Below are 288,358 nucleotides of genomic sequence, written 5' to 3'. Positions count from 1 at the left end.
GTCGCCTGCAGCATCTTTTCTTTCAGGCTCCATAGACTTCAACGCAGAAACCCAACACGACTTCGCACCTATGCATCCGCAGCCCGTGGGTGAGGTAACAAGAGCATTTCGGTGCTCAAGGGTAGCTTGACTCTCCTAGTGTCCAGATTCACAGTCGTTTTAGTCCTAACTATTCAGGATTGTCCGTACTCACCTTTTTCTTGAACTGTACTGTCCATAGACGTTGTTACGCATCTCGCGTGTGAGTTCACACTCTGCACACGCATCCCGTGGGTCTCCTATTATTTACCTAAAGTTAGGGTAGCGTGGTCCCAACGATCCTACAGCCTCTGGACAGCTCCATTCCTTCTATTGATTTCCTTATACCATTTACTTAGAATATGGTTTGCCATGTCCCTAGGGCACCATTGTAATTTTGTGCAACTTATCGTATTTTTCCTAAGAGATTGTCATGTGCTTAGACCTCTGATCTCATAAAGAGTTCAGAGGTGTTTGTTATTAATAAATATATTGTATATTTTCATAACAACCTGTGTGGTGTCCTTTCATCTGGTATTCAAGGGGTTATATTGTGGTAAAACAGCTGGCTTCACATGCCAAAAGAGTTTAGCCTAAGACTGCTTTGTCCATGCTAGCATTAGGATAGCTGGTCTATAAGGTTGACTTACAACCAATCACCATAAGGGTTGTTTGGACTGATACAAGGTGATCACTAGAACTAGTGAGCATCATATATCAGGCCAACTTCTCACATTGGTGGCAGCGGTGGGATTTGAGCTTGCTGTTGTTTTTACCAAATATAATCTTGAAATATCATTTGAAAGATCACATAAGGTACCATAGGTACATATAACAAGCTTAGAAATACTCTGAGTTCTACTGAACTAGCTGTTGTAGTAGAAAGGGCCTAGCACACCCTGACTACAACTCTTAGCAAGGGATCAGTAGGAAAACCCATAGTGTAGGTAAGTGCACAACTTACACCTCACTAGAAAGCATGTCTACCACAGGAGAGGCCTCAGTGACTCCCCTTGTGGTTAGTGACCCTCCACAGGTCCTTTCCAGATATGCAGCCCTCAGCTTCCAGGAGATGAGACAATTGTGTACCTCCAGGAAACTGAAACAGGGTTCTAACCCTACCACTCCTTTTCTGTAGATCTCTTAGAGACATATGATGCTAGAAGGGCTTCTAACCCAGGCCCCTCTGATCCAGCAGATGGGAGCATACCCCTCTTAGAAGATAACCCAGACTCTAACCTCCCTGAAACAGAAGATGTAAATTGTAGGGAAGAAGGGGACTTATCTGAAGATGAGGTAGAAAATGGCCAACCTTTAGTCAGTACACTTACCAGGGCCAACTTAGACCTACATGGGGAGGGAACTGGGAGAGCCCCAGTGCCATCCACTAGCAGGCCTAACTTTGGGTTCAGGAGAGATAGATCTCCTTCTAGGGACTCCAACAGATCTGTTCACTCCCATGCCTCTCATGCATCTGCTCAGAGGAGGATGACTTCCCCTCAGAGGAGAGAGCATGAGGCAAAGATGAAGGGAGTTAATCTGAGGATTCAAAGGGAAGAACTTGCCCTTGCCAAGGAGAAACTTGCCTTTGCTAGAGAGCAACAGTTGAGTGGGTTAGCACCCACTGGTGGCAGCAATATCCCTAAGGATAAAGACAGGAGTTTTGATAATAGACTCCTGAGTAAAATAGTGCCCTCCTATAAGACAGGAGATGATATCCACAAGTGGATTACTGCTCTGGAGAGAGCCTGCAAAGTACAGCAGGTACCCCAGAGTCAGTGGGCAGCAATATTGTGGCTCTCCTTTGAAGGTAAAGGTAGAGATAAGCTCCTCACTGTTAGAGATGAGGATGCTAATGATTACCAAATCTTGAAAATTGCACTGATTGATGGGTTTGGCTTAACAACTGAACAGTACAGGTTGATGTTCAGAGACACCCAGAAAACTCAGGCACAAGATTGGACTGACTTTGTTGATTGTGCCACTAAGGCTTTGGATGGCTGGTTACTGGGTAGTAAAGTTACTGATTACACAGGATTGTATAATCTAATTATGAGAGAGCAAATCTTAAATAATTGTCAGAACCAGTTGTTGCATCAGCACCTGATTGACTCAGATCTGACCTCTCCCCAAGAATTGGGAAAGAAGGCAGACAGATGGGTCAGAACCAGGGTCAAGCAGCAGAACCAGAACCAGGGTGGTGGCCAAAAGAAAGCAGACCAGAAGGGTAATAATGAGAATAAGCAAAATGACCAGAAGTCTTCAACAGGGCCCCAACAATCTAAGGAGGGTGGGTCCCAGAATTCCCAAAAGAAGAAGAATGATGGTCCTAAGAAACCATGGTGCCAATACTGTAAAAATAAAACTCACTGGTTTAGTGAGTGCACCAAGAAAGGCCAAACTCCTACCACTACTGTCCTAAGACACCTGCACCCCCTAGTACAGTTAGTAGTGGTAGTGCACCCCCGAAGGCTATAGTAGGTTTAACCCTGGGAACTGAGGTAGGTTCTGACTTAGTCAGAACACCTACTCAGGCTGTTCTTGTTTGTACTGGGGACATGGATATGGCCCCTACTGTAAGTCCTAGTACTCTGGGCAAATACAGGCAAACGCCTTTAATCAATGGAAAAATGGCTCAGGCCTACAGGGACACATGTGCCAGTGTCACTATGGTGACACCAACATTTGTGGACCCTGACCAGATCATGCTAGGTTCAGACTACCTAGTGACCAATGCTAGCAACATCACTACCAATCACAGTATGGCAGTTGTTAACTTCCCCTGGGGAGGGGTAACTGGCCTCAAAAGGGTTGTAGTTAGTTCAGACCTCCCAGTAGATTGTCTTTTGGGCAATGATTTGGAATCCTCACTGTGGTCAGATGTGGAGTACAGGACTCATGTAGAAATGCTAGGTCTCTCCTCACATGTCCTTGCTGTGACCAGGTCACAGTTCAAGAAATGCCCAGCTGAACAAGTGCTGGATCCTGGAAGAATGGACCAGACACTCCCCAAGAAGAACAGTAGGGTTAAGGCAGAGCCTTCCCCCCTGCCTCAGGTTGAGGATCAGCCCTCACAGGAGGCTGACCCAAAGACCCCAGAAGGAACGTTCCTAGAAGAGCTTGAACCGGAACAGGTTGAGTTTCTTGGGACAGGGGGGCCTTCCAGGGCAGACTTGAGACAGGCACAGTTAGACTGTTCCTCCTTTGAACCCCTCAGACAGCAGGCTGCTGCTGAGGCTGCAGGGAATGCTACAGGTGCCCACAAGGTATATTGGGATGAGGGACTCCTATACTCTGAGGCGCAAGAGACCCCAAGCCTGGTGCTACCAGGAGGCTGGTCATCCCCTTGTCTCTTAGAGGTTTCCTTCTCACCTTAGCCCATGAGATTCCCCTTGCAGGTCACTTAGGCCAGAACAAGACTTGGGACAGGCTTGCCCCACACTTTCGCTGGCCTCATATGTCTGAGGACACCAAAGAGTTTTGTCGCTCATGTGTCACCTGTCAAGCCAGTGGCAAATCAGGTGGCACAACAAAGGCCCCCCTTATACCACTACCTGTGGTGGGGGTACCCTTTGAGAGAGTGGGGATAGACATTGTTGGACCAATGGACCCCCCAACAGCATCTGGGCACAGATTTATACTGGTGGTAGTGGATCATGCCACCAGGTATCCAGAAGCTATTCCCCTTAGGACCACTACAGCTCCTGTTGTGGCCAGGGCCCTACTTGAAGTTTTCTCCAGAGTGGGGTTTCCTAAGGAGGTTGTCTCTGACAGCGGTGCAAACTTCATGTCAGGATACTTGACTGCAATGTGGAAGGAGTGTGGTGTAAATTACAAATTTACCACACCCTATCACCCACAGTGCAATGGGCTTGTTGAGAGATTCAACAAGACCCTAAAAGGGATGATAAAAGGGTTACCTGAAAAGCTTAGGCGAAGATGGGACATCCTTTTACCCTGCCTCCTGTTTGCTTACAGAGAGGTCCCACAGAAGGGGGTTGGCTACAGCCCTTTTGAGCTTCTGTTTGGGCATCCTGTAAGAGGACCCCTATGTCTGGTAAAGGAAGGATGGGAGTTACCTCTCAAAAAGCCTAAACTTGATATAGTGGACTATGTACTTGGTCTCCGCTCCAGGATGGCAGAGTACATGGAGAAGGCATCCAAAAACCTTGAGGCCAGCCAAGAACTTCAAAAAGCTTGGCATGTCCAAAAGGCTGTCCTAACTGGTTATCATGCAGGACAGAAGGTGTGGGTGTTGGAGCCAGTGGCCCCAGCAGCTCTCCAAGACAGATGGTCTGGACCCCATACCATTATTGAGCAAAAGGGAGAGGTCACCTACCTGGTGGACCTTGGAACTCCCAGGAGCCCCCACAGGGTGCTTCATGTTAACAGGCTCAAGGCATTTGTCGACAGGGAAAACATGGGCTTGCTCATGGCAACAGATGAGGGACAGGAGGAAGAGAGTGACCCTCTCCCAGACCTGCTCACTCAGAACCCTGATGATGGGTCAGTTGATGGTGTAGTCTTTTATGACAGCCTCTCTGAGCATCAACAAGAGGATTGCAAACAAGTGCTTCAATCCTTTAGACAAATGTTCTCACTGACACCCAGTCAGACAAACTGGTGCACCCATGAGGTGGACACTGGTGACAGTCTGCCTGTCAAGAGTAAAATCTACAGGCAACCTGACCACGTCAGGGACTGCATAAAGAAAAAAGTCCAAAAGATGTTGGAATTGAGAGTCATTGAACCCTCAGAGAGCCCTTGGGCTAGTCCTGTAGTTCTAGTGCCAAAACCTTACACCCAGGATGGTAAGAGAGAGATGAGGTTTTGTGTAGACTACAGGGGTCTCAATGCTGTCACTAAGACAGATGCCCATCCAATACCTAGGGCAGATGAACTCATAGACAAGTTGGCTTCTGCAACTTTCTTGAGTACATTTGACCTAACAGCTGGTTATTGGCAGATCAGGTTAGCTGAGGATGCCAAAGCCAAAACAGCATTTTCTACCCCAGGAGGTCATTACCAATTTGTGGTGATGCCCTTTGGTTTGAAAAAGGCACCTGCCACTTTTCAAAGGTTGGTGAACCAAGTCCTCACTGGGTTGGATGACTTTTGTGCAGCATATCTAGATGATATTGCGGTCTTCAGCTCCACCTGGGAGGATCACCTGATCCACCTGAGGAAAGTTTTGGAGGCCCTGCAAAAGGCAGGCCTCACTATCAAGGCCACTAAGTGCCAGATAGGGCAGAGTCAGGTTGTGTACATGGGCCACCTTGTAGGTGGAGGCCAGGTTCAACCCTTGGAGAGCAAGATACAGGCCATAAAGGACTGGGCTCCTCCAACCACCCAGACACAGGTCAAAGCTTTCTTGGGCCTGTCTGGTTACTATAGGAAGATTGTCAAAAATTATGGGTCCATTGTGACACCACTTAATGACTTGACAAGCAAGAAAATGCCAAAGAAAGTTCAGTGGACAGTTAGCTGTCAGAAGGCATTCGATGACCTGAAGCAGGCCATGTGTACTGCACCTATTCTCAAGAGTCCTGACTACTCCAAAACCTTCATTGTCCAAACAGATGCATCTGAGTTGGGTGTGGGAACTGTTCTATCTCAACTGAATATTGATGGTCATGACCAGCCCATTGCTTTTATAAGTAGAAGGCTGACCCCTAGAGAGAAACGTTGGTCAGCTATTGAGAGCGAGGCCTTTGCTGTGGTTTGGGCCCTGAAGAAGTTGAGGCCATACTTGTTTGGAACTCACTTCAAGATTCAGACCGACCATAAGCCCCTCTTATGGCTAAATCAGATGAAGGGTGAAAACCCCAAACTTCTTAGTTGGTCCATTTCCCTACAGGGGATGGACTTTACAGTGGAGCACAGACCAGGGACTGACCATGGCAATGCAGATGGTCTCTCCAGGTATTTCCACTTAGAACAGGAAGACTCACCTGGTCAAGGTTAGTTTAATGTCCCTAAGTTTGGGGGGGGTTATGTAGGAGAGTGGGGTCTGCAATCCTATGGTCACCCCAGATTTTTCCTTTTTGCTTCACTGGTTTACGACTTTCCCTGGCTGTGGGCCTGCTAATAAGACCCACAGCCTAGCTGCTCTCTCTCTAAATTGACATCCATGTACTTTGGGTGCATTCACCAATTGGTGCTAGGCCAACTTATCACTCCCTGTACAGTGTACCTTAGGTACCCAGGGCATAGGTGTACCCAGGGCCTACCAGGGGCTGAAGCATGTATTATGCCACCCCTGGCTGGCCATCTAAACAGACACAACTGGCTGGTAAGACAGCTGGGGCAAGGTGGTGTAATCACCCTTTGCTGTAGATATAGTTACCTATATCTAACCCCAAAATGGACACATATATTCCTATCAGTCACTCCTATGGCAGGCCTTATCAATCCTGAAGGCAGAGTGCTTGGAATTATGTGAGATGGTGCTCTGGCATGAGCTGAGCCCGTCTGCAGCTTGCGGAACCTTGTGGGCAAGGAGTGTCCACCCTGCAACTGCAGGCACCATCAAGCGTCCAGCGGCTTCACTTTGTCGTCTTCCCTTGAGGATCCAGACTTCAGAGCCGACGAGACCCGGATTCCCAGACCTCTCCGACCTCAACTCACATCTGCAGCACAGCTGAGATCCGTGGGTGCGACGAGACACATGGGACCGTCCATCTTGGAGAAACTGCACTTCGCTTCCCGCACTACTCCCGAGGTAAACTCGACCAAGTGCTTTGGGGATTGAGAAGCCCCAGCCCCGAGAAGCTCCTGCTCCGAAGATCAGCCCTCCAGCTTCCACGAGATCTGCGTGGGGCCCTTCTGCTTGTTTGCTGCTCAACGCGTTGTCTGGTCACTTGCCGGCTGGCTAGTGACATCCTAGACGATGAACTTTGAAAACCGCACTGCTGGTCTGGTTGCTCCAGACTGGCCCTTGCTCCCTTCCAAAAGAGGAGCACCCCGGACCCACCTGGTCCACTCCAGACGCCGTTTCCACTCACCACGTGGGTTGCCTTTGCCAAGGCCTGTTGACTCCAAATACGGATCCGACACCGCCGAAAGCGAGAGCCTGCGTGGGACTGCTCGTGCCTCCATCCTGGTCGTCGAAGACACCTCCTGGTCCAGGTGGCTGCAGAGACAAGCGTCCACTCTTCACCTGATCGCGACGACGACATCTGGTTCCTTCCTGGTTCCACTCCAGTCACTGGCTAGTGACTGTGAACATTGTCCCCTCTGCTTTCAGGTCTTCAGCATCTCTGATCCACCCTTGGATCACACCGGACATCTTCCTCCTGGTCACCTGCAGCCTCTTTTCTTTCAGGCTCCATAGACTTCAACGCAGAAACCCGACACGACTTCGCACCTATGCACCCGCAGCCCGTGGGTGAGGTAACAAGAGCATTTCAGTGCTCAAGGTTAGCTTGACTCTCCTAGTGTCCAGATTCACAGTCGTTTTAGTCCTAACTAGTCAGGATTGTCCGTACTCACCTTTTTCTTGAACTGTACTGTCCATAGACGTTGTTACGCATCTCGCGTGTGAGTTCACACTCTGCACACGCATCCCGTGGGTCTCCTATTACTTACCTAAAGTTAGGGTAGCGTGGTCCCAACGATCCTACAGCCTCTGGACAGCTCCATTCCTTCTATCGATTTCCTTATACCATTTACTTAGTATATGGTTTGCCGTGCCCCTAGGGCACCATTGTAATTTTGTGCAACTTATCATATTTTTCCTAAGAGATTGTCATGTGCTTAGCCCTCTGATCTCATAAAGAGTTCAGAGGTATTTGTTATTAATAAATATATTGTTTATTTTCATAACAACCTGTGTGGTGTCCTTTCATCTGGTTTTCAAGGGATTATACTGTAGTAAAACAGCTGGCTTCACAAGCCAAAAGAGTTTAGCCTAAGACTGCTTTGTCCATGCTACCATTAGGATAGCTGGTCTATAAGGTTGACTTACAACCAATCACCATAAGGGTTGTTTGGACTGATACAAGGTGATCATTAGAACTAGTGAGCATCATATATCAGGCCAACTTCTCACATGGAACATTACACGCCTTGTTCCTGCCGGGTAGTAGGATCCCAGTGAAGCTTCCCCTGTTACTGCAGACGGCGCTACGGTGCTGGAGAGCGGCGCTGCAATACACGCACATGGCGCACAGATATGCAGGGAATATACCATTGCTGGGGATTCTGTTGGCGAGTGGTAGGCTAACAAAACGTAAGCTGGCGCCCTGGTTGGATGTAGGTATCAGTACGGTAGCAGATTTGTTTGGGGAAGATACACTGATGGACCACGACACATTCATACATCAAACAGGCGCTCCGACGTATATGTTTTTAACACACTCGGCATTTCTTAGGTTTATTAGGATGCATTGGGCTCCTCAGAGGACAGCCCCCCCCAGAATGAACTGATCAAGATGGTATATTATACGGGGGTGGACGTCATTTGATAAAATGGTTATACACTGGGATCAGTGCACATACGAGGGTTTCCCTACAAACGTTGAAGACACAATGGGAAGTGGATGTAGGGAAGGAACTGACGGACAGGGAATGGGCGATAGTGCTAGAACACCCCAGGAAAATCCCTCGCAATGCCAATATCACATTTATCCAAACGATGGTGTTACACCATGCATATTTGACCCCGAACAGACTAGATAGGATGTTCCCCCAAACACAGCACTGTTGCCCGAGGGGTCTTTTGGAGGGGGCAGGTTTTATACACATGATATGGGAATGCCACGACTGCGCAGTTACTGGGATAGGGTACGATAAATGACAGAATCGGCCACGAAAATTACCATTACTGTTACACTGGGGGAGTGCATCCTGGGGCTTCATACTCGGACCACCACCCACAAAGTGCAATATCGATTTGTAAACCTTTCATTTTTATTGGCTGTTAGAAATATAACTATGAGGTGGAAATCTCGCAAATCCCCTGAAGTTCATGTATGGCATGCAGAATTATTACGCTGGGGCGCAGCAGAAGGTGCAGCGCTGCGCAGGGAAGAAACTAGAGGCATGTGGAAGACCCCAATATCCCTCGAGTGGGAGGTTATGTTGGAAGGGATGCGTATGCATGACTTGGATTTGATGACTTAGGACAGAGATATTGCGTATAATAAAGACTCGATCGCTGTGTTTGGTATCGACTAGATGGGGCATAAAACGAGGCTAGCTGTGTGGCCTGCATACTTCTAGGGTAATACCTGCCCACTATATATACCGGTAGTATGGGTATTGGAAGGACAAAGACCGTAACCTCGGGGAGGGGGGTAGTTGGGAATTTGTTTTATGTTTTTCTTATAAATATTACATTATAATATGCTGCTGGAATTACCTGATATGACGAATATGTAATGTACAATGTAAGGCTGACCATTCATGTGTACGCATATACAAACTGAAGATCTTGGGATGTACCACGTTACTATAACTGGGTAAATGCGAAACGATTGTTACAATTGTACTATAGAATGTGTAACTGGAAAATTCAATAAAATATGTTTAAAAAAAAAAAAACAATTGATGTGTGAACTGATGGCTGGTGGTGTGTGTGCCTCTAGAAATTGTGCACTTATGGCTGGTGGTGTGTGTGTGCCTGGTGGAAGTGTGCACTGCCGGCTGGTGATGTATGTGCCTGGTCTAAGCGTGCACTGACGGCTGGTGGTGTGTGTGCCTGGTGAAAGCGTGCTCTGACGGCTGGTGGTGTGTGTGTGTGCCTGGTGAAAGTGTGCACTGACGGCTGGTGGTGTGTGCCTGGTGAAAGCGTGCACTGACGACTGGTGGTGTGTGTGTGCCTGGTGAAAGTGTGCACTGACGGCTGGTGGTGTTTGTGCCCGGTGAAAGCGTGCACTGACGGCTAATGTTGTCTGTCTCTGGGGAAAGTGTGCACTGACGGTGTGGTTGTGTGTGTGGTTGTGTGTGTGGTTGTGTGTGTGGTTGGGTGTGTATGTGTGGTTGGGTGTGGTTGTGTGTGTGTGTGTGGTTATGTGTGTGTGTGTGTGTGGTTATGTGTGTGTGTGTGGCTATGTGTGTATGTGGTTGTGTGTGTGTTTGGGTGTGTTTGTGTGTGTGGGTGTGTGGTTGTGGGTGTGTGGTTGTGTGTGTGTATGTTGTGTGTGGTTGTGTGTGTGGTTGTGCGTGTGGTTGTGGTTATGGTTATGTGTGTGGTAGTGTGTGTGGTTGTGTGTTGTTGTGTGTGTGTGTTATGTTATGTTATGTTATGTTATGTTATGTTATGTTAAAATGATTTCTTAAGCGCGCTTACACCAAGCGGTTTCATGGCGCTGATGGGAGAAGAACTGTGGCAGTGAGAGTCATGGAGATTTAATCATAGGCTTGTGAGAATAAGCATGTCTTCAGTTGGGTTCTAAATTTGGTGTAGCATGTTGCCAATCTCAACTCGTTCGGAAGGGAGTTCCAGAAGCGGGGGCCTAGGAAAGAGAATCTCAGACCTCCATGTTTTTTCCGTCTGAAGGTAGGGATAGTGAGAAGATGGAGATGGGCAGAACGGAGCTCATGGGATGGGACGTAGCGTTGGATCCGGGAGGAGATAAAGGCAGGGGCTTGATCGGCTAAAGCTTTGAAGATGGTGCAGCCAAGTTTAAAAATGCACCGTTTGGCTACCGGGAGCCAATGCAAGCTCTTCAACAGAGGACTGATGTGTTGATGTTTCGGTTGGCGGAAAATAAGCCTAGCTGCCTGATTCTGCACAAGTTACAGACGATGGAGTTGGTAGGCCGGAATGCCCACATATAGCGCATTCGCGTAGTCGATGCGGGAGGTGACAAGGGCCATGATGACAAGGGTGAGTGCTTCCTTGGTAAGGAATCTACAGATTTTATGGATTCTGCGAAGGTGAAAGAAGCAAGAGGAGACTACTGCATTGATTTGGGGCTTAAGGGACAGATCGCTGCAGATAATAACTCCAAGGCTTTTTACAGACTTTACTGGGTGAGGAGCAGTGCCTAAAGATGACGGCCAGAAGCTAGAGTTCCAGGGATTGGTGGAGCCTCCGGTTAAGACCAACTCGGTTTTATCGGGGTTGAGTTTGAATTGACTGAAATACATCCATTCGCTGATAAAAGTCATGGTAGATTGAAAGTTGCTGATGGATGCATTGGAGGAATCTATGTTGAAGACCAATTGAAGGTCGTCAGCATAGTTAAAGATAATGGCAGGGCTATTTCGTAAGGATACAATCAGAGGTTGCATATAGAGGTTAAACAAAAGGGGCGAGAGGGCCGAGCCCTGGGGGACCCCACAGGTCAGATTGGTTTTACTCGCCAAAAAATTGTTTAGGCAGACTGCCTGAGAGCATTAATCGAGGAAGGAGGTGATCCACTTTAGTGCCATACCCTGGACACCCGCGTTGCTGACACGGTCGATCAGAAGTTCATGATCGACCGTGTCAAAAGCCGCCGAGAGATCCAGGAGCACCAGGGCCTGGGGGATGTTATTGTCGGCTCCATTTCTGAGATTGTCCATAACTGCCAGAATAACAGATTCTGTGGACTGAGCGGGCCTGAACCCTGCTTGTTGGGGGTCAAGGAAATGGGAGAGCTCGATGAAAGAGCTGAGGCAGTTCGTGACATGAGCCTCTAAAATTTTACTGAGGTAGGGGAGCAAGGAGATGGGGTGAAAATTACTTAAAACCGAGGGGTCTGCATTGGGCTTTTTCAGTATGGGGACCACGATGGCGCATTTAAAGATGTCTGGGACGACGCCTGTTTTGAGAGATTTATTCAGGAGCGAACACGGCGGGTCAGGACAGATGGTGAAAGCTTCTTTCAGGCTATTGGGGGCAACAGTCATTGGGGGAGCCCGATCCCACTCTGTTTAGTAGGGTCAGAAATTCTTCTCGAGTTATCAGAGGAATTTGGTCAAGTGTGAAAGAATTTTTTATGTATGACGGGAAGGGTAGAGGGAGAGGTGGGGGTGGGGATATTATTTTTTATAAGGGTGATGTTGTCGATGAAAAAGGAATTTAAAGAACCACATAAAATTTGTGAGGGCACAGATTGTTGGGTGACCCTGTCGGGATGGGCGAGCTCATTGACTATCGAGAAAATATCTTTGACCTTCGTGGAGGAGTTTGTAATTTGTTGGGAGAAGTAGGCAGATTTGGCCTGGAGGATGAAGTCTTTATAATTTTTTTGTAGAGCGGCGTATGTCGCTCTCTCCTCAGGTGCATAGGCTCTGCGCCAACGGCGTTCTGCTTGTCTAAGGGCAAGTTTTTCTTTTTTTAGGGCGTCGGAGAACCAGCGTTGGGCGTCATGAGGTCGTTTGAGTGAGATTTTCCTCAGGGGAGCTACCTTGTTACTAGCTGCTTCCAACCAGCTGTCAAGGTTGGAAGCTTGAAGGACGATGGGGGACTGGTCTTGAGGGGGGGAGGCAGTTAATATTGCATGGAACTCATCCAGATTGGCCCGTTTCCAGTTCCTGGCCAGAAGGTTGTTGGTGGGGGGCAACGTAGTGGGGGGCCCATCGGTAATGGTAAAGGAGATACAGTGATGGTCGGACCATGAGCAGGGAGAGACTAGAGGAGATGTAATTTATAGATTGGAGGTCCAGATTTGGTCTAAGATGTGCCCCTTGACATGGGTGAGCATATGCACATGTTGGAAGAGATTCATCCCATGTAGACAGTCTGTGAACTCAACTGAAGTAGGGCTTTCATGGGTGTCAGAGGGCCAGTAATTAAAGTCACTGAGGATGATGATCTTAACATGATTGATGACTAGCTGAGAGATGAGATCACCGAAAAGGTGAGGAAATAGGGGCATGTGATACGGGGGTCGGTAGAAAAGAGCACAGATAAAGGAGGATTTAGGGGAATCAAGTTTTAAAATGAGGCTGTCGACATGAGGTAGGGCATTTGTCTGGATGGTGGTGAATTTATATTTATGAAGAATGATGGCTGCCACTCCACCCCCCGGCTTACCCGATGCCCTGTTAGCATGAAGTATGTAGTAGCCCGTGGGGATTGCTGCCAGGATATCGGGGTCGGAATCAGCTGTGAGCCATGTCTCTGACAGGAGTAAGATGTCAGGTTTCTCCGCGTCCAGCAGGGCTAGCTGTGTAGTGTAGTTCCTATTATCCCAATAGGCTCTGCGCATTGGAATAATATCTTCAATAGTATAGACCTAGGGCAGAGGTTAACTAGGTCTTCTACCGACGATATTAGACTTAAAGTTTTGTGTTTGCCAGCTAGCTCAGAGTTCACTAGAAACTTTCTCGAATAGGCAAGGAGGATTTTAACCTCCCTGGATAGACAAGAAGGGATTTAGTTTCTGACAACCATAGAACATGACAACTTTGCTCTCCCCTAATCAAGAGTGTATCTCTAGAGTCGTGTGAAAACAATAGATAACTTATTTTACTCAGTCAGTACGTGCATTCTTAGTTTCACCAGTTTGTAGAGAAATAAGAGATGGGCGTGGTTCAATAAAAGATGTTATTTATTGATCAGTCTCTTTTCTCATACAAGAGAAATTAATCGCTATTATTGCAATACTTGTAGTTAAGTAAAGTGCATACAGTAGAGATAGAATTATAAAATAATACTGTAAAAGCATTGATATGGTTTCTGAGCCATATGATACTTTAAAATGGATAAAATAGATACATACATATATACATTTGACTAATCGTACTCAACTGGTGCTTCTAACCACGCCTATCCCAGTGTACCTGACCTAAGCCTAATACGTGGGCGGGAGTAGATAAGTAGCAGTTTAAGTTAAGTTTGTTTTGCCAAGGGACTGACTCGAGAATTCTCTGCAAGGGGTTATTCAGTTCTGTACCTGAGATCTAGAATGATGGAGGGCTGGTATCTCTTATCCCAGGTCTTGATATTCCAGCTGCCTGCGAGGGCTGCTTGGAAGCGCCGGAGCTGGATTTCTCGGCAGGAGAAAGGCAGCGTCTCGTTCTCAGCGCGTCAGGAAGGCGGGGCAGCGTCTGTGGGCTTCGCTCTCTGCTGGGCTCCTCAGCACGTCTCGCTGCTCCGATCTCGTCACCACCGCATGTGTTTGCTTAAGGCAATGTCGGTAATATTTATACCTGAAAGGTGCCGAGATTGACGTAAGGATGGACATATATACGTCAATAAGGATGTCATATGAACGGGCTCGTTCGCACATTCTTTTGCTGAAGTTCTCGGTGAAATCAAAACAATGGTTATGGGAATTTCCCAGGTCGCTGTAGGTTTGATTTGTTTTGAGAACTCCGTATGCCTTGTGGTAAATAAATAATTAATTACCGGTACTATTTTTGACTATAATTAATAAACGGTTAGCTCAATAAATAAGAGTCAAGATACGAGGTAGCTGGAGTATACAGGCTTTAATTAAGCATAAAAGACTGGAACAGGACAGCCTGTACGGGGATGGGATGGCAGCTGCCTGGGGCAGGGACAAAGGAGCGCTAGCTTTTAATAACAGTGCACAAGTATATATAGTTAAAACATTTACATGGCATTCAATACAATAGGCGTAGCAGTAGGCGGAGTTTGTAGCAGTCGCGAAAGATAAGGCATAAAGTGGGTGTAACAAGAGGTGTGTACAAGGCGGATACATAGACATGTGATGCAAACGTAACAGAATATGTCATAAAAGGGGCGGAAACATGGAGGGGGCTACCTGAGCAGCTGGGACCTCTAACCTAGTGGTGCGCGCAAACTGACAATGACGTGTTACCAGGAGGACTGGGGGCTATGACTTCTGTGCTAGAAGAGGAGACGAAAGTCTGGAGTGTCAGAGCGACATGTACCTAAAGCCTATCTAGTATCTCGTGTTTAGAGAACATGTTGATAGAATCCAGAAGTTATCAGGGCAAAGGCTAACAGACACTAAGACTGGTGCATGCATTATTCTACATGTAGTGTGTATGTGAGGAATATTCTATGAATATGAATACAGTATTTCTCTTACATGGAGACATAAAGGCTAGACCATGACGGAAACTATTGATGCGATTCAGTAGCTTAGGAATGCAGAGAAGGAGGGCTGGACTGATAACTAGAATCATAACATACTCTTGGCAGACTGGCAGGCAGAGCCAGGCCGAGCCGGGCACTGTGAGGCAGGAAGTAAGTGAAGGGTCAGGGATACAGGTGGGGGCTGTATCGCTCCTCAGCGAGGGTTCAGGCAACAGGAGCTGAATCTGAGTCCGGGCCCTTTTGAGGCCTAGAAACGGGTATAATTCAATGAATTAACATGCACACTGTAAAACGTGGCAACATAGCTTTACATAGGCCTAATACTCGTTGTATTCACGAGAACTGGAAACTGACGTACTAGAGATGGACACAACTGTAATTGAGTCTTTAATTGATCAGAGGGGAATACATGCATATCGATCATGCACATATGACATAACATGGGGAACACGTAGGCACATATAACATGGCAAAATTTACTTTTCCACATTCCCTCCTTGTGCCCTACGTTTCCATCAGGAAACATCTATATTCATGATACCATCTATCATTTCATACAGCATCATTTGCTCGTCTCGAATTGTCTTGGAACGGGTTTTAGGACTAGGAATACAAGAGGTAGCGCACATGCCGCAAATCGCAGGGCCACATTGTATACAGAGGCAGCAACTGAATATGATCGTTACTGCAATACCTAGGAATGATAATACTTTCCATCCCCAGGCAGATAGGATATCCCAGAGCCAACCGGACCATGTCCAGGTGCCTGGATTCTGGTGTAACTGATGGGCAATTTTATGAAGTCTGGTTATAGCTGAATAAACAGACGGCGCGTTATTAGGAATGAAAATGCAGCAACTAGATCCGATGACTCTACATGCTCCTCCTCTATCGGCCAGTATGACGTCAAGAACGAGACAATTTTGGAGCACGACAAATCTCATAGCAGATTGCTCTTCGGTTAAGTTACCTAGAGCAGAAGTAGTCTCATTCACTACTGCTTCAAGGGTTCTGGTTAATCTACGTATTAGCTTACTATTCTGGATAGGTCCTATAAAGAAGAAGAAACCTTTATTGAAATCTTGATATTGTTCTAGAGTAGTTTCAGTTTGATCGACAATTGGGGACTCGATCTCTCGTCTATGTCTAACGTGTACTAGATGTGTGTTTCTATGATAATCAGATGGGGCTAGGAAAACTGGTGGCAGTAGGAAGGCAATATAACATGTTCCATCCCAATCGAGGGGCAGACGAACATATGCGGTCTGACCACAAACAAAATAAGAATGACGTGAAGCTTTGAAAATAGATTTCCCACTGTCACTATACTCGACAGTAGTAGTACAATCACTATGTCCTACATGTGCGGAACCATTATTTCTGACACATAATTCGCCTTTGACTGGTAGTACTGAAATGGCAGGTAAGTCTGGAGTAGTATCAGACTGAACATTCAGGACCATAAAATTCGAAGAATAATTACCTAAATTATAAACTTCATTTTCTAGATCTAACCCTATTCTATGGGAGAGACCTTGCTTGTCTGGAAAACATGTTCTATTCAGAAGGGACATATCAGTTGAGGATGACGTTAACATGGACCATGCTCCACACGAACCATTATGTGAAAACGGATAAGAAAAAAGTGGCAGAACTCCCTTCGGTGTCTGGAAAGGGGGGAGTCGACCACACACCCAACAATTAGTAGCATTGCTGGTCTGGTGTGAATAATGTAACATTCTAATGAACGTGTTATTTCTCATAGCAATACGATAGGATAACTCGTGAGGAGGCAGATCACTAAACGTGTGCTCTACTGTAGCATTAGAAAACTTATTTACATGAGAAATTGGAAAACATAAATGCAATGCATAACTTGTGCAGGTAACCATCAAACTTAGAAACAATAGAAAACTTAGAAAAACGATACATCGGATAGAGTTTTGACTAACTCTCTCACTATGGGGGTCTATCTCATACATGTCAGATACCTGTCTAACCGTTTCACCCGAGGGGGACTTAGACAATTAAACTGGCTGACTTATTTTACTAGACCGGAGTTTGGATTTATACTCCTGCTGCGGAGTTTTCTCTAACAGGGAGGGCTTGATTTCAAAGTCAGTAGCGGGACAGTCCTTGAGAATAGGGCAGTCTTTCGAAATGGAACAATCCTTTGAAAAAGTTTTAGTTCGTAGTCCATGGAACTTCTTGATGTGGGACAGGTGGACCCACCCCTTACGGCCTTCCAACTTCACGGCCGTACGGGTGGTCAAGAGGACTAGTTGAGGTTGCTTCCAGCGGGGCTCCAGCGGACTTGAACGATCAAAGTTCCTTATCAAAACGAAATCCCCGGGGATGACCTCATGCGGTTTCACCTCGGTGTTGTCTGGAAATGCGGCGGCAACCTGTGAACGACAAGAGTGTAGGGCAGACATCAAGGAAGCTAGGTAATCTGTCATCATATTACTGGAAACATCTGTAATACTGCGGGGTCTAGGTGTACCCCACATGTTTGGGGGGCGGCCGAATACGACCTCATAAGGGGACAGACCTGATCTGGAGTGTGCGACCATGCGCATAAAGAACAAAGCAACTGGCAGGGCAACTAGCCAGTCTACACCTTTCTCTTGACATATCTTAGCAATTCGAATTTTCAGGGTCTGATTATGTCTCTCTACGAGACCGGCTGCTTCAGGATGGCGCACACAATGGAACTTCCACTGGTACCCTAACAAAAGGGAAACATGCTTCATTAGCTCAGATGAAAATGGCTGGCCGTTATCAGAATACACGACCCTAGGGAGTCCATAACGGGGGAAAAATTCACGAACCAACTGCTTGGCAGTGGTCGCTGCTGTGTAATCTGGAACTGGATATGCTTCTGTCCACCTGGACAAAGCGCATACAACTACGAGAACATATTTGAAACCTCGACATCGCTCCATCTGAATATAATCCATCTGGAGGACTTCAAAAGGGTGGTCAGGAGGCTGGAATCCACCTTGTTCCACCGGAACACTTTTACCTGGATTGAATTGACAACATATCATACAAGTACGGACTTTCTGCTTGGCTGCAGCTCGTAAATGCTTGTTGAACCAAAGGTTCTGGATACTGTCTAACATAGCTTTTTCTCCTAGATGTGCTGGACTATGTGCGGTATTGATAATGACTTGAACCATAGAGTCGGGGAGCAAACCATGTGGCTTTTCCCTTCGTCAACCATCCCTGATCTGTCTGGACCCCTCCTTGTTCGGACCATTTCTTGATTTCTTCGGAAGTAGCATGTAACTGTATGTCTATGACATCTTGTGTAGGGTCCTTAACTGTCATACATGTAGTCAGATCTGGAGTGGATATCTGTGTTTTGTTAACTGGAATGTCGGGAGTCTGAGCTGTAAGCTTGGCTGTTCGATCTGCTAGATCATTACCTTGGGAAATAATGTCTGTAACTTTCGTATGTGCTTTGCACTTCATGATAGCGATAGCTGTCGGTAAATGTATTGCATCTAACAGAGCTTGAATGAGGAGACCATGCTGAATTTTGGTTCCATGAGAAGTCATGAAACCTCTCTCCTGCCAGAGCACTCCGAAATCGTGTACGACTCCGAATGCGTAACGTGAATCTGTATATATGTTTACTTTCAGGTTCTTGGCACGTATGCAGGCTTGGGTCAGAGCAACTAGCTCTGCTGCTTGAGCAGACAGGGTATCAATACGGTGTGTTTCAATAACTTCAGTGTCAGTAGTCACTGCATACGCGGCTACTAGTTCTCCTGTACTCGTTCTCATACATGAACCGTCCACATAAAGTGTCAGGTCGGGATTAGGTAATGCAATGTCTGTCAGGTCTTGTCTTGGCTTAGTCATGGTGTTAACAACTTCCACACAGTCATGTGTGGCGGGATTTGAAGTAACTGACGGTAACAGAGTAGCAGGATTTAAAACGTTGCAGAGTCTGATTTCTATGTGTGGCTGGAACAGTGTCAGTTCATAACCTGTTAAACGTGCAATGGTCAAGTGTTGAGTCTGTGTTCGGTTTAAAAGAACTTCCACGGAGTGTGGAACTTGTACTGTCAGGGAATGTCCTAATACTATGGAATCACTTTGTCTGATAGCTAGAGCTGTGGCTGCAACTGACTTGAGGCACGCAGGCAAAGCCTGGGCTACTGGATCTAATGTGCTCGAAAAATAAGCACAGGGCTTGTACTGTCCTGCTTGATCTTGTGTGAGAACAGATAATGCAGTACCATCACGTTCTGTGACAAAAAGTGTAAAAGGCTTACTGTAGTTCGGTGTAGCTAGAACAGGTGCTTGGCATAAGGCTTTCTTTAATTCAATAAAACTAAGTGTATGTTCAGATGTCCAAGGGAGGACAGTCGATACGGCTGCCTCCTGTGTCGTTAACTGTATCAGTGGCTTGGCTAGAAATGCATACTGAGGAATCCATTGTCTGCAGTAAGAAGTGAGGCCAATAAAAGCTCGTACCTCCTTCTGTGTCTTAGGCTGTGGAAGACTCGCTATTAACTGGATACGGTCTGGTGTCAACTGCCTACCCCACTTGGACAGTAAGTGGCCTAAGTAGATCACTTGCTGGACACAGAACTGAAGCTTCGAAGGGGACACCTTGTGCCCCATCTCGGCTAGGAAATACAGAACGGTAAGTGATGCTCGCTCGCAGTCACGCTCAGAACGGGCTGTGATCAGTAGATCATCGACATACTGGAGCAGGGCAGTGTCTGTTGGCATGTGAATATTGTCTAGTTGTCTTTTAAGTGCTTGACTGTAAATGCTAGGACTTTCTGTGAAACCTTGAGGAGCTCGTGTGAATTTATAGCTCCTTCCATTTAAACAAAAACCGAAAAGGTACTGGCTATCTAGATGAATCGGAACACTGAAAAATGCATTCTTGAGGTCTATTACCGTAAAAAATGTAGCTTCAGAATCAATAGCTGTCAATAGGGATGAAATATCTGGGACTACTGGATACTGGGGAATGATACATTTATTAAGTTCTCGAAGGTCAATCACTAATCGATATACTGGAGGTGCATTTGGATCTGTACGTTTCATGACTGGAATGATAGGAGAATTACATACATTGGAGTCAGTTTCTACAACCACTCCTTGAGCAATAAGCTCATCAATAATTTTGGATAAGGCTGTTACAGCCTCAGGTGGCAATCTGTACTGTCTGATTCGTGGCAAGACTACACCTTGCTTGAGGGTCACACGATGGGGTGTGATTTGCATAAAACCTACATCTGTTGGACCTTGCGCCCATAAATGTTGCGGTACATTGGACAATCTTGGATCAAAATCTCGTAATACATAGTGACCTTTGAAGTCACGCAAAAACAAACGAACTCCCTCTGGGGAGCAACATATTACTGCACCTAATTCCTTCAATGTTTTAATGCCCAACAAATTTTCTGGACATGATTTCGTAAGTAACAAATCAGTAGTTCGGGACAATGGACCAACTTCTAGAGTAACTGGCTTTGATATCTCGTTAACAATAGGCTTTCCTGAAAATCCAAGGGAAACATTTCTAGAGCCTGAGAGCGGAGCCCCTGGAACCTCGTCATGACTGATAGTAGTCCTACTTGCCCCTGTATCAATCAAAAACTTTCTGTCTTTCCCTAATACTTGACTGTGTACATAGGGACCCTCTTGATCTACAGGTATCTCGATGAGAGGCAAGCCTACCTCCCTCTCTAGGCTGTTTCATGAATACTGTTGATACTCTGGATACTCTGTCTGGGCATACTGGCACATCTGCTGTGTAACATGCTGTGTTGCAGCAATAGGCTGTGATGCTGGAACTGGCTGTGGTGCATTCTGTGGTGACTGAGAAGTCTGTGAAACTTGTTCTTGTCTGGGTGGACGTGGTCTTTCTTTAGTCTTACCAGTGGCTATGTTGTGTTTCAGAACTGCACATTCGTTTATGAAATGACCTGGCTGTTTACAATAATTGCATGTCCCTTTAACGGGAGCTGCAGGATGACTGGCTTGATTCGGACCCCTTTTCTGACTGTCTTGTGGAACAGATTGTGCAACTAGTACTTTCATTTTCGTGTCTTTCATACGTCTCCTTTCGTGTTCTTGCTCTTCCCTGATTCTATTCTGGTGATACTGGAGCATTTGGAGCATTTGGGACGGGGTATTAGCTTGCCAAGTACTTTCGACTTTCAAAACTCGATTTTTAACTGGTGGGCTTGAATTCTCGACTAGTTTAGTAACAAAAAGATGAGGGTATGACTCGCTACCTGTCCTCAAACCACTGTTAATGATAAAACATTTCTCGAATCTAGAATAAAAATCACTAGTATCTTCGTCTGGTTTCTGTTTACAAGCTGAGATGGCATCCCAGTCTTCCTTTTTCGTGGCTAATAACCTAGGCAAAACCTGAATCAATAACTCTGGTAATTCTTTACATTTATCTCCAAGACCGGTACCTGGTACACGTGCATTATCTTCAGCTTCTAGAGCTGTCCAATCTATCTTTTTCTCTCCCACCTCCCATTCCTTTTCCTTGAGTTTCTCATATACCCCTGCGGGCAACAGGACTTTTAGCATTTTAATAATATCTGGATAAGTGTATTCTCCCATTCGGAGCATGTCTTTTAATTCTCGATGGAACCCTGCTGGATCTTTGTCGTGACAGGGAATTAATTTCTTCATCTCTAAGAGTTCCATCTTGGTAACGGGAGTGTAAACAAACACTCGTTGCATTTCACCATCCGGTGTCCTAACTGGGTGTACTTCTCGTAAAGGATGCTGTCTATCTATGTAAAATGGTTTACTTTCTGGGGGTGAGACGTGAACAAAATGCGGGTTCAGAAACGTTCTATATTTGTGGCGCTGTTCTAGAATGACACTAATTAAATCGGTACCAAGACCTCTCCATCTATACTGGAGTAACTCGTTCAGAACATCATGTAACGGACCTGGATCAGAATGTTGTCCCTCATACAGTGTAATGAGGTGCTGGATCATATACATACCCACCAGTCGCTGCTCGGCTGGGGGCAGTTTCAGAAACATTTGTGCCACTATTTCGTCTGGAAAAGTGGTAGAGTCAGTAATCCATCGGACTGCTGATCGGGCTAGTTCTTGTTCATGCTTGGTACTAAGTTCACTATAACCGATTCGTGATTTCAAAATGTGATCGGTAGCTTGAAATACTTGTTCTAGAGAACCTTGTTCTGGTGCTGGAAGATGAAAGACTTTCTTGTGTTCTAGGCGTAAATGTCGGTCTGGAAATCTAGATTTACCTACATACGCTATTCTGGCGGTATTCTCGTCGTCTACCTCTTCAGTAGAAGAGTCGTTTTCCTTCTCGCTTACTTGTGCTGCTTTGCGTTTCTCGTGTAACCTTATTATTTCCTTACGAATTTTCTTGTACATACTTTCTATACTACTAAGGGTCCTGTGTCTACCCTCGGCTATATTATCACTCCACCTTGTCAGGACTTTCATTTCGGTCGGATCTTTAGTCGGACAATCTTGTTCCCTTATTAAACAATTGATTAAAAACTTTAATAGCATGAGCTGAGTCTCAGCTTTCCTTAGAGACATGATTTCGCCAAAACTTTCTGGATCATCCCCTGTACGGATGAAACGATATATTCTGTCTAGATCTTCTTTCATATTCGGTAGGGTGTCCAAATACTCGGTCACCCGTCTTACACGCAATGAATATAAAACCATATTATCATCGCCTGGGACTGGATCATAACGGCATTCGGTAAGAGCTCGTCTGATATCTGCTACGGACTGATATTTGGGCGTACGCTGTAACGCACGTTCATGTAACTCGACTAATGTTACACGTTTGTGTGGCGGCGGGGTACCAGGAGGACCTCCCCCCGCGGCCCCTAAACTGGAATCGTCGACTGATACTCTTCGTGCTGGCAGAGTGACTGATGTAGCGGGAACTTGTACTATGGGCTGGACCGGGGGTACCGTAACAGGTGCTGTAACAGGTGCCCCGGTGGCTGGAGGAACAGAAATTACATTATTTACAGGAGCTGGCGGAGCAGGATTTGCATATTCTGGGACTGTGTCGTCCAAATAGGACGAGAGAAAAATATCAGCTGCGGTCGGTTTGTGACGTAGCTTAATCGGAACTAATGGTGGCGGAAAATTACATGGTGCTTCCGGGGTTGCTTTTGGCAAGCCCTCGGCAAGAAGAGGATACATACCCTTAATAAGGGCATTTCTCTGTCTGTCTGACTGTTCGGCTTTAACTCGTTCACCTACTTCGATCAATTCCCTTTCTTGGGCTCTTTCTGAGGATTCTCTACTTAATTCTGACTTTCTGATTTCTTTTTCGGTTCTTTTATGAGATTCTTTGCGCCATAACTCGATGGCATCTTTCTGGGACTGTCTGGCTTTCTTTTTCCATAATACTTCTTCTACTCGCATGATGCACTCGGCATCCCATGTACCTGATACGGGCCATCTATACCTTTCCTCTAATTCCTTGGTGTACTCCACCCATAAGTCTAGATATAATATGGCACTTATGCCATGCTTTTGATACATAAAATGACCTGGACTGTCCCTAGGCGGGACAGGAACTGCTTCTTCGAGCAGACCTCTTCTAGTTCTTAGCTGACGTAATTTTGAGAACAGAGGCATGACTAGACTGGAGTCTGGACACAATACAATACACAATGAACACAATAATAACTGCAATACGAATCATTCATACCACGACGTTGAAAACACATGAAATAACATTTAGAATAACAGTTCGGACAAGATACTACCTGAAATGCTGAGAACAGAACACATGAATTTCTCGAGAACAGAACTTACTAGAACAGACTAGATGCACTGCTGAAACAGTACGAAACTTACCGGTCCCATAAAGAGACACGTCAGGACCCGCATCCACCTAAGTGGACACTTCATGTTGGATCTGCGTACCCAAACCCACGGACCAGAGACAAATTAATTGACCCTGTCTAGATACTACCCCAGCAACGGTACTCACCGGGCAGCAAGAACGGAAGGCCTCGGACTGGACTGGACTGCTACGACGACGGACGGACGAACTTCGGACTTCAGTTACAGGTGGGCCTCCGGATACCTCGGACCTTGGACTCTCGGCTTGGGCTCTGGTCGGGACTCGCCGCGTTCCTCCACCGCCTCGTCTGGATGCTGGACCGCAACCTCCGTCTCCTCCGTGGACCTGAGGGATACTTGAAGCAGAAATATCTGCCGCTGCGCAGGATGGTTCCGTCACGGCTGCAGAGGATCAGGGGGCTTGCGTGGCTTCTCCGGCGCGTGGGGAAAGGGCAAGTCCCTATTCGGGCGCCATTATGTGGTAAATAAATAATTAATTACCGGTACTATTTTTGACTATAATTAATAAACGGTTAGCTCAATAAATAAGAGTCAAGATACGAGGTAGCTGGAGTATACAGGCTTTAATTAAGCATAAAAGACTGGAACAGGACAGCCTGTACGGGGATGGGATGGCAGCTGCCTGGGGCAGGGACAAAGGAGCGCTAGCTTTTAATAACAGTGCACAAGTATATATAGTTAAAACATTTACATGGCATTCAATACAATAGGCGTAGCAGTAGGCGGAGTTTGTAGCAGTCGCGAAAGATAAGGCATAAAGTGGGTGTAACAAGAGGTGTGTACAAGGCGGATACATAGACATGTGATGCAAACGTAACAGAATATGTCATAAAAGGGGCGGAAACATGGAGGGGGCTACCTGAGCAGCTGGGACCTCTAACCTAGTGGTGCGCGCAAACTGACAATGACGTGTTACCAGGAGGACTGGGGGCTATGACTTCTGTGCTAGAAGAGGAGACGAAAGTCTGGAGTGTCAGAGCGACATGTACCTAAAGCCTATCTAGTATCTCGTGTTTAGAGAACATGTTGATAGAATCCAGAAGTTATCAGGGCAAAGGCTAACAGACACTAAGACTGGTGCATGCATTATTCTACATGTAGTGTGTGTGTGAGGAATATTCTATGAATATGAATACAGTATTTCTCTTACATGGAGACATAAAGGCTAGACCATGACTGTAACTATTGATGCGATTCAGTAGCTTAGGAATGCAGAGAAGGAGGGCTGGACTGATAACTAGAATCATAACATACTCTTGGCAGACTGGCAGGCAGAGCCAGGCCGAGCCGGGCACTGTGAGGCAGGAAGTAAGTGAAGGGTCAGGGATACAGGTGGGGGCTGTATCGCTCCTCAGCGAGGGTTCAGGCAACAGGAGCTGAATCTGAGTCCGGGCCCTTTTGAGGCCTAGAAACGGGTATAATTCAATGAATTAACGTGCACACTGTAAAACGTGGCAACATAGCTTTACATAGGCCTAATACTCGTTGTATTCACGAGAACTGGAAACTGACGTACTAGAGATGGACACAACTGTAATTGAGTCTTTAATTGATCAGAGGGGAATACATGCATATCGATCATGCACATATGACATAACATGGGGAACACGTAGGCACATATAACATGGCAAAATTTACTTTTCCACAGCCTTATCAGGGGCTGGAGGAATATCGCTTGTCTAATTAGATGGCATGCGTTATGACCTAATCAGATAACGCGCTTCTGTGCCGTGGTGTGGCTTAATCAGATAACGGTTTTTGCACCGTTGGATGGCTGCTAGTTAATTATTAACCAAACCAGGGTCAGGAATAGGGGAATCGATACAGTACCTATAGGAATACATCACACCCACTCCACGTAGACTATGTCCATATTTACGAATCTAGGCATAGTGAATATCAGTAGCGTTTGTGTATACCGTACCACCCCAAAAATACATTTATATGCATTCCGGAAATTGGATTTTATAAAATATACGAAACACAATCACATGTACTGTCACATATACTATATGCACAAGCAGTCTAATAATGCTAAACATATAACGCATATTTCTAAATTCAGCATGAATAAATGCGAAAATCACACATGAAATGGCTCTTAATACAGAAAAAAAAGTGCGAGACCATTTCATCACAATCATAAAGTTATGTATAATAGTGCTAGAGGATAGCGAATGTCTCGTGACTACCTAAAATAGAAATTTAGTTCTCTAAGAATAATGTCTACTTTAAGCAGAAGATAAGTGTCCCAAAAATCGTAAATATTTTGGAATTGGGGAAAAGTTCTTGCAGTCTGAAAAAATGATGACATTTTTTTTTTTCATATCGCTTTTGTTTAAAAAGTTTAAGGCCAAATTCAGGATGTGGGGAACTCCGAGTGCCAATTTGCTCAAAGTTATTCCTGCTGCTCTGGTGAAAACATCATATCATTTAGACTGTTGAAAAAACTGTCAACAGCTTCTTGCGTAAGTTCCACTAATTCGGAAAAAGTTGTTACCATGCATTCATGAGCTTGAGCATGATTGCCTCCATTGATGTTTTGATCAGCATAGCTGACTGAAGGTCGTACCTGATTGATGCTGCTTTCATCTTGTACTTCACTACCCCTCAATCGTAGTGGTGAAGACTCCACGAATGCCGTCATCAGGATTGGTAGCCGTTGGGGACAGCACAATGCATGAGCCGTTACCGGACCCAACAAGGTATCTGCGTCCATTGGCACATCCGATTGTAGTGCCAGACAGGTGTCCAACACGCATTCTTCGCCGCATAGCAAGCATCTTAATACAGGCATAACACAACTTTGCCACATTGGTCTAAATGAAAGAAACCAAGTCATGTTCAGGTCTCTAAGCCGGGATAGTCCAAGGATTTTAGTTACCCGGTCCCGGTAGCCAATGGCTAGGATCATTTCTTCCCTTGTCGCAGGTGTTTTGTCTGTGACACGGTTTGCCATAGCGAAATAACAGGATCAAAAATAGAATACCCGTTACTATTCCTAAAAGGAGAGGAAGTCCGCCAAAAATGGAATGGACAAAGTCTGGAAAAATACCCAGGATGGCTTTGAATGGAGTTAAAGCACCCGAAAACACTGCTTTAAATACACTGGAGATACCAGTGGTATCAGAAATATTTAAGATTTTGTTCAGTATTTCTGCGAAATGTATGGGGGAATTAGTTGATAATAATGAATGAATCTCTTCTGTTGTCCTTGCAACTTGGAGATCATACGTTTCTTTTGATGACGTGAGCCTTGTCGGCGTCTGTAGGAGCACAGTCTTTATTCTGCTTAAAGTATCTATTCGAATAGAAGCAATTTTCAAATCGGGCCATAACCTTGCCTCCCTGTCTGCAGAGTCGCTGGGGATCAATACATGTTCACAGCACATGACCTTCCTAGTCACAGTTATGAGATAAGGTTTTCCGGGCAGCAAACTACAACATCTGCGATCTACTATTAGAATGTAACTCCCGTTCGAGAGTCTGCTAAAGAATGGTTCTATTCGTGTTGCAGGTGTGCCTAGCTGGTAACATGAAAGGTTATTTGAGGTCCCTTCACAGGCTCCGTGCAAACTAATACCCTGACACAGAAGTGTACCGCTCAGTGATCTTGCTCAATTATCGCCACTGAGAAACACTTTCTGGCCTTTATTGTTGACACATTCGTGTGTATAGGGCAAGTTCCATATTGACTTAATGTACCCTTTACCCAACCTTTCATACTGGCCTGCCTGTATATATTTTTGGCAGAATTGAAACTGGAAAGTAGTTATCGGAATATTTATTATTCCATGTATTATCCATTCAATGACAGGTCGTTCTGACATTGTCAATGGTAATCTCTCGAGTTTTTCAATGCTCAGAATTGTATAGCCAGCACCTTTCTGTGCCAAACTGATTTGTTTATCAGTGAGGTTAAAGATATTAAATAATGACGTTGTGTTGATTAAACGCCAAGGCACATAGCCAGAACGCAGATTTTGTAACGTCCAGCCAAGCTGTACAATAGAACGCAATTGGGACTGACCGTGTTGTAACATCAGTAAGTCTTGCGATATTATATCGATTGCTGAAGACACAATGCTGTCCAGAGAATATATTCTGGAGGACAGAGTCATTAACCCATTGTCCACCACAGAAAGTGATTTTTCCAAATTAATACGGTCAATTTCCCGTATTTTTTCTGCTGTCTCAATTTGAGTTACTTTCCAAACTTCGTTATAAGCTGCATATATAGAGGCCGCTATGAAACGTTTTTGACGCTGTTTGCGTGGTCCCAATATGAAATCACGCAAGTCAGCACCTTCTGTAAGTAAAGTTAGGTGTTGCTTAATTTCAGCCAGTGTGGACGTTTGTAGCCATTGAAGGCAGAGCTTGCCCACGCTGTAGGTGGTTACTATCCCTGGATGTTGTCTTTGGGAATATCTAGGGTCTGGCCTAGTCAATGTGAACCCCTGTATTTTGTTCAGGAATCTGTCTTGACAGTTATTTGTATCTGTGGGCCAGATCAACCATTTTTTCCATTCAGGATGTGTTCTGTTTTGGTTTAATATATGGTTTACGTCTATCTCAACATCTATAGAGCTATTACTGTTCACTGTTGGCTTTGGAATAGACGGTTTGTTCAAATCTTTGATTTTGGCTAAGCCAAGACAGGTAGTTTGTTGAATAGTGTCGTTCAAAAATATAATTTGTTCTGGGATCATGCAGGCTCTAAACAATGATTCTATACCTTGTACTTGCCAATCTCTTGTACCCCAAACAGTTTTTGTTTCAATATTATTGTTCCAGAAATCAAACCCAAATGTATTAATTTGTTCAAAGAATGAATCGGAATATATCAATTTTGTGTTTGTAAGCATGGTCTTCATACCTGTCTTATTTGACAATTTGAAATAAAATGTTTCTGCATTACTTGTGTTAAACCCTGAAAAGTATGAATATTTATCATAAAATGTTTTCGAGCTATCTTTTGGAGGAGTAGCACAATGTTCCCATTGGTTATAATTTAAAACATTTCTAGGTTGAGCAGATTTATGTAGATAATGGTTACCATAATGGTTGTAGCAGAACATCTGATCATAATTAGACGAACCCTGCAAATAATCATGTTCTGTGAATTTAGCAGACATAACAAGATCAGACATCATATCATTGATACTTTCAAAGTCCCAATCATCCGCAAATGAGCTTGGTTTTACAAAGTCACTCAATGAGATCTTGAATTGGTGTAGATACTTCAGGATTTCAACCGGACCATAGATTTCATAATCAGTTTTGTCCCATGCTACATCGCCTGGTATAGGATTGGCTGTGAAGTTTACTGAAGAAAGTTCTCTTTTCTCGATGTGTGAAGATGTGTGTGGTTTAAGGACCAAGTTGATTTTCTGGCTTGCTGTGTCCATTTTAGCATATTTCCCTTCAATGAAATGTCCCAAACATAGTACTAGGATGAGCCAAAGAATGAGGATAAATGCACCGAAGGCCACCCAAAATTCAATCCATGGAGAGATCAGATAGGTTTCTTTCAGCTGTTGAAAAAGTTCCTTAGCTTTGTCTTTAAAAGTTTTTGTTGATGGCTGTTTCTTTGCTTCACTCGGGTCTTCAGATGAATCATCGAAGTTGATGAAGTAGCCGGATGCTGTTCTGTCAATTGTTCCAATTGTTTTTGGATTTTGCTTTGTTTCATTAGCAAAGTCTGCAGTTACATCATCATAGGTTGTTGTTTCTTGATGAAAAGTTTTAATTTGGGTTTTAAGAGGTTCAAGTTCCATTGCTTTGTTGCATAGTCCTTGTTGATTCACTGTAGTTTTTCCAAATGTGATCAGTCTTCCAGTTTGAGCCTCTGTATTCGTAGCAAACATTGGTGTTCTGCTACTTCTTGGGAGTCCACTTGGCCTACTGTTTGTTATCGGCCACATGATTGTGGTTTAACCAGGTTGATGGATACAACTCGGTTCTCCTTTTTACCAGCAAGGGGCGGTAGTACTACTGATCTTGTCCCGTTCATAGACAAGACAGTAACTGCTTTTCTGTAAGAAGGCCCAAATTCCTTCTTTACCGCGATCTTTTCTCTGACTAGATCCCCGACTTTTGGAATCCAGACAGGCCTTGCTGGGACAGGTGGTTTCTCTTCAGTGGTTGTTGGCTGTTGTTTCAACTTTATGTTGCTCAGGTCTTTTCTTGTTTCATTTAAGTCCTGCAAAATAGCCAAACGATCTTTGATATCAAAGCTTTTGTCTTTAACCACTGAAGTCTGACTATCAAGATCTTGGATTATCATTCTAGTCCCAAACAATAGTTCGTACGGACTGAACCCTTTCAGAGAATTCCTTGGCAGGTTATTTAGACTACGTTGGACACTTATTAGATGTTTGACCCACCCAGCTCCCGAACCTAATAGCTTTTCCGTTATAGATTGCTTTATGTCTTGGTTTTTTCTTTACACCATCCCGTATCCCTCAGGAAGGAAGTGAGAAGAGTCCCGCTATGCAATGCTCATTTGGCCATGCTTCCCCATAAGCTTGAGGGCTAAAGGGAATACATTAGTCAAAACGTAGCATGCTCCTAGCGTATATGCCATTATAGACTCGCAAACCTTTTTATAACAGTCCAGACGTCAGCCGAGCGCTGGGGTCTACATCATAAGTGAAAATTAGTCTTTTTATGTTAATATAACGCTTTTTCGTGATGGGTACTTTCTTATTGTTGTTGTTTTTCTGGAGCGAAGTGCCATGGTAATAGTCCTCCTCGCTCGCCACTGCGATCTCTATTGCAGTCTGGGCAGTTTTTTACAAAAATGTGATGATGCAGGCTCATGCCTGGCCACCAGTACACTGATTGTAATTCTTCCAGAGAATCTTTTTGCTTAAGGTGTCTGAGACCCTCACCCATATGTGCGTCTGCTAATAACAAGCCTCTTCTGTCCGTGTTTGGAATTACTCTATCCCCCACTCCAGGGATTCGAGCAAAAGGAACGGAGTTTGCATCGATTATGTATGTATAATTGAGTGGATAATTGATCGGTAGCGCTGAGCAGTCGCCTTTTGATGACGTTTTTACTGCCAGCACTGTTTCACCGTCAATGTGTTTTACTGCACACTTTTTTGTAGCTACGGAAGCCGATTTAGTTGCTACCGCCGTGGCTGTCTCAGCCAATGAATTCCCTGCAACGTGAACGCCATCCCGCTGATGACTCAGTGAGTGTATCACGTGAGTTTTTGGTAGTTCTTTCTGTAAAAGAGCTACTTGTTCCCAATGCAATTTTTGCTTTATTGTTGCACCTGTTTCATCTTTGTAACCGTTTTGAATCCATGTCTGCAAATCGTTATTGTATGATTTGACGCAGTAATACGAATCGCACACTATGAGTGTCGGGAATTCGCGATCGGCATTATCTAGCGCCATTTTTAACGCTATTATTTCAGTTTGTTGTTCTGAATTATTTTCCACTGAGTGTGTTTTTGTAAGTAGAGGTCTTAATTTACCTCCGCGCCACACTTCTTTTACAATTTCGCATGTGGCGTTGTAAGCCAGCTCTCCCCAAACTGAGGGTTGAGCATGACTGTCTGTATATATTACACAGGCGTACTGTCGTAAAGGCAGAATGTCGATTGGCAGAGGGTATTCTCTCTCATATTCTAGATATTTTAATTCTTTCATTTCTGGGTCAAAATAGTATTTTACTTTGTCTGTAGCAACAGAATTTACCCAATGTATCCATTTTGGATTTAGTGCAGTTGTCGGTAAGTTACATGGTGTTGTTAATGCCTCAAAAGCTGATTCTGCTGTTCTGACTGTAACCTGTCTACCGTCTGCTTGGTATTTTTCTTTTGCTACAGCTTTTTGAACCGCTTGAACAATGTTTTCCTTAATGCTGAACCTTTTTTCAGCTTCTGTGTGCAAGTGTGATTTGTATGCTATTGGTACCTTCTCTCCCTCATTAGAGGTCAGGTATGTGAATCCGCATCTTCCTGGGATGACTCGAATCACAAGGTTGCGTGTATTGTCACGTGTTTGTAATTTTGTTTTAATTAACATGTCTGTTTGTAAAGATCTCAAAATTTCTGTGTGTTTTTGAGTCCAATTGATTCTATTAAAATCTGGTTTTATTAGATCATAGAGAGGTTTAATTCTCTCTGCATAATTTATAATGTAAGTTCTTCCGAAATTTAGGAAGCCTAGAATTGATTGTAAGTTTTTTAGTGTTCTGGGTGCTTGGATTACAGCACATTTCTCTAGGAAATTGTCAGCCAGGCTTTTGCCTTCACTTGATAGTTCATATCCTAAAAACAGGACTGTTAGATGGGCAATTCTTGACTTTTTAAAGTTGAATTTGTAACCCTCTGCTGCGAACCCAAGTATTATGGTGTTCACTCTCTTCAAGTGAGTATCCAAGTCATCGTCTGTTAGATAGATGTCGCCGACATAAGATAATGCCTCGTCATCATAGGTTTGTAGTAACTCTGTTACCCTCGCTGAGAATAATCCTGGGCTGTTCTTGAACCCCTGGGGCAAACGACAGAAATTCTTTTGCGTGCCATTTATTGAGAACGCCGTCAAATATCTGCTCTCTGGTGCTATATTTTGACAAAAGAATCCATTAGAAATGTCTAAGGTTGTTTTGTATTTTTTGCGCACTATGTTATTCATTAGTGCAGCACTGTGCGAGTTTTGTACTGCAAATGTTTTGCAACATGAGTTAAGGTGTCAGTAGTCCAAAACAAGACGATATGAATTGTCTGGTTTGGAGACAGGAAACAAAGGGTTGTTCATTTGTGAGGTGCAAGTTTCAATCACCCCCTGGTATTCAAGTTGATCTAGGATCTCTTTTACCTGTTTTTTAGCTTCTTGCTTAATCGGGTACTGCCTCTGTGCAGTAGGTTGTGATTTTAACTGGATTTTGTGAGGAGGAGAGTCCTCATCCCATCCCACATGATTTTTATATAAGGCAGGGGCTTGAGCTACTGCCCACTTTCTTGCAAGTGTATATTTTTTATGAATTGGAATATGGTTTGAGAAGGCAGGCATAATTATTTCTTCGCCATGTGGGCACTCCCTGACAAACTCTGGAGGCCAGTCTTGTTCAGCTAGAAGGATGTCATAGCCCTTGGACAGATTATCCCAAAATAGTCCCCTTATTTTTCTAGTCTTATCCCCCTCTATACGCAATGTTATTTCATATATTTTATGAGGTTTGCTAACTCTGGTATCTGCAGTTTCCACATGAATGTATTCATTTGTGTCCACTGTCTCCAGATGATTCATAAGGACTTTGCGAGCTATGCTCACTTCTGCTGCGCTGTCTAGCATTGTCTGAGCCCATTCTCCGTTTTTCAGCTGTGTCCTCAGTATTCTCGGCATTGTTGATTACTTTAATACTGGCTACCTTCTTTTTTGGAAATTGTAATTTTTTATTCCGATGAGCAGGTTCTTTGTCTTTGGACTTGACGTGCTCTTCCCTTTGTTCTGATCGTCCTCTTCTTTCCGATTTCTGCAAGGAAGTCTGAAAAGATTTAGAGGGACGTGTATCAATATCTTGATATCTATCAGGTTTTTTTATATTATCCCTATTTCTAAGGTTGTATTTTTTCACAGAGGGCTCACGTTGGGGAGACTTGCGTCCTTGGTCGGGAGATCTTTCTCTCTGCCAAGGAGACCTTCCTCTGGACTGGAATCTTTTTTCTTTAGGATTGGATTGTTTATTTCCATCCCAGCTCTTTTTTTGATTGTTTAAATTATTTTTTATAAATACCTTTTCAGGACTTTCAACTAGTTGGGGTTTCACTGGTATTCCACCCAAACTATCTCTTCCTAGTTCTTCATAGGATTTTTCTATGATTCTGGCAATTTCAGATGGTTGGTCTGCTATATTTGTCTCTTTTAACCTCTGGCGAATCGCCACATTTGCTGCTTCTCCCTTTATGTTGGCTAATAATATTGCCGAGACCTGCTTGAAATCTTTCAGTAATTTCATACCGAGAGTTAAGGCGGGTTCTGGACCGTATTCATCTTGAATTTGTTTTAGCACATCTGGTATTACTAACATGGATGGTACACCATGTGTTTTTGTGTAAATGGAAGCAAAGACTGTTCCCCAAGTGTCACAGTCCTCCACATGTGGTGCGATTCCCATTGGAAGACAGATAGTCAGAATCCTATGTTTTTCAACAGGGGTGGTATCTGGAAACACCGCCTCTATTTGAGTGATTTGTTGTGCTAGCCAGAAAGGAATTTGTTCCCGTTTTGCGGGTACTTTACCTAGACAGGACTGTATGTTCTGTGGTGTAATTTTATTTGTGTTCCCCTGATGAGTGGTCAGCTGTGGAATTTTGATTGCTGGTTGGATTGTTGAAGTCCGCATTACATATTGGACTAATTGTCTATGTATTTTTATTAATTGTTTTAGTTGTACTAAAAGATCTGGTGCAGGCATTTCTTCAATGTCTGGATGTGGTGTGTATCCGGCTAGGACCGGCCACGTTGCTCCTGGTCTACCTAGTGGACCGAGCCTGGTGATGTGATTATTATGTTTTAGGGCGCCATGAAACAAGAGCAGGTGCTCTTGGAATTTGAGTGGTATTTCCACTTCCTCGAAAGGAGTGTACTCATTAGGAGGTTCCTCTATTTTGTAATAGTGGAAGTCCTTTGTTACAGCGTTCGCTGCTGGAAAGTTTATCCATGAATAGAATACCTCTGTCTGCCGATATTCGTGTGCCTCAATTACGAATATGACTGTACCACCTCTTGGTGTCAGTCCATTTTCTATAAGTTTTAAGGTTATAGATTTCCTTATGTTGACCGGGATGAGTATTGCATTTGGGTCATTTTCCAGCAGAGTATTGTCTGCTTCTAGGAGTTCAGCTGCTAGTCTAGCTGTCTCCCTTTCTTCATCAGTTTCTGACATACTATTGTCAAGAAGATTATTTTATTTATTTGCAGATCAGGTTTCTATGGAAACAAAGATTAGATGCACAATATTTTGGAACAGTGTATCCTTCAACGTTGAATAAACCAAGAACCATACATAGGAGTTTCCTCCTGCGAGGTTTGGCGGATATGACCTTTCACCCACTCCAGACGTCTTTGGAGTATTATGGGAAAAAAGGGGTCTGTGTGAAAAAGCACGACTGAGTTACTCTAATGTCTTGCGTTAGTTTTATCGCCTATCCAAACGTTGGGCACCATGTAGTGTAGTTCCTATTATCCCAATAGGCTCTGCGCATTGGAATAATATCTTCAATAGTATAGACCTACGGCAGAGGTTAACTAGGTCTTCTACCGACGATATTAGACTTAAAGTTTTGTGTTTGCCAGCTAGCTCAGAGTTCACTAGAAACTTTCTCGAATAGGCAAGGAGGATTTTAACCTCCCTGGATAGACAAGAAGGGATTTAGTTTCTGACAACTATAGAACATGACAACTTTGCTCTCCCCTAATCAAGAGTGTATCTCTAGAGTCGTGTGAAAACAATAGACAACTTATTTTACTCAGTCAGTACGTGCATTCTTAGTTTCACCAGTTTGTAGAGAAATAAGAGATGGGCGTGGTTCAATAAAAGATGTTATTTATTGATCAGTCTCTTTTCTCATACAAGAGAAATGAATCGCTATTATTGCAATACTTGTAGTTAAGTAAAGTGCATACAGTAGAGACAGAATTATAAAATAATACTGTAAAAGCATTGATATGGTTTCTGAGCCATATGATACTTTAAAATGGATAAAATAGATACATACATATATACATTTGACTAATCGTACTCAACTGGTGCTTCTAACCACGCCTACCCCAGTGTACCTGACCTAAGCCTAATACGTGGGCGGGAGTAGATAAGTAGCAGTTTAAGTTAAGTTTGTTTTGCCAAGGGACTGACTCGAGAATTCTCTGCAAGGGGTTATTCAGTTCTGTACCTGAGATCTAGAATGATGGAGGGCTGGTATCTCTTATCCCAGGTCTTGATATTCCAGCTGCCTGCGAGGGCTGCTTGGAAGCGCCGGAGCTGGATTTCTCGGCAGGAGAAAGGCAGCGTCTCGTTCTCAGCGCGTCAGGAAGGCGGGGCAGCGTCTGTGGGCTTCGCTCTCTGCTGGGCTCCTCAGCACGTCTCGCTGCTCCGATCTCGTCACCACCGCATGTGTTTGCTTAAGGCAATGTCGGTAATATTTATACCTGAAAGGTGCCGAGATTGACGTAAGGATGGACATATATACGTCAATAAGGATGTCATATGAACGGGCTCGTTCGCACATTCTTTTGCTGAAGTTCTCGGTGAAATCAAAACAATGGTTATGGGAATTTCCCAGGTCGCTGTAGGTTTGATTTGTTTTGAGAACTCCGTATGCCTTATCAGGGGCTGGAGGAATATCGCTTGTCTAATTAGATGGCATGCGTTATGACCTAATCAGATAACGCGCTTCTGTGCCGTGGTGTGGCTTAATCAGATAACGGTTTTTGCACCGTTGGATGGCTGCTAGTTAATTATTAACCAAACCAGGGTCAGGAATAGGGGAATCGATACAGTACCTATAGGAATACATCACAGCTTCCAGGGAGATGGGAGTGGTAGATACCGGTGGTCTCGAGAGAACAGTACACCGGGGGCGACGGCTGAGGAGAATGAGTCTGGGACACAGAACCCCTTCGTTTTTTAAGGCTGCCCTGGTATTAGGACCGATGGGCCAGTTATCCTGTAATTTGTGGGGCTCGCAGGAGAAGTAGGAGGTAAGTTGGACGTAGTGGCTGGCCCCTGGCGCAGACGGGCTAGCCTTTGGCTTGCCTTCGATGCACCACCGGCGCGCTCGCTGCGCGCATCCGCTGCGCGTCCTGAGCATAGGTTGAACTTATACCCCAGGGAGGAGGTGTCAGGGGGGTGTTTCTCGCTCTACCTGGTCTGCCCTCCACTCAAACAGCAACAGCTGCGGTGGACCGGGGTCAGAGCGGTAGGCGTGCGGCGCGAGAAGCAGGAGCTTCTAACAAGAAGGCAGGAGTGATTCAGGGTTTTTAAAATCAAACACAAACCAAATTATTTAAAAATAAAGCAGATCCCTACACCCACAAGGGTACAGCCAGCGCTCGCTGCCTACAATGTTCCATCCGCGCATAGCGAGGCTATGGGCCTTATGAGCGTTTCCAAGATCGGCGTCAGGGGGGTATGTCTCGCTCTACCCAGTCCGCCCTCCACTCAAACAGCAACAGCTGTGATGGACCAGGGTCGGAGCGGGAGGCGGCGGCGCGAGAAGCAGGAGCTTCTAACAAGAAGATAGGAGTGATTCAGGGTTTTTAAAATCAAACACAAACCAAATTTTAAAAAATAAAGCAGATCCCTACACCCACAAGGGTACAGCCAGCGCTCGCTGCCTACAATGTTCCAGCCGTGCGTTGCGAGGCTATGGGCCTTATGAGCATTTTCAAGATCGGCGTATGGGGGGGGGGGTCTAGCTCTACCCGGTCCGCCCTCCACTCAAACAGCAACAGCTGCGGTGGACCGGGGTCGGAGCGGGAGGTGGTGGTGCGAGAAGCAGGAGCTTCTAACAAGAAGGTAGGAGTGATTCAGGGTTTTTAAAATCAAACACAAACCAAATTATTAAAAATAAAGCAGATCCCTACACCCACAAGGGTACAGCCAGCGCTCGCTGCCTACAAATGTTTCAGCCGCGCGTAACGAGTCTATGGGCCTTATGAGCATTTCCAAGATCGTCATTAGGGGGGTGTGTCTCGATCTACCCGGTCCGCCCTCCACTCAAACAGCAACAGCTGCGGTGGACCGGGGTCGGAGTGGGAGGCGGCGGCGCGAGAAGCAAGAGCTTCTAACAAGAAGGTAGGAGTGATTCAGGGTTTTTAAAATGAAACACAAACCAAATTTTTAAAAATAAAGCAGATCCCTACACCCACAAGGGTACAGCTAGCGCTCGCTGCCTACAATGTTCCAGCCGCGCGTTGCGAGGCTATGGGCCTTATGAGCGTTTCCAAGATCGCTGCCTACAATGTTCCACATTACATTACAGTGCATTCATTATGTAAAGCAAATCACCACGCTGCAGTGCTATACACTGCAATTACAGCACTTTGTCTGGCAGCTACAGAGATTCGGCACAGGCTTATCACTTTTGCTCCTCCTGGTCCCTACTTCTGCCAACATCCTGGCACTTTAAAGTTCACAGAAATTGACTTTTACACTCTGTTGTCCCCTAAAGAAACTGAACGCGAGGACATGCAGCAGGCCGAGATGTGGAATAATTAAGGGCAAGCTTTCTAAACACACGGAGTGAAGAGGGAATTAATGAAAGCTCTTTCCAAACACAAGCAGTGGAGGAATGTGGAGACCGTGGGGCATATTATCAAGGGGGTTTATCTCCGCTTTTTTGGCTTTAAAAGCCAAGAAAGCGGAGATAAAATTATCTCCCTATTACCTAGCTGTCGCTAACACCAGTTAGCGACAGCTAGTAGGAGATAGCGACCATCTTGGGCCCCACTTTGCATGTCAGTGATATTTATCACTAATGACATGCAAAGTGGGCGTGCCAAGATGTTAGCGACTGGAAACAGTCGCTAACATCGCTATCTCCTATTACCAACTTATGGAGATATTCGCGCTAAGCGCGAATATCTCCAAAAGCTAACACCTGCCCTGAGCAGTTCTTGGCCATGTTATCCAATGGGAGGTGGATACCATGGCTAAGAGCATTAGCTTGATAATGCATGAACATCGCTGACTTTTCAGCGATATTCATGCATTGCGATGATTTTTATCGCATTTGCGATTTTATTTGCGATAAAAATCGCCGCAGCTTTGCGGTAAATTTTTGTCTCTAACCAAGCAATAGCGATAATTATCGCTATTGCTTGGTAATATGCCCCATGTCCTTTTCAACAGACCAGGTATTCATCTGAGCGTCACCACAATGAGGCCTGTTGATCTTTTATTAAAAGTGAATTAAAGGTGCCTTCCTTCTTAAGCCCCCCTCTCAAAACCCCAAACAAATACATCCTGCTCCCAATTGCCCAAGACGCCAATTGAAGGCAGAGTTGAGGGGGTGGGCCTCAAGGCGAGAGTAGGTTGAATTGAAGTTGGTTCTTGTGTAAGCAGACACCGGCGTAACCCCTGTGAGACACCCAGCAATATATATTACCCAAACACTTCAGTATTATTCTCAGGACACGGCGCCTTCAGGAGCGCTGGAAGACAAGACTAGGCAGGGCAGAGTCTCCATTTGCTCATGTCAGCCTTTGCTTGTGCCCAAGAAGTATGTGTTCCTACGCCTGTACCGGGAAAATTAATCGATACGTGGCTTATTGGATATCAAAGACAACGTACCTTCATATGCCTCACAAAAAGAAAGAGGGGACTTGCTGAGCTGAAAAGGATATCTTTATGAAAGCGGAACACACTATACAAATATTCAACATTTCAGTAAAGACGCGTGGTTTACTGAGAACATCAAAGCGGCCGAAAGCGGAGAAAGAAGGGGTGAGTGCACGCCGAGGTGACAAGAAGGACTGGGCGAGAAGGGAGGGGGGAATGCCAGCAGCAGAGGAGCCTGATTAAAGCTGATGAAAAAGGAGGGGGAGGAGGGAGTGCGATGCGAGTAGCAGCAGGGAAGGGGGCGGAGAGGAGGCTCTGAGGGAGAGCGACGTAAAGCCATATGGCTGCTTTGCGCGCGTGCACGCCTCGTGCACTGTAGCTCTATGCCAGCTATGCCAGCAGTAGCACTTTGAAAACTATAAAATTTTCTAGCTATCCCGACAAGAATTTTAGATTCTATTAAGGACACGAAGGCGAGGATTATGCTTTCTCATTTATTTACTGCAAAACACAGCAGCCAATGAAAGTAAAACTACAGTAGTAAAAAACAACAATACCCATGAGGCTTTGAACCACGCCTCCTGTATTACAGCCAATCACGGCATTAACAAGCATACAAAATAGAGAGACACTAATCTGTCCTCCTCTTTCTTTGCACGAATCAGTCCAATAAGAACAATCAAAGTCTTAAACTCTCAACGGAGAGATGAACAGTTCCTGTAGGAATTCTCAACGGTGAATAATCCATAACCAACGAAGGTATCCGCTTCTGTCAGGAAGGCACAGTAGCTCCATCCGGAGTAGGTACTCAACTCTTGTTAGAATCATTTCCTAAAACAGAAAAACAAGTTTGAGAAAGGGAGCCCACAACTTCATTTCTCATTGGGTGGGCAAAAAAGTTGTTAAAACAATATAACATCAAACAACTTCACAGTTGCATAAACTGTCCCAACGGGTGGGATAATCCTCGCCTCTGTGTCATTAATAGAATCTAAAATTCTTGTCGCAATAGCTAGAAAATGTTGTATTCTATGGCAGGACCGGAGGCTTCTGATTATGCTGGTTCAAAGCTCCTCAATCACAGCATCAGAAACATGAGGAATAGGTTTATAATAAAACACTTTAAACATTGAATCAGAAGACCAATCAGCTGCTTTGAGGGTGTCCTCCAAACAGGATCCTAATAAATAGGCTTTAGAAGCCATAGCTCCTCTAGCTGAATGAGCACCATAAACAGAAATGTCAATGCCAGCTTCTGACATAACCCATCGAACTCACCTAGCTAAAGTAGCAGCAGCGACTGGTTTGAATGGTTTCTGATTTTGGAAAAGGTGGGTGGTGATGGACAGAGTTTCTGAATGATGCAGAATACTCTTACCAAGTCAATAGATCATGGTTTTAATCCATCACCGTTTTTTAGCTCACTGCATCATCCCAGCTCAGAACCTGGCTATATGCAAATTAGTCTGTTCCTGTCCCAGTGCATGATGGGAACAGGGCAAACCAAACTACCAAGCCAATTCTTATACCGGGAAGGAAACAAGCTTCCGGGGACCGGTTTCTGGCATCACAGCCTTCTTCGGCCCGGCTTGCTTGAATCCTGATGGTGCAATGAGCAAGGTACTCATGTCTGAGTATACCCTCCCACACATAGTGTGGATAAAACCGATTTTGGAAAAGGGGGGTGGTGATGGACAGAGTTTCTGAATGATGCAGAATACTCTTACCAAGTCAATAGATCATGGTTTTAATCCATCACCGTTTTTTAGCTCACTGCACCATCCCAGCTCAGAACCTGGCTATATGCAAATTAGTCTGTTCCTGTCCCAGTGCATGATGGGAACAGGGCAAACCAAACTACCAAGCCAATTCTTATACCGGGAAGGAAACAAGCTTCCGGGGACCGGTTTCTGGCATCACAGCCTTCTTCGGCCCGGCTTGCTTGAATCCTGATGGTGCAATGAGCAAGGTACTCACGTCTGAGTATACCCTCCCACACATAGTGTGGATAAAACCGATTTTGGAAAAGGGGGGTGGTGATGGACAGAGTTTCTGAATGATGCAGAATACTCTTACCAAGTGAATGGTTTCTGAACAGAAATTAATAACTGACCCAATGGATCAGCTCTGTGTGCAATAGTACGCTCTTCATAGCATTTCAAACACTGCAACATGCATAACTTGCTATTATGTGGAAAAGCAGGATACTCCACTGAACGAGATATGGTCTTAGTCCTTCTTGTAATTATAAAAGAGACACCCTGTGGAGAAAACATCCTACCAGCCAAGTCTAAGGCTTTAACATCCGATACTCTTCGACATGATATGAGACAAAGTAACATTGTAAGCTTGGCAGAAAGCTGCTTCAACGAAAGATCACCATTATCGGGCCAGGATTACAAAAGAGAGAGAACTTTAGAAACATCCCATAAAGTGGATTACCTGGGCCGAGGGGGGTAGGCCACACGGACCCCCTTAAGTAACTTACAAACCAGGGGATGCATCCCCACGGGCTTACCATCAACTTGGTCATGCCCAGCAGAAATAGCAGACCTGAAATTATTAACTGACCTGTAAGCAAGGCCCGATTCCGCACATTCTTACAAGATATTCAAAATCTCAGTTACATTTGATTCCACGGGACCCACCTGTTTTTGAAGGCACCAACCGACCCATCTCTTCCATGAAGCAGAATATCGTTTCCGGGTGGAAGGAGCCCACGCTTGCTGCATAAAGCTGGCAGCCACCTGTGAAAGTCCTGCCATGCTCTCATGTCGCCTGAGAGCGTCCACACCATCAGGGTTAATTGATTCTGCGGGACCAGCGGGTGGCTCGACCCCACTGGGTCCTGGAGAAGCGTCGGGAATGTTGGAAGCCAGAAGGCAAGATCCATAGATAACTCCAACAGTGTGGGAAACCATGACTGAGTCGACCAAAACGGGGTCACCAACACTAGTGAAGCCCTCTGACGACGGACAAAGGCCGCCACCCTTGGGATCAGTGCAAACGGAGGAAAAGCATAATTCCTCTGTTGCCCCCAATGATGCAGAAAGGCGTCCGGTCCCATCGCCATCGGGTCCGGTCTCCAACTGAAGAACAGGGGAAGTTGGGCATTGAGGCGAGAGACAAACAGGTCTATCTGGCATGGGCCTCGCATAACCATGTCTGAGCAAACAGCGAGGGGTGAAGCCTCCAATCGCTGTAGTCCCGAAGGAACCGGGAATTCCAATCCGCTATCTGATTGAACTTCCCCGGAAGATACTCTGCTACTACAGAGATCTTGCTATACAGGCAAAAATGCCAAAACTCCTTCACAATGTGGACTAGCATGCGGGACCTCATCCCCTCTAGTCGATTGATGTATCTCACCGCTGAGACATTGTCCATTCGAAGCAGGATGCAACAATTGCTCTTCAGTGGTGAGATAGACCTGATGGCAAAGGACCCTGCCAACAACTCTAGACAGTTTATGTGCAATTTTAGTTCTTCTGCTGACCATCGTCCTCCTGTGGTAAATTCCCCACAGCAAGCGCCCCAACCCCATTGACTGGCGTCTTGCTCGACAACCATGTCCGGGGCGGCGCCGAAGATTGCTCGCCCATTCCAAGCTGTCATGTGTTCCAGCCACAACTGAAGCTCCTCTCGGGCTTCAGGAGAAAGGGGAATGAGATGGTCGTAATGAAACTTCCTTTGGATGTAAAAGATTTTGAGTCTCTGAAGAGCCCTGTAGTGTAAGGGTCCCGGGAAAATGGCTTGGATCGAGGATCCCAGGAGACCCACAATTCTCGCTAGAACCTGCAAGGAAATCATTTCCTTGGACAAGGTGGTTCTGATCTCCCTCTTTATGGACCTGATCTTTCTCGTTGGAAGGAGTAGCTGTGCAGAGACTGAATCTATCAGGAAACCCAGAAATTCCTTCTGTTGGCTCGGTATCATCACAGATTTCTTGGCATTGATGACGAACCCCAGATTCTGTAACAGGGACGTCGTCCACTCCAGATGAGTGAAGAGGAGATCCCGATCCTGTGCCAGAATTAGCATGTCGTCTAAATACACAATGAGGTGCACCCCCATCTCCCGGAGACGAGAGACCACAGGCCTGAGGAGTTTGGTGAACACCCAAGGAGCTGAGGAGAGGCCAAAGGGGAGCGAGCAATACCGGTACCACTTCCCTTTCCATGGAAACTGCAAGAACTTCTGATGTGAGGGGCAAATAGGGACATTAAGGTAAGCATCCTTCAAGTCCAACCGGACCATCCAGTCTTTCTCCAACAGGAGATCTCGCAAGAGTTGGATACCCTCCATCTTGAAGTGGCGATACACGACATAGGGATTGAAATCTCTTAAATGTAGTACTAGGGGTTGGCCGCCACCTTTCTTCTGCACCAAAAAGACGTTGCTGCAAAACCCTTCTGGAATGAAGGGTCCTACATCAATAGCCTGTTTGGCCAACAGCTCTTCCAGTTCTGAGTCTATAAAACTCTGTTCTAGATGGGAAAAATGGAGTGGTTGAGGGGGAAACACCTGACGGGGACACTCTGACATCTCTATCTGGTAGCCTTGCACGGTCTGAAGGACCCAAACATCTGAAGTGAGGCTCGCCCAATTCACCACAAAGTGTCGCAACCTGCCCCCTAGAGGAGTGACAGGACACACAGGACTAACCAGAGGATTGATTGTCGAAATTCTTGTAACCTCGGTTGACATTACGGTTGAAACGGCCTCTGTAGCCACGCGTTCAGGACGGGTAGAAGCCCGCCTGTTCTGGTTCTTGGGTGTAACCTCTGCCACGCCCCGGGGTATATCCTCGCTGAGGACTTGTATTCGAGTATCGGCCGGTCGAGCGTCCTCTGCCACATCCGGCCCTACCAGAGACCTGGTGCAGAACCCTTTTCAAAGATGCCTGAGATTTGTCTAGTGAAGCGAACGTGCTTACAAATTTGGCGATATCCTTAACAAACTTGTCTCCGAACAGTTGGCCTTCCGCCAAAGGCCCCGGTTCTGATGAGGCCAGCTCCACAAGTTGTGGTAAATAAATAACTAATTACCGGTACTATTTTTTAATTACAGTGAATGAAACAGGTAGCTCAATAAATAAGAGTCAGGATTCGAGGTATCTTGAGTCTACAGGCTTTAATCAGGCATAAAGGACAGGAACAGGACAGCCTGTACGGGAATAGGATGAAGGCAGCTGCCGGGGAAATGGGAATCGGGGATTGGCAAGTTTCAGTAACAGTACACAGTATATATATTAAAACAATTGCATTACATTCAATACAGTAGGCGTAGCAGTAGGCGTGACTCGTAGCAGTCGCGAAAGATAAGGGCAAAATGATGTAACAAGAAGGCGTGTACAGGGCGTATACATAGACATGTGATGTAAACGTAACAGAAGTGTCATAAATGGGGCGGAAACATGGAGGGGGCTACCTGAGCAGCTGGGACCTCTAACCTAGTGGTGCGCGCAAACGGGCAATGACGTGTTATCAGGGAACTGGGGCTATGACTTCTGCGCTAGAAGAGGAGACTAAAGTCTGCAGTGTCAGAACGACTTGTACCTATATCATATCTGGTATCTGGTGTTTGGAGTACATGTTGATAGAATCCAAAAGTTATCAGGGCAAAGGCTACTTGACACTAAGACTGGTGCATGCATTATTCTACATGTATTGCGTGTGCTAGGAATATTCTATGAATATTAATACAGTATTTCTCTTACATGGAGACAGAAAGGCTAGACCATGGCTGAAACTATTGATGCGATTCAGTAGCTTAGGAATGCAGAGAAGGAGGGCTGGACTGATAACTAGAAGCATAACATACTCTTGGCAGACTGGGAGGCAGAGCCAGGCCGGGCTGGGCACTGCGAGGCAGGAAGTAAGTGAAGGGTCAGGGATGCAGGTGGGGGCTGTATCGCTCCTCGGAGAGGGTTCAGGAGACAGGAACTTGAATCTGATGTCCGGGCCCTTTTTGAGGCCTAGAAACGGGGACAATTCAATGAATTAACGTGCACACTGTAAAATGTGGCAACATAGGCCTAATACTCGTTGCTTTCACGAGAACTGGAAACTGGCATACTAGAGTTGGACACAACTATAATTGCGTCTTTAATCGATCATAGGGGGATACATGCATATCGATCATGCACATATAGCATAATATGGGGAACACGTAGGCACATACAACATGGCAAAATTTACTTTTCCACATTCCCTCCTTGTGCCCTACGTTTCCATCAGGAAACATCAATATTCATGATACCATCTATCATTTCATATAGCATCATTTGCTCGTCTCGAATTGTCTTGGAACGGGACTTAGGACTAGGAATACAAGAGGTAGCACACATGCCGCAAATCGCAGGGCCACATTGTATACAGAGGCAGCAACTGAATATGATCATTACTGCAATACCTAGGAATGACAATACTTTCCATCCCCAGGCAGATATAATACTCCAGAGCCAACCGGACCATGTCCAGGTGCCTGGATTCTGGTGTAACTGATGGGCAATTTTATGAAGTCTGGTTATAGCTGAATAAACAGACGGCGCGTTATTAGGAATGAAAATGCAGCAACTAGATCCGATGACTCTACATGCTCCTCCTCTATCGGCCAGTATGACGTCAAGAACGAGACGATTTTGGAGCACGACAAATCTCATAGCAGATTGCTCTTCAGTTAAGTTACCTAGAGCAGAAGTAGTCTCATTCACTACTGCTTCAAGGGTTCTGGTTAATCTACGTATTAACTTACTATTCTGGATAGGTCCTATAAAGAAAAAGAAACCTTTGTTGAAGTCTTGATACTGTTCTAGAGTAGTTTCAGTTTGATCGACAATTGGGGACTCGATCTCCCTTCTATGTCTGACGTGTACTAGATGTGTGTTTCTGTGATAATCAGATGGGGCTAGAAAAACTGGTGGCAGTAGGAAAGCAATATAACATGTTCCATCCCAATCAAGGGGCAGACGAACATATGCGGTCTGACCACAAACAAAATAAGAATGACGTGAGGCTTTGAAAATAGATTTCCCACTGTCACTATACTCGACAGTAGTAGTACAATCACTATGTCCTACATGTGCGGAACCATTCTTTCTGACACATAATTCGCCTTTGACTGGTAGTACTGAAATAGCAGGCAAATCTAGAGTAGTATCAGACTGAACATTCAGGACCATGAAATTCGAAGAATAATTACCTAAATCATATACTTCATTTTCTAGATCTAACCCTGTTCTATGGGAGAGACCTTGCTTGTCTGGAAAACATGTTCTATTCAGAAGGGACATATCAGTTGAGGATGACGTTAAAGTGGACCATGCTCCACATGAACCATTATGTGAAAACGGATAAGGAAAGAGTGGCAGAACTCCCTTCGGTGTCTGAAAAGGGGGGAGTCGACCACACACCCAACAATTGGTGGCATTGCTGGTCTGGTGTGAATAATGCAACATTCGAATGAATGTGTTATTTCGCATAGCAAGACGATAGGATAGCTCGTGAGGAGGCAGATCACTAAATGTGTGCTCTACTGTAGCATTAGAAAACATATGTACATGTGAAACTGGAAAACATAAATGTAATGCATAACTTGTGCAGGTAACCATAAGACTCAAAAATAATAGAAAACATAGAACAATAATACATCTTTTAGAGTTTTGACTAACTCTCTCACTGTGGGGGTCTATCTCATACATGTCAGGAACCTGTCTAACCGTTTCACCCGAGAGGGACTTAGACAATTAAACTGGCTGACTTATTTTACTAGACCGGAGTTTCTCTTTATACTCCTGTTGCGGAGTTTTCTCTAACAGGGGAATTTTGAGTTCAGAGTCTGTTTTTAGGCAGTCTTTAGGAATAAGGCAGTCCTTAGCAAAAGTCTTTTCTCGTAATCCATGGACTTTTTTGATGTGGCTCAGGTGGACCCACCCCTTCCTGCCTTCAAGTTTGACGGCGGTCCTTGTTGTTAGCAATACCATGCGAGGCTCCTTCCAACGGGGCTCCAGCGGACTTGAACGATCAAAATTTCGGACAAATACGTGATCACCGGGAACGACTTCATGCAGTTTCACCTCGGTGTTGTCTGGAAATGCGGCGGCAACCTGTGAACGAAAAGAGTGTAGGGCAGACATCAAGGAAGCTAGGTAATCTGTCAGCATATTACTGGAAACATCTGTAATACTGCGGGGTCTAGGTGTACCCCACATGTTTGGGGGGCGGCCGAATACGACCTCATACGGGGACAGACCTGATCTGGAATGTGCAACCATTCTCATATAGAATAGAGCGACTGGCAGGGCAACTAACCAATCTACACCTTTTTCTCTACATACTTTTGCAATGCGGATTTTCAAAGTCTGATTATGTCTCTCTACGAGACCGGCTGCTTCAGGATGGCGTACACAATGGAACTTCCACTGGTACCCTAACAGAAGGGAAACATGTTTCATGAGCTCAGATGAGAATGGCTGGCCGTTATCTGAATACACGACCCTAGGCAATCCAAAGCGGGGAAAGAACTCACGAACCAACTGCCTGGCAGTGGTCGCGGCTGTGTAATCTGGAACTGGATATGCTTCTGTCCACCTGGACAAAGCGCATACAACTACGAGGACATACTTGAAACCTCGACATCGCTCCATCTGAATATAATCCATCTGGAGGACTTCAAAAGGGTGGTCAGGAGGTTGGAATCCGCCTTGTTCCACCGGGACACTTTTACCTGGATTGAACTGACAACATATCATACAGGTACGGACTTTCTGCTTAGCTGCAGCTCGTAAGTGCTTGTTGAACCAAAGGTTCTGAATACTGTCTAACATAGCTTTTTCTCCTAGATGTGCTGGACTATGTGCGGTATTAATAATGACTTGAACCATAGAGTCGGGGAGAAACCATGTGGCTTTTCCCTTCGTCAACCATCCTTGATCTGTCTGGACCCCTCCTTGTTCGGACCATTTCTTGATTTCTTCGGGAGTAGCATGTAACTGTATGTCTATGACATCTTGTGTAGGGTCCTTAACTGTCATACAAGTAGTCTGATCTGAAGTGAGTGTCTGTGTTGTGTTAACTGGAATGTCTGGAGTCTGAGCTGTAAGCTTGGCTGTTCGATCTGCTAGATCGTTACCTTGGGAAATGATGTCAGTGACTTTCGTATGTGCCTTGCACTTCATGATAGCAATAGCTGTCGGTAAATGTATTGCATCTAACAGAGCTTGAATGAGGAGACCATGCTGAATCTTGGTTCCATGAGAAGTCATGAAACCTCTCTCCTGCCAGAGCACTCCAAAGTCGTGTACAACTCCGAATGCGTAACGTGAATCTGTATATATGTTTACTTTCAGGTTCTTGGCACGTATGCAGGCCTGGGTCAGAGCTACCAGCTCTGCTGCTTGAGCAGACAGGGTGTCAATACGATGTGTTTCTATAACTTCGGTTTCAGTAGTCACTGCATACGCGGCTACTAGTTCTCCTGTACTTGTTCTCATACATGAACCATCCACATAAAGTGTCAGGTCGGGATTAGGTAATGCAATGTCTGTCAGGTCTTGTCTTGGCTTTGTCATAGTGTTAACAACTTCCACACAGTCATGTGTGGCAGGATTTGAAGTAACTGACGGTAACAGTGTAGCTGGATTTAGAATGTTGCAGCGTCTGATTTCTATGTGTGGCTGGAACAGTGTCAGTTCATAACCTGTTAAACGTGCAATTGTCAAGTGCTGAGTCTGTGTTCGGTTTAAAAGAACTTCCACGGAGTGTGGAACTTTTACTGTCAGGGAGTGTCCTAACACTATGGAATCACTTTGTCTGATAGCTAGAGCTGTGGCTGCAACTGACTTGAGGCACGCAGGCAGAGCCTGGGCCACTGGATCTAATGTGCTTGAGAAATAAGCACAGGGCTTGTATTGTCCTGCTTGATCTTGTGTGAGAACAGATAATGCAGTACCATCACGTTCTGTGACAAAAAGTGTAAAAGGCTTACTGTAGTTTGGTGTCGCTAGAACAGGTGCTTGACATAAGGCTTTCTTTAATTCATTGAATACAAGTGTATGTTCCTGGGTCCAAGGGAGGACAGTCGATACGGCTGCCTCCTGTGTCGTTAACAGTATCAGTGGCTTGGCTAGAAATGCATACTGAGGAATCCATTGTCTGCAGTAAGAAGTGAGGCCAATAAAAGCTCGTACCTCCTTCTGTGTCTTGGGCTGTGGAAGACTCGCTATTAACTGGATACGGTCTGGTGTCAACTGCCTACCCCACTTGGACAGTAAGTGTCCCAAGTAGACCACTTGCTGGACACAGAATTGTAATTTGGAAGGGGACACCTTGTGCCCCTGCTCGGCCAGGAAATACAGAACTGTGAGTGACGCTCGCTCGCAGTCACGTTCAGAACGGGCTATGATCAGTAGATCATCGACATACTGGAGCAGGGCAGTATCAGTTGGCATGTGAATATTGTCTAGTTGTCTCTTAAGTGCTTGACTGTAAATACTAGGACTTTCTGTGAAACCTTGAGGAGCTCGTGTGAATTTATAGCTTCTTCCATTTAAACAGAAACCGAAAAGGTACTGACTGTCTGGGTGAATGGGGACACTGAAAAATGCGTTCTTGAGATCGATAACTGTGAAGAACGTGGCTTCAGAATCAATGGCTGTCAAGAGGGATGAAATATCTGGGACTACTGGGTACTGGGGTATGATACATTTATTAAGCTCTCGAAGGTCAATCACTAATCGATATACTGGAGGTGCATTTGGATCAGTACGTTTCAGGACTGGAATGATAGGAGAATTACATACATTGGAGTCAGTTTCTACAACCACTCCTTGAGCAATAAGTTCGTCAATAATTTTGGATAAGGCTGCTACAGCCTCAGGTGGCAATCTGTACTGTCTGATTCGTGGCAAAACTACACCTTGTTTGAGAGTCACACGATGGGGTGTGATATGCATACAACCTACATCAGTTGGACCTTGCGCCCATAAATGCTGTGGTACATTCAATAATCTCGGATCAAAATCACGTAATACATAATGACCTTTAAAGTCTCTCAGGAACAATCGGACCCCTTCTGGGGAGCAGCAAATTACTGCACCTAATTCTTTCAATGTTTTAATGCCTAACAAATTTTCTGGACAAGATTTCGTGAGTAACAAATCAGTAGTTCGGGACAATGGACCAACTTCTAGAGTAACTGGTTTCGAAATTTCATTAACAATCGGCTTTCCTGAAAATCCAAGGGAAACATTTTTAGAGCCTGAGAGCGGAGCCCCTGGAACCTCGTCATGACTGATGGTAGTCCTACTTGCCCTGTATCAATCAAAAACTTTCTGTCTTTCCCTAATACTTGACTGTGTACATAGGGACCCTCTTGATCTACAGGTATCTCGATGAGAGGCAAGCCTACCTCCCTCTCTAGGCTGTTTCATGAATACTGTTGATACTCTGGATACTCTGTCTGGGCATACTGGTACATCTGCTGTGTAACATGCTGTGTTGCAGCGATAGGCTGCGGCGCTGGAACTGTCTGTTGTGCATTCTGTGGTGGTTGAGAAGTCTGTGAAACTTGTTCTTGTCTAGGCGGACGTGGTCTTTCTTTAGTCTTACCAGTAGCAATGTTGTGTTTCAGAACTGCACACTCGTTTATAAAATGACCTGGCTGTTTACAATAATTGCAAGTCCCTTTAACGGGAGCTGCAGGATGACTGGCTTGATTCGGACCCCTCTTCTGACTGTCTTGTGGAACAGATTGTGCAACTAATACTTTCAATTTTGTGTCTTTCATACGTCTTCTTTCGTGTTCCTGCTCTTCCCTGATTCTGTTCTGGTGATACTGGAGCATTTGTAACATTTGTGACGGAGTATTAGCTTGCCAGGTACTTTCGACTTTCAATACTCTATTTTTAACTTGTGGACTTGAATTCTCGACCAGTTTGGTAACAAAAAGATGAGGGTACGATTCACTACTTGTTTTCAGACCACTGTTAATAATAAAACATTTTTCAAATCTAGAATAAAAATCACTAGTGTCTTCGTCTTGTTTCTGTTTACAAGCTGAAATTGCATCCCAGTCTTCCTTTTTCGTGGCTAGTAATCTTGGCAAAACCTGTATCAATAACTCGGGCAATTCTTTAGCTTTTTCCCCGAGACCGGTACCTGGTACTCGTGTATTATCTTCAGCTTCTAAAGCTGTCCAATCGATCTTTTTCTCTCCCACCTCCCATTCTTTTTCTTTGAGTTTTTCATATATGCCCGCAGGCAACAGGACCTTTAACATTTTAATGATATCAGGATAAGTGTATTCTCCCATACGGAGCATGTCTTTTAATTCTCGATGGAACCCTGCTGGATCTTTGTCGTGACAGGGGATTAACTTTTTCATCTCTAAGAGTTCCATTTTTGTGATGGGGGTGTAAACAAATACTCGTTCTAGATCACCACCCGCTGTCCTAACTGGGTGTACTTCTCGTAACGGATGCTGTCTATCTATGTAGAATGATTTACTTTCTGGGGGTGAGACATGAACAAACTGCGGATTCAGAAACGTTCGATATTTGTGGCGCTGTTCTAGAATGATACTAATTAAATCAGTACCTAGACCTCTCCATCTATACTGGAGTAACTCGTTCAAAACATCATGTAACGGACCTGGATCAGAATGCTGTCCCTCATACAGTGTAATGAGGTGCTGGATCATATACATACCCACCAGTCGCTGCTCGGCTGGGGGCAGTTTCAGAAACATTTGTGCCACTATTTCGTCTGGAAAAGTGGTAGAATCAGTAGTCCACCGGACTGCTGATCGGGCTAGTTCTTGTTCATGCATGGTACTAAGTTCACTATAACCTATTCGTGATTTCAGAATATGATCGGTAGCCTGGAATACTTGCTCAAGAGAACCTTGTTCTGGTGCTGGAGGAGGGAAAACTTTCTTGTGTTCTAGGCGTGAATGTCGGTCGGGAAGTCTAGTTCTACCTACATACGCTATTCTGGAGGGATTCTCGTCGTCTACCTCTTCATTATCAGAGTTGTCTTCTTTCTCGGTTACTTGTTCTGCTTCTCGTTTCTCGTGTAACTTTATTATTTCCCTACGGATTTTCTTGTACATACTCTCTATACAGTTCTGTGTCTTGTGTCTTCCCTCGGCTATATGGTCACTCCACCTGGTCAGGACTTTAATTTCTTCTGATCTTTTTCCGGATAATCTTGTTCTCTTATTAAACAATTAATTAAAAACTTTAAAAACATGAGCTGAGTCTCGACTTTTCTTTGAGCCATGGCGTCGCGAATACTTTCTGGATCCACTCCTGTACGGATAAAACGATATATTCTGTCTAGATATTCTCTCATATCGGGCAGGGTGTCCAAATAGTCGGTCACCCGTCTTAAACGTAATGAATATATGACCATAGTACCATCGCCTGGAACTGGATCATAACGACATTTGGTAAGTGCTCGCTTGATATCTGTAAATGTTTGAATTTTTGGCGAACGCTGTAACGCTCGTTCATGTAGCTCGAGTAACGTTATACGTCTGGGTTGAGGCGGGGTTCCAGGAGGACTTCCCCCCGCAGGTCCTAAACTAGAATCGTCGATGGGTATTGTACGTGCTGGGAGAGTGACTGATGTAGCGGGTACATGTACTGTGGGCTGGACCGGGGGTGCTGTAACAGGTGCTGCAACGGGTGCGGTAACGTGGACTGTACCCACGACCCCGGTGGCTGGAGGAACAGGAATTACATTGTTTACGGGAGCTGGCGGAACAGGATTTGCATATTCTGGGACTGTATCGTCCAAATAGGACGAGAGAAAAATATCAGCTGCGGTCGGTTTGTGACGTAGCTTAATCGGAACTAATGGCGGCGGAAAATTACATGGTGCTTCCGGGGTTGCTTTCGGCAAGCCCTAGAGGAGTGACAGGAAACACAGGACTAACCAGAGGATTGATTGTCCAAATTCTTGTAACCTCGGTTGACATTACGATTGAAACGGCCTCTGTAGCCACGCGTTCAGGACGGGTAGAAGCCCGCCTGTTCTGGTTCTTGGGTGTAACCTCTGCCACGCCCCGGGGTATATCCTCGCTGAGGACTTGTATTCGAGTATCGGCCGGTCGAGCGTCCTCTGCCACATCCGGCCCTACCAGAGACCTGGTGCAGAACCCTTTTCAAAGATGCCTGAGATTTGTCTAGTGAAGCGAACGTGCTTACAAATTTGGCGATATCCTTAACAAACTTGTCTCCGAACAGTTGGCCTGTGAGGGGCAAATAGCTGAGCTGAGGAGAGGCCAAAGGGGAGCGAGCAATACCGGTACCACTTCCCTTTCCATGGAAACTGCAAGAACTTCTGATGTGAGGGGCAAATAGGGACATTAAGGTAAGCATCCTTCAAGTCCAACCGGACCATCCAGTCTTTCTCCAACAGGAGATCTCGCAAGAGTTGGATACCCTCCATCTTGAAGTGGCGATACACGACATAGGGATTGAAATCTCTTAAATGTAGTACTAGGGGTTGGCCGCCACCTTTCTTCTGCACCAAAAAGACGTTGCTGCAAAACCCTTCTGGAATGAAGGGTCCTACATCAATAGCCTGTTTGGCCAACAGCTCTTCCAGTTCTGAGTCTATAAAACTCTGTTCTAGATGGGAAAAATGGAGTGGTTGAGGGGGAAACACCTGACGGGGACACTCTGACATCTCTATCTGGTAGCCTTGCACGGTCTGAAGGACCCAAACATCTGAAGTGAGGCTCGCCCAATTCACCACAAAGTGTCGCAACCTGCCCCCTAGAGGAGTGACAGGACACACAGGACTAACCAGAGGATTGATTGTCGAAATTCTTGTAACCTCGGTTGACATTACGGTTGAAACGGCCTCTGTAGCCACGCGTTCAGGACGGGTAGAAGCCCGCCTGTTCTGGTTCTTGGGTGTAACCTCTGCCACGCCCCGGGGTATATCCTCGCTGAGGACTTGTATTCGAGTATCGGCCGGTCGAGCGTCCTCTGCCACATCCGGCCCTACCAGAGACCTGGTGCAGAACCCTTTTCAAAGATGCCTGAGATTTGTCTAGTGAAGTGAACGTGCTTACAAATTTGGCGATATCCTTAACAAACTTGTCACCGAACAGTTGGCCTTCCGCCAAAGGCCCCGGTTCTGATGAGGCCAGCTCCACAAGTTGTGGGTCAATCCGGAGCAGGACCGATTTCCTTCGTTCCGAAGCAAGGTCGCAGTTAGCATTCCCTAACATGCAAATAGCTCTTTGAGCCCAACCAGCCAGAACTACAGGATGGATGGCAGCCCCTGTCTCCTGAGCTTGGAGGGCAATTCTAAGATTTTAGCCAAAGGGCCCGAAAGGTCGAGGACCTTGACCTGGCACGTTCTGAGCGCGCGATCAATCCCCTTCTTGGGGTCCTTTTTGTATTTCTTAAGAAAAGTGGTCATAGATGTATCAATGTCTGGGGTAAGGGCCACCTTGTGGGCTAGGTCTGGACGGGGGCATTCGGACTTCAGACGTGCCCTGACTTCTTTATCAAACCCCTTGCGCAGGTGGGTTTGTAGGTATTCCGCCACCGCGGGGGGAGGGACCCAGTCGGAGAATCTAGGGTGGACAATGTCCGAAGGGTCGAACATGAAAGGGGAAGGAGTAACCAGTGAGGAAGCATGTTTACGCTTCTTTGCGCACTTGCGTGGCTTGGACGTATGGGAGGAACTTGTGTCCGTATCAGTGTCAGTAGTGGTGTCTGCCACCGGTATAGGGGAGGACTGAGGAGGAGGGAGGGAAGGGACGGCGTCCTTGGCGCCTTCTTTGGACTTATAAATTTTAGGATAGGAGTGGACATGTGGCCAGGAAGACTCTGGGGATTCACGGGGCATGGGAGCAGGGGTCTGACCCGGGTCTGTAGGCGGGGGGACCTTGGTACCACCAGGGAAGAGCATCTCCAATTTCTTAGCTAAGCGCAACAGGGCGGACGACAAGGCCTTATCTTGTTTGGCGTCAAGCTTCTTGTCAATGAGGTCCTCCATGGACTCCTCTTCATAATACTCTTCATCGCCCTGGCCATCGCACGCATCAACCTCCTCTTGATAGCAATCATATTCTGCCATCCTCAACAACAGATTTGAAAAAAATCCAGTCCAAAATCCCCAGTGGGAAGCTCAAGTACCAGCCCTAGATAAGGGCGTCGGTTGGGAGTAGTGCCAGGCGCAGGAGCCAATTAAACAATACCAAAATCACACCAAGAATAAACAGTCCCACTCTAGGACTAATGGAGGTATAAACCCCTATCTGGGATCAGATTAGGGGTCCCAAAAATTGTGGCTAAAGAACCCTGGTCAATCAGGGGTTAATATGTGCCACGAGCGTAGGAAAATAGAAGATACCAAGAGCGACTCGGACGCTGCCGTTAAGATGTTGAAAATCGGCCCAAATCGGCTCCTGGCCTCCTGCGTGGTAACCCCTCTTCAAACCGTGGCAGAGCGTCTGTGCAGGCACTGAAACGGGCTGCGCGCGTACTAAGACGCACGCAAGCCCCAGAGACGCACGCTGGGAGCCTGCAAAAGCCTAAGCGCGCGTCTCACTCCCGGCGGGGGGGCAAGTCCCTCTCGATCGCGCACGCGATCCAAAGCAGCCGGAGCTGCAGGCAGCAATAGCGGGTCACGGGGAGCTGCTAAAGCTCAGCACGCGCTTCAAACGGGGGCTAACTAAGGAGTGGAGCGTGGAGGAGAAGCCGCGCTCCGACCGGGAAAAAGAAAGGAAAACAGCGCGTAACAAGCAGCACGCACAAATCACGACAAAAGCCCCCAAATAGGTAAAATACAGATCGCAATACTGACTATGTCAATGTATATCAATATAAGCATGAAATATAACAAAGTATGTACAACACAGTACAGTGCAAGAATACAGAGTAGAGAGGCACTTATCTGGGCTGCGGAGCAGCAAAGAAAGAGGAGGCCAGATTAGTGTCTCTCTACTTTGTATGCATGTCAATGCCGTGATTGGCTGTAATACAGGAGGCGTGGTTCAAAGCCTCATGGGTATTGTTGTTTTTTACTTCTGTAGTTTTACTTTCATTGGCTGCTGTGTTTTGCAGTAAAGAAATGAGAAAGCACAATCAGAAGCCTCCGGTCCTGCCATAGAACCCCTTACTAAATGTCTCGCTGGCAGCGCATGTGTGCTGGTTCAGCGAAACCTAAAAACTACACACACATATGGAGAAAAAAAACAAATTGCTCTTAAGGAATGCAAGATGAAGAAAAACTTGTGAAATGTGCACAGGGATTACATCACTGAGATGGATTTTCTTAAGGATTTTAACAGTAGTAAAAAAATCGACCAGTGTCTTTGTGTGTAAAGTTAAGGTTATGAATGTAGATCAGGGTAAATACCACTTAAAGCCCAGGGTCCATCTTAGTTACATTTAACAAGCGGTGGCAATAGCTCTTGCTATTTTGTAATCCTGACTAAAACATTTGAAACGGCCATCCAAAAAAAGCTTTTCCTCATTCCCAATCTTTCATCATTAACTAGATGGCCCCTTAAAACAAGTGAAAAAAATCCGGCGCCAAATGAAAACAGGCACAACCAAGGAACAGAGGGTAAATAGTACCATCGTTCCATGGGCAATACGTGAAACTTCCTTGAAAGGGACGCATATTGCTGATTTAGCCTCGGGTGGGTGAGTGTGTGTGTAGAGTGGTCCTGGAGGGTGTGCATGGAGCACACACTTACTCACCATTACACAATGATAAATCCTCTTAAGCATTACGCAAACGTTACATTTTTCGCGTAACCATGACCAGTGACGCCAGCCAGGGCTCGAGTTGGGGTACCACGCGGGTGGACGGCGTCCCCCCACTTATTTTACCAGAGGGACGCCGTCCCCCTCCCAAACAGCTGGACTTCAGTCTTTGGCCTCTCTGGGACAAAGGAGCTTGGCACCTTTCGTGAGGTCACTTCTTGTCGTGATGTCACTTCCGGTGACAGCGTCCCCCCACTTCTTTATTTACGACTTGTGCCCTGACGCCAGCAAGTAACACGGGGTAAATTCAGAGCTGCGCAGATTTTGTAGTTCGTGCCAGCGCAGCGCTACAGGTTTCCGTGCCGTGTTGCTCGCATCTCAGTAAATGTAGGCATGTGAACGGTTTCCAATGAAGATCGAATCAAGATACTCGGGCCTACTTCGCCCCCGCCCTTCGATTCATCAGCAGCTTCCAGCAGAACGTCCGGCAAGACTGGAACACTAGCAGCAATCAGTGCGCATTGTTAGCTGTACATTCCTGAGAAAGGCTGAAAACTCCTGGGGCCTCATTTATGAGGCCGTGCGTCACTTTTACGCCGCCGGTGCATCACTTTTGTGACACACCAGCAGCGTAAAAAATGTGCCTTGTTGCACCATATTTACAAAGTGACGCATCTAGGTAGATGCGTCACTTTGTAAACCCCTGCGCTACATTATACCTACGCCAGGTATAATGTATGCAGGGGGGGAGTTCTGGTGCAAGACAGGGTCATAGAAGTGACGCAGTGAAATCTATAAGATTTCACTGCGCCACTTCTAGGACACAAATGCATCAATTTCCTACGCCTGCCTCACAGCAGGCGTAAGACTGAGGAAGGCCCTTTCAAAGGACACATTGCTGGAGTTGCGTCACTTTTGTGACACACTCCAGCAATGCGTCACTTTTGCGCCATACAGATATGTCAGAAATACTGACGTATCTGTAACTCCTTGCTCCATGATGCGTCATACTGTAAATATGACGCATCATTGGTCTCGCAAGGAGGGCGCAGTGAAAAGTGACGCATCGCTGTTTTCACGCAGCGATGCGTCACTTTTCATAAATGAGGCCCCAGGGGCCTCATTTATGAAAAGTGACGCATCTCTGGGTGAAAACAGCGATGCGTCACTTTTCACTGCTCTCTCCCTGCGACATGATTGATGCGTCATATTTATAATATGACGCATCATGTCGCAAGGAGTTACAGATACGTCAGTATTTCTGACGTATCTGTAGGCGCAAAAGTGACGCATTGCTGGAGTGTGTCACAAAAGTGACGCAACTCCAGCAATGCTTCCTTTCACATGGGGAAAGCCCCATGTGAAAGGGCTTGCGTCAGTCTTACGCCTGCTGTGAGGCAGGCGCAAGATTTTGACGCAAAAGCGTCCTAAAAGTGACGCAGTGAAATCTCATAGATTTCACTGCGTCACTATTACGAGGCTTTTTGCGGGTGAATGCCCCCTCTGCGTACATTATACCTGACGCAGGTATAATGTAGTGCAGGGGTTTACAAAGTGACGCATCTGCTTAGATGCGTCACTTTATAAATAGTGCGCATCAGGAGGCATGTTTTACACCGCCGATGCGTCACAAAAAGTGACACATCGGAAGCGCAAAACTCACGCAAGGCCTCATAAATGAAGCCCCAGCGATCTACCTGTCGCTGCGTCTACGCTCTGGCGCAGCCTTTCATCTTCCAGTGGTTGATGAAAGTATGGCTAGTGGGCTTGGAAATGGTAATGTTGCTTACTGGCAGTGCTACGACGCTACACCCCGTTTCAACTACTTCGGAGGGCTTTACGCAAGTTGACCCAGCCGAGTTTATTATTCAAAGTAGATATCTGGAGGACTAAGCTCTCCAAATTCTACAAGGTTAAGTACAACGAAAGCCATATTAGTTTGCACAGGATCACACGGTTTGTTCAAGTGGACGAATTAGGATCTGAGGCAATGCAGTCTTGCACAGAAGTCGACCACTTTTCAGCTGAAATACTTCTGTCTCTGAAATCACAGACTGGCATCATTCTCAGACGATGCCTGACGACACCAGACAGGACTTATGTAAAAAGAACGATTTTGAAGAAAATACTGTTAATATAGCGCCTAGACAGACGCATCGGTGCGGTACAGACCATTCACAGATGCAAGAGGGCACTCACAAGCTTCCTGGGTTACATTTTGGGGTGAGGGGAAGCAGTGCACTGTGACTCAGAGATCCTCATGTAAGTATGTATGGAAAGATCAGCAGGTGGCAGGAAAGGAGGAAGAGCACACAGGAGGACAGCGTGATGCGCCGGGAAAGGATGCCTGGCGGAGAGAAATAAGTGTAGTTTTAAATAGATGGTCTCCTTAAAAGTCTCCGGACTGTCAGTCAGTGCGCAAATACGCACCTAGGAGGGACGCCGGAGCTCGCACACTTACATCTTAGATCACTGACAAGCCTGCACAACAAATATTGATTTTGTCCCAGTAAAAAAGGATGACAAAATGAAGTTTTCCAGCTCGTTTCACAACACGACCAATAAAATGTTCATCAGACGCAGATTTGCCCAAAAGGACAAGAAAGAAGTAGAGAGACAAGTAAATAAGTATACCCAGAACGATTTGTAGAAAAAGTGAGGAAAAAAACAAATAAAAACAACTGACTGAGAGAAGGAGATAGAAATGGAAGGAAAGTGAACAAGTCAGTGGAAAATGCAACCACGGCAAACTGTGCTTGGCTGCAGGCTGGCCAGCCGAACTGATAGCCTTTGTTGTTGGAGCCCATAAGGAAGTGATCACACCTCCTCCAGCAGGATGGCTAGTGAATTAGCATACCAAGGCCAGAGGCTTCAAAGCCGCTATCATCTTTTATATGCGACCCTGGCTTCCCCAGACCTAGGAAATGCCAACACCTGCCCTGGGACCCATTTAGTACCAGAGTAGGTGGAAAAATTAGCTAGTCAGTAGGCTGGTTGCATTATTAGGCTATGCACACCCCTAAGGTGGGCCACCTGAAGTGGAACCTCGAAGAAGTCTTTCGCCATCTTGTTTTTGGTGAAACTAGAAACTCTGGGTCAGGTTTATGCCCACTCTCTCCAGAAAGTGGTCATATTTGGGGTGTAGACACCCCAGGGGTAGGTAGCCCATTCACTACTACTTTACACTCCCCTTAATGCCCCTAAATTCAGTATTTAGGTGGCCCTCTGACACCAGGAACTCCGATTCGTCTACTGGGAAAAGAGGAAGTACCAAGAAGAGTCGAAAACACCAGAACTGTGGACAAGCCCTGGATTTGGAACAAATCCCTCCCTGCCTGCTGCCCGCCAATTGCAGCTGTGCATCCTCCTAAAGCCTTGGAGGGCTTCCAGCACTTTGCTAACAAGTCAGCATCTCACTTGAAGTGTAAGAGCCACTTCCCTGCAATCTTCAGGCACCCTCCCCATCTGCCCAGTACACCGTTCTGCTGACCACAGGGTCTGCAAAGGAAGCAGTACCCCAGGAGAAGGACTCTGTGGCTCCCAGAGGTCTGCCCCGTCTCCCCAGCGAGTTTTGAACTGCTAGACCCTCCAGCACCAATATACTTGGTGCCGGATCCATTGCGGCAGCCAAGGCTCGTTAACTGTCCAGTCCAGATGCCGACCTACCGATGATGGACATCAGCATCACTAAGGCCAGCCAGACAGTGGCTTTATTATCCTGGTTTGCTCCCATCATCAGGTGGACCTCAAGAAGCTAGAGCCTCCAAAGGAAGCGGCCCACTGGACAAAGCACCTCTGCACCAAAGCCCCAGCCTGGGTATAAGTCAACTGATGGCGCCCCCTTGCTCCAGAGACCCTCAAGAGCTGAGCCCCCCCTTTGGGTTCTGCCGGACTTCTCCCCAAGTCCCCACTTGGAGCCTTTTTCTTGTTACAGGTTTCTCCATTGACTTTAACGGATAGTGTTCGAGACTACCATCGCAACCAGCACCTCTGCAACTGCTGGTGGTTCTTTGGACATTGGCTCATAAGCACCTTTAATCCAGAAGAGTATCCCTGAGAATCGTTTGTAAGTGTGCTGCAGTGAATGTGTATCCCATAGGATAACATTACCACATTCGAAGCTCATGTCGCAAATCTGACAGCTGTGAAATTATACTATTTTACCTGTAAAAATCCATAACATCTAAAGTACTTACCTGGGGGCGTGGCCAAGATGGCGACCTGAACAGACGTGGGTCTTTGTGGCTCCCTGCCCCGGCCCGCGCTTACCACACCTATCGCAGTCAATCCAGCCCCTAACGCCACGGTGCTGACTCTCATCTGACCACAGCAGCGGACTGCACCGCCGAGGCAGCTGCGGGACCTGTCTAGCTGAGTGGGAGACCCGACAGAGACAGAGGCCGAGATCGCGGCGGAGGGAATGGCGGCCGCCGGGGCGTCTGGCCGGCACTGAGCCGCCTGGCGGTCACAGCCTGATTGGAGCGGGGGTCCAGTGGAGACAGCGGCGGGATACGGCAGCCCGCAACTCCCGACCGGGAGATCACAAAAAGAGCCCGAATCCCCCTACTAAGGCTCGACCGGCGGGGTGCAAGCGGGCTGGCCAGAGCTTCCGAAATCAAGGCCCCAGCTTCCGGCCTGCTCATACGTGGCCCCAGCGGACACCAGAGGAGCGCGCCCGCCCTGGGCGCGTACTGGCGCCACGCACCCCGGCGCTTCGCTGACAGAGAAGCACTGGCACCGAGGCCTGGTGAGAGGAGGCGGGGGGCCGGACCGCGGCCGGAACGGTGTGGTGCGGAGACAGCGGCACCATACCGAGTGCCTGGATGGAGCCAGCGGCACCCATATCGAGGCCTGGAGCAGAGGTGGCCGGCGGTGAGGAGCGCACTGGAGGGTGGCGAGCAGGGGACTCGGGGGGCACACTCGAGCTCCCGGCGTACGGCCTGGCTGATCCTCACGCAGCCTGAGGGGCCGGTATCGAGGGGGTAAAGGAAGATCCCTGCATCAGTACCCAAGCCCTAGTTAGTAAATCCCCGCGGGCAGTGACCAGGCCCCAATCCAGCGACAATTGCTGCTACTGCGGCTGCTACAAGGCTACCATAGCCGCTACACCGCGCTCTCACACGCGGATTCCGCCGTGCGGCCGGTCCACCTGGGGGCATTGGAGCGGGCATCACCGTGTTTAGCCGGCAACACACAAGGCGAGCTAACGTAGAGGCCCTGGGCCCACCACCACTGCGCCTGGGCAGAGAGCATCAGTACCCGGAACCCCAGTCCATAACACAGATAACGGCCCCGGGCACAGCTAGGACAAGGGGCACCACAGTAGCCGGAGACCCGCCTGAACGCACACCGCACTGCCAATTCTCACCTGTCTACGGCGGGGCCTGGTCCACGTGGCCGCCAGCCAACACCGTCGACTACCACCAGGCCGGCTGACGGCCTTGGAGAGTGGGACACTTCCGGAAGAGGGCGAGCCACCGACCCGGAATCGCGACTCGGCCATGTCTTCCACTAACCGTAGAACTGGGCGCACTATAACCGACATGTTGGTGAAGGGGGCAGCCAAAAGCAAGAAAAGCCCTGACAAGCAGCTGCATGCGACACAGCCTAAAGACGGAGACCGAACGGACGGCGAGGCACCGGCCACAAAGTCCTTTATGGAAGCTCTATTCACCTCCCTCAAAGAAGATATACAGACTCTCAAACAGGAGATGGCTGGGGGATACAAGGAACTAAGGCGAGACATGGACGAGATTGGGGAAAGGGTGGCAGAAGTGGAGACGGCGGACATGGCTAGAAGCGAGGAAGTACACGCACTTCAACAAGAGATACAACGGCTTCAGGAGCAACAGATGGATCTGCAGGCGCACTCGGAAGACTTAGAGACGCAATAACATCCGCGTCCGGAATGTACCCTCTAAGACTGAAGGGGGGGACGTGACAACCTACTTGCAAGGCCTGTTCCGAGATATCCTGGGGGAGCCTGACGACTTCGAGATTCGGATCGACAGAGCACACAGGGTGGGTCTCCCGCGCCGCGCAGCGATCCCACCGCCGGACATCCTCGCCTTCCTCCCGGATTTTCCCCTCAAAGAACGCATCTTGAAGATGGCCCGGCAGAAACAGCCCCTCACCTATCGGGGCCATGCGGTGGAACTCTTTCAAGATCTGTCCGCAATCACGCTTCAGAAACAGCGAGCGTTCAAGAAAGTCACTGCTTTTCTGCGGGAGAAGGGAGTCCCCTATTCCTGGGGGCATCCATTCCGCATCATCTTCAAGTGGAACGGGAACCTGCAGCAACTCAGATCCCTGCGTGACACCTGCGACCTACTAGGCTTCCCGCAAGACGAGGAAGGCTCGGGAGACGAATCTGGTGCTCCCTCCTCTCAAAAGGCGCCACTACCAGGTACTAGAGACAGCTGGCAAAAGGTGAGGCACAAGCGCCCTAAGAAGAAGGTCAGTAAGCCGGACCCAGAGACGGTGGCACAAGAACACGCTGCCGCTATCGAAAAAGTGACAAACGACACAGCCAGCGCGCCATGAGACTTGGCGGCTTGAGCCGCTGATATGCACAGCCGCCTAGCGGCGGGACGGTCGGGGCGGGGAGCCGACGGGTTGCCGTTGCCATTGCTTCCCCATTGATGTTACACTTTACCACGGATCCAGCTGGACTGATGGCTGGAGCTGGGACAATGTTCGCTGAAAAGACACTCAAGGTTGGAGTGGGGGTGGAGGGGGGGGGGAAACAGGGAGGGCGATGTGGGAGTTTGGAAAACGTTGGTGTTGGGGGGGGTGAAGGGGGGGAGGGGGGGTTCTCCTTGTCCGCGAACGTGGGAGTCCAAGGTTGGGCATTACAGGCCATCCCGCGCAGATCGCGGAATGATTCCACCACAGACATTTGCAGGCCTGGCGCCGCACATAGCTCACCCAGCAATCCACTTAGAGTGACACGTCCCTTGACAGTTCTCTCGCTCAATGTGCGAGGGCTTAATAACCGTATTAAACGCAAGGCAGTTCTATCCTTACTAGAACACTTGAAGGCAGACATTTGCCTCCCGCAGGAAACACATCTAGTGCCTAAAGACCAACACAGACTCAAGTCCCGATCCTTCCCCTGGCAGTTCTTTTCCTCTGCACATAAAAAAGTAGCTGGGGTGGCGATATTAGTGGCCAAATCCTTTGGAGGGAGGGTCCTGCCGAAGGAGGCTGAAATCAGGGGTAGGTTGCTGGTCCACCGCTTCCAAATCGCAGGCCAGACATTGCTAGTGGGCTCTGTTTACGCTCCCAACGAGGGGTAAGAGAAGTTCCAGCACTCTGCCGTAGAGGTAGCCACGGCCACAACACATTCACACTTACTACTCGGGGTTGACCAGGCCAGAGGACCGGTCAAGTCGGGGCACTGTCAGCGACAGGGCACACTCATGTATCGGACCTCGACCTCATTGATCTGTGGAGGCATGCTCACCCACACGCAACGGCGTACACGTACTACTCGGCGGCCCACAAGACGTACGCGCGGCTAGATTACTTCTTGTGTTCTTCCCAACTAGTTCCACTGGCGAAAGACGTGGAGATCCTCCCGGCCTCCCTGTCCGATCACTCGCCAGTGGTGGCTTCCTTCCTTGTCCCTGCCACTCCCAGCCCCCAGAGGCACTGGAGGCTGCGTGACGGCCTCCTGCAGACTCCGACTACGCTGGAGCGCATTAAAACAGCGATCGCTCAGTTTCTTACACACAACGCCAACGATGATACCTCTAGGGCCACGCAATGGGCGGCCCTTAAGGCAGTCCTCCGCTGAGAATTTATCTCCATAGCTACGGCTAACAATAAGGAGCGCGCGCAGAAAAGGGCCGAACTCACCCAAAGAGTGGCGGAATTAGAACAAATGCACCAGCACACGGGGGCAGCACGGGTGTGGTGCCAACTCTGCACCGAAAGGAAGATGCTGGCGGCCCTGGACCAGGATGTGGCAGAGTACGCCGCCATGCGCCTCAAAGAGACAACATGTACGAACCCTCCAGCCTGACCCCGGAGCAACCCTCACAGAAGACTCAGCTATCGCTGCAGCCTTCGGCAACTATTATGCTGCCCTCTACACGGCAGATCGCCTCGACCTGCAAGACAGCCGTGACTACCTGCAGGGTGCAGCCCTACCCTCGTTGAATGAGGCGCAGGTGGCATTTCTCGATCGTCCCATAGGACTAGAGGAGGTCATATCGGCGATTTCTCGCCTTAAATTGGGGAAATTCCCAGGCCCTGATGGTTACACGGCGGCCTTCTATAAGACCTTATGCCCACAAGTGGCGCCGCTGTTGCGAGACCTTTTCAACACCTTTGATCGGCCTGGTGCTATCCCCCCGGATCTCCTGGAAGCAGCCATCTCCGTTATTCCCAAACCAGGGCGAGACCCCACCCGGTGCGGTTCGTACCGGCCGATCTCCCTGTTAAACATCGATCTGAAGCTCTACACTGGCATTCTTGCAGATCGACTGGCACCCTACATGCAACAGCTAGTGGAGCCCGATCAAGCGGGCTTCATCCCACAACGGCAGACGAGCGACAACACCAGACGGGTCCTCCACCTCATCGAGGCCGGATCTCGGACGAGGCCGGACTGTATGCTCCTCACAATTGATGCGGAGAAAGCATTCGATAGGGTGCATTGGCCCTATCTAGACATGGTGTTACAGCGGTTCGGGATAGGGGAGACCCTTCGTAACCGAATATTTAATTGCTACCGTCAGCCTAACGCGGCGGTCCCGGTCAACGGCCACACCTCCCCACGGTTTGCTATTGGTAGAGGGACCAGGCAGGGGTGCCCCCTCTCCCCTCTTCTATTTGCGCTCTACATGGAGCCGTTGGCACAGCGAGTGAGGCAGCACGACCTCATTTCGGGCATCCCGTTTGGCGGGGACACGCACAAGATCAGTCTATATGCTGATGATGTCCTACTATCCCTGACCAATCCGATGCAATCCCTCCGAGCTCTCTTTATAGAGCATCACACCTTTGCACAGGCGTCGGGTTTTAAGATTAATGTGGCGAAATCGGAGGCTCTGAATGTATCGCTGTCACCGGAGACACTCGAGAACGCCAAAGCAGAATTCGACTTGCAGTGGTCGGAATCAACCATCCCTTATCTTGGGGTTCTGTTGGCGCCGACGGTACAGGCGACCGCAGATGCTAACTATGCTAGACTCAACGCTAAACTTCGAGATCACCTCAGAAGGTGGAAACACCTCACCCTGTCCTGGCTGGGCCAGATCGCAGCCGCCAAGATGACCCTGCTGCCCCAGATTCTGTATATATTCCAAACCCTTCCTTTACGCCCACCGACAGGATGGCTTCAGAAGGCACAATCAGACCTGTCACGCTTTGTTTGGAACGGTCGCCGCCTGCGCTTTAAACATACGATTGCCACACTCCCCCTGAACATGGTGGTGTAGGCGTGCCGGATCTCACGCTATATTTTCAGGCGACACAGCTGCGCACATTAGTGGAATGGCACCAACTAGAATCGGGCAAACACTGGCTCTTTCAGGACCAGGCGGTGGCGGGCCGCCCACTCCAGGGCATCCCGTTCTTGCCGCGCTGCCATAGGCCTCCCAACCTCTGGGCCTCAAGGATCACTAGCACGGTGCTTGATGTGTGGGACAAGGTGGCAGCTGCGCGTGAACTCACCTCCTTCCCCTCGCCAATGACACCGATCTTCAACAATCCAGACTTCTCGCCCGGCCTCGACGCTCGGGCCCATGCGACTTGGAGGGCGACTCCCTGCAGGAATGTGGGACATATGTTTGATCTCAAGGGCATTCTCCCATTCCAGAAAGTGAAGGCCGACTATGGTATACCTGAAACGGATCGCTTGCCCTACCTACAGATCCGTCACTGGGTTCTGCAGCCATCAATCCGACCCGGGGCACAGCGCCGACTCACCCCATACGAGAAGTGGCTGTTAACACGTACATCCGACAAAAAACTGATCTCAGACCTCTACCAGCACCTACTCCTCACCAACATACACACTTATAACGCAGGGAGGATAAGATGGGAAAGAGACCTGGGGCGACAACTCACAAGGAAGGAATGGGAGGGGGTTTATTACAGAGCCAGGCACTCCGCACACCACACAGGCCTTACCGAGACTATGACAAAAGTTGCCACCTACTGGTACCATACGCCCGAGCGGCTACATCGATGGGATCCCCGGGTTAGCGACCGCTGCTGGAGGGGGTGCAGGGAACTCGGGAGATTAGAGCACCTGCTGTGGAGCTGTGTCCATCTCCAGCCTTACTGGACCTCAATTCTAGACCTGATAGACTCACACCTAGACACCCAATTACCTAGATTCCCGGCTTATGTCCTGCTGGGCCTCCCAAACGCCCTGATGTACCCCTTAAAGTCCTGGAGAGGGAGGCTTATTGCGGTGGCATTAGGGGCGACCGTACAGAATGTGGTAGCACATTGGAGGGCCGTACAACCCCCATTGCAGCTGGGTTGGTTACATAGGCTGTGGGCGATCTTGGGAATGGAGAAACTGTCACTGGCCAGGGCAGGGAAAGGGGAAGAATTTGCGGCACTATGGCGGCCGTTCTTGACCTTGCTGACGGGAGAGTTCCGTGAGCTGAGCTGCCCCCGCTACCTGCGACTGTTGCGCCTTGCGGATACTCCGTTTCCAGAGCCTAAGGCACAGTTGCGCAAACGCAAGGTTCCGGCACGCTCCACACTTGATGGCGACCACTAGCGCGGTGATCATCTACGGACTCTGTTTTTACTCTGCGGACAAGGAGGAGGGAGGGTGTGGGAGGAGGGTGCGAAGGGGGGATTGTTGTTTCCTTATTTTGTCTTTTCTATTTACTCGTGCTTCATTATCAGCGCCATCTACACATGCATTGCAATCTTTATGACGCGGCTGGCCCGGATGGGTTGTAGGCAGCTTTCTGTGTTAATACTTGCAGTAGGGGCACCCAGTCGTTATGCGTCTATTACTGAGATATTCTTGGCCGCCTTGTGCGCGAGCTGGTGCAGATGGCTGTATGTGGCAAGCAGTTTTTCTTTGTTGCTCAATAAAAAAGATTTAATACTAAAGTACTTACCTGATTCTGATGATTTTGGTGTCACAAAATATATAATAATCAGTGTTATTTTTCTAAATTGGTCTGGAGTTTCTTCTTGATTGTGTATCTCATTTATTGACTCTGTGTATGCAACAAATGCTTAACACTACCCTCTGATAAGCTTAAACTGCTCCCCACACTACCACAAAGAGAACATTTGGGATTATTAATTTAAGCTATGTAAACCAATTAGGGTTGTCTGTACTTTCTACATAGTGTACCTTATTTTGGTGCACTACATAAAAAGTCAGCTTCCTACAACAAGGACGGAATATTTGGGAAGCATTGTGTTTCAGACCACAGCCCTCTCCTACTGGGCCTTGACTTCGGAGACGAGTGCCCGGATATCCCCGCATGATGGCTACATCCGCAGGTTCTGGAGGATGCAGTGTAGAGAGACTCCCTATGTGTGACATACTTTGAGGACAATCAAGGCACAGCATCTGATCCCACGGTTGAATGGGAGGTGTAGCAGCTTGACCGTAGGGTGACCACCGACGTTAGGGCACTAGGACCCTGTGGGTCACAGGGCAGTGACCAGGTCACTGGACACCACATCCTGTAGGGACAGGAAGTGGACAGTGAAGCCAAGGACGAGGAAGAGGACAGACGTGCTGTGACACGCTCCCATGAGAAGAATAAAGAAAGTAAATTCACAAACCTGCTATCCTGTGTTTTCATGCGCTGACCGCGACCAGCACAACACGACATCTGGCGACGAAGGTGAACGAAATCCCATGTGTGAGGAATTTGCTGAGTGTTCAAAGGAAGAATAACTGCAGCAGCGGAAGATAAGACGCAAGGAGCTACACGGGAGCCCACCCCGACAGCGTCCAACGAAGCGCAACTAACAGCGGTAAGGAAGCGCTCAAGCGCTCAGCTAGCAGCGCGGGTGCAGAAAACAGAAGCGCGAGGTCCTCGCGCTCGAAACTAAAGCGCGAGGTCTCGCGAGAAGACAACATCTCGGCGGCCATAAGTAAATCAGGCGAAGCAAGCCAATCAGAGCGCAGAGATAACGCGGCGGCCATTTTGAAGACAGGCAACGCAATATTTCGATCGTGAAATCTCGCGTGAACACGGCAGCCATCTTGTTTTGTGACAACAAGGAACTCTAACATTGGAAAGTGCCTGGCAGCCATTTTAGGGGCAGGCAAAACAAAGAATAAGTAGGAGATAAGAGAAAGAAAGAAGAGAAAGAAAAAGGGACACAAAAGGATCCCTACAACAAGGAGTAACAAACATCAAAGAGAGAAATAAAAGGAGAAAGTGACAAGAGCACTACAAACACCTCAGATAAATAAAAGAAGTAAAGGGGCAACAAAGTAAAAGAAACCAAAGATGCCTGAAACAAAACAAAGTGCACAGTATCGCAGACCAATGCCATTCAGCGTATCAGAGCCACAAGTGGGAATAAGATGGGAGAAGTGGATTGTGAAGTTTGAGCGATACATGGAAGCAACAGATGTAGTCAAAGATAAAAAAACTAGGACTATTCCTGAATCTGGCGGGAGATGACATAGATGACCTTCTGATAACACTCCCAAAGAGCGAGAGAAGCACATACAAAGGACTAATAAAGTGTCTAACAAATAAATTCGATCCTCAAAGAAACATTGATTTTAAAAGATATAGCTTCAACATAGCTTTTCAGCAGCCGGAGGAGTCAATGGATGATTTTGCAACGAGGCTAAGGAAACGAGTAGCCCATTGCGAATTTGAGAAATACGACAATGAACAGGCCATCCGCCTAAGGTTGATAGAAGGCTGTCGTGAATATCTTTTTTGCTCTTGTTGCTGCCAGACGCCACGAATTTCCTGCTGACCCTCGCTGCTTGCTACGGACCCGCCCGCCTGTCTCCCGCTGCCCTGCCGCTCTCCTTCCACCTGGAGCGGGGCCGGCGAGGGGCGGGCTATGTTTCCCAGACGCCCTAGCGGTGAGCCGCATCAGCTGTGAGCACCAGGAGGCGCTTAAAAGAGTCATCAGCCCCATTTTGAGGGGGAATATCTTTTTTGCTCTTGTTGCTGCCAGACGCCACGAATTTCCTGCTGACCCTCGCTGCTTGCTACGGACCCGCCCGCCTGTCTCCCGCTGCCCTGCCGCTCTCCTTCCACCTGGAGCGGGGCCGGCGAGTGGAGACCGGCGAGGGGCGGACTACGTTTCCCAGACGCCCTAGCGGTGAGCCGCATCACCTGTGAGCGCCAGGAGGCGCTTAAAAGAGTCATCAGCCCCGTCTCGTGGGACGCGAGCGGGACGCCGGGCAAAGCCCGGGCCAAGGGTGGGCCCGTTTTAGCCCGTTATAGACTGGTAAGACTGGACTGGGCCACGTTATTTGCATTTTCTATTCCAGATCACTCTCTGCTGTCTGAAAGTTTGATATTTCTCCTATCCTGTTACTCTGTGACAGTATACTTCTATTTATCATCATTTGTGTTTAGCCATGACCAGAGGGTCTAGAAGCAAAACAGCGCAGAGCGCTGCCCAGATAACAGGCCCAATAGATCTTTTTATCACCAGGACAAATGAGGCGATAGACCAGAGTATAATTATGTTGGAGCGCAGGGTATCTCATGAGCTGGCACTAGCAAGAAGGTCTTCTATGGGCCCTCTTGCTTCTGCCCTAACCCCGGCTCAGCCAGGATCGATCACCCCCCTGTTGTTGCCATCTGAAACCATAGCAATGATCCACACTGTCCCTAGTACGGTGGATCTCTCTGCTACCCAGTTGTCCCTCGATTCGGATCTAACTGATGATTTAGAAAAAACACCTGATTTACATCAATGTCAAACTTATGCTGAACCTCCGGAAAAAAATGCTAAGGGGAGGAGGGAGGGCGCCATAGCAAAACGGGCGAAGAAACAAAAGATTAACTCCAATTTAAACAAACCTATATCTTCCCCAAATATCCACACACTGGGCTTAAATCAGTCCATCCAGTGTCCCCTAAATGCTAGCAATACCCCTCTGATTAATATTTCAGGAATGCCCGAGAACCCAAACATCATGGGGGCGGCAGGGGGCATATGTAAAATTTGTGCATCCAACACCCAATTACTAAACAGTGTGGGGGAGCTACTTAAACGCTATTTACAACCAGTAGAACGAAGCCTAATGAACATTGAAAAACAACTAGCGAAGCTGAATACACCACCTTTCACCCAGAAAACATTAGGCCCATCTAATGCAGGGGGGGGGAAATCCAAAGTCATTAGTACACCAGCCCAACTAGCTCAACCTGACTCCCGTGCTAATCCAATACAAGCTGCAAAAGTTGCAAACGCGCAACCAGAGCGGAAAACAACACAAGATACCACCCAGGTCACTTCAGGATCTGGGCAGGCAAAGCCCAATACAACTCAAGAAACCTCTTAGGCTACCCCTGGTCCGTCAAAGGGTCTAACTCAGACAGTCAAGTCGAAAGCTACACCACTCATACCTCCTAAAGGGCTGGTTCCGCAGCCTTTGGGCGATGGAAAGAAGGGAGTGAGGTTCAGGCGTCCGACACACCTTCCACCTGAGGCGACCCCATATACGGTTATCCTTACTGGGGTCCCAGAGTTGTCGGAAAACACAGACGAACCTTCCTGGTCCCTTAGAAACAAGGTGCTGCAGTGGCTGAGTATAAATAGACTGTTTCAACCACCAAATTCCGGCCGAATTTCTTCGGTACGAAGAGTATCGTGGATTGGTGAATCAAGAAAAAGCATACAGGGTGATTGCGTTATAATCAACTGCGACGACCCCGCCACGGTTGATTATATCTGCTCCTGGCCTACTCTGGCAAAAAAGGGAGGGATCGATGCCCACCGTCTCTCCTTTCTTTACCCACCATCAAACACCTTTGACTATGGAGAACCCCCAAGTTGGGAGGAGGGTCCTGACTGGTCTTGGAACCAAGTGGGCCACTGGAACAGAAATAGGAATAGGACTAGAGACTGGGAAGCTCGGTCTTGGCCTCCTAGAAGAGAACAGCTTAATTGGGAAGGCTGGAGGGGTATCTCAACAAGAAATAGATATGACTGCCTAGACATGGTCGATTGACCACTAGGGTATCCAATCGGGGTAAAACAGCATCATAGAATCTACTCTACTTCTCCAACCTTAGGAAAAGCACCCAACCCGTGCAACAAAATACATTCTCCCTGTCACACCAGCCCAACCCTGCTAAGTACCTATCTCGCCCCCCTTTGGTCATCAGCATCATTGGCATCACCCTCCTCATATCAATCAGCTATAGGCTCCACATCTGAGGGGCCCGACGTTATTGATGCCAATGAGGAATACGACATGTCCCTCCATGAGGAAACTAATATAGGAACCTGAGATACGATAGGGCACAGTGCAGTTAATAGTGCGAGCCCACATTTACGGGAAAAAGATATAACACAAATAGCGAGGAGAGCCAGCGTGGCCGTAACATCATGGAACATTGCGGGTCTCTCCAAGAAATCGAAGGACCAAACATTCTTATCCTTCGCTGATAAATTTGACATCATATGCCTCCAGGAGTGTTGGGATCAGGAGGAGTCCCATATAGAGGGCTTCAGTACCCTCTTCACCCCGTCTATCCGAGGAAATCGAGGCAGGGGATCTGGAGGCCTTTGTACGTATGTTTCTAATCTGGAAAATTTGACAGTGAAGAGATTTGAAAATGAGGAGGTTAATAACAGGGAGTGTAAATCCCTGCAGGGTTTCTCTGTTAAAGGGAAAGGGCTGAGCCTTCTTCTGATCAACTTATATAATAACATCTTGAAAGAAGAAGCCAAAGCACTCATAGAGGATTTAACTCATATTTTAAAGAGAGGAATGGGCGAGGTTGACTGTATCCTTATAGTAGGAGACTTCAACTGTCATTTATGTCCTCATAGTGGCTCTGACATTTGTGGCATAACAAATCTAAAAGGGGAACCTAGCACGCACTTTGAACATACCATTTTTGGTAACATGCTAAACCAATTAATGCATGACTGGGACCTAGGCTATGCCAATGAACTGTGTGAGCCCGCGGTCGATTTCCAACCAACCTTCCATGGTCGAGGGGCAGGCACCATTATCGATTTTATGCTGTTGTCTAACAACAAACAGGGTTCTGTACAGGGTTTCAAAACAGAAGACCTAGTAATGAGTGACCACTTCCCAACTAGCATCAGTCTTGATGCGGGCATCTATGATTGCCACGCATCAAGTCTGTCTGAAAAATTATATCGTCATTCAATTTTCCTGTCCAGAACAAATGGGTATGCCATTAAGTGGGCCAAGGTTGACCCGAATAACTTTTTAAAGGAGGTAATCATGAAAGACCGTGAGCATTTCATGACGTGTCTGGAACAACATCCCAATCCCCATAAGATCAGAGTGGCCTACGACAAGATAGTTGCTACTATAAATGACAAATTGACTGGGAAACGAAAAGACGTTGAAATGGTTAGATCAAACGGCTGGTTCAATTCTGCCTGCACCAGAGCCCATAAAGCTCTCTTACAGGCTGTAAAGACCCTCCCGAAAGATATTAAGTTAGTTAGGACAGCTAGGCAGGACTATAAACAGGCACTTCAAAATAGGAAAAACGAACTTAAAAATCTTGCCTGGGAGGCATTAATCAAGGCTAGTGCTCTTCGGGATAATATATCATTCTGGAGAGAAGTTAATGCCCCGTTCTTCGTGGAGAGAAAGACTGATTCGCTGGAGGTAGCTATAGTTGAGGACGTGTGGGTCAGTTATTTTACGGCATTGTAGAAAAATGATGAATTACCGATGTCAAACTTCTGCGCGACATTATCACACATTGCCACTGCCCCGCAGCCTGAAGTATCACACATTACAGACACTTTTCCATTGAATATAGTTTTTTCCCCACTAGAGGTTGAGCAGGCCATCCGAGAGAGCGCCAATTCTAAAGCCCCAGGGCCAGATGGTATCCCTATCGATTTATTTAAAGAAAACATGGATCTATGGGCCCCGCTCCTCACAAATGTTTTGAATGCCTATAGTCAAACAGGCTTTCCAGCCACATGGCAGGAAGCCATTGTAATTCCTATCTATAAAAAAGGAGATAGACAGGACCCTAAATGCTACAAGCCAATCTCCCTGCTCGACTCTCTGATGAAAGTAGCAGGGAGAGTCCTACTTACCAAACTACAATTCTGGGCCAAAACTGAGGGGGTCCTGTCTAAATTCCAATATGGATTTAAGAGGGGGCTGGGCACAGTTGAGCAGGGACTTAATCTGGCACTAATAACTAGCAAATATACAGTGATCAAAAAGGGGAATTTATAAATGACGTTTGTCGATTTAAGCTCGGCTTTTGACTGCTTGAATCACAAAGTCTTATGGATTACCCTGACCAATATGGGGATAGACCCATCCGTGTTGAATTTTATAAAAGAACTCTATAGAGGTGCAGGAGCAACGGTCCGTTATGGAAAAAATGGAGAACGCACCAAGAAGTTCCCTATAGAAAAGGGCGTTCGACAGGGCTGTATCCTTGCACCTTTTCTTTTTAATTTGTATATTAACGAAGTGGCAGACTTTTTGATTAATCTGGAAGTTGACTATCCCAAAATAAACGGCTCGTCGGTACCTATTTTACTCTATGCCGACGATGCCGTAATAATGTCACAAACTCAGGTGGGCCTTCAAAAGGCATTAACGGGTTTTTCAACTTTCATGGGCTCTAGAGGTCTGAAGATAAACGTGGGAAAAACTTTTACCATGTGTTGTACGTCAAAAAATAATTCCAAAATAGACTGCAAAACTTTTGTTAATCAGACAAAGATAGGCTTGACCAAAACGTTTTCATATTTAGGCATCACTTTTAATAACAGAGGAACCTGGACTACAGCTATCGCTACACGCAATCTGGCCTTCTTCCGCACCATTGGCGCAGTAAAACAATTTGCCAAGAGACTGGGTGGTAAACCCATAGACACTCTGCTTAAGATTTACGCAGCTAAATGTGTTCTTACCGCGACCTATGGGGCTGGTATTTGGGGGATGGCCGATTGCACACAAATTCAAATAGCGGAAAATGCCTTTTTCAGGTATCTGTTAGCTGTTCCAAGATCTATCTCTACAACAATATGCCATAAAGAACTAGATTGGGTTCATATTACAGATTCAATTAAGATAAGACCAGTCATGTTGTGGCACAAGATATGGTCCTCTAAGGACACAGCTTTTAGCAGGGAAGTGATCCAAGACTGTATGAACCAATCAGCGGCTAGAAAATTTACCTGGCTATACTATGTTAAAAAAAATTCTGAATTCTGTTGGCCACCCAGAACTGTATGTAACCCCCAGCTCATGTGCACTAATGTCGAAAAAAGTTTTAAAAGAAACTTGCCTTGAGCTGTTAGAAGCCAGGCGGTGGTATCTGGATGGAAATAAGTCCACGATCATTTCTCATCGTTGCATTCTACATGGTCCAGGTTTACATCCATACCTGGCCCCGGTACTTTCCAGCTACCCCAGAATGCTACTAACAAGGATGAGGACTGATTGTTTTTATAGGCTGATATCATTTCCTGCCCCGAATGACTGGTCTGCCATGCTAACAAATTGTCCATGTGATGATTTATCTACGCAGTCAAATATCCACTGCATCTTTTTTTGTAAATACTATGAGTGGGGCAGAAAGAGGTACCTGTTGCCCCTCCTAAAGATGTGGGGATTGAGACAATGCAAACCAGCTCTGATCAGACTATATATGTTACAAGATGAATCTACAATGGTCGCAGCTGTTAAATTTCTGAAGTACGTAGTAAGATGTAGAGGCTCGATGGCATAATGATTGTATGACTGTACTGTATACTACTCGATTCAACAGTATTTATTAATTATCTTGGACTTCTCCAGTGTTTTTTTTTAATGGTTTTTTAACGTCCCCTTCTTTTAATGTTTTTTATGTAAAATAATGTATCAAATCGTACCTTGTATTTTCGGATGAAATGTTTTCTTTTTAAAAAAAATGTATGTGCTTTTATGGTCTTTTAACAAATACCGAATAAAGCTATCTTTGAATTGAATTGAATTGACACAGACTTTCGTACAAGAATACTGAAGGAACCGACCATACTAGAAAGAATTCTGGATCTAGCGAGAGCAGAGGCAAGGGCGATGGCGCATGCAAGACAGATGGACCGAAGAGAGGAGCAAGTTCACAGAATGACAGACAAGAGTAGAACTGGAAACTGGAAGAAAGGGTCAAAGGACCAGGCGACAAGAAAACAAGAGTCCCAGTGTTACAGATGCGGTTTGGAATTTCCACATCGAGGAGCATGCCCAGCATTTGGTCAGATATGTCGAAAATGCAACAGAAGCAACCATTTCGCCACAATGTTCCAAGTAATGCAATTCAAAAATGAAAGTGGTAGGCCAGGGAGACAAAGAACAACAACAAACCGACATGTGCGACACATGGAAGCGACCACAAGGAGCTCGTCGCTGGAGTCGGGAGATGAAGAATAAGAAACAGCAGAGAAAGTGGAACGCCTATACCTCATGTCCATGGACAAAGGACACAGGGAAGAACACATCAGACTGGTGGATAAGCAGTCAATAAAGAAGACAGACTGGGTGACCATTGACGTAGGGCCACACCAAGCAGAATTTGTGCTTGACAGCGGGGCCACGTGCAACATCATGTGCGCCACTGAATACAAAAAAATGAAGAGAAAACCACACCTGCAACCATCAAGCGTACGAGTGTTCACTTGGGGTGCACAAAATCCAGTAACAAACATGGGAAAATTCACGGACACCATGACGCACAAGGGCAAGACAGTCACAGAAGAAATTCATGTACTACGAGGAGACATCCCCGCACTATGTTTACTAAGCAATGTCACAGCGAAGGTCATGGGCCTATTACAGATGACATATCACGTATCTGACAAAGGAAACATCTTAGAGGAGTACCCGAAGTTAACGAAAGGACTTGGAAAGCTGAAAGGACGACAGATCACCCTGCACATCAACGAATCAATCAGACCTGTCGCCCAACATCACCGAAGGGGACCCATCCATCTACAACCGCAGGTAGAAGAAGAAATAAAGGCACTGTTAGTACAAGACATCATAGAACCGTCTGAAGGGCCTACGCCATGGGTGTCCCCAATAGTTGCTGTACCAAAAAAGGACAGTGCACAAATAAGAATATGTGTAGACATGAGAATCCCCAACACAGCCATTGAAAGAGAACGACATCCGGGGCCACATCTAGATGACATGATTAGCTGCTTGACGGGAATGAGAAGATTTTCCAAGCTAGACCTGTGTAAGGGGTATCATCAACTAGAGCTGGACCAACAGTCAAGATACATAACGACGTTCTCAACACACCTAGGTCTGTTTCGCTACAAGCGGCTAAGCTTGGGAATATCGTCGGCAGCTGAGATTTTCCAGGAAACAATCAGACAGATCATTAGACCAATAAAAAACAGCCTGAACTACAGTGACGATATCCTGGTGTTTGGCAAGTCAGATGAGGAACATGACAAAGCATTGAGAAAAGTATGCTCGCAGCTGGAGGAAGTGGGCCTGACAGTAAACGAAAAGAAATGTGAATTGGGAAGAGAAGAACTGGTGTTCTTTGGACACATCTTTTTGAAAAAAGGAATGAGACCTGATCGCAGCAAAGTGGACACCCGAGAAAAGGCAAAAGAACCAAAAGATGTAGCTTAAGTGCGCTCATTCCTCGGCCTTGCCAGCTACTGTGCGCGATACATAAAGGATTTCGCAACAGTAAGCACCCCATTGCGAGAACTCACGAAGCAGGGCCAAATATTCGAATGGACCACAGAATGCAGCAAGGCATTCGAAGAGATAAGGGCGTCAGTAACGGCAGTAGACCACCTGGCATATTTTGACCCGAACTTATGTACCGAGTTGACAGTGGACGCCAGCCCACTAGGGCGGGGCGCAATACTGGCGCAGCACGAGCATGGAAGAGACTCGCCACGACGGATCGTAGCATATGGAAGCAAGAGCCTGTCGGACATCGAGAGAGCATACTCTCAACCAGAAAAGGAGAGTCTGGCAGTGGTATGGGCATGTGAGCACTACCACATGTTCATCTATGGGAAGCCATTCACGATTGTTACAGACCACCAAGCACTAGTTACCATATATGGAAACCCAAACGCCAAAATACCACCAAGAAGTGAGCGGTGGGGGATCAGACTGATGGACTACAACTTCAAAATTGTCCACAAGCCCGGAAAGGAGCACAACCCAGCTGACTATATGTCACAACACCCACTACCACATCGAGAAAATGGCACCACCATGGCAGAGGAATACCTAAATTTCATCCTAAAACAGAACACTCCGGTGTCAATAACGATTGCAGAATTAGAGCGAGAAACAAAAAGAGACCCGACAATGCAGGCAATAGGGAACGTAGTGCGGCAGCAGAGATGGAGACACATCAACAACAACAGCCCCGCAGGAGAAGGGGTCATAAAAGAAGAACTACTGGCTTTCAAAAAGATAAGTGAAGAACTATCTGAAACCGAGAACGGAATCCTAATGAGAGGATGAAGAATAGTGATACCTTACCGACTAAGGAAAAGAGCAATTGAACTAGCTCACGAATCGCATCGAGGCATTGTAGCGACAAAGAAGATGTTGAGAGAAAAAGTGTGGTTCCCAGGATTGGACAACATGGTGGAAGAAGAAGTAGCACACTGTCATGTCTGTCAAGTAACGGGACCGCCTTCCAAACCAGCATCGTTGCAAATGTCAGAACTGCCACCAGCGGTATGGACTGAGTTAGCAGCAGACTTTTATGGACCACTAGAGAGTGGGAGGTACCTGTTAGTGGTCATTGATGAATTCTCAAGATTCCCAATTGTGAGAGAAATATCATCGACCTCAGCAAGCGCCACATTACCAGCGTTAGATGATATATTTGCTGCCTGGGGCTCCCCACAAACACTAAAAACGGACAATGGCCCTCCATTTTCTGGAGAAGAATTCCGTCGATTTATGGAATATTTGGGGATCAAGCATCGGAAGATAACACCCCTGTGGCCGCAGGCCAACGGAATGGCAGAACGATTTATGGGGACCATAAAGAAAGCCATCCAGCGAGCAAAACTGACACAGATATCGTTGGACAAGCACTATGTCAAGTGCTGAGAGACTACAGAAATACCCCTCACAGCTCCACAGGTCGATGCCCAGCGGAACTAGTGTTGGGAAGATCAAGCAAAACAAGACTGCCTCAAATAGATGCAAAGGTGAGCACGGATCGAAGTGACATAGTGGAAAGAGATCAAGAAGCTAAGAAAAAAATGAAAGAATATGCTGACAAGAGGAGACACGCATCAGAACGTCAGTTACACGAAGGAGACCTGGTGGTGGTGAAACAGAGACAACAACGGAAGTCGGACAGCCCATTTTCAAAAGATCCACTAGTAGTGACCAAAGTAAAAGGATCAATGGTGACAGCAGAATCTGATCATCAAAGAATAACGAGAAACAGTTCCCATTTCAAGGAGCTCAAGGTGGAAGATGAAGGGCCAGTGGAAACACCACCGAAAGTGGAAAACAGCGAGCAAGAAACCAGCAGAGAGACAAGACCAAGCAGAATGTGCAGGAAGCCACAAAGACTAATTGAAGAGATGTAGAACAAAGAATATCTCTCTCTCTCTCTCTCTCTATCTCTCTCTCTATCTCTCTCTATCCCCCAGCTATAAACAAGAACAAGAAGGGGACGAAGATAAAGAACACTGATGTACAATGCCTTTGTGCATGTGATGAAAAACTTTGTTTGTGACAAAGGGGAAGATGTAGCAGCTTGACCGTAGGGTGACCACCGACGTTAGGGCACTAGGACCCTGTGGGTCACAGGGCAGTGACCAGGTCACTGGACACCACATCCTGTAGGGACAGGAAGTGGACAGTGAAGCCAAGGACGAGGAAGAGGACAGACGTGCTGTGACACGCTCCCATGAGAAGAATAAAGAAAGTAAATTCACGAACCTGCTGTCCTGTGTTTTCATGCACTGACCGCGACCAGCACAACATGACAGGAGGCCCTCAAAGTGGTGGTCTATGGGCACTGCCTGGGTAGTTCAGTGGGCATTAGGATAGAATTAGATAAGGAACTGCAACTCCTGGACGAGGAGCTACATGACTGTGACACTGCCCATGGGGGCTGACTCGGTGACTCCTCAGCGACTACAGGCTGCGAAGAAATAATACTGTGCAATTCTGGAACGTTTACGACACCACAACTATAAAGACTCTGGGCCCGATGTAGGTGGCTCATTACCGTTCGGTAAAACCGAAATTCGGTAAATTCCAGGCTTACCGACCGGTATTGAGCCATTTCCAATGTAGGTGATGATTCGGTAAATACAGAATCGGTATTTACCAATTCTGTATTTACCAAATCATTATTTACCGAATCGGTAGATGGTATGTAGGAAGCACATTTAAGAGTGCTTATGTGCTTTAAGGATTTGTTATTTACCACCAACTACAAGTTGGTGGTAAATATCAAACACCTTGAAAAAAGTAATTTTGTGCTTTTTTAACTGTGCCCTTGGGGCATGTATGTGTGCCACATGTGCACACATGCACAATTGAGGGGTGCAACAGGGTGTCAATGTGACACCCTGCCACCCTTGAAGGTGTTCCCCCTATTACCGAATCGGTATTTACCGATTCAGTAATTCCCATTCATTCCTATGGGCCTCCAGGCCCATAGGAATGAATGGGAATTACTGAATCGGTAAATAATTCTAAACTACCGAATATTACCCATTCGGTAATATTTACAGAATATTTTGCTACATACCATTTACCGATTCTAAAATACCGAATCGGTAAAATTCGGTAATTTAGAATCGGTAAATGGCAATTACCGACATATGGCCCTCAGTTACTAGGGCACATGAGGAGGAGGGCAGGGCTGGTAGAATTTGGGGTTGGCTGATCCAGCCAGAGACCTGAGGCCCCCCCATCACCTAATAACAATCATAGGGTGGAGAGATGCTGTTCTCTCCAAAGGCCATCAATGCAGCCTTTGGGGATTATTATGTGCGTCTCTACCAATGCCTAGAACCAGCACACACTGAGGAAGTATGGGCCTTCTTGAGCCGCCTCCCACTTCGGACGTTGCCACCAGGAGTGATAGACTAATTGGGGAATCCAGTGACGCCTCATGAAATTAGGGCAGCCATCAAAGACTTGGCAACAGATAAGACCCCAGTTCCAGACGGTTTACCTGCTGAGTTCGATGTGGCACACCTAGGACTATTAGCCCCCAAACTAGCAGCAGTGTATGCCAAATCTTTTGATTTGGGGACCCTCCCAGCCTCAACCAGGTAAGCAATAGTGGTCCCACTCCCCAAGTCCAAATCTACTGAGCCTCCTGTTATGGAATGTCACCCATTATCCATATCGTACATGGATTTCAAAATCCTCAGTAAGGTCCTTGCGATAGACTGCTGCAGCATATGCAGCTGGTAATTAGGGGTGGGCGGTGAACTCTACCAGAGGAGCAGAGTTTACAGGCACGCGCACCCTGACACCTCTCCCTTCCATCCCCATTCGCCAACCCCTGTCACTACACACGAACCTATACAGCTGCACGAGCTGGGCCTGCAGGAGGGGTGGGCGTGAGGAGACACAAGTGCAGGGGCGGGTCTCCCCGTTGTTTGTGTTTGGGGGGCACTGGTGATGTCACAGGGCAGTGTCTCTCGTAATAACAAGGAATGTGCTTGAGGGCAGGTGGCAAATGCGGCATTGGAGCCGAGGGTGCGTGGGGGATAAGGGCTTTGGAGCAGTGCAGTGGCCCCATGCCGGTCCTTTGACACCCTCGTCCTCCATATAGGCGGTCGAGGTGTACCTTAGGAGGTCTCTGACAGGTGTGTCTGCGATATGCAGTTAGCCACTGGAGGGGTTTGATTATTTATCCCTGAAGGTACATAATTCCAAGATGAGGGCTTCTCTTGTGAAGGAATTGGACTACCATGGGTTTGAGTATTTGCGGCTGGATATGTCTTGCCCAGGAGGAGGATAACGGGGGGGGGGGGAGCCGCTCGTAGTCGCTATCCTGACTCTGCGCCTTACGCTGCTTTGTGACATGTAAGGAAGCCCTGCTGGGACTGTTCTTCGTCTCTGCCTGTGACTCCTGGGGTGTTGAGACAATCGCCGCTGGATTGCCGAGTCCGGGACTGCGGGGCCCACAGGTCTTAGCGCTCACCACATCACGCGCACCTGTTGCCTCTTCCCGGACTCCTCCCAATTGACCTGGGTGCCTCCTTCTACGACTCGCGGCCCCCGCTTCGCGGGAGCCGCTCGAAGTCGCTATCCTGACTCTGCGCTTTACGCTGCCTTGTGACCTGTAAGGAAGCCCTGTTGGGACTGTTCTTCGTCTCTGCCTGTGACTCCTGGGGTGTTGAGACAATCGCCGCTGGATTGCTGAGTCCGGGACTGCGAGGCCCACAGGTCTTAGCGCTCACCACATCACGCGCACCTGTTGCCTCTTCCCGGACTCCTCCTCCCCGCTACAACGGGACGCGCGCGGGATTCAACCCGGGGCTAAGCCCGGGCAAAGGGCGGGCCGTTTGAGGCCGTTCGAGGACTGGAGAGACTGGTCTGGGCCATCCCTTTTTATCTTCATTCTTTGTTCCCTATCTGCTACCTTTTAGGTAAATATGGTGTTGACTAGAGGAAACAAAATCAAAGGCCCCGGGTAGCGTGGGTAAATTGCTAGGCCCTATGGATGATTTCATTACAAAGGCTAACTCATTCATAGACCAAAGTATATCTTTGATGGAGGAAAGGGTTTCCCTGGACCTGGCATTCGCCAAAAGATCCTCAATGGGTAATTTGGCGGAAGCTAGAACACCAGCACCTGGCATTAATAACGAAGGGCCGAGGGTACTTTGTGAGGGCAGACGTAGTCTGCCTAATAATGTGGATTTGTCGGCTTCCCAGCTCTCAGACTCACAGCTAAGTTCGGATCTTGAAAGAACACCTGACCTATTACCCCAAAGTCTTTCACAAACGACATCCCAGGAAAGAATACAAGCAAGGTGGAGAAGGGAGAATGCAATAAGCAAAAGAAAGAACGACTTGAAAATCCCTACCCTTGTTGAGAAGGATCATACTTCTAGTATCCCACAGAACCCATCCCCCAGAGTAGAACGGCTTGTAGTTCCTGCCCTCATTCATCATGTTCACGAAATTCCTACCCCCATTAACTTGGACTCACCTACCTTACCAGCTACCAGTGAGGGACCATTAGGTAATAATAACTCGCAGTTGCTAAACAAGATTGCTGACCTTTTTAAACTACTTCTGCAACCAGTAGAACAAAAGTTAGAGCAGCTGGAGAAGCAGATATCCAAGCTTGTTAACCTCCCATCTCATAATCAATCGAAAGGGGCCCAAAAAACGGGAGGAAATAATCTTAACAAGCAATCTTCCTTGAGGCCTGCGAACACCCTCTCGAAACCCGCAATCACTCAAAAGACTGCATTACGGGCTGTAACATCCATACCAATAAATACTAAGAGTACTCTGAATCCAACCACTAACGTAGCTACTACCCCCCTACAGGAAAATGCCCCGTCAACCACAACACCTGTATTGAAGACAGGGGCAATGAATAAAGTAACATCTAAAACCCCGGTGATCCAAACTCTGGCCTCTAATCCTCCGGCTCCAATAGCTAACCGAAATGTTGCTAGAGGACCCGAGGAGGTTAGACTCCCTGTTGATTTGCCACCGGATGCATCACCTTATGTAGTGGTAATGACTGGTGTCCCTGAGCTAGCGGACCACAATGCGGAAAGTATATGGTCCCTGAAAAACAAGGCACAACACTGGTTGCAGACTAACCGCCCCATGCCGCCAACTTGGCATGGAAGGATTCTGACAGTACGTAGGACACCATGGGTGGGTAAAGGTAGAAAAACAATACCAGGGGATTGCATCGTGATCACTTTTGAAGATTCCCGCGTAGCAGACTATATCTGCTCCTGGGACCACACGAATGCAAATGGAGGTATAGGCATTAAACCACTCTCCTTTTTCTACCCTATTAGACAACTCAATGGCTTTTCATATGATTACGACGACTCCTGGGCTGCACCACCCTCCCGTCAGCCGACGTTTCTAATATTAGACAACATGGGGGCTCTCGTCATCGCGAGTACAATAATCCCTGGCATCTAGTGGGTTCACGTTACCAGGGAGGAGGCTGGGAAGAATGGGATCCATATATGCAGAGGCCGGTATAATATACCGTTAAGTAATAGATTTAGCGGACTCGAATTGGTCGATTGACCACCAATGGAAACTGAATCTATTAACTTTAACTCACCCCAAGTGACCCCTAAAATAAGAACTCCCCCGGTAACTATTGAAGCTGCACCCCTAAAGGCTGACTCATTGCCCATACCCACCCTTTTTTGGAACGTGGCGGGCTTACGCCCAAAGATCGAGGACGGGACGGCCCTGAATTTCTTGGAACCATGTAAAATAATTTGTCTCCAAGAGACATGGTCCACAACGGAGCTTCATCTTATGGGCTACAAAACTTATTTTATCCCAGCCGTGCGTAGCTCAATAGGGAGGCCCAAAGGAGGGTTAACAACGTATATCGCAAACACCCTGAACCATCTAAAAGTGTCCATTGTCCATTCTGATCCAAATTACCAAATTCTCTCTCTCTTCTTTGCGAACAAAGAGTCCATTTTTTTGGTCAACTCTTATAACAACTTAGAGGAAGACCAATTTTTGATCCTTTTGCGTAACGTTCAGGAGAGATTATCTCAACTCTACCAGTCGAAGGATGGACATGGGGCTACTCATCTCTTATGGGGAGGGGATTTCAACCTCCATCCATGCCCACAGGCGAAATCACATTGTTGCGGGATAGTGGATGAATTCGAGGCCCCATTAGTCCATTTTGTTCACACTAAGTTGGGGAATGCTATGAACAACTTGCTATCTGACTTGGATCTTGTGATAGCAAATCGTCCAAGTTTGGATCAAAATTCCCTCCATCCTACCTATGTGGGCAGAGGCCACCAATCGACAGTCGATTACATCTTTTTGTCTCCTGGATTGCTAGATATAGCTAAAGCTTTCCAGGTCATTGCTAACTCACTGAGCGACCATTTTGCGCTAAGGATAGACCTCCACCTAACTGAGTATAAGCCCCAAAATACAGTAATAGCAAAAACTCTTGCTCAGAATAAGATAGAGTTAGGAAAACAGAATGGTTACACAATAAAATGGGAAAAACGAATCCAAATGAAATTACAAAAAAACTGGTTGACGTGGCCTATCCGAATATAATTAAATGTTTGGATCCTTCGGTAAACCACGAAGAAGTCTTAAATAATTTTAGACAAATCCTAGAGAAAATCAAGGGACTACTGACTGCAAAATCAATGCCCAATAACTCTATTAAAAAGGGGTGGTTCAATCACAGCTGCACTACAGCCCTCTCCAAATTAAAACTCGCCCTACATAACAAACCCAGAGACGTGGGGCAGATCCAACTACTTAGGCGACAATACACTAGGGAATGCAAGCTAAGAACTCAAGAACTGAAACAGAAACTCTGGGAAGACCTGCATACGAGCGCCGTTTCAAAAAATAGCGAGGCCTTTTGGCGAACTGTTAGATCTCCCTATTTCACTGATAATAATAGCCCTAAGATCGAAGTGGCCATAGATGAAGAAACATGGGTGGCCCACTTCACTAATATTTTTAAAAATATTTCAACCATAGGTGGACCTGCTATCATACTTCCAGCAGTACAATACCCAATCCCGCTGCTTTTTGACATACCCGATCTACTAGTGGCCCTGGAACTAAGCAAGAATGGGAAAGCCCCAGGCCCAGATGGGGTCCCAGTGGACCTATTTAAACACAACTTGGACCTCTGGGCCCCTATTCTCACCAGAGTGTGTACAGCTGCTGCAAATGTGGGAGTGCTAAATTCCTGGACTAAGTCTACTATGGTCCCCATTTTTAAAAAGGGGGATCGCCAGGATGTGAAATGCTATCGCCCCATATCATTGCTGGACTCACTCGGCAAGGTCGTTGGGAGAGTAATCCTTCAGCGACTTCAGCAATGGGGTGAGGAGAGAGGCATTATTTCCGACCTCCAGTTTGGTTTTCGAGAGGGGTTCGGAACGGTAGAGCAGGCCCTTAACCTCAGTCTGATTATGGGTAAATATATACAGGCAAAGAAGAATATGGTCTATATGGTTTACGTAGACCTGTCCGCAGCCTTTGACTGCGTTTTGCACTCAAAGCTCTGGACGGTCTTAAGGCAAATGGGAGTGGATCCCCCGCTTTTAGACTTTTTGAGGGAACTCTATTCTAGAGCTTCGGCAAGAGTGCGCTTTGGTCTGAACGGAGAGTTGACGGCTTCTTTTGGAGTAGAGCGTGGAGTCAGGCAAGGGTGTGTCCTGGCCCCCTTTCTCTTCTCATTGTATACCAACGGCCTGGAGCCAGAGATGTTGGGGGGGCCCAGGACCTACCACGAGTAAAACAGCGCCTGATTCCCGCTCTGCTCTATGCGGATGATGCTGTCATTCTCGCGCGCACACCGTGCGAACTTCAGAATTCTTTGAATAGATACACGACTTTCATGGGCAGTCTGGACCTACAAGTGAACGTCAAAAAAACGTTTGTCATGATATCAGGTATTAGGAAAAAAGGGGTAAAAGACATCTACCTCGATAATCAAAAACTCGGGGTAACTGCCCAGTATCCATACCTTGGAATCATGATAGATGAAAGATTGACATGGAAGCCAGCAGTTGAGGCAAGATGCCATTTGTTCAGAAGATCTATGGCGGCCCTGATGACCTTCTCCCAGAGACTGGGAAGGAGGGCACCAGTGGAGCTATTGAAAATCTATAGTGCCAAGTGTCAGGCCATTGCCCTGTATGGAGCGGGAGTTTGGGGACACACGGACACCAGCGTTCTCCAGGTAGCAGAATATGCTTTCCTAAGATTTCTTTTAGCCACCCCGAAAGGCACTTCAACCTATGCCTCTCATATGGAATTGGGAATTCCTTATCTGGAGGACTTGGTCAAGATTCAACCTTTGATGCTGTGGCGGCGCATTTGGACTTCTGTCAAAAATACACTGACACAGTCAATTGTAGCTGATACAATGGCTCTAGACCAGTCCCCAAAAATAAAGTGGCTTTGTTATATCAGGAATTTCTTTAAAGACCTTGGCCTTGAGAAATATTACCTACAACCAGAGTCCATAGTTGATCTCCCGAAGAGAGCCCTAAAGCAACTAGCCCTCTGTCATCTGAAATCATTAAGATTGATCTCTGAGTCGTCAAAGCCTTCGGCTCTTCACGCGAATCTGGTTCAGACAACTCATGGCATCCAACCGTATGTAACCTTACAGGTCACAACATACGAGGGAATGTTGATGACAAGATTCAGATTGGATACCTTTTTTAGACTGGTTGCTTTCCCCGTGAATAATAGTTGGGACTTTAAACTTCCCCCATGTCCCTGTGATGGGGAATCTACCCAGTCTAATATACATGTTATCATGTTCTGTAAATTGTATCATCCACACAGGAAAACTTGGCTACTACCAACTTTGAGGCATTGGGGCCTTAGACAATGTCGGCCTGCATTCCTTCGCCTCCAAATGTTGGAATCTGAATCTGTCTGTTACATTGTCCTCAATTTCCTAAAATGTATCAAGAAGCATAGGAAAAACCTGTAACAAGCACCTGGGTACTATTTTGACGAATTGAAATGTTTTAACATTTTTCTTTTAAACTTATATGGAAAAGTAAATTTTGCCATGTTATATGTGCCTACGTGTTCCCCATGTTATGTCATATGTGCATGATCGATATGCATGTATTCCCTTCTGAGCGATTAAAGACGCAATTACAGTTGTGTCCATCTCTAGTATGCCAGTTTCCAGTCTTCGTGAAAGCAACGAATATCAGGCCTATGTAAAGTTACGTTGCCACGTTTCACAGTGTGCACGTTAATTCATTGAATTATCCCCGTTTCTAGGCCTCAAAAGGGCCCGGACTCAGATTCAGCTCCTGTCTCCTGAACCCTCTCCGAGGAGCGATACAGCCCCCACCTGTATCCCTGACCCTTAACTCACTTTCATGCCTCGCAGTGCCCGGCTCGGCCTGGCTCTGCCTCCCAGTCTGCCAAGAGTATGTTATGATTCTAGTTATCAGTCCAGCCCTCCTTCTCTGCATTCTTAAGCTACTGAATCGCATCAATAGTTTCCGTCATGGTCTAGCCTTTTTGTCTCCATGTAAGAGAAATACTGTATTAATATTCATTTAATATTCCTCGCACACACACTATATGTAGAATAATGCATGCCCCAGTCTTAGTGTCTGTTAGCCTTTACCCTGATAACTTTTGGATTCTATCAACATGTTCTCTAAACACGAGATACTAGATAGGCTTTAGGTACAAGTCGCTCTGACACTCCAGACTTTCGTCTCCTCTTCTAGCGCAGAAGTCATAGCCCCCCAGTTCTCCCTAGTAACACGTCATTGCCAGTTTGTGCGCACCACTAGGTTAGAGGTCCCAGCTGCTCAGGTAGCCCCCTCCATGTTTCCGCCCCATTTATGACATATTCTGTTACGTTTGCATCACATGTCTATGTATACGCCCTGTACACACCTCTTGTTACTCCCACTTTATGCCTTATCTTTCGCGACTGCTACAAAATCCGCCTACTGCTACGCCTACTGTATTGAATACAATGTATTTGTTTAACTATAAATATTGTGCACTGTTATTAAAGTTTGCTAGCCATTCCCAGATCCTGCCCCGGCAGCTGCCGGGCCCTGCCATCTCATTCCCATGCAGGCTGTCCTGTTCCAGTCCTTTTATGCTTAATTAAAGCCTGTACACTCCAGCTACCTCGTATCTTGACTCTTATTTATTGAGCTATCTATTTGTATGAGTATCCTGAAAAATAGTACCGGTAATTAATTATTTATTTACCACACTTACAAGAATCGTTTTTGTATGAATTTCTTTGGAACCTACTTTTGTAATTTTTACATTTGTGCAATTATGTAAATTGTATTTTAAATGTTCCTTTTATGGTTTTCCTTTGTGAAAAGCTGAATAAATAAATTTATATATAATCCAGTCTGTTTTATTTCTCTGCATTCTATCGTGTTTTTTCATCAGGCACGGGGGCGGGCCGTAGAGGTGTTTTCATCACTCCTTTGAGGGGGGTGTAGTAGAGGGGTTTGGGGCAAGCGTGGAGGGACAGTAAATGTGTTTTAATTCAGCACGAGAGCTGTAGAAGTGTTTTTGGTTCTGCAAGTATGATCTGGAGGTGCATTGCTCCAGATGAGGGGGACGCCTGAGGTGTTTTGACCCGTTGGATGGATTCTGGAGCTGTTTTGCTCCTGACGGAGTGACTCTGTTCTGGAGGTGTTTATTGATGGAGCAGGGGCATTGCTTCTGCGTAAGCCCTATGTGCGGCCACAGTCTGGTTTCTGTGAATCAGTTTGCGAGTAGGCGGCTGCTTTATGTGTTCACTTTTCAGGCACAGACCTGGGCATGATCTTAGCATTAGCAGCACCCTGTCTGTTTAAATATACACATCTTTGGGCTGCCCCTGTACTACAGGCCACGCTTGTGCTGAGGTTGCTGAGAAGGATGCTTTGCATTTCTGACATTTTGGGCAAGTTTAAGCGGGCCTCCGCAGTACCCGGCGGTGTGGTGTGGGTGGTTGATATTCTTCCAGCAAGACTGTGCAGCAACGATTTCTCTCAGCGACAGCTGTTGAGTCACCTTTATGTCCCTTTTGACACTTGTTCTGCCAGTGTTTAGCTTTCGCACAAGAGAAATGCACTAAATAACACTCAATGTTCAATTTGTGGTTGTACTGGCCGTACAAAGCAATACTACACCTGCTCACACAACTCTGCTGAATTTAGCAGAGTTTTTTGGTAACTCTGCAGAATTCAATGGAGTGAAACCCCATGAGCTCTGCCCAAGCCTACTGTTCATACACGTGGACCAGAATGGATGTATACCTGTGCCAAACACCTCACTTAACTTCTGGCACCTTTATCATGTGCTATATAATCAAAGTGTGCAGGCCACTCCTGATGCTTAGATAGTGTCAGGTGACCTTGAGAAGGCGTTTGACATGATCCACTGGGATATTGTTGAGGACGTCATGCTCCGCATGGGTCTGGGGACCGCCTGGCCCAAATGGGTGCCCCTGTTATGCTCTCACCAGACTGCAAGGGTTAAACAGGCACCACAATTTCACAAGGATATGACATATATCATGGAATGTGCCAGTGCTGCCTGCTGTCACCCTTCCCTGTCATCTTAGCGATAGAACCGGTGGCGGAGTTGCTAAGGACGGAGGCCAGGGAAAGAGAATTGTCCTGGATGACTCCAAACACATTGCTTCTTTCTTCCCGGATGACCTGCTACTTTATATATCGTATGGGGCCTCCAATACTGGTTAAATGTTGACACTCCTGGATGACTTCAGAGCCCTTCCAGGACTACAGGTCAACCGTGCTAAGACCTGACAATTTTCATCCCTGCATGGCTTCCCGTGTCCACCGGCAGCCCCACAGGACTGCACTTGGGACCACACCACTTTCAAATATCTGGTGATCCAGATCTGCCATGCTCTAGTGGATTTGCAAGAGGCCAATTTAGGCTGGGCGCTGAGATCCCTTAGATCCAGTGAATCATATTGAAAGTCATTCAAACTACCCCCAATGGCAGGTATTGCTCTTTCCAAAATGGTGATGCTCCCACAGTTGCTCTAATTTTTCCTAACCTCCCAGTTTGCATACCGGTGTCCAGGTTCCAACAGTTGGACTCCCTCTTTAGGGAGCTTATTTGGGATGGGAGGCCTTCACAGAGTGTCCCCGGGTATGCTGTGTTACTTACCGTCAGAGGGCGAGCTGGGGACCCCCGACTTTGAACTTTACTTTTTGGTGGCCTAGCTTCAATAGACATCCCCATGGCTTGATGGTATCCGGCAGGAGGAGCGGTGGTGTACACGCTTAGGGCACTTTGTTGGGTACATATGAAAGGGTCAGTGTCTATTTCTTTCAAAAACAACAAATGTCAAATATATACATTACGTGTTTCAGATACTAACCAGTCCAGTAATTCAATGCACATTTTATTAAGCTAAGAAGTGAACGGAAACTTAGCATCAATCAATAAGTTCCGTGAATTATTAATTCTATTAAACTTGCAGCGAAATACATAGAATTTAAAAAAAAAAAATCATTTATAACTTTTATCAATCAAAGTTATATCATGGTATTTACATAAATATATATCGGCGCACTCTTAGTGAGAAAGAGAAAGGTAGTTGAGTGGGATAGGTGTGATGGGATAGGTGTGGGGACTGGGTAAAGGTGTTGTGACAATAACACAATCACAGTAGAACTCAATAGGACCTTTACAGTCTAATTTAGATCAACAGTTCCATATATCTCTTTTAATACATAGGATAGGTTTTACTCCATTTAATTTCCTCCTATGTTAAGAGAAGTAGTATGGTCTGGTCTACGTTTCAACCCCGCGTGGTGTAAGGGTTGGTTGAAACCTCATTCTGGGGTCTTCATCAGGACATTGAAAGGACGAGAGCGCCTACAAGTGATAAAGTTAAAATCAATGTATCTATATCTTTTAGAGAGATGGAAAATCAAAAATGTACAAGGACTGGTAAATAGTCAAATACCTGCTTTACATTTGGCCATCCAGTGACCATTATAGTAGGACCTTCATCGGTTCCTATTGTGAGCGATTCAACCTGCAATTAATTAAGAGAACTTCAATTTCAAGAAGGTACATGGATAGGGTGTCCTATCTGATGGTTTGATAGGGAGAGGGACACTTACTGGGGTATAACAAACATCCAGTCAAAATATGTAGTTGGATCAGGTTTGTTTCCAAATGTTTGGATGCAGCTTAGGGGGTGTACAGACCGTCACAGTCCCCCGGTGGTTCTGAAACAATGGGAAATTAATAATTACACTAGAAGGTAGTAAGGATCGGCATTTAAATTACATGTCAGGGCTGAATAAGCTACTGCGCTCATGAGCTCAGAAAACAGACATCGCCCACAGAATTATCTATCGCGTGTGCAGGACCTCAAACCCGACGCTGGTATTTATGCAAGTTTGTTGCCAGCATGTTACATTTAAGTCCGTACGTTGCCTTCGTTCACATAACGTGTTTTTGCCTATTTTAAGGGCACCAACACGGAGGTATGTCATAAAACACCACTATTCAAAACGTGGATCGCATGTGCATTAATGATACCACGTTGGGGACGTCGCCCCGGGGGTAATTAAACCGCTTGCATATTGTCCAGGTTATGGGGCTCTACAAGGCCGCGACTGCTTACCTATTCTTCACACAACCGCGTTCCAAGACATGCGAGCCGGTCAGCTCCGTGTCTCTGTCTGAGCCGCCTCGAGGTTCAGCCGCTCTATGCTGCCCGGGGGCTCGCCGCGGCTCAACCAATAGGGAGGCCCGCTCCAAGGCGAGTCTAAGGGACTGCGAAAAGTTACTCTACTCCTTACCGAGATCACTACCCCTGACCCAGTGGCTCGTGGCCAGTTAGAATTGTGACACATCCGTGTGCCAGAGTCTCAGTTAGAATTGTGATACATCCGTGTGCCAGAATCTCAAGACCAACTATGTAGTGTATGGCCTGGTGCGGCTTTCCGGTTGTGTTAGCCGTTCAATTTTCTGTGCACGAAACACGCGTCTTGTGGCATCATCTCATGTATACTGTAGAAGGGGGGGCGTGGCTTAGGCACCACCGAGCATGGACGCGTGAGTCCCGAGCTCCGTGTCGGCCTCGGCATTTATCCTGACCGGTGACTCCCCCGGCGGTGTCGGGGCCCTCAGTGGGGGCCCACAGGCCTTGTGGGGGCCCGGTGCCAGAGTGGAGCCCAGATCTCGACGGCAGGGATCGCCGCTGCGACTGTTGTGGCTGCCGGCTTCACAGACGGGCCGGCCATCTTCTTTGCGGCCTACGCGAGGCCCGGCATCCCCGGCCTCGAGTGATCTTGCGTCCGCCGCTGCGGGGGGCGGCCCGGCGGTGACGCTGCGGCTGGGTGCGGGGGCCCCCGCACCGGACGAGAGTGTAGCGCCTGCTGAGCAGCGCCGGCCGGAACACTGCTGGTGTGGCATCGGCGGAGGCGGTGAGTGACTGCAGGCCTTCATCTCCTGCCGGGGGCCCAGCAGAGCCACTTGGATGGCGGTGCTGCCGTAGTGGCGCTGCAGGGACTTCCTGTGGCCGCGAGGACCTCGGAGGCCTGACGCTGTGCGCTCTCCACAACCTCCCGGCGCTTGCTCCCCCATACTTCAGCCTGGAGGGGAGCTGGCATCATCGTTGGGTGGAAGCTAGCCCGGACGGTCACACCGGCCCCCTGCCCTACAGAACTGTGGCCTGCCTGTGCCCGTAGGGGATGACGACGAGGACGCCATAGTAGGGCGGCTGCTCGGCCCTCTGATCGGACTGCCTCGACTCCGTGGGCGCTGCTTTCTTGCGAGGGGTGCACACCCTGATTGGTGGATTGCGACGCGCCTGGAGTGGCGGCTTGATCTGTGGGGGCTACTACAGTGAGAGGTGCTTCTCGGTGGTGCAGGAGACTGCCGTGGAGGGAGTGGTGCCGGCAGGGGCAGGGAGCGTCCATTTTCTGAGGGTCCCAGCGCCGTGGTCGGGTGGAGCCTTATCTCCAGCAAGTGGTGGCCAAGGCTGGATCTCTAAGGGCCTGCTTCTGTGGTGAGGACGGGCGAAAGGACACGCGGCCATTGGGGTGGCCCCCCCGGAGCACCCGTTGCGCTTCTAGTGCTGTGAGATTGGGTACCTCTGACCCCGGACTCTTAGGTGGGGCGGCTGCCCTTATAACTGGGCCATGGGGAAGCCGCGGCGCGGCGCGCCCCGGAGGCGGTACAGACGGACCCCGTGGATGACTCGCTTGACCCTCAAGCCCAGGCCCCACTTGGAAGCCCGGCTGTAGGGTTACAACAACAGCAAATGGACCAGATTCTCAAAGCCATTGCAGACACTAAGGAATCGCTACACCTGGACATAACGCAGGTTTCAACCAGCCTTGGACTGTTGCGGGCTGATCACAGCAAACTGGCAGATCGTGTCAAGAGCACAGAAATCGCACTTGCAACGCTGGAGCCGGCGCAGAAGGCGACGGACGCATCGCTGAGCGACCTCTCGCGCAGAGTGCAATTGCTGGAACGAAGGGCCGAAGACGCGGAAGGGCGCAACAGACGCAACAACGTCAGGGTGGTGGGCCTTCCTGAAAAATGCGAGGGGGCTGATATGGTGGTCTTCCTGGAGAAGTGGCTGCGAGAGGTGCTCGCCCCCGAAGGCTTGTCCCAGCTCTATACCCTGGAGAGGGCTCATCGCGTGCCGGCCAGGCCTCCGGCTCAGGGCCGTCCCCCCAGACCAGTGGTCGCGCGCCTGCTCCACTTCAAGGATCGTGATCTCCTACTGCGGAAGGCCCGGGCATCTGGCCCCTACAGAGTGGACAATGCCTCAGTTTCTCTCTACGCTGATTATTCGCAGGAGGTCCAACGTAGCCGTTTTTCTTTCATGACTGTCAAGAGGGAGCTCCGCAGCGAGGGCATACAGTATGCTTTGTTTTTCCTGGCGCGTCTGAAGGTGATGGTGGATAGGACTGCCTATTTTTTTGACGATCCCAACGACGCCTGGCACTGGCTCGAGCAATATCGCGCGGGCAAGGATGGCCCGGGACAACGGGGCTCAGAAACCGAGATGCAGCCACGTCCCCGACGGGGCCGACGCAACAGGAAACGTGGGGTGAATGGGCAATCACCTACTAATTCCCAGACTGGTCTGGAAAGGCAAGCAGCGCTACAGGCGGTAGCACTCATCTCCGGATCAGCGAAGGCGACATCCTTGACAGACGCTACATCCCTCCAGGGGTCGGAAGAGGTGGGGTCCGGGGGTTCGGAGGAGGATACTGACCATCTGCCTGAGGTTACTCCGCGGACTGCTGATGGCCTGCTGGATGACTGTTGATCCCTGATTCCACTCTATGTACAGTAAGGGGACAAATTCAGGGAGCGGGGCCGCACCACTGGATGGGATGGACTTGACTTAGTGCACAAGGGCGGGGGGATGGATTCTTGACCTGCACGGGGGGCTTCGCTTTGGAGAGGGGGGGATTCGGCTAGGGGGGTCCCCCTGGGGCGGGGCGGGGCGCTGCCGGGAGGGGAGGAAACTTCAGATGCGAGGCCTGACCACTAGTTTAGACGAGGAAGGCCACAGTCCGGCTTGTGCTGTTGTTGAACCACCCCCTCCACCTCACACTTACTGTGAGACTCTGGTAGCTACCAGGGTGTTTCCCTTAGTGGGTTAGTGTTTGGATGGGTACCTATGGTTTGGAGCCTGTTCTGGGGAAAGTTGGGGTGGGGGTTGTTGGGGGAGATGTGTTCAGGAAGGGGTTGTCAGTGTGCCCCTTAAGCTGCATTGGGTTGTGTTCGGCGCCGTTCTTTCCTATGGCGACCCGACTTGAAATGAAATGTGTAACGTGGAATGTGCGAGGGCTGAACTCCATGAGGAAAAGCTATAAAGTGCATGCATATTTAGTTCGCAGAGGGATCCAGGTGGCCTTTCTGCAGGAGACGCACATTGATCAGGCAGAGGGACGGGCGTTGCAAAGGAGGTGGCGGGGACAGTTGTTTTATACCACTTACTCTGCCTTTGCCAGGGGGACGTTAATATGGGTGAGATCAGGGGTCCCCTTCCAACCTACGACCACTATCATAGACCCGGAGGGGAGGTATGTGCTGGTGTTGGGCCGCCTGGATGACAGAGATGTGACCTTCAGCAGCGTCTATGCTCCGAACTCCGACCACGCCGCATTTTTTGCGCGGCTGTCTGGCAAGTTGGCATCGTTTCTAGTTGGCACAGTATTTATGGGGGGGACTTCAACTCAGTCACCGACGTGGAGCTTGATCGTTCCCACCGACCGCTGGCTCAGTCGGCTGTCCGACGGGTGGCCAAGGTACGCAGGGACTGGCAGGAAGCGTGGGGGCTAGTGGATGCATGGCGCGCGCAGCATCCCTCGGACAGGGACTATTCATTTTATTCGGTGCCGCATGACTTACATGTGCGGCTTGATGGCGTCTTGTGCACTCCGGGGGCCTTGGAACTCACATGTAGCAGTGAGTACTTAGCGAAAACGATCTCGGACCACAACCCCTGCCTGATAACTGTGCTCTGGTCGCGGCAACGGCAGGCGATCCCAACGTGGCGATTGAACCCCGCGACGCTGGAGGACCCCGTGTTCGCGGCGGAGCTCGGGGAGGGCATAGAGCGCTACTTCCTGGGCAACGCCGGGACGGCATCGAGCAGGGCGCACGAATGGGACACTTTTAAAACAGTGGTGAGGGGGTCGTGCATTTCGTCCGTCGCTGGGGTGCGCAGGGTATTGGTACAAGATATAGACCGGGCGGAGGCCACCCTGCACCAGGCGGAAATAGATAACCACACGGATAGGAGAGACTCGGCTGCGGTGGCGCGCGAGGAAGTGGCGACGCAGGTAGAGCGGCTCCGCTGCTATGATTATAGAGAATACATGGCCCGTGCTCATGCTGAACGGGACAAGGTAGGGACGATGTTGGCTTGGCTGGCTAACCCGGCGGTCCGGGGCTCCTCTATAATGTCTCTGACCACACCCACAGTGGACCTGGTCTTCTCCCAGATGGAAGTGAATACCCAATTTTTGAAATTTAACACGCTGCTGTATCAGAGTAGGATGAGAGAACCCCCCGAGGGTCTGGATGATTATCTGGTGGCCGCGGGACTGCCGCAGTTGGGTCCGGAACGGAGCACCAAGCTGGGCGCACCTATTTCGCTGGGAGAAATCAGGGCAGCGCTCAAACACATGGCTCGGAAAAAGACCCCGGGAGCCAACGGCCTTCCCGTGGAGTTCTATGCAGCCTATTTGGACCTTGTGGTGCCGCGCTTGCAGTTAGTTTACCAAGAGGCGTGGGAATTGGGCAGATTGCCTCCCACCATGAGAGAAGCTATCATAGTGCCGCTGCTGAAGAAAGGTGGGGATCCTGAGTCCAGGGCTGCGTACAGACCGCTCTCCATGCTCACAGTGGACTATAAGATCCTCAGTAAGATCCTGGCCATGCGCCTTTTAGATCATATGGGCACTCTGGTACACCCAGACCAATCGGGGTTCATCCCTGCCAGAAACACTGCAACGTGCATACGGCGGTTGCTCCGTATCATGGGGGATGGGGGAAACGGCTCGGCGGGGGCGGCGGTGCTGTCGGTGGATATCGAAAAAACGTTCGATAGCGTGGAGTGGCCGTATCTGTTCCTTGTGCTGAAGGGGTTTGGCCTGGGGGATCATTTCATCCGTTGGACCAGGCTGCTATACAGCTCCGCCACGGCGCGGGTTCGTACGGGACGTACCGTCTCAGCGGCCTGCCGAGTGGAGAGAGGTACTCGACAAGGCTGCTCTCTGTCCCCTCTCCTGTTTGCTCTGGCTATCGAACCGCTGGCGGCACATGCTCTCCTGGGACATTTGTACGAGGGGGTCTTGCTGCGCGAGGAGCTTCATTATATATCGTTGTATGCGGACGATCTTCTTTTATATTTGGCCGACACAGGGTGCGCCCTGCGGGGCGCTAGGCAACTGCTCGGAGAATTCGGCCGCCTGTCCGGCCTCCAGGTGAACTAGAACAAGACCTGTTTGTTCCAGTGGGGGGACTTCAACTCAGTCACCAACGTGGAGCTTGATCGTTCCCACCCACCGCTGGCTCAGTCGGCTGTCCGACGGGTGGCCAAGGTACGCAGGGACTGGCAGGAAGCGTGGGGGCTAGTGGATGCATGGCGTGCGCAGCATCCCTCGGACAGGGACTATTCCTTTTATTCGGTGCCCCATGGGGATGGGCCGCCCCTGACACTTGATGGCTTGCGGTGGGAACCCGACTGTTTCTTGTATCTGGGGGTCCACATATTTCATGCCCCTGCCGACCTCTTTGACGGGAACGTGGGTGGCGCGCTGAGAGGGCTCAGAGGCAGCATAGCGTTCTGGCGTACTCTCCCCCTATCGGTAGCGGGGCGCGTGGCCCTTCTGAAGATGGTGGCACTCCCGCGCCTGCTTTACTTCTTTCGTACCCTCCCGATCTGGATCCCCGTTTCCTTTTTTCGAACACTACGGGCGATGGTGACTGGATTTATCTGGGGATCCGGTAGACGTAGGGTTGCGTTAACCACCCTGATGCGGCCGAGAGAGGAGGGGGGGCTGGCGGCCCCAGACTTTGAGTGGTACTATCTGGCGGCGCAGCTGCAATGGCTTACACAGGCAGTGGCACGGGAGTTCAGGGGGCCGGATGGTCCGCAGGGCAGGGTCATTCCTAGGCATGTCCTATCATTCATTATCCTCCGACAGCAACTCCGGTTGGACCAGCTCACTCTTGAGGAGCGCACCCTTCGGTCATGCTGGCTGCGCAGTCAGAAGCGCGCGGGGTTCGCGAACCCCTATGCCCCGGAAATCCCTTTGGGTATGTGCACGGCACTCCCTCATGGTGGAGATTGGTCGCATTAGCTGGATGGGAAGAGCGCGGGCTCCACATGATTGGCGATTTATATAGGGACGGTGTCTTGCTGCCTTTCCCGGCCTTGCGAGAAGCATTTTACCTCCCGGGAGGGGACTATTTACTGCATGCTGCCCTTGTGGCGGGAATTCGGAAATACTGGAAGACGGGATTGTCGGAACCTCCGACGTCGTTGGGGTGCCAATACGTCACCATGGCGGCGGGTACGGTTAAGGCCATCACCTGCTTATATCGGCGACTGTCCACGGAACACCTTCCCCCTCTGGATCGCTTGAGAGGCAAATGGGAGGGGGACCTTGGCAGGCCCATCCCGGAGACGACATGGCCACAGTTGCTGAGACGGGCCTGGAAGGGCACGCGCAACGCTAGGTTCCAATTGGTCCAATTTTACACTCTCCACATGGCCTACTTGACCCCGGTCAAGATTCAGCAGTATTTCGGGGGGGCCCAGTCGCTGTGCCCCCGGTGCCAGGCAGATGACGCTGATTTTGTTCACATGTTTTGGTCCTGTGTGGGGTTAGGTTCTTATTGGGCGGATGTGATGGCATGCTTGAATCATGTGACTGAGCGAGAGTTGGAGGCTGAGATGGGAACTTGCCTCCTGTTGTGGTTTCCACACACCCCTTCCACTGAAGTGACAAGCAAATTCTGTGACTTGGGCTTGATTATGGCAAAGAGGGAGCTCACCATGCATTGGAAGGCGAGGGCGGGTCCTAGTTTTGGGAGATGGAAGGCGAGTTTCCAGCGGTGGGTTGAGAGTGAGGCAACTCTTCAACTCCAGCTGGCTAGGCGCTCCTCTAATGATAAGGCACTGGAAGTGGCGAGGGCTTGGGGAGCATTGGTAACGGAGCTCCAGTTACCGGAGGAGCCGGAAGGCGAGGACGTAGCACAGGTTGGGGCAGATCAGGGAGAGAGTTCTGGCGCGGAGGCCACCGGGAACGCTGAGGGGAATGTCCTAGATGGGGATGCTTAAGCAAGTGCAGGGAGGAGCCACGCACTACACGACACATCCTGCCAGATTGATAGTTCAGAAGGGAGAGCCGGGGACATGTGAGCGAACGGACGGATATTACTTTTTCTTGGGATTCATGATGATGTTATTTTACGTTGATATAGGTTGCCCTTTGTGGACCCATATTTGTAGACGCTCCATTGTACAAGGAGATTTGAGGGCACACTGACGGGGGGTGGGGGTAGTGGGGGAGGAGGTAGGGGAGTTAGGGGAGGGGGAATAAAAATATTGAGTATTGTTTAATCCTGATTGCCTGAAGACGACGTTCGATTTGTATCCATGGTGTTTTATTTCCCTTTTGTATAAGATGGTAAATTGCTGATTTGTCGCTTGTTTACTCAATAATAAAAATACTTTAAAAAAAAATGTATACTGTAGGAGCCCTATCTGTGCGAGTGCCCTACACTCTAGTATGAATATAGTAACGGGGTCAGTGAAAAAATCATGAAGCATCTGTACATTCACAATTAGGCCGTTTTGTTTATCCAAAACGTGCTGCTTAGTTACACACATTTCTTATTGATATATTAGCTGATTTACATCGTGAAACATAAATTACATTCAAGTACTGGCAATTGAAAGTATGTTGTTCGGAAATTATGTTCCAACCATCCACATATTCATTACATATTGATAGAGGCAAGAGTCTCCAATGCGTAACATAGGTTATCTCTATCTTACATTCACATACTGATAAATGTAGCTAAACTAAACAAGGGGGTACAGTACCATCTGTACTCCGCAAGGTTCGTGGTGCACGGTATGTTGACTCTCTCTATAGTATTCCGGGCTATATTTCATTCAGGGTCAAGGGAAGCCATTTGGGCAAATGTGGCGTCCAATTCATTCTGTCCATTTTGAACCGAGTCTAAGGACTGCATCCATTTGCATTCCCTTATGTTCATGATAGAATTCATATCTCCCCCCGTGGTCCCAGGGTAATTTTCTCAATGACTACCCACTTCATGGACTCAGGTGTGTGGTTGTTTGCTAGGAAATGTTCTACCAAAGGCGCCCCTGCCGTGTGGCACCTAATCCTACTGTAGTGTTGCAATATGCGATTCTTGAATTTGCTTAGTTTGACCAATGTAGATTAATCCACATGGACAGAATATGGCATAGATGACCCCATTGCTGTTGCAGTTTGTGACTGATTTGAGGGTTATCGTTAGATTATTGTGCGTTTGTGTTTTGGTTTCTAGGCACAGTGCACACGCTTTGCAATTACTGCATTTATAATGTCCCAGTTTGCTGGTAGATTCCACATTGTTTGGATAGTAGGGACAGGAGGGCTGTCCAGCATAGAACGCACTACATAGTCTCTGATACTTTTAGCTTTTTTAAAAGCGTGCATCGGTGTTTTCGGTGTTTCAATTACATCGGCCACGATGTTCCAATGCTTGTTGACTATCTTCCGTATGTCATTGCTCTTAGTACAGTGAGTTGTGACACAAATCATCCTGTCTTCTGGTGGTTTCCGCTCTTTCAGTGAGAGCAGAGTTTCTCTATCGCTGAACCAAGCCCTCTTGCGTGCCCTCTTCACCAACCTCTTGGGGTAGCCTCTTTCCAGTAAACGTGAGATGAGATCATCTGATTCTGTGAAGTAGTCCTCCTTCCAGGTACAGTTCCTCCGGATACGGAGGAACTGACCGAAGGGTAAATTATCACGTAGGGCCCTGGTGTGATGACTCGAATATCTCAGAAGCGTGTTCCGCTCAGCCGGTTTTCTGTACAGTGTTGTGTACAGTACTGCCTCATGTTCTTTAAAGCTGATGTCCAGGAAGTCTATGGATTCATTGCTACAGTTGGTGGTAAATTTAATGTCCTGTGATTGGGTATTGAGCCATTCAGTGAATGATGCGACTTCTTGTTTGTCCCCAGTCCAAATAATCAAAATATCATCAATGTAGCGGCTGTTTTCCATGATCTTATTCAGGTAGGGGTTGTGGGGAGAGAGAATGCAGTGTTGTTCATAATCACTCATATATAAAATCGCCAAGTCTGGAGCGAAGGCTGCCCCCATAGCCACGCCTTTGCTCTGGATGAAGAAGTTGTTCTGGAATATAAAAAAGTTCTTGGTCATTGCGATCTCCAATAGATCGATTATGAATTCTGTCGGAACCTCTGCCGGTTGTGGTCTTGTTGCTAGGGCTCGTCTCATCGTTGTTAATGCTGGTCCTTGGGGAATGCTCGTATACAACGAGGCTATATCCATTGTGACTAATAGCTGTTTTTCTTTGTCGAAAGGTCTTTGATCTACTAAATTGATCACCTGCATGGTGTCCCTTAGATAGGTCGGTGTCATTTCTGCCAAAGGTTTCAAGAATACATCCACGTATTTACAGAGTGGTTCGAGGAGAGAGCGGCAACCCGATATAATAGGGCGTCCAGGCGGTTTGGTCGGGTTCTTGTGCACCTTGGGTAGGACGTAGATAGTTGGTATCCTTGGTTGGCTCACATTCAAATATAGACACTCTTTATCTGTGAGGAAGCCAGCCTCCTTCCCTTTCTCCGTGATGGTGAGGATCTCAAGTCTAATCTCCCTTGTTGGATTAATGGCTACAGGCCGTTAGCTCACCCCATCTCTCAGTTGGGAGTATATCTCTTGCGTATAGTCTTCAACATCCAACACGACTATAGCCCCTCCCTTGTCTGCTGGCTTGAAAACCACCGACTTGTTATTCTTCAGCGTATCCAGGGCGGTTCGTTCATTTTTAGTAATGTTGTGTTTCACATAGGGTCTTTTTCCGCATGTCTATAGTACATCCCTTAATACTAGGCTCTCATAAGTTAGGACCCGATGGGAGATCGAGGCGGTGTGTGGCATGAAGGTGGATGGTGGGCGTAGACCTGTAAATGATCTGGTCGTGCTAGTTGTTTTGTGCAGGAAAAAGTTCCTGAGTCTAATCTTGCGGAAGAATCTTGCCAGTTCCGTTTTGATGTTAAACCTGTTTACGTGAGAAGTTGGTACGAAGGACAAACCTTTACTCAGAACTCTCATTTCATCTTCAGATAAGGTTTGTTTGGATAAGTTCATGATGGGATTCCCTCTCCTTACCAGCGGTATGTTTTCCTCCTGGTGCTGATTTCCCCGTGGTTCTCCTGCTGGAATCTCACTTGTTTGCGGTTGTATCCTTGTTGTCTCCCATCGTCCCAATTCTGGGGGTTCTGTCCTCTGGTCGGATGTCTGTTCCATCCCCCTCCTCTTCCCCGGGGGGGTCTCCACGTGCTGTCCTCTAAAAAAGGCTGGTGTGATCTGTTTGAGTGGTCCTGTGGGGGTTGATACCATTGCTCTTGATTTTGGTAGACTCCGCTGGGTCCCACTGTCTCGTTGTCACTGCTCCCGCTATACGATGAATCAGAGAAGTTCGTGAATCTTCTGCCTCCGCGATATCCGCCTCTATATCCTCCTCTCCCTTTGTTAAAGAAACGGCCTTGGTTGTCCTGTTTGAAGTAATCCTCGGCCAAGTAGGGATACTTCTTTTTCTTATTGTAGTATTGAATATCTTTTGCCAGCTTTTCCAATTTTTTGTTTTGTGTCTCAACGTCAAAATCTTTAAGAGTTTTGTTCAAATGTTCAAGGGTTTCTTTGGCGTTTGCAAAGGCCGTGTGGCTGGCAATTTCTTGTTTCAAGTCGCTTATCCCTTTTGATAGCTGTTCCACCTGTTCCCGTGCAGTCTCAACTCCAAGGACCATCCAATGGCGGGAACAGTTATTCGCTACAAAACTGAAGCCCTCCTTAAACTTCGGATTATCCACAAATATCGCTGGTTCGTTTCGGACCTGTAGCCCCGTTGGTATGACGTTGGCTTTGAGATAACCTGTCAGAAGGTGTAGTTTGGTGCGTACCAGCTTTTTCTCTAAACGTTCTAATTTATTGATCTTCTCATTCAGTGAGAAATCTACAGTGGTAGTGTTGGATGAAAGAAAAGCTGTCCCTGTGTCCCCCTCAATAAGATCTCTTATATGGTCTTCAGTGTAAGAGAGGGTTTCAGACTCAAACATGATAATTCCCTCAATGCTAATCCTAATAAATAGATGCAAGTTATTTACAAAACCCTCGCAAGACAGCTCTTGCACAGAGAGTGACAAGTTTCAACGGGGTATACCCTAAAACTATCTGACCTGGGTCAATAATTAGGTACATATGAAAGGGTCAGTGTCTATTTCTTTCAAAAACAACAAATGTCAAATATATACATTACTTGTTTCAGATACTAACCAGTCCAGTAATTCAATGCACATTTTATTTAGCATAGAAGTGAACGGAAACTTAGCATCAATCAATAAGTTCCGTGAATTATTAATTCCATTAAACTTGCAGCGAAAGACCTCCTTCAAAATCCTGTCATCAAAACACCCAAGTTCAAGTTCAAAACTTTATTCGAATTGAGATCACAATTCATAAAAGTATACAGATAAAAATCACAATTAAAATTCATTTTTCCATTCTAGATTAAACATTACTAAGGTTTGATTTCTTACAGTTAAAAAAGTTTAAAAAGAATAAAAACAGTTCAATCAGTTAAAATACATAGTAGTTAGAAGGGCTTAACTAACTCTTATTATTCCATAGCGATGGTCCTTCTCACTCTTAAAATTGTATTCAAAAAGAGGCTCACTGTACTGATAGTAAGACAGTCATCTAAGGACCTAAGTTTATTATAGGCATCTCTTGCTTTCCTTAGGCCCAAAGTTAACAAAAGAGGTTTTAAAATTTGTCGTCTGGAATGGCTATATAAAGTGCAGAAAAGAGTACAGTGTATATTTGATTGAAATGATTTGTCATCACAAGGACACCGCCTTTTTACTCTCGCCCAGTCATTGCAGGTTGGGAATGATACGAGTCTAGAGAAGGATTCCAGGCGAAAGTATGTCAGGAGCCTACGATGCTGCAGGGGGTGATCTATTGCGAAATACAACTGGATACCCCTCTTAGATGTCACTTCATCATGGCTCATGACAGATTTTCTGGACCTTTCACCCTTCCACCTTTGCAATTCCAAATGTTCCAGCAGCATCTTTTTGAGCATAGATCGCGAGAGCGATTCCAATGAGGCTGGGTCAGTAAAATATTCAGGATGACCAATCTCACTGACAAAGTTCTTCAATACAAACCGGCCATAACAACCATATTCACTGGCACCAAAGCATGCTTAAACTGTGGAAACTGTAATAACATCATCAGGGGAAACAAAATCAACCATCCTATGAAAGGACATGAAGCAAAACTCAGGGTCAACGCCACATGTGACTCCAGTAACGTGTCATATACGCCCTTAAATGCCCATGTGGCAAACTATACATTGGAAAAACGGAGCGAAAAATTAAAATCAGACTTACCGAACATAAATCTAACATCCGTCTTAAAAATATGAAATCCTCAGTGGCAACCCACTTCATAGAAGAACAACATAACATTTCCCAAATGAAGTTCATCATACTGGAATCCATTCTGAAAATCGAAGGCAGAGATAACACCAAATTTTTACTCCAGAGAGAAAACGCCTGGATACAAAAACTTTCATCCCACAAGCCGTTTGGCTTAAATGACAGAATATAACTCTCATGTTACCTTTAAAAATGCTCCAAAGTCGTATTAGTAACTCCTGTGAGATTTCACATTGATATGTTATGTCTTTTTGATGTTTGTTTGTAAATATGCATCTCCAATGCACTATCCCTTTACCCTTCCAAACATCCTACAGCATCATTCATAAATCCTCTAGATCACCCGTCTAAGACATAGGTGACTTACGCTAACCTCACTGGGTGCGAACCCCCGCACCACCCCCACCTGTTTTCCATTTTTCTACTCCGTTAATTTTTCCTAAAACTATTTTTTATTTCATCTTCCGTTTACCAACATGCAGTGATATACCCGTTAGAGGACTGCATAATATACAGGTATTCATGCCTGCCCTTCCGGTCGACCGCATACCCGAATATGAGTTTATCCTCAGTTTGAGTCTATCCTTAGTTTCAGTCGTCACGTGATCGGAACCTTGTAACTTTATCAAACGCGGTCTGCAGCGGATACGTCCTGACCGGCGTTCATGAATCGAGCAAAATTGGATGGACACCATGACGAACCTTCAGGTTAGTTTCCTGGCAACATTGGCCCGGATGCGGGAGTAAAGCTGCAACTGTATTCAAAACGCTTCCTTACTAGTTTTTTTTTTCTTTTTGATTTCTGACCTATAGAGACAACCGCGCTAACTCAGCAAACGTGACATGTGAGAGATTCCACTTAACCTTTTACTTTATACACATGGGCATTGAGGTTACTTAAGGTGACACCTTAACTATCCACATATCATTACCACGACTCACCATGATGAGACCATCACACACCCCTTTTTACTCTTAATTCATATAGGAGACTCATTGACAGTTTGTTTATGTTTGTTTTATTTTTATAGTGTCTTTTCCCTGATGAAGGGCACAACTATTGGCCCGAAATGCATTGGATTCGATTAAAGGACTTTGTTACATGCTGAAAATGATAAAAAAAAGACTGATTATCGAATGCTAAATGTGGAATATATTATTTTTTTGCAAAGTATTCACTGAATAAAAACAACAAATACTTGGAAAAATACAACTGATAACAAATCCTCTGTTCTATGGGAGGAATAATGGTGTGCACATAAGGATGGAACCAGTGTCCCACTGGTCCCACAGTTGAATCACATTGTTATAGACGCCGTAGGACACTCGACGTCACTTATGCCGCACCCACAAATTTGAGAAACTTACTACATTGTCAAAATTAGCTGTGCACCTGCCCTGTCAGTGCCTTTGTTACAGTTTTAGTGTCCACAAAAGGACAGATAGCACGCAAATAGATGAACTATGAGTAACTACGAGGAAATTTCAAAAAGCACGGAGGCCCGAGCCTCCACCTTTGCATACAAGTCAGATGAAGCGGATCGCATATATGCGCTTATCAGGGAAGAAAACTCACAGGAAACCACTACTCGAACCAAGGAGCAACACATAAGACAATTACTGTACCTCACTAAGAGACGAATTAACCAACAATTCCATGCGAGCACTCTCGTAAAATATCATCGCAATCAACGTATTCCGAGGGGCCTCAGAATTTCCCTAAAGCCATCCCTCTGTAAAAATTCCCAAAAATTCCAAGAAAGGTGGTATGAGATTCTCAATAAATGTTCTTTGGACTTGATTCTTTTAATTATTGAAGAATTATCTGGAATACTAGAAGAGCTAACTACAGAGATTTCGGAAGTATCAGTAGAATTATCCAAAATGATGTCCGAGGAAGAATTAAAGAACATACTAGAAGATATACAAACACAAATGGATAAACACACTAGTGATATCAACTAACGAAAAATTCGCAAGTTCAAGAGGGATACCCTTGATTATAGACTGGGAGAAGTCTACACATGGGCTGAAGTTTATGCCCAAAAAAGAAGGAATAAACCATACACCTCCCAAACTGAGACCTCTTCATCAGATAGTGACACCACCCAAAGACCACGGAGAATTCAACCTACAACTAAAATTCCGGATACCACACAATTACAACAACCAACTACTAGTATCCAAACTGAACAGAATCCTTTTTTAGAACAGGGACAATCACAAAAAGGAGACCCCGGAGAGGACAAAACAAAAGAAAAGAAAAGGAGAAAGAGACACCATCTACGAGAAGCATGACGGGCACCATCAAAGACAAGAAAGGGAAGAAGACGTAAAATCGGAACAACTGGTCATTAACATCAGTGACTACCACCTTACCCCCTATGAAATTCAACTTTTACAAAAGGGCACATCATTTGTACCAACTACAACCACAGACAACTTAGTGTTGGAAGTAAGTTTCTTTAAACTCATGCGTAAGCTTCGACTTCGTCACTTCTTCGATAATGTATTACCTCAACAAAATAGAGATGAAACTGACCAACTATTAGGCCTAAGATCAACCAGCACTTTTCAATCACCGGTCAGCCATAAAACGCTTGATCTATTCGAAAATATGGTGAAACAAGATCTTCTCGCCATTAAACATGTCAACAAAAGGGGTAAAAACATTACACAAAAGGATTTGGATAACCTCAAAAAAATAGCATCCAACAGCAAAATCATCTGCACGAAAGCCGATAAGGGAGGAGCCTTAGTCATCATGAACAGAACCATGTATGAATTGAAAGTGATGGAACACATCTCTGATACTACGACCTATATGGAGTTAGACAAAAATCCCACACGAGAATTCATGAAGAACTTACAAAATATCCTTGAGAAAGCACACGAAGCTGGTATTATCAACGACAGAACCAAGAATTTCCTCACTAAATCTCATCCGAAGAGTCCCATGCTAAGAATGGTACCAAAAATACATAAAAATACCATGGACCCCCCACTGAGACCTATAGTCTCCACATGTGGCAGCTTACATGAACCGATTGGTCAACTCTTGGATAAATATCTCCAGCCCACGGTACAAAAGATGAGAACATACATAAAGGACACCACCCATTTCATTTCCACACTACACGAGTTAACGCTTGACTCAGAAGACAAACTAATACTCTGCAGAGCGGATGTGCGCTCACTCTAGACTACCATACCCCATTCCTTGGGAATAGAAGCGATTGAGCAGGCACTACTAAACACTGATCTGGATGTACCCTTCCAAACATTTTTGATGGAGCTTATGCTTTTCACATTATACCAAAGTTACTTTGTGTATCAAGACAAATGGTATCAACAACTAGTCGGAATGGCCATGGGCAACTCAGCGGCGCCGGCATACGCCAATATATTCATGCAACACTACGAGGAGACTCATATCTTTGCCAACAAAAAATGGACAGATAATCTTAAACTCTTGATACGCTACATTGATGATCTATTCATCATTTGGAAGAACACTAAGGAAGAATTACAAAAAGTTCTCACCGAATTCAATCAAATTAATGAACGCATACAGCTGACCTGGGAAATATCAGACAAATCAGTAAGCTTTTTAGACGTTAAAGTTTCCATCAACGAAAAAGGCTTTGAGACAGATCTATTCACAAAACCAACAGACAGAAATAACATGCTTCATTTTTCAAGTTTTCATGAACCCAACCTCAAAAAGTACCTCCCTTTTTCACAGATGGCACGTGTCAAAAGAATAACGTCGGATCCCAACAAATTGGAACAAAGAATTGATGAAATATCAACCAAATTCTACAAAAGAGGATACCCAAAAGACATCATAGAGGAATCCAAACACAGGATTTCAAACATTGACAGGAAAAAATTACTACAACCTAGCCAAAAACAACAACAGACTCGTATAGTGGTAGTCTCTAAATATTCCACCTCTACTGCTAAATTCAAAAGGATCATACTCCAACACTGGCCATTGTTAAACCTTGAACCAGACTTCAACCAGATTTTTTCCGAACTTCCATTATTCGCTTTTACTAGAGCACGCAACCTAGGAGAACTTCTACAATACAAACCGGCCATAACAACCATATTCACTGGCACCAAAGCATGCTTAAACTGTGGAAACTGTAATAACATCATCAGGGGAAACAAAATCAACCATCCTATGAAAGGACATGAAGTAAAACTCAGGGTCAACGCCACATGTGACTCCAGTAACGTCATATACGCCCTTAAATGCCCATGTGGCAAACTATACATTGGAAAAACGGAGCGAAAAATTAAAATCAGACTTACCGAACATAAATCTAACATCCGTCTTAAAAATATGAAATCCTCAGTGGCAACCCACTTCATAGAAGAACAACATAACATTTCCCAAATGAAGTTCATCATACTGGAAACCATTCTGAAAATCGAAGGCAGAGATAACACCAAATTTTTACTCCAGAGAGAAAACGCCAGGATACAAAAACTTTCAACCCACAAGCCGTTTGGCTTAAATGACAGAATTGAACTCTCATGTTACCTTTAAAAATGCTCCAAAGTCGTATTAGTAACTCCTGTGAGATTTCACATTGATATGTTATGTCTTTTTGATGTTTGTTTGTAAATATGTATCTCCTATGCACTATCCCTATACCCTTCCAAACATCCTACAGCATCTTTCATAAATCCTCTAGCTCACCCGCCTAAGACGTAGGTGACTTACGCTAACCTCACTGGGTGCGAACCCCCGCACCACCCCCACCTGTGTTCCATTTTTCTACTCCGTTAATTTTTCCTAAAACTATTTTTTATTTAATCTTCCGTTTACCAACATGCAGTGATATACCCGTTAGAGGACTGCATAATATACAGCTATTCATGCCTGCCCTTCCGGTCGACCGCATACCCGAATATGAGTTTATCCTCAGTTTGAGTCTATCCTCAGTTTCAGTCGTCACGTGATCGGAACCTTGTAACTTTATCAAACGCGGTCTATGGCGGATACGTCCTGACCGGCGTTCATGAATCGAGCAAAATTGGATGGACACCATGACGAAACTTCAGGTTAGTTTCCTGGCAACATTGGCCCGGATGCGGGAGTAAAGCTGCAACTGTATTCAAAACGCTTCCTTACTAGTTTTTCTTTTCTTTTTGATTTCTGACCTATAGAGACAACCGCGCTAACTCAGCAACCGTGACATGTGAGAGATTCCACTTAACTTCTTACTTTATACACATGGCATTGAGGTTACTTAAGGTGACACCTTAACTATCCACATATCATTACCACGACTCACCATGATGAGACCATCACACACCCCTCTTTACTCTTAATTCATATAGGAGACTCATTGACAGTTTGTTTATGTATGTTTTATTTTTATAGTGTCTTTTCCCTGATGAAGGGCACAACTATTGGCCCGAAATGCATTGGATTCGATTAAAGGACTTTGTTACATGCTGAAAATGATAAAAAAAAGACTGATTATCGAATGCTAAATGTGGAATATATTATTTTTTTGCAAAGTATTCACTGAATAAAAACAACAAATACTTGGAAAAATACAACTGATAACGAATCCTCTGTTCTATGGGAGGAATGATGGTGTGCACATAAGGATGGAACCAGTGTCCCACTGTTCCCACAGTTGAATCACATTGTTATAGACGCCGTAGGACACTCGACGTCACTTATGCCGCACCCACAAATTTGAGAAACTTACTACATTGTCAAAATTAGCTGTGCACCTGCCCTGTCAGTGCCTTTCTTAATGTAAGTAAGCCATTTGATGTTTTTCAACCCATCACAGCTTAAGCAATCCTTTATGATAGATCTGTTCAGTTCTATAGCAGGGTTGGTCCAGACGTTATGCCAAAGTAAAACTGGGGCAAGTTTTATAATGTCCGTGATGAAAATAAGAGCAACTTCGGCGTGTAATACATATATAGGAGTACTCCTAGGTGTAGCAGTTATAAATCGGAGGAACCTATTCTCGATTCGCTGAATCGCCTCCACTTGCTGCCAGCCCCAGATGTCAGCCCCATAGGTCCCAATAGCCACACATTTCGATTTGAATATTTGAAGGAGCTCCTTAACTGGCCTATTTCCTATTTTTTTTGCAAAGCTCATTAGAGCACCAACTGCTCTATTAAATGCCACGGCCCTTGCATTCACAGCAGACTTCCAGGTGGCTTGCCTATCGAAGTGAACCCCCAAATAGCAAAAGATATCGGCTAACTCCACCTTCCTTTCGTTTAAAACGATTGGGCATGGTAATCTATGTTTGTTTTGGTCACATGACATAGTGAACGTCTTCGAGACGTTTACACGTAGCCCTCTAGTGTTCATGAAGTTAGTGAAGGTCTGTACGGCTTTCTGGAGACCCACCTTAGTCTGTGAGAGGATAGCCGCATCGTCGGCATAAAGTAAAATGGTGATGGGTTTGCCGTTGATTACAGGGTAATCATAATACTGTTGTGTTAAGCAAGAACCCACCCCATTAATATATAGGTTAAATAGCAGGGGAGTCAAGATGCAGCCCTGCCTTACCCCTCTATTAATCTTAAAAAGCTCTGTGCATTCCCCCCTCTGACCGTATCTAACTCGCGCACCTGCCTCCACATAGAGTTCTCTGATGTAGTCTGTTATTTTATTGTCCAGCCCGATATCCCTCAGAGTCTGCCTTGATAAAAAGGAGCATTTACAGCCTTCCAGAAGGCAACAGTGTCCTTTTGTGTTGCCGCTGCATGGAGGGCTTCCCAGGCTTCGACTTTTAAATCTTTCTTTCTTCTAATCAAAGCGGCACGGTACTTACGCCTTGCCCTTTGGACCTGTACTCTGTCTAGTGGGGTAGCATGCAATGCATTTTTGAGTTCCCGCAATGCCCTGGAGCAATTTGGATCAACGCACCCTGGCGTTCTCTTCACTATATTACGCGGATTTCTGGTCAGGAGGTGTTTGATTAAACAACAAATTTTATTAAAGGAGACCAGAACTTGTTCTTCATCCTCTTCTAAAGTCAAACACTTAGTGATTTCCTTAAGGGAAGTAGTCACTAAGTTTTTTTGGAAACTCTCTGGTATTACCTTCTCCCATTTAATGCAGAATCCGTTACGCTGGCCAAGAATAGGGTTAAAGTCATAATTACATTGAGTATTAAAGAGCCGCGTATCCAGATTTAGCTTAAAATTAACTGAGATGGGGTAATGGTCACTAATGCCACTTGTAAGTGTCTCCCAATTATTAACTAATGGAGCATAGCGTGACGAGAGTAAGGTAAAATCAATAATTGACTTTGCCCCTCTTGCATTAAATGTAGGTGCAAATGTTTTAGGCACTGAGCAAGCCTCATTAATGAATGCCATAGAATGGTCCACCACTAAATTATTGAGCAAGTCCCCTAGTTTTGTATGGGCAAAGTGGGTTGTTGCCCCTGTAGTTTCATCTTCCCAACCGCACACTCCCTGTTGACTCCTTGAACATATTGGACAATTAAAGTCCCTACCCACATGAGGGCCAAATCCCCTGGGCAGCGATCTATGATCGTCTTAAGGGTACTAGAAAATTTCTTAAATGTGGTTTCCACTTGTGCTATCGGGATATTATTGTAGAAGTTAATGATAGCTAAATTTTCCAGAGATCCCCAGGATACCCTTAATATCTGATAATATGGGGAATCCAAAAAGCTCCCTAGGACCGTGGGACCTGAACAAATAGAAAGATACATAGACAGCCCTCCCTTATGTCTACCCATTTTGGTGGGAACTGCCGGAGTAAAAAAAGTTTTAAATCCCAACAGATGGGATTGCTCCCTAGCCCATGTTTCCTAGAGAGCTATAATTGAGTGGGTCATAGTTATTGATCGCCAATCTGCATCATTGATTTTTGTGGCCAAGCCCGCTATGTTCCACGTTATTATGCTGCCAGGAACTTCAATATTTGTTGGGGATGTTACAACCGTAGGTGTCAGAGGGGCTGATTCCATTATGTCACAGGGCATAATCCCGGGCAGATTATCTAGCTGGGGGAGTAGCGTTATTTCTTCCCCAGGTGCTTGTATTTCAAGGTGAGGGACTATCACAGGGCAGGATTCTGGCGTAGTCTTGGAGTGTACAGGAGCCAGAGTATAACTTTGGGCAGTCAAATTATCTTCTTTGCCTTTTGTCCTGTAAATTGATGACATATTAGCAGGGGGCCCCAACCGTCATTCGCAGTCATCCAAGCCTGAGAGTGCTTCAAATCTATTAGTGAGCTCGAAGGGGGTAAATGGTAACAAGTGGTCCATTCCCCTGATTCCTTGTGAATTGTCCAGCCCCCTGTAGTTATTTCCATGTCCCCTGTATGGAACAGTGTTCCACCCATATACATTTTTTGGCATCATGGGATTGGGAGCCTGCCACATGTATTGGTTATTAAATGTTATGGGAGGATTATTCCATAGGCCAGAAGGGACCCCTAAAGACATTAAGGGAGTTATCTGAGATCTTGGATAGAAATAGGTTAGGTCACAGGGAGCAATGGTTGTACCATTGGTCCTTGGCATCCAATTTAGGATGTGTTTGACCGCACCTGGATCTCTAAAATGTATAATTATGAGATCACCCTCTATGTCTTTCTCTCTACTCCCTAACCAGGAAAGTCGCTGTACATGGACAATCTCACCATTGATGTTACATGGGAGCGGTCTGTGCTGGCTAAGCCAATGCATGGCTTTGTTTTTTAGTTGACTAAAGCCTTCCATCTTGCCATCTTGTAGGATGGGGACGCCCGTGAGTACTACCACATAGGGGACCGCGTCAGGTGGTAATTCGACTTGGCGGCCCCTATGGTTTCCTAGTCTATCTGGATGTGCCCTCCCCCCTGGCTCGTACTTATTTCTTCCAAGAGGTATACTAGCCCCCTTCGGAAATTCCTTAGGGATATGTGGGGCGAGTTGATGGGCTGCCTTGGATAGATTCGCCCCTTGGTGTTTGCGGCTCACAGGGTTACTAGATGGATTTACATCCTTTCGGATTGCAGGGGTAGAGGTTGGGACTGCGGCTGCGGGGAGTAGGGCTGGCTTAGCTGAATCTTTCATCAGACTTGCTTTGTTGGTAATGGCCGTTTCTAAGTCCCCCAGCCGTTGCTCCAACCTCTTCAGCCTCTCCAGTATGGGAGATGTAAATGACTTAAGTAAATGTTCCATGCTGTCAAGGGAGACAGAGGACAATTGTTCCTTGGTCATACAGTTCCTGGTAGATGTTGAACCAGGACTGGATACACTCAGTGTGGGGGTATTATTGGGTGATATTATTTCATGTGAAACCCCCTGGCCTGGATCGGGAAGTAATATAGCCTTTGTAGTAAGAGCAGATGTATCATTAGCCTTTTTTCCCTTCCCAAAGTCAGTATGGCTGATCTTAACTCTTTGTGGAACACCTCCCCTCCTCCTTCTTTTGTTTGGAGGCGGTCCAAAGACTTTAACGACTTCCCGTTTCCCCGCTTTATTTTTTAAATTCCCCACCACTGCTCGGGGAGTATCGGGTATAATTTCTATAGCTGTGTTAATGCCGCTAATAGTTGAAAGGTTATTTTGTTCCACACTGTTAAAGGCAGTCAAAGAAGGGGGCGGATCTCGCAGGAGCATAGGAATACCCTGTGTAGATAACGGGTCCTCGTTTCCTAATATCAGACCTACACCCACTGGATTAATCTGGGATAATACACCCACAGGGGATCTGGTTTTAATAGCTTCAATCGAGCGACGACGCTCTGCCCTGCGTTCAGCCAGTGAGCAATCCCTTTCCATATCAGGGGGAGGTTTTCTGAAGTAATTATCCAAAGGACCTTTGCTATTTCCCGCTACTTCAGCAAGCATAATTTTTTCGGGGTTAGCAGCCATGAGTTCTAATAAAATCAGTGTTAGTGAAATATTACTGATCGCTAATAAAATAGGACTTTGTTGAAAGTGGAAAAAAAGACAGTTACTATACGTAAATGCAGTATAGGCAAATGACAAGGGTGCTCAATATCAAGGAGGGGGCAAACTTACAAGATAAAATGATGGCGTTTAAACAATAAAAGAGGATGGGCCCAGCCCAGCCTCACTCAGCCACCGAACGGCCACAAAACGGCCCGCCCTTTGCCCGGGCTTCGCCCCGCGCTCCGTCCCGCGCGCGTCCCGCTTCGCGGAGATCCAGGACTGCTCTTGTAGCCCTCAAGGCAAGGGGGCGTGGCCGCTGTGGGAAGAGGCTGCAGGTGTCTCCAATGCCTCGCAGTCCCGCAGCGGTAGTGGGTCGATCAGCGGCGCTCCCATGGAGCGGGTGCCGTGCTTGTCAGCGTCCGTGAGAAGCCCCAGGAGCAGTGGCAGCAAGACTGCAGGTCCTCGAAGTTTCCAAACTGACCGCCAGCTGGTGAAATGCTTACAGAAATACACAACCCCTCTAAGAAACCTCTCTCAGCGCCGGACTCACAGCACAACAGAGACAATAAGCAAGGGCGGACTCCATTCTCACTGTGTTCATGGAATATCAGTGGACTTCACCAAAAAACCACAAATGATGACACCATGGCTTTCTTGTGTAAATATGTAGCAATCGCTCTACAGGAAACCTGGGCAACGGAGGACCACCCCATAGAAGGATACATTGAATTCCGAAAACCAGCACTCAGGGACAGATGATTTGGTCACCCCAAAGGCAGTTTGCCCATATACATCTCAAACAACTTAAAATGAGCTTCTAATCAATTCCATTTTCAAGAAGATTGGTTACTCGGGGTCAAAATTAATCCATGGAGGAGGCAGCGCTCACTCCTCCTCGTCAATGTGTACATTAACCCCAGTACCCGTACAAAAAAAGACCATCTGGTCCGATTGTGCGAGATCATGGATGACATCGCCGCCGAATATCCCAACTCGGACCGCATCATTATGGGAGATTTCAACACAAATCTTTTTCAGGGGAATGCAGCAGACATGGAAGGGCCGGACCCTACTAACATCATTGAGGCTATGACTCAATCTAAACCCCTGAAGCAAGCCCCAAATTTATTAGGTGAGCTCACTGTGACGAGATTTTACAACGCAGGCTACCTAGTAGTGAATGGAAGGTCAAACTGGACCTGGTCGAATGGAAGAAAAAAGTCTTATCTAGATTTTACCATCTGCAATTCAGAACTATTGTTTAAATTGAAGAGTTTTTGCATCTACCAACGGTCTGAAAGCGATCACAGGCCACAGGTCATCACCTTCACTGTAAACCAGGATTTCCTTAAAGCAGCTCCTATAACTTACAAGGGTATTCACACTGAAAACCTAAAGCGCCTTAAATGGAATTAATCCAACAGCCAGAGTGTCTTAAATACAAGTAAGGACTTCATAAGAGGTAGCCTCGATAAAAAATCGTTTTCCACCAGCAGGGGTTGCAACCACCACCGTCATAAAACCATTAAAGAAAGCAAGGAACAATGCATTGAGGTTGGTTTCAAAATTCCCGGGGAATAGTGCCTTCCTTGCCTCATACCATCATGCCCAAAAAACATTTAGGAGGGCAGTCTCCCAAGAGAAACAGGCTCAGGAAAACCAATATTGGGTAAAACTGGTGTGGGAAAGCAAGCAAAAAAACTCAAGGAAATTCTGGTCTCTTGTCAACCACACCAACCTGAACCTAACAAACTCTGGCTCAGCAAACATCCAGGAAGCAGAATGGGTAACATACTTAACAGCTCATTTTCAGGCACAATACCACCATGACTGCACCAGAGCACCGAGGGCATGCGGGACCGGAGCTGATGTATCATTGAACACCTTCCTCGATACAACTCTGGGCCCTTCCCCTGTACTTGTACTAACTGAGGAACGAGTTGTCAAAGCAGTGACAAAAGGGAGACAAGACGGAGCACCCACAAAGGCTATTCAAATCGGACATTCCTTTCTGGTCCACGGTCCTACTAAATCTCTTTAATTACATCTTGAGGACACCGACAATCCCGGACTCGTGGCGGGGCGCAATAATTCATCCCATTCACAAAGCTGGATCTCGAGCTATGCCGAACAACTACAGATTAATCGCCCTACTGGATATAGAGGCGAAACATTTTGCAGGACTTATTCTGGAGGATCTAAGACAATGGGCAAAGGATAAAGATCTGATTCCTCTGAATCAAACAGGGTTTGTTGTCAATTCAGGAACCACTACAAACTTATTGGCAATTTCCATCATCATCGACAAAGCTTTATCAACACGCAGGATGGTCTTTTGCTGCTTTGTCGATTTCAAAGCAGCATTTGATAGAGTACCTAGGGCGGCCCTCTGGAAAAAACTGACACAGTGGGGTATTCCAAACAAGATACTGAATCCAATCATTCAACTCTACTCTGACACATGGGTTCGAGTGAAGTTAGGGTCCGGCTCGCATCTCTCGCGAAAAATTATGACCTCTCGTGGTGTCAAGCAGGGATGCGTGCTGGCCCCCCTTCTCTTTAACCTATTTATAGCCGATCTGTCACGCACCCTAGACAGGGTAAATAGTCATCCACCTAAAATAGGAGGTGCGGCATTATGCAACCTTTTATATGCCGATGACCTGGCCCTGTTTAGCCTCACTAGAGTAGGGTTACAAAGGCTTCTCGATGCACTATCGCAATACACGGTTGACAACCAACTAGAAATTAATATGGAGAAAACCCTGATAGTCCCATTTGGCAAGAAACGCTACAGTGGCGGTGGCTGGTCAATGAATAAAACAAGTCTTACGATTGACAAATCATACAAATATTTAGGCGTCCACTTGGACTCCAGGGGCAGTTTCAAAAAGCAAACCAGTGTGATTGCAGCCAAGACTACGGCCCTTATGGTATCCTTGGCCAAACTATCAAAGAAACTATCAGGTCCAACCCTTGCCCCCTTATTAGAAGTCCTTAGAGCAAAGATCGGGCCAACACTCTCATATGGCATAGAGATCTTTAAAGGCAAAATGAATACTGCCCATAACAAACACACAACCAAAATCTACAGAAAGGCACTTCATTTGCCGAGCACCGCTTCCCCGGCCCAAATTAGATTAGAGCTGGGATTAAGCAACTATGAAGCCTCTAATGTCGGCACATATCTTAAGCTCTGTCACAAATTAAGACAAGCGGAACCAGGTACACTAGAATCTCTAACCTGGAAAGAAATCAATGAGACCAATCCAGGGGGAACATTTGGCCGCCTTTTGAATGACTATATCCACCCAATGTCAGTCGCCGAACTTTGGGCTCTTAACCCCAGTCAGATTGTTTTTAAAAACATAATCAAGAAATGTGTAAGATTGAAATCTCTGGCTGCAGACAAAGCTCTTGTCACAAAGCGTAGTCAGTCCTGGGCTGTAGTTAATTCCTACCAACGACTAACCCATGCTGCCTATCTCTTTACGACATTTTCACTGCATCTAAAGCACTGTCTGATTGCCCTGAGAATGGGAGATTGGCGCTTTCTCCAAAATCTACCCACCTGGTGCCGTAAGAAGGAGGACACAACATGTAGAGGATGCGGGTTAGCAACAGAAACAATCTTGCATGTGCTTTGCATCTGCCCCACATTTAATTCCCAACGTAGGTGTCTGCTCAAGCCAGATTGGAACAGGCTGGGGGTTCGGACCTGTAGGCATGCCATCATTTCTGCTTTGTTCCCAGATAATATTATTTTAAATATAAATTTGGCCAAATTTATTCAGCAAGCATACCGCAACCTAGATAAAATGGATACTGCTGAGGTCTCTGCTCACTGTGAAGATTGAATATGCATTTTAATAGAACTTGTAAAGACCGGGAGGGCTAATCTACAAATTGAAATGTTTTAACTGGCATGCCCACGGCCATATTTTATTGTCTTCTATTCTTTTACTCATTCTTTTATCTCATAAAACTGTATACAATGTGATTTGTGCAATCTTTTAAAGATATGTTTTATATCTAAATAAAGGAATTATTATTATTAAAAAAAGAACATTTTTTGAAAAAATCATTTATAACTTTTATCAATCAAAGTTATATCATGGTATTTACATAAATATATATCGGCGCACTCTCAGTGAGAAAGAGAAAGGTAGTTGAGTGGGATAGGTGTGATGGGATAGGTGTGAAGACTGGGTAAAGGTGTTGTGACAATAACACAATCACAGTAGAACTCAATAGGACCTTTACAGTCTAATTTAGATCAACAGTTCCAAAGATCTCTTTTAATACATAGGATAGGTTTTACTCCATTTAATTTCCTCCTATGTTAAGAGAAGTAGTATGGTCTGGTCTACGTTTCGACCCCGCGTGGTGTAAGGGTTAGTTGAAACCTCATTCTGGGGTCTTCATCAGGACATTGAAAGGACGAGAGCGCCTACAAGTGATAAAGTTAACATCAATGTATCTATATCTTTTAGAGAGATGGAGAATCAAAAATGTACAAGGACTGGTAAATAGTCAAATACCTGCTTTACATTTGGCCATCCAGTGACCATTATAGTAGGACCTTCATCAGTTCCTATTGTGAGCGATTCAACCTGCAATTAATTAAGAGAATTTCAATTTCAAGAAGGTACATGGATAGGGTGTCCTATCTGATGGTTTGATAGGGAGAGGGACACTTACTGGGGTATAACAAACATCCAGTCAAAGTATGTAGTTGGATCAGGTTTGTTTCCAAATGTTTGGATGCAGCTTAGGGGGTGTACAGACCGTCACAGTCCCCCAGTGGTTCTGAAACAATGGGAAATTAAGAATTACACTAGATGGTAGTAAGGATCGGCATTTAAATTACATGTCAGGGCTGAATAAGCTACTGCACTCATGAGCTCAGAAAACAGACATCGCCCACAGAATTATCTATCGCGCGTGCAGGACCTCAAACCCGACGCTGGTATTTATGCAAGTTTGTTGCCAGCATGTTACATTTAAGTCCGTACGTTGCCTTCATTCACATAACATGTTTGTGCCTATTTTAAGGGCACCAACATGGAGGTATGTCATAAAACGCCACTATTCAAAACGTGGATCGCATGTGCATTAATGATACCACGTTGGGGACGTCGCCCCGGGGGTAATTAAACCGCTTGCATATTGTCCAGGTTATGGGGCTCCACAAGGCCGCGACTGCTTACCTATTCTTCACACAACCGCGTTCCAAGACATGCGAGCCGGTCCGCTCCGTGTCTCTGTCTGAGCCGCCTCGAGGTGCAGCCGCTCTATGCTGCCCGGGGGCTCGCCGCGGCTCAACCAATAGGGAGGCCCGCTCCAAGGCGAGTCTAAGGGACTGCGAAAAGTTACTCTACTCCTTACCGAGATCACTACCCCGGACCCAGTGGCTCGTGGCCAGTTAGAATTGTGACACATCCGTGTGCCAGAGTCTCAGTTAGAATTGTGATACATCAGTGTGCCAGAATCTCAAGACCAACTATGTAGTGTATGGCCTGGTGCGGCTTTCCGGTTGTGTTAGCCGTTCAATTTTCTGTGCGCGAAACACGCGTCTTGTGGCATCATCTCATGTATACTGTAGGAGCCCTATCTGTGCGAGTGCCCTACACTCTAGTATGAATATAGTAACGGGAGTCAGTGAAAAAATCATGAAGCATCTGTACATTCACAATTAGGCCGTTTTGTTTATCCAAAACGTGCTGCTTAGTTACACACATTTCTTATTGATATATTAGCTGATTTACATCGTGAAACATAAATTACATTCAAGTACTGGCAATTGAAAGTATGTTGTTCGGAAATTATGTTCCAACCATCCACATATTCATTACATATTGATAGAGGCAAGAGTCTCCAATGCGTAACATAGGTTATCTCTATCTTACATTCACATACTGATAAATGTAGCTAAGCTAAGCAAGGGGGTACAGTACCATCTGTACTCCGCAAGGTTCGTGGTGCACGGTATTTTGACTCTCTCTATAGTATTCCGGGCTATATTTCATTCAGGGTCAAGGGAAGCCATTTGGGCAAATGTGGCGTCCAATTCATTCAGTCCATTTTGAACCGAGTCTAAGGACTGCATCCATTTGCATTCCCTTATGTTCATGATAGAATTCATATCTCCCCCCGTGGTCCCAGGGTAATTTTCTCAATGACTACCCACTTCATGGACTCAGGTGTGTGGTTGTTTGCTAGGAAATGTTCTACCAAAGGCGCCCCTGCCGTGTGGCACCTAATCCTACTGCAGTGTTGCAATATGCGATTCTTGATTTTTTGCTTAGTTTGACCAATGTAGATTAATCCACATGGACAGAAAATGGCATAGATGACCCCATTGCTGTTGCAGTTTGTGAACGATTTGAGGGTAATCGTTAGTTTATTGTGCATTAGTGTTTTGGTTTCTAGGCACAGTGCACACGCTTTGCAATTACTGCATTTATAGTGTCCCAGCGTTGCTGGTAGATTCCACATTGTTTGGATAGTAGGGACAGGAGGGCTGTCCAGCATAGAATGCACTACATAGTCTCTGATACTTTTAGCTTTTTCAAAAGCGTGCATCTGTGGTTTCGGTGTTTCAATTACATCGGCCACAATGTTCCAATGCTTGTTGACTATCTTCCGTATGTCATTGCTCTTAGTACAGTGAGTTGTGACACAAATCATCCTGTCTTCTGGTGGTTTCCGCTCTTTCGGTGAGAGCAGAGTTTCTCTATCGCTGAACCAAGCCCTCTTGCGTGCCCTCTTCACCAACCTCTTGGGGTAGCCTCTTTCCAGTAAACGTGAGATGAGATCATCTGATTCTGTGAAGTAGTCCTCCTTCCAGGTACAGTTCCTCCGGATACGGAGGAACTGACCGAAGGGTAAATTATCACGTAGGGCCCTGGTGTGATGACTCGAATATCTCAGAAGCGTGTTCCGCTCAGCCGGTTTTCTGTACAGTGTCGTGTACAGTACTCTCTCATGTTCATTAATGCTGATGTCCAGGAATTCTATGGATTCATTGCTACAGTTGGTGGTAAATTTAATGTCCTGTGATTGGGTGTTGAGCCATTCAGTGAATGATGCGAGTTCTTGTTGGTCCCCAGTCCAAATAATCAAAATATCATCAATGTAGCGGCGGTATTCCATGATCTTATTCAGGTAGGGGTTGTGGGAAGAGACAATGCAGTGTTGTTCATAATCACTCATATATTAAATCACCAAGTCTGGAGCGAAGGCTGCTCCCATAGCCACGCCTTTGCTCTGGATGAAGAAGTTTTTCTGGAATATAAAAAAGTTCTTGGTCATTGCGATCTCCAATAGATCGATTATGAATTCTGTCGGAACCTCTGCTGGTTGTGGTCTTGTTGCTAGGCCTCGTCTCATCGTTGTTAATGCTGGTCCTTGGGGAATGCTCGTATACAACGAGACTATATCCATTGTGACTAATAGCTGTTTTTCTTTGTCGAAAGGTCTTTGATCTACTAAATTGATCACCTGCATGGTGTCCCTTAGACAGGTCGGTGTCATTTCTGCCAAAGGTTTCAAGAATACATCCACGTATTTACAGAGTGGTTCGAGGAGAGAGCCGCAACCCGATATAATAGGGAGTCCAGGCGGTTTGGTCGGGTTCTTGTGCACCTTGGGTAGGACGTAGATAGTTGGTATCCTTGGTTGGCTCACATTCAAATATAGACACTCTTTATCTGTGAGGAAGCCAGCCTCCTTCCCTTTCTCAGTGATGGCGAGGATCTCGAGTCTAATCTCCCTTGTTGGATTAATGGCTAAAGGCCGGTAGCTCACCCCATCTCTCAGTTGGGAGTATATCTCTTGCGTATAGTCTTCAACATCCAACACGACTATAGCCCCTCCCTTGTCTGCTGGCTTGATAACCACCGACTTGTTATTCTTCAGCGTATCCAGGGTGGTTCTTTCATTTTTAGTAATGTTGTGTTTCACATAGGGTCTTTTTCCGCATGTCTTTAGTACATCCCTTAATACTAGGCTCTCATAAGTTAGGACCCGATGGGAGATCGAGGCGGTGTGTGGCATGAAGGTGGATGGTGGGCGTAGACCTGTAAATGATCTGGTCGTGCTAGTTGTTTTGTGCAGGAAAAAGTTCCTGAGTCTAATCTTGCGGAAGAATCTTGCCAGTTCCGTTTTGATGTTACGTGAGGCGTTGGTACGAAGGACAAACCTTTACTCAGAACTCTCATTTCATCTTCAGATAAGGTTTGTTTGGATAAGTTCATGATGGGATTCTCTCTCCTTACCAGCGGTATGTTTTCCTCCTGGTGCTGATTTCCCCGTGGTTCTCCTGCTGGAATCTCACTTGTTTGCTGTTGTATCCTTTGTCGGGCAAACTATTACATCCCACACTGAAAATTCCACACCCTGACACTCTATCGGAGACTGCCCTCCATTGTTGGCGCCGCTGTGTTTGGCGCACTGCAGGAAGACTGTTGTACACCCCTGCCCTGCCAATGGTAAACATTCCACATAGTGACCCCACAACCCACTTTACGGCGGCTCAGTTGGGAGACTGGACTGATGCTGGGTTTGTGACTGTGGGGAACTGTTTCCACATGGGTGTCCTGATGCCCCTAGAGGAAATGGTGACCCAGAGGGACCTGCCCCCTGGTCAGCCCCTGACATATGAAGCCCTGACAATGTCCTTTAGGGACCTGTGGGTTAACCATGACTCACCTGGTACTGCAACTGCTACTGACACTGGGTATGGCCCAATATCTGGTGACTTGGTTCTACAGGGCTCTGAGCGGGATGGGGAGTGGACGCCTTAGTGGTCTTAAAGACAAATGGGAGGCTGTAGTGGGTCGTGAGGTTCTGGAACCTGAGTACCGCAGGGTACTAACATATCACCAAAAGAAATCTAGGAACACACGCATAAAATACATACAATTTAATTACACCCACATGACGTACTTGACCCCACACAGACTACGAGCAATTTACGGGGTGCGAGCCACGGAGTTGCCCTCAGTGTGCACACTTAGATGCTGACATTTGTCAAATGACGTGGGGTTGTCGCCGACTGCAGAATTACTGGACCAATGTGCTTGACCAGCTAAATAAATGTTTGGGTCACTCTATTCCTTGCTCAGTAGAGACCTGTCTCCTGGGTGCATTCTCCAGGACCAAAACTAAAAAAGTTGGCAATGATTTTTTAGATTTGAAACTCGTGCTGGCGAAACGCCGGATAGCAATGTCTTGGAAGGCCACTGTGAGTCCTGGGACAAAGATGTGACTTTCTGGGCAAGAGCAGAGGAGAGAGCACTGCAACGAGAGGAGGCCAGGGGGGTGCGCCGCCACCCCATAGCTGGATTGTGGGCAGAGGTCGTAGATGCATTAGAACACACTGCAAAGGAAGATGGCCTGAATGGGGGGAGGCACTGATACATCACACACAATGGACTCAGAGTCTGTTTGAGCAGAAGATTGGGAGTCCCTGACTGGCGTCTTGCCAGGGATGAGTTCTGGTCTGCTTACAGGAGCTGGTGGCGTTCCTCCTTCCCCATGTGGGTGTTACTTTCCACCCCCCAGGTTCCCCCTGTTGAATGGTTTAGCGGACCCCTGAAGGAGATTCTGGGACACCTGTTCTGCACTCCTCCTCCAGATACTCCCGGATGTATGTCAGCACAACGCGATCTTTTATATCGCGGTACTTAACAACGCGGTTATTACAACGCAAGTCGTTACAACGACTTGCGTTGGAGGACGCGGATTGAGGAATATTATAATTTTATATTCCAACAGCAGTCCACGTAACAGTAGGGAAGGTGTTGGAATATAAAATTACAATATTCCTTAACCAACAGCGCCATCCAGCGCAAGTCGTAGTAACAACTTGCGTTGTAATGTCAGCGTGGTAAAGGTCGTGCGGTGTAAACACCGCGTTGTAAACATCATTTACCGATACTCCCCATTATGCTTGATTTCCTACTGACAGTAATATGCGGTCTCCCTCAGACATAGGTTGGGGAGTTTTTCCCCCCCCATTTTTTAGTTCGTTATATATATTCTTTCTTATTTTTTGTTGTTGTTCTTTTTCTTATTCCTTACAGCGTGACTCATACACCTGCTATACACTTGAAGCCTTAACCTAAGGGAACGTCGGAAACGTCAACTGTTTCATTTGGTCATTTTCACAGTAATTATATTGATATGTCAATGTATACCTTTGACTGCATTATAACCAAATGGATGTAAATGACGTTATTATAAATGCCAATAAACTCATTAACAAAAAAAAATAGAATAGTCAACTTGGCTGATGAGACAATAAAGCATTCTCTGGCCAATCCTGAAGAAAAAAAAGCACCACGTTGCCATCTCAAAGGTGAGAATAGCGAGGATGAGGAGGCTTCGGAATCCGAATGCCTCTCAATACCCTACACACTAAAGGGTGTTCCCCACAGGTTTACCATCCACAGGAACATGGTTGAACAAAATATATGAATTGAGCAAAAAGCCATGCCATCCGCTGCCAAGAAAGACAAGAAATTTGCTACATGGGGAAGGTCGGCCCCCACGGGCTTAAGACAATGTGGATTTTACGCCAACCGACCCATCAATGCCATGCAGAAGAGTACCGAATATATGTATAGGAGGCCCAAAATTGGGCGCGAAACCACTCAGCTTGCCGCTAAAGTCCTGGCAGATCACAACATTTCCAGAAAGATGCAATGCCAGGTGCAAGTGCAGGAAACCTTGAAGATTCAGAGGATGCATATTTCCAGAGGGGTCCTTCAGAAGGTCCTGCAGCAACGGCAGTTAGACTGCAAGGTTGTAAGACAGATCCAATAGAGTAGGAAACCAGGACTGCACGCTCCATAGAGGGGTCACCAGAATCAGATTCGCTCCCCGATGATGCCCCTGCGCAGCCACTCAAGGCATCATGAGGAATGGAGTAAAGGCATACATTAACCCCTGACCCCAGTCCTGAAGGCAGGCATTGGTCACCAAGGCCAGAGGGTTCAGCCTCCAACTGAAAAACTGAGGGAACTGAGTGTTCAGGTGGGATACAAATAAGTCTATCTGACAGAGGTCCCAAAGATGTTGAAGCCACGGAAAGCCGGGAGGACATAACCTCCAGTAGCTGGAGTCCCTCAGAAACCTGGAATTCCAATCAGCAATTGTGTTGGGGACTGACCTGACAGATCATCTGCAATCATTGAAATCTTGCACTGAAGACAAAAATGCCAAAACTCCTTGGCAATCTCCCCCAGCATGTGAGATCTGATGCCCCCCAATTTGTTGATGTAGCAGAATGCCGACATGTTGTCCAAACTGAGAAGGAAGTATCCTAAAAACTTTTGAGGAGAGAGATAGAGACCTGATGGCAAACAAACCTGCTAGAAGCTCCAGACAATTGATATGGAGGTGAAGCGCCTCTTCTGACCATCAACCCCCCCCCCATGGAGACTGAACAGCAATGGGGTCCCCAGCCTCATCTGACTGCATCGGACTCTATGATCATATATGGGAGATAACTGAAGCTTGCACTGTTAATCCAGGCTTCCATGTGGCTCAACCACCATTCCATCGCCATTTTGGTGTCCTGAGACAGGGAAACCAAATCAGAGAAGGGCAGACCCTTCCAAAGATGTTGAATCTTGAGCCGCGTACTGGGATTTTGCCGATTTTGCCACACTCAGCACTCAGCAACAGGGACTGCTAGTCCCAGGATGCCCTGCGTTGCCACCCTGTGCACCCTTGACAAGCCCTCAAAGCTGCTCGTGGCACCCGCTTCATGGGAGCGGCGTACCGGGATTTTGCCGATTTTGCCACACTCAGCACTCAGCAACAGGGACTGCTAGTCCCAGGACGCCCTGCGCTGCCACACCTGTGCACCCTTGACAAGCCCTCAAAGCTGCTTGCGGCACCCGCTTCGTGGGAGCGGCATACCGGGATTTTGCCGATTTTGCCGCACTCAGCATCGGGGACTGCTAGTCCCAGGACACCCTGCGCTGCCACACCTGTGCACCCTTGACAAGCCCTCAAAGCTGCTCGCGGCACCCGCTTCGCGCGCCGGGCGAAGCCCGGGCCAAGGCGGGCCCGTTTGAGCCCGTTGGAGCCTCGGGGAGGCAGGGCCCCCCCTCTGACATCTTCTACATCACAAGACTTGGTTACAGACGAAGTAAGTGGATGAGCGATATAGAAATTGTTTTGTCTTTTTGCAAAGATGCCTTCCCAGGAGGGAAAGGGGAAGAAGGTTACAGGCGCTGGTTAATTGGCCGGGACCTTGGACCAATTTATAATAAGAGCCTCGTCTGTTCTAGAGCATGAAATAGCTATCACAGAACGGCGCCTCTCCATGGACCCAATCTTTAACAAACGCTCATCTCTGGGGGGTCTAGTGAGTGTCCGCACCCCAGATAAAAATGTACAATTGACCCCTACTACCTCAGCACCAACCAGAGGTACTTGCGAACTGCCTATTCCGGATATTGGAGCATCTAATTTAGGCGAGGCACTGGTACAGATAGCTCCTCTGCCGAGTGGTCCAACACTCGAGCGGTCTAGTGGCCCAGCCACACGAGCAATGGTTGGCCATAAAAATTGAATGCACCGCCCGAGCAGACGCAAGGTGCAATTGCCAAGAGGAAGCGAGGGGGTGCCCAACAGAGGGGGAGAAATCCAAAAGCTTTTAAACCGAATAAATGCAGCGCTGCGGCGATGGTGGACCCTCCTGCCATACAAACTGCTCAGGATAGTTACACCATCGCTGGCCCATTGAATGAGAAAGACTCTGCCAATAAACTACCCCAGACAGAGGACGCCTACTGACAAAGAATTAGCGGACTCATTGCCTCGTCTTTGAAACCTTTAATGGAAAGACTTTCATCAATTGAAAAAAATTGTCAAATATCGAAGAAACGATGGTTTCAAGTGTGGATGCCATGAAGAACACTATAGTGAACCTTGGCAGGCCACATGATCCAGTGAATGAGGGCCCAAGGGGTACTGGGGTCTCTGATAGAGCCAACCTTAATAAAAGCGTGCAACCAATGGCCCCCATTGTAGGGAGGGATGAAGCACGGGGTATGAATAACTTACTAGACCCAGAGGTGCCAAGTGATAGGCCCCGTACCTACGGGGAAGCACTCCAGGGAACGATAAAACCACAGGGATTGACTACTGCCACCCAGAGAACCATAACAGGGTTAGCTGTAAAGAATATCCACCCACACCTAGATTTACCCCCGGATTGTGCACCGTATGTGGCAATATCGACTGGGGTTCCCGAATTAGAATAAGGGAAGGTTGAATCACATGATCAACTAAAAAATAAAACGATTCACTGGCTAAATAATAACAGACCCCTCCCGAGAGAAGTTCAAGGCCAGATTTTATGTGTGAGAAGAGTGAGCTGGGTGGGAAGTAGACCGAAAAACTCTGTAGGAGACTGTATTGTTATAAATTTCAAGGATCCCAGAGTAGTGGGTCATGTGTGTTTGGGCTCTACGAGACTTTCAGGTTCCACTATTAAGGCCCATAACTTAAGCCATTTTTACTCCCCTTCACACCACGTGTTCAATTATGGCCAGCCTGAATGGAACAGAGGTAGTTATAGCGGTCACCATTTGTCTGTCCCACTCAGCAATAGATTTAGCGTGCTAGATCTGGTGGATTGACTGTCACCCCCGAGTACTAGCTTGAACGCACCACTGAGACAAAGTCTAATCCCTAGTGAGGTAGTGGGCGGGGGACTAACCCCGCAAATCCCTTTAAACGTCGAGGGGCGGCCGATGACTGACGGATCACCATTGATGCCCAATTTAGTGGGGATGGGGGAGAGTCCCATTAGTATAAATCCTCCCAACTGTGACTGTGTTTGCTCTGGACCAATGTTCAAAGGAACTTTCCCCGGAAAATGCTGTAATTGTGGCCCAGGGAGTGGCTGAGACGCATGAGGTAAACCCTCGCCGGGATAAACGTTTGGATCCCGGAGGTTTAAGAATCCTATCATGGAATGTTGCGGGCCTCGTGAACAAAATGGACCAACCCGATTGGGGGGCTTACATTGATGGTCACAAGATCTGCCTTTTCCAGGAAACGTGGGCTGTAGACCCTCAGTATAGAACAGGGTTTGTGGCATACTGTGAAGCAGCCTCTAAGGGGCCTATGGGTAGACCATCGGGGGGACTATGCATATGAGTGGGTTCCCATCTAGGATGCAAGATAAGGCGAGTAGATACGCACTCCCCAGATATCATGTGTATCCTCTTGTTACACAGTAACCTCCCGAGACTAATTATCATTAATGTCTACTCTAGTTACGGACAGGTTGTTTGTTGAGACCAGGGGATGGGGCAATAAAGAAAAAGCAGATGCTAGATCTTCTGGCCGAGCAGAGGTCATTGCTTCCTTTTGCTATTACCAAGTTTGAGCACTTTCTAGCTAGCGCCGCCCGGCCTCCGGGATGTGGGCTCAACGGCTGTGTGATTATTGCTTAACGGTATATATGGCATTTGTGAGTGGCGGGAATGTCGGAACAAACAACTGTATGTTTTCTAACTCTGCAATAAAAACACAGTTTTAAAAAAAGACAAAAAAATTAAAATTAATGTCTACTCTAGGCCAGCACAGTATGGCACCACTTCCTCTACCCTAGACTCTCTGGCAAGCTTTTTAAGCACACTTGAGGGGGGTACCCACATTGTAATTGGTGGGGATTTTAATTGTCATTATGAACCCCTTAATGGCCTCACTCAAGCTATAAGCAGTGATGAGGATGCAGTCTGGTCAATTCCCCCAACTAACATCTACCCAACTAGGGGCTGGAAACCCCTAGTTCTGCAGCTAATAACATTAACCTTGACCCACTCCCTAAGGGCTTGCAATGGGCGGTTCACTGGAGATAGCCCGGGGCATCCCACTTATGAGACAGGTGGCCGAGCTTCAACAATTGACTATTTAAAGTTTAGCTTGGAGGTCTGGCAAAACGTAGTTGATTTCAGCGTTAATGTACGCTGTGAAAGCGACCATAACCCTCTAATAATTCTGCTGGACTTCCAGTTGGGGGCAGTAAGTACCACTGGAGATACCTTGCAGCATAACAATTTGGTAGTTGTCGAAGGAGGGAGACAGGTTAGGTGGGCCAAAATTAATCACTCACCAGAAATTATGTCTGAGCTTTATACAAGCATTATCCCACTACTGGAGAAGGCCAGTCGCATAATGGAGGATAGACTGAGCCTAGGCCCTAATAGCGACCTTGGGGAAATACACCGGGAAATGGTCCAGACCCTGGCAGAGTTCTTTTCTAATAGCGGGCTAAATAAACACCAACCTGGCAGTGACAAAACATCCTGGTATAACAGGGATTGCAGCGCAGCGAAAAAGGCCTTGTTGCTTGCACTTAAGGGGACCAACAATGATTGTATCAGGGAAGCAAGGGCTGATTTTAGGAAAACAATTAAAAAAGCCAAACTAGAATGGGAATCAGATAGATGGTAGGCTATTAAGATTGATTTAGACTCAAAGGATAGTAGATCCTTTTGGAATTTGGTACACTCAGGGAAAACTGAGGGCAGGACCGCTATTGATCCTAATATTGACGAAGAATCCTGGCATCTATATTTTAAAGAATTATATTTTTATTCTTATTTATTTATTTATTCGTTTTATAAAGCGTGACAGCTACCCGTAAGGTTTTCCCGGCGCTAGAAAGGCAAAAGCAGCAAGACACCAACAGATAGAAATCATTGGTTAAATAGCCAGGTATTAACGGCTCTGCGGAAGCGAGCGTGACAGTTCTCCGCGTGGATGTCAGGGGGGAGAGAGTTCCAGAGTCTGGGCCCTAAACTAGAAAAAGAGCTGCCACCAATTCTGGAAAGCCTGTACTTAGGTAAAAAAAAAAAATTTTGTGAAGAAGAACGGAGAGAACGAGAAGGAATGTAGATTTTAACAAGGGACTGTAGGTACAAGGGGGCAACCCCAGCCTTGATCTTGTGCATGTAGCTCAAAGCCTTGAACTTCACGCGGCTCTCAACTCTGAGCCAGTGGAGCTCACAAAGGCATTCTGTGATGTGGTCGGTTTTTCGGCAACCACAAAGAAGACGCGCGGCGGCGTTTTGGACCAATTGAAGTCGACGTGTGACTGCCTTGGTAGACCCCAGGTAAAGTATGTTACCAGCCTGGAAGTTACCAAGGCATTCACTACGGACTTCTGGGTGTCGGGCAGCAGCATCCAAAAGATTTTTCTCAGCCAGCGCAGGATGGTGAAACAGGTGGCTGCCACTTTGTTGGCCTGGTATTTCATGGATAGACCATTATCAATGATCACACCAAGGTTTCACACATGCTCTGAAGGGGAAGGGAGTGAACCCATCACAGCTGGCCAATGCCTAGGACTCCAGAGATTAAGTTTATTCCCAAGGACCAGAACCTTGGTCTTACCGCCATTAAGTTTGAGTAGGTTGAGGTTCATCCAATCGGAAATTTCACTAAGACCAACCTGCCGGGGGGAGGTTGAGGCTGGATCAACTTGGGATAGCGAAAAAACTATTTGGGAATCATCGGCGTAAGTGTACAAAATAGCCCAGAACGTTGCGCAATGAGAGCCAGGGGGGTAACGTAAAGATTAAAAAGGAGAGGGCTGAGGATCGAACCCTGGGGCACACCATAAGGGGAAGAATACGTTTTAGAGGTGGAGGAGTGTGAAAAGATTTGAAAAGTCCGGTTCGTCAGAAAAGATGTTAGCCAGTCCAGGGCTTTTCCACCGATACCAATGGCCGCGAGGGATCTGAGGAGTATATTGCGGCACACAGTATCAAACGCTGCACTGAGATCGAGTAATATCAGTGCAACTGTGTCACCATGATCCAACAGAAAACAAAGGTTTTCTGTAACGCCAAGGAGAGTGGTCTCGGTGGAAAATCCAGGACGGAAGCCGGACTGAGAGGAGTGTAATAAATTATTGGTAGCCACAAACTGGGACAGGTGCTGGTGAATGTGCCTCTCTAGAACTTTGGAGAATACTGGCAGCAAAGAAATGGGGCGAAAGTTGGAAGGAACCTTGGGGTCTGCAGTAGGTTTTTTCAGCAGAGGGGTAACCATTGCGTGCTTCCAACAGTTAGGGACAACAGCAGTGTTAAGTGATTGATTAAGTATAGTGCAAATCATGGAAAGCTGTGGGGTGTCCAATAAGCGCAGTATTGGAACGGGTAAAGGATCAATGGGAGAGCCCGATTTAACTTTGCACAAGATCTCATGAAGAGTCGAGGGGTGAAGATCAGGCCAGAACAAAAGTGAAACAGGGGAGGGAGCAAGAGGATGTGTAAACTCCCCAAGGCTGAGAGGTGAAATAACAGGGAAATTACTATCTCCTTTAGCGAAAATATCTTGATATATTTTATCAATTTTTGAGATGAAGAACTGAGCAAGTTCATCACACTCACTATTCGACAGGGGATGAAATTTAGCTGTGCTCTCAGAACCAGCAAGGTTTTTGACCACATTAAAAAGTACTTTAGACTAGTTAACTGCTTCCGATATCATTTTAGTGGCATAGTTAGCTCTAGTCAGGGCGCAGGCTTTATGATAGCGTTTCAGCTCATTTTTATAAATAAGGCCTGCCGATGGAGAGTAGTCCCTTCTCCAGGTGCGTTCCAATTTTTTACAACGAGATTCATCAGTTTTTAGTGCCTCAGTATACCAGGGGGCAGGTGTTTTATGAAATTTCACCTTTTTATGAACAGAAGGAAGACAAGTATCAATGGCTTCAAGGAGCCAGGAATTAACAGTGCTGGCAGCAGTTTCCATGTCAACTGGATTAAGCAGACTGATTGGAAGGTGGGTGGCAAGGGCTTTGTTAAAAGAGACAGAATCCAACTTTTTCCAGTCTCTTTTACTAAAGCTCACTGGGGCTCTACATCGAGGCATTGCTTCAGTGGCGTTAAAAGTGAATTTAATTAAATAATGGTCAGACCAAAGAACAGGCAAGGCCGATGAGCAATATAAGTAGGAGATATTAGAAAAGATGGGGTCAAGAAAATGACCACCACAGTGGGTAGGGCCTTGATTATGTAAAGTGATATTCATAGACGCAAGGTCAGCAATAAGATTGCTGCTTACGCTGTTCTTGGGATCCTCCAAATGAACATTAAAATCCCCAACAACCAAGAAATTGCTGGAAGTTGTAAGAACCGAGGCTATGTAGTCAGAAAGTAGTGCTGACCAGGCATTCGCAGGGCCTGGAGGGCGGTACACTAATAGGCCAGTGAGGGTAATCTTGGGATGAAGAGCAAGCTTAAAATACGCTGCCTCACAATTGCCTAGAGTGACAGGGTCAAGTTGGCATTGAAAAATGTTCTTAAATATAACCGCAATGCCACCCCCGATTTTCTTGGGTCGGTCGCTTCTAGCAATGGCGTAGCAGGCGGGTAAAGCTTCCGCGATATCTGGGCTGGAGCTTTCATGAAGCCATGTTTCAGTGATGAATAATGCATCCGGAATTTCATCCGCGAGAAGATCAAAGATCTCGCGTTTGTGTTTGTGCAAGGAGCGACAGTTCAAGCTCAGAAATGTAAAATGAGAATTCACCAAGGTGGTGGCCCGCTGAGCAAAGCGGCTGCACAGCTGTGGGACATCCAAAGAGAAAGTGCAATGAGGACAAGATTGGGAAAACTGGTTCAACATATTAAAGGTGGGAACAACCTGTTCTGGTGTGGGTCTCAGCGCGTACAATTGCTCTGCGCTGTAAATGATCCTAGGAGATGCTATTTGGCCAGGGATTATGGCCCCTGGTCCCGTGTGGGCGCGGACGGGCGCAGACGGGTATGCCTTTGGCGCGCCTTCGGCGCGCCGTCAGCGCGGACAGGAAATACCAGACATATATACAGGAAGAGGGCGGGAGGGTCAAATGGACTAGACGGCAACCCTACACCTCCCAGCAATATGGCGGCTCACCCTCCGAGTAACCCGCGACAGTGCCTAATCGGCTGCGCGGGATGCCACAAGTACAAGGGTAAGTAGCTAAGTGCAAAATAGAGCAAGTGACCAAAAAGCAAATATAAAATAGATTTAAAAGAGTATTAAAAACAAAGGTTGAACTCGCTGTCTAGCTTTCCCGGCTTCCGCCTCAGGAAAGTGAAAAGTGCAAGTGCCAATCAGCGCGCGAGAAGAACAGCGCAGTTTAAATACATGAGAGGGCGGGAGGGTCAAATGGACTAGACCGCAACCCTACACCTCCCAGCAATATGGCGGCTCACCCCCCGAGTAACCCGCGACAGCGCCTAATCGGCTGCGTGGGATGCCACAAGTACAAGGGTAAGTAGCTAAGTGCAAAATAGAGCAAGTGACCAAAAAGCAAATATAAAATAGATTTAAAAGAGTATTAAAAACAAAGGTTGAACTCGCTGTCTAGCTTTCCCGGCTTCCGCCTCAGGAAAGTGAAAAGTGCAAGTGCCAATCAGCGCGCGAGAAGAACAGCGCAGGTTAAATACATGAGAGGGCGGGAGAGTCAAATGGACTAGACCGCAACCCTACACCTCCCAGCAATATGGCGGCTCACCCCCCGAGTAACCCGCGACAGCGCCTAATCGGCTGCGCGGGATGCCACAAGTACAAGGGTAAGTAGCTAAGTACAAAATAGAGCAAGTGACCAAAAAGCAAATATAAAATAGATTTAAAAGAGTATTAAAAACAAAGGTTGAACTCGCTGTCTAGCTTTCCCGGCTTCCGCCTCAGGAAAGTGAAAAGTGCAAGTGCATTGATACGAGTGACAGTATGGCAGGTCAACGTGATTTTAATTTAGAACCCTTACAGGAAATACCTCAATGTACAATGGGTGAGGTAGTATCAGCTTTAGCAAAGCTCCAACCAAATAGGGCACCTGGATTGGACAGGATCCCAGGGGATCTGTTCAAAAACGAGCAGACTGTGTGGGCACCATATCTATTATTACTTTTTAACGGAATTCTTCATGGCCTCCTAGCCCCGCCGACCTCGCCAGCCGCGGAGATTGTCCCTATTTTTAAAAAAGGGTCCCCGATTGAGCCTGCGAACTATAGGCCAATCAGTCTTATTGATGTCACGCAGAAAATCTATGGAAGGATATTACTGGGTAGATTACAGGAGTGGATGGAAGACCGAGATGTATTAACCCCGCTGCAAGCAGGATTCAGATCTAAAATTTGAACTATAGACCAACTGTTTAGGCTCCAGTTAATTTACTGGAAGCATGTAGTATTGGAAGGGGGAGCTTGTATCTTACATTTGTGGATTTGAAGTCGGCGTTTGATATGGTGGATCGTGACCAGCTGTGGAGTATTCTGCTGGACATGGGAGTTCCGCCGTATCTATGCCATCAACTTAAACGCCTCCATGAGGACACATATGCCAGAGTAAGATATGGCAAGAATGGCCTACTAACAGCGCTCTTCCCCATTGGAAAGGGAGTTAGGCAAGGCTGTGTACTAGCTCCTACTCTTTTTTCCTTATTCCTAAATGGTCTTATTGATGATCTGCTTGCCGCAAAGGATCTGGACTCTCCGAGAATATCGACATCCAAATTCCCCGCGTTAATGTTCGCGGACGACACACTGCTCCTCTCAAAGTCATCAATGGGGATGCAGCGAGTGTTGAAGGAGTTTGACCAGTTCTGTAAAAAAAGAAACCTGGTAGTTAACATCAACAAAACAAAATATATGATCTTCAATGCCAACTCCACTAACTTCCTGCATCCACTGATGGATGATAGACCATTAGAGCGGGTTAACATCTTTGACTATTTGGGCCTATCGCTAAATGACAAGATGGGATGGGGTCTCCAAATTGAGAAGGCCAATCTGAAATTAGCCCAGGCAATAGGGGGACTAATGAAAGTCCATAAGACCTGCGCTGTGAGGACCATAAGCTCGCCGCTTGAGATTTACAAAGTACAAGCTAGGTCTGCCGCCTTATATGGGGCAGAGTTGTGGGGACACTCTCCTTCCAATGCCGTAACACTTACTGAAAATAAGCTCATTAGAAACATCCTGGTTTTGCCAGTAAGCACGCCCCTAGTTCCGCTACGGATGGATCTGGATATTCTCCCAATAGTGGACTTAATTTTGACACGACCACTGCTATATTGGTGGCGGTTGTGTAGTACACCCGAGTTGAGACACTATAGGGAAGAATTGAAAGCGGTACTGCCACTACTGAGGGCTTCAGGCAGTATACCCTGGTTGTCATTTGTCAGGGATTCCTTTCGTGCCATGGGTAGGGAGGACCTACGGAACCACCCCTGAGGAATCATGTGCAGCTATTTCTAAAAAACAACTAGCTAAAGCTGTGAAAGATCACAAACTGACCAGTTTAATTCCGTCAGTAAAATCAACTAGCCTAACCTATGGGTTCCTTGATTTCAAGTCATTATATCAAGTTGAACAGGTATTAGATCTTATTCAGCCACCATTAGCAAGGAAGCTGTATCTCCAATTCAGATATGGGTCACTCCCGCTCTATGCAGTAACTAACAAGTGGGCGGGGGTTATTAAGTCTTTTTGCCCAGGATGCATGTTGGAGGAGGAAACAGTGACCCATGTAATATTATTCTGCCCGGCATATAAGTTGACCAGGTCAAAATGGATCATTCAACTGTGCAGAAACCTGGGTATTAGAAATTATCGAGACTTCTTAAGGATCCTAAAATCTGATACTGCACCAGTATATGTTGTGGCGTGTGCAAAATTTCTCTTCGCCATGTGGCTTAAAAGAATGTATCTGCTAAAGAATGTAATTTAGTTATTGGTGGCTGTTTTTGACCGAAAGTGGGATGCCTTACGGACAATGGATGGTAATTTTTAAGTTATTTCTAAGAAAGCTCTTATATGGTTTTAACCTTAAATGATATTTTTAAATACTTGGTTTTAACAAGATAAACTGACTTCCATGCCATTCTTCCCTGATGCTTGTGTAACCTGTGCATGCCAATAATATAATGAAATTGAATTCCCTAACGTTGCTATTGACTGTATTTTATTGTCTCGTAAACATTTTACATGTGCTTTTATGGCTGAAATAGCCGCAATAAAGTTTTTGATGATGAATCTTGAGCCTCTGAAGCACCAGGTAATGAAGAAAACCCGGAAAAATTGCCTCAATAGAAGAAGTGAGAAGCCCAACAATCCAAGCCAGTTGCCTCAGGGTAAAGGACTACCTGGACAACAGGGACCTCGACTTCTTCTTGACCTCCCTGATCTTGTGAGAGGGCCCCACAATCTGGCTCACAATCTGAGCCACTTGCCTCAGGGAAACTAACTCCCTGGACAATGGGGACCTAAAATCCTTCTTGACCTCCCTGATCTTGTGAGAGGGCACCAATAACTGCACCGTTGCTGAATTTATCCGGAAACCCAGAAACTCTATAGACTGAGAGGAAGTCAACCAAGACGTCTCTACATTCAACAGGAATCCAACTGATGAAGGAGTGTAATGGTCATGTTCAAATGGGATATAGGAACGTCTCGCTCCTGTGCCATGAGCAGAAGATCGTCCAGATAGATAATAAGACGCACCCAGCGAGCATGCTAGAATTCTATCTCAGGCTTCATCAGCTTGGTGAAACAACAAGGGGCAGAAGAAAGACCGAATGGAAGAGCAGAATATTCATACTAAGCATCCACTATTGAAACTGGAGCTACCGTCAATGGGGACGAAAGATGGGGATGGAGAGAGAAGTGTCTTTCAGATCAAGCCTGACCATCCAGTCACCTTCTCTGAGAAGATCTCTGAGACGATCTCTGAGAAGATGAATACCCTCCTTCTTGAAATAATGGTAAAACACACATATGTTAACACCCTTGAGATTGAGGACCAATCTTTGACCCCCCCTCCCCGCTTGGGTACCAAAAAGACCATGCTGCAAAATCCCCCTTGGGTGACGACATGTTGGGGCATTGGAACCTTTGGCTAACAGACTTCAGATCTCTTCATCGATGACCACCTGATCTGGAAGGGACAATGATAGGGTTGTGGAGGAAACTGCTGCAAAAGAGTCCCATAAAACTCCATCTGATAACCCAGGACAGTCTGAGCTCAATTGTGAGAGATCGGTCAAAGCTGACCTCCCAAAACCACCTGAGAGGGATAAAATAGATGCACCTGTAATGGAAAGTTGAGCACTTCATTGTGCTCCTCCATAAAAGCAGCCTCTGCTCACCACAGGAATCTTGCCAGGAGGAATTGCAACGGTTGCCAAAGCCACGTTGAAAGCCTCTATTGAAGGCACGGCTGGACGAGCGGCCTCTGAAGTGCTAACCCTGTCATAAAGTTTAGCATAAAATACTTTCCTGAGAGAGGAGTGGGCCTTCTCCTAAGCCATAAAAGTGTTGACAAATGTGAGAAGTTAGCCTGGCATATGATGTTCACTAGTTCTAGTTGGCACCTTGCACCAGTCTAATCGACCCTTATTGATTGTGGTTGTAAAGTCAACCTTATAAAAAGCTATCCTAGTGGTAGCATGGACCAGCAGTCATCAGGCTAAGGCTTCAGAGAGCGTATTAAGCAAGTTGTTTTACCAATTATAATCCCTTGAGTACCAAATGAAAGGACACCACACAAGGTATATATCAAATATATATGTATTTATTCTAAACACAACCCCTCTGCACTCTTTATGTCAGAAGTAAAAATACAATACAAGTCACTGAGTTAATATACGATAAGTTGCACAGTATACATTATGCCCTAGGGGCCTCACAAACCATATACTAAAATAGTGGTATAAGAACCACAAGAGAATTAGAAAGCAGGCCTGGGGCCTGTGGAATCGCTGGGGCTACTCGAAACAACCAAAGGTTAGGAAGTAGGAGGCCCACGGGAAACGCGTGCAGTGTCTAAACATAGCCGCGGGTTACCATTGACTTTCTATCGGAAACGTAGAAGTTACAAATATACAATTTAAGGACCCTTCTGGATAGACTACGATGGAACCCTTTTAAACTAGGACACTTCGAGAGTCAAGACCCACGGGAGCACCGGAGTACTCGTGTTACCTCACCCAGGGAAGCCGGGTGCATAGGTGTCTTTCGTGTCTGGTTTCGTCATCGTTTTTAATGGAGTGCTGCAAAGAAGTGCTGCGGGCGACCAGAGGAAAAGTGTCCGGGTGGATCCAAGGGTGGATCGAAGATCTGTAGAACCTGAAAGCAGAAGGGACAGAGTCCAGGTCACTAGCCAGTGACCAGGGCGGCGATAGGAAGATGCCACCAGATGTCGGGTGATTTCAGGTGAAGATGTGAAGTTTGTTTCTTCAGCCACGAGGACCAGGAGGCGTCAACGATGACCAGGAGCTGGATTTGAGCTGTCCCACGAAGGATCTAGTTAACTGCGGTGTCGGTATCCGAACTGGACCCAACAAGCTTTGGCAAACGCAACCCTCGCAGGATGTCGAGATTGACTTCAGTGCAGACCAGCAAGGTCTGAGGAACTTCTCCTTTGTTGGAAAGTTGGAGCAAGCCTAGAGCAACCAGGAAAGCAAGTTAGATTTAAAAGAAAGTTTTCAGGGGGCTCACTAGCCAACGGACTAGGAACCGGGAAGACGCGCCGAGCTGAAATGCAAGAGCGGGCCCCACGGGACACTTGTGGAGTGTGGAGGTATGTTCCTAAAATACATGGTATCAATTTAGAGAGAGAACAGCTGGGCTGTGGGCCTGATTAGCAGGTCCACAGCCAAACTAAAGTCGAAAAACCAGAGAATCACAGCAAAAACTGGGGGTAACCATAGGAAGCAGACCCTACTCTCCTACACAACCCCCCCCAAACGCAGGGACATTAAACTAACCTTGACCAGTTGAGCAGGGCAGAATTCCTAAAAAAAGAAGTGGGGGGACGCTGACGTCACGACAGGAAGTGACGTCACGAAAGGTGGCTTGCACAATCAGACTCATTGCCTCCCCTCGCTCACCCCTTAGATGCGATTGCATCAGAGAAGCCAGCGCGTGAGCAGCGTTATGAATGAGCTCCGATCTGGCCCCAGAGAGGCCAAAGAGTGAATGTGTGGCTCCATTTGCTCCAGTTATCGAGCTCCTGGTAAAATGAGTGGTGAGACGCCGTCCACCCGCGTGGTACCCCGACTCGAGCCCTGCAGTTGATTCTTAATGTTCTAAGTGGAAATATCTGGAGAGTCCATCTGCATTGGCATGGTTACTCCCAGGTCTATGTTCCACTGTAAAGTCCATACCCTGTAGGGAAATGGAGCACCTGAGCAATTTGGGATTTTCACCCTTCATCTGTTGGTGCAGTGCACATGGCATGCTTCAGGTTATCAATTGCCTTTTGACAGCTGACTGTCCACTGAACTTTCTTAGGCATTTTCTTGGAAGTTAAGTCATTAAGGGGTGTCACTATGGAACCATACCCCTTGACAAATTTCCTGTAATATCCAGTCAGGCCCAAGAAAGCTCTGACCTGAGTCTGGGTGGTTGGAGCAGTCCAGTCCATTATGGTCTGGATCTTGCTCTTCAATGGTTGAACCTGGCCTCCACCTACAAGGTGGCCCAGGTATACAACCTGACTCTGTCCTATCTGGCACTTGGTAGCCTTGATATGGAGGCCCTTCCTTCTGCAGGGCCTCCCAAAATTTTTTCAAGTGGATCAGGTGATCTTCCCAGGTGGAGCTAAAAACAGTAATATCATCTAGACAAGCTGCACAGTAGTCATCCAGGCCTGAGAGGACTTGGTTCACCAACCTTTGAAATGTGGCAGGTGCATTTTTCAGACCAAAGGGCATTACCACAAACTGATAATGTCCACCAGGGGTTGAAAATGCTGTCTTTGGCTTTGCATCATCAGCTAGTCTGATCAGCCAGTAGCCAGCTGTCAGGTCAAATGTGCTCAGAAACTTGGCAGATGCCAATCTGTCTATGAGCTCATCTGCCCTGGGTATTGGATGGACATCTGTCCTAGTGACAGCATTGAGACCTCTGTAATCCACGCAAAACCTCATCTCTCTCTTACCATCTTGGGTGTGAGGTATAGGCACCAGGACTACAGGACTGGCCCAAGGGCTCTCTGAGGGTTCAATGACTCATAATTCCAACATCTGGTGGACCTCTGTCCTGATACAGTCCCTGACATGGTCAGGTTGCCTGTAAATCTTACTTTTAACAGGCAGACTGTCCCCAGTGTCCACTTCATGAGTGCACCAGGTAGTCTGACTTGGAGTCAGTGAAAACATATGTCTGTAGGCCTGCAGAACCAATCTGCAGTCCTTCTGTTGTCGGTCAGTGAGACTGCCTGCCAAGGCTACACCATCAACTGAACCATCACCAGGGTTCTGAGGGAGCAGGTCTGGGAGAGAGTCACTCTCTTCCTCCTGTCCTTCATCAGTAGCCATGAGCAAGCCCATGTCTGCCGTGTCAACATATGGTTTCAGTCTGTTGACATGAAGCACCCTGTGGGGGCTCCTGGGAGTTCCAAGGTCAACTAAATAGGTGACTTCTCCCTTCTGCTCAACAATAGTGTGGGGTCCACTCCATTTGTCTTGGAGAGCTGCTGGGGCCACAGGCTCCAACACCCACACTTTCTGTGCTGGCTGGTAAACAGTCAGCGCAACCTTTGGGTCATGCCAGGCCTGTTGCAATTCCTGACTTGCCTCAAGGTTTTTGGATGCCTTTTTCATGTACTCTGCCATCCGGGAGCGGAGACCAAGTAAATAGTCCACAATGTCTTGTTTGGGAAGTTTGAGAGGTAACTCCCATACCTCCTTCACCAGACAAAGGGGTCCTCTTACAGGACGTCCAAACAAAAGTTCAAAAGGGCTGTAGCCAACCCCCTTCTGTGGGACTTCTCTATAAGCAAACAAAAGGCAGGGCAGTATGATGTCCCATCTCCGCCTGAGCTTTTCAGGGAGACCCTTAATTATGCCCTTTAAGGTCTTGTTGAATCTCTCAACTAGACCATTGCATTGTGGGTGATAGGGTGTGGTGAACTTGTAGTTCACTCCACACTCCTTCCACATTGCAGTCAGGTATCCAGACATGAAGTTTGCACCTCTGTCTGAGACAACCTCCTTAGGGAAGCCCACTCTTGAGAAAACTCACAGGAGGGCTCTTGCCACAACAGGTGCTGTTGTGGTCCTAAAGGGAATAGATTCTGGGTATCTGGTGGCATGATCCACTACCACCAGAATAAATCTGTGCCCAGGGGCTGTTTGGGGATCCATTGGTCCAACAATGTCAATCTCTACATGTTCAAAGGGACCCCCCACCACAGGTAGTGGTATAAGGGGGGCCTTTGTGGTGCCACCTGATTTGCCACTGGCTTGGCAGGTGACACAGGAGCGATAAAATTCCTTGGTGTCTTCTGACATGTGAGGCCAGTGAAAGTGAGGGACAAGCCTGTCCCAAGTCTTGTTCTGGCCAAGATGTCCTGCAAGGGGAATATCATGGGCTAGTGTTAAAAGCAAGCCCCTGAATGCCAAATGTATGACCAACCTCCTGGAAGCACCAGGCTTGGGGTCTCTAGCCTCTGAATACAGGAGCCCTTCATCCCAATAAGTCTTATGGGTCCCACTTGCATTCCCTGCAGCCTCAGCAGCAGCTTGCTGTCTGAGGGGTTCAAGAGAAGGGCAGTCCAACTGCGCCTACCTCAGATCTGCCCTGGAAGGCCCCCCTGTCCCAAGCAACTCAACCTGATCAGCCTCAAGCTCCTTTGGGACAGTTCCTTCCTGGGTCTCACAATCAGCTTCCTCAGAAGGCTGATCCTCTTCCTGATGCAGGGGGGAAGGCACTGCCTTAACCCTACTGCTTCTCTTCCTGGTAGGTAACTGGTCCATTATTCCAGAATCCAGTGCCTGTTCAGTGTTGCAATTTCTGACCTGTGACCTAGTCACAGCAAGGACATGTGCTGAGATTCCTAACATTGCTGCATGGGTCCTATACTCCACTTCAGACCAGGCTTAAGTCTCTAGGTCATTGCCAAGCAAACATTCCACAGGGAGGTCTGAGCTAACCACAACCTTCTTGAGGCCAGTTACCCCTCCCCAGGAGAAATTAACAACTGCCATACTGTGAGTGGTAGTGACATTGCTAGCATTGGTCACTAGGTAATTGTCACCTAGTATGATCTGTCCAGGGTTCACAAAGCTGGGTGTCACCACTGTGACACTAGCACGTGTCCCTGTAGGCCTGAGCCACGCTATCAGTAATTAAAGGAGTTGTCTGTACTTGCCCAAGTTATTGGGACTCACAGTAGAGGACATGATTATGTCCCCATCACAGATCAAAACAGCTTGAGTTGGTATTCTGACTAGGCCCGAATCCATCTCAGTTCCCAGGGTTAACCCCACTACACCCTTCTGTTGACAACCACCACTTGGAGCTGAACTAGGGGTAACAGTTACCTTAGGGGAAATGGTGGCTGGAGCTACTTTACAAACTTAGCACCATGGTTTCTTTGGGCCTTCTTTCTTTTAAGATTGTTGGGAACCCCCACCATTAGAAGCTTTTTGGGGACCTTGAGAAGACTTCTGGTCTTTTGCTTTCTCCCCACCCTTTTGGTCTTGCTTCTTCTGGTCACCACCTTGGTTCTGTACCTTCTGCTTCACCCTGGTTCTGACCCATTTGTCTGCCTTATTGCCCAATTCTTGGGGAGAGGTCAAATCAGAGTCAACCAGGTGTTGAAGCAATAGCTGGTTTTGACACTTATTAAGAATCTGTTCTCTCATAATAAGGTTATACAATTCTGTATAGTCACTTACTTTACTGCCCAGTAACCAACCTTCCAGAGCCTTAGCAGCACAATCTACAAAATCAGTCCAGTCCTGAGTCTGTGTCTTTTGGGTGTCTCTGAACAGCAATCTGTACTGCTCAGTGGTTCTCTAACAGCGAGGAGCTAGTCTCTTCCTTTTTCTGCAAAGGAGAGCCACAAAATTACTGCCCACTGACTTTGGGGCACCTGCTGTACTTTGCAAGCCCTCTCCAAAGCACTTATCCACTTGTGGATGTCATCCCCAATCTGATAGGGAGGGACAATCTTGATCAGGTTTCTATGGTCATGAGACCTTTCCCTCCCACTAGGGTTGTTGCTGCCACCAGTGGGCTCTAGCCCACACAATTTCTTCTCTCTTTCAAGAGCCAGGGTCTCTTTGGCAAGGGCAATTTCTTGCCTCTTGATCCTAAGCTTGATTTCTCTCATCCTAGCTTTATGCTCTCTTCTCTGAGGGGAAGTCATTCTCGTTTGAGCAGAGGCATTGGACCCTACTGATGAGTCAGAATGGTCATACCCACTGGAAAAGGATCTGCGTCTTCTGTTCACACCATTAGGCCTACTTGGAAGGTTAGAGGGAGGCCTTCCTAGGCCTTCTCCACCTCCAGGCAGTCTTGTGTTTCCCAGGTTAGGTTCATCAACCTCATCCTGATCTACATCCTCATCATCTTCAGAGACCAGTGGGGCATCCCCAGTAGGATTCTCTTCTGATGAGGGATGCCCCCCCCCCTCCCTGCTACCATGTGCCTATATCTAAGTAAGGGGTGATTACACCACATTACCCAGGCTGTGTGAACAGACCTGTGGTGTCAGTTTGAAAGGCTAACTAGGGGTGGCACAATACATGCTGCAGCCCCTGGTAGGCCTAAGGTGCACCTATGCCCTGGGTACCTATGGTACACTATACAGGGGCTCACAAGGGTGACCCAGTAACCAATCTGGTATGTACCTAAAGTACATAGTATCAATTTAGAGAGAGAACAGCTGGGCTGTGGGCCTGATTAGCAGGTCCAAAGCCACACTAAAGTCGAAAAACCAGAGAATCACAGCAAAAAGTGGGGGTAACCATAGGAAGCAGACCCTACTCTCCTACAACAAACTTGCCCAAGTCTTTAATGATGCCATCTCCGAGAGGAGCTACGCGCGCATCCAAGATGGCCACGTGAGCCCAGGGCTCCCGAGACCCTCGCCGCCTCCCGCGATTATCCTGAATATTATCCTGCCAACATCGACGGGCTATTGAAGACGCAACCCAGCTGACATACGAGCTGTTTTCAGAAATCGATTTGGACTCCGGGAACCGAACTTAGGACACTCTGAACCTTTGAGGCCTGCCCATGGACACCACCGGGCCTCAGTTGGTCTGAGTGCCCAGGCTACAATTCAACAACAACGGCGGCGGAGTCTTGGTTGCTGCCCCGAGTTCACTTTCGGTTTCGTTTTTGGATCTTCACCCTCTCGCATTTCTATCCTGCTGCAATAGCCTGTGTTGCGCCCGGACCCTGGATTTACTGTGAGCCCAAGGCGGCGCGTTGTTGGTCTACGCCGTGTGCCCGCTGGCTTGCTATCGGTAATATTGGTGGAAAACGCACAAATCATTTTCACCATATCCAGGGCGCTTCCTGGGGGCTTGCCGCCCGCCATGGCGGGCAAAACCGACAGCGATAAACGCAAAACCAAGACCCCTCTCCGAGGTGGTCCCGTTCAAACGAACGTCATGGACCGCTACACCCAGCCTAAGGTGTCACCCGGAGGGGCGAATAGAAATCGGGGTGAAGTGACCGAGGTCCCCGCCATGTTGGCTGATCTTACACTGCAAGACGTCATGGGCGCCATCACTGGTATGGAGACTTCTATGGACCAACAATATGAGGCCATCGCCCTCAAGCTAGACACAGTAGCCATCAACGTCAATATTATCAGAATGGATTTATCGAAGACCAATGAAAAGGTAAAATCTTTGGACTTAAAGACTTCCAGCCTCACTACGGATGTCGCTGACCTCCAAACGGAGGTGGGTACTCTCCGGACCTCTAATGACCTCTTTAATCGTCGACTAGAGGATTTTGAAAGCCGGGCGCGACACAATAACGTGCGCATCATTGGTGTTCCAGAAAATTCCACGGGCTCTTCCACGGATCTCCTTGTTGAAGACCTCATCCTCACTCATCTCGCTCCTAAAGGCCTCAGCAAATTCTTTGCCGTTGAACGTGCGCATAGAGTTCCGGGTGGTCAACCCAAAACCGGTGCTCCACCGCGCCCAATTATTGCTAGAATCTTCTATTTCAGGGATAGAGACGCTATCCTGCAGGCGTCGCGACGGGTGGCCCGGTGAAGTTTGAGAATACCACTGTGAGCTTCTACCCGGACTTCACACAATCTGTTCAGAAACAGAGGATGGAGTTCCAAGGAGTGAAGCGGAGACTGAGGGACATGGGACTGAAATATGCTATGCCTTTCCCGACCCGACTACGGATTGAATACGAGGACCAGACATTTTTCTTTGATCGCCCTGACAGAGTGAGTGACTGGCTTGATTCCTTGCCTGAGCGACGATATCGCACGGAACATTCCGGCGGAGCTGAGGGTGGCCAACCTGATCAGGAATGAGCTGTGCTCCCGAGTTCCTGACACTATTCATGATATGTCACTGTGGTTAGACTTCTTCCGTATTGCTAGGACTTCTGTGTATACCCCGAGGTGGCGGGGGATGGGACTCTTTCCTCCTCTGGGTTTCTTTTTGTAGATTAGTTTTATGTTAGGGCGACAGGCACACTGCAAGTTGGGGTGGCTTTTGAGTCTAATGCAGGGGTGCAGGGTGGGGGGCGTTTGTTACCTGGGACTGTGGGGGGTGGGTGGGAAGTGTTTGGGGTGTGTTTTGGTTCTTTTTCAAGGCAACGTATTGAATTATTATTTGATTTGGGTGCTGCGCTGCGGGTTGGGAGGGCTCTGCTGCCATTTCGAGTGTGGGGGCTAGGGGGTTGAGACTTCTAAGCTGGAATGTGAATGGATTGGGGGACAGGATAAAATGAGGTGTTGTATTGCAATACTTGAAACGTTTTCCCCTGATGTAGTGTTATTGCAGGAAACACATTTGATTGGGAACACTTGTCATACTATGAATAGGTGGGGATACCACCTTGCTGCCCATGCTGGTTTCACCTCCGGTTCCAGGGGGGTGGGTATTCTTGTTCGGAACTCCATTCCCCTGGAGGTTGACAATGTAATGTGTGACGATAGAGGGCGGTACGCTGCCCTCACTGGTAGGTGGGAGGGGAGGACCATCACGTTGCTTTCTGTCTACGTCCCCGCTGGTTTGCAGTCCTCGACCTTTCCTGATTTGGGGAGGGTGGTTCTGGGACTCCCGAACTGTATGCTGCTCGTGGGCGGAGACTTTAATTCTGTTGTTTCTGGTGTGGAGGACCGACATCCCCCCGAGATCTCGTGAGGTCCCAATCATGGTTGAGTGGATTCCTGGAAACTCTGGGCTTGATTGACTGTTGGAGGGTGATGCACCCTGGTCGGACACAATTTACCTTCCATTCGGGTACCCATGGCAGCTTGTCTAGGTTGGACTATGCCGGCAGCACAGGCCTCATTGATAAAAGAGATTAGGCACTTAGCTAGGGGGATTTTGGATCACTCTCCCGTATGGCTTCATATGGACATTAATCCGGGCACTGGGGGTCGAGGGGCTCCGATTAACCCCTGGTATCTTCATAACCCTAAGACCCGTGCTGAACTTGTCAAGTCCCTTGATCACTACTTTCTTGAGAATGAGGGATCGGTATCTTCTTCTGTCTCATTATGGGAAGCATTTAAGATGGTCCTTCGTGGACAGGCCTTATCATTGATTGCTGGTGCTAAAAAGAGCAGGAATGAGGCAGTGGTCCGACTGGAGGCTGATATTACTGAACTGGAAGGAGAGTTGGAGTTGGGGGTCACCCGAGACAAACTTCATGTCCTCGGTCTCAAACAGTCTGATTATAGGGCCTTATTGACTGATGCCGCCAAACTCATGAGTAGGGAGCGACAGGGACGGCTGTATGATGTGGGGGACAAGGCTAGGAAGTTGATCGCCTGGTTGGACAGAAAAGAGAGAGCGAGACGAGTGGTTCCAGGTGATTGAGAGGCCTGATGGAATGCGTGACTGACCCGGTTGAGATAGTCGAGTGCTTCGCTGATCATTTTCGTGAGGTTTATTCACCAGTCTCTGTTAGACCTGAAGAGGACTCTCACCAGTTGTTGAGAGATATTTCACTGCCGTGCCTATCGGACTCGGACAGGGAGCTGCTGGAAGCGCCACTTTCGGTAGATGAAATAGCTACTGCCATACGTTCTCTTCGTTCGGGAAAGGCTATGGGTCCCAATGGTCTCCCTATTGAGTTGTACAAGTTGCGTCCGGATAGGATTGCGCCATATCTCCGTGGTATGTTCATGGAATTGAGAGATACTGGCTCCCTCCCTTACGATCAGCGTCTTGCATCGATAGTAGTGATTCACAAGGAGGGGAAGATAAGGGCTTGTTGTACGTCCTATAGACCCATTTTGCTTCTTAATGCAGAGCCAAAGATCCTTGCTAAGGTACTAGCTAACCGTCTAATTAATGTGATTAGTGACTTGATCCATCCGGACCAATCCGGATTCATCGCGCGCCGTAACACAGCACTGAATTTGAGACGCTTACACAGCGCTCTTGCGAGAGCCCCATATCTTCTGGAGTCGGCCATCTTGGTTTCTCTTGATGCCACGATGGCTTTTGACACCGTGGAGTGGTCATATTTGTGGGCCGCTCTGGCGAAATTTGGCTTTGGTCCTGGCTTTATTGGCTGGGTGAAACTTCTTTATGAGGCTCCGTTGGCACAGGTAGTGGTCAATGGTTGGGTATCCAGTCCCTTCGCTCTGGGAAGGGGTACTCGGCAAGGCTGTCCGTTGTCTCCCCTCCTCTTGGCACTCGCCTTGGAGCCTCTGGCTGCATGGTTACGCTGGGAACCATCGATGAGAGGTATACAGTGGACCCCTGAGTTTGAAGATCGCATATCGCTCTATGCGGACGATATTCTGTTGTACCTCACTTCGCCCAAAAAGTCGTTAAACGTGCTGTTTGATGTGTTGACTTCATTCGGACGCAATTCTGGCCTTGTGATCAATTGGTCCAAGTCTTGTATATACGTACTCGCGGGTGGCGCCCCTGCATTGCCGCGTGGTTGTCCAATACAGGTTACACAAGAGGGTTTCAAATATTTGGGATTTTTTATTACTTTGGACCCCGTAGCCAGATATGAACGTAATTTACTCCCTCCGCTACAACGGTTGCGTTCTGACGTGGTGGGCTGGCGCGGCCTTCCTCTGTCCCCCCTCGGGCGAGCAACCCTTTTCAAGATGATGTCTCTACCGCGATTTTTATACGCGCTCCAGAATACGTTTGACGCAATTCCGGCAAAATGCTTCCGGGAAGTGGAGAGTCTACAAAGCAGCTGATTTGGGATGGGCGTGCCCGTATCACCCTCCCTAAACTTACTCTTCCCTGGTATGACGGCGGTATTGCTCTTCCCGATATTAGGCGTTACTATTGGGCCTCTCAATTGAGTGCAATTAATCACAGTATGTATGGTCAGGGTTTGGATCCTGCATTTGAGATGGATAGGTGGCTTTTACCGGGAGGGAACTATAATAGGGCGCTATACTCTAGATCTGCAATTCGAATGCTTACTGGTCCCACCAAGATCGCCGTGCAGGTGTGGAATTGAGCGAATGCGGCAATGGGGTGGAGCGGGAGACTGACCCGGGCGACCCTCTTGTATGATTCTTGCAAGCTGGGAAGTTTATGCCAGACGAAAGGCTTTGAGAAATGGGATATGATTGGTATCAGTAGAGTGGGCGATCTCTGGGTTAAAGATAGGATTAAGACTTTTGATGTCCTGAAGGCGGAATATGACTTGAGTGATCGGGAATTTTTTCGCTATTTACAGATTCGTCACGCGTTGGGACCGTTATTCCGGAATCTTCCCCGTTGGAGGATCGAATACTTGATGGACATGTGCCCGATAGCACGATTTCTTTGATTTATAAGAAATTAATTAATGATCGGTCTGACTTGTTAACGCATTTAAGGGAGGTCTGGACCAGAGACGGTTTACTATTAGATGACGAGGACTGGCAGTCCGCGGTTTCCTCGCCCAAAGAGGTCGCGATACCGGCCAGTCTTCGACTAGTCCAACTCAAGATTCTGCACCGTGTGTATGTTACTGGCCCGTGACTGATTCGAATGGGTTACTCTGTTGATGGGTTATGTGTCCGTGGATGTGGTCAGCTTGCTACTTTCCTTCACATCATTTGGGAATGTCCGGAGGTTGCAGTATTTTGGAATAGAGTGCATGCTGTCATGAAAGAGGTTACGGGAGTCGAGATACAACCGGAAGCTAGGCAGTGTCTGCTAAATGTATGGGAACCGAATGACTATGACGTGGCTCAGACCCGTTGGGCGACCCTGGCCAACATGATTGCTAAACAAGACATAGCACAATTATGGGGCGCTCCCCGCCTGCCGACGGTCTCGGTGTGGAAGGGAAATATGGACTGGTGTATGTTTAGAGAGAAGACGGTATATGTGGCACGAGGTAGGCCCCAACAATGGGGGAACATTTGGAATCAATGGAACTCCTACAGAGGGGATATATGCACACCATCCCATCCTGATGTACCCGATGGTTCACATTCGCCCTAATCCTGACTTGTTCTGATTCATATGTTTTAAAATCTTTAGTCTTTTTCCCCCGATTCTACCCCCCTCTTGATCTTTGTTTATTGACTTGCATTGTAATGCTATTGCCTTTTCCTTCCTGCTCCGAAATAGCGCCTGTATTGTAATGTTCTTTTTGCCTTGATTGTTTGTTTTCTTTTTATAAAATAAAAAAAGTTTTTAAAAAAATGATGCCATCTCCAAAAAGAAGACCAGAGGACCTGGCCTCCACAGAAGCCAATTCAGAGAGCTTTGGATCAATATGCATATGGATTGATTTTCTGCATTCATATTAAATGGTGCAATTGGCATTTCCCACTTGGCATATGTCCTGAGGACCCATCCCGCTAACACCTCGAGATCCACAGCATTTCCTGACTACATGGAGGCCACTGCTATCGCAAGGATCTTTGCAAGCAGCCCAGTAACATAATGGAGGCTGTCTTGGTACAACCACCAGGCCCTATTAATACCTTTTTTAGTGTCTCTAGAACATTTCTTGAGGAAGGTGTTCATATTGCCATCTACTCCTGGGGTATTGGCGACCTTGTCCTCATGCATTGGGTGGGGGCATTTTGTTCACAACCTAGCACCAATGTCCTTGTCAAACTACTTGTGGAGGTGTGCATGAGGATAAGTTGCAATGTCATGTCTAGGGGTCCAATCACTAGATCAGGGAAGGACAATGCCCTCTAGGTCAAAGTTGAGGAGGTCAGACTTGGACATGACATGGGAGGGATCAGACCGGTACCACTTATAAGGGGCAGGAATATCCCCGGTGGGTGGAGGGATCAGTCTGGGCATCGTTGTCTTGCTGAAAAAGACTAGAAGGAGGGGAAGATGGGGGTGGTTTGGACCAGTGGGAGTACTATAAATGTGGTCCATCAAGAAGGACTGGGAAAGACAGACCAGGGCATCAGTGTGAGGAAGTTTAGCCCCACGGGCCTGGGGCAAGGAGTCCTGGAAAGAGCCTGATGTGGGCTCTAGGGGATGCGGAGTAGCAGCAGGAGAAGCTGTAGAGACACCCTCCACAATCATGCTCAGTTGGCAGGCAAAAGGTTGTAGGGCAACAGCCATCGCCTTAGTCACAGCCTGCTGGACTGAAGAATCCAGGGCTTCAGCCATCTCCTCCCCCACTCTAAACTCATCCGCTGTATAAGGCACATTGGGCCTGAATGGCTGAAGAAGTAAACTAATGATGAATGCCGTAACTCCATTTGACCAACTTAGAGACTTTTAAATTCTCGCGGATCGTTGAGGGTTTCCTTTGGCTAGGTGGTACAGTAACCACACTGTACCGTTTTAATGGACTCTGGCACATACCAAGCCAATATGTATGTACATTCGTCAATCTATTTATCTACGACTTGAGAAAGTCCCAGGCCTGCGTGCCGGGAGAGGGCAAAACACATGTTGGCTTTTTTTCTGGATATTGGTTTTTCCCTTTGGGGAGTCAAATTGAATAATTAAGTCTTGTAGGGTGCAGAATAAATCTGGGGAGGGATGGTTTGACCATCACTGCTCGTAAGCCCATCGGAAACTGTTGGCGGCTTTGAAACAAAACCCGGTGGACAAGCCTATTGTAGCAGCTCTAAGGAAAGCATATAAAGCGGCCCTAGAAATGAGAAAAAGGGAAATCAGAAGTGAGGCTTGGAATGAGCTACTATCCATTGATGTTCTTAAAAACAGTTCTAAATTTTGGGCAGTGGTCAACAAACCCTTCTTCCAAGATTCCTTCAATAGTCAACTTGACTGTGGTATTCAGGAGCAGGCTTGGTGTACCCACTTCAAGTCAGTATATGAAGGTGCGGACCCGGGAGGGGATGTCAACACTTTATTTGTGAACAAGGCTTATACTTTATCTGTCACAGAGTCAGAAGTGGCAGAGGCCATTAACCAGATGACGTGTAATAAGGCCCCTGGACCGGATGGCGTCCGAGCTGACCTTTTTAAATCCGATGTTAACACATGGTCTAAAGTATTGTATAATGTTTTTAATAAGGCTTGCAAATCATGACTGCCGGGCACCTGGTTTGAATCAGTAATAGTACCTATTTTTAAAAGGGGAAATAGAGGGGACCCTAGTTGTTACCGACCCATTTCCCTTATTGATTCTGCTGTTAAGGTGCTTGGAAGGGTGGTATTAAGTAAGCTCACGGGGTGGTTGGCTGAAACCAATACACTTTCAGGTCTACAATTTGGCTTTAGGAAAGGAAGGGGCACAATCGATCAATGCCTCAACTTACAACTCTTAATCGGGAAGTATACAGTCGCCAAAAAGGGCACACTATATTTAGCGCTTATGGACCTTTCCTTGGACTTCGATCGAGTGAATAGGTCCAAATTATGGGCGATGCTTCCTCGTTTTGGCGTGGATAAAAACATTGTGTACTTCCTTGCTGATCTGCATAGGGATCTATCTGCCACCGTGAGATACGACCATATGGGTAATTGTACAGGGAAGATTCACATTACCAATGGTGTTAGGCAGGGGTGCATTTTGGCCCCCTGCTTTTCACCCTTTACATGAATAATTTGGGTCCAGGTTTATCCAGGGTGTGCAAGGATATACCAAGGGCAGGCAAACGACCAATTCCGGCACTGCTGTACGCGGAGGATGCCGCCCTTTCAGCACGTACAGCGGTAGGGTTGCAAATCCTTTTAAACTCATTTGCTGTTTTTATGAAATCTATAGACCTTAGTGTTAATTTTTCTAAATCACATGTCATGATGGTTGGTACTAAAGTAAAAGGGGTAAAAACCATGCATTGTGAAGGGAACGTGTTGTCTAGGGTCTCCACTTTCCCATACCTATGCATCATATTTGACGATAAAGGCACATGGTCACCCCAAATATCAGCAAACATAAATGTTTTGGCCAGTTCCACCTCAGCCGTCATGGGTTTTGCCCGTAAACTAGGAGCCAAACCTATGCAAGCGCTTCTAAATATATATGGTGCAAAATGCATTTCCCTTGCAATGTATGGGGCAGACCTTTGGGGCTTCAAGAATGTGAAGGCAATTCAAGCGGTGGAGGATACGTTTTTGAAAAATATTTTATCTGTCCCTCAATCCACATCCGGTTACATTGTTCATCAGGAGTATGGAGTTGGTTTTGTGGAGGATCAAATAGCTATTGCCCCACTTTTAAAATGGATTTCTACCTGGCTAAACCCTGAATTGGAATTGAACCAGGAAATCCTCAGAGACTGCTTAGCGCTCAATTTTGGGTCCCGCATCCCCTGGCTGAGTTATGTTCACAAGCTATCAGTCAAATTGGGGCGACCAGAGTCTTTTAACTCACCTGAGAAGTTGGTGAATGGAGATTTTAAGTGGGTCAAGGAATCTTATAAGTTAATGGCTGATATGGTTAGAGAAGAAAGAGAGTTGGTCAAGCCAACTGTAAGAGCTCACCAATTGCTAAAAACATCATGTGCTATTGAGCCATACCTGAACGTTGTCACTAACTCAAACCACCGTTTTTTATTACTCAGATTCAGGTTGAATCAATTTCATCTCCTTCTTGCTGGATCCCCGGGGTGGAAAAGCGAGGAAGATTTGGGGATCTGTTCTTGTGATGGCTTTTCTGCTAAAGATACAATGCACTTAATTTTTTTCTGGGAGCACTTTCTTCATATTCGTAAACGTTTTATTATCCCTATTTTAAAAGACAAAGGCTTTATGCAAGTTAAACCAGCCCTCCTCTATCTGCAGCTGCTTTCGAATGTGTGGGAGATTTTTAATATTGCTAATTTTCTTACTGTGGCAGTTAGATTAAAGAAGAAAATTAGATGGGAATAGCCAACGTTATAAACTAGCTCGAAATTAACTGAATCTAAGAACGTTTTAAAATGGCAATATGTTTTTTTTAAAGTATTTTAAACGAAATGATCATTGTTACTGTATGCACTTTAAGCTTGTATAGCCTTATTGTAATTTTATGAGAACCCAGACCATGACACACAAGTTCCTAGGTCCTCACAATCACCGACTCAGCCCACAAATTCACACCCCAGATCTCACACTGAGACGTCCATGCAGATCCACAAGCGCATAGGGATATACAGTACATCACATCTAAATACCAGCCATCAGGGTACGTCAGGCTTCGTATTCCCCACTCCCCCACTTACGGGATATGACGTCACTGACCACTGTGTATACAATGCCCCGATCCGTCACTAGACAGCAGTACCCAAAAGTTCAGGAATACCCCCGCTTCTGTACCCCGGTTTTACACGGCAAACCACTGGAAGCGACATCCCACTGTTGCCAGAACAATGGACTAAGCAGAGACTGAATATCACGGTACCATATACTAATGGAGAATATAACAATACAATTTGCTATTTCCAAGCATACTCTGTCAATGTGATATTAAAATGCCAATAAAAAAAATCTTTAAAAAAGGAAGGACCCAAGTTCTTAATATTGTGGATTTTCCAGAGGTCAGTACCTCATCACACCAACCGGGCCCCCAAAAAATAGGGCAGAGCCCTCAAACCCCAAACTAGTAAGAAAGAAAAAAATAGCATAGGGGGACAACCACATCCAACCATCGGGGGAGAAAAGAAAAGCAGAAAATAAGAAGATAAGAAGGGAGAATGGGCCTGTCCGAAAACTATCGTCAGGCTCACCAAGCCAAGCAGGGTGGTCATGCCGCTATCAGACAGCTGTTCTCAGCAGGGGAAAAGACATTGCCGCAGATCACAAATAGCAGCCAACAGCAAGCAGAGATAAGGAAACATCTGCTAGATTCATCAAAGACCCGTTTTGCGAGTCTTTAATAGCGATTCATAAGGAATCGCTATTAAGGACTTGCAAAACGGGATTCATGTAGGAATTGCAAAAAATATTGCGATTCCTACATGTTCCTTATTTGCGATTAGCAAATTGCTAATCGCAAATAAGGAATAACTCCCCATGCATTCCTATGGGCCTACAGGCCCATAGGAATGAATGGGGAGTTATTCCTTATTTGCGATTAGCAATTTGCTAATCGCAAATAATGATGCGATTTCCAGGGTGCAGGGGTGTCCAAAGGACACCCTGTATCACCCCATGAAATGTGAATTTAGCTGATGTTGTGCACACACATGTCCAAAGGACATGTGTGTGTGTAACATGCAACTTAGAAAAATGCATTAAAATGCATTTTTTTAAGTTTTCGCTATTTACCACGAGGTTTGAATTTGTGGTAAATAGCGGTCCTAAATTGCGAATTCGCAATTTTTAAATGTTTCATGAATAGCATTTAAGGAATCTCTAATAGAGATTCCTTAAATGCTAATCCTCGCATATTAGCGAATTCTTTATTAGCGATTTTTGCATTTGGGATGATGAATCCCAAATGCAAAAATTGCACTTGCAAAGGGCCAGATTCTCAGAATCTGGCCCTTTTGCGAGCGCATTTCGCTTGATGAATCTGGCTGCATGTTCCGATCTCCCCGTGTGGGCCCCGCAGTGCAATGATGCTGTTTGGGGTTGGAGACACAATGCGCACATGCGCATGTAGAGCAGGAGCTCTGATTGGGCATCCCAGTGGGAGGGGGAGAAGAAACTACAGAGGTACAAATGCCGTAGTTGTGAAATGATGCGTGGTTTGCAAAGACACAAAAACAATTACCAATGACAATAAAAACAATAAATGGCATAGTAACATTACAGTAAACGTAACTCTTGGTGGAAGCAGCAAAGAAAGAGGAGGAGTCCTTGTGGGTTGGCCATAATATAAGAGCTGGTGGTGCCTGATTGGCTGATGGAAAATGTTGTTTTTTTTGTTTATTGTGTTTCGATTGGTTGCTGAAACTTTGCAGTAAAGTTAGAGAAGCATATTAGGAGCCTATGTTCCTGACATAGAATTCTGTACTGAAACACATAACAACTTTCCTCCATATGTGCTCACTCCTCCCTCTTTGAAAACCAAGACAGGCTAAATTCACTGACATCTATGGCCACAGATGGTGAAAAAATGGGCATGTCCTAAGAAATCCAAAATGTCTGAGTACCCTACAAAGTGAGTGCTGATTGAACCAGGTCATGGTCTGTGCACAACTGACAGCTGGGCAGGCTCGTTGGGCTGCTGTCCACATCCCCAGGCTCACGCCGGGTCTGTGATGGGCAAAAGTGGCACAGTGAGCCCTGCAGGAGACTGGGTTGCAGTTCTCCAAGGCCTATATGGCATTTCAATACATGCCAACAACATTTCAAAAAAGGAAAGAGGGAGATGGTGAAAAAATTAGGGGAATTAAATTTCCCTTTTGACTAACATTGAAACGGAGGCAATTTTAGGCAGCAGTATAGTGATTTCCCTTTTGGTCCCACTTTTGTTCTCCCTTAGTTTCGAGTATTAGACTTTTAGGCTGCCTCTCCTTGAACAACCACACAACACTTTTGTTTTTGTAACATTATTTTAGAAAAATGCTGTAAATTTTTTTTGTCATTCAATGACTCTTCTTGAGATTCAGACTGCATATTTTGTACAAGGCCAAACAACATGGTGTAATGTGTACTTGTGCCCGGTCAGCAACATCTCCTAACATTTTAGACATAACACAGTAGCACAACTCCGGATGGGCAAGGTGGAGGATACTCCCCTGTCCTTTGTCCAGGTACGATCCACAGGGGGAGCCAACGGCTCCCTGAACTGGTTTGAACTGAACTATGCATGGGGGGCACCAAGTTTGCCCTGCACGCAGACTATCTGGTGCTGACAAGCGCTCCCACCCTGCCCCAATACACAAAATCCTGTCTGGGAGGTGGTCACACCTCCCTGTGACAGGATACCTATTGTTCTGCCTTCCTCTGCCCGAGCTTGGCTCAGAAGCAGGAGGGCAGAAACATGTCTCTGGCCTGCAGAAGCCCTAGCTTGCTGTCTGGGTCTGGAAGACTGGTGCCGGGAGCACCAAGGGCCTCCCAGAGGAGCTTTACGGTGCATGGAATCATACCTCCCACACTATTTACAGTGTGGGGGTATGATTCCAATATGTTTGATACCAAACATGTTTGATACCAAACATGATAGGATTTGTTGTACCCAGTTTCGAGATGGTCACCGCGTAATGACATGGTGCCCCTCTATATGTCATATGGCTGCCTCACTTACAACCCAGGAAAATGGACTCCATAGGTCATGGGGTGTCCTGCTCATGCAGGGGCACCCTCACACTTAGAACCAAGCACACTGCCTTCAGGATGCAAAGGCCTGCTGTGGGGGTGACTTATAGGTTTAAAGTGCAGTGAACTTAGATATAGGGAAACCTATATCTTTCGTAAGTAGTGCTAGCACCAGCTTACACAGGCTGCAATTGCAGTACTGTAGTTACACATTGCGTGGTCTCCCATTTGTGTCAGAATACATGCCTCAGCCCATGGAGAACCCCTGGTGTACCTATGCCCTGGGTACCTTAGTATCTATACTGATAAGGTTGCACCAGTGTCCAATCTGGGATGTACCTAAGTACTTCCCAAACCAATATAGGGGAGAAAGCACAGAGACTGGGGTCCTGATTAGCAGGATCCCAGTCAGACTAGTCAGAAACAGCATTAAAGCAAGCAAAAAGTGTGGGTAACCATGAAAGCAGATCCTACTCTCCTACAGGGGTGAGGAGTGACTGAGAGGTCCAAGGACCTGACCATAGCACTCGAGTCCTTGAAGCGCACCAGCAACGAGTCTGCCTTCTCTCCGAAGAGACTAGTCCCATCGAAGGGCATGTCCATGAGGTAGGCTTGGACATCCCACGAAAAGCCAGATGTTCTCAGTCAGGCGTGGAACTGCAAGGCTACTGGCGACAAAAGCGCTCTGCCCAGTGAGTCATATACAAACCACACCAAATGGTGAACTTTGCTGCATCCTTCTGATCTTTCACTGCTTGGGAAAGCATGGCCCAGGCCTCCTCCACGACCTGTGGCAGAACTTGCCAAAGTGTTTCCCATTAGGTATGTGAGAAATGGCCCAGGAGGCATGCAGTGTTTACCGACGCAATGCTAGGCTGGAGGAAGGAAACATCTTCCCAAGTAGGTCCAGCCTTTTGGATTCCCTGTCCAGAGCAGCAGAGGGGAATGAGCCATGGGATGTTGAGGCTTGAACCACCAAGCTCTCGGGGTAGGATGTTGGCTGAGGAAACCTGGATCACCTGGCGGAGGGTGATGGTGGTGTGCTATTGCTCTGTTCACAGGACCTCCTGTGCTAGGCTTGGGCCACATGCCTAGAAGGACATTGTCAGTGCATCATTAAAGGGCAAAAGGGGTTCAGATGAGGAAACCCTAGGTAGAAGCACTTCGGTCAAGAGATTAGTCTTGACCTGCACCGAGGGCAGCAATAGGCAATCATAGCCACCATAGCAATCTATCTGGTAGAGACGATGTCTAGCCGCAGATTCCTTAAGTTAGAATAACCCCAGGCATCAGGCTGGACCATGACATTTTTTGCAGCAGCACCTCTGCGCGCTGGAGGAAGTCGCCGCATGGCTCTGCCCTGATGTCATCAACGGACATGACCCCAGCGAAGCCATATAAGTCCCTCCCGGCGCGCTGACGTCAGTTTTCTTCTGAGAAACTTTTCCGCACTACAACACGGAGCCACCACCAAAAACTGTGAGAATATGGGAACAGTGTGTGAAAAAATTATCAAAATCAGTGGAACAAAAAGAATGGGAAGGTGAGAAACACCACCACAAGGGACAGTAACAAGCACTGTGCACTGAAAGCAATTGAAGAGAAAAGAGCCAAGCAGCGCTCTGAAAGCAGCCTTGCAAAAGCAAAGGCAATGCCCTTCCCCGAGGTATACGAAGTAAACCTAGGCAGACAATAGAAAGCCAGTAATCATAAGAGCCGACCACGACAGGCAACAAAACCTGAAGCATAGATTTAAAAACGATCCACTACAGGCCAGCAACACTAGGCATGCTGAAACCTATGTAAGAGAACTATTGGGGCTAGGCCCAGTAAGGGAGACCCCAAAACAACGAAAAATGGTTTAAGGGAGGGAAGAACGGTAGAAGACCCTACACTGAAAGGACCATAGGCAGGGTGTATGAAAGTAGAAGGATACATGAACCCTGTGCCCCAACCAGGGTCAGGGTGCAGAAATGTAGGAGGTGCCCCATCACCAGAATGGGAGGAGCAAAACCGGGAAACCAGAAAGAACCATTCTGCCGAGGAGGAAGATGAAAGATGTCACCCCGTAGGAAGACAAAGCCACCGAAGCGAGGTACGAGTATAAAACTCAACCTGGAAAGGACCTCACCACCCAAAGGGAGGCGTGAGCATAAACCTCAACTTGAAATGGCCCCCGCAGAACGGGGAGGATGGACGGGCGTTAAGGAATCAGCGGCTAGACATCGTCTCTACCAGATGCACAAGTTACTACTTGTGTAACGATATATCTGTAAGAGACCTTAGTTAGTGATAGATTCCTTACCTTAGAATATCCCCAGGCGTCAGACTGGATCCGGAAACTTTTGCGTAGCAATAACCCTGCGCGTCGGTAGGCCTCGTCCGCGGCTCCGCGTCCGTCGTTGGAGTACTTAGACACAGTCCTCGCGCCCTGACGTCACTTCTGATACACAGCTTTTCCGCGCCAGATACGCAGAGCCATGATAGAACCAACACTGGTGCAATGAAACTAGGGCCCTAAAAGGGGATGACCTTAACCCTAAATATCGGTTCGCAGAACGGGGAGGATGGGTGGGTCGGTAAGGAATCTATCACTAACTAATGTCTCTTACAGATATATCGTTACACAAGTAGTAACTTGTGCATCTGAAAGAGACACGTTAGTGATAGATTCCTTACCTTAGAATAGATACCCCAGCAATACCAACCCCGGTGGTGGGTCTGCGAACCAATAATCACACCAGAAAGTCCTGGAGGACGGAACGGCCAAAGAAGCCATCCCTCCGGACTTGGCTGTCCAGGCAGTAGTGTCTCGCGAAGGTGTGCAGTGAGGCCCACGTAGCTGCCTGACAAATGTCCTGCAAGGGGACTCCCCGGCCCAGGGCAGTAGTAGTCGCCGTGAACCGAGTGGAGTGGGCCCTCAGCCCAACAGGGGGTTCCTTTTTAGCCAAAGAGTACCACGCTTGGATGCACAATACGATCCACCGAGAGATGGTCCGCTTGTGCACCGCCCGTCATTTCTTAGCGCCCACGTAACCAACAAAGAGTTGGTCATCCACCCGGAACTGGCGTGTGCGATCCAGATAGTAAGAGAGCGCACGTTTTGGGTCCAGATGGTGGAGCCTCTCTTCCTCTTTCGAGGGATGTGGAGGCGGAAAGAAGGCGGGCAAGGTGATGGACTGCCCGATGTGGAAGGCTGTGACTACCTTGGGCAGGAAAGAGGCTCTTGTCCGCAACACAACCTTGTCAGGATGGACAGAAAGGAAAGGAGGTTTGGAAGAAAGAGCCTGGAGCTCACTCACTCTCCTGGCAGAGGTGATGGCAACCAGGAAAGCAGTCTATAGAGTAAGAAGATGGAGAGAACAGTTGTGAAGTGGCTCAAAGGGAGCGCACATCAGATAAGTAAGGACAAGGTTCAAGTCCCACTGAGGCATCACAAATGGAACAGGAGGAAACATGTGTGTGATGCCCTTCAAAAACCTATTTACAATTGGGGACTTGAACAAAGATGGCTGATCAGGTAGCCTTAAGAAGGCAGAAAGGTAGCCCTTGATAGTGCCCAGAGCAGAGCCCTGCCGGGCAAGAGAAAGAAGGAAGAGGAGAACCTCAGAAAGATGGGCATTGAGAGGATCCACAGCCTTTGCTGTGCACCATGCCACAAATCTGTTCCACCTGCAGGCGTATACCGACTTTGTGGAGGGACGCCTGGCTGCCAGAATGACATTACAGACTTCGGGAGGCAAGTCAAATGGCCTCAACTGTCGCCGCTCAATCTCCAAGCTTGTAGGTGGAGACTGGACAGGTTCGGGTGGAGGACCGTCCCATGCTGTTGCGACAGAAGGTCCTCCCGAAGAGGCAGACGAATCGGGGGATCGACAGACATGCTGAGTGGCTCTGGATACCAATATCTTTGTGCCCAGTCCGCAGCCACAAGGATAACCTGGGCCCGGTCGCGCCTGATCTTGTTCAGCACTCTGGGCAGAAGTGGAATAGGCGGAAAGGCGTACAACAGACCGCAACTCCACTCGTAACGAAAAGCGTCTCCGAGAGAGTGCCGCCTTGGAAATTCCAACGCACAGAACTGAAGACATTGCACGTTCTCTTCTGTGGTGAATAGATCTAACCAAGGCTCTCCCCACTGCTGAAAGAGACCTTGCGTCACGTTCGAGTTCAGACGCCATTCGTGATCAATCATGCACCGACGGCTGTGTTCGTCCGCCCTGCCGTTCAGAGAACCTGCCAAGTGTTGAACCACCAGGGTCACGCCCTGATGTTCCAGCCACTGCCAGAGGCGCAGAGCCTCCTGGCATAGGGTCCACGACCCCACCCCGCCCTGTTTGTTGCAGTACCACATGGCGGTGGTGTTGTCCGTGAACACCTACACTACACTCCTTCGGACAGAGGGGAGGAATGCCTTCAGTGCAAGACGGATCGCTCGCAGCTCGATGTGGAGCTGGGACTCCACCGGAGACCAGAGGCCTCTGATCTCCGCCTCTCCCATGTGGCCCCCCCAGCCCTGGAGGGACGCGTCCGTCACAACTACGTGCTCCGGTTGGGGTAGGGAGAGGGATCTGCCACTGACCCAATCGGGGTCCGTGAGTCACCACTGCAACTGTCTTGCAGTGCCCTCCGAGATCAAGACATGGTCGGACAAGTTGCCCTGATGCTGGGCCCACTGAAACTTCAGGTCCCACTGCAGAGCCCGCATCCGCCACCGGGCGTGATGCACCAGAAGGATGCAGGAGGCCATCAGCCCCAGAAGCCGTAGCATCAACCTGACCGAGACTCGAGATAAAGGCTGAAAGATCGGAATCAGAGCCTGAATAACCCGAACCCGCTGTTCGGGAGGATAAACCCGAAACTGCGCCGAGTATAGAACCGCTCCAATGAAGAGGAGCTTCTGAGAGGGACACAGGTGTGACTTCGGCACATTGATGGAGAACCCCAGCAGGTACAGGAGGTCGGCCGTAGTCTGGAGGTGGTTGACGACTGTCCGAGGCGAGCCCGCCTTCAACAACCAGTCGCCGAGGTAGGGAAAGACTGAAACCCCTAACCTGCGCAGATGAGCTGCGACCACCGCCATCACTTTCGTGAACACCCGTGGGGTACTGGTAAGGCCGAAAGGGAGCACGGTAAACTGAAAGTGCTCGTGGCTGTAGGAGAGTAGGGTCTGCTTCCTATGGTCACCCCCACTTTTTGCTTTTGCTTTACTGGTTTTCGACTTAGATGTGGCTGTGGGCCTGCTAATCAGACCCACAGCCCAGATGCACTCTCTCTAAATTCACACCATGTACCCTAGGTACATCCAATTAGGAATTGGCTCACCTTATGAGCCCCTGTAGAAGTGTACCCTAGGTTCTCAGGGCATAGGTGTAACCAAGGCCTACCAGGGGCTGCAGCATGTACTATGCCACCCCTGGCTGGCCACTCAAACTGACACAACTGGCTGATCACTCAGCTGGGGCAAGGTCGTGTAATCACCCCTTGCTTAGGTATAGTATTCCTATATCTACCCTTATATGTGGAGAAGTGTGGCTCACTGGTTAGAGGCGGCAGACCCATAAGCAGAGAACGGCCCGGGACCAGGGTTCGATTCCCGACGCGGCAGGGTCGTGGACCAGGGTCAGCGGACTCGATAATTCTCGCCTCGGTGCCTACTCTAGTCAGAAACCACACTCGGCAACTCTGGGCATCAGCTTGCCTCATCTTCCCAACGGCCCCCCCAGACCGCCGGGGATGCTTGGTCGCACCTTAGAGATACCCATCAGGGACCATCTCTCAGGGTGAGCCAGAACGGGTTCCCCAGCGGTCGAAGCGTGGAGATACTCCTCCGGGAGTCGATTCCTAGTGCTATATAAACCCGCAATTAAATTAAATTATATATAGACACACAGTACCCTATAAGTCACTCCTATGGCAGGCCTTAACAATCCTGGAGGCAGAGTGCTTGGTTATGTGTGAGATGGTGCTCTAGCATGAGCTGAGCCTGTCTGCAGCTTTCTGAACCATGTCCTTATAGCTGTTCTATGATATTGCCATACCATATACTCTTAAGTGCATTATAATCCTCGCGGTTGAATGCTAACTTTGGTTTGACTTTATCCAAACATGTCGTGTAAGGTGTCATATGCTTTGGAATACTACCACCTCGCCGATTCTGGTGACGGGGGTAGCATTCCACCCTTCTAGAGGGAGAAGACATGTTACTTTCATTAATCCCGGTTAAAGTTAACCAGAGCCTCAGCATCACAAAATGGATGCTGCTGCCACAGACACAAGTCTGGCCTCCTGCTGCTGGACAAAACTCCGGCAGGGGAGGCCTGGACAATAGGTTTCCTGTCACAGGGAGGTGCTAGCACCACCCCAGACAGGAGATAGTGGATTGGGGCAGGGAGGGCTGAATGAAAGGAGACACTGCCTGGTGCACACAAGGTGTCCCATGCATAGGCCAGTTCAAACCCGTGCTGGGGCACTCCAGCCCCAGCTCTGGCGCGAAACTGGACAAAGGAAAGGGGGTGTAACCACCCCCCTTCCTGGTCCCACCCATAGGAGGGACCTAGAAACCAAACCAGCCCCTTTTAGTTGTATAAAGGTAGGAGCTGGACCCCAGGACTTTAGATTAATCCTGGAATCGAACTGAAGACGAAACTCTGGACCCTTTGACATTCAACTGAAGCTGAAGACTGAAGAATCTCCCTTGTGGCCAAGGAGTGACCAGCCTGGGCAACCAGGCACCATCCAGCAACTCGACGGCTTGCTTTGTCCCTGTTCCCGCCGGAACTCGAGCACAGAGCCTGACAAGACCTCGACCCCCGGACTCCTCTGACCCCACTGCACGACTCCAGCACAGCTGAGCACCGTGGAAGGCGTAGGAATCCGTGGAAGCAGGCAACTTGGAAAGTCTTCAACTTGCTAACATCGCAGCTCCTGAGGCATCCTCGAAGCTGTGCACGGGGGACTGAGACACCCCGACACCGAGCTCCACCTGCACCGAATACCAGCCCTCCACACTCCACAAGATCTGCGTGGGGCCATCCTGCTTGTGTTCTGCTCGACGCGTTGTCCGGTTGCTGGCCCGTTGGCTAGTAGCCCTATGACGACGATCCTTGAGAAAATCCCTCGCTGGTCTGGTTGCCCTTGCTTCCCTGCAAAGGTGAAGTACCTCAGACCCTCCTGGTCTGCACCAGAAGCCTTTTGTGTATCCTGCGTGGGTTGCCTTTGCTTAGGCTAGTTGGCTCCAATCCGGAGGTCGACCCCTCCATCTGCGAGAACCTTTGTGGGACAGCTCCTCTCCAGAGCCTGGTCGTCCTCGACGCCTCCTTGTCCGCGTGGCTGCAACGACAAGCTTCACATCCACACCTGATTGCTCTTCGACGACATCTGGTTCCTTCTTGGTTCCACCCGGTAACTGGCTAGTGACCTAGAATCTGTCCCCTCTGCTTTCAGGTCTTCTTCAACTCCGATCCACCCTTGGATCCACCCGGAACATCTTCCTCCTGGTCGCCTGCAGCATCTTCTTCCGCAGCTCCATAGGAAACGCCGAGAAAACCCGACACACTTTGACACCTATGCACCCACAGCCCGTGGGTGAGGTAACGCGAGTACTTCGGTGCTCCTGTAGGGATTGACTATCCTAGTGTCTAGTTTTGCTAGTTGTGTAATCCTAATTAGACCGGAAGTGTCCTAAAACTCCATTACTTACCTTTTTACGTTCCTATTGACTCTCTATAGACTCTCGCGTGAGAGTTCTGACTCTGCACGCGCCGCCTGTGGGCCTCCTACTCCTAACCTAAGGGTCCGATAGTGTAGCCCCAGCGATTCCCAAGGCCCAAGGCCTTCTCCTTTCCAAAGTCGTGGTTCTTATACCACTTACTTAGTATATGGTTTTACGCGCCCCTAGGGCCTAACTGTAAATTGTGCTATTTAAAGTACTTCTAAGTATAACTTGTTATGTGCTTTTGCCTCTGATCTCATAAAGAGTTCAGAGGAGTGTGTTAGTAAATAAATACATATATATTTTATATATATCCTGTGTGGTGTCCTTTCATTTGATATTCAAGGGGTTACATATGGTAAAACAGCTGGCTTTACACGCCCTCAAGAGTCTTTTAGCCTAAGACTGTTCTGTCCACGCTACCTCTAGGATAGCTGGTCTATATGGTTGACTTACAACCATCACCATAAGGGTTGTTTGGACTGGTGCAAGGTGTTCACTAGAATAGTGAACATCATATACCAGGCCAAATTCTCACATTGGTGTGCAGCGGTTGGGATTAGAGCTTGCTGTTGTTTTACCACTTGTAATCTTGAGATATCATTTGAAAGATCACATAGGTACCTGTAGATACATATAAAAACAAGTCTTAGTATACTTAAGTTCTACTGAACTTAGCTGTTGTAGAGCCTGGGCCTAGCACACCCTGACTACAACTCCGAGACAGGTTCTGTAGGAAAACACATAGTGTAGGTAGGTGCAGCACTCCCACCTCACTAGAAACCATGTCTCAGTCAGTGAACCCCAGTGGTTCTCTGCCTGCAGAAGTAGATCCCTTGGGGACTGCTTCAAGATATGAAGCCTTAGCCTTCCAACAATTGAGACAATCGTGTACTTCTAGAAGGCTAAAACAGGGTTCAAACCCTACCCTAAAGTTCTTAGTTGAGCGTTTAGAAGAGTATGATGCTCAAAAGACACCTGACTCAGGTGCTTCAGGTACCTCAGAGGAAGGCCTTCCATCCACAAAGGATACCACTGATCTTCCAGTTCCAGATGAGGAAGAAGGAGAAGTGGGAGAAGGAGGTGACTCTGATCCTGAGACAAACAGTCAGACCATAGTCAGAAGGCTTAGTCAGGCTAACTTAAGCATACATGGGAGTCAGTATGGGCAACCCTCATACAGACCCCCAAGTGGGCTTAACCAGAGGCAGAGAAGAGGGAGATCCCACTCCAGGGACTCCATTAGAACTCATGCTTCAAATAGCTCTCATGGCCTTCCTCAGAGAGGGATGACTTCCCCCCAGAGAAGGAAACATGAGGCAAAGATGAGAGAAGCTGCTCTTAGGATTGAAAGACAGGAACTTGAGGTTGCCCTGGCCAAAGAGAAGCTTGCTCGTGCTAGAGAGCATAGAGAGAGTGGGTTAGAACCCACTGGTGGCAGCAATATCCCTAAGGATAAAGATAGGTCCTATGAAAATAGACACCTAAGCAAGATTGTGCCCCCCTATAAAGAAGGGGATGACATCCACAAATGGATTACTGCTTTGGAGAGGGCCTGCAAAGTGCAGCAGGTACCCCAAAGTCAGTGGGCAGCAATCTTAAGGCTCTCCTTTTCTGAAAAAGGTAGAGATAAGCTCTTCACAGTTAGTGATGGGGATGCTAACAACTACTCTGTCCTGAAGAGTGCTCTGATTGATGGGTTTGGCCTAACCACTGAACAATATAGGTTGTTGTTCAGGGATACCCAGAAGACACAGACTCAGGACTGGACTGATTTTGTTGATTGTGCCACCAAGGCTCTGGAAGGCTGGTTATTGGGAAGTCAAGTGAAGGACTATACAGGATTGTATAATTTGATAATGAGAAAGCAAATCCTTAACAGCTGTCAAAACCAGTTATTGCATCAGTACCTGATTGACTCTGATCTGACTTCTCCCCAAGAATTGGGAAAGAAGGCAGACAAATGGGTCAGAACAAGGATTAAGCAGAAAAACCAGAATCAGGGGGGTGATCAGAAAAAAGCAGACCAGAAGGGTAATGAGCAGAAATCAAAAGACCAGAAGTCTTCACCAGGCCCCCAAAAGGCACAGGGGGAGGGTGGCTCCAAAAAGAACAAACAGAAACAAGAAGGCCCAAAGAAGCCCTGGTGTGGATACTGTAAATTAGTCTCTCACTGGTTTAGTGAGTGCACCAAGAAGGGCACAGCACCAATCACCATTGCCCCTAAGGCAACTGTTCCCCCTAGTCCAGCTGTTAGTGGTGGTTCCCAGCAAAAGGGTGTAGTAGGGTTGACCCTGGTAACTGAGGTGGACTCTGGCCTAGTCAGAGTACCAACTCAGGCTGTTCTTGTCTGTGATGGGGACATAGCAATGTCCTCTACTGTAAGTCCCAGTAATCTGAGCAAGTACAGGCAGATGTCTTTTATTAATGATAAGATGGCTCAGGCCTACAGGGACACATGTGCCAGTATCACCATGGTGACACCTAACTTTGTGGACCCTGACCAGATCATACTAGGTGGGACCTACCTAGTGACCAACACTAGCAATGCCACTACCTCCCATAGTATGGCAGTTGTTAACTTCTCCTGGGGAGGGGTAACTGGCCTCAAAAGAGTTGTTGTGAGTTCAGACCTTCCTGTAGACTGTCTGTAGGGTAATGATCTTGAAACCTCAGTCTGGTCTGAGGTGGAGTATACGACCCATGCAGAAATGCTGGGAATATAAGCACATGTCCTTGCTGTGACCAGGTCACAGGCCAAAAAGTGATTACCTGAACAAGTGCTGGATCTTAGAACAATAGACCAGACACCACCCAAGAGAAAGAGCAAGAGGATTAGGGCAGTGCCTTACCCCTTGCCTCAGGTTGAGGATCAGCCCTCCCAGGAGGATGACTCTGAGATCCAAGAAGGAACTGTCCTAGAAGAGCTTGAGCCTGATCAGGTTGAGTTTCTTGGGACAGGGGGACCTTCAAGGGCAGATCTGAGGCAGGCACAATTAGACTGTTCCTTTCTTGAACCCGTCAGACAGCAGGCTGCTGCTGAGGCTGCTGGGAATGCTCAAGGTACCCATGAAGTGTATTGGGATGATGGGCTCCTTTATTCAGAGGCTAGAGACCCCAAACCTGGTGCTCCCAGGAGGTTGGTTATACCTCTGCAATTTAGGGGCTTCCTGCTTACCTTGGCCCATGATATTCCCTTAGCAGGACACCTGGGCCAGAACAAGACTTGGGACAGGCTTGTCCCTCACTTTCACTGGCCCCACATGTCAGAAGATACCAAGGAGTTTTGTCGCTCCTGTGTTACCTGTGAGAAGTTGGCCTGATATATGATGCTCACTAGTTCTAGTGATCACCTTGTATCAGTCCAAGCAACACTTATGGTGATTGGTTGTAAGTCAACCTTATAGACCAGCTATCCTAATGGTAGCATGGACAAAGCAGTCTTAGGCTAAACTCTTTTCGCATTTGAAGCCAGCTGTTTTACCACATATAACCCCTTGAATACCAGATGAAAGGACACCACACAGGTTATTATGAAAATAAACAATATATTTATTAATAACAAACACCTCTGAACTCTTTATGAGATCAGAGGGCTAAGCACATTGTCATATAGCTCCTGTATATCCTTATATCGTGTTAAGTTAGCATAGGTGCATTTGAGGTTTAAACGCCATTTTTCTTTCTTGCAACTTCTGCACACAACACTTAATTGTTGACTTAACTTTCAACCTAGTAGTTTGCCGTGGTGTATGTGAGAATAATATGTTATTGCTCTGATATCAGCTTTGCTTAATAAACTATGTCTGCACGAAGAGTGCTGAAGTTTCAGGAACAACACGATATGGAATTGTTATGAGGTCTGATCTCCACGCCTTCATAGTCATAACACAAGTGCAGCCTTTGCCAACTCTGGCTTCAGGCGGGATTGATATTGCTTTGCACAATACACATAGAACACACTTGATACGGTGCACATGCAGAGAGAGCTGGTGTATGCTGATGTGATTCCTTCATGCTAGGACACTAAGGTATGGGCCCGCCCTAAAACAACCCAAAGAGACCTTCTTAGCTAATAATATAATATATGTGTTAGGGTGGGTGAGATATAAGTGTTGTTAACTCTTATTCATTACAGTATGTTAACATGCTGTCACCATTCGCTTTTTATGTCTTAGTAACTATGCTGGTAATTTTGCTACTGATAATAAGTATACTTGTATTATCTAAGATACTGCGCCTGAGAAGACGGCATTAGTAAATAAACATTTCAAATGCACATGTGTCTTCTTTACTCCATGTTCTGGTTTGTAATGATAATATAACAAAAGAGTGTTCATGAGTTCCACGTACCCTGAGGTACAGTAAGTTCATGTTCTGGTTTGTCTAAACATTGGGAGTTTGATATGTCCAATGAGACACTGTAGCTAGCTCGGTAAGGGGTGAGTTGGGTACTAAGGTGTGTTTTGGGTCACCCTAATTCGCCGAGGTTCCACTCCTCTGTGCACAGTTCTGTGTGAGAACAGAAACCCTGCGACATGGCGCCCAACGGTTTCGGTGGTCTTATTTCATGACACTCGAGTAGTATATCGTTCTAACCTTAACCCCGTCACCTCCGTTTCCGGAAAGCGGGGTGTCGGTGAAGCCTACCTATTTTTTGTAATAGGTCTTATTCAAGCTTGATTCTTTCTTAAACGGTTTCTTTGAATTACTACCCAGTTGTGCTACAAAGTATTCTTTGTATTTTCTTGTTTCCAGTGTTGTCATGGCGGCGGTAGCCATTGCGCAGCATAGTCGCGTGGCGGTGCGCAATCATCTTCAGACGTACCAAGTACCGGTAGATGGGATGGCTGTGATTTTCGTGGTGTGTGCAGATCCGGCGTTCCCTTTCGAGTTGTTTTACTCTTGGGTTACGTTTCCGGCTGTGGACGCAACTTCTGGTTTGTTCCACTCCTACACCGCCTCAGCTGTCCCGGCTGAGTATACACCGTACAGGGCATTGGAAATACCTATTGATCATTGGCAGCATCGAGTTTGGTTTGATGGCGCCCTCCCCCACTCTTTGTCCGCTGCGAGGTTAGGTCCACTCTCAATTCCAGGTACAAATTGGCCTGCGTTGGGTGGTTTTACCCCGCACCCGAATCACGGCGCCTGTACCCTGCAGGAAATTCGTAGGCTACATGTTGTTTCCATTTCCGTGATTCGTGCATTAGTGCAATACATCGGTCGCCACCTGCCTGGTGGTCCCCAGGGGGGTGCGGCCGTTCCCATGGATCGAGGCGGTATGCGTCTCAATCCAGTGATGGTAAATTCGTTTTTTGGTGCACGTCCAGTTGACAACGATGACTTCCCGTTCTGGCTAGCAGAGAAGTTTGATCAACTGGAGGCGGTTTTTCCGAATTCTACTCCTGCTGATAAGCATAGAATGTTGACGATTACTTTACCGAAGGATTTAACTCCTGAACTTGTTGACTGTGAAAGTTGGGGAAAAACATTTGCGGCCGTTTATACGAGGTGCTTCGGCACCCCGTCTATGAATGCCCTGCCTGACATCATTAAACGTGTTCAGAATGATCACGGTCCAGAGGCAGCGGTTGAATTGGGTATGCGCCTGTGTGGTTCTTTTGAGATTGTAAGTGATCTCATACTCTCCAATGTTAAGGGAGATGCTGTGAACTTTCAGGTGTCGAACGCTTTGGCTGCTCTGCCCGATGCCGATAAACCCCGTCAGTTGGCAAAGATTGTTGTGGCCGCTTATAAGACAATTGGCCGCACAAGTAGAGGTCTGAAATATTTTTCAGTAAAGGAGAAAAAACAACCTCAGGGACAATCTGCAGTAGCAGATGTCCAGCCTAAGTCCAAAAAACAGAATTGGCCTAAAAAACAGACACAGGGGAAGCAATATAAGCAGACTCAGGATTCTTTTCCTGCACTACAGACTCCTGCGCCGACAGAGAAAGTTTATGATTTGCGCGATCGCGCGATGATTAAATCACCTGATCGATTTCAGGGTTCTGATCAACGCTCTCCTCGTTCCTTTCAGGAAACATCAGCCCCGAAGACCGGTGGAGGAGGGGGTGGACGTGGACGTGGTGGCCAACAAGGACGTGGTCAGTCCCGCCAAACGGACGGCGCAGTGAAGCAGGAGGATTCTACGCCTAAAAGACCGCAGTTTGCGAAAAAGAAAGTCGCAGCCTTAACAGCGCATCGATATGCCACAGATAGTGAGAACGCGGCTTCGGAATCTGACGTGGGCTCTGACCTTGCTGGACAGCGCGGCGGAGATAACCATAGTCAGAGAGGCGCTGCGTCCACTACTGAGGGTGACAGCGACTGATGTCTACGTTGTGATAGAAACAGCGGATACGAGACTTGCTCCCCCTGAAAGACTTTATGAAATTGTCCTGTTAATTGAAGGTGACATACAGCGTACCGTTAAAGGTGTATTTTGGGAAAATCTGTCTTCTACATATGATATTTTACTTTCGGAGGCTGACTGGCCCCCACCTTTTGTGCTCGCGGCGCCGCGAGGGGAGGAGGTGATCCTCCCCAGTTTCGCGAACACTGTCTCGAAAGAGCATGCGCAGCATTTTGCAGAAGAGTGGGCTCGAGCTCTCGCGCCGGCTCTGTACCGTAACCAATGTGGTTGGGATAAATTGTCGCCTTGCCACGAAATTCCGTTGCGGTCTCAGCCGCAGCCTCAACCTCAATATCCCATTAGGCGTGAAGCAAAATCTTCCGTCGCGGAAATCCTTGAACAATTGGAATATCAGGGAGTTATTGAAACGTGTGTGTCACCGATGAATAATCCGCTTTTTACTGTGAACAAACCTGACGGATCATATCGTTTGGTTTTGGATTACCGGCATTTGAACTCGCATTGCCGTAACTGTGCAGTACAGAATACTCACGGCTCTGCCCTTGTGGATAGTCTCGTGCGTAAGCGTTTCAAGACAACGCTTGACATATCCAACGGTTTTTATGCCCACAGATTGGACAGCTTTAGCTCCCAATGGACCAGTTTTACGAGCGCTGGAGTCCAAAAACAATTCCGGCGTCTTCCAATGGGCTATAAGAATAGTCCTGGTATATTTACCGCTCGCATTGTCTCTATTCTGGAGGCACTCGACCCTGATGCTTTTTCGTATGTGGATGACATTTATCTCACAGACGACGATATTTGGGAGCATCTGTGTCGTGTAAATTCTGTTATTTGCAACTTCGCTGACATGGGTTACAAATTTAACTTTGCAAAATCGCACATTGCTGAACACACAGTGTTGTTTTTGGGCTATGAGCTAAACAATGAAGGTAGAGGTTTGGCTCCTCACTTCTTAGAGAAGTGCGCACAATTGCGTGCTCCTACAACACTGAAAAAATTACAATCTTTGCTGGGCTTTTTGAATTTCGGAAGGACATACATTCCGGAATATGCCCAGCGTATCAAGCCGTTGTATGCATTAATACAACCTACTTTCTCAAAGTCATGCTGGCTGCCTGAGCATTCAGCCATTTTGCAATCCTTGCAGGCTGATCTGCTCGCTTCTAAATATTTACTGACTCGTGATAACCACACCAACCTGGTGATAAGAATAATTCCAGGGGCGGTGGGTTTCACGTACCTGACTTTTAATGAAGGAGACACAGTGCCTATTGCTTACAAGTCACACTTGTACACTTCGGCTGAATTGCGGTTTCCCACTGTGGAGAAAGTTTTAACTGCTGTACAGATGGCAATTCTTAAAGAACGAGCTCTGTCACAGGGGAAGCGCATGTTAGTGGTAACACCCTGTCCTCATTTGGAGGCAGTCACGAAAGCCAGTGTACCAAATTCTAAAGCTTTGCACCCACGGTGGATTCAATGGGCAGCGTCATTGACATCCACGGATGTCACGTTTATTTTTTACGCCTCTTTACGGTCGCAAGAGTACTTGCAGTATGAGTTCGTTCATCCTGCTCCTCTGGCTATGCGACCTTTGGAGGACTTCCATTGCATCATTTACACTGATGGGTCGGCGCAGGTTGCGGATGGCTCTAAACATGCCTACGTTTCCGCATGCGCTATTGTGGTTGGTGCTATGTTGAACGATGATTTCATTTCCAGGGAGGTACACATGTTGCCCCTGGGAGATTGCACTGCACAATTAGCTGAGCTTCGTGCTCTTTTACTAGCGTTGGAGTACGCAGATCCAAGTGTTACTACTCTGATTGTAAGTGATTCTTATTACTGTGTCCAGTCTTACAATGAAAACTTGTTCTTTTGGATTCAAAATGATTTTCATGATTCCAAGGGTAGCACAATTAAACACAAAATGATCTGAGTTCGAGTGGCAGAGCTTAAGGCTATGTTGCCTCTCGTTTATGTGATTCATACTCTCGGTCATCAGCGCGTAGGAGTTCACGCTGTTGGCAACTCGCTTGCTGATGAAGCAGCGAAATCGGCAGTATCTACATACTTAGTTGCAGCGGTTACTAGGTCAAGAACCAAGATTGATAGCGACATCTTGGCAGCAGTTGCTGCCTCTGAGAAGGGAAGTAAGCATCCTGCGGGATTCCCTTCGAAGTACAAATACCACTTAAGTCCCGAAAAGGTTCCTTTTGTGACAATTCCTGACATTGGGGAGCGGCTGATTCCCAACTCGGATCGCAGAGCAGACTTGATTACAGCGGCACATGAAGGTGTGGCGTCTGCGCATGCAGGCGTCTCGGCCACTGTAACTCAATTACAACAACGTTTCTGGTGGCGGGGACTGTACAAACAGACGCGTGATTATGTCCTTCTTTGTGACATATGCCAGCAGATTAAACCTTCATCTGCTACGCGTCCGCCACAGACTCAGTTGTACATTTCTAATAAACCACTAGGTTGTGTTTATTTAGATCACTGCGGTCCTTTTTCATCTGATACTGCGTATAAGTACATCTTAGTAGCAGTTGACTCATGCACACGCTTTGTGTGGGTATGGCCACATCGCAGCGCTGATTCACGGACTGTCATTAGAGATTTGCGTGTCTTTATAGGGATTTTTGCCTGTGGTACCTTCCATTCGGATCAGGGTCCGGCTTTCGCCTCTAAGGCGTATAAGGATGCCATGACTTCGTTGGGGGTCCAAGTCAAGTTTTCGTCTCCCTACAGACCTGAGGGTAATAGTGTAGTTGAGCGAATGAACCGTGATTTAAAGCAATCTTTGACAGCCCGAGTTATAGGCACTGGCAGAAACTGGCTGGCTCACCTCTATGGCGTGCAGCGTGCTCTTAATAATCTCCCTAGAAGGTCTCTGGGTGGGCGGACCCCATACGAAATGCTGTTTGGCATCAAGATGTACGTCCCTGACCTTGACGGTCTAGACTGTGTGGTTCGCGCCACTTCCTTTGACGCAGATGAACATTGCAATGTTTTACAGAATCTACAAAAGACCAGAGACAGTCTTGCAAAGGAACATTTGCCCTCCACGTCGGATGATGCGTTGCAGATCCCGGTAGTAGGCTGGCTACCCCAAGTTGGCGAACTGGTTCGAGAGAAGATCGATAACAAGAAAGAATTTGGTCCTTCCTATCGAGCTCCGGTTCCAGTCCTTGGAGTGAAGGGCACAAGAACAGTCATATTACCACCACTTCCTGGTCGTAAGGAAAACAGGTTTATTTCAATTGACAATGTCAAGATACACAGAGTGGCCGATTCTTCTTAGCATGACACCGGCTGTTTCCTGTCCTTCCATTGTGAGAAATTCAGTTATGCCCACTGCTTCTAATATTGAACCTGAAGTGGCCATCGAATTACCTGCTGTTTCCAGTCCGTTATTAAATAAATTACCCGGAACTAACATTGATGAGATAGACTATACCTACCCCACTGATTTGTCCATGCCTGACCTGCAAGCACGTTTAGCCACGGAATCCAGATTTTCATTTGACTCTGCTTCCCTTGCCTCGAAGAAACCCTCTCGAATTGCAGTTTATGCTAGCCTGTTTAGAAAACATTTTTTGATACCCCCTTGGACATACATTTGGCTGGTCCTTTTTTCAGTTTACCTTTTTATGTCAATTGGTTTTGTGTTTTATTTTTTTCGAATCATGAATGGACACTATGTCGAGGAGAGAACTTGCATTACTCATCTGAATGGAACTTTGGCCCCGCTTTCCTCGTCCCATTCTACACACAGATTTAAAAGAGACTTGACTTTGGTTAACATCACAGCATGGCCTGTCCTTGATGGAATCGTGTGGGATGCAGTTCGGTTTCAGATTCATGGCCCAACGGAAGTCGTTAATGTCCCTAATGTACTTAGAGTGAATATGGGGGATGTGGTGAAACAAAACATTCGTTCTGATGACTGGGATGTCAATGCTGTAGAAAGTTTATTTTCTGATTTGTAGTACTATGCTGCATTTGATGCTGAGGATTTATATTTAGAATCTGCTAATTATGGTGAATTATTCTGTTACCAACATTATGGCAATCACTTCTTACACAAAACATCATCCAGAAGGGATTCTGTTAACTTTACTCAGTGGGAACATTGCCCAGCGCCTCATCAGGGGAGTTCTGAAACATTTCTGAAAAAGTATACTTACTTCACTGACTTTAATCAGACCAATCCCGAGTCCTTTTATTTTAAGTTTCGAACAATGCCAATGTCCAAGGTTAGACTTACCGATACTAAATTGTTGTATTCGAAGGCCTTCCTTGATCAATTAGTTACTGGAGGCTATGAGTTGTGGAAGGATACAATAGACCTTAAATCGGTTTGGGGTTCAAGGGCCTGGCAGGTACAAGGCACTGAGGCTTTGCACCGTGCATGTCTCATCCCGAATCATATGTTGTTTCTGAATGAAACGATTTCCCAGACCACATGCTTTGGACAGGCTACTTCTAAAAAGTTAAACACTCCTTCTTTCCCGGAATTGGAAGAATATGATGGTTGGAGTAATTTTACTCAGTTGTCCATTAGAGAATTACAGACTCTACTTCTTAATTCTTCCTTTAACATTTCCAGTATGAATCCTAAGGGTTGGCTGCTTTGGCACCGTAGTGCGGATTCTTGCCAACATAGATTTTTGAATTTAACTGACGGTTTTAAAGCTGTTAGATCTGATCCCAGGTTTGGCTTAGGTCATACTGTCCCCTCGTATTCTGTAGGCAAATTGTGTCAAAATTGGCTGAAACATTCAACTTTACCTGCGGTTAAGGATCACCTTTCTAAACTAAATGCAGAAGTGGACTTGAATGATTTCATTAAAGGCCCGGCTAGTGGCAGGTCGAAAAGGTGGTTATATGGGGTTTACAATGAAATTTGGAAGCTATCACAGATTGAGGCTGCTACACGCCTTAGGGCTATTGATCAAGCAAATCTTGAGAAAGTGCTTGCAGTTGTTGACAATAGCATTAATGTGCTTTCCTCTAGAATTTACACATTGGATAATATTGTGTCGTCAGTCGTCGATATTGTACATGATGAAGTGTCAGTATTATACCATGGTCAAAATCAATTACGATCAGTCATGCAGTTTGCTTGGACCCTTCAAACTCTGAAAATGGGTAAAGTTCCCTGGGGGTACATGAACGTTTCTTCTTTATTTGCACCGTTTAATTTGACTGACAAACAACGCTTACTTTCAATGCGTGATGCTTCCTTTTCTATGTTACATATTGAAAGGTTAGAATCTTTACCTTTTTCAGTGGCTGAAGCCACTGCTGCAACGTGGCTTATCCACGGTTTAATAACACTGCCTTTTGCTTTATATAAGTTTTCAAATTGTATGAAATATGTACCCATAGGTCGTTATGAACCTTTAGGTAGCGGTTTCCTTCATGAAGTCTGGTCACTCCCATACACATACAGATGTTTTAAGGATGACCAGGAAGTTTATCTGACTGGGGAGGAGTGCACTGAGACGCCAGATCATTCTTTAATGTGTAGACACATACAGTTACACGGTTCATGCAACAAGGACCGACCGAATATGGCTTGCGTTTTACACGGCACGCCTGTTCCTGCAATCATCCCCACGTTTAAATTATTAGAGAATGGTAGTTATTTAATGCTCAATAATGAAAACTGTTGTGGGTTAATTAAAGGTATAGCTTTCATAGTAACAGTAAGTGAGCGGGTTATTTGCTGCAGAAATGTGCTTTATCCTCCCACACATGAACATAGGGAGTCTTCCATCTGGCCACAGATACCAACCTTGGGAGCAGAATTCAATAATTTACAACAAGGGGTGGTGATGGACAGAGTCTCTGAATTAAGCAGAGTACTCTCACCCAGTCAGGAGATCAGGGCTAGATCCAACACCGTTTTTTAGCTCATTGCACCATCCCAGTTTCAGAACCTGGCTGTATGCAAATTAGTCTGTCCCTGGCCCAGTGCATCATGGGAACAGGGCAGACCAGACTACAAAAGCCAATTCTTACACTGGGAAGGAAACAAGCGTCCGGGGACCGGTTTCTGCCATTTCAGGCGTCTTCGGCCCGGCTTGCTTGAATCCTGATGGTGCAATGAGCAAGGGACTCACATCTGAGCATACCCTTCCACGCTTAGGGTGGACAAAATAATTTACAACAAGGGGTGGTGATGGACAGAGTCTCTGAATTAAGCAGAGTACTCTCACCCAGTCAAGAGATCAGGGCTAGATCCAACACCGTTTTTTAGCTCATTGCACCATCCCAGTTTCAGAACCTGGCTGTATGCAAATTAGTCTGTCCCTGGCCCAGTGCATCATGGGAACAGGGCAGACCAGACTACAAAAGCCAATTCTTACACTGGGAAGGAAACAAGCGTCCGGGGACCGGTTTCTGCCATTTCAGGCGTCTTCGGCCCGGCTTGCTTGAATCCTGATGGTGCACTGAGCAAGGGACTCACATCTGAGCATACCCTTCCACGCTTAGGGTGGACAAAATAATTTACAACAAGGGGTGGTGATGGACAGAGTCTCTGAATTAAGCAGAGTACTCTCACCCAGTCAAGAGATCAGGGCTAGATCCAACACCGTTTTTTAGCTCATTGCACCATCCCAGTTTCAGAACCTGGCTGTATGCAAATTAGTCTGTCCCTGGCCCAGTGCATCATGGGAACAGGGCAGACCAGACTACAAAAGCCAATTCTTACACTGGGAAGGAAACAAGCGTCCGGGGACCGGTTTCTGCCATTTCAGGCGTCTTCGGCCCGGCTTGCTTGAATCCTGATGGTGCAATGAGCAAGGGACTCACATCTGAGCATACCCTTCCACGCTTAGGGTGGACAAAATAATTTACAACAAGGGGTGGTGATGGACAGAGTCTCTGAATTAAGCAGAGTACTCTCACCCAGTCAAGAGATCAGGGCTAGATCCAACACCGTTTTTTAGCTCATTGCACCATCCCAGTTTCAGAACCTGGCTGTATGCAAATTAGTCTGTCCATCACCACCCCTTGTTGTTAATTATTTTGTCCACCCTAAGCGTGGAAGGGTATGCTCAGACATGAGTCCCTTGCTCACTGCACCATCAGGATTCAAGCAAGCCGGGCCGAAGAGGCTGAAATGCCAGAAACCGGTCCCCGGTAGCTTGTTTCCTTTCCAGTGTAAGAATTGGCTTTGTAGTTTGGTTTGCCCTGTTCCCATCATGCACTGGGACAGGAACAGACTAATTTGCATACAGCCAGGTTCTGAAACTGGGATGATGCAGTGAGCTAAAAAACGGTGTTGGATCTAGCCCTGATCTCTTGACTGGGTGAGAGTTTTCTGCTTAATTCAGAGACTCTGTCCATCACCACCCCTTGTTGTTAATTATTTTGTCCACCCTAAGCGTGGAAGGGTATGCTCAGACATGAGTCCCTTGCTCACTGCACCATCAGGATTCAAGCAAGCCGGGCCGAAGAGGCTGAAATGCCAGAAACCGGTCCCCGGTAGCTTGTTTCCTTTCCAGTGTAAGAATTGGCTTTGTAGTTTGGTTTGCCCTGTTCCCATCATGCACTGGGACAGGAACAGACTAATTTGCATACAGCCAGGTTCTGAAACTGGGATGATGCAGTGAGCTAAAAAACGGTGTTGGATCTAGCCCTGATCTCTTGACTGGGTGAGAGTTTTCTGCTTAATTCAGAGACTCTGTCCATCACCACCCCTTGTTGTTAATTATTTTGTCCACCCTAAGCGTGGAAGGGTATGCTCAGACATGAGTCCCTTGCTCACTGCACCATCAGGATTCAAGCAAGCCGGGCCGAAGAGGCTGAAATGCCAGAAACCGGTCCCCGGTAGCTTGTTTCCTTTCCAGTGTAAGAATTGGCTTTGTAGTTTGGTTTGCCCTGTTCCCATCATGCACTGGGACAGGAACAGACTAATTTGCATACAGCCAGGTTCTGAAACTGGGATGATGCAGTGAGCTAAAAAACGGTGTTGGATCTAGCCCTGATCTCTTGACTGGGTGAGAGTTTTCTGCTTAATTCAGAGACTCTGTCCATCACCACCCCTTGTTGTTAATTATTTTGTCCACCCTAAGCGTGGAAGGGTATGCTCAGACATGAGTCCCTTGCTCACTGCACCATCAGGATTCAAGCAAGCCGGGCCGAAGAGGCTGAAATGCCAGAAACCGGTCCCCGGTAGCTTGTTTCCTTTCCAGTGTAAGAATTGGCTTTGTAGTTTGGTTTGCCCTGTTCCCATCATGCACTGGGACAGGAACAGACTAATTTGCATACAGCCAGGTTCTGAAACTGGGATGATGCAGTGAGCTAAAAAACGGTGTTGGATCTAGCCCTGATCTCTTGACTGGGTGAGAGTTTTCTGCTTAATTCAGAGACTCTGTCCATCACCACCCCTTGTTGTTAATTGGGAGCAGAATTCAGCGGCATGGCAAGAATAAGGGCTCTTTTGTCCCAGAAAGAGGTGGCCTTGAGCTCGGCCCGTGAAACGTTCGTGCTTCACATTGCAAACACCCGTACAGAGGTGCAGGCTCTTTTGAATACTGATTTGCCTTTGCATTTCGGAGCGATGGTTCGAACTATCTTTAACGCATCCTCCACAAAAGGCCTTGCACATTTTTTTAAAGTTGTTAGCAGTGGTCTCGTGACTTCATTTGAAAAGATTTTTGGAGTCATCCCTGCTTTCTTCCATTCTATTTTTTCATCCTTGTTTGGAGGGTTCCCATTTTTACTTGCATTAGCAGCTGGCGCGCTAGTGGTTTTTTGTCTCTTTAAATATGGATGTCCTTCCTGTGCAAGACCCCACGCAACAGCTACTGACGCGGTTTCGCAACCGCATGCTTGAATATTATGGCACATTGCCGTTAGCGACATTGAGCACGGCATATGGATTATCATTTCGATTCTCCTACTTCACCTGTGTCCAGCCTGTATTTCACTGCCTGACTTGTGATTTCCATTGGGCCATTGATTTGTGTCTCTGCGGACCGGTTTCTCCTGACGTCGATTTTAATCAGCTGATGAGTCCTATCATTGCTCACGAGTTGGTTTGTTCTGACGAGAGGATTATGGCCTTTGCAGTGGCGCATGGACTAATGGGTCCCTGGGATATATTGTCGGCAGCACAGACTTTCTTGGAACTAAGTTTTCTTGAAAACCCACCGAGCTGTCCTCTGATGGTTATAGAGGATCCGGTGCTGGGAGAACATGTATGTTCCTTTCATCTTTTAAATTGGATGGCTGAACTATTTTCGGATGAGAACAGTGATTTCCTATTGGAGGCAGTTGCTGCTTACTTTTCATATACAGTTTTATCATAGACACTGCTTCGGATTGACGTGCTGATTTATAGCATTTCATTGATTTTTTTGACTTATTTGTCAAGAATATTTTTTTTACTTGCCTATTGGCTTGGGCCACGTTATATTTTTGGCCTATTTTTTAGCATTACCTTTTTAAGGTTTAGTTTCGATTCATGCTCGTTTACTGTTGAGTTCTGCTCTCATGTGATGGCTCTTCTGTTATCATATTTAGTCCGTTCTCGGATCATGGGGGGGTGTCATATAGCTCCTGTATATCCTTATATCGTGTTAAGTTAGCATAGGTGCATTTGAGGTTTAAACGCCATTTTTCTTTCTTGCAACTTCTGCACACGACACTTAATTGTTGACTTAACTTTCAACCTAGTAGTTTGCCGTGGTGTATGTGAGAATAATATGTTATTGCTCTGATATCAGCTTTGCTTAATAAACTATGTCTGCACGAAGAGTGCTGAAGTTTCAGGAACAACACGATATGGAATTGTTATGAGGTCTGATCTCCACGCCTTCATAGTCATAACACAAGTGCAGCCTTTGCCAACTCTGGCTTCAGGCGGGATTGATATTGCTTTGCACAATACACATAGAACACACTTGATGCGGTGCACATGCAGAGAGAGCTGGTGTATGCTGATGTGATTCCTTCATGCTAGGACACTAAGGTATGGGCCCGCCCTAAAACAACCCAAAGAGACCTTCTTAGCTAATAATATAATATATGTGTTAGGGTGGGTGAGATATAAGTGTTGTTAACTCTTATTCATTACAGTATGTTAACATGCTGTCACCATTCGCTTTTTATGTCTTAGTAACTATGCTGGTAATTTTGCTACTGATAATAAGTATACTTGTATTATCTAAGATACTGCGCCTGAGAAGACGGCATTAGTAAATAAACATTTCAAATGCACATGTGTCTTCTTTACTCCATGTTCTGGTTTGTAATGATAATATAACGAAAGAGTGTTCATGAGTTCCACGTACCCTGAGGTACAGTAAGTTCATGTTCTGGTTTGTCTAAACATTGGGAGTTTGATATGTCCAATGAGACACTGTAGCTAGCTCGGTAAGGGGTGAGTTGGGTACTAAGGTGTGTTTTGGGTCACCCTAATTCGCCAAGGTTCCACTCCTCTGTGCACAGTTCTGTGTGAGAACAGAAACCCTGCGACAACATGACAATCTCTTAGAAAAAATACGATAAGTTGCACAAAATTACAATGGTGCCCTAGGGGCACGGCAAACCATATACTAAGTAAATGGGTTAAGGAAATCGATAGAAGGATTGGAGCTGTCCAGAGGCTGTAAGATCGCTGGGACTACACTACCCTAACTTTAGGTAAATAATAGGAGGCCCACGGGACGCGTGTGCAGAGTGTGAACTCACACGCGAGATGCGTAACAACGTCTATGGACAGTACAGTTCAAGAAAAAGGTGAGTACGGACAATCCTGACTGGTTAGGACTAAAACGACTGTGAATCAATCAATCAATCAATCAATCACGGACATTTATAGAGCGCACTACTCACGCGGAGGGTCTCAAGGCGCTTGGGGGGGGGTGCTGCTACTGCTCGAACAGCCAGGTCTTGAGCTTCTTCCTGAAGGAGAGGTGGTCTTGGGTCAGGCGCAGGTCGGTCGGGAGGGAGTTCCAGGTCTTGGCGGCCAGGTAGGAGAAGGACCTTCCTCCCGTTGTCGTTCTTCGGATGCGGGGGACGGCGGCGAGGGCGTGACTGGCTGATCGGAGGTGGCGTTTGGGAGCGTAGAAGTTGATGCGGCTGTTGAGGTAGCTCGGGCCTTGATCGTGCAGGGCTTTGTGTGCGTGGGTGAGGAGACGGAAGGTGATTCTCTTGTTGACGGGGAGCCAGTGCAGGTCTCTCAGATGTCCGGAGATGTGGCTGCGTCGGGGGATGTCGAGGATGAGTCTGGCTGAGGCGTTCTGGATCCGCTGGAGTCTCTTCTGGAGCTTGGCGGTGGTTCCGGCGTAGAGGGCGTTGCCGTAGTCCAGTCGGCTGGTGACGAGGGCCTGGGTGACCGTCTTCCTAGTCTCGGTGGGGATCCACCGGAAGATCTTCCGTAGCATGCGCAGGATGTTGAAGCATGACGAGGAGACGGCGTTGACTTGTCTGGTCATGGAGAGGGAGGAGTCCAGGATGAAGCCCAGGTTGCGTGCGTGGTCTGTCGGTGTGGGTGCGGTGCCCAGGGCGGGGGGCCACCAGGAGTCGTCCCAGGCGGAGGGCGAGGAGCCCAGGATGAGGACTTCCGTCTTGTCTGAGTTCAGTTTCAGGCGGCTGGTCGTCATCCACTCGGCTACATCTTTCATCCCTTCGTGAAGGTTGGCTCTGGCCGCGGCGGGGTCGTTGGTCAGGGAGAGGATCAGCTGGGTGTCATCGGCGTAGGAGATGATGTTCAGGTTGTGTTGGCGTGCGATGGGCGCGAGGGGGCTCATGTAGACGTTGAAGAGGGTGGGGCTCAGCGAGGATCCTTGAGGGACGCCGCAGATGACTTCGGTGGCCTCTGACTTGTACGGTGGTAGGCGGACTCTCTGTGTTCTTCCGTCGAGGAAGGAGACGATCCATTCCAGTGCCTTCTCCTGAATTCCGACGTTGCTGAGGCGCTGCACTAGGGTGCGGTGGCAGACAGTGTCGAATGCCGCGGAGAGGTCTAGGAGGATGAGGGCCGCTGTTTCTCCGTTGTCCATCAGGGCTCGGATGTCATCGGTGGCAGCGATGAGGGCGGTCTCGGTGCTGTGGTTGGCTCGGAAGCCAGACTGTGAGGGGTCGAGGGATCCATTCGTCTCGAGGAAGGCGGCCAGCTGTTTGTTGACGGTTTTCTCTATGACTTTGGCTGGAAACGGGAGGAGCGAGATGGGGCGGTAATTCTTGAGTTCGGTGGGGTCCGCTGTTGGTTTCTTTAGAAGAGCGCTGAGTTCGGCGTGCTTCCAGCCCTCCGGGAAGGTGGCGGTGTCGAAGGAGGTATTGATGATGTCCCGCAGGTGGGGTGCAATGACAGCGTCGGCCTTGTTGAAGACGTGGTGAGGGCAGGGGTCGGTCGGAGATCCGGAGTGGATGGAGTTCATCGTGCGGACGGTGTCATCGGTGCTGATCGGCGTCCAGGCGCGGAGGGTGGTGGTGGGTGGCGTTGCTGCGGTCGTTGTGTGCGATGGTTGAATGCTGAAGCTGTTGTGTATGTCCGTGATCTTGTTGTGGAAGTAGGAGGCGAGGGAGTTGCAGAGGTCTTGCGATGGGGTGATGTCGTTGTTTCCGGCATTGGGGTTGGAGAGCTCTTTCACGATGTTGAAGAGTTCCTTGCAGTTGTGTGCGTTGTTGTCCAGCCGGTCCTTGAATGCAGTTCTCTTGGTGGCGCGGATCAGTTGGTGGTGCTTCCGGGTGGCAAGCTTGAGGGTGGTCATGTTGTCCGGTGTTGGTTCCCTTCTCCAGACTTTCTCGAGGGCTCGGCAGTTCTTTTTGGAGCTCTTGAATCTAGACACTAGGAGAGTCACTCTACCCTTGAGCACTGAAATGCTCTTGTTACCTCACCCACGGGCTGCGGGTGCATAGGTGCGAAGTCGTGTCGGGTTTCTGCGTTGAAGTCTATGAAGCCTGAAAGAAAAGATGGTGCAGGTGACCAGGAGGAAGATGTCCGGTGTGATCAAAGGGTGGATCAGGGATGCTGAAGACCTGAAAGCAGAGGGGACAATGTTCAAAGTCACTAGCCAGTGACTGGAGTGGAACCAGGAAGGAACCAGATGTCGTCGTCATGATCAGGTGAAGAGTGGACGCTTGCCTCTGCAGCCACGTGGACCAGGAGGTGTCTTCGATGAAAATGATGGAGGCACGAGCTGTCCCACGCAGGCTCTCGCTGTCGGCGGTGTCGGATCCGGATTTGGAGTCAACAGGCCTTGGCAAAGGCAACCCACGTGGTGAGTGGAAACGGCGTCTGGAGTGGACCAGGAGGGTCCAGGGTGCTCTTCTTTTGGAAGGGAGCAATGGCCAGTCTGGAGCAACCAGACCAGCAGTGTAGATTTCAAGGATCGTCATCTAGGAGGTCACTAGCCAGCCGGCAAGTGACCAGACAACGCGTCGAGCAGCAAACAGGCAGAAGGGCCCCACGCAGATCTCGTGGATGCTGGTGGGCTGATCTTCGGTGCAGGAGCTGCTCAAGGCTGGGGCTTCTCAATCCCCAAAGCACTTTGTCGAGATTACCTCAGAAGTTGTGCTGGAAGCGAAGTGCAGTTTCTCCAAGATGGCCGGTCCCACGTGTCTCGTCGCACCCACGGATCTCAGCTGTGCTGCAGATGTGAGTTGAGGTCAGAGAGGTCTGGGAATCCGGGTCTCGTTGGGCTCTGAAGTCTGGATCCTCGAGGGAAGACGACAAAGTGAAGCCGCTGGACGCTTGATGGTGCCTGCTGGTGCAGGGTGGACATTCCTTGCCCACAAGGGAGATTTCTTCAGTCTTTTGTGGAGCAGAACGTCGAAGTCCAGAGTTTCTTCTTGTAAAGTTTCAAGTCAGGATTAATCTAATTTGGAATGGGACCAGCTCCTACCTTTATCCTGCTAAAGGGGGCTGTACTACGACTAGGTCCCTCCTATGGGTGGGACCAGGAAGGGGGGTGGTTACACCCCCTATCCTTTGTCCGGTTTCGCGCCAGAGCTGGGGCTGGAGTGCCCCAGCAACTGGTTTGAACCGGTGTATGCACAGGGACACCTTGTGTGCCCCAGGCATGTCTCATTCCTTTCAGGCCTCCCTACCTCAATACACAAAATCCTGTCTGGGGTGGTGCTAGCACCTCCCAAGATAGGAAACCCTTTGTCCAGGCCTCCCTCGCTGGAAGGACTCCCAGCAGCAGGAGGTCAGACTTGTGTCTGTGGTGGCAGCATCCATTTTGTAATGCTGAGGCTCGGGTTAACTTTAACCGGGGTTCACAGTTACATACATGTCTTATCCCTCTAGAAGGGTGGAATGCTACCCCCGTCGCCAGAACTGGCGAGGGGGTAGTATTCCAAAGCATATGACACCTTACACGACATGTTTTGATAATGCGATACCAAAGTTAGCAATAACTGCAAGGATTAAAATGCACTTAAGAGTATATGGTATAGTGTTATCATAGAACAGCTATAAGGAGTTGGTTCCGCAAGCTGCAGACAGGCTCAGCTCATGCTAGAGCACCATCTCGCATAATTCCAAGCACTCTGCCTTCAGGATTGATAATTTACAACAAGGGGTGGTGATGGACAGAGTCTCTGAATTAAGCAGAGTACTCTCACCCAGTCAAGAGATCAGGGCTAGATCCAACACCGTTTTTTAGCTCATTTCACCATCCCAGTTTCAGAACCTGGCTGTATGCAAATTAGTCTGTCCCTGGCCCAGTGCATCATGGGAACAGGGCAGACCAGACTACAAAAGCCAATTCTTACACTGGGAAGGAAACAAGCGTCCATCACCACCCCCTTTTTGTAATTATTTTGGCCACCATGAGTGTGGAAGGGTATGCTCAGACATGAGTCCCTTGCTCATTGCACCATCAGGATTCAAGCAAGCCGGGCCGAAGACGGCTGTAATGCCAGAAACCGGTCCCCGGAAGCTTGTTTCCTTTCCAGTGATGAATTGGCTTGGTAGTTTGGTCTGCCCTGTTCCCATGATGCACTGGGCCAGGGACAGACTAATTTGCATATAGCCAGGTTCTGAACTGGAATGGTGCAGTGAGCTAAAAAACGGTGATGGATCAAGCCCTGATCTGTTGACTGGGTAGGAGTGTTCTGATTAACTCAGATACTCTGTCCATCACCACCCCCTTTTTGTAATTATTTTGGCCACCATGAGTGTGGAAGGGTATGCTCAGACATGAGTCCCTTGCTCATTGCACCATCAGGATTCAAGCAAGCCGGGCCGAAGACGGCTGTAATGCCAGAAACCGGTCCCCGGAAGCTTGTTTCCTTTCCAGTGATGAATTGGCTTGGTAGTTTGGTCTGCCCTGTTCCCATGATGCACTGGGCCAGGGTCAGACTAATTTGCATATAGCCAGGTTCTGAACTGGAATGGTGCAGTGAGCTAAAAAACGGTGATGGATCAAGCCCTGATCTGTTGACTGGGTAGGAGTGTTCTGATTAACTCAGATACTCTGTCCATCACCACCCCCTTTTTGTAATTATTTTGGCCACCATGAGTGTGGAAGGGTATGCTCAGACATGAGTCCCTTGCTCATTGCACCATCAGGATTCAAGCAAGCCGGGCCGAAGACGGCTGTAATGCCAGAAACCGGTCCCCGGAAGCTTGTTTCCTTTCCAGTGATGAATTCGCTTGGTAGTTTGGTCTGCCCTGTTCCCATGATGCACTGGGCCAGGGACAGACTAATTTGCATATAGCCAGGTTCTGAACTGGAATGGTGCAGTGAGCTAAAAACGGTGATGGATCAAGCCCTGATCTGTTGACTGGGTAGGAGTGTTCTGATTAACTCAGATACTCTGTCCATCACCACCCCCTTTTTGTAATTATTCAGGATTGATAAGGCCTGCCATAGGAGTGACTGATAGGAGTATATGTGTCCATTTTGGGGTTAGATATAGGTATACTATATCTATAGCAAAGGGTGATTACACCACGTTGCCCCAGCTGTCTTAGCAGCCAGTTGTGTCAGTTTGGATGGCCAGCCACGGGTGGCATAATACATGCTGCAGCCCCTGGTAGGCCCTGGGTACACCTATGCCCTGGGTACCTAAGGTGCACTGTACAGGGACTGATAAAGTGACCCAGTATCCAATTAGATATGTACCTAAGGTACATGGAGTCCATTTTAACAGAGAGAGCAGGAAGCCTGGGGTCCTGAATAGCAGGATCCCAGGCCAACTAAGTCAAAAACCAGCAAAACACTAGGCAAAAAGTTGGGGGTAACCATAGTCAGATATCCACCTTCCTACATAACCCCCCCCCCCCCAAACAAAAAGAGATAAGGCTATCCTTGACCAGGTAAGCCTATATTGCCTAAGTGGCCATATAAGGAAGTACCAGCACTGGCATGGTTACCCCCTATCTCATGGTCCACTAAGCAATCCCTCACCCTAAGGGTATCTGAGGGTCTCCACCATGGGGAATCTCTACCTGTGGTGTGTTTTGGCAAAGTAAAAGGCTGGTGCTGAGATGGAGTACTGAAGTGAGGCTCCACTAATGTTGGGCTCAGCTTCCTCCAATCATCATCCACCATATAGGCCTTTCTTTCCACGACTGAGTTGTGTTGAGGTCTCAGGGTCAACCTCTGGCTACCTAAAGCTGGAGGCTGGGTCCCTCTGTTTGGCTTACTGGTGGGACAGGTCAGGTCTGGGGCCCTTAGGTCCCAAGCTTGGCTGTGCCCAACAGAGTCCATCTGGGGGAGGTCCCTAACTAAGTTTAAGGGGGATCCCTCAGGAGTTTCTAACTTTTTCACCTGGCTAGGGCTGCTAGCTTTGGTGTCCCTAATCTGCTGATGGGGTTGTTTTATTGGACAGGGGGCCCTTTGGGGCTCACTGGCCTCCTTGACCTCTGTAGCCCTGGGCTAACTGAGGCAGGGTGGAGAGGGGCTGGTTACCTGCTCCAGACTGGGTCCCACCTTGGAAGGGTCCACTGACATCAGGGGCTCTGCCAGGCTAGGCCTGACTTCCTCTGGGGCAGTTTCTTCACAAGGGGTAAGATCAGTTCCCTGAGGAGGCTGATCCTTTCCTAATGTCTGGTGGGAGGGAGATTTCTCTTCCTCCTCAATGCTCTCTGTTTGTGTGGAGTGATCCATAGTTTCAGGCGTCACAACACAGGAATCAGTTTGAGTTTGGGCTGTGGCCATCACAGCCCCACCAACCATTTCAGGAAGGGACTCAGTTTGGGTATGGGATGTTACCATCACAGCCCTGCTAACCTTTTCAGAGAAGGAATCTGTTTGAGATTGGGCTGAGACTGGCACAGCCCTCCTAACCTGTTCAGGAAGATTTACCATTTTAGAATGGGTTTCTTGCTCTACCTCAGCCCAGGCTGAGATCTCTGAATCATTCCCCAGTAGGCAATCTACAGGCAAGTTTGATGACACTGCCACTCTCTTGGGGCCAGTGACACCTCCCCAGCTGAGATTTACCACTGCTATGGGATGATTTTTCTGCACTTCATCAATGTTTGTCACCTGGTATGTGGCACCAGGTATAAGTTGCCTTGAGGGGACTAGATTTTCAGTCACCATGGTGATGCTAGCCCCTGTGTCTCTATAGGCCTCAACTTTCAGACCATTGATGAGGGGCTCCTGTCTGTATTTGTCCAAAGTGTTGGGACAATCAGTGAAGTTGGCAAACCCCATGCCATTTTCACAGACAAGAGTATATAAGTTAGGGGACCTGGTTAGGCCAGAGTCCCCAGGAACTCTCAAAGTAAAACCACCCAAATTCTTGGGGGCACTCCCACCACCTGGGGGATTACTACTAGTGGTAACAGGAGGCTTGGGAGTATTACCTGGCGGTATGTTCTCCTTATTGTTGGCCTTTGGACAACTGCTGTCAGTTTTCCAATGGCCTACCTGTTTGCAGGCATGGCAATAAGGTTTCTTCTGGGTGGAGGAAGTGTCTTGGGACCCACCCCCATTCTTGGAGTTTTGGGGCCCTAGGGAAGTCTTCTCTGTAGATGATCCCCACCTTTCTCTTGAGGCTTGGTAGTCTCTTTCTTTTGGTCACCACCCTGATTCTTAGGTCTAATCCTGGTTCTGACCCATTTGTCTGCCCTCTTACCCAATTCTTGTGGAGAGGTCAGATCAGAGTCCACCATGTGCTGGTGCAAAAGCTGGTTTTGACAGTTATTTAAGATTTGCTCTCTCATTATGAGAGTGTACAATCCTGTATAATAAGTAACTTTAGTTCCCAATAACCAGCCCTCCAGAGCCTTAGTAGCACAATCTACAAAATCAGTCCAATCCTGAGCCTGAGTTTTCTGGGTGTCTCTGAACATCAACCTGTACCGTTCAGTTGTTAAGCCAAACCCATCAATCAGTGCATTTTTCAGGACTTGGTAGTCATTAGCATCCTCATCTCTAACAGTGAGGAGCATATCTCTGCCTTTACCTTCAAAGGAGAGCCACAATATAGCTGCCCACTGACTCTGGGGTACCTGCTGTACTTTGCAGGCCCTCTCCAGAGCAGTTATCCATTTGTGGATATCATCTCCTGTTTTATAGGAGGGCACTATTTTACTCAGGTGTCTATTATCAAAACCCCTGTCTTTATCCTTAGGGATATTGCTGCCACCAGTAGGTGCTACCCCACTCAACTGTTGCTCTCTAGCAAAGGCAAGTTTCGCCTTGGCAAGGGCAAGTTCTTCCCTTTGAATCCTTAGATTAACTTTCTTCATCTTTGCCTCATGCTCTCTCCTCTGAGGGGAAGTCATCCTCCTCTGAGCAGATGCATGAGAGGCATGGGAGTGAACAGATCTGTTGGAGTCCCTAGAAGGAGATCTATCTCTCCTGACCCCAAAGTTAGGCCTGCTAGTGGATGGCACTGGGGCTCTCCCAGTTCCTTCCCCATGTAGGTCTAAGTTGGCCCTGGTAAGTCTACTGACTAAAGGTTGGCCATTTTCTGCCTCATCCTCAGATAAGTCCCCTTCTTCCCTACCATCTACATTCTCTGTTTCAGGGAGGTTAGAGTCTGGGTCACCTTCTAAGGGGGGCATTCTCCCATCTGGATTAGAGGGGCCTGCGTTAGCAGCCCTTCTAGCATCATATGTCTCTAAGAGACCTAACAGAAAAGGAGTGGTAGGGTTAGAACCCTGTTTCAGTCTCCTGGAGGTACACAATTGTCTCATCTCCTGGAAGCTGAGGGCTGCATATCTGGAAAGGACCTGTGGAGGGTCACTAACCACAAGGGGAGTCACTGAGGTCTCTCCTGTGGTAGACATGCTTTCTAGTGAGGTGTAAGTGGTGCACTTACCTACACTATGGGTTTTCCTACTGATCCCTTGCTAAGAGTTGTAGTCAGGGGGTGCTAGGCCCTTTCTACTACAACAGCTGGTTCAGTAGAACTCAGAGTATTTCTAAGCTTGTTATATGTACCTATGGTACCTTATGTGATCTTTCAAATTATATTTCAAGATTATATTTGGTAAAAACTACAGCAAGCTCAAATACCAACCGCTGTACACCAATGTGAGAAGTTGGCCTGATATATGATGCTCACTAGTTCTAGTGATCACCTTGTATCAGTCCAAACAACCCTTATGGTGATTGGTTGTAAGTCAACCTTATAGACCAGCTATCCTAATGGTAGCATGGACAAAGCAGTCTTAGGCTAAACTCTTTTGGCACGTGAAGCCAGCTGTTTTACCACATATAACCCCTTGAATACCAGATGAAAGGACACCACACAGGTTGTTATGAAAATAAACAATATATTTATCAATAACAAACAACTCTGAACTCTTTATGAGATCAGAGGGCTAAGCACATGACAATCTCTTAGGAAAAATACGATAAGTTGCACAAAATTACAATGGCGCCCTAGGGGCATGGCAAACCATATACTAAGTAAATGGGTTAAGGAAATCGATAGAAGGAATGGAGCTGTCCAGAGGCTGTAAGATCGCTGGGACTACACTACCCTAACTTTAGGTAAGTAATAGGAGGCCCACGGGACGCGTGTGCAGAGTGTGAACTCACACGCGAGATGCGTAACAACGTCTATGGACAGTACAGTTCAAGAAAAAGGTGAGTACGGACAATCCTGATTGGTTAGGACTAAAACGACAGGAGTGAATCTAGACACTAGGAGAGTCACTCTACCCTTGAGCACCTAAATGCTCTTGTTACCTCACCCACGGGCTGCGGGTGCATAGGTGCAAAGTCGTGTCGGGTTTCTGCGTTGAAGTCTATGGAGCCTGAAAGAAAAGATGCTGCAGGCGACCAGCAGGAAGATGTCCGGTGTGATCCAAGGGTGGATCAGGGATGCTGAAGACCTGAAAGCAGAGGGGACAATGTTCAAAGTCACTAGCCAGTGACTGGAGTGGAACCAGGAAGGAACCAGATGTCGTCGTCGTGATCAGGTGAAGAGTGGACGTTTGTCTCTGCAGCCACGTGGACCAGGAGGTGTCTTCAACGACCAGGATGGAAGCACGAGCTGTCCCACGCAGGCTCTCGCTGTCGGCGGTGTCGGATCCGGATTTGGAGTCAACAGGCCTTGGCAAAGGCAACCCACGCGGTGAGTGGAAACGGCATCTTGAGTGGACCAGGAGGGTCCAGGGTGCTCCTCTTTTGGAAGGGAGCAATGGCCAGTCTGGAGCAACCAGACCAGCAGTGTAGATTTCAAGGATCGTCGTCTAGGAGGTCACTAGCCAGCCGGCAAGTGACCAGACAATGCGTCGAGCAGCAAACAGGCAGAAGGGCCCCACGCAGATCTCGTGGATGCTGGAGGGCTGATCTTCGGTGCAGGAGCTGCTCTGGGCTGGGGCTTCTCAATCCCCAAAGCACTTTGTCAAGGTTACCTCAGAAGTCGTGCTGGAAGCGAAGTGCAGTTTCTCCAAGATGGCCGGTCCCACGTGTCTCGTCGCAGCCACGGATCTCAGCTGTAATGCAGATGTGAGTTGAGGTGGGAGAGGTCTGGGAATCTGGGTCTCGTTGGGCTCTGAAGTCTGGATCCTCGAGGGAAGACAACAAAGTGAAGCTGCTGGACGCTTGATGGTGCCTGCTGGTGCAGGGTGGACACTCCTTGCCCACAAGGGAGATTTCTTCAGTCTTCTGTGGAGCAGAACGTCGAAGTCCAGAGTTTCTTCTTGTAAAGTTTCAAGTCAGGATTAATCTAATTTGGAATGGGACCAGCTCCTACCTTTATCCTGCTAAAGTGGGCTGTACTATGACTAGGTCACTCCTATGGGTGGGACCAGGAAGGGGGTGGTTACACCCCCTATCCTTTGCCTTTGTCCGGTTTCGCGCCAGAGCTGGGGCTGGAGTGCCCCAGCAACTGGTTTGAACCGGTGTATGCACAGGGACACCTTGTGTGCCCCAGGCATGTCTCATTCCTTTCAGGCCTCCCTACCTCAATACACAAAATCCTGTCTGGGGTGGTGCTAGCACCTCCCAAGATAGGAAACCCTTTGTCCAGGCCTCCCTCGCTGGAAGGACAACCAGCAGCAGGAGGTCAGACTTGTGTCTAAGGTGGCAGCATCCATTTTGTGATGCTGAGGCTCGGGTTAACTTTAACCGGGGTTCACAGTTACATACATGTCTTATCCCTCTAGAAGGGTGGAATGCTACCCCCGTCGCCAGAACTGGTGAGGGGGTAGTATTCCAAAGCGTATGACACCTTACACGACATGTTTTGATAATGATATACCAAAGTTAGCAATAACCGCGAGGATTATAATGCACTTAAGAGTATATGGTATAGCGTTATCATGGAACAGCTATAAGGACTTGGTTCCGCAAGCTGCAGACAGGCTCAGCTCATGCTAGAGCACCATCTCACATAATTCCAAGCACTCTGCCTTCAGGATTGATAAGGCCTGCCATAGGAGTGACTGATAGGAGTATATGTGTCCATTTTGGGGTTAGATATAAGTATACTATATCTATAGCAAAGGGTGATTACACCACCTTGCCCCAGCTGTCTTAGTAGCCAGTTGTGTCAGTTTGGATGGCCAGCCAGGGGTGGCATAATGCATGCTGCAGCCCCTGGTAGGCCCTGGGTACACCTATGCCCTGGGTACCTAAGGTACACTGTACAGGGACTGATAAAGTGACCCAGTATCCAATTATATATGTACCTAAGGTACATGGAGTCCATTTTAACAGAGAGAGCAGGAAGCTTGGGGTCCTGAATAGCAGGATCCCAGGCCAACTAAGTCAAAAACCAGCAAAACACTAGGCAAAAAGTTGGGGGTAACCATAGACAGATATCCACCTTCCTACATTACCTGCCAAGCCAGTGGCAAATCAGGTGGCACCACAAAGGCCCCCCTCATACCATTACCTGTGGTGGGGGTACCCTTTGAGAGAGAGGGGATAGACATTGTAGGACCAATGGACCCCCAAACAGCATCTGGGCACAGATTTATACTGGTGGTAGTGGATCATGCCACCAGGTATCCAGAAGCTATTCCCTGAGGACCACAACAGCTCCTGTTGTGGCAAGGGCCCTACTTGGGGTTTTCTCCAGAGTGGGGTTTCTAAAGGAGGTTGTCTCTGACAGAGGTGCAAACTTCATGTCAGGATATCTAACTGCAATGTGGAAGGAGTGTGTTTCAACTATAAGTTCACCACCCCCTATCACCCACAGTGCAATGGGCTTGTGGAGAGATTCAACAAGACCCTCAAAGGGACGATAAAAGGGTTACCAGAAAAGCTGAGGCGAAGATGGGGCATCCTTTTACCCTGCCTTCTGTTTGCTTACAGAGAGGTCCCACAAAAGGGGGTTGGCTACAGCCCTTTTGAGCTTTTGTTTGGGCATCCTGTAAGAGGACCCCTATGTCTTGTGAAGGAAGGATGGGAGTTACCTCTCAAAAAGCCTAAGCATGACATAGTGGACTATGTACTTGGTCTCCGCTCGAGGATGGCTGAGTATATGGAGAAGGCTTCTAAAAACCTTGAGGCTAGCCAAGAACTTTAGAAAGCTTGGCATGACCAAAAGGCTGTGCGGACTGTGTACCAGCCAGGACAGAAAGTGTGGGTGTTGGAGCCAGTGGCCCCAGCAGCACTCCAGGACAAATGGTCTGGGCCCCACACAATAGTTGAACAGAAGGGAGAAGTCACCTACTTGGTGGACCTTGGGACTCCCAGAAGCCCCCACAGGGTGCTTCATGTCAACAGATTCAAAGCATGTGTCGACAGGGCAGACATGGGCTTGCTCATGGCTACAGATGAGGGGCAAGAGGAAGAGAGTGACCCTCTCCCAGACCTGCTTACTCAGAGCCCGCGAAATCGGCACTTTTGTAGAAATCGCGGCATTTTTACGAAAGCTAATGCATGCCGCTATATCCTGGGGGGTCTGGTACTAATGAGTTGGACTCTCTGCGGCTCAGGAATGAATGGGGTCAGCAGCAAGAACACATTAGGCAATTGGCAGCTACACCAGCAACCCACTCACAATAGAGCTTCCGCCAAGTACTTGACAGAGCTTGGATACATAGACAGACAATTAATCTCCTAACAGCCCAGCTGCTGCAGCCTCTGGACACATTACTCTGTGCCTGCGAGGTCCAGCGAAGGCTGCCCTTCTCCTCCTGCTTCTCCTTGGTCTTCTGTGACACCCAGATGGGATCCAAGGAGTTCACAGCATGTCACTAGGAATCGTACCGCATGTGAACAATTCTTTCACTATGCAAAAGATTTTTTTATGCAATATACATAAAAAGCCAACAGACATTTTTTTTACATCTTCCAAAATATTTCTCTCATGCTGCTGGATCACACTTGCAGATAGTTTCTATGGGACCCTGTAAAATGTTCTTTTCCGAAATTCTATTTGTGGTTTATTATTACACGAGCTCTCTTTACAATGTCGTCACAGTAAACATTGTGGCTGCAGATTCACGTAACAGCACACATGAGATACTACTTCTAGCATGCTGGCACTCACTAACTGTGGCATTTTCTTTCACATTGAACACATTCTTCCATTGCAGTATCTGCGGGTAGTCCGGATGTCTGCACTCCACTATCGTGCAGGCCTGTGCCACCTTCCTGATGCGGGTACAAAAGAGGGTGGTGATGGACGGGGCATCTGAACCAATCAAACACTCACACCCAGTCAAAAGATCTGGGTTTGATCCATCACCGTTCTTTAGCCCACTCTGCCACACCAGTTCAGACATGGCTATATGCAAATCAGTCTGACCCTGTGCCTCATGGGAACAGTCCAGCTCGAACTGCCAAGCCATGCCTTCCCTGGACCGGCAACAAGCTTCCGAGGACCGGTTTATGGCATTCCAGCCGTCTTCAGCCCGGCTTGCTTGAATCCAGTGGCAAAGTGAGCAAGGGACTCACGTCTGAGCATACCCTGCCACACTTATGGCGGCCAAAGCGGTACAAAAGGGGGTGGTGATGGACGGAGCATCTGAACCAATCAAACACTCCCACCCAGTCAAAAGATCTGGGTTTGATCCATCACCGTTCTTTAGCCCACTCTGCCACCCCAGTTCAGACATGGCTATATGCAAATCAGTCTGACCCTGTGCCTCATGGGAATAGTCCAGCCCGAACTGCCAAGCCATGCCTTCCCTGGACCGGAAACAAGCTTCCGAGGACTGGTTTCTGGCATTCCAGCCGCCTTCAGCCCGGCTAGCTTGAATCCAGTGGCAAAGTGAGCAATCGATTGTTGAGTGATGAACCTCCAAACTCCACCATCTCCCCCTGAAGAAACTCCATGCCATTCTATCGCTGGGCAAACCTTCCAACGTCATAAGCCGGACCAGTTTCTGCCGTCCTCCCGTGAATGGTAGCTCCTGGTGGGATGACGGTCCTAGCCCCCCCCTCCCCCACGCAACGCAGGATGCCTGTAACGCTGTTTTGCTGCCCTGGGCTGCTGATGGGCAGTCTTTTGCTTTTCGAGGGAAACAAAGTGTCTACATTGTAAATAAACCAAATATACATAGCTTCATGTTGTTAAATAACTAAAAAAAACGAAGATATCTGTGATTGTTGTAGGAAAAATGGCCAAATATAATGCCGCAAAATTGCGCATAAATTTCCATTTTTGTGCCGCTAAATTTGCTAATCCATGCCGCTATATCCTGGGGGGTCTGATTGAGTCACTAGGACAGATGCCCATCCCATCCCCAGGGCAGATAAGCTCATTGATTGATAGATTGGCTTCTGCCAAATTCTTGAGCACATTTGACCTGACAGCTGGCTACTGGCAAATCAGACTAGCTGAGGATGCAAAAGCCAAGACAGCATTTTCGACCCCAGGAGGACATTATCAATTTGTGGTAATGCCCTTTGGTTTGAAGAATGCACCTACCACTTTCCAAAGGCTGGTGAATCAAGTTCTCACAGGACTGGATGACTATTGTGCAGCTTATCTAGATGATATTGCATTGTTTAGCTCCACCTGGAGGATCACCTGGTCCACCTGAGGAATGTTTTGGAAGCCCTGCAGAAGGCAGGCCTCACTATCAAGGCCACTAAGTGCCAGATAGGGCAGAGCAGGGTTGTGTACCTGGGCCACCTGGTAGGTGGGGGTCAGGTTCAACCACTGGAGAGCAATATCCAGACCATCAAAGATTAGACTCCTCCAATCACCCAGACACAGGTCAGAGCATTCGTGGGCCTGCCTGGGTACTACAGGAAGTTTGTTAAAAACTATGGGTCCATTGTGACACCACTGAATGACTTAACTTCCAAAAAGATGCCAAAGAAAGTTCAGTGGACAGTTAGCTGTCAAAAGGCATTTGATGACCTGAAACAGGCCATGTGTACTGCACCTATTCTGAAAAGTCCAGATTACTCCAAAAGTTCATAGTCCAAACAGATGCTTCTGAGTTGGGTGTGGGAGCTGTACTTTCACAACTGAATATAGATGGTCAAGACCAGCCCATTGCTTTCATAAGCAGAAGGCTGACCCCTAGAGAGAAACGTTGGTCAGCTATAGAGAGGGAGGCCTTTGCTGTGGTTTGGGCCCTGAAGAAGCTGAGGCCATACTTGTTTGGCACTCACTTCAAGATTCAGACCGACCACAAGCCCCTCCTATGGCTAAATCAGATGAAGGGTGAAAACCCCAAACTTGTTAGGTGGTCCATTTCCCTACAGGGGATGGACTTTACAGTGGAACATAGACCTGGGACTGACCATGGTAATGCAGATGGACTCTCCAGATATTTCCACTTAGAACATGAAGACTCAACTGGTCAAGGTTAGTTTAATGTCCCTAAGTTGGGGGGGGGGGTTGTGTAGGAGAGTAGGGTCTGCTTCCTATGGTCACCCCCACTTTTTGCTTTTGCTTCTCTGGTTTTCGACTTAGATGTGGCTGTGGGCCTGCTGATCAGATCCACAGCCCAGATGCACTCTCTCTAAATTAATACCATGTACTCTAGGTACATCTACAATTGGGAATTGGTTCATCTTATCAGCCCCTGTAAAAGTGTACCATAGGTGCCCTGGCTGGCCATCCAAACTGACACAATTGGCTGATCACTCAGCTAGGGCAAGGTCGTGTAATCACCCCTTGCTTAGGTATAGTATTCCTATATCTACCCTTATATATAGACACACAGTAACCTATAAGTCACTCCTATGGCAGACCTTAACAATTCTGGAGGCAGAGTGCTTGGTTATGTGTGAGATGGTGCTCTAGCATGAGCTGAGCCTGTCTGCAGATTTCGGAACCATGTCCTTATAGCTGTTCTATGATATCGCCATACCATATACTCTTAAGAGCATTATAATCCTCGCGGTTAAATGCTAACTTAGGTTTGGCTTTATCCAAACATGTCGTGTAAGGTGTCATACGCTTTGGAATACTACCCCCTCGCCAATTCTGGCGACGGGGGTAGAATTCCACCCTTCTAGAGGGAGAAGACATGTTGTTGCTGACTATCCCGGTTAAAGTTAACCAGAGCCCCAGCGTCACAAAATGGATGCTGCTGCCACCGACACAAGTCTGACCTCCTGCTGCTGGGAGTCATTCCAGTCACGGAGGTTTGGACAATAGGTTTCCTGCCTGGGGAGGTGCGAGCACCACCCCAGACAGGACTTTGTGTATTGGGACAGGGAGGGCTGAATAGAATGAGACACTGGCTGGAGCACCCAAGGTGCTCCATGCATACCCCAGTTCAAACCGGTTGCTGGGGCACTCCAGCCCCAGCTCTGGCACGAAACTGGACAAAGGAGAGGGGGTGTAACCACCCCGCTTCCTGGTCCCACCCATAGGAGGGACCTAGAGGGTAATCCAGCCCCTTTTAGTTGTATAAAGGTAGGAGCTTAGTACTGAGATTAGATTAATCCTGAACCGAAACTTGACATGAAACTCTGGACCTTCGACATTCTGCTGAAGCTGAAGACTGAAGAATCTCCCTTGTGGCCAAGGAGTGACCACCCTGGGCAACCAGGCACCATCCAGCAAATCAACGGCTTGCTTTGTCGACGTTCCCGCCGGAACCTGAGCACAGAGCCTGACAAGACCCAGACTTCCAGACCTCTCTGACCCTCTCTTCACGACTGCAGCATAGCTGAGATCTGTGGAGGTGACGAGACACGTGGGACCGGACATCTTGGAAAGCCTGCAACTTGCTAACTGTGCAGCTCCTGAGGCATCCTCGAAGCTGTGCACTGGGGATTAAGAAACCCCGAACCCGAGCTCCACCTGCACCGAAGATCAGCCCTCCACACTCCAGGAGTGTTGCGTGGGGCCCTTCTGCTTGTGTTCTGCTCGATGCGCTGTCTGGTTGCTGGTCCGTTGGCTAGTAGCCTCTGTGACGACAATCCTTTTGAACCACCTCGCTGGTCTGGTTGCTCCAGACAGGCCCTTGCTTCCCTGAAAAGGTGAGGCACCCCAGACCTTGCTGGTCTGCACCAGAAGCCTTTGTTGAATCCTGCGTGGGTTGCCTTTGCCAAGGCTTGTTGACTCCAATCCGGAAGTCGACTCCTCCTCCTCCTCGACACGCTCGACCCAATCTTCTCCTCCAGCAAGCACGTCTCCTTCAATCACGCCACAGGACTCCACTGGACGGACCACAGCTGCGTCCACTTCAACTTCAGAAAGACCACGACCCACCACCACACACAACAAGTACCCCGAAGAAACTGGAACAAAATTACCACCGACCAGCTCACCACATCGCTAAACCAAAACCCTCCCGCCAAAGCATCGGACCCAAATCAAGCAGCCATCAATCTCGCACAATGGATCACCAATTGCGCTGACGAATTAGCACCCATGAAAAACCACCACAACAAGCCAGGTAGCAAAAAAGCCCCCTGGTTCAATGACGACCTCAAAAACTCCAAAAAGAACTGCCGCACCCTCGAGAAAACCTGGCGAAAAAACCCAACCACAGACAACATGACCGCCCTCAAGGACGCCACCCGCAAACACCACCAGCTGATCCGATCCACCAAAAAATCAGCATTCAAGGATCGTCTCGACAACAACGCCCACAACAGCAAGGAACTTTTCAGCATTATCAAAGAGCTCACCAATCCCTGCGCCGGCACCAACGACATCACTCCCTCTCAAGACCTATGCGACTCTCTAGCCTCGTTCTTCCACAGCAAAATCGCTGACATACATAATAGCTTCGACGACCAGTCCACCCCCCGAACCATCGAATTGAAGCTCCCCACCACCACGCTTTGCGCCTGGAACCCGATCAGTACCGAAGACACCATCCGCTTGATGAACTCCATCCACTCCGGATCACCAACCGACCCATGTCCCCACCACATCTTCAACAAGGCCGACTCCATCATCGCACCCCATCTCTGAGATATCATCAACTGCTCCCTCAACACCGCTACCTTCCCGGAAAGCTGGAAACATGCCGAACTCAGTGCCCTCCTGCAGAAACCTACAGCAGACCCCACTGAACTCAAGAACTACCGCCCCATCTCGCTCCTCCCCTTCCCCGCCAAAGTCATAGAGAAGACCGTCAACAGTCAGCTTGCCGCCTTCCTCGAGTCTAACGACTGCCTCGACCCCTCACAGTCCGGCTTCCGAGCCAAACACAGCACCGAGACCGCCCTCATCGCAGCCACAGACGACATCCGAACACTACTCGACAATGGGGAAACAGCAGCCCTCATCCTCCTGGACCACTCCGCAGCGTTTGACACGGTCTGTCATAGCACCCTGGTACAACGCATCAGCAACGCTGGGATACAAGGAAGAGCATTGGATTGGATCATCTCGTTCCTCGCCGGAAGAACCCAGAGAGTCCGCCTCCCCCCTTTCAGATCAGAGGCTACCGAAGTCATCTACGGCGTACCACAAGGATCATCACTCAGCCCCACCCTCTTCAACGTCTACATGAGCCCCCTCGCAGCCATCGCACGCCAACACAACCTCAACATCATCTCCTACGCTGATGACACACAGCTGATCCTCTCCCTCACCAAAGACCCAAACACCGCCAAAACCAACCTACACGAAGGGATGAAAGAAGTAGCCGAGTGGATGAAGAACAGCAGCCTAAAACTGAACTCAGACAAGACGGAAGTCCTCATCCTAGGATCATCCCCTTCCACATGGGACAACTCTTGGTGGCCACCAACCCTGGGCAGCGCACCCAAACCAACAGACCATGCTCGCAACCTGGGATTCATTCTATACTCCTCCCTCTCGATGACCAGACAAGTCAACGCCATCTCATCATCTTGCTTTAACATCTTACGTATGCTCAGAAAGATATTCCGATGGATCCCCACCAAAACAAGAAAGACGGTCACCCAAGCACTTATCACAAGCCGACTGGACTACGGAAACACCCTCTATGCCGGAACCACAGCCAAACTACAGAAAAAACTCCAACGCATTCAGAACGCCTCCGCCCGTCTCATCCTAGACATACCCCGCCACGATCACATATCCGGTCACCTGAGAGACCTTCACTGGCTCCCCGTTAACAAGAGAATAACGTTCCGTCTCCTCACCCACGCACACAAAGCCCTCTACGACCTAGGACCCAAATACCTCAACTCGCGCCTGACCTTCTACATCCCCACACGCCAACTTCGATCGTCTAATCAAGCCCTCGCCGCGATCCCACGCATCCGAAGAGCCACCATGGGTGGAAGATCATTCTCCTACCTAGCGGCCAAAACCTGGAACTCTCTCCCCACCCACCTCCGCCTCACACAAAACCATCTCTCCTTCAGAAAACAACTCAAAACTTGGCTATTCGACAAGTAGCCAACCCCCCCCCCCCCCCCGCCCCCCACCTCAAGCGCCTTGAGACCCTCTGGGTGAGTAGTGCGCTATACAAATTTTCTGACTTGACTTGACTCCATCTGCGAGAACCTTCGTGGGACACCTCGTCTCCAGCACCTGGTTGTCGTCGACGCCTCCTGGTCCACGTGGCTGCCCAGACAAGCTTCAAGACAGCACCTGATCGCTCCTCAACGTCGTCTGGTTCCTTCCTGGTTCCACCCGGTCACTGGCTAGTGACCCAGACTCTGTCCCCTCTGCTTTCAGGTCCTCTTCATCCTCGATCCACCCTTGGATCCAACCGGACATCTTCCTCCTGGTCGCCTGCAGCATCTTTCTTCAGGTCTCCATAGGATCCATCGACGAAACCCGACACATCTTCACACCTATGCACCCGCCGTCCGTGGGTGAGGTAACGCGAGTACTTCGGTGCTCCCAAGGGTATTGACTATCCAAGTGTCTACGTTTTTAGTTGTTTCCTCCTAGCTAAACCGGAAGTGTCCTAAATCCTTCTAAATCTAACTTCTAAGTTCCCATTGACTTTGCATTGACTCACGCATGTGTGTAAAGACACTGCACGCGCCGCCTGTGGGCCTCCTACTCCTAAACTAAGGTTCAGATAGTGTAGCCCCAGCGATTCCCTAGGCCCTAGGCCTTTCCTTTTCTCGTGACGTGGTACTAATACCACTTTCTTAATATATGGTTTGCTTCGCCCCTAGGGCCTAACCGTAAATTGTGCAACTTAACGTATTCTGACTAAGTATCTTGTTATGTGCTTTGGCCTCTGATCTCATAAAGAGTTCAGAGGAGTGTGTTAGTAAATAAATACATATATATTTTATATATATCCTGTGTGGTGTCCTTTCATTTGATATTCAAGGGGTTACATATGGTAAAACAGTTGGCTTTACACGCCCTCAAGAGTCTTTTAGCCTAAGACTGTTCTGTCCACGCTACCACTAGGATAGCTGGTCTACAAGGTTGACTTACAACCATCACCATAAGGGTTGTTTGGACTGATGCAAGGTGATCACTAGAATAGTGAACATCATATACCAGGCCAACTTCTCACAATGAGCTAGAAGCATGACCCGAAGCCGACTTCGAAGCCGGGACCTCGACTACGACCTCGAGCGTCTCGATCTTGACCTCGAAGCTCTCTCGGTATCCTTACCCTTCAATTTGGTAACAAGCAGTTTTGCCTCTCGTTCCCGAAGAGCCTTAGGGTTCATTTTAAAACAGGATTGACAACCCTTGACGTCGTGATCCAAACCCAGACACCATAAACAGTCACCATGAGGATCGGTAATAGACATCATCCTTCCACACGTATCGCATGGCTTAAATCCCGTCTTCCTCGATGACATCTCGACAGAAGACAGCAACACCAAACAGATACAGTAACCGGAAATCCACAAAAGTAACAAAGTTACTATCCGTACAACAGAAGATCCCAAGAAACCGTTAGCGTCGACGAGGCGGAAAAAAGGGAACTGATGTCATCACGCCGACGTAGGCCTAATAAGGAGTCAGTGACGTCACTGTGACGTCGTCCACGCCAGTTTGCTACAAAAGAATTTTCCGAACGTTGCTGACGCAGGGGGATATTCACAAGGTGAGGAATCCACTGGCAGATGTATCCATCAGAAAGATTGGAATCATAGCATGAATATCCCGGACTCGCTGCTCGGGACGATAAACCCGAAACCGCGTCGAATCCAGAACCGCTCCGATGAATGGGAGCTTCTGAGAGGGACTCAAGTGCGACTTTGGCACGTTGATGGAAAACCCCAGCAAATGCAGGTCGGCCGTAGCCTTGGGGCGAGCCCGCCTTCAACAACCAGTCGTCGAGGTAGGGGAAGACTGACACCTCCAACCTGCACAGATGAGGGGCACTGGTAAGACCGAAGGGGAGCATAGCAAACTGAAAATGCTCCTGGCCTACCATGAAAAGCAGGTAACGCTGGTGGGCTGGCAGGACGGGGGTGTGAAAATATGCGTCCTGCAAGTCCAATGCTACCATCCAGTCCCCAGGGTCGAGGAAGCCAAGACCTGAGCCAGAGTCAACATCTTGAACTTCTCCTTCCAGAGGAAGCGATTAACGTTCCTGAGGTCCAAGATGGGGAGCAAGCCCCCCTTGTCTTTCTTGGTGACCAGAAAGTAGTGGGAATAACAACCACGTCCTACTTCTGACCCAGGAACACGCTTGATGGCCCCCTTGGCCAAGAGGGCCATGACTTCCTGTTGAAGAAGCGCAAAGTGATCCCCGACATGCAGTGGAATTGAGGTGGCATGGCTGGGGGGGTAGAGTCGAAGGGGAGGAAGTAACCCCTCCGGACGAGTTGCAGCAAGCCAGTTGGGGAGGTGATGACGAATCCTGCCTCCCAATGACGTGGGGTGCACCCTAAAGCTCGAACTAGGAGGGCTTTGAGGCGGATGCTGCAGGAGCGGAGGTGGACTGACCCGCACGCAGGCCCCCTGTGTCGCCACGGCAGCTTCCACGCCCACGGCCGCAGGTTGGTTCTGCGCAGGCTTCTGACTGAACGAGCGGGCAGGGGCACCCCTTCCGTGGCCACGAAAGGAATGAAAGGTAGATGTAGCCCGGCGCGCGGTGGAAAGACCCAAGGACTTGGCCGTAGCCCAAGAGTCCTTAAAACGCTCCCGCACACTGTCTGCTTTGTCACCAAACCGGCGAGTGCCATCAAAGGGCATGTTAGACCTGGCACCTTGGCGTGAGTCTCCCTTCCACTTTTTGCTGATGTGCCTCATATGTTTTGCTGGTGTTAGCTGCTCAGGGCACTGTGCCACTGCCAATCAGTGCCACAGTGCAAGTGCTCCCTATGGAAAATGTATACATTGATTGGATTCCATAATTGGCTTATTTGGTTTCCTGTCAGACCCCAGTAAAGTGCACCAGGAGTGCCAGGGCTTGTAAATACAAATGCTGCTGGTGGGCTTGCAGCACTGGTTGTGCCACCCACAGAAGCGGCCTAGTAAAATGTGTCTAAGGTCTGCCATTGCAGAACCTGCGTGCAGTCTGGTACTGTCATGCTGACTGCGCAAGTGCACCTACTTGCCAGTCCCTAAACCTTCCCTTAACTTAATATTAGTCACCCCTATGGTAGGCCCAAGGGCAGGGTGCATTGTACGCATAAGGTAGGACAAACCCTGATGTGTGTGGCATGTCCTAATAGTGAATTACAGCCATTTTCATTTTTTCACAATTGTAAGGCTACCTGTTCTCATAGGCCAGAATGGGCTGCTGGAGTTATTACACTCTATAATCCCAGCAGGCTCAGGGAACACGGGAGAAAGTCAAGTTTAGTATGCCTGAACTCAGAATAATAAAATACATCTTTTAGGAGAGTTTATTTTAATAACCTGTGTTTGCAAATACTACTTTTAGAAAGTTAGTATTTGCTTGCCTAACCATTTCAACCCGCCTCTGCTAGGATGTGTATCTGCTGTCTGGTTTCTGTGAGTGACAGGGCTGGGGATGACAGGTGGTGAATAGAGGGATTACACCAGGATGGGTGTGGGGAGTGCCCCTTGACTCTGAATAGGGCTGTGCTCTGCCACCTGAATACTGGCTCCGTCCCCTGGGGAGCGTCTGATGTCTCTGCCCTGCACCTTGTGAAGAGAGAGGGAAAGACTGACAACAGAGTACTCCTGGACTGTACTTGTCACCACAATGCTGGCTCCGCCTCCTGCGGAGCGTCTGATGTGCCTGCCCTGCTCACTGAAAGGAGAAGCCAGAGCTTGCAAAACAAAGTACTCAGGGCCTGGACTGGATTAGGCAAAGGCCCCCCCTGGCCTGCAAGAACAAAGGAAATGGTGTATAAAAGTAGGAGCCCTGCTCCTAAGAAATCAGATCCTGTTTAAACCACGAAGAACCTCTGCCCGACTAGAAGGACCTGGAGAAGCTGAAGGAGGAAGACTGTCCCTGACCTGGGGGACTGGCCTGCAGTAGGTGCCTTGCTGAAGAAAGGAGAGGAAAACACTAGAAAAGACTTTGCAGTACTTGTGCCTGAAACGATCATCAAGGGCTTGGAAGCGAGCTTTCCCCCTGAACTGAGCCCCGGGACCATTGGGCTCATCCTGCCTTCGCCCGTCTGCTGCTGGACTGCTGTGTTTCCCCCCTCGCCGGAGCCGTGATCTCTGGTGCCCTCGCCCCCTCCTTGGGCCGTGACATTCCGGTGCCTGGCCGCCCCTGCCTTGTGAGAGCCCTGCTCGAGTTCGAGCCACTCTCCCTACGCTTCACGTGGCCGCCCGCTCCCCTGTCACCTCGCCTGCTTTGGAGCGCGCTGTGCGCACCTCACTCCTCCCGCCAAAATCAGATCGGAGCGCACACTGAAGCCCCGGACGGCCCGTACGTTTGAGACGTACCCGGCCGCCCCGCTCCGCCCTCCTGCATCTGAAGGGCCGCGCCGCACCCTGAAGAGCCTCCAGTACGGTCCGTAGTAGAGGCCCCGTGCTGCGCCTGCCTGCCTAGAAGCACTGCACCCCTGCAGACCCGAAGGTAGGTTTCACCCCAATGCGTACTGAAGAAGTACGCCTCGCCCTCTACAGAAGTACGCCTCGAACCTGTACTGTTAGCCGCGCACGGACGGAAGTGTCTGCGAGGCGCGTATCCATTGGCAAAGCTGTTTTTTTTGTTGTTTCCAATGCGGTACGAGCCGCACTGAAACCTACGACTCGCACCGCCCTTTGTAGACAAGAGCCTCTGGTCTGCTGTGCGTCGCGCCCCGGACTGAAGTGTCCGCGAGGCGCGTACTATCTGGAAAGCCTTTTGTTCTATCCCCAAGGTACGAGTCGCATTGAAGCCTATGACTCGTAGCCCCATTGTAAACCAGCCGCGCCGTACGCAGCGTACCGCGAGGCGCGTGGGACTTGGTAGGGCCTTCCTGTTCGACTCGCACAGATCACACCAGAGCACTACGAGGCGCTCAGCATTTAATGAACCTTGCCAAAAGAACAGAATCTTGCTTTGAGTGTCGTGGGACAGTTTTTAAGTTAATGGAACTTGTGAATTAAGCCTTTGTGAAGAACTTGAAAGAACTCTTTTTATACCAAAGTATTGTTGCCATTTAAAAACGTTATACTGGTCTTATATTAAGCCTGCATCTATCTATATATTTTTACATACAGTATACTTATTTTTATACATAATTACGCCTGGTGTCCATTTGTGGTGGGTCATTTTTATTACTGTGTGTGATTATAAATGCTTAACTAACTAAACGCCCTGAAGATTAGCCTTGTCTGCTCGCGCCACCAACCTAGAGGGTGAGCATGGGTTATTCTGAGGAGTGAGTCCCTTGCCCTGACTTGAGGAGAGGGTCCCTGTTTGTCACAAGTGCATACCTGTGCCAACCAGGGACCCCCAAATCTAACAGGGCATTTCCATGAGTGTGCTTTGGACATCTGGCGAGAACCCGGTAGATCTCAACCAGGCATGGCGACGAAGCGACACAGTCGAAGAAATCGCCCTACCTAGTGAGTCCGAGGTGTCCAAACCACACCGAATGGCGAACTTAGTTGCATCTTTACCTCCGGAAACAGCTGGGGACAGCACAGCTTGGACCCTTTAGGACACTGAGGCAACACCTGTGCAACTGTATCCCACACCGCATGGGAATAGCGGCCGAATAGGCATGCAGTGTTCACCGACCACAGCCCTAAGCTGGCCAAAGAGAACAACCTCTTGCCGAACTGCTCCAGCTTCTTAGAGTCCTTATCCGGCGGAGCCATGGGAAAGGCACTCTGGAACGTCGAAGCTTGGATGACCAGGCTCTCGGGCGTATGATGAGTGGTCAGAAAGGCAGGGTCACCCCGTGCCAGGCAAGGATGCCTGGCAACATTCTTATCCACAGGGGCCCCTGTGGCTGGCCGCAACCAAGTGCCCAGTAAGACGTCAGTGAGGGTGTCATTAAATGGTAGCAGGGGCTCCGACGAAGTGGACGCCGTCTGGAGCACTTCGGTGAGGAGATTAGTTTTTAGGGCCACTGTAGGGAGGTCAAGGTTGAGGACCTCAGCTGCCCTACGGAGCACCACCGTGAAGAGGCACCCTCCTCCATGGTAGGCGGGGGAGAGGTAAATCCCGGGTCAGAGGAGACATCAAGGCCTCCGTCCTGCTCTAAGTTGTCTGCCCAGTCCTGCTCAGAGTCACAGTGACGAGCAAGAGGGTCATCGGACCCCTCCCAGTCCTTCTCCACTTCCACCGTTTGTGGTACAGACCGAGGCGGCAGGGCAGGGACCGGGGAAGGAACAAACGGCGCCGGGAACGGCGCCGGACGGGAAGGAACAAACGGCGCCGGGAACGGCACCGGACGGGGCCGTACCAGCGCCGTATCCAAATGCGGATCCCAGGTAGGGACATAATTGTCCTGGAACCGGGGCAGGGGCGGAACAAATGGTATCCACTGTGGCGCCGGAGGCGGAGCCAAGGTTGGCGCTGGGCCGGCGCCGGCAGCGAGGGACCTTGTCGCTCTGTGGCCGGAGCCAATGCGCAGGATCCTGCGGCGCCGGGGCTGGGGCCGCCGGCGGTGTCGACGGCTCGACAGGATCCTGATACGGGACCGCGGGGCCGAAGGGCGCACCGGCAGGAGCCCGGGGCTTAAACAGGCGGTCCATGGTAGCAAGTCATTCTTGCACCTGTGCAGGAGTCGCCGACGGACCCGGATTAGGTGGGTAGGCTACGGGACTCCCGGGCTCCAAAGGAGCCGCAGGGGTAGAACCCCTGTCCCCCTCGTCCACGTCCGGGGACTGGCAGGGGTAGGTTGGAGAGCGACAATGCTTCTTTGACTTCTGTGTCAGTGTCGTCTCTTACCCGACTCCGAGAGTGAATACTTGGAGTCCGAAGATCGATGATTGTGGCCCAGCGAGCATCCTCTGGAGTGGCCCCTGGACCGTGACGGCGCTGGGAAGAGTGCCGGACCTCAAGCAGCTTCCGGCGCCGCTCCATCAAGGCATTCGGGGCCATGGCCAGACAGTCCATACAGGACCGAGAGTCGTGGTCGTACTCCAGGCAGTAGAGACAGACGTCGTGGGGGTCCACCACCGGCACACTGCGAGGGCAAGCCTCACAAGACGTAAAACCAGGCATCCCTACATATACCAGAGTAGACTTACAAGAGACAAAAGTCTCAGAAAGATAGTTAAAAAGTGACTAAGGTAAGTGCTCTAAATGGATGTGCGCTTTCTGGCGTGGAAAAAGAAAGAACTGACGCACAAGTTACTACTTGTGTAACGATATATCTGTAAGAGACATTAGTTAGTGATAGATTCCTTACCTTAGAATATCCCCAGGCGTTAGACTGGATCTGGAATTTTTTGCGTAGCAGTACCCTTGCGCGTCGGTAGGCATCGTCTGCGGCTCCGCGTCCGTCGTCGTGGGCGCCGTGATGACGTCGTCAGAGTACTTAGACGCCACCTCCGCGTGCTGACATCAGTTCTTAGACACAGCTTTTCCGCGCCAGAGACGCAGAGCCATGTTAAAAACCAACACTGGTTCCATTGAAACTAGGGCCCTGAAAGGGGATGACCTTAACCCTAGATATCGGTTCGCAGAACGGGGAGGATGGGTGAGTCGGTAAGGAACCTATCACTAACTAATGTCTCTTACAGATATATCGTTACACAAGTAGTAACTTGTGCATCTGAAAGAGACATGTTAGTGATAGATTCCTTACCTTAGAATAGATACACCAGCAATACCAACCGCGGTGGTGGGTCTGCGAACCAATAATCACACCAGAAAGTCCTGGAGGACAGAACGGCCAAAGAAGCCATCCCTCCGGACTTGGCTGTCCAGGCAGTAGAGTCTCGCAAACGTGTGCAGCGAGGCCCACGTAGCTGCCTGACAAATGTCCTGTAAGGGCACTCCTCGGCCTAAGGCAGTTGTAGTCGTCGTGGCCCGAGGGGAATGAGCCCTCAGCCCAACAGGGGGTTCCTTCTTAGCCAAGGAGTAACACGCCTGGATGCACAAGATGATCCACCGAGAGATGGTCCTTTTGTGCACCGCCCGCCCCTTCTTAGCGCCCACGTAACCAACAAAGAGTTAGTCATCCACCTGGAACTGGCGTGTGCGATCCAAGTAGAATGAAAGCGCACGTTTGGGTCCAGACGGTGGAGTCGCTCTTCCTCTTTAGAGGGATGCGGTGGCGGAAAGAAGGTGGGCAAGGTTATAGACTGCCCGATATGGAAGGCCGTGACAACCTTGGGCAGGAAAGATGGCTTAGTACGCAACACAACCTTGTCCGGATGGACAGAAAGGAAAGGGGGTGTACATGAAAGAGCCTGGAGCTCACTCACTCTCCTGGCAGAGGTGATGGCAACCAGGAAAGCAGTCTTCAGAGTAAGAAGGCGGAGAGGACAGTTGTGGAGTGGCTCAAAGGGAGCGCACATCAGAAGCGTAAGAACAAGGTTCAAGTCCCACTGAGGCATCACAAACGGAACAGGAGGAAACATGTGTGTGATGCCCTTCAGAAAACGAGTTACAATAGGGGACTTGAACAAAGAAGGTTGATCAGGCAGCCTTAGAAAGGCTGAAAGGGCAGAAAGGTAGCCCTTGATAGTGCCCAGAGCAGAGCCCTGCTGGGCAAGAGAAAGAAAGAAGAGAAGAACCTCAGAAAGAGGGGCAGCAAGAGGATCCACAGCCTTTGCTGTGCACCATGCCACAAATTTGTTCCACCTGCAGGCGTATACCGACTTTGTGGAGGGACGCCTGGCTGCCAGAATGACATTACAGACTTCAGGAGGCAAGTCAAATGGCCTCAACTGTCGCCGCTCAATCTCCAAGCAAAGAGGCAGAGACTAGACAGGTTTGGGTGGCGGACCGTCCCCTGCTGCTGCGACAGAAGGTCCTCCTGAAGAGGCAGACGAACCGGGGGATCGACTGACATACTGAGTAGCTCTGGATAACAGTACCTTCGTGCCCAGTCCGGAGCCACAAGGATGACTTGGGCCCGGTCGCGCTTGATCTTCTTCAGCACTCTGGGCAGAAGTGGTATAGGCGGAAAGGCGTACAATAGACCGCAACTCCACTCGCGACGAAAAGCGTCTCTGAGCGAGTGCCGCCTTGGAAATTCCAACGTGCAGAACTGATGACATTGCGCGTTCTCTTCGGTGGCGAATAGATCTAACCAAGGCTCTCTCCACTGCTGAAAGAGGCCTTGCGCCACGTCCAAGTTCAGATGCCATTCGTGATCCATCATGCACCGACGGCTGAGTTCGTCCGCCCTGGCGTTCAGAGAACCTGCCAGGTGTTGAACCACCAGGGTCACGCCCTGATGTTCTAGCCACTGCCAGAGGCGCAGAGCCTCCTGGCAAAGGGTCCACGACCCCACCCCGCCCTGTTTGTTGCAGTACCACATGGCAGTGGTGTTGTCCGTGAACACCTGCACTACACTCCCCCGAACATAGGGGCTGAATGCCTTCAGTGCTAGACGAATCACCTGAAGCTCCAAAAGGTTGATATGGAGCCGGGACTCCGCTGGAGACCAGAGGCTTTTGATCTCCGCTGCTCCCATGTGGCCTCCCCAGCCCTGGAGGGACGCGTCCGTCACAACTACGTGCTCCGGTTGGGGAAGGGAGAGGGATCTGCCGCTGACCCAATCGCGGTCCGTGAGCCACCACTGCAGCTGTCCCGCAGTGCCCTCCGAGATCAGGACATGGTCGGATAGGTTGCCCTGATGCTGGGCCCACTGAAACCTAAGGTCCCACTGCAGAGCCCGCATCCACCACTGGGCGTGATGCACCAGAAGGATGCAGGAGGCCATCAGCCCCAGAAGCCGCAGCGTCAACCTGACCGAGACTCGGGATAAAGGCTGAAAGATCGGAATCAGAGCCTGAATATCCCGAACCCGCTGTTCGGGAGGATAAACCCGAAACTGCGCTGAGTCTAGAACCGCTCCGATGAGGAGGAGCTTCTGAGATGGACACAGGTGTGACTTCGGCACATTGATGATGAACCCCAGCAGGTGCAGGAGGTCGGCCGTAGTCTGGAGGTGGCTGACGACTGTCTGGGGCGAGCCCGCCTTCAACAACCAGTCGTCGAGGTAGTGGAAGATTGAAACCCCTAACCTGCGCAGATGAGCTGCGACCACCGCCATCACCTTCGTGAACACCCGTGGGGCGCTGGTAAGGCCGAAGGGGAGCACAGTAAACTGAAAGTGCTCGTGACCTACCGTGAACCGCAGGTAACGCCGGTGGGCCGTCAGGACGGGGATGTGGAAATAAGCGTCCTGCAAGTCCAACGCTACCATCCAGTCTCCTGGGTCCAGGGCAGCTAAGACCTAAGTCAGTGTCAGCATTTTGAACTTCTCCTTCCGGAGGAAGCCGTTGACGTTCCGTAGGTCCAAGATAGGGCGTAGGCCCCCTTTGCCCTTCTTGGGTACCAGAAAGTAGTGGGAGTAGCAACGACAGCCTACTTCTGGCCCAGGAACGCGCTTGATGGCTCCCTTGGACAAGAAGGCCGTAACTTCCTCCTGCAGAAGTCGCAAATGATCCCCCGATACGCGGTGGTATTGCGGTGGCATGCCTGGAGGGGTCGCCTCGAAGGGGAGGGAGTAGCCCCTTCGGACGATTTGCAGCACCCACCTGTCCGATGTGACAGTGCGCCAGTGGAGATGGTGATGGCGAACCCTGCCCCCCCACTGGCATCACATGGGCCTGAAAGCACGGACTAGGAGGGTTTTGAGGCGGATGCTGCGGGGGAAGGTGTGGACTGACCTCGCCGTTGTCCCCGACCGCCTCCACGGCGGTTTCCACGGCCGCCACCGCGTTGGATGTTAGTCTGCGGTGCGTGGATGGCAGCACGTGTGGGGGCGCCCCTTCCTTGGCCACGAAAGGAGTGAAAGGCACCCGTTTGCTGGCGCGGGCCCGAGAGGCCCAAGGACCTGGCCGTAGCCCTGGAGTCCTTAAAGCGCTCAAGCGCATGGTCTGCCTTGTCGCCAAAAAGGCGACGGCCATCAAACGGCATGTCCATGAGAGTATTCTGGACATCAGCCGAGAAGTTGGTGGACCTCAACCAGGCGTGGCGACGAATCGCCACCGTCGTTGCCATCGCTCGGCCCAGTGAGTCGGTGGTATCTAGCCCACACCGGATAGAATATCGTGCGGCATCCCGGCCTTCCACAAGGGCCTGGCCGAGTTTAGCCCGTACCTCCAACAGGCATTCTGGCAGCACTTCCGCGACCGTATCCCACAGAGAGTGGGTGTAGCGGCCCAAGAGGCATGCGGTGTTGGAAGACCGCAGTCCCAGACTCAGGGAGGAGAATACCTTTTTGCCGTATTGCTCATACCTCTTGGATTCCCTGTCAGGCGGAGCCGCCCGGAATGCGGATTGGGAATTGGAGGCTTGGATCCCAAGGCTCTCAGGGGTGGGGTGGGTGGACAGGAAACAAGGGTCGCCTGGGGCCGGGCGGTGGCGTCTGGCCACGTTCCTATCTACAGGCGAACCTGTAGCGGGCTTCGACCAAGTGCTCAAAAGAACGTCGGTCAAGGCCTCATTAAACGTCAGCAGAGGCTCAGCCGAGCTTGACTGCGGTTTAAGGACCTCAGTGAGGAGGTAAGTCCTCACGGGCGCGACGGAAAGTTCAAGGCCCAAGGCCTTGGCCGCCCGCGTCAGCACCACACTGTAGGTTGCCCCCTCCTCCGTAGCCACGGTAGGAGGTGAGACAAAACCAGTGTCTGGCGAGGTGTCCAGACCACTGGCATTCGCAAGTCCACCTGTCCAGTCCTCCTGGAATTGACACTCCCGTGTCAGAGGGTCCTCAGACCCCTCCCAATTCTCCTCATCACCCATCTCCTGGTACTCAGGGGTGTCAAATGATGGGGCCGGTTCATTGAAGTAGAACTCTCCAAACGGCGTCGAGAGCGGCGCCGGATCGAGGGAGGTATCGGGGACGGCGCCGCCCGAAGACAGCGCCGGAGGTGACACCTGAGGGACCGGCGCCGGTGAGGTCGTTAGGTCAACCGGCGACGACCCGGATCCAGGAGCGGATCCAGCGGGGCCCTGCGGCGCCGAGCCCGAAGGCGCCGTGAGGGTCCGTGACCGACATCAGTCGGTCGCAATCCTCACAAGGCTTAAAACCTGGCATCCCTATCGGCACCGTTCGGAGTCGAAGACTCCAAAGAACGATCAAAAAGGATCAAAAAAGGATCAAAAAATTTTTGTCAAAAAATGACTAAGGTACCACTTTTTCCGGATCTACGCTGCTGGCGCGGAAAAAAGAAGAACTGACGTCAGCACGCCGAGGCGGCGTCTAAGTACTCCAACGACGTCATCACGGCGCCCACGACGCCCACGACGGACGCGGAGCAGCAGACGACACCTACCGACGCGCAAGGGTACTGCTATGCAAAAATTTCCGGATCCAGTCTGATGCCTGGGGATATTCTAAGATAAGGAATCATCACTAACGTGCCTCTTTCAGATTTCAGCGCGCATGGGTGGTGCCTAAGTAGTCTCCATGACGTCAGCTCGGCGCTTACTATGCCAGCGACGGACACGGAGCCGCACAACGCCACCTACCAACGCGCAGGGGTACTGCTGATGAAAAAACTTTCCGGATCCAGTCTGACGCCTGGGGATATTCTAAGGTAAGGAATAATCACTAACATGTCTCTTTCAGATGCTTTTATTAGCAGAAGTTTACTCCCCAAAGAACAGCGTTTGAGTGCCATTGAAAGGGAAGCTTTCACTGTGGCTTCGTCCCTAAAGAAGGTGAGACCATACCTGTTTGGTTCTCATGTCCATGTGCAAACCGACCACAGATCCCTCAGATGCCTCATGCAAGTGAAAGGTAAAAACCCCAAACTGTTCATTCACACTCTAGGGAATGGACTTTACAGTGGAACACACACCTGGGACTAACCATGCCAATGCAAATAGGCTCTCAAGGTTCTTCCACTTAGAAAATGAAGACTCTCTTGAGAGAGGTAAGTCTTGTTCATGTTTGACATGCTCGCCCCCACTTTTTACTCACTGGTACTGCTGTTGATTGGTAGTGCACTGGGTCTCTACTAACCAGGCCTCGGTGCCAGAGCTCTTTCCCAGACAACAAGCCAAATATTCAATTGTAACTCAATTGGCAAGGACTTTAGCACCCCTGTAAGTTCCATGTAAATGGTACTACTGGTACCCAGGACATGGGTACTAAAGAAGGTCCCGAAGGCCTGCAGCATGTATTATGCCACCCAAGGGACCCACACACAAACTGCAGGGAGACTGCCATTGCAGGATGTGTGAAAGGGTGCAAACCATCCTGAAAACATGACATGGCACATTCACTGTATCAGGTGACCCTGTACACCACAAGTAAGTCACCCCTATAGCAGGCGTTAGAGCCCTAAGACAGGGTGCAATATATCAGATGTGAGGGCACATCTGCATTAGTAGATGTGTCCCTGTAATGCCTAGTTCTATTGCTAAGCATTGCAAGTAATCAGGAAGCCATCTTAAGGTATGTACTGGGCCCTGGCCATTATGAGCTACCCAGCTTCACATTGGCTTAGCTGACAATATTGTTGGATTGTTGTTTGGTACCAACCATCTTGTCTTCAAGTTTAGGTTTATTTGATTTAGTTCTCGAATGAGAACAACGAATATTTAAGGAATACAATTACATTTAAAATAGTAAAACCATTTTGTCTTAATCCGTACTGATGCCAGTACCGGATTTATTTGGATATGCACACAGAGGGCACCTTAAACATGCCCCCTGAAAACGTACTAGTCGCAGACTATTGTTACTGACTGGTATCTTCCAGCCTGCCACCACAGACGAGTTTCCACCCCCTTGCAGGTGACAGACCATGCTCTCTGAGGCCAAGACCAATGCCTGTCCGACAGAAGCGGATCACACCTCCTTAGCAGAATAGCATTAGATTAGCATCTCAAAGCCAGAGGCTTGAAAGCCTCTGCTGCCTTTGTAAAGCAAACACAGCTTCCCTTGAGACCTGGGGGACGCCCCCCCCCTGCCGGGAGGCCCATTTGCACCAGAGCAAGGGGGAAATTAGATAGTCAAAAGGCGTGTCACACTTACAGGACACCATTAAGATCAACGGGGTCACCCTGTATCCCTCGGAACCTGGGTTAATAGTTATAAAGCTACAAGTTGTTTCGTTGGGTAAGTACCAAGGGTTACTGGTTCAGAACAGTCTATGCAAAATACACCATGGCAAGCATCATATCACCTGATAACGATGGACGTCATTTCCCGCTATACCAATATTGGGAATGACATGGGATAAAAAGCCTGCAATTATTTCCATCAAGAGAGAAACATGAACTACAGCGATCACAACAAAATGCTGTTAGATCTGCCTTGATCAAAACGTATTTGTATTTGGAGACAAAATATTCCGCCAGAATAGTGGATCCGCAATAGGATTTTCCTTTAGTCCCAGTTACGCTTGTTTAACTATGGGATGGTGGGAGCAGGAAAGAGCGTGGAGCATAATTAACGATCAAGCTGTGAACAAAATCGTCAGTTGGAAAAGATTTATTGACAATTTGTTAATAATCTGGGATGGCACAGTAACAGAATTCCAGGAATACTTTGAGGTCAACAACTGTACGAAAGATCTGACATCCACTTACGTAATGAGTAAGGAAAGAGTTGTATTCCTGGATACAGAAATTTATATCCAGGATAATCAGATCCATACAATGCTACATAGAAAATCAACAGCGACGAATGCCACCCTAGAAGCGACTAGCTTCCATCAAAGCTCTCTAATCTCCAGCATCCCTTATGGGGAGTTTATAAGGATCCGAGGGATCTATAGTGAAGAAGAGGAGTGGAAAACCCAAAGTAAAAAAACAGCAGAACGTTTTATGAGAAGAAAATACAATCCAAATCTGGTAACAAAATGCTGGGAGAGAACTAACAAAAGAACAAGAGAAGATTGCCTTGCGGTAAAACAACCGGAGAAAAAGAAAGAAACTGTACAAATACGGATGATAATGGATTACGCCTAAGAGAGTAATCAAATTGAAAAAATCTTTTTTTGATTTCAAGAAAATTTTATTGATAAAGAAGTGATAAAGAATAGATGGATCAAAATACAATACAAGTGATACAATTTGAATCAAGAGAAAATATACAATCAAGGACCAAACTTGAGTATTAAGCAAAAGAAATGCATATAAAAGTAAAAAGTAGCCTGTTATAGTGTATATAATTTGATTAGGTGAAAGCTACTATCCAAGCACGAAAACAAACGTATCACTATCAAATCTGGAGATGGGGGCAGGGGAGGAAAAAGAAGAAAAGAAAAGGAAAAAGGAAAGAAGAGGGAAAGCAATAGAAAAGATAAAAAAGAGTAGAGGACAGGAAAGAGAAAAGAGAAGAAGAAAAGAAGAAGGATTCCCACAGGACTAACCCAACCTAGAAATTATAAGACAACAATTAGACAGACAGATCAAAAGGAAACTGAGGAACCAACCCTTTTGAGGATAACTCCATATAATCATCCAAAGCTTTCCAAACCCCACTAGAAATAGATGGAGAGAGGTGAGCTTGATCCACCGAAGTGTGAGCACTGCGTAAAAAGGAGACCCAAGCCCACCATGTATGATAGGAGACCGAAGAGAAGGATTTCCACTCCATAAGAATAATTTTCACCGCAACAGTTAGGAGAAGATCGAACAATTGTAATTCCAATGGATCTAATGGGAGAGGAGTGGGGGCTGCCAGTGGACCCAATAAAATTAAAGGGAAAGAAAGTTGGAACTCAATATCAAAAATAAGAGAAAGATGTTTATGGACGAGGTTCCAAAAAGGTTGAAGCAAGGAACAACCAATGCTGAAAATCGCCGGCCAACAAACCACAACTCCAGCATAAGTTGTCATCTTTAAGTTTAAGCGAATGAAGACGCACAGGCGTCCAATGGAGGAGATTGATAGAGAAAAACTTCGACTGCATTAAAGATGGTGCAATTTTATTACGAAGGGAAAATTTACCAATTAATTGCCAAGTGTTCGAGGAAATATGATCTGTAATGGCATGATCAAAATGATGTAACCATTTTTGTTGAGCAACCGTTTGTGCAGGTAGTGAGGTAGATGACAAAAATGTATAAATGTTGGAGGCGACATGACCAGATTTAATCCAGATATGAAAAAGTGAGATAGTAGAAGAGGTAGGATGAAGACGAACTTTAGAAAGGGCTACTTTAATTTTAAGAAAAGTATAGAAATCAAGATTTGTTAAAGAATGTCTGTGAGCCAAGGTGGAAAAAGGTAATGGCTCATCAGAAGCACCATATAAATGTTTAACAAGAGAGACCCCCTTATCTGCCCAATAGGACATGAGGCTAGGAGTAATGTTGAGTTTAATTTTGGAATTCCGCCAGATAGATGACCACCTAGTTTTATGTAAAGGGATTGCCACCTTCCTGTCTATCTTCCTGACCGCAGCTAGAGTATCAATAATGATAGACCGAGAGAACAGGATATGTAAAGTAGAGGTAGTGCAAAAAGAGGCAGTAGGCAAGGGGGATGCTAATTCTTGTTCTATGAGCAACCAAGAGGGAACATGAAGAGATGGAGGAGAGAACCATAAAGCACCTTGGGATGCCAAAAAGGCAGTTTGGTATTTTTCCCAATCAGGAAAATTACAACCTCCCATGTCGCAAGGACGACGTAAAAATTTGTATGCAAGCCTAGCACGTTTGTCATTCCATAAAAATTTTGATGTCAGAACATCGATTTCGCGAAAAAAGGAGTCCGATAATTTTACCGGAAGCATAGATGAAACAAAATTAATAATCGGCGTGATCATCATTTTTAGAGTCTGGAGGCGACCCCACCATGAAATATGTATTGGAGACCAAGTATCCAAAAGACGACGCACTTTAAGGAGAGTCTGGGATTCATTATAGGTAGTGGTGGCATAGAGAGTAGAGCAAAAATAAATCCCTAAGTATTTCAGGTGTGTAGACTGCCACTTAAAGCCCGCTGAGCCCATATGAGAGGGAAAACAATAGGCATTCAAAGGGAACATTTCCGTCTTATCTTTATTTAGGGTATACCCGGAAACCGATGAGAAGAGGGAAATGGTATTTGAGATAGCAGGGATTGCCAAGGCAATATCATCCGAAAAATAAGAACATCATCTGCGTATGCAGCAGTTTTAATACAGTGAGGCCCGAAAGAAAAACCTTTAATATCAGGATGTAACTCAATCAACCGAAGAAGAGGATCAATAGATAATAAAAACAAAAGTGGGGATAAAGGACACCCCTGTCTAGTGCCCTGACGAAGATTGAAAAAAGGTGACGTAGTGCCATTAACTCTAATGTTAGCTTTAGGTTGAGAATATAAGGACATTATCATATTAATGAAGGAGTCACCAAGGTTGTGCGCGCATAAAACAGCACGAAGAAATGGCCAAGAGACCTTGTCGAAGGCTTTTTCCGCATCAAGGGCCAAGGCCGCGGCAGGAAGTTGAGACCGTTTAGCAGCACCGAGAATATGACAGAAAGTGCGTATATTGTCTCGCGCAAGACGACCCTTCACAAAACCAGTTTGAGAAGGATGAACAAGATGAGGGATAAAGGATTCCAATCTTTTGGCCAGGATTTTAGCAAAAATCTTAGCTTCCATGTTAAGGAGAGAAATAGGACGGAAGTTTTTGGGATCCGAATGGTCTTTCCCTTCTTTCGGGATCACTACTATGGTAGCTTCAGCAGCTGTACCAGAGACAGACCCATCCCTAACAAAAGCGTCAAAGACAGATTGTAATTTGGGGACAAGCGTAGGAAGAAAGGTTTTATAAAATAAAATTGGATAACCATCAGGGCCCGGAGCCTTGCCAGAACGAGTAGCTTTAATTGCAGAAACGATTTCCGCAGGGGAAATAGGCTTATTTAAGAAAGTACGATCATCATCAGAGACCGACTGGAGCGGAATAGATTTTAAAAAATCCTGACATTGGTGAAAAGAAGATTGAGTAGAAGGAGTATACAATTTATTATAAAAGTCACGAAAAACTCCAAGTATTTCTCCTGTTTGGAATTTTTTAGACCCGGTGTGGTCAGTAATAGAAGAGATCTGCGAGGACTTGAAAGAGAAATCGTGAAATTTTAATGTAGCAGCTAAAATCTTTCCAGCTCTATTTTTTAGCAACAACTTCTTGGATTTCTGTGCTTGGACACCAATAGGAGCTCTTTTAGTAACAATAGTATTATATTTGTATTTTAGTAGTTTTATTTGTTGTAAACAAGTTGGGTCCTTAGAGTGCCTAAAGGAAGCTTCCAGAGTTTTTATTTCAGATGACAAATCTGTAAGTTCCTTTTTAATTTCGAAATTTCGTTTGGACATACATTTAATGACTTGACCACGGAAAGTGCATTTAAAGGAGTCCCATAGAACGATTGGGGAAGAGACAGAGCCTTCGTTTTCATGGAAAAAAGTATCTATAGCTTTAGAAAATTCATCAACTTGAGAAGGGTCATGCAAAACTTCGGTATTCAATCTCCATGAACGAGCAAGTGACTTAGGGGCAAAGGATGACAGCGTAAAAGTGACCGCAGCGTGATCAGAAATCAAAATAGGATGTATAAGCGGAGAAGAAGAAGATGAAACAAGAGAAGTATGAACCAGGAGATAGTCAATACGAGAGAAGGAAGAGTGAGGCGAAGAGAAGAAAGAAAAATCACTACCAGTGGGATTATGAAGACGCCAAATATCTTGAAGATGAGTAATAGAACACATGTTAAGCATTTGTTTGTGAGATTTAGGAGGACGAAACTGAAATGCAGAGTTCCTATCTAAAAGAGGGTCCATCGGTAAATTAAAATCTCCGCCCACAATAAGATTGCCAGAGTGCGGGGTGTCATGTAATTTTTTGGTGACCGATTTCCAAAAGATCGGATCGTCAACGTTAGGAGCATAGATATTCATCACATACAGATCATGCTGTCCATCCGACAATCTAGATAACAGCCAGCGACCATCAGAATCATGATCAGACGAGATTATAGATAAACCAGAACTTTTTGAAATTAATGTAATAACTCCATTTCGTTTACCAAAAGCATCAGAACAACAAACATCCGAAACCCATTCTTTCTTCAAAAACAACGCTTCTCTGTTAGTGACTTTGGTCTCTTGAAAAAGAACCAGGTCAGAAGACAGAGATTTGCAGTAATCTAAGACTTTCGATCTCTTCACCGGATGATTGAAACCCTTAACATTAAGGGATAAAACATTTAAACCCGGCATGGAAATGCATGATAAAAAAGAAAAGACGACATGGATAACAGAAAAAGAACCAACCACACAAATACAAGGAACCTACGAACAACCATAAGAAACACGGAGGGAGAATCCATGTGGGGAATCCAAGATAGCGAGAAAGAAAGAAAAGAAGAGAAGAGAAAAGAGAGGAGGAAAAGAAGAAGCAGAAGGGGAGGCCTAAAAAAGACCAGCATCATACTAGGGAGAACGTGGAAAGGCGAGTAAGGGACCCATACTAGGAAGAAAAGCAATTGATAACAATAGCCTCAAAAACTATAGCAAACTGATAACAGTAAAATAGGAACTGGTGAGAATCAAAAGTAGCAACGCAAAACAGCGTAACGATGTAAACAGTCATATTGTAACCAAGAGATTTGTACAAACACATTTAGTTATCAAACTAGTATTAAGAGAACATATCTATTGTAATTAATACTATCAAACAAACTGATAAGAAAAACAAAAGCATGAGATAAATCATGAACAGAAGATGAATGCATGACGGTCAATATATATAACCTAAAAAGAAATACTTAGTTAATGATCAAACAATAATGTATACAATAGCAACATGTAGCTGAAGTGGAAAAAGTAGAAGCATATAAGTAGGTAAGAAGAGAAATGCAGGAAAATAGCCAAAGATAAAGAAAAGAGAAAGTTATAAAAAGACAAATACCAGAAAAAGCACGGTAACTATTAAAAAGATAAGTATCAAGAAAAGAGAAAAGTAACGTGAAATAACCTTTTAGAGAAAGAAAAGACAAGAAGAGCTGAAGACAATAGAAAGAGCAAAAATAAACGTCATAATTGTACAGGAGGTAAGAAAATAGGAAGGAGAAATGACAAGAAGCGAAGGAAAATAAAAGGACAAGAAACCAAAAGAGAGATAGGAAGGAATGATGAAAGATTGAGGCAGTATAAGTCCAAGGAAGAAGGATAGAACAGAAAGTAGTGCGGACACAAGAGGAACAGAAGAATGCCATCAATAGCCTCTGAGGTTAAGACCGACATATAAGTACAACAGGAGAGAGGAGAGAACTAAGCATACAGAAAAGTACATCCAGGAGAAAGAAGGAGACAGTTCAAGTGCCCGAGGCACCAGGAGTCTGCGATGTCGCCTTTTGAATCTCCATCTCTATCTCCAACTGGTTGTCCAGGAATGTAGTTAAATCAGCCGGCTCATCGAAAATTCTAGAACGTCCTTTATAAGTAATGCGGAACTTCGATGGTCCAGAAAACGAAAAAGGAATGCCCATCTCAGAAAGACGTTTCCGAAGATTAAGGAAGCCCTTTCTCCTTATGACCGTATCTCTGGCAAAGTCCTGAGAAATTGAGATTCGATGACCTTCCCAGATGACTTGTTCAGCTTTCCGCATATGAGAGAGAATTTGTTCAGTATGCTGATGCCTCAATGGGTTAAAAATGATTGCTCTTGGCTGGGTTGCCGATTTAGACCGAAACGTTGGAACACGATGTGCTCTTTCTATCTCAAACTCTCTGTGGAATGAGATTTGTAGGGTGTCCGGAATCCAATGAGATAAGAACTCTATCATAGATGAAGATGATTTCTCTGAATCTTCCGGCAAATCAAAAATGCGTAGGTTAGATCTGCGATTACGGTCCTCCTGCTCAGTGAGATCTCTTCGCAATGCCGCCATTGAGCGCTCCAAGTGGTTGAGGGATCTGGAATGTTTCTGCACACCATCCTCTGCACAACTGATTCGTGATTCCGTCGCAGATACACGTAGAGAGAGGGCCTTAAAGTCATTCCTGATAGCAGACACTTCCACTTGCAATAAGTCTGTATTAGTTTTTGTTGACTGCGCAATATCATGTACTTCATTCAGGCGCGTTAGTATTGTGTCCAGCGTGGAATTAGTGTCTGACTGAGCAGACTCAGGCGTAGGAGACACTGGCTTAAGCCTTTTCAACGACGTGCCAACATCTTTTGAGTCTTTGTTGCTCGAGGAACGACCCATATTTGCAGCCATGAAAGAGCAGCGACAAAGAAAAAAAAAAAAATGTACAACCACTTGAGGGTAAGAGGAGAGCAAAAACTGCGCAGTCTGTATTCAAAAAGAAGAGATATAGACCACTGAGCTCAATGGGCGCTAATTAAGTAATAGCGGCGGACTTATATGCAGGCAAGCAGGTAGCAGAGTAATGATATAATTGTAATTAGAGCAGGAGGACACATTAATGAGGTCGCAGAAAAAAGAACTACACCGGTATAAGAAAACTGCACTGAAAAGAAAAACAGCGCGTGGGCAACCTAATTACCAGCCAAGCAGCAATAAAATGACATAAGAAAGGAAAAAATGTTACCAAATGTAGGCATCACAGCATAGATATCCTGGACAGCCACCCCGACCTGCAAGAATGTAATCAGAGCGGCACTTCTGAGGAGAGAGTGCTGAGTGCGTCAGGAGCGGGAAATGGCGGCCGTATATGAGGAAACTAGCGTCTCTGGGTCGTGAAGAAGAAATCTCTCAGCCGGTGCCCAAATCCTTAGGAAAACATCGTCAAGCAGCTCCGCACATGTTCCGTTGTTGAAAGCTGCTTTCTCCGCACACAGAGGCCGTCAAGGAACAGAGAAATTAGCCCGACGGGACACTCTCACCCCGGAGCTCAAGCGCGACCCGCCATGCAGAAGCGGCGCGCAAGCCACGCCCCCCAAATTGAAAAAATCTTAAGTAAGAATTGGAAAATTCTCCAATTGGATAATACTGTGAAAGAAATAGTGGGAAATCACCCCACAGTGACCTACAGAAGAGCCAGGAATTTGAAGAATCACTTGATTCACAGTCATTTCAAAGGAAAGAAAAAAGATGACACATGGCTAAAAACTAAAGGCTTTGTAAAGTTCCACACGTGTTAGATGTGCCAAATAGCCAAACCGACCAAAGTAGTAAAATTGGCAAATAATAAGTTTGGGAAATTCGCCAATTGATCACTTGTAAGACACAATATACAGTGTATGTAGTGGAATGCCTGTGCCCGCGGAGGTACGTGGGAAGTATCATCTGTGAACTGAAAAAAAGGTTATGGAGCACGTGAGGGCTGTGAGAAGTTGGCCTGATATATGATGCTCACTAGTTCTAGTGATCACCTTGTATCAGTCCAAACAACCCTTATGGTGATTGGTTGTAAGTCAACCTTATAGACCAGCTATCCTAATGGTAGCATGGACAAAGCAGTCTTAGGCTAAACTCTTTTGGCATGTGAAGCCAGCTGTTTTACCACAATATAACCCCTTGAATACCAGATGAAAGACACCACACAGGTTGTTATGAAAATAAACAGTATATTTATAAATAACAAACACCTCTGAACTCTTTATGAGGTCAGAGGGCTAAGCACATGACAATCTCTTAAGAAAAATACGACAAGTTGCACAAAATTACAATGGTGCCCTAGGGGCACGGCAAACCATATACTAAGTAAATGGAATGTGAGAGTCAATGGAAGAAATGGAGCTGTCCAGAGGCTGCAGGACCGCTGGGACTACGCTATCCTAACCTTGGGTAAGTAATAGGAGGCCCACGGGACGAGGGTGCGGAGTGTGAACTCACACGCGGGATGCGTAACAACGTCTATGGACAGTACAGTTCAAAGAAAAGGTAAGTACGGACAATCCTGACTAGTTAGGACTAAAACGACAGTGGAACTGGACACTAGGAGAGTCAAGCTACCCTTGAGCACCGAAATGCTCTCGTTACCTCACCCACGGGCTGCGGGTGCATAGGTGCGAAGTCGTGTCGGGTTCTCGCGTTGAAGTCAATGGAGCCTGAAAGAAAAGATGCTGCAGGCGACCAGGAGGAAGATGTCCGGTGCGATCCAAGGGTGGATCGGCGAAGAAGAAGACCTGAAAGCAGAGGGGACAATGTTCACAGTCACTAGCCAGTGACTGGAGTGGAACCAGGAAGGAACCAGATGTCGTCGTCGCGATCAGGTGAAGAGTGGACGCTTGACTCTGCAGTCACGTGGACCAGGAGGTGTCTTCGACGACCAGGATGGAGGCACGAGCTGTCCCACGCAGGTTCTCGCTGTCGGCGGTGTTGGATCCGGAATCGGCGTCAACAGGCCTTGGCAAAGGCAACCCACGTGGTGAGTAGAAAAAGCGTCTGGTGCGGACTAGGAGAGTCCGGGTTGCCCCTCTTTTGGAAGGGAGCAAGGGCCAGTCTGAGGCAACCAGACCAGCAGCAAAGATTTCAAGGTTGGTCGTCTAGGAGGCCACTAGTCAGCCGGCAAGTGACCAGACAACGTGTCGAGCAGCAGACAAGCAGAATGGCCCCACGCAGATCTCGTGGATGCTGGAGGGCTGATCTTCGGTGCAGGGGCTGCTCGGGGCTGGGGCTTCTCAGTCCCCAAAGCACTTGGTCGAGTTTACCTCGGGAGTCGTGCTGGAAGCGAAGTGCAGGTTCGTTCAAGATGGCCGGTCCCACGTGTCTCGTCGCACCCACGGATCTCAGCTGTGCTGCAGATGTAGGTTGAGGTCGGACAGGTCTGGGAATCCGGGTCTCGTCGGGCTCTGAAGTCTGGATCCTCAAGGGAAGACGACAAAGTGAAGCCGCTGGACGCTGATGGTGCCTGCAGTTGCAGGGTGGACACTCCTTGCCCACAAGGGAGATTCTTCAGTCTTCTGTGGAGCAGAACGTCGAAGTCCAGAGTTTCTTCTTACAAAGTTGTTCAGGATAATCTAATTTGGAATGGGACCAGCTCCTACCTTTATACTGCTAAAGGGGGTTGTACTGCTGACTAGGTCCCTCCCCTGGGTGGGACCAGGAAGGGGGGTGGTTACACCCCCTATCCTTTGTCCGGTTTTCGCGCCAGAGCTGGGGCAGGGATGCCCCAGCAACTGGTTTGAACCGGTGTATGCACAGGGCACCTTGTGTGCCCCATGCATGTCTCATTCCTTTCAGGCCTATCCTAGCCAATACACAAAATCCTGTCTGGGGTGGTGCTAGCACCTCCCAAGGCAGGAAACCCTTTGTCCAAGCCGCCCTCGCTGGAAGGACTCCCAGCAGCAGGAGGTCAGACTTGTGTCTGTGGTGGCAGCATCCATTTTGTGATGCCAAGGCTCGAGTTAGTTTTAACCGGGGTTCACCGTTACATACATGTCGTGTCCCTCTAGAAGGGTGGAATGCTACCCCCGTCGCCAGAATGGGCGAGGGGGTAGTATTCCAATTTGTATGACACCTTACTCGACATGTTTTGATAACGTTATACCAGAGGTAGCATTCAACCGCGAGGTCGAAAATGCACTTAAGAGTATATGGTATAGCGTTATCATGGAACAGCTATTAGGACTTGGTTCCGCAAGCTGCAGACTGGCTCAGCTCATGCCAGAGCACCATCTCACATAATTCCAAGCACTCTGCCTCCAGGATTGTTAAGGCCTGCCATAGGAGTGACTGATAGGAGGATATGTGTCCATTTTGGGGTTAGATATAGGTATACTATATCTACAGCAAAGGGTGATTACACCACCTTGCCCCAGCTGTCGTGCAGCCAGTTGTGTCAGTTTTAGATGGCCAGCCAGGGGTGGCATAATACATGCTTCAGCCCCTGGTAGGCCCTGGGTACACCTATGCCCTGGGCACCTAAGGTACACTGTACAGGGACTGATAAGGTGGCCCAGTACCAATTGGTAAATGCACCTAAAGTACATGGTTGTCAATTTAGAGAGAGAACAGCTAGGCGGTGGGTCTGATTAGCAGGCCCACAGCCAGGGAAAGTCGTAAACCAGTGAAGCAAAAAGCAAAAATCTGGGGTGACCATAGGATTGCAGACCCCACTCTCCTACATAACCCCCCCCCCCAAACTTAGGGACATTAAACTAACCTTGACCAGGTGAGTCTTCCTGTTCTAAGTGGAAATACCTGGAGAGACCATCTGCATTGCCATGGTCAGTCCCTGGTCTGTGCTCCACTGTAAAGTCCATCCCCTGTAGGGAAATGGACCACCTAAGAAGTTTGGGGTTTTCACCCTTCATCTGATTTAGCCAAAAGAGGGGCTTATGGTCGGTCTGAATCTTGAAGTGAGTTCCAAACAAGTATGGCCTCAACTTCTTCAGGGCCCAAACCACAGCAAAGGCCTCCCTCTCAATAGCTGACCAACGTTTCTCTCTAGGGGTCAGCCTTCTGCTTATAAAAGCAATGGGCTGGTCATGACCATCAATATTCAATTGAGATAGAACAGCTCCCACACCCAACTCAGATGCATCTGTTTGGACAATTAAGGTTTTGGAGTAGTCAGGACTCTTGAGAATAGGTGCAGTACACATGGCCTGCTTTAGGTCATCGAATGCCTTCTGACAGCTAACTGTCCACTGAACTTTCTTTGGCATTTTCTTGCTTGTCAAGTCATTAAGTGGTGTCACAATGGACCCATAATTTTTGACAAACTTCCTATAGTAACCAGACAGGCCCAAGAAAGCTCTGACCTGTGTCTGGGTGGTTGGAGGAGCCCAGTCCTTTATGGCCTGTATCTTGCTCTCCAATGGTTGAACCTGGCCTCCACCCACAAGGTGGCCCAGGTACACAACCTGACTCCGCCCTATCTGGCACTTAGTGGCCTTGATAGTGAGGCCTGCCTTTTGCAGGGCCTCCAAAACTTTCCTCAGGTGGATCAGGTGATCCTCCCAGGTGGAGCTAAAGACAGCAATATCATCTAGATATGCTGCACAAAAGTCATCCAACCCAGTGAGAACTTGGTTCACCAACCTTTGAAAAGTGGCAGGTGCATTTTTCAAACCAAAGGGCATCACCACAAATTGGTAATGACCTCCTGGGGTAGAAAATGCTGTTTTGGCCTTGGCATCCTCAGCTAACCTGATCTGCCAATAACCAGCTGTTAGGTCAAATGTACTTAAGAAAGTTGCAGAAGCCAACTTGTCTATCAGTTCATCTGCCCTAGGTATTGGGTGGGCATCTGTCTTAGTGACAGCATTGAGACCCCTGTAGTCTACACAAAACCTCATCTCTCTCTTACCATCCTGGGTGTGAGGTTTTGGCACTAGAACTACAGGACTAGCCCAAGGGCTCTCTGAGGGTTCAATGACTCCCAACTCCAACATCTTTTGAACTTCCTTCTTAATGCAGTCCCTGACGTGGTCAGGTTGCCTGTAGATTTTACTCTTGACAGGCAGACTGTCACCAGTGTCCACCTCATGGGTGCACCAGTTTGTCTGACTGGGGGTCAGTGAAAACATTTGTCTGAAGGATTGAAGAACCTGTTTACAATCCTCTTGTTGATGCTCAGAGAGGCTGTCAGAAAAGACTACACCATCTACTGACCCATCATCAGGGTTCTGAGTGAGCAGGTCTGGGAGAGGGTCACTCTCTTCCTCCTGCCCCTCATCTGTGGCCATGAGCAAGCCCATGTCCTCCCTGTAGACAAATGCCTTGAGCCTGTTTACATGAAGCACCCTGTGGGGGCTCCTGGAAGTTCCCATGTCTACCAAGTAGGTGACCTCTCCCTTTTGCTCAATGATGGTATGGGGTCCAGACCATTTGTCTTGGAGAGCTGCTGGGGCTACTGGCTCCAACACCCACACCTTCTGTCCTGCATGATACCCAGTTAGGACAGCCTTTTGGTCATGCCAAGCTTTTTGAAGTTCTTGGCTATCCTCAAGGTTTTTGGATGCCTTCTCCATGTACTCTGCCATCCTGGAGCGGAGACCAAGTACATAGTCCACTATGTCAAGTTTGGGCTTTTTGAGAGGTAACTCCCATCCTTCCTTCACCAGACATAGGGGTCATCTTACAGGATGCCCAAACAGAAGCTCAAAAGGGCTGTAGCCAACCCCCTTCTATGGGACCTCTCTGTAAGCAAACAGGAGGCAGGGTAAAAGGATGTCCCATCTTCGCCTAAGCTTTTCAGGTAACCCTTTTATCATCCCTTTGAGGGTCTTGTTGAATCTCTCAACAAGCCCATTGCACTGTGGGTGATAGGGTGTGGTGAATTTGTAGTTTACACCACATTCCTTCCACATTGCAGTCAAGTATCCTTACATGAAGTTTGCACCTCTGTCAGAGACAACCTCCTTAGAAACCCCACTCTAGTAAAAACTGCAAGTAGGGCCCTGGCCACAACAGGAGCTGTAGTGGTCCTAAGGGGAATAGCTTCTGGGTACCTGGTGGCATGATCCACTATCACCAGTATAAACCTGTGCCCAGATGCTGTTGGGGGGTCCATTGGTCCAACAATGTCAATCCCCACTCTCTCAAAGGGGACCCCCACCACAGGTAGTGGTATAAGGGGGGCCTTTGTTGTGCCACCTGATTTGCCACTGGCTTGGCAGGTGACACAGGAGCGACAAAACTCTTTAGTGTCTTCAGACATATGTGGCCAGTGAAAGTATGGGGCAAGCCTGTCCCAAGTCTTGTTCTGGTACGTGACCTGCAAGGAGAATCTCATGGGCTAAGGTGAGAAGGAAACCTCTAAGAGACAAGGGGATGACCAGCCTCCTGGTAGCACCAGGCTTGGGGTCTCTTGCCTCAGAGTATTGGAGTCCATCTTCCCAATATACCTTATGGGCACCTGTAGCATTCCCTGCAGCCTCAGCAGCAGCCTGCTGTTTGAGGGGTTCAAGAGAGGAACAGTCTAATTGAGCCTGCCTCAAGTCTGCCCTGGAAGGTCCCCCTGTCCCAAGAAACTCAACCTGATCAGGTTCAAGCTCTTCTAGGACAGTTCCTTCTGGGGTCTCTGGGTCAGCCTCCTGAGAGGGCTGATCCTCAACCTGAGGCAGGGGGGAAGGCTCTGCCTTAACCCTTCAAGTCCTTCTCTTGGGTAGTGTCTGGTCCATTCTTCCAGGATCCAGCACTTGTTCAGCTGGGCATTTCTTGGCCTGTGACCTAGTCACAGCAAGGACATGTGAGGAGAGACCTAGCATTTCTACATGAGTCCTGTACTCCACATCTGACCACAGTGAGGATTCCAAATCATTGCCCAAAAGACAATCTACGGGAGGTCTGAACTAACTACAACCCTTTTGAGGCCAGTTACCCCTCCCCAGGAGAAATTAACAACTGCCATACTGTGATTGGTAGTGAACTTGCTAGCATTGGTCACTAGGTAATCTGAACCTAGCATGATCTGGTCAGGGTCCACAAATGTTGGTGTCACCATAGTGACACTGGCACAGGTGTCCCTGTAGGCCTGAGCCATTTTTCCATTAATTACAGGAGTTTGCCTGTATTTGCCCAGAGTACTAGGACTTACAATAGGGGTCATATCCATGTCCCCAGTACAAACAAGAACTGCCTGAGTGGGAATTCAGACTAAGTCAGAACCCACCTCAGTTCCCAGGGTTAACCCAACTATAGCCTTGGGAGGTACACTACCACTACTAACTGTACTAGGGGGTGCAGGTGTCTTATGGACAGTAGTGGTAGGAGTTTGGCCTTTCTTGGTGCACTCACTAAACCAGTGAGTTTTACTTTTACAGTATTGGCACCATGGTTTCTTGGGACCATCATTCTTCTTCTTTTGGGAATTTTGGGACCTACCCTCCTTAGGTTGTTGGGGCCCTGCTGAAGACTTCTGGTCATTTTGCTTATTCTCATTACCCTTCTGATCTGCTTTCTTCTGGCCACCACCCTGGTTCTGGTTCTGCTGCTTGACCCTTGTCCTGACCCATCTGTCTGCCTTCTTTCCCACTTCTTGGGGAGAGGTCAGATCTGAGTCAATCAAGTGCTGATGCAACAACTGGTTCTGACAATTATTTAAGATTTGCTCTCTCATAATTAGATTATACAATCCTGTGTAATCAGTAACTTTACTACCCAGTAACCAGCCCTCCAAAGCCTTAGTGGCACAATCAACAAAGTCAGTCGAATCTTGAGCCTGAGTTTTCTGGGTATCTCTGAACATTAACCTGTACTGTTCAGTGGTTAGGCCGAACCCATCAATCAGAGCAGTTTTTAAGACTTGGTAATCATTAGCATCCTCATCTCTAACAGTGAGGAGCTTGTCTCTACCTTTACCTTCAAAGGAGAGCCACAATATAGCTGCCCACTGACTCTGGGGTACCTGTTGTACTTTGCAGGCTCTCCAAAGCAGTTATCGACTTGTGGATATCATCTCCTGTCTTACAGGAGGGCACTATTTTACTCAGGTTTCTAGTATCAAACCCCCTTTCTCTATCCCTAGGGATATTGCTGCCACCAGTGGGGACTACCCCACTCAACTGTTGCTCTCTAGCAAAGGCAAGCTTCTCTTTGGCAAGGGCAAGTTCTTCCCTTTGGATCCTCAGATTAGCTTCCTTCATCTTTGCTTCATGCTCTCTCCTCTGAGGGGAAGTCATTCTCCTCTGAGCAGATGCATGAGAGTACACAGATCTATTGGAGTCCCTAGAAGGAGATCTATCTCTCCTAACCCCAAAGTTAGGCCTGCTAAGGGTCAGTACTGGGGGTCCCCCAGTTCCTTCCCTATGCATGTCTAAGTTGGCCCTGGTTAGTCTGCTGACAACAGGACCTTTGTCTGCCTCATCCCCAGAGGTGTCCTCTTCTTCCCCCTCCTCTACATCTTCTGTTTCAGGGAGGTCTGGATCACCACGAGTACCTTATAAGGCTGGCAAGCTCCCATCTGTGTTAGAAGCCTTTCTGGCATCATATGTCTCTAAGAGACCTAACAGAAAAGGAGTGGTAGGGTTAGAACCCTGTTTCAATTTCCTGGAGGTACACAATTGTCTCATCTCCTGGAAACTGAGAGCTGCATATCTGGAAAGGACCTGTGGAGGGTCACTAACCACTAGGGGAGTCTCTGAAGTCTCTCCTGTGGTAGACATGCTTTCTAGTGAGGTGTAAGTGATGCACCTACCTACACTATGGGTTTTCCTACTGATCCCTTGCTAAGAGTTGTAGTCAGGGTGTGCTAGGCCCTTTCTACTACAACAGCTGGTTCAGTAGAACTCAGAGTATTTCTAAGCTACAGCACCCTCATACAACGTCTCAACAACGTCGGAATACAAGGAAAAGCAGTAGAATGGATCATCTCGTTCCTCGCCGGAAGAACGCAGTGAGTCCGCCTTCCCCCTTTCAGATCAGAGGCCACCGAAGTCATCTGCGGTGTACCGCAAGGATCATCACTCAGCCCCACCCTCTTCAACGTATACATGAGCCCCCTAGCTTCCATCGCACGCCAACACAACCTCAACATCATCTCCTACGCAGACGACACCCAGCTAATCCTCTCCCTCACCAAAGACCCAAACACCGCCAAAACCAACCTTCACGAAGGAATGAAAGATGTAGCCGAGTGGATGAAGAACAGTTATTTAAAACTAAACTCGGACAAAACGGAAGTCATCATCTTAGGCTCATCCCTCTCTGCCTGGGACAACTCTTGGTGGCCACCTGCCCTGGGAACCGCAACCACACCTACGGATCACGCACGCAACCTGGGCTTCATCCTAGACTCCTCTCTCTCGATGTCCAGACAAGTCAACTCCGTTTCATCATCCTGCTTCAACATCCTACGCATGCTCAAAAAAGTCTTCCGTTGGATCCCCACCGAAACTAGAAAGACGGTCACCCACGTCTTGGTCACCAGCCGTCTAGATTACGGAAACACCCTTTACGCCGGAACCACAGCCAAACTACAGATAAAACTCCAACGCATCCAAAATGCTTCAGCCAGAATCATACTGGACATCCCTCGTCAGGCTCACATCTCTGGTCACCTGAAAGACCTCCACTGGCTCCCCGTCAACAAGAGAATAACGTTTCGTCTCCTCACCCACGCACACAAAGCCCTCTACGACCTTGGACCCGAATGCCTCAACACACGACTAACCTTCTACACCCCCACCCGCCAACTACGATCATCCAATCAAGCGCTCGCCGCTATCCCACGCATCCGTAAATCCACCATGGGGGGTAGATCCTTCTCCTACCTAGCGGCCAAGACCTGGAATTCTCTCCCCACCCACCTCCGCCTTACTCAGAACCACCTCGCCTTCAGAAAACAACTAAAAACTTGGATATTCGACAAGTAAATGCACCCCCCTCCCCCAAGCGCCTTGAGACCCTCTGGGTGAGTAGTGCGCTATACAAATCTCTGAACTTGAACTTGAACTTAAGCTTGTTATATGTACCTATAGTACCTTATGTGATCTTTCAAATGATATTTCAAGATTATATGTGGTAAAAACAACAGCAAGCTCAAATCCCAACCGCTGCACACCAATGTGAGAAGTTGGCCTGATATATGATGCTCACTAGTTCTAGTGATCACCTTGTATGAGTCCAAACAACCCTTATGGTATTGGTTGTAAGTCAACCTTATAGACCAGCTATCCTAATGGTAGCATGGACAAAGAAGTCTTAGGCTAAACTCTTTTGGCATGTGAAGCCAGCTGTTTTACCACATATAACCCCTTGAATACCAGATGAAAGGACACCACACAGGTTGTTATGAAAATAAACAATATATGTTAATAACAAACACCTCTGAACTCTTTATGAGATCAGAGGGCTAAGCACATAACAATACTCTTCAAGAAAAACACAATAAGTTGCACAAATTACAATGGTGCCCTAGGGGCACGGCAAACCATATACTAAGTAAATGGGTTAAGGAAATCGATAGAAGGAATGGAGCTGCCCAGAGGCTGTAGGATCGCTGGGACTACACTACCCTAACCTTAGGTAAGTAGCAAGAGACCCACGGGACGCGTGTGCAGAGTGTGAACTCACACGCGAGATGCGGAACAAAGTCAATGGGCAGAACAAATTATGAAAAGGTAAGTAAAAGACAGTTCCTACTAGTTACGACTAAAACGACAGGATACCTGGACACTAGGAGAGTCAATCTACCCTTGAGCACCGAAATTCTCTTGTTACCTCACCCACGGGCTGCGGGTGCATAGGTGTCAAAGTGTGTCGGGTTTCCGCGTCGAAGTCTATGGAGCCTTGAAGAAAGATGCTGCAGGCGACCAGGAGGAAGATGTCCGGAGCGATCCATGGGTGGATCGAGGAAGATGAAGACCTGAAAGCAGAGGGGACAATGTTCAAAGTCACTAGCCAGCGACTGGTGTGGAACCAGGAAGGAACCAGATGTCGTCGTCGCGATCAGGTGAAGAGTGGATGCTTGACTCTGCAGCCACGTGGACCAGGAGGTGTCTTCGGCGACCAGGATGGAGGCACGAGCTGCCCCACGCAGGCTCTCGCTGTCGGCGGTGTCTGTTCCGGATTCGGCGTCACCAGGCCTTGGCAAAGGCAACCCACGCGGTGAATGGAAAAGGCGTCTGGTGCGGACCAGGAGGTTCCGGAGTGCTCCTCTTTTGGAGGGGAGCAAGGGCCAGTCTGGAGCAACCAGACCAGCAGTGTAGGTTTTGTGGATCGTCGTCTAGGAGGTCACTAGCCAGCCGGCAAGTGACCAGACAATGCGTCGAGCAGCAACCAAGCAAAAGGGCCCCACGCAGATCTCGTGGATGCTGGAGGGCTGGTCTTCGGTGCAGGAGCTGCTCGGGGCTGGGGCTTCTCAATCCCCAAAGCACTTTCTCGAGGATGCCTCTGAAGTCGTGCTGGAAGCGAAGTGCAGTTTCTCCAAGATGGCCGGTCCCACGTGTCTCGTCGCACCCACGGGTCTCAGCTGTGCTGCAGATGTGAGTAGAAGTCGGAGAGGTCTGGGAATCCGGGTCTCGTTGGGCTCTGAAGTCTGGATCCAGCAGGAAGGACGACAAAGTGAACCGCTAGGACGCTTGATGGTGCCTGCAGTTGCAGGGTGGACACTCCTTGCCCACAAGGGAGATTCGTCAGTCTTCTGTGGAGCAGAACGTCGAAGTCCAGAGTTTCTTCTTGTAAAGTTGTCAGGATAAATCTAATTTGGAATGGGACCAGCTCCTACCTTTATTCTCCTAAAGGGGGCTGTACTAGTGACTAGGTCCCTCCCATGGGTGGGATCAGGAAGGGGGTGGTTACACCCCCTATCCTTTGTCCGGTTTCGCGCCAGAGCTGGGACTGGAGTGCCCCAACAACTGGTTTGAACCGGGGTATGCACAGGGACACCTTGTGTGCCCCAGGCATGTCTCATTCCTTTCAGGCCTGTCCTACCTAATACACAAAATCCTGTCTGGGGTGGTGCTAGCACCTCCCAAGGCAGGAAACCCTTTGTCCAGGCCTCCCTCGCTGGAAGGACTCCCAGCAGCAGGAGGTCAGACTTGTGTCTGTGGTGGCAGCATCCATTTTGTGATGCTGAGGCTCTGCTTAACTTTAACCGGGGTTCACAGTTACATACATGTCGTGTCCCTCTAAAAAGGTGGATTGCTACCCCCGTCGCCAGAACTGGCGAGGGGGTAGTATTCCAGTTCGTATGACACCTTATTCGACATGTTTTGATAATGCTATACCAAAGTTAGCAATAACCGCGAGGATTATAATGCACTTAAGAGTATATGGTATAGCGTTATCATGGAAACAGCTAAAGGACTTGGTTCCGAAAGCTGTAGACAGGCTCAGCTCATGCTAGAGCACCATCTCACATAATTCCAAGCACTCTGCCTTCAGGATTGATAAGGCCTGCCATAGGAGTGACTTATAGGAGTATATGTGTCCATTTTGGGGTTAGATATAGGTATACTATATCTACAGCAAAGGGTGATTACACCACCTTGCCCCAGATGTCTTAGCAGCCAGTTGTGTCAGTTTGGATGGCCAGCCAGGGGTGGCATAATACATGCTGCAGCCCCTGGTAGGCCCTGGGTACACCTATGCCATGGGTACCTAAGGTACACTGTACAGGGACTGATAAGGTGACCCCCATCCAATTAGATATGTACCTAAGGTACATGGAGTCAATTTTAACAGAGAGAGCAGGAAGCCTGGGGTCCTGAATAGCAGGATCCCAGGCCAACTAAGTCAAAAACCAGCAAAACACTAGGCAAAAGGTTGGGGGTAACCATAGTCAGAGATCCACCTTCCTACACCAACCTGGGGCAACTAGAGCACAAGGGCACAGAAGTATCTATGAACTCATCCTCCAATGTGCCAAAAAGGCAGGAAAGGAACAAATAAACAGGATGAACATCCTGTCAGAAAGAGAAACAGAAAGCACTCACTGAAGACATAGCCACTCACAGGAAGGCCAATGCAAAAGGCCAAGCCAAATGTCCTTGCAGAACGGGGAGGAAGGGCGGGCCGTGAAGGAATCTGCGGCTAGAATCGTCTCTACCAGATACATCGTTACCGAAGGTAAGTAACTTGTACTGATGGAGACTACTAGTCGCAGATTCCTTAAGTAGATTAGATACCCTAACCATACCCAACGGAAAGGAGGGTCTGCGAGAGTACCCCACCAGCCTGGACATAATAGAGGGTCCCAAAGGGGACGAGGCCCAATGAGCCCTGTCAAACGAGTTACTTACCTTCGGTAATGATGTATCTGGTAGAGACTATTCTAGCCGCAGATTCTTTAACGTAGAATTATCCCCAGGCATGAGACTGGATCCGGAAACTTTTTGCCCAGCATCCCTGCGCGCCGGTGGGGCCGGCATCACGCGGCTCCGCCTAGGCGTCGCCTGCGTACGTGACGCCAGCGAGGTCACATAAGTCCCGCCCCGGCGCGCATACCCGAGTTTTCTTCTGAGAACCTTTCCGTGCCACAACGCGGAGCCATCAGACAAAACTGTGAGAGTATGGGCACAGTGTGCGAAAGAGCAGAAAAAATGGAAAAGGGAATGGTGACAAACAACACCCCAAGGAGCAGTGTCAACACTGTAGCACCCAAAAGCAGGGAGGGGAGAAAGAGCAGATCCCAGCCCTGAACAGTCACTCCGCCAGCATGTAGACTGCCCTCTCCCCTGGAGATAAGGGACATAACCAAAATGTCACACAACAGGTAGCAGGGCCATGACCCCAACCAAGAATAACAATGGGGCACCAGTTCCAAGACAAACAGGGAACGTCAACCCCCAAGGCAATCCCGGCACAGAGTGCATCAATGCCCCAAAGGGCAAAGGGCAAAGCACAACCAGGGGACCCCAACTCAGAGGTCAGCAGAGGGCCCAGGACCCATAGCAACAAAGAGGGAGGGAGGGAGGAGAAGAAAGGCAAGCCTCAACCTGGACAACCACAACAGAGGAACACAGGAGTACCCCTAGATCCATCTGCCAAGGCGCTAACCGAGGAGGAAGGAACAAGACAAAAGAGCCTGTCAAAAGAACAAGGAAGGCACCCACAAGAGAAATAGCCACCCCCCAGGAGGCGAGTGCAGAAGACCAAGCGAAAGGTCCCCGCAGAACGGGGAGGAAGGGTGAGCCAAAAGGAATCTGCGGCTAGAATCGTCTGTACCAGATACATCATTACCGAAGGTAAGTAACTCGTACATCTGATAGAAACTACTAGCCGCAGATTCCTTAACATAGAATAGATACCCTAGCCATACCCCCGGAGAAGGAGGGTCTATGAAAGGACCTCACCAGCCTGGACAGAACAGAGGGTCCCACAGGGGACTAGTCCAACAGACAGGCAAAGAGCCTTGTCCCCCAGGCAAGAGGGAACCCCCACAAGCAGAATACCACCGCCCCCAAGAGGGGGGTGCAGGAAGAAGAGGAAAGAGGGGGTCGTACACCCTCAACAGAGGAACCAAGGGCAAAGCCAGGGGAAGTCGAAGCACCCCACACCCCTACGAGGCAACAAAACCACTAACCAATGCCAGGGCAAGGAAGACGAAAGAACAACCCAGAGGGCCCAAGTAAACGAGGGAAAAGAAGGAGAGCCCACCACAGTCGGAAGGCAACAGACAAGACTGAACGGCGCAGCCAGCAAGAAGCAGTCGGAAGCAGAAAGAACAGCCCGGGCCCACCTGGAAGACCGGCCAGGCTACACCAGAAAGAAGGAGGGACACAAAAGCATCTCAGTGCCCAAGATAGAGAACATGAAAGTGGAGAAGAGCTCGGACACACCTCAGCAAGGGGTCCGCGCAGAAGACGCAAGTGCACCTGCAATGTACATGAAGGCCATGGGGAGCAGTAGCCCGAAGGCGACCACAACCCCCAGCACAGCATAAGCTATACAACAGCTACCACTACCCCACTTAGGGTATGTTAAGTCCCATGACTTGGGAATCCTCTTTGGAAGAACTTCGGCACCAGAGGACAACAGAAAAAGTTGCGGGGAGAAACCCCCCGCAGAGGGCTTATCAGTCAGCCCAGGAGAAAATACAGGAGACCTAATCTCAGGCAAACGTGGAGCAGGTAATCCAGCAAAAACACACAGCAAAGAAGGGCCGTCCAGCAGCCAACAGAACCACAGCTTCCACAAGGAGAACTTGAGTGGCCATAACACACACAGAACTAGAACCACAAGGGCGACTCGCCCAAAATGAAGAACATCACTAAGAGCTAGCCAAACTCACCGGTCACTGAGGGGGAGAAGAAGGAGGAGGAGGCCTAAGCCCTGCCAAAAACCTCTGGATGGCTGAGTCCGCCGGGGCGTGGAACAAAAGGGAGCCAACAAAGGGTAGATCCACCAGCCGTTCCCACACATTCTCCGGGAACACACTGTCCCCTAAGCCAAGCATGACGGCAAAGGGCCACCGACTAAGCCATGGCACGACCCAGCACCTCTGAGATATCCTGAGCGGAGCGAAGAATGAACGCCGCCAGCTCCCGGCCATCCAGCGCATGGTGCCGCAAATCAATGCTGTACAAAAGGGGGTGGTGATGGACGGAGCATCTGAACCAATCAAACACTCACACCCAGTCAAAAGATCTGGGTTTGATCCATCACCGTTCTGTAGCCCACTCTGCCACCCCAGTTCAGACATGGCTATATGCAAATCAGTCTGCCCCAGTGCCTCATGGGAACAGTCCAGACCGAACTGCCAAGCCATGCCTTCCCTGGACCGGAAACAAGCTTCCGAGGACCGGTTTCTGGCATTACAGCCGTCTTCAGCCCGGCTTGCTTGAATCCAGTGGCAAAGTGAGCAAGGGACTCACGACTGAGCATACCCTGCCACACTTATGGCGGCCAAAAGCGGTACAAAAGGGGGTGGTGATGGACGGAGCATCTGAACCAATCAAACACTCACACCCAGTCAAAAGATCTGGGTTTGACCCGTCACCGTTCTTTCGCCCACTCTGCCACCTCAGTTCAGATATGGCTGAAGACGGCTGGAATGCCAGAAACCGGTCCTCGGAAGCTTGTTTCCGGTCCAGGGAAGGCATGGCTTGGCAGTTCGGTCTGGACTGTTCCCATGAGGCACAGGGTCCGTCCATCACCACCAACTTTTGTACCAGTTTACTGAAGATGGCGTTGGTATATCATCATGCTCAAATGCACAGTAATCAAACAGATCACACAACTGGGGCAACAACTTGTCCAGCACCTCTGCACCCAGGCACACTAGGGGAGGTAAAACCAAACTGCTGGTGGTTCGTAGGACCTTGTACTCCTAGCACCATAAGTCCAAAAGGATATCCCCATACACTGACTACAAGTACTGTTTTGCTGTATAGGTCTTTCCTCCCATTGGATAACATTACTGTGTTCCAGGCTCATACTTCAGAAACTATTATCTGACTATTTTACTGTTTTCTTGTAAATTCCTAACCCTGAAAGTACTTACCATATTCTGATGATCTTGGTATCTAAAATTATATAGAAATCTGTGTTCTTTTTCTAAATTGGTCTCAAATCTTTTCTTGAATGTGTGTCACATATATTGACACGGTGTGCATCTAAAGCTAAACACTCCCTGACCACACTACCACAAATAGAGCACTTGAGATTATTAAAGTAAGACCCTGTAAACCAATGAGGGTCATCTGGACTTTTTGCACGGTGTGCCACTACAGTGGCCCACTACATAAAAAAACTGCTTCCTACAGCCACCTACCAGCACCCAGGAGTATAGCTCAAGAAACATTTCCGGATCCAGCCTGATGCCTAGGGATAATTCTAAGGTACTGAGGAATCTGAGGCTAGAACTTTCTATCAGATCGACTCATTACATTATGTAAGACTTGATTCTCAGGTCGAAATTAATGTAAAAATGTGCAGTGTGCTACCCTAAGAAAATTGCCACTTTGTTGCTTTCAGTCCCCTGTGACCATGCTGGTTGCACATGGGGTCCTGTAGCAGACAGCTATCTGCCCTACTGGGGCTAAGGACTCCCAGGAAAGGATTCAATAGGGGCCTGCTCTGGAAGGAGGTGTCACCTCCCTCCTGCAGGAAGTCATTAGGGTGTTGGCCCAAAAGGCGAGCTTCAAAGGAGAAGCTGACTTTGAAGGGCGGCAAATGGGTAACACATGCTCCATTGTTCAGGCAGACAGGGTGGCCCTTGGGACCGGAGAGGGGAACCACCTGTCTAATCGGTTTTTCAGGTGAGTGTAGCTCTCTTGGTAGCCACACCTCTGGCTTGGGCTAGGCAGCTCCTGTCATATTGGGAATTGGCAGAATGAAGCATCCTGGGATGCCCAAATGCCACACTTTGCAGGAAGTGGTCAACATGTGGGAGAGAACCTGGTAGCCCAATGGCTATCAACCTCATCCTGCCTGAGGGTATTTTCTGAGATAAGTAGGGCACTCTGAACTCAGATCTCAACTGGACCGGAAGAAAGACTGAAGGACTGCCTGCTGCACCGTAGAAAGTAACAATGAGGCTGCAGTTGCTTGGACAGCACCTGCTGATTCTGGTGGGTAGCAAAGCAGAGGGATTGTGCATGCTGTGTCCTGCCCAGAGAGAAGCTGTCTCCAGAACCCAGCCAAAGCCAAGAGACTCCAGGGGTCAGTGATCTGGCCTCCAGTTCACAGCACAGGGACACAACAGCAGAGAAGGCTGCTGCGGCAAGTTGGTAGCCCAAAGTCTTCAAACAGCCGTCGTGCAGCACCAGAAACCAGGACCCGACGCACACAGTTGCACATAAATTGACTGAGCCCGGGAGTGTCATTGAGGAGCAGCTGGGAGATAGGAGCTCCCATTCTTTGTAAGTATCTAGACCACTCTGTCAGGGACTTGGTGAAGGCAAAGAGAAATGTTGAAGTCAAGGGGGATACTAATTAGCCAGTGGATGCAGAACCGATGGTGTCATAGTAGACTCGACTGTGTATCTGAGGTGATGGGTTTCATCGCCAATGGAGTCGGACTTGGAGCAGCGAGAAGAGGAGGTGAATTTATCCTTGGTGCCTATTCTGCAGATGAGGACATCAGTAGTGGATTCGCCCAAGAGGCCTGTGGCACTGGATAAAAAGGAGTGAACAGAATCTTCTCAAACAGTGTCAGCATCCCTCCTATTATGTAGGACAGAGGACCCATGGGGTCGAGAGGTGCACCAGTAGCAATCATGACCCTGTTGACAATGCTGAACATCACATTTAGGAAGGTGGATGAATCCGTCCTCCATGGGGTTGAGGAGTCCGGGTATTGGGCACCTGACTGGGGCTTTGGAGACGACACCGCAGTTCGAACTGGATCTGAAGTATGGGTCTGGCCTGCTGGAGCTGCAGATGCCAGTTTACTGAAGATGTACAAAAGGGGGTCAGACTGATTTGCATATAGCCATGAACTGGGGTGGCAGAGTGGGCTAAAGAACGGTGATGGGTCAAACCCAGATCTTTTGACTGGGTGTGAGTGTTTGATTGGTTCAGATGCTCCGTCCATCACCACCCCCTTTTGTACCGCTTTTGGCCGCCATAAGTGTGGCAGGGTATGCTCAGTCGTGAGTCCCTTGCTCACTTTGCCACTGGATTCAAGCAAGCCGGGCTGAAGACGGCTGTAATGCCAGAAACCGGTCCTCGGAAGCTTGTTTCCGGTCCAGGGAAGACATGGCTTGGCAGTTCGGGCTGGACTGTTCCCATGAGGCACAGGGTCAGACTGATTTTCATATGGCCATGTCTGAACTGGGGTGGCAGAGTGGGCTAAAGAACGGTGATGGGTCAAACCCAGATCTTTTGACTGGGTGTGAGTGTTTGATTGGTTCAGATGCTCTGTCCATCACCACCAACTTTTGTACCAGTTTACTGAAGATGGCGTTGGTATATCATCATCTTGTGGCAGATTTTTGATGTCCAATTCTGGATGTGGGGAAGCTGCTAGTCTAGGAGATGGGGACTTGCTTTTGGAAGATCTTCGCCAGGAGCTATGCCTTTTTTCCTGAAATTTTGATGATGAATATCTCAAACTTGGGCGTGACTTTCAACAGCTGCGGTTGTCATCTTGCGGTCTGGCCATGAACATCTTGGCTTTCAGTTCTTTAAGAGCCTCACTGTGCATCTTTTGACAGGATCAATACTTGTCAACCTCATGATCTGATCTCAGGCATTATAAACCAATGTCATTAGGGTCTATGATGGACGTTTGTCCCTCACAATGTTTACACTGTTTGAAACCATATCTTTTTGGCAGTGACATCTCAAATATAAGGAAGGGACCCATTGGTCCCGATATGCATACCCCTTTAAACGCCCCTATATTTAGTATTTAGGAGCAACCCCGAACCATGACTCTACAGATTCGAGGAAGAGCCGTGCTGACCCAGGAAGAAAAAGAGGACACCAGCAGAGGAACCCCTGTGAGTCCTGCAACCCCCAGAGCCCGGAGGACCTGCCCTGCAACCTTCTTACAGACTCGGTCTCCCGTGAGCACCGGATTTGCTCAAGCCAAGATTCACCTCCAGAATCCGGATTCCGGCAACTACGCGATTCGGCACCACTCTGCCCCAGACAGCCACGACCCAAGTTCAAGTTGCCCAATACCACAAGGAGGTCTCCCCAGAGATACTGGCCTGGGATCTGGTGATCCCTGACCTCCATCAAGCTTGCAGCCTCAACCTGAAGGGTCCCCCCGACCGTGACCAAAGCTGGTAAGAAGAACCCAGTGCCAAAAGACAACCATGTAGCCTAAGTCCCACGGACTTGGGTGGCCCAACTGACTGTGTCCAGGCATCCCCCAAGATTCTAACTTACCTCTCCAGCCGGTGGTCACCTTCAGGAAGTCTCGTTGCCTGAGCCTGCAGCAACTTTGCAAAACCAAAGGTCTCTTTTGGAAAGCACAGGGTCCCTGACTTCCTTTTTGCACCTTGCAACCTGCACCCGGCCACGCCAGTGCCGCTGGTGCTGCAGCTCCTGTGCTGGTCGCTGGTCCCTGCAGCGCTGACTTTACCCAAGGAGCTTGGCTCCCACACCTGAGTGACCTGCTCACCAGCAGTCCCTAACTGAAGGCCCCCTTAGCCCCATTGGCTAACATTAGGCCCCTGCACTCTGCACACGGCTGCCCAGTGCTGCTGGTGGTGCAAATTAAGTGCCCATCTAGACCTTGGGGAACCTTGGTCCTAACCCCCTAAACTCCCACTCGCAGGTCGTATACTTACCTGAGAAACCGCTAACACTTTTTGCCCATAGGAACCCATGTTAAGAGATTCTGGGCCTAAAATACTCTAAGTGATGAACTGATGTTTTTATGAAAAGAAAGTAATTCTACTTTAACTTAAGAATTGTCATACTTACCTATAAGTGACCAATCCTAGTGTAGGGTTTCTTGGCATACCACCTTAAGTACTCTTACTAAAAGCAATGAAAAGTAATGTCTTTGTAAATTAAACTGTTTCTAAAGCATATACAAACCTGTAATGATTGCAAATTCGCCCACAACTGCATTTCCTTGAACAGTCTTGCATTTGAGAGTATATTTTACTTACCTGTCCCAAGTCCCAAGGTTCTAAAAATAAGACATAAGTATACTTTTTTTATACTAACCTAATTAGTCTGGTTTCTGTCTCTGAGAGTGTGCCATCGGCCTTGATTGAGTGAATACAATAAATTCTTAACACACCCTCTGGATAAGCCTAACTGCTTGCCCACACTATCACAACGAGAGCTGTTAGTACTTCCCTAATTTAGCCTCTGCTATACCTCTGGGGACTCCCTGGACTATGTGAACACTATACCTTAATTTGGTATAGTATAGACAGAGCTAGCCTCCTACATTGGTGGATCAGCAGTGGGATGTAAAGCCTTGCATTTATTGGACTAATTTAGTCAACCTCTGATCACATGAGAATCCAAAAATTGTCTTTAGTACAACAAATTTTTTGAATTGACTATTTGTTTTCCAAATTTCTAAAAAGTCTTGTTGTGGCATTGTGTTAAGTCCATTTAGCATTTCTTAGAAAAAGTAAAAGTCACTGAAGTTAGGGGGGAGTATCTAGAAGCGCCATTGCAGGTCTTCCAAAAAGAACACCACTTTAGAAATATAATGAGTAATCCAGGGAATATGGCAGAGGACCTCGGCTTAACCCCCTACTCCAACCTACAGGTTAGAGTGTTAAGGCTTCTCTGTAAGGCTAAACAGATAAGAAGTGGGTCCAACCATACCAGGATACAACTCCATGAGTTTCTGGCAATGCATGCAAGGGACCACCCCACAGAAGAAGCGGAAGACCTTCAGGAAAATGGGGAAAGTAGTGAGGATGAAGGCTTAGACTGACCACCTCAACTAATTAGGAATGAAGGGAACTTTGTGTCCTACCCTCCACACCCAAGAGGTACAGGGTCTGGGCTGCTACAGAAGTAGGGACAACTCCATACCAGACTGTGAGAACAACTTCACCGAGGAGGATCTCCTTATAGTAAGTGTAGGAAGGTAGATCCCTGACTATGGTTGCCCCCAACTTTTTGCCTGGTGTTTTGCTGGTTTTCTGACTTAGTTGACCTGGGGCCCTGCTATTCAGGACCCCAGGCCTACTGCTCTCTCTGTAAAATGGATTCCATGTACCCTAGGTACATATCTAATTGGATACTGAGTCACCTTATCAGTCCCTGTACAGTGTACCTTAGGTACCCAGGGCATAGGTGTACCCAGGGCCTACCAGGGGCTGCAGCATGTATTATGCCACCCCTGGCTGGCCATCCGAATCTGACACAACTGGCTGCACGACAGCTGGGGCAAGGTGGTGTAATCACCCTTTGCTTTAGATATAGTAAACCTATATCTAACCCTAAAATGGACACACAGATCTCCTATCAGTCACTCCTATGGCAGGCCTTGACAATCCTGAAGGCAGAGTGCTTGGAATCGTGTGAGATAGTGCTCTGGCATGAGCTGAGCCTGTCTGCGGCTTTCGGGATCCATCCCTTAGCCGTTTCCATGATATCGCATACCATATACTCTTAAGTGCATTATAATCCTCGCGGTTATATGCCAACTCTGGTATCGCTTTATCAAAACATGTCGAGTAAGGTGTCATACGAATTGGAATACTAACCCCTCGCCAATTCTGGCGACGGGGTTAGCATTCCACCCTTCTAGAGGGACACGACATGTATGTAACCTGTAACCCCGGTTAAAGTCAGACAGAGCCTTAGCTCCACAAAATGGATGCTGCCACCGAGACACAAGTCTGCCCTCCTGCTGCTGGGAGTCCTCCCAGCCCAGGAGGCAAGGACAAAGGGTTTCCTGCCAGGGGCGGTGCCAGCACCGTCCCAGACAAGATTTTGTGTATCCTAGGTAGGCAGGGCTTTAGAGGAAGGTGACTGCAAGTGGCACCCCGGTGCTCACTGTGCATAGGCCGGCTGGAACCAGTTCCAGGGGCACTCCAGCCCCTGGCCTGGGGAAAGCCCGCCAAAGGAGAGGGGTGTAACCACCCCCCTCCTAGTCCCACCCATAGGGCAGGACTTAGTCGCGTGCCAGCCCCTTTTTGCAGGATAAAGGTAGGACCTGGCCCCCTTCCAAATCAGATCATCTTTGAATCCTGAAACTACTTTCTACAAGAAGGAACTCAAGACTCTTCTCAAGATTTCTCCCTTGTGACTAAGGAGTAGTCACCCTGCAGCAGCAGGCACCAACCAAGCATCGCGGTTTGTTGCCAGTCTCTCCTTCGGATCAAGACTGCTCCAGCACGACGAGAACCGGCTTCCCTGGCACCTCTGACCTCAACCTACATCATCAGCCCAGCTGTGATCCGTGGGTGTGACGAGACCTCGAGGGACCGGCCATCTTCAGAACTGCACGACGCTTGTCCAGCACGACTCCCGAGTGACCCTCGACTGAGTGCTTTGGGGTAAGAGAAGCCCCGACCCTGAGCAGCTCCAGCACCGAAGTTCAGCCCCCCTGCATCCACGAGATCTGCGTGGGGCCCTTCTGCTTTTTGCTGCTCACCGCGATGTCCAGGTCGCTTGCCCGTTGGCTAGTGGCCCTCTCACGACGCTCCACGATGACAACTACTGCTGGTCTGGTTGCTCCAGACTAGCCCTTGCTCCCCTCCAAAAGAGGAGCACCCTGGACCCTCCTGGTCCACTCAAGACGCCATTTTAGGTCCACCGCGTGGGCCTTGCATTTGCCAAGACTTGTTGCCCAATCCTGGGTCCAGCGACGTCGACAGCAAGTACCTTCGTGGGACAGCTCGCACCTCCATCCTGGTCGCCGACAACGCCTCCTGGTCCGAGAGACTGCAGAGCCCAGCAGCGCCCACTCACCTGGCTGAGGTGACTTCGTCCGGTGCCATCCTGGTGCCCACTCAAATCACTGGCTAGTGATTCAGAACTTGGTCCCCTCTGCTTACAGGTTTCTTCTTCCCTGATCCAGGCTTGGATCACTCCGAACTTTCTTCACTGGCCGCCTGCCAGCAACTCTTTCTTCAGGCTCCTGGATCTTCAACGAGGGTTTCCGACGCAACTTCAACCCTATGCAGCCGCAGCCCCTGGGCTAGGTAACCTGAGTACTCCGGTGCTCCAGCATAGTCCAACACCGTAAGTGTTCGGATCCACTCTTGTTTTCGACCCACCTAGTCGGGTTCGCCCGAGAACAGTAACTTTGTAACTGCTAGCCTCCATAGACTTTTTCCCGCCTTACGCGTGAGAGTTCCCACTCTGCACACGACGTCCACAGGCCTCCTGCATCTAATCCCAGTGTTTAGAATTGTAGGCCTAGCGATTCCTAAGTCTAGAAAAGTACTACTTACCTGCTAGCAAGTTCGCATTCCACTTACTGAGTATATGGTTTTTCGTGCCCCTCGGGCATTTGTGTAAATTGTGCGACTTAAAGTATTTTCGTAAGAGTTTTGTTGTGTGCTTAGCTCCCTGACTCATAAAGAGTTCAGGGTAGTCTTGTTATAAATAAATATCTGTTTATTTTCATAACAACTTGTGTGGTGTCCTTTCACTTGGTGTTCAAGGGGTAATGTGATGGTAAAACAGCTGGCTTAACACGCCCTCTAGAGTCTTAGCCTTAGACTGCTCGTATCCATGCTACTAGGATAGCTGGTCTATCAGGTTGACTTACAACCAATCATCAATAAGGGTTGTTTGGACTGATACATAGTGATCACTAGAATAGTGAGCACTGCATATCAGGCCAACTTCTCACATTGGTGAGCAGCGGTTGGGATTTGAGCTTGCTGTTTGTTTTACCACACATATCCTAAGAATATCTTGTGAAAGATCACATAAGTACTAAGGTACATATAACTTAGCTTAGAATACTCTGAGTTCTACTGAACCAGCTGTTGTAGCTCATAGGGCCTAGCACACCCTAAACTACAACTCTAGCAAGGGATCAGTAGGCAAACATATAGTGTAGGTAAGTGCACCACTTACACCTCACTAGAAAAGCATGTCTACCCAAGGAGAATCTACTGAGACTCCCCTTGTGGATCTTGACCCTCCACAGGTCAAATCAAGATATGCAGCTCTCAGTTTCCAGGAGATGAGACAAGTGTGTACCTCCAGGAAACTGAAACAGGGGTCTAACCCCACCATTCCCTTTCTGATAGGTCTCTTAGAGACATATGATGCGAGAAAGATTTCTCAGCTAGATGGGAATATGCCAGCCTTAGAGGGTACCACTGGGGATCCAGACCTCCACAACACTGTAAATGCAGTTGAGGAGGAGGAGCCTGAGGAACTCTCTGGGGATGAGGTAGACAAAGGTCTTGAGGTAGTCAGAAGGCTAACTAGGGCCAACATAGACTTGCTTGGGCTAGGATCTGGGGGACCCCCAGTACTGACCCTAAGTAAGCCTAACCTTGGAGTTAGGAGAGATAGATCTCTTTCTAGGGACTCCAATAGATCTCTGCACTCTAATGCCTCTTCTCAGAGGAGAAGGAACTCTCCACAGAGGAGATTGACTTCCCCTCAGAGAATGGAGCATGAAGCCAGGATGAGACAGGCTACTCTGAGGATTGAAAGGGAAGAACTTGCCCTGGCCAAAGAAAAGCTTGCATTTGCTAGAGAGCAGCAGATGAGTGGGTTAGCTCCCACTGGTGGCAGCAATCTCCCAAGAGAAAAAGAGAAGGGTTTAGATACTAAACACCTGACAAAGATAGTGCCCCCCTTTAAACAAGGGGATGACATCCAGAAATGGATGGCTGCTTTGGAGAGGGACTGCACTGTACAGTGCATCCCCCAAAGTCAGTGGGCAGCTATACTGTGGCTCTCCTTTGATGGCAAAGGTAGAGATAAGCTCCTCACTACTAGAGTTGAGGATGCTAACAATTACCAGGTCCTGAAAAATGCACTGGTTGATGGGTTTGGCTTAACCACTGAGCAGTACAGGTTGCTGTTCAGAGACACCCAGAAAACTCAGTCTCAGGACTGGTCTGACTTTGTTGATTGTGCCACTAAGGCTTTGGAAGGCTGGCTACTGGGTAGCAAGGTTACTGACTTCACAGGATTGTATAATCTTATTATGAGAGAGTAAGTCTTAAATAATTGTCAGAACCAGTTATTACACCAGCACCTGGTAGACTCTGATCTGACCTCTCCACAAGAATTGGGTAAGAGGGCAGACAAATGGGTCAGAACCAGGATTAGGCCTAAGAACCAAGGTGGTGACCAGAAAAAGGAATCAACCAAGCCTCAAGAGAAGGGTGGGAATAAATCTGCAGATCAAACCACATCAGGGCCCCAAAAATCCTCTGAGGGGGGTGGGTCCCAGAATCCTTCCAATGCCCAGAAGAAACCTTATTGTTATCCCTGTAAACAGGTGGGTCATTTGAAAACTGACAGCAGTTGCCCAAAGAATAACAATAAGGAGAACATACCCCCAAGTAACATTCCCAAACCTCCTGTTACTACTAGTAGTAATCCCCCAGGTGGTGGGAGTGCCCCCAAGAATTTGGGTGCATTTACTTTGGGAGTTCCTGGGGATTCTGGCCTAACCAGGTCCCTAAACTTAGATACTCTTGTCTGTGAGACTGGCATGGGGTTTGCCAACTTCACAACTTGTCCCAACACTTTGGGCAAGTACCGACAGGAGCCCCTCATCAATGGTATAAAAGTTGAGGCCTATAGAGATACAGGGGCTAGCATCACTATGGTGACTGAGAGTCTAGTCCCCTCAAGGCAACTTTTACCTGGTGCCACATACCAGGTGACCAATATTGATGGAGTACAGAGAGATCATCCCATGGCAGTGGTCAATCTCAGCTGGGGAGGTGTCACTGGCCACAAGAGAGTGGCAGTGTCACCAAACTTGCCTGTAGATTGCCTACTGGGGAATGATTTAGAGCTCTCAGCCTGGGCTGAAGTAGAGCAAGAAACCCATTCTAAAATGGTAAACTTCCATGGTAAGGTTAGTGGGGCAGTGATAGCCACAGCCCCAGTCCAAGATGTCCTCCCTGAACAGGTCAGGAGGGCTGTGCCAGTCACAGCCCAATCTCAGACAACTTCCTTCCCAGAACAGGTTGTCAAGGCTGTGATGATCACAGCCCACACCCAAACTGAGCCCCCTCCTGAAAAGGTTGGGAGAGTTGTGATGGCCACAGCTCAAACTCAGACAGATGATAGTGTTGTGAAGCCTGAAACTATGGATCACTCCACTCAGACAGAGAGTATTGAGGAGGAAGAGAAATCTCCCTCCCACCAGACTTTAGGAAAGGATCAGCCTCCTCAGGGAACTGATCTGACCCCTTGTGAAGGAACTGCCCCAGAGGTAGTCAGGCCTAGCCTGGCAGAGCCTCTGATGTCAGTGGACCCTTCCAAGGTGGGACCCAGTCTGGAGCAGGTAACCTGCCCCTCTCTACCCTGCCTCAGTCAGCCCAGGGCTGTAGAGGTCAGGGAGGCCAGTGTTGGACCCCAAAGGGCCCCCTGTCCAAAAGAATCCCCCAATCAGCAGATTAAGGGCACTGAAGCTAGCAGTCCTAGCCAAGTGAACATAAAACAAACTCCTGAGGGATCCCCCTTAAATTTAGTTAGGGACCTCCCCCAGATGGACACTGTTGGGCACAGCCAGACCTGGGACCTAAGGGCCCCAAACCTGACCTGTCCCTCCAGTAAGCCAAACAGAGGGACCCAACCTCCAGCTGTAGGTAGCCAGAGGTTGACCCTGAGAGCCCAAAACAGCTCAGTCTTGGAAAGAAAGGCCTCTATGGTAGAAAATGATTGGAGGAAGCTGAGCCCAAAATTAGTGGAGCCTCACTTCAGTACTCCATTTCAGCACCAGCCTTTTTCTTTGCCAAAACACACCACAGGTAGAGATTCCCTATGGTGGAGACCCTCAGATACCCTTAGGGTGAGGGATTGCTTAGTGGACCATGAGATAGGGGGTAACCATGCCAGTGCTGGTACTTCCTTATATGGCCACTCAGGCAATATAGGCTTACCTGGCAAGGATAGCCTGATCTCCTTTCGTTTGGGGGGGGGGGTTATGTAGGAAGGTAGATCCCTGACTATGGTTGCCCCCAACTTTTTGCCTGGTGTTTTGCTGGTTTTCTAACTTAGTTGACCTGGGGCCCTGCTATTCAGGACCCCAGGCCTACTGCTCTCTCTGTAAAATGGATTCCTTGTACCCTAGGTACATATCTAATTGGATACTGAGTCACCTTATCAGTCCCTGTACAGTGTACCTTAGGTACCCAGGGCATAGGTGTACCCAGGGCCTACCAGGGGCTGCAGCATGTATTATGCCACCCCTGGCTGGCCATCCAAATCTGACACAACTGGCTGCACGACAGCTGGGGCAAGGTGGTGTAATCACCCTTTGCTTTAGATATAGTATACCTATATCTAACCCTAAAATGGACACACAGATCTCCTATCAGTCACTCCTATGGCAGGCCTTGACAATCCTGAAGGCAGAGTGCTTGGAATCGTGTGAGATAGTGCTCTGGCATGAGCTGAGCCTGTCTGCGGCTTTCGGGATCCATCCCTTAGCCGTTTCCATGATATCGCATACCATATACTCTTAAGTGCATTATAATCCTCGCGGTTATATGCCAACTCTGGTATCGCTTTATCAAAACATGTCGAGTAAGGTGTCATACGAATTGGAATACTAACCCCTCGCCAATTCTGGCGACGGGGTTAGCATTCCACCCTTCTAGAGGGACACGACATGTATGTAACCTGTAACCCCGGTTAAATTCAGACAGAGCCTTAGCTCCACAAAATGGATGCTGCCACCAAGACACAAGTCTGCCCTCCTACTGCTGGGAGTCCTCCCAGCCCAGGAGGCAAGGACAAAGGGTTTCCTGCCAGGGGCGGTGCCAGCACCGTCCCAGACAAGATTTTGTGTATCCTAGGTAGGCAGGGCTTTAGAGGAAGGTGACTGCAAGTGGCACCCCGGTGCTCACTGTGCATAGGCCGGCTGGAACCAGTTCCAGGGGCACTCCAGCCCCTGGCCTGGGGAAAGCCCGCCAAAGGAGAGGGGTGTAACCACCCCCCTCCTAGTCCCACCCATAGGGCAGGACTTAGTCGCGTGCCAGCCCCTTTTTGCAGGATAAAGGTAGGACCTGGCCCCCTTCCAAATCAGATCATCTTTGAATCCTGAAACTACTTTCTACAAGAAGGAACTCAAGACTCTTCTCAAGATTTCTCCCTTGTGACTAAGGAGTAGTCACCCTGCAGCAGCAGGCACCAACCAAGCATCGCGGTTTGTTGCCAGTCTCTCCTTCGGATCAAGACTGCTCCAGCACGACGAGAACCGGCTTCCCTGGCACCTCTGACCTCAACCTACATCATCAGCCCAGCTGTGATCCGTGGGTGTGACGAGACCTCGAGGGACCGGCCATCTTCAGAACTGCACGACGCTTGTCCAGCACGACTCCCGAGTGACCCTCGACTGAGTGCTTTGGGGTAAGAGAAGCCCCGACCCTGAGCAGCTCCAGCACCGAAGTTCAGCCCCCCTGCATCCACGAGATCTGCGTGGGGCCCTTCTGCTTTTTGCTGCTCACCGCGTTGTCCAGGTCGCTTGCCCGTTGGCTAGTGGCCCTCTCACGACGCTCCATGACGACAACTACTGCTGGTCTGGTTGCTCCAGACTAGCCCTTGCTCCCCTCCAAAAGAGGAGCACCCTGGACCCTCCTGGTCCACTCAAGACGCCATTTTAGGTCCACCGTGTGGGCCTTGCATTTGCCAAGACTTGTTGCCCAATCCTGGGTCCAGCGACGTCGACAGCAAGTACCTTCGTGGGACAGCTCGCACCTCCATCCTGGTCGCCGACAACGCCTCCTGGTCCGAGAGACTGCAGAGCCCAGCAGCGCCCACTCACCTGGCTGAGGTGACTTCGTCCGGTGCCATCCTGGTGCCCACTCAAATCACTGGCTAGTGATTCAGAACTTGGTCCCCTCTGCTTACAGGTTTCTTCTTCCCTGATCCAGGCTTGGATCACTCCGAACTTTCTTCACTGGCCGCCTGCCAGCAACTCTTTCTTCAGGCTCCTGGATCTTCAACGAGGGTTTCCGACGCAACTTCAACCCTATGCAGCCGCAACCCCTGGGCTAGGTAACCTGAGTACTCCGGTGCTCCAGCATAGTCCAACACCCTAAGTGTTCGGATCCACTCTTGTTTCCGACCCACCTAGTCGGGTTCGCCCGAGAACAGTAACTTTGTAACTGCTAGCCTCCATAGACTTTTTCCCGCCTTACGCGTGAGAGTTCCCACTCTGCACACGACGTCCACAGGCCTCCTGCATCTAATCCCAGTGTTTAGAATTGTAGGCCTAGCGATTCCTAAGTCTAGAAAAGTACTACTTACCTGCTAGCAAGTTCGCATTCCACTTACTGAGTATATGGTTTTTCGTGCCCCTCGGGCATTTGTGTAAATTGTGCGACTTAAAGTATTTTCGTAAGAGTTTTGTTGTGTGCTTAGCTCCCTGACTCATAAAGAGTTCAGGGTAGTCTTGTTATAAATAAATATCTGTTTATTTTCATAACAACTTGTGTGGTGTCCTTTCACTTGGTGTTCAAGGGGTAATGTGATGGTAAAACAGCTGGCTTAACACGCCCTCTAGAGTCTTAGCCTTAGACTGCTCGTATCCATGCTACTAGGATAGCTGGTCTATCAGGTTGACTTACAACCAATCATCAATAAGGGTTGTTTGGACTGATACATAGTGATCACTAGAATAGTGAGCACTGCATATCAGGCCAACTTCTCACAGTAAGGATGACCAAAATACTAGACCTACAGACTAGGCTCCTAGCTCTAGAAAAAGAGAAAGCAGAGATGGGCCTAGGACCCATCAATGGAGGCAGCAATTAAAAAAGTTTAGAAAAAGAAGGATCCTATGATCCTAAAATCCCCAAATGGATTGTCCCTAAATTTGGAGGGTGGTGATGACATCACCAAGTGGTACACAGCCTTCTCAAAGGCTAAACAAGTCAAAAAACTGAGGAAATACCACTTGGGGCACTCCTGCAGGAACTGTTCCCTGGTGATTGCAGATACATACTTCTGACCCTTAGTGGGGCAGAAGTGGGCTATGAACTCATAAAGGGCACCCTGATTGAGGCATTTGGCTTTACTATTGAGGAGTACAAAATTAAATTCAGGGGGGCTCTGAAATCCAAGAGTCAGTCCTGGGTAGAGTTTGTAGACTACTCAATAAAAAGACTAGGCGGATGGTTGACTGGATGTAAAGTGCAGGATTAGGAAGGCCTTTATAATTTGTTTATAAAGGAACACATTTTAAGTAACTGCATCAACGAAAAGTTGCATCACCACCTGGTAGACCCATTTCCAATTTCTACCCAAGAATGGGGAACGAAGGCACACCACTGGGTCAAGGCAATAGTAACCAAGACAACCACTGGCAGTGACCAAATTAAAGAGGTCACAAAGCCTCCCCAGGGGAAAGAGGGGGAAAACCCAAAGATGAAACACAAGGACTTCTAAAGGCCCCCAAAATCCTGGTCAGGGGGGTGGGGCCGAGAACTCTCCCCAGCTCATTAGTGGGTACAAGGGGAAAAACACTGATCCTTCAAAGGCCTGGTGTTTCCTCTGTAACAAGAAGGGACACCAAATTGGAGATGATGCCTGTCCCAACAAACCAGCTCCTAGACCCCCACAAGGAACCTACTAGTATGGCACATCTCCAGATGCGATCAATAGTGTGCCCGAAGAAAATCAGGGTTCACACTGTGGCTGTTTTGGTCTCTGAAGTGGAGGGAGGGTTAGCTATCTTGGCTGTCTGGCCCCCTACTTTAAAGAAATACCTGCAGTACCCCTCAGTGAATGGGACTAAGATAGAAGCCATGAGGGATACAGATGCCAGTGTCACTATGGTGAGAGATACACTGGTTTTCCCAGAGTAATACCTAACTGGAAAAACCTATCCACTTACCAATGCTGACAGTGTTACCACTAACCATGCCATGGCTATGATGATATTAGACTGGGGGAGGCAGTTGATGTCCTGAAACAGATAGTGGTCTTTCCAAAGCTCACAGCTGCCTGTCTGCTTGGAAATGATCTGGGAACCTCAGCATGGGCTGAGGTAGAAAGAAAAACACATGCAGCCATGCTGCAGATCCCTGAGATAGTGTGTGTAAAGACTAGAGCACAATGCTTAGCACAGGGTGAAAAGGGAGGATTGGAGCCTGAAATGATGGCCTCCCAAGAAGAAAGGTAGGAAGACTGGTGAAACAGCTTCCACACAGCCAAAAGATCAGGACCCCTTTTTCTTTAGGGAGACAACTTGTCAGCTCCAGAGGGAACTGAGCCCATGGAGCTTGAACCTAACGAGATAGAGCTCTTGGGACCAGGGGGACCCTCTAGGGAACAGTTGTGCCTTGGGCACCAGACCTGTACCACTCTTGAAGCCTGAGGCAGCACACTGCTGCACAAGAGCAGGGAGATGTCAGTGGCTCCCACCAGGCCTATTGGGAGGAGGGACTCCTGTATACTGAGGCCAGAGACCCACAAACCTGGTGCCACTACGATAGTGTAATGCCTCGGTTGAATATGGAGTTCCCTACTCACTTTAGCACATTACAACCCCCTAGCTGGGCATTTGGGCCAGACCAAAACCTGGGAAAGATTGGTCACCCAGATTTATTAGCCCTAGATTTTCCAAAAAGTGAAGGAGTTTGTAAGGCCCTGTGTCACATGTCAAGCCCGAGGCAAGACAGGAGGACACCCAAAGGCCCCCTTAATCCCACTACCAGTGGTTGGAGTAGTCAGAGGGCAGGAGTGGATATTGTGGGGCTACTTGAACGTCCCACAGCCTTGGGAAAGAAATTCATACTAGTAGTAGCAGAGCATGCTACTAGATATCCCAAAGCCATTCCACTTAGGACTACTACTGCCTTTTGAGTAGCCAAGGCCCTCATAGTGTCTTCACCAGGGGAGGGTTTCCTAAGGAGGTAGTATCAAACCGACGTACCAACTTCAAGTCTGCATACTTAAAACACGTGGGATGAGTGTAGAGTGATCTGCAAGTTCACAACAACTTATCACCCACAAACCAATTGTCTTATTGAAAGATTTAACAAGACATTGAAAGGCATAATAATGGGACTCCCTGAAAAAACTCAAAAGGAAATGGGAAGTTCTGAGAAAAAGAGTGAGGTCCCCTACTTGGTAGACCTGGGCAATAGCAGGTCCCCCAAAAGGGTGATCCATATGAAACACCTCGAACTCTATTGTGACAGGGCTGATATAACCATGCTAATGTTTACTGATTAGGATCAGGAGAGAGAGAGTGAACCTCTCCCTGGCTTACTCTCCTACAGCCCCCAAGATGGTTAAGAAGATTGAGTTGTCTACTCAGACACCCTCTCTGCCCAACAGCAAACTGATTGCAGACAGGTTCTGCAACAGTATGCCCAGCTCCTTTCCTTGACCCCTGGTCAGACACCCTGGTGTACCCATGATGTGGACACTGGAGATAGCATGCCTGTCAAAACAAAAATCAATTGCCAGTAAGATCAAGTCAAGGAAAGCATAAAAGCTGAAGTTAGCAAGATGCTGGAGTTAGGGGTTATTGAGCCTTTCGGAGAGTCCCTGGGCCAGCCCATTGGTCCTAGTCACCAAACCTCATCCAAAGGGTGGAAAAAGAGAAACAAGGTTTTGTGTGGACTACAGAGGCATCAATGCAGTCACCAAGAAAGATACACACCCCATCTCCAGGGCTGATGAATTGATAGATAAGTTGTGGGATGCCAAATGCACAAGTTACTACTTGTGTGACGATATATCTGTAAGAGAGATTAGTTAGTAATAGATTCCTTACCTTAGAATATCCTGAGGCGTCAGACTGGATCCGGAAAATTTTGCGTAGCAATACCCCTGCGCGCCGGCAGGCGTCGTCCGCGGCTCCGCATCCGTCATCGGCATCGTTAGCGCTGGAATGACGTCGTCGGAGCACTTAGACGCCGCCCATGCGCGCTGACGTCAGTTCTGATACACAGCTTTTCCGCGCCAGATACGCAGAGCAATTATAGAACCACCACTGGTGCCATGAAACTAGGGGCCTGAAAGGGGATGACCTTAACCCTAGATATCGGTTCCCAGAACGGGGAGGATGGGTGGGTCGGTAAGGAATCTATCACTAACTAATGTCTCTTACAGATATATTGTTACACAAGTAGTAACTTGTGCATCTGAAAGAGACACGTTAGTGATAGATTCCTTACCTTAGAATAGATACCCCAGCAATGCCAACCCCGGTGGTGGGTCTGCAAACCAATAATCACACCAGAAAGTCCTGGAGGACGGAACGGCCAAAGAAGCCATCCCTCCGGACTTGGCTGTCCAGGCAGTAGTTGAGGTACTGGGTTTTTAAGATCCGGCAAAGAACCGGCAACCCAGCGGTGTCAGGGTACACCCAGAGACCTCGAGTCCTTCCTGATTCAGACCACAGAAACTCAGAGTCTTCTAGGTGAAGTCAAGGATCGATTTTATTGGCTGCAACCAAGGTAACAAGTGTCCTAGAAGTACAACACACGGGGAAGTATATTCTCAGGAGACTGCTCGAATTTACAAAGTCAGGCTTCTCTTCTTATACAGAATTTTAAGCTTCAGGCAAACATTCTTGGTTTTACAGTAAATCATTAACATATTTTCAGTACAAAGAAAAAGCAGAGTCATGATGACATGTCCATATTTCACTTCGTGCTGCCTACAACAAATCACCCGGCAAGGCCCAACATTTCATCAGATATCGGTGGACCCCCAATAAAAACGGGCACCTCCCCACCATAAAGCAAGTGAAGCAAAAGAGTAGAGACAGATGCGAGCAAGATACGGCAGGTGTGGGTGCGCGGAAATGGTTTTATGGCTTGTTGAGCCTTGATGCTATCTTGTTCGGCCACTGGGAGGGGAACTGACCTAACGAGTTCGGCCTGGGGCAATGGTTCCAACTTGCACAGGTCATAGGAAAGTCGATTACGGTGTACGTGTCCTTGTGGAATCAAATTCAGCTGGATTAAGGCCTATGTAAAGGGCAACACACAAGATGGCTGCCGTATATAAAATGGAAGCCAAGGGTTCAGAACGAAAATGACGATTTCGAGGTGAAATCGTTATTCGAATATGCTGAAAATATTTGTACATGGTGTGCTCGTCATTCTCGGTCTTTTGATACCAAATTTGTCATGCTTCGACAAAGTTTTAATTCTCGAGTCCAGAATGATTACACGAGTCCAGAACTTTCAGAACCACAAACCCTCCTTTTGCCCTTACATAGGCAATTAATCGATCCTCATGCTAATCTGAGTCCAGATCTATATTCCTAAAGTCATTGAGATGTTGCTGTAACATCATTCTAGTACTCAGTTCATCTCTTGATATAGGCTTCCTTACACATGATGTGACACAAAGGCCACATATTGCAGGAGCACACTGCACGCATAGACAGAACAGGAAAAGAATGGCTAAGACCATCCCAATGACCATCAGAACTTTCCATCCCCAGGCGGATATCAGTTCCCAGAACCATCCCATTAACGACCAATCTCCTTTATCCACATGAATAGATTCGGAAATCTTATGTAGTTTGGAGATGGCCTGGTACACCGTTGGAGCGTTATCTGGGATGAAAACACAGCAACTCGATTGGATCAATCTGCATACCCCACCTCGGTCTGCAAGTATGACATCTAACGCGACCCTGTTCTGAAGGCTCATAAGTCGATCCGACTGGAGCTCAGCAGTCAAGTTACTAAGGGCACCAGCAGTTTCAATCACGGTGGACTCAACTACCCTTGTTAATTGCCTTATGTTTCCGCTGTTAGCCATGGATCCCCAGAACGGCAGAAAACCCTTTGCAAAGTCCCCAAATTCTTGACCTGCAGTGTCTTCTGTACTCAAGACACCTCTAACTATCCTTGTCTTGTGGTAATCTGCCGCTGCTGTGTAGGTGGGAGGCAACAGGAACGAAACAAAACATGAGCCCGAAAAGTCAGGGGGCAACCATGTATAGTCTCTATCATGGCAGATGAAATAAGTACCCTTAGCTGCTAAAAACGCGAGAGAAGTCTGGGCTGCAAAAACATACGTTTTAGTGCAGATACTCTTCCCTAACTGAGCCCTGGGATTCGTGCCATTACCTTGCAGACACAGATGACCCTGATGGGGTACAATCCAAATCGGGGAAGATCTCTTAGCTTGCTGTTTCTCACTCAGAGTAGCTCCATATCCAGTCATGTTCCATCCTATGTATACTAGTGTCTCATCTCTCGGGATAGTCTCATAAGAAATACCTTCCTTAATCATGTCTACTATACCCTTGACTAGAGCACTTTTTCTAGGACTGTCTGTTACAGAACGTAGGGGGTAGAGTTCGTGTGCATATACGAACATTGTCCTATAGGCCCATACAGGACCATTGTGACTGAATGGCAGGACCAGATAAGGGATACCTTTATCCGTTGTGTGAGGCATAAGACCGCACACCCAACAGTTAGTTGTGTTCATTACAAGTTGGTGTTGGTGCAAGAGCTGAACAAAGGAGTTATTAATGAACGCCAGTCTCCTATTGGATTCATGGTCAGGAAGAGGGTGGAAAGAGTGAGAGGAAACAGTAGGGGGAGGTATGGGTGATGTAGTGGGTGCAAAGGTTACACGAAAAGAGAATAAAGCGTAACTTATTAAAAATATCATCATACTGAATAACATACAAATGCACAATATTAAAAAGCTTTTCTTTGTCATCACTGTACATAATTTGTGTTTAAAGTTCGTTGGTTTGGCAGGTCTCTCCACCTCGGAAAACTCCATCCTCTCTAAAGTGCTGCCGGCGGTGGGAGGTTGACTCTGCTAAGGGATGCTTCTGTCAGTCTAGGGCAACTCCCTTGGACCGACCAGAACTACCGACCTAACGTCGTCAGCTGCACCCCAAAGACGTTAAGCAGCCGCGGCCCTAGCAGCGGAACCCGGATGGCGGTTCGAAAAACAAAAAATAAGCAAGTTTCTCGGATGGGAGAGCTGCACTTTAAAAAAAAATGGGGTTTGGAAGGAAAGAGAATATTTTATTAGTCCATGGGTCTTGGTCTCAAATCGCAAAAGAAATCGTTTTTATTAGTTCGTATTTCTTGGTCTCAAATTATACCGTTGTCTTCCAGGTACTGTTTGATCCTGGAACAACAGTTCAGGCTCTGTAGTGTTCAATCGCTTGGATGGTGGCACAGCCTTGTGCAAAATGTTTTCATTTTCTCGTTCAGAGTCAGTTTCTTTTACATGTGCATCATTAAAAAGGATGACATGTGGCACTGTTTTAGGTTCTGGGTCAGCGACACCCTTCTGGACCCACTGGTCATATGGCAGAGGTGAAGGGATTCTCTTGCAGTGGACCCCATGGATCCAGTTGGCCTTCCCCTCCACTCGAACAGCCGATCTCGTGGAAAGAAGGACGAGGTGCGGTCCGGTCCACCTGGGCTGGTCGTTTTTAGTTCTCTGAAAATTTTTGACCAAGACCCAGGATCCAGGGTCTATCTGATGTACCGGAGTCTCAGAGACCGGAGGCAGGGTGTCGTGAACCTGTTGATGCAAAATACGCAATTTAGCCGTCAATTCATACAGATAATCAAGCAAAACAGGGTGTTCAAGCTCGCTGAACTTAGTGGGTCTAGGCACTCCCCATATGTTGGCTGGCCGGCCAAAAACGATCTCATAAGGGCTAAGTTTCACTCGTGAATGCACAGTCATTCTGGTGGACAGGAGTGCTAAGGGTAGAGCATCAGGCCATTTAAGACCTGTGCTCGCTTGGATTTTGGCCAGTTTGAGTTTTAAAGTGCCGTTGTAGCATTCTACTAATCCAGCTGATTGGGGGTGATTTGCAGCGTGGAACTTCTGTCGAATACCCAGCCCTTCACACACTCTCTTCATCACACGACCCACAAATTCACTTCCATTATCAGACCAGACCATTCTAGGCATTCCAAACCTGGGGAAGTACTCTTTCACAAGGGCTTTTGCTGTGGACAAGGCAGTGTTATATTTTAGGGGATAGGCTTCTACCCATCTTGAGAAGGCACAAACAACAACGAGTACGTATTTTAAATTGTTGCACCTCTCCATGTGAATGAAATCTAGCTGCAAAACCTCGAACGGATATGTAGGAGGTGCAAAATGACCAGCTGGAGTTGGGGTTCCCCTACCAGGATTGTGTTTCAAACATACCATGCAATTTTTTACGACATTCTCTGCACACTTGGGAATTCCCGAATTTTGCCATACTGGAGCCAGCAACTCGCAAATCCCTTTTACGCTGATATGAGCCATTCCATGAGCCATTGTAACCACTGCAAGCACATATGCATCGGGTAACAACCACCTCTGATGCTCTGATAATTCAATCCAACAACCATTGGCATCCATTCTACCCGTACTTTCTCTCCACATGCTCAACTCTTTCTCTGTCGCCTCAGCTTGGATGGACTTCACACTCTCTATCGTGTCTTCACACATTCCAACATCACCAGTCCATCTTGCAGGGCCTGCAACATACATTCGGCTCATCACATTCCTTGCAGTCTCTTTCGCGATTTCGTCAGCAAATGCATTTCCACGACCAACATCATCAGTCACCTTCTTGTGAGCACTACATTTCACAATCGCCATTTGCAAAGGCAAGGTCAGTGCTTCAAGAAGCTCATTCACCAACTGACCATGCTGAATCTTAGCTCCATGCGAAGTCAGGAACCCACGTTCTCTCCACAATCGTCCAAAACTGTGAGCCACTCCAAATGCATACTGAATATCAGTGTAGATAGTCACTTTCATTCCTTTAGACAACACACATGCTCTTGTGAGTGCAATTAATTCTGCTGCTTGAGCTGAATTATGTGGCACACGTGCAGCCTCAACAATTGTATGCAAAGTCGTGACAGCATATGCTGCAGTCGTGTCACCATTCTGGAGCTTGAAGCATGAACCATCCACCCATAATGTACCATCACATTCAGCAAGAGGAGTGTCGTAAAGATCAACTCTTCCTTTCGTCTCTTCTTCTGTTCTAAGAAAACAATCATGCTGTTCCGAAGCATCTGATTCCTCTACAATTGGCAACAATGTAGCTAGGTTCAAAGTACTGCACCTTTTTATGTGCACATGACTCGCTAATAATGTTAATTCGTAACCTGACAGTCGAGCACTAGTTAAGTGCTGTGTCTTGGTTCTATTTAACAACGTCTCTACTGCATGTGGGACCATCACGACTAGTGTATTATTCATTACTAGACCAGCAGACTGTCGAATAGAAACAGCTGCTGCTGCTGTGGCTCTTAAACAACTTGGCAATGCTCTAGCTACCAGATCCAAAGTCGACGAAAAATAGGCACATGGACGCTGCCTACCTCCAAACAACTGAGTCAACACTGACAATGCACAGCCCTCCTTCTCGTGGACATACAATGTGAAAGGCTTACTGTAGTTGGGGGTACCTAACACAGGAGCCGAACATAATGCTGTGCGTAATTCAGAAAAACTTTTCTGACACTCTTCAGACCAAGGAATGGGATTGTGTGTGGCTCTACATGTTAATGCCACCAAAGGTTTGGCCAATAACGAAAAATTTGGAATCCACTGTCTACAGTACGATGTAATGCCCAAGAAAGCACGCACTTCTCTCTGTGTTATTGGCACACTCAATTTCGCTATTGCCTGAATTCTTTCTGGGGTCAGTTTCCTTCCCTCCTTCGATAAGAGGTGACCTAGGTAGGTCACTTCTTGTCGGCAATATTGCAGTTTGGAAAGTGACACCTTGTGATGTAAATCACACAGATGGCGCAACAATGACATCGTTGCTTTCTTACAAATTTCCTCAGTATCTGCAGCAATAAGCAAATCATCGACGTACTGTACAAGAGTAGCACCTTTAGGTAAAACAATCGTATCAAGCTGTGTTTTTAGAGCTTGACTGTATATTGATGGACTTTCACAGTAGCCCTGAGGAGCGCGATTAAAGCGGAAGCTGCGACCTCCTAAACTGAAGGAAAAAATATCCCTGCTCTCCTCAGCAATCGGGATGCTGAAGAAAGCATTCTTCAGGTCAACCACCGAAAACCAAGTGGCAGAAGCTGGGATCATAGTCGATAATGTGGTAATGTCGGGGACAACTGGAAATTGTGGCACAACTATTTTATTTACCTCTCTAAGATCGATCACAAATCTGTACACAGGTGGCTGAGAGGGATCAGTTCATTTTAAAACAGGCAGAACAGGACTATTGCAAACGTTGCCTCGTGTTTCTTCAATCACATCCTTTTCAATCAATTCGTAAACGATCGCTAGCAAGGCTTTTTCACCCTCACTAGATATCCTATATTGGGGAATTAGTGTCATTTGAACATTGGATTTTAATGTTACAACATATGGTGGTATTTCTAAAAGGCCCACATCATTAGGACCAGCGGCCCAAAGGATATCTGGAAGAAACGACAATTCTGCTGGAAGTTTATCCCTCGACAAATACATGGGAGAAACCACTTTCTTACCTAAAGTAAGTTGTACTCCTGAAGGAGAACAGTACAAAGTCGCATACAGTCTTTTTAACAAATCCAATCCTAGCAAGTTTTCACCACAACCTGTTGTCAGAATAAGGGGTGCTTCGAATTCGCAAGGACCAACAGAAAGAGATAAGGGGTCAGAAATCGGATTTCTAACTGGGGCGCTAGAAAAACCTACAGAAACGTTTATTTTGCCAGACAAAGGTGCGCCAGGGAGTTTGGAGTGCATAATAGAACTCTTTGTAGCACCAGTATCCAACAGAAAAGGCTCTGACACACCTGATGTAATCACCTCAACGTAAGGTCCACTCTGATCTACTGGAACTGAAACAACTCCCTCTCTTTGTCTATGGCTGTCCTAGCAATCATTACCCTCCAAATACTCATCTTCTGTATAGTAATCATCAACATAGTATTGAGCTGTCCTGTCAGATGAGTTGTTCTGCTGATCGAACCTATTCAGAGAATTTTGGGGTGGAAGGGGACGTGTGTTCTGGGGGACGTTTCCACGTCCTCTACCTCTAGGCGCTTGCGGAACACCACGACCTCTTACACCAGAAGCACCATTTGCACGCTGTAACAAAATAGGACAACTATACTTGAAATGACCCTCTTCCTTGCAATACGAACACTGGTTGGGGCCTACAGGGACACGTGGCTGAGTGTACTCGACTCTTTGCGAGTTCCTCTGATACTGTTGAGGCTGCTGAAAATTATTCTGGTAGTGATTCTGGCCACTATTATTTTGATTACCACCACCACGTGGCGGATATGCTTGCTGTAACAAAACCTTCGTTTTTAACTCCTTAGTTTTCTTTTCTGCTCCATATTTCTCGTCTTTGTCCCTATTCTCGTAATATTGTGCAGTAGCTAATATCTGCGCTGAAGATGACACAGCCCAAGAACTTTCCGAATCCTTTAACTTTTTACACAATTCTGGAAGCAGATTGTGCACGAATTTATCGACAAACAATCTCTGACCACCTTCTGTGGTCATATCTTGACCGCTGTGGTCGACAAATGTTTCTTCAAACCTGGTGAAGAAATCTGAGACAGTTTCTTCTTTCTTCTGCTTGCATGCAGACAACTTATCCCAATTTACACGTATTGCAGGCATTATCGTTTTCATGTAATCAACTATTTTACCAGGGAGTTCTGCTATCAAAGGCTCAGGCTTAGCACCACCAACTTGTCGGGCATCTGCAGCAGCAATATTAGCCCATGAGTCACCTAACTCCTGATCATGGTCTGTATGACGAATTTTACCCCATAAAGGCTGTGGAACAACATTCCCAAATAGCATATCGATATCGGCTAAATTCATTATACATGATCCAGCAGTCTGTGACAACTCTTTGTAATATCCTGCAGGATTTTTACGAGGATCAGGTAATGTCTGTTTGAGTGCTAAAACTTCAGCTCGCTTCCATGGGACATGTACCCATACACGCTGAAACTGTGGCAGAATAGGTGGGTTAACAGTTGTGTCGCCCTCTCTCCATTGTGGGGGAACTTCTCTCATCGGGTATTGTCGTGCCTTTTTCCTACTAGATGCACCAGGCTCAGATTGTGACCCAGAACTGCTCCCCTTACTCCGATATGATAACAATAGTTCAACCGCTTTCTCGACATCGGGACCTACGATCATGCCCTCTCCAAACTTGAACCGCACACGACACAACTCTTGCGGGTTGCATTCCAGATCATTGTCTTCCAAATCCTCACAAAGGAAAACGCACATCTGTTCAAAAACATATCTCTGCGTCGGTGCTTCCCATTGATGGAAGACTTCCATGACAGACTCTACATCATACTTTACAGTATCCATAACCCATTTACGCGCTAAACGATTGAGTGAATCTCTCTCTTGATAGTCAGGCAGTCGACTTCGCAACTGTCTGCGTCCCATGTTAGGGGTCGTAGTAGGCGACCCGAAAAGAGGTGAAACAAGGTTAGTAACAGTGCTGGCCATTTTCTGCCGAACGGAAGGTGAAACTGAAGGAAGAACGGGTGGAAAAACGGGGTGAGACAGGGCAGGGGCAGAGACAATAGCAGATGAGGCATCAGGAGAAATAGAAGGAGCACTAGGCAAAATCGTAGAGGGAGCATTAGGAGAAGTAGAAAGTACACTAGGCAAAATCGTAGAAAGCCCAGGTGAAGCAGATGTAGTCGGTGTGCCTGGAGGAGGCTGCACCATAGAGACAGGAGTCAGCTGGAGAACAGCTGGTAGGTGCTGCGGAGGAACAGGCGGCACAGGTTGCACAACTAAAGATTGCGGGGGTGCCGTGGCATTTTGCGCATAGGGGGGTGGCGAACTTAATAAATGCGACATTAATGGATCTTTTTCACGCTCTTTCGCTGCCTCTTGCTGAAGAGACGGCAAAACTGGATAGCATTTATCCATTGCCATTTTACTTTGCCTGTGCAACTGCTCACTCATCTGCTCTTCTTCATTGTCTTTAAACTGCATAGCAGCTTGCATTACTGAAAGTCCCCCTTCTCTCTTATTTTTCTTAGCTAATTTGATTTCCTTTTGTTTGGCCTCCTTACGCCATAGGCGGAAGGAGTCGAACATCGCCGGCCGGGCTTTCTTTTTGAACAGTTTAACTTCAAGGTTATCTAAGATTTCGGTATCGAAGCTACCATATTGGGGCCATTTTAAAACACCATCTTTTCTGGTGTATTTGATCCACACTTCATTGTATGTGATGGGGCCTACCCCATATAACTCGTAAGTTGGAGTTCCAACCGGAGGAACCGGACATGAGTCCTCCAGTCGGGAGTCCCTATTATTACAACCAAGACAAAACAAATTTCTAAGTCTAAGACTAGGCATCTTCGTTCTCTAGTCTAGCTCCAAACTTCAAAGGATTATCGATTACGATATTTCTCGTGAATACACGAGTCCTTCGGCTTTGGCGCTTGCAAGCTCTAAATCAAAGCCAACTAAGGACTGGGAGACGCTCCACTTATACTTAACTGAGATATCGATGACGTCACCAGAATACTCGTCTTAGTGTTTCGCTCTACCAAACTTCAAGGGTCCAAATCAGGGCGATAGCCAGGGCAGCAGTCCTTCGTAGCTGTTGGGAAGCGGGGAACCTCGCAGCAAAGACCTTCGGACCAAGTCGACATGCAGGGGTCGATGAGGTGGTTGGCCGTCCTCCGGAATTTTCACACGAAGCTCCTCACGAACCTCTGGCTGGGCTGGTACCACTGGAATCGCCCCACGCTGGGCGCCAGCTGAGGTACTGGGTTTTTAAGAACCGGCAAAGAACCGGCAACCCAGCGGTGTCAGGGTACACCCAGAGACCTCGAGTCCTTCCTGATTCAGACCACAGAAACTCAGAGTCTTCTAGGTGAAGTCAAGGATCGATTTTATTGGCTGCAACCAAGGTAACAAGTGTCCTAGAAGTACAACACACGGGGAAGTATATTCTCAGGAGACTGCTCGAATTTACAAAGTCAGGCTTCTCTTCTTATACAGAATTTTAAGCTTCAGGCAAACATTCTTGGTTTTACAGTAAATCATTAACATATTTTCAGTACAAAGAAAAAGCAGAGTCATGATGACATGTCCATATTTCACTTCGTGCTGCCTACAACAAATCACCCGGCAAGGCCCAACATTTCATCAGATATCGGTGGACCCCCAATAAAAACGGGCACCTCCCCACCATAAAGCAAGTGAAGCAAAAGAGTAGAGACAGATGCGAGCAAGATACGGCAGGTGTGGGTGCGCGGAAATGGTTTTATGGCTTGTTGAGCCTTGATGCTATCTTGTTCGGCCACTGGGAGGGGAACTGACCTAACGAGTTCGGCCTGGGGCAATGGTTCCAACTTGCACAGGTCATAGGAAAGTCGATTAAGGTGTACGTGTCCTTGTGGAATCAAATTCAGCTGGATTAAGGCCTATGTAAAGGCAACACACAAGATGGCTGCCGTATATAAAATGGAAGCCAAGGGTTCAGAACGAAAATGACGATTTCGAGGTGAAATCGTTATTCGAATATGCTGAAAATATTTGTACATGGTGTGCTCGTCATTCTCGGTCTTTTGATACCAAATTCGTCATGCTTCGACGAAGTTTTAATTCTCGAGTCCAGAATGATTACACGAGTCCAGAATTTTCAGAACCACATAGTGTCGTGCGAATGTGTGCAGCGAGGCCCACGTAGCTGCCTGGCAAATGTCCTGCAAGGGCACTCCCCGGCCCAGGGCAGTTGTAGTCGCCGTGGCCCGGGTGGAATGTGCCCTCAATCAAACAGGGGGCTCCTTCTTAGCCAAGGAGTAACATGCCTGGATACACAAGATGATCCACCGGGAGATGGTCCGCTTGTGCACCGCCTTTCCCTTCTTAGCACCCACGTAACCAACAAAGAGTTGGTCATCCACCCGGAACTGGCGTGTGCGATCTAGATAGTAAGACAGCGCACGTTTTGTGTCCAGACGGTGGAGCCTCTCTTCCTCTTTCGAGGGATGCGGAGGCGCAAAGAAGGTGGGCAAAGTAATGGACTGCCCGATGTGGAAAGCCGTGACAACCTTGGGCAGGAAAGAAGGTCTTGTCCGCAACACAACCTTGTCCGGATGAACAGAGAGGAAAGGAGGTGTGGAAGAAAGAGCCTGGAGCTCACTCACTCTCCTGGCAGAGGCGATGGCAACCAGGAAAGCAGTCTTCAAAGTAAGAAGACGGAGAGGGCAGTTATGGAGCTCAAAGGGAGCACACATTAGATAAGTAAGAACAAGGTTCAAGTCCCACTGTGGCATCACGAAAGGAACAGGAGGGAACATGTGTGTGATGCCCTTCAAAACCCTATTTACAATAGGGGACTTGAACAAGGAAGGCTGATCAGGTAGCCTCAAGAAGGCGGAAAGGGCAGAAATGTAGCCCTTGATAGTGCCCAGAGCAAAGCCCTGCTGGGCAAGAGAAAGAAGGAAGAGGAGAACCTCAGAAAGAGGGGCAGAGAGTGGATCCACAGCCTTTTCAGTGCACCATGCCACAAATCTGTTCCACCTGCAGGCGTATACCGACTTTGTGGAGGGACGCCTGGCTGCCAGAATGACATTACAGACCTCGGGAGGCAAGTCAAATGGCCTCAACTGCCGCCGCTCAATCTCCAAGCTTGTAGGTGGAGACTGGACAGGTTCGGGTGGAGAACTGTCCCCTGCTGCTGCGACAAAGGGTCCTCCCGAAGAGGCAGACGAATCGGGGGATCGACTGACATGCTGAGTAGCTCGGGATACCAGTATCTTCGTGCCCAGTCCGGAGCCACAAGGATAACCTGGGCCCGGTCGCGCCTGATCTTCTTCAGCACTCTGGGCAGAAGTGGTATAGGGGGAAAGGCGTACAATAGACCGCAACTCCACTCGCGACGAAAAGCGTCTCCGAGCGAGTGCCGCCTTGGAAATTCCAACGCGCTGAACTGATGACATTGCGCGTTCTCTACTGCGGTGAATAGATCTAACCAAGGCTCTCCCCATTGCTGAAAGAAGCCTTGCGCCACGTCCGAGTTCAGACGCCATTCGTGATCCATCATGCACCGACGGCTGAGTTTGTCCGCCCTGGCGTTCAGAGAACCTGCCAGGTGTTGAACCACCAGGGTCACGCCCTGATGTTCCAGCCACTGCCAGAGGGGCAGAGCCTCCTGGCATAGGGTCCACGACCCCACCCGCCCTGTTTGTTGCAGTACCACATGGCGGTGGTGTTGTCCGTGAACACCTGCACTACACTCCCCCGGACAGAGGGTAGGAATGCCTTCAGTGCTAGACGGATCGCCCGCAGCTCCAAAAAGTTGATATGGAGCTGGGACTCCGCCGGAGACCAGAGGCCTCTGATCTCCGCCTCTCCCATGTGGCCTCCCCAGCCCTGGAGGGACACGTCCGTCACAACCACGTGCTCCGGGTGGGGTAGGGGGAGGGATCTGCCACTGACCCAATCGCGGTCCGTGAGCCACCACTGCAACTGTATCGCAGTGCCCTCCGAGATCAAGACATGATCGGACAGGTTGCCCTGATGATGGGCCCACTGAAACTTCAGGTCCCACTGCAGAGCCCGCATCCGCCACCGGGCGTGATGCTCCAGAAGGATGCAGGAGGCCATCAGCCCCAGAAGCCGCTGCGTCAACCTGACCGAGAATCGGGATAAAGGCTGAAAGATCGGAATCAGAGCCTGAATATCCCGAACCCGCTGTTCGGGAGGATAAACCCGAAACTGCGCCGAGTCAAGAACCGCTCCGATGAAAAGGAGCTTCTGAGAGGGACACAGGTGCGACTTCGGCACATTGATGGAGAACCCCAGCAAGTGCAGGAGGTCGGCCGTGGTCTGGAGGTGGCTGACGACTGTCTGGGGCAAGCCCGCCTTCAACAACCAGTCGTCGAGGTAGGGGAAGACTGGCACCCCTAACCTGCGCAGATGAGCTGCGACCACCGCCATCACCTTCGTGAACACCTGTGGGGCGCTTGTAAGGCCAAAGGGGAGCACGGTAAACTGAAAGTGCTCGTGGCCTACCGTGAACCGCAGGTAACGCCGGTGGGCCGGCAGGGCGGGGATGTGAAAGTAAGCGTCCTGCAAGTCCAACGCTACCATCCAGTCTCCGGGGTCCAGGGCAGCTAAGACCTGAGCCAAAGTCAGCATCTTGAACTTCTCCTTCCGGAGGAAGCCGTTGACGTTCCGTACATCCAAGATAGGGCGTAGGCCCCCTTTACCCTTCTTGGGTACCAGAAAGTAGTGGGAGTAACAACCACACCCTACTCCTGGCCCAGGAACGCGCTCGATGGCCCCCTTGGCCAAGAGGGCCATGACTTCCTCTTGCAGAAGTTGCAATTGATCCCCCAACACGCGGTGGAATTGCGGTAGCATGGCTGGATGGGACGCCTCGAAGGGGAGGAAGTAGCCCCTTCGGACGATTTTCAGCACCCACCTGTCTGACGTGATGTTGCGCCAGTGGAAGAGGTGATGGCGAACCCTGCCACCCACCGGCGTCACATGGGCCTGAAAACACGGACTAGGAAGGTTTTGAGGCAGGTGCTGCGGAGGGAGGTGTTGACTGGCCTCGCCGTTGTCCCCGACCACTGTTACGGCGGTTTCCAAGGCCGCCACCGCGCTGTTGAACATTCTGCGGTGCGTGGCTGGCAGCTCGTGTGGGGGCGCCCCTTCCGTGGCTACGAAAGGAGCGAAAGGCACCCGATTGCTGGCATGGGGCCGAGAGGCCCAAGGACTTGGCCGTAGCCCTTGAGTCCTTAAAACGCTCAGGCGCATGGTCTGCCTTGTCGCCAAAGAGGCGACGGCCATCGAACGGCATGTCCAGAAGAGTGGACTGGACATCGGCTGAAAAGTTGGCAGTCCTCAACCAGGCCTGGCTTCGAACCGCCACCGTCGTTGCCATCGCCCTGCCCAGTGAGTCCGTGGTATCCAGCCCACACCGGATGGAATATTGCACTGCATCTCGACCCTCCGCAAGGGCTTGGGCGACTTTAGCCCGGACCTCCTCCGGGCATTGTGGCAGCACGTCCGCGACCGTGTCCCACAGGGCGTGGGTGTAGCGGCCCAAGAGGCATGCGGTATTGACAGACCGCAGTCCCAAACTCAGGGACGAGAATGCCTTCTTCCCGAACTGCTCGTACCTCTTGGATTCCCGATCGGGCGGGGCCGTCAGGAATGCGGTCTGGGAAGTAGAGGCTTGGATGACCAGGCTCTCGGGGGTGGGATGGGTGGACAAAAAGCAAGGGTCGCCCGGAGCCGGGCGGTAGCGTCTGGCCACGTTCCTATCCACAGACGGACCTGTGGCTAGCTTGGACCAAGTGCCCACAAGAACGTCACACAAGGCCTCATTAAACGCAGCAGAGGCTCACTGGAGCTTGCCTACGGTTTAAGGACCTCAGTGAGGAGGTTAGTCCTCACGGCCGCGACGGGGAGCTCAAGGGTTAAGGCCTTGGCTGCCCTCATCAACACTACACTGTAAGCAGCCCCCTTCTCCGTAGCCACGGTTGGAGCGGAGACAAATCCAGTGTCTGGCGAAGTGTCAATACCACTGGCCTCCCCAAGCTCATATGTCCAGTCCTCTTGAGACTGGCACTCCTCTGCCAGAGGGTCTGCAGACCCCTCCCAATCACCCTCGTCACCCATCTCCTGTAGAACAGGGTCAACAGACAGGGCCTCCTCATGGAAATAAAAATCTCCAAAGGCCGTCGGAAGCGGCGCCAAGCGGTGCCGCTCCGGCGCCAGAGTCGGACCGAAGGGAACATTGGGGACGGCGTCCACAGGGGGCGCCGGGGGCGACACCCGGGGGCCGGTGAGGTCGTGAGGTCGACCGCGACGACCCGGATCCGGAAGCGGATCCGGTGAGGTCCTGCGGCATCGGGGTCGAAGCACCAGACCCGCTAGGGCCTCCAGCCGGGGCCGTTGGGCCCGAAGGCGCCACAGGACCCGGCTGAGGAGGGAGGGACCTCATAGCCATGAGGTACCGCGTGACCTCCTCTGGCATCGCGTCATGCCCAGGGACCCAAAGGTGTGGGGTCGGAGCCGCGTGGGTGGTGTCAGCTTAACCCCCAGCCGCGTCGGGGTGGGTCGGAGGAACGATGACGCCTCTCCGACCTCTCATGCCTCTTACCTGAGGACTTGGATCCCGATGACCGATGTCCACTCCCAGAGCTGCGAGGACTCCGACCCCGCGACCGGTCCCTCCCGTGGGACCGGGACCTTGAGTGGCGCGGGCTGACTGCCGGAGCTCGAGCCGCTTACGGGACCGCTCCCGCCTAGCCTTCGACGTCAGGGCCCGGCAGTCGGAGCAGGTACGGTCGTCGTGGTCGAGGCCTAAACACTTCAGGCACCGGCGATGGGGGTCGGTAACCGACATCAGTTGGTCGCACTTGGAACAGGGTTTGAACCCGGGCATCCCTACCGGCACCGTCGGAGTCGAAGACTCGAGTAGAGAAATGATCAAAAAGATCAAAAAATGTAGTCAAAAAGACTAAGGGGTAGAGCTTCTCCGGATCTGCGCTAGCTGGCGCGGAAAAAAGAAGAACTGACGTCAGCACGCATGGGCGGAGTCTAAGTACTCCGACGACGTCATTCCGGCGCTAACGACGCCGACGACGGACGCGGAGCCGCGGACGACGCCTGCCGGCGCGCAGGGGTATTGCTACGCAAAATTTTCCGGATCCAGTCTGACACCTGGGGATATTCTAAGGTAAGGAATCTATCACTAACGTGTCTCTTTCAGATACTTAAGTACCTTGACTTAACTGCAGGGTACTGGCAGATTGGCATGGCCCCAGGAGCAAAAGAAAAGAAAGCATTCTCCACCCGATGGGCACTTTCAGTTTTCTGTGATGCCTTTTAATCTAAGGAATGCCGTGCTACCTTCCATAGGTTGGTGAATCAAGTCCTTCCTGGGTTGGAAGGCTTTAGCTGTGATCAAGGGTGGCGGGGAGCCACAAGGGTATTAAAAACTGCCCTCACACGGGGCGTGGCTACGAGCGCGGCAATGGCGGTCGCAGCTTCCTAGAGCTCCCGCTTGCCCGAGCCTTATCCGTCCATTTATCCTGTCCCCGAGCCTCTGCCACACTCCCTGAGCGAGGCGATTGCTGCGGAGAGCTCTGGTCATCCTCCGGTGCGGTCATTGGAGACGTCGGCGCCTTGACTGCTGCGGGGCGCTTGGCGACGGAGAGCGGCCTGGTGCGGCGCTGAAGCCGGGAACTCAATTTTGGCGCCCCCCGCCCGGGAGACACCTGAGTGGCGCGGCTGCCTTGCCGCATTCCCTGGGCTGCTAACGACCCAGCAAGACAAGCGGGGGCGGGATCGGTCCCCCCCCCGTGACCCGACTGCAGTGCCACTGCCTTGAAGGGGCGAGGGTCGCCCACAGCCTACGAGGGGCCTAGCGGACCCGGCGGAGCCGGGGGCCTCAATTTTCGCGACTCCCGCCCGAAGATAGCTGGGTGCAGCTCCTGACCGTGGAGGACGCCTGGCTGCTGCCTCTCTGCATTGGAGGCCCACTTCACGGCGGGGTGTCGGTCGGCGGACCCTGAGGCGGGCGGCGAGTTGTGGACGCCCCCTCCTGACCCTCAGACACCGCTGGCGGAGACGACAGGCCCACGGGTGGGCAGCAAGTGGACGGGCCCCATCGATCGCCCTGGGGTCACGAGTGGTGAGGGGGTGTTTCCCGGTGCCTGCTATACCTTGCCTGGACTGTGATGTGAAGGGGGACGCCGACTGCCCGCTTCTGGTGGAGGGTCGTGCCTGGCGGACGGAGTCCCCACTGGAGTGGACGAAGGGCGTGGGGATCCCCATTGCCACGGCTGTGTAGATTGTTGGAGGCCCGTGGACAGGCGGCGATCATGACCCGAGGTGGGGGAGGCAGCCAATCTAAGCAACCGACCATCGACAAATACACGGGGCCAACTGGGGGACCGGGCCCGTCGGGTGGGGGTCAGCATCCACCGCCCCCCCCGGATAATACCGCGCTCATGGCCGCCATCACCCAATCCCGGGACATGCTGGACGCTAAAATTGGTGCGGTGGGCGCAGATGTTACCCTGATCCGCCAGGACCTGCGGAATGCGGTGGCGCGGATTACTGAGGCGGAGGCCAGAATATCTGTCGTGGAGGACGATGTTGGGTCCTTGAAGAAACGGCTGGCGGTGGTGGAATCGGTGCAGAAGAATCTGGCGCTGCGGGCTGAGGATGCTGAAGGTCGCGCCCGCCGCAACAACCTCCGATTTGTTGGTTTTCCGGAACGGTGCGAGAAGGGGGACATGGCGCAATTCCTTACCCAGTGGCTGCTGAGCTGGATGCCTCCGGAGGGCCTGTCCTCGTGCTTCATCATTGAGCGCGCCCATCGCGCCTTGACCCAACGGCCGCCGGAGGGTGAGCGGCCTAGGGCGGTGATCGCTCGGATACTGAACTACCACGATCGCGACGCTATCCTGAGGGAGGCGAGGTCCAAAGATGCCATCCTCTATGAAAATCACAAGATCATGGTGTTCCCCGACTATACCAGAATCGTGCAGCAGAAACGACAATCCTTCATGAATGCCAAGGCGAAGCTCCGCGGTCTGGGTCTCCAATACTCCCTGCTGTACCCGGCTCGTCTGAGAGTGATTTTCCAGTCCAAGACATTGTTTTTTGATACTCCGGAGGAGTTGTTTCGTTGGACGGATGAAACTGTGGCGCTGCGGCCGCATGACCAGCCGGGATTGAATCCTGGGTCCTCGAGGGGTTCCTCACCGGAACGCAGAGATCACCCATCCAAGGGTAAGAGAAACCGGAGATCTAGATCGCGGAAGCGTTCGGCCTCTGCCGCTGGTGCGCCGGGAGGCCACGGACCCGAGGACTCTGACATGTCCGGGAAGTGACACTGCTGCCTTCAGGTACTCTGTGCTCCTGGCTGGGTAGCGTGGCTACTGAGACTGAGTGGAATGGGGGCAGTGGCCCGGCGCCTTGGACGCTTTCCTGATGCCTCGATGTCTTCTTGTTACTATGTTCGTGGAGGTTGAGTGGGGTGGTGGGTACTGGCTCGGGTACAGCCGATTGGGGGCTGTCCCACTCCTACCTTGTAGGAGTTTGTTTTTGGGGGGGGGGTAGTGAGGATGGGCCTAAGGGAGTTGGGATCCATTGGCATGGTAGGTCCTGTGCCCTCTGTTTTGGGCTCGGGATCGCCCATGCCGCGACAGATGCTTCATGGTTCTATGAGGTGTAGGGGAGGGGGGTTGGGGGTGTGGGGAGTTGGAACGGGACTGGCTTTAGCAGCCCCTACAGTTTTTGGGTGTTTGGGTGGCAAGGGGGGGATGCACATGCTTTTTATGAATATGCGGCTGTTGTTGAGTAGTGGGTGGTGTGGACACGAGGGGCCTTCCTGGCGGACTCCATCTGACTATGGTTGATACTACGCACAGACTCCCAGTGGAGTCCCTAAGAGTAGTCACGTGGAATGTCAGGGGGTTGTTAGACAAGGTGAAACGTGGGGCGGTCTTGCGCTGGGGGAAGAGGACCTCTGCCGATGTGCTTCTGCTTCAGGAGACTCATATGATGGGGTCGAAAGCACTCAGTTTGCAGTGATTGGGCTATCACCAGGTGTACCATGCCGGCTTTACCAGGGGGTCCAGAGGTGTGGCTGTGCTGATCCACCGCAGGGTGCACTTCGTACATGTGAAGACGTGGGCGGACCCGCAGGGTCGCTATTTGTTTGTCAGGGGCACAGTGGGTACAGAGCCCGTAGTTCTTGGGAGTGTATATGCCCCCCCCCCCCTGCAATGGGCCCTGGCTGAGAGGATTTTCCAAGTATGGGGGGATGTCCAAGAGTCCCTGGCGGTGGTTGGGGGTGACTGGAACGAGGTGATGGATGCTTGCATGGACCGCAGGGGGCGCCGAGGACCGGGAGGGCTAGACCCCCCTCTTCCCATCTCCCCTCCCTCTACGAAGCTGCGAGCGATGTGTGATGCCCTGGGCTGGATGGATGCTTGGCGACATATGCACCCTACTGCACGTGAATATACGTTTGTGTCTGCGGTACATGGTTCCTTTTCTCGCCTAGATTACTTGTTTGTTCCCCGAGTGTGCATGAGCAGAGTGCGTGCGGTGGAGATTTTGCCTAGGGGGCTGTCTGATCATTCCCCGGTTTCGCTCGACGTAGAACTTTTCAGGACACGACAGCCCTTTCGATGGAGGATGTCCTCATGGCATCTCCAGCAGCCTGGCTATGTTAAGCACCTCCGGGAAGCTATTGATCACTACTGGCGGGAGAACCTTGTTGATGATATCGACGCGGTCGTGGTGTGGGAGGCTTTGAAGCCCACGATGAGAGGGGTGGATATCGCTTGGGCCTCGGCGGCTCGTCGGGATCGTCGAGAGGCGATCGTGGCAGCTGCGGCACAAGTGGAGTCTTTGGAGCGGCGGAGTCGTGGGGGGTTGACGATATCGGGGTGCGACTGCTACTCCAAGCGCAGCAGTCCTATGCGTCAGTCCTGCTGGACGAGGCCAGGCAGGCGTGGCTGGCCACACGGAGCAGGATTTGCCAGTGGGGTGACAAGTCGAGTTCTATGCTTTATAGACTCTGCCAATATAGCATCAACCCTGTCACCCTGCCCGGTCTTCTGGCGGAAGATGGCACAGCCATTACTGACCCTGTCCGCCTAGCGGCGAGCTTTGCCGCCTACTTCGGAGCGCAATATGCCCCATGTGATAATCTGACGGGTGAGGATGTTGCCAAGTTCATCGATGACCTACCCCCTAAAATGGTGTCTGATGATGTCAGGGAATCTCTGGATGCTCCTCTCACGGCGGAGGAACTTGGGGAGGCCCTGGGACAGCTCAATGCGGGTAAAGCCCCCGGGCCGAGCGGTTATCCCTGTGAATTTTATAAGAAATTCTACACGCAATTGGGACCCCATTTTCGGTGTGCTCTGGAAGCGGCGCGTACTCGGGGCAGGCTGCCGCCTGATTGGCGCCATGCTGAAATCGTGGTTTTTCCGAAGCCGGGTAAGCCCCCTGATAGTCACGACTCGTATCGCCCCATCTCGCTGCTCAATATAGAAGCCAAGATACTGACTAAGACCCTGGCAAATCGGTTGCTTCCTTACATAGTGGACCTGGTACACCCCGACCAATCGGGCTTCATGCCCGGCAGGGCTACACGCCATAATATTCGGCGAGCGTGGGCTGCGATCGGGGCCATGGGAGCCATGGGTGAGCAGGCGGCTCTGTTGCTTGCAGACATTAATAAGGCGTTCGACTCGGTGAGCTGGACTTACCTGTTTGCGCTCCTACCCCGTCTCAACCTCGGCCCTGTTTTTATATCCTATATTAAACTACTGTACACAGACATCACGGCCGCTGTGCGTGTTGCCGGGGCTGTGTCGGAGACATTCCGTATTGGCCGGGGTACCCGACAAGGATGCCCTCTCTCCCCTTATCTTTTCGCCCTGGCTATGGAGCCGTTGGCCGCCTGGGTGCGTATAGATGCGCAACTCCGAGGATTTGTGTGGCCCCAGGGCCTCTCCGATAGGATCGCGTTGTACGCGGATGACGTCCTTTTCTTCCTGACCGACCTGCGTCGCTCTGGGCCGCGGGTATTGGAAATAATGCGGGTCTTTGGTGACGTATCCGGCTTATACCTCAACCTCAGCAAATCCACCTTGTGGGTCCTGGGTGGCGGTGCAGTGTCGGACCCCTGGACGCTGGACCTGCGAGTGGCGACTGGAGGCCTGCAGTACCTAGGGGTGTTCCTGTCTGAGTCCGCGACCCTCGCGTGGGAACGCTCGGTGCTGCCGGTATGGGAACGGGTGCAGACCGACGTTAAAACATGGTCCCGGATGCCTCTTAACATCTTTGGCCGGTCCGCCATCTTTAAGATGGTGGCGCTTCCACGCCTTCTATACCAATTGCAAAATTATCCCCACTCGGTTCCGGCTTCCTGGTTTCGGCGAGTGAACTCGGTCCTGGGGCAATTCCTGTGGGCCGGGGGTTCGGCCAGGGTGGCGTTACGCACGTGCTTCCTCTCTACATACTGTGGGGGACTCGCCACCTCGGACCTTCTGTCCTACTACCAAGCAGCTCATCTACTCGTCCTTAATGACTGGTGGTATGGTGATAGAGGCGACCCGGCATATGCATTGGAGCGCGCACTTATGGGCGATAATACCCTCCATATGCTTCTCTACTCCGCCCGGCTGCGTCGGGGCTTGCCTAGTGTTACGAAGACAGTCTTCCTTGTTTGGCATCAGGCATTGCGACGCATGGGCTGGTGGGGTAGGCTGACGGCGGAAACGCCGCTGTGGCGTAATGGCAGATTGCCTGCCCTGGCCTCCTTGCCGGGTTTTGGTGGCTGGGATGCAATCGGGATATCGTCGCTGGGTGATGTGCTGTCTGGTGCTGCTCTTAAGTCGTTCCAGGTCCTAAGTGAGGAGTTCCACTTGCCGCGGACTCAGTTCTTCCGTTACCTACAGCTGCGGCATGCACTCACACCGTACATTGCCGACCTGGAGTCGCTCCCCGACTTTAGCCCTATTGAGGTGAAGCTGTTCATGGGGGAGCTTGGGGACAAAAAGGTGTCCCGCATTTACCAGACGATGGTCACCCACTGCGCCTCCGACCTTCTTCCCCTGCGGACGGCATGGGAAGCTGATGTCGGGTCTCTAGACGAGGATGACTGGCGAGAGGCCCTGGAATCCCCGCGTGGGACGGCGATCGCGATGAGGCTCAGGTTCATCCAATTTAAGGTCCTCCACAGGGCCTATTTTACGCGTGAACGCCTCTGGAAAGCTGGACTGATTGCATCGCCGGAATGCTTGCGTTGTGGTGCAGAGGTTGGCTCGCTGCTCCATACCCTGTGGTTGTGTCCTAGGCTTGCTGGCTTTTGGAGGGGTGTGTGGAGCTGTTTGTCTGAAGTGTTAGGATGGGACTTGCCCCGAACACATCGCTTAGGTTTGCTACATATTCTCGAGGGGGTGGGAGGGAATCGCTATAAGCGCCACCTACTGCTGTTGGGGTTGGTACTGGCCAAGAGAGACCTGGCGCGGGCGTGGAAGGATGAACGGGCTCCCCCCCCTGTGTGTTTGGAGGGCGGGTCTGGACTTTTGCATGGGCCTGGAGCGCCCTATCTTTGAAGCACGTGGGTGCCCCCGCAAACACTTTTGGATATGGAAAAGGTGGGCTGAGTATAGAGACTTGCCGCTTGACCCCCCCGTTGACCCCGAGGAAGAACTCTGAGCTTCCCCCTTGGTGTAGGCCTGTGTCTGGTGCCAGACCGACCACTCCGTACGTATTTACAGCTGTTTCTTCTTCGCATGTGCATGGGGTTAGGGAGGGATTGCGGGGTGGGATTGGTTGAGGGCGGTTGGGTGTTGGGGATGGGAATGGGTGGGGGTAGGTTGCTTAAAAGCGATTGCAATATGTTTGACTCAGATTCCAATCCTGTTTTATGTGATGTCTTCATCTGCGTGGTGGTTTCTCCTGACTGTGGGGTACCACACTCATTGTCTTGCTTGATTATTCAATAAAATCTGTTGTGAAAAAAAACTGCCCTCACACACAGCGAACTGTGTCATGCTTCACCATAGCAAAAGACACACAATTGATGGACGGAATGCAGAACAAATCAAAACATTCACCCCCAGTCAAGAGATTTAGGTTAAATACATCATTATTTTGCTCACCATGCCACCCCAGTTTAGACCTGGCCATATGCAAATCAGTCTTGACCCTGTGCTCATGGGAACAGTCCAGCCCGAACTGCCAAGCCAGGTCCTCCCTGGACCTGAAACTAGCATCCTAGGACCGGTTTTGGGGTTTCACCCCTCTTCAGCCAGGATAGCTTAATTCCAGTGGCACAGTGAGCCCAGGACCCATGTCTGGGCATACCTGGCGCACTTAGGGCGAGAAAGCAAAAGACACACAATTGATGGACGGAATGCAGAACAAATCAAAACATTCACCCCCAGTCAAGAGATCTGGGTTAAATCCATCATTATTTTGCTCACCATGCCACCCCAGTTTAGACCTGGCCATATGCAAATCAGTCTTGACCCTGTGCCTCATGGGAACAGTCCAGCCCGAACTGCCAAGCCAGGTCCTCCCTGGACCTGAAACTAGCATCCTAGGACCGGTTTTGGGGTTTCACCCCTCTTCAGACAGGATAGCTTAATTCCAGTGGCACAGTGAGCCCAGGACCCATGTCTGGGCATACCTGGCGCACTTAGGGCGAGAAAGCAAAAGACACACAATTGATGGACGGAATGCAGAACAAATCAAAACATTCACCCCCAGTCAAGAGATCTGGGTTAAATCCATCATTATTTTGCTCACCATGCCACCCCAGTTTAGACCTGGCCATATGCAAATCAGTCTTGACCCTGTGCCTCATGGGAACAGTCCAGCCCGAACTGCCAAGCCAGGTCCTCCCTGGACTGGAAACAAGCATCCTAGGACCGGTTTCGAGGTTTCACCCCTCTTCAGCCAGGATAGCTTGATTCCAGTGGCACAGTGAGCCCAGGACCCACGTCTGGGCATACCTGGCACTCTTAGGGCGAGAAAGCAAAAGACACACAATTGATGGACGGAATGCGGAACAAATCAAAACATTCACCCCCAGTCAAGAGATCTGGGTTAAATACATCCTTATTTTGCTCACCATGCCACCCATGCTTCATTATAGGGCTGCTACCACACCTCCACACAGACCAACACTGGAGGTGGAGCAATAGGGAAGTGGAAGACAATACAACATGTAAGTGAAAATAGTATGGGATCAAGAGTGAGAGAGATAACTTCCGTTGTCGAGGAAGCAGTTAACAATGAGTGGATCACTGAAAAAGAGGGCAGTTTCCTGTGCCAGGAAAATCCAGTGACACCAAATTTCTACATCCTCCCCAAGGTGCACAAAGCAACGAGGCCTCCTCCAGGTGGGAAACATCCTTTACAACGCAACTTTTACTACGCAGTGCCTTCACGACGCAACTTTTACAACGCAAACCATTACAACGCATTGCGCTGGGGGGCGCTCTAGGATAGGGAATAAGTTTAATTTACTATCCAACACCTTCCATAGTGTCCACGGGGACTGAAGTTGGAATAGTAAATTAAACTATTCACTATCCAGCACCCCAAAGCGCTATGCGTTGTAAAGGTTTGCGATGTAAAAACCGCGTTGTAAAGGCATGCGATGTAAAAGCATGTGTTGTTATGTCATACATCCCCTCCAGGTAGACCCATAGTATCGGGCATAGGGTCGTTGTTGGAGCCTCTCCCACAATGTTGTCTCTTTTTCTTAAAACCAGTGGTACAGAATAGACCAGCCTACCTAAAAGATACCACTGATGTGAAACATCTACTGCACTTTGATCCAGAGAGAGTTCCTCGTGAGCCTGGACATGAGGTCCTTGTACACCAATATACCCCAGAGAGAGACCCTAAGCATAAGAGAGGGGATCCTGTTCACCTTAGACTGGGAGTTTTGTACCCCTAGGCCATTCATCCTACACCTCGCTGAAATAGCACTGATGAAGAATTTCATCGAGTTTCAGGGGACCTACTACCTCCTAATACATGGGACTTCCATGGGGAGTTTTTTTGCCCCCAGTCTAGCAGGGCTTTACATGGCAGCCTTTGAGGATTGTGAGAAGTTGGCCTCATATATGATGCTCACTAGTTCTAGTGATCACCTTGTATCAGTCCAAACAACCCTTATGGTGATTGGTCGTAAGTCAACCTTATAGACCAGCTATCCTAATGGTAGCATGGACAAAGCAGTCTTAGGCTAAACTCTTTTGGCATGTGAAGCCAGCTGTTTTACCACATATAACCACTTGAATACCAGATGAAAGGACACCACACAGGTTATTATGAAAATAAACAATATATTTATTAATTACAAACACCTCTGAACTCTTTATGAGATCAGAGGGCTAAGCACATGACAATATCTTAGGAAAAATACGATAAGTTGCACAAAATTACAATGGTGCCCTAGGGGCATGGCAAACCATATACTAAGTAAATGGTATAAGGAAATCGATAGAAGGAATGGAGCTGTCCAGAGGCTGTAGGATCGCTGGGACTACACTATCCTAACCTTAGGTAAGTAATAGGAGGCCCATGGGACGCGTGTGCAGAGTGTGAACTCACACGCGGGATGCGTAACAACGTCTATGGACAGTACAGTTCAAGAAAAAGGTGAGTACGGACAATTCTGACTGGTTAGGACTAAAAGGACTGAGAATCTGGACACTAGGAGAGTTAATCTACCCTTGAGCACCGAGATGCTCTTGTTACCTCACCCACGGGCTGCGGGTGCATAGGTGCGAAATCGTGTCGGGTTTCTGCGTTAAAGTCTATGGAGCCTGAAAGAAAAGATGTTGCAGAAGACCAGGAGGAAGATGTCCGGTGTGATCCAAGGGTGGATCAGGGATGCTGAAGACCTGAAAGCAGAGGGGACAATGTTCAAAGTCACTAGCCAGTGACTGGAGTGGAACCAGGAAGGAACCAGATGTCGTCGTCGCTATCAGGTGAAGAGTGGACGCTTGTCTCTGCAGCCACGTGGACCAGGAGGTGTATTCGACGACCAGGATGGAGGCACGAGCTGTCCCACGCAAGCTCTCGCAGTTGGCGGTGTCAGATCTGGATTTGGAGTCAACAGGCCTTGGCAAAGGCAACCCACGTGGTGAGTGGAAACGGCGTCTGGAGTGGACCAGGAGGGTCCAGAGTGCTCCTCTTTTGGAAGGAAGCAAGGGCCAGTCTGGAGCAACCAGACCATCAGTGTAGATTTCAAGGATCGTTGTCTAGGAGGTCACTAGCCAGCCGGCAAGTGACCAGACAACGCGTCGAGCAGCAATCAAGCAAAAGGGCCCCACGCAGATCTCGTGAATGATGGAGGGCTGTTCTTTGGTGCAGGAGCTGCTTGGGGCTGGGGCTTCTCAATCCCCAAAGCACTTTGTCGAGGTTACCTCAGAAGTCGTGGTGGAAGCAAAGTGCAGTTTCTCCAAGATGGCCGGTCCCACGTGTCTCGTCGCACCCACGGATCTCAGCTGTGTTGCAGATGTGAGTTGAGGTCGGAGAGGTCTGGGAATCCGGGTCTTGTCGGGCTCTGAAGTCTGGATCCTCGAGGGAAGACGACAAAGTGAAGCCGCTGGACGCTTGATGGTGCCTGCAGTTGCAGGGTGGACACTCCTTGCCCACAAGGGAGATTTCTTCAGTCTTCTGTGGAGCAGAACGTCGAAGTCCAGAGTTTCTTCTTGTAAAGTTTCAAGTCAGGATTTATCTAATTTGGAATGGGACCAGCTCCTACCTTTATCCTGCTAAAGGGGGCTGTACTACGACTAGGTCCCTCCTATGGGTGGGACCAGGAAGGGGGGTGATTACACCCCCTATCCTTTGTCCGGTTTCGCACCAGAGCTGGGGCTGGAGTGCCCCAGCAACTGGTTTGAACCGGTGTATGCACAGGGACACCTTGTGTGCCCCAGGCATGTCTCATTCATTTCAGGCCTCCCTACCTCAATACACAAAATCCTGTCTGGGGTGGTGCTAGCACCTCCCAAGGCAGGAAACCCTTTGTCCAGGCCTCCCTCGCTGGAAGGACTCCCAGCAGCAGGAGGTCAGACTTGTGTCTGTGGTGGCAGCATCCATTTTGTGATGCTGAGGCTCGGGTTAACTTTAACCGGGGTTCACAGTCACATACATGTCGTTTCCCTCTAGAAGGGTGGAATGCTACCCCCATCGCCAGAATTGGCGAGGGGGTAGTATTCCAATTTGTATGATACCTTACTCGACATGTTTTGATAATGTTATACCAGAGTTAGCATTCAACCGCGAGAATTATAATGCACTTAAGAGTATATGGTATAGCGTTATCATGGAACAGTTATAAGGACTTGGTTCCACAAGCTGCAGACAGGCTCAGCTCATGCTAGAGCACTATCTCACATAATTCCAAGCACTCTGCCTTCAGGATTGATAAGGCCTGCCATAGGAGTGACTGATAGGAATATATGTGTCCATTTTGGGGTTAGATATAGGTAACTATATCTACAGCAAAGGGTGATTACACCACCTTGCCCCAGCTATCTTAGAAGCCAGTTGTGTCAGTTTGGATGGCCAGCCAGGGGTGGCATAATACATGCTGCAGCCCCTGGTAGGCCCTGGGTACACCTATGCCCTGGGTACCTAAGGTACACTGTACAGGGACTGATAAGGTGACCCAGTCCAATTAGATATGTACCTAAGGTACATGGAGTCCATTTTAACAGAAAGAGCAGGAAGCCTGTGGTCCTGAATAGCAGGATCCCAGGCCAACTAAGTCAAAAACCAGCAAAACACTAGGCAAAAAATTGGGGGTAACCATAGTCAGATATCCACCTTCCTACAAGGATCAATACCCTCTTCGCCCCAGGGAGCGTCTGGAGTAACATCAGTGTGGAGGCACTATATTGATGATGCTCTCCTGATTTGGGAGGGGAATGCACAGTCCATTCAAGGCGTTCTGGAGTGGCCGAAAAGCTGCAACCTCTTACTTTTGTTTACTTCAACTATCACAAAGGAGAAATTACCCTTCCTGGATTTGATCATTTTTCCAAATGATGGCGGTCTACAGACAAAGATGTTCTATAAACCGATCAGTCTACTGTTATTTGAGAACTTCCACCCTAAATCCTTAAGGGAGAACTTTCCGGTGGGACAGTTTCTGCACCTTCTCAGAAATTGTTCCCGTACCGAGGACTTTAGGTCAGAAGCTAACACCCTGACGAATAAACTGCTGCAAAGGAAGTATCCCCATAGGACTGTCAAGAGGGCCCATAAGAGAGCGATCAATTGCAATTGTGAAGCCCTCTTGGAAACGGTGAAAATCCCTAGACCGACAAAACTATATGTGTAACCACATTTAACACTGCTTTCAGTAACATCCAGAGGATTAATCTACGGAACTGGAGAATCCTCAACTCCAATGGTTTACAACTGAAGAAACCTCTGTTTTCTTTTAAGGGTGGGGTAAGGGAAGGTTAACACGGGTTCCGGGAGTGCGGCAGTTCGTACCTGCACGGCGCTGGGCAGGACAAGTTGTTTGGGGACAGCTCACCATGACGAAGTAAGTTGGGGAACTTTTCACGACTCATTGTAGGTCCGAGAGAGATCCGGTTCGGGTACAATGGGAGAGGACGATGGGACAGAGCCTGTTGTCCCTCGCGGTGCCCTGATACCATCCTTAATTACAACCAGGGTCTCGTCTCAGAGAGACCATTACGACATTGTTGCGTGTGCCTGCAATTACTCACTTTGTCATTTTCTATCCCTATGTCCCGCACTGTGTGACTATAGGGAGCTGTCTTCACTCCACCACCTTTTCAAGTTTTGATTTTAAATGAACTTGGTAAAATCTGCTGAGTGCATGGTTGTGTACCTGTCTCCTAGCATTGAGGTCTGATGTTTTACTTCAGTAAGCTCTTTTAATTGAGCGCAGATTACGTGCTCATTTGGGACGCCTGTCTTTATTAAACATACCACAGGGCAACTAGAATTGCACCTTTTGGCCTTTGCGGTTGACACGACGCTCATAAGTAATCGCTGTCCTGATCAGGGAGTCAACACCACTTTGGATGCTCGTATGTTTAGTCACAGAGGGAACTGCACGGTTTGCTTGATACTTGTTTTTATTAACTTTACAGGTTCCTCGTGGAGAGCAAGGCGCTCTACTGCACATTATCTGAGCAGTTACTCAGAAAGTTGTCTTCCCTCTATCCTTGGACCAGAGGAGGTAGGGTTAGTACCCATGTGAAAATTTCTTATGAGTCCTGATCAAAGCCGGGGTATTTAGTTTTGCTGGCTGAAACATGTCGAATGTTTTGCAGAGTGATGGGGTAGGTGACTCTTAGCTCCCCGTACCACCATCCACTGGTGGTGGTTTGATTAGATCAAGGCCTCGTCAGCACTGCTGTAAGCAGTGGGCGGAGCCGAAGATTTAATTTTTACCAGTATGGGGGCTTGAACCCGCCCCTCTTCTCCATTGGCTGGCCTCGTAAATGCTGGCCAGCCATTGGAGGAGAGGAGTGAAACTCGGTTCAGGCCCCGTCTTTAGCAGATTTGGGGGCGTGTTTTTTTGCAGTTTTTGAGCCGTGACGTCATCCATCACTCAACTGCTAAAAACACGCCCCCGAATCGCGAAAATGGCAGCGCTTTTGTTATGCCATTTCGCCCTGACCGCCGCCGGGAGAAGTCGCAGAGTCCTCCGCCCCAGCCGTGCTGAACTCATCCAGGCTGCCTCCTCTGTGTGGCTCACTCACTGCGATATCCAGGAGTGGCGTGACGGGGTGTGAGTCAGCCAATGTGCAGGCAGCGGAGGGGGCGCCTGAGGGTGGGAGGGAGGCTCAGGGTAGGCAGCCCCCTCGCCGAATGCGATCTGTCTGCGAGTGTCCATGCGTAATGAGAGGAGAGCCCCTCTCCTCTCTCTCTTCCATTCATTCAGCCCACCCCTGCCTCCAGGGGGCTCCCGCCTCGGCTCACGCCTGTGATTTGGGGTACGCGGTGACCCAAAATAGAAATTAGAAAACAATCGTAGCCCGTGCGCCCAAAAGTCATCGGGCGTGCCTCCCGTGTCACTTCCTGATCTGGTATTTTCCTGTTTTTTCACCCCGATGTTTTGCTTTCTTTTTTCTTTTGAGTTATTATATATATTTTTTTTGCGAAGCTGCAGCGAGAAAAAAGGAGAAAACATTCGCGGACGTAATCAAAGAGTGGGCGTTCTTGCTTCTCTGAGACTGTTTTTAAAACTTTTTTTTCTGTCTTGCGACCGAGAGAGGGTGAGAAAGATGTCCTATCCGGCCGTCAACGCGCACTTGGAGGGCATCATCTCCGACTTTGAAGGTTTGTGAGCATTTCCTTTATCGATCCACGATCACCACTTTGGGAAGTGTGTGTGGGGGGGGAGAGTTCAACATCTGGAGCTACCATGTGCTTTATCCAGGAGACAGGGCAGGACGATGAAGGGGCACACCAGGAGCGCTTACTGGAGCAATGGGCACACGAAGGAGGGGGCGTGGGGACAGGGGACGTGGTATGGGGCAGAGAGATGGAGGGCAGTCCATTCGGGAGAGGACATTGGAAAGAAAATGGCAGAGTACAGGGAAAATGTGAGGGGGAACCGATAAGAGATGCCAGGGATAATGTGGGATCTTCGTGTAGGGGAGAAGGGGCAAGGAAGGCATGGGGGAGAACACGAAAGAGAAGGGGTGACAGAAGCGTGAGACAGGAGAAGATGGGGTGACGTCGTCTCGCCCCTGTAAGCGCTGGGTCGCCTCTCCTGTAACGCTGTTAAAGTGCTGGGCAGGAGAGAGAGGGAGACAGAGAGAGAGAGACCCTGAGAGGAGGGAGGCGAGAGAAAGAAAGCAAGCGCGCGGCACAGGCATGGAGAGTGACATAAAGGCCCCAGTCACGCCCTAGTCTACCCCTCCTGGGTGCGGTAACTCCAGGGACCCTGCCTGGTCTCCAGCTCGTTGTTTTCTCTGACACGGATCTCACTTACCCGTGTGAGCGTCGGGCTGCCCTGGAGAAGGGGCAAGGATGGGGCAGTATATACATAGCTGCAGGCTGTCTTAGAAACATGTTTTCACGTCTTCCTTATACGTTAGGAGGGAGGGAAGAGTGCCTCTTCCCATTCGCCACCTTGTACACTTTGGTGCTTGTCACTCTGCCCTTGTCCTGCAATTCCTGAATTTAGATGTCCCTGGCTGTATGCAGCTCCTGCACGTATCCACTTCTCTGCATTTTTCATGACGGGAGGCCATATCTAGGCAACCAATTACCCTGTACTGACGAGAGAAACGCACGGTGTGCACAGGGCGCATAGTTCTACTTTTTGCCTCACCTTTCATGGACCCAGCCCCACACACCCTTTACTGTCCCTCCGTTTTTGTGCGCCTCCTACTGTCAGATTATGCTACTCTTCTTTGCACAGTTATATCCATTCCCAGCAGCACGCATCCACGTGAACCTGGTGGGTATGGGAAGCTTGCACTTCTGACTACTTTTAATATGGGGAAGTCCCTGGACTTCTGCCCTTGGTGCTGTACCTGTTCTGCGTGGTTTATTTCACTGCTGCTTTCTATGTCCTATAGCGTGTGTTTGTGGAGGGGAGTGAGAGAAGACTTTACTGGTCCCGGTGTACATGTTCTAAAGGAATGCCAGTCTACCTCTACCACTGACCAGGCTTTATATTTTTTGGGTTTATATGAGTGAATGGTGTATTGCTGATGTGCACACTTTGTTCTGTGTTGTGTGTGGCTCTCTGTGTGTGTGTGTGTGTGTGTGTGTGTGTGTGTGTGTTGGGCTCTGTGTGTTGGGCTCTGTGTGTGTGTCTCTGTCTGTGTGTGTGTGTGTGTGTTGGGCTCTGTGTGTGTGGCTCTGTCTGTGTGTGTGGGTGCAAATGCAATAGGTCTCGCATTGTGTGTGTGTGTGTGTGGCTCTGTGTGTGTGGCTCTCTGTGTGTGTATGTGTGTGGCTCTGTGTGGGTGGCTCTGTGTGTGTGTGTTGGGCTCTGTGTGTGTGGCTCTGTCTGTGTGTGGCTGTGGCTCTGTGTGTGTGGGTGCAAATGCAATAGGTCTCGCATTTGCGAAAGATTAAGCTATTGGCATTGTAAATGACAATACCATTTATTTATATGTTTTAAAAACCAACACATAAATAAAAATAATGTCATGAGCAATGCCAATAGT

At 48.3% G+C, this 288,358-nt stretch overlaps 1 protein-coding gene across 1 annotated transcript; it reads right to left on the bottom strand.

Annotated features, from left to right (window-relative positions):
* Positions 1-257,930: 257,930 nt before the first annotated feature.
* Positions 257,931-259,442, bottom strand: LOC144798097 (endogenous retrovirus group PABLB member 1 Env polyprotein-like). Its single transcript, XM_078668861.1, has one exon. The coding sequence runs from the start codon at positions 259,440-259,442 to the stop codon at positions 257,931-257,933; it is 1,512 nt and encodes a 503-aa protein (XP_078524987.1).
* Positions 259,443-288,358: the final 28,916 nt, after the last annotated feature.

This window comes from Lissotriton helveticus, chromosome 12 (genome assembly GCF_964261635.1).
Source record: "Lissotriton helveticus chromosome 12, aLisHel1.1, whole genome shotgun sequence".
NCBI lineage: Eukaryota > Metazoa > Chordata > Amphibia > Caudata > Salamandridae > Lissotriton > Lissotriton helveticus.
The sequence above is the reverse complement of the archived record's forward strand: the minus strand, read 5'-3'. Positions and strand labels throughout refer to the sequence as shown.

Coding starts and splice junctions, on each gene's coding strand:
- LOC144798097 (XM_078668861.1), bottom strand. CDS start 259,442: ATGGAGTTTTCCGAGGTGGAGAGACCTGCCAAACCAACGAACTTTAAA.